Source organism: Daucus carota, chromosome 3, assembly GCF_001625215.2.
Source record: "Daucus carota subsp. sativus chromosome 3, DH1 v3.0, whole genome shotgun sequence".
In the NCBI taxonomy this organism is placed as follows: domain Eukaryota; kingdom Viridiplantae; phylum Streptophyta; class Magnoliopsida; order Apiales; family Apiaceae; genus Daucus; species Daucus carota.
In genome coordinates, this window is record NC_030383.2 from 47890690 (window position 1) to 48173174 (window position 282485).

General features: G+C 34.4%; 35 protein-coding genes, 2 long non-coding RNA genes, 1 other non-coding gene and 3 pseudogenes across 49 annotated transcripts; 23 read left to right on the top strand and 18 right to left on the bottom strand.

Annotated features, from left to right (window-relative positions):
* Positions 1-8224: 8224 nt before the first annotated feature.
* Positions 8225-14495, top strand: LOC108214548 (ABC transporter B family member 15). The gene is made up of 7 exons (XM_017386610.2): positions 8225-8718; positions 8843-8897; positions 8991-9169; positions 9492-9949; positions 10332-10872; positions 11889-12788; positions 12895-14495. Exons 1-7 carry the CDS (start codon positions 8497-8499, stop codon positions 14269-14271), a joined length of 3732 nt encoding a protein of 1243 aa, XP_017242099.1. The 5' UTR covers positions 8225-8496; the 3' UTR covers positions 14272-14495.
* Positions 14496-14641: 146 nt separating this feature from the next.
* On the top strand, positions 14642-21152 carry LOC108212587 (ABC transporter B family member 15). Its single transcript, XM_064089195.1, has 10 exons — positions 14642-14974; positions 15056-15149; positions 15435-15553; positions 15657-16054; positions 16180-16234; positions 16319-16497; positions 16711-17168; positions 17338-17878; positions 18426-19334; positions 19468-21152. The coding sequence occupies exons 4-10, from the start codon at positions 15863-15865 to the stop codon at positions 20842-20844; spliced, it is 3711 nt and encodes a 1236-aa protein (XP_063945265.1). The 5' UTR covers positions 14642-14974; positions 15056-15149; positions 15435-15553; positions 15657-15862; the 3' UTR covers positions 20845-21152.
* A 300-nt stretch (positions 21153-21452) lies between these two features.
* Positions 21453-26237, top strand: LOC135151292 (ABC transporter B family member 15-like). Its single transcript, XM_064089196.1, has 5 exons — positions 21453-21575; positions 21789-22246; positions 22416-22956; positions 23504-24412; positions 24546-26237. Exons 2-5 carry the CDS (start codon positions 21804-21806, stop codon positions 25920-25922), a joined length of 3270 nt encoding a protein of 1089 aa, XP_063945266.1. The 5' UTR covers positions 21453-21575; positions 21789-21803; the 3' UTR covers positions 25923-26237.
* Positions 26238-26400: 163 nt separating this feature from the next.
* On the top strand, positions 26401-29212 carry LOC108212588 (ABC transporter B family member 15-like; annotated as a pseudogene).
* A 5940-nt stretch (positions 29213-35152) lies between these two features.
* Positions 35153-45170, top strand: LOC108214377 (paired amphipathic helix protein Sin3-like 2). Its single transcript, XM_017386347.2, has 22 exons — positions 35153-35343; positions 35440-35512; positions 36486-36653; positions 36749-36932; positions 37019-37120; positions 37241-37414; positions 37496-37778; positions 38389-38525; positions 39120-39195; positions 39276-39305; positions 39479-39672; positions 39783-39937; positions 40440-40567; positions 40646-40900; positions 41546-42097; positions 42222-42877; positions 42964-43064; positions 43143-43281; positions 43359-43511; positions 43619-43779; positions 43930-44041; positions 44904-45170. Exons 2-22 carry the CDS (start codon positions 35442-35444, stop codon positions 45033-45035), a joined length of 3963 nt encoding a protein of 1320 aa, XP_017241836.1. The 5' UTR covers positions 35153-35343; positions 35440-35441; the 3' UTR covers positions 45036-45170.
* A 3054-nt stretch (positions 45171-48224) lies between these two features.
* Positions 48225-50881, top strand: LOC108214170 (uncharacterized). Its single transcript, XM_017386002.2, has 3 exons — positions 48225-48501; positions 48603-48669; positions 49966-50881. Exons 1-3 carry the CDS (start codon positions 48433-48435, stop codon positions 50793-50795), a joined length of 966 nt encoding a protein of 321 aa, XP_017241491.1. The 5' UTR covers positions 48225-48432; the 3' UTR covers positions 50796-50881.
* A 1822-nt stretch (positions 50882-52703) lies between these two features.
* Positions 52704-54195, top strand: LOC108214169 (probable galacturonosyltransferase-like 10). Its single transcript, XM_017386000.2, has one exon. The coding sequence runs from the start codon at positions 52911-52913 to the stop codon at positions 53985-53987; it is 1077 nt and encodes a 358-aa protein (XP_017241489.1). The 5' UTR covers positions 52704-52910; the 3' UTR covers positions 53988-54195.
* A 1595-nt stretch (positions 54196-55790) lies between these two features.
* On the bottom strand, positions 55791-55921 carry LOC135151861 (U6atac minor spliceosomal RNA). Its single transcript, XR_010290769.1, has one exon. It is a non-coding gene; the product is annotated as a U6atac minor spliceosomal RNA (small nuclear RNA).
* A 987-nt stretch (positions 55922-56908) lies between these two features.
* On the top strand, positions 56909-61190 carry LOC108214171 (uncharacterized). Its single transcript, XM_017386003.2, has 3 exons — positions 56909-57110; positions 57359-57447; positions 60785-61190. The coding sequence occupies exons 1-3, from the start codon at positions 57072-57074 to the stop codon at positions 60936-60938; spliced, it is 282 nt and encodes a 93-aa protein (XP_017241492.1). The 5' UTR covers positions 56909-57071; the 3' UTR covers positions 60939-61190.
* Positions 61191-62212: 1022 nt separating this feature from the next.
* Positions 62213-65531, bottom strand: LOC108213233 (E2F transcription factor-like E2FF). Of its 3 annotated transcripts, none has more exons than XM_064089198.1 (10): positions 65228-65531; positions 65052-65119; positions 64911-64963; positions 64728-64805; positions 64398-64476; positions 64149-64216; positions 64021-64063; positions 63826-63887; positions 63080-63728; positions 62213-62558 (listed from the first exon to the last, which is right to left on the bottom strand). In XM_064089198.1, exons 1-10 carry the CDS (start codon positions 65341-65343, stop codon positions 62467-62469), a joined length of 1308 nt encoding a protein of 435 aa, XP_063945268.1. In that variant the 5' UTR covers positions 65344-65531; the 3' UTR covers positions 62213-62466. The 3 variants fall into 3 exon arrangements, with proteins under 3 accessions (XP_063945268.1, XP_017240492.1, XP_017240493.1); XM_017385003.2 differs by having other exon boundaries at positions 63991-64063; positions 65228-65530; XM_017385004.2 differs by having other exon boundaries at positions 63060-63728; positions 63991-64063; positions 65228-65530.
* A 4389-nt stretch (positions 65532-69920) lies between these two features.
* On the top strand, positions 69921-76234 carry LOC108214457 (alpha-mannosidase 2). The gene is made up of 4 exons (XM_017386454.2): positions 69921-70716; positions 70912-71061; positions 72422-72454; positions 72913-76234. The coding sequence occupies exons 1-4, from the start codon at positions 70159-70161 to the stop codon at positions 75643-75645; spliced, it is 3474 nt and encodes a 1157-aa protein (XP_017241943.1). The 5' UTR covers positions 69921-70158; the 3' UTR covers positions 75646-76234.
* A 1380-nt stretch (positions 76235-77614) lies between these two features.
* On the bottom strand, positions 77615-80814 carry LOC108210401 (uncharacterized). The gene has a single exon (XM_017381664.2). It carries the CDS (start codon positions 80678-80680, stop codon positions 78026-78028), a length of 2655 nt encoding a protein of 884 aa, XP_017237153.2. The 5' UTR covers positions 80681-80814; the 3' UTR covers positions 77615-78025.
* A 10742-nt stretch (positions 80815-91556) lies between these two features.
* LOC108211698 (protein NRT1/ PTR FAMILY 5.8) lies at positions 91557-94295 on the top strand. Its single transcript, XM_017383369.2, has 4 exons — positions 91557-91798; positions 91874-92091; positions 92732-93255; positions 93350-94295. Exons 1-4 carry the CDS (start codon positions 91756-91758, stop codon positions 94167-94169), a joined length of 1605 nt encoding a protein of 534 aa, XP_017238858.1. The 5' UTR covers positions 91557-91755; the 3' UTR covers positions 94170-94295.
* A 2776-nt stretch (positions 94296-97071) lies between these two features.
* On the top strand, positions 97072-100386 carry LOC108213400 (uncharacterized). The gene is made up of 5 exons (XM_017385190.2): positions 97072-97319; positions 97489-97524; positions 99056-99257; positions 99845-99923; positions 100092-100386. The coding sequence occupies exons 1-5, from the start codon at positions 97135-97137 to the stop codon at positions 100205-100207; spliced, it is 618 nt and encodes a 205-aa protein (XP_017240679.1). The 5' UTR covers positions 97072-97134; the 3' UTR covers positions 100208-100386.
* A 3993-nt stretch (positions 100387-104379) lies between these two features.
* Positions 104380-105918, bottom strand: LOC108213273 (uncharacterized). Of its 3 annotated transcripts, none has more exons than XM_017385051.2 (6): positions 105639-105918; positions 105282-105558; positions 105135-105204; positions 104901-105022; positions 104706-104793; positions 104380-104624 (listed from the first exon to the last, which is right to left on the bottom strand). In XM_017385051.2, the coding sequence occupies exons 1-6, from the start codon at positions 105786-105788 to the stop codon at positions 104600-104602; spliced, it is 732 nt and encodes a 243-aa protein (XP_017240540.2). In that variant the 5' UTR covers positions 105789-105918; the 3' UTR covers positions 104380-104599. The 3 variants fall into 3 exon arrangements, with proteins under 3 accessions (XP_017240540.2, XP_017240539.2, XP_017240541.2); XM_017385050.2 differs by having other exon boundaries at positions 105105-105204; positions 105639-105916; XM_017385052.2 differs by lacking the exon at positions 104380-104624 and having other exon boundaries at positions 104909-105022; positions 105105-105204.
* A 93-nt stretch (positions 105919-106011) lies between these two features.
* On the bottom strand, positions 106012-107448 carry LOC108213274 (uncharacterized). Of its 2 annotated transcripts, XM_017385053.2 has the most exons (6): positions 107393-107448; positions 107047-107323; positions 106856-106955; positions 106651-106772; positions 106493-106580; positions 106012-106410 (listed from the first exon to the last, which is right to left on the bottom strand). In XM_017385053.2, exons 1-6 carry the CDS (start codon positions 107411-107413, stop codon positions 106383-106385), a joined length of 636 nt encoding a protein of 211 aa, XP_017240542.1. In that variant the 5' UTR covers positions 107414-107448; the 3' UTR covers positions 106012-106382. The 2 variants fall into 2 exon arrangements, with proteins under 2 accessions (XP_017240542.1, XP_063945269.1); XM_064089199.1 differs by lacking the exon at positions 106012-106410 and having other exon boundaries at positions 106419-106580.
* Positions 107449-110507: 3059 nt separating this feature from the next.
* Positions 110508-113786, top strand: LOC108210507 (ferredoxin-thioredoxin reductase catalytic chain, chloroplastic). Of its 2 annotated transcripts, XM_017381830.2 has the most exons (7): positions 110508-110623; positions 110728-110854; positions 111058-111170; positions 111694-111743; positions 111851-111922; positions 112925-112985; positions 113654-113786. In XM_017381830.2, exons 2-7 carry the CDS (start codon positions 110740-110742, stop codon positions 113696-113698), a joined length of 456 nt encoding a protein of 151 aa, XP_017237319.1. In that variant the 5' UTR covers positions 110508-110623; positions 110728-110739; the 3' UTR covers positions 113699-113786. The 2 variants fall into 2 exon arrangements, with proteins under 2 accessions (XP_017237319.1, XP_063945270.1); XM_064089200.1 differs by having other exon boundaries at positions 110589-110854.
* A 2408-nt stretch (positions 113787-116194) lies between these two features.
* On the bottom strand, positions 116195-117300 carry LOC108213219 (gibberellin-regulated protein 14). The gene is made up of 4 exons (XM_017384990.1): positions 117144-117300; positions 117020-117049; positions 116637-116916; positions 116195-116543 (listed from the first exon to the last, which is right to left on the bottom strand). The coding sequence occupies exons 1-4, from the start codon at positions 117198-117200 to the stop codon at positions 116359-116361; spliced, it is 552 nt and encodes a 183-aa protein (XP_017240479.1). The 5' UTR covers positions 117201-117300; the 3' UTR covers positions 116195-116358.
* Positions 117301-121925: 4625 nt separating this feature from the next.
* LOC108211096 (uncharacterized) lies at positions 121926-125328 on the bottom strand. Its single transcript, XM_017382602.2, has 4 exons — positions 124935-125328; positions 124466-124519; positions 123846-123905; positions 121926-122278 (listed from the first exon to the last, which is right to left on the bottom strand). Exons 1-4 carry the CDS (start codon positions 125217-125219, stop codon positions 122153-122155), a joined length of 525 nt encoding a protein of 174 aa, XP_017238091.1. The 5' UTR covers positions 125220-125328; the 3' UTR covers positions 121926-122152.
* Positions 125329-131725: 6397 nt separating this feature from the next.
* Positions 131726-135325, bottom strand: LOC108211312 (xyloglucan glycosyltransferase 4). Of its 2 annotated transcripts, XM_017382876.2 has the most exons (5): positions 135192-135325; positions 134279-134913; positions 133219-133527; positions 132727-133131; positions 131726-132638 (listed from the first exon to the last, which is right to left on the bottom strand). In XM_017382876.2, exons 2-5 carry the CDS (start codon positions 134891-134893, stop codon positions 132000-132002), a joined length of 1968 nt encoding a protein of 655 aa, XP_017238365.1. In that variant the 5' UTR covers positions 134894-134913; positions 135192-135325; the 3' UTR covers positions 131726-131999. The 2 variants fall into 2 exon arrangements, with proteins under 2 accessions (XP_017238365.1, XP_063945271.1); XM_064089201.1 differs by lacking the exon at positions 135192-135325 and having other exon boundaries at positions 131864-132638; positions 134279-135061.
* Positions 135326-139012: 3687 nt separating this feature from the next.
* Positions 139013-143214, bottom strand: LOC135151293 (uncharacterized). Its single transcript, XR_010289901.1, has 3 exons — positions 140557-143214; positions 140194-140258; positions 139013-139529 (listed from the first exon to the last, which is right to left on the bottom strand). It is a non-coding gene; the product is annotated as an uncharacterized LOC135151293 (long non-coding RNA).
* Positions 143215-146413: 3199 nt separating this feature from the next.
* LOC108211253 (uncharacterized) lies at positions 146414-152722 on the bottom strand. 2 transcript variants are annotated; one of them, XM_017382802.2, is made up of 15 exons: positions 152390-152622; positions 152031-152175; positions 151327-151394; positions 151168-151221; positions 150988-151071; positions 150821-150906; positions 150308-150388; positions 149532-149662; positions 148685-148726; positions 148092-148168; positions 147924-148014; positions 147762-147843; positions 146961-147033; positions 146686-146858; positions 146414-146555 (listed from the first exon to the last, which is right to left on the bottom strand). In XM_017382802.2, exons 1-14 carry the CDS (start codon positions 152476-152478, stop codon positions 146690-146692), a joined length of 1272 nt encoding a protein of 423 aa, XP_017238291.1. In that variant the 5' UTR covers positions 152479-152622; the 3' UTR covers positions 146414-146555; positions 146686-146689. The 2 variants fall into 2 exon arrangements, with proteins under 2 accessions (XP_017238291.1, XP_017238289.1); XM_017382800.2 differs by lacking the exon at positions 146414-146555 and having other exon boundaries at positions 146569-146858; positions 152390-152722.
* Positions 152723-154815: 2093 nt separating this feature from the next.
* On the top strand, positions 154816-156451 carry LOC108211370 (GDSL esterase/lipase At3g27950). The gene is made up of 5 exons (XM_017382953.2): positions 154816-155146; positions 155237-155437; positions 155529-155701; positions 155785-156055; positions 156137-156451. The coding sequence occupies exons 1-5, from the start codon at positions 154903-154905 to the stop codon at positions 156385-156387; spliced, it is 1140 nt and encodes a 379-aa protein (XP_017238442.1). The 5' UTR covers positions 154816-154902; the 3' UTR covers positions 156388-156451.
* A 171-nt stretch (positions 156452-156622) lies between these two features.
* LOC108211369 (protein KINESIN LIGHT CHAIN-RELATED 2) lies at positions 156623-166183 on the bottom strand. The gene is made up of 4 exons (XM_017382952.2): positions 166050-166183; positions 165478-165622; positions 157173-159099; positions 156623-157067 (listed from the first exon to the last, which is right to left on the bottom strand). The coding sequence occupies exons 3-4, from the start codon at positions 159086-159088 to the stop codon at positions 156869-156871; spliced, it is 2115 nt and encodes a 704-aa protein (XP_017238441.1). The 5' UTR covers positions 159089-159099; positions 165478-165622; positions 166050-166183; the 3' UTR covers positions 156623-156868.
* LOC108211371 (RNA exonuclease 4) lies at positions 163993-166172 on the top strand. Its single transcript, XM_017382954.2, has 7 exons — positions 163993-164249; positions 164334-164485; positions 164599-164732; positions 164838-165061; positions 165177-165383; positions 165496-165576; positions 165932-166172. The coding sequence occupies exons 1-7, from the start codon at positions 164227-164229 to the stop codon at positions 166170-166172; spliced, it is 1062 nt and encodes a 353-aa protein (XP_017238443.1). The 5' UTR covers positions 163993-164226.
* A 3711-nt stretch (positions 166184-169894) lies between the features above and the next one.
* LOC108213328 (uncharacterized) lies at positions 169895-172099 on the top strand. Of its 2 annotated transcripts, XR_010289902.1 has the most exons (3): positions 169895-170299; positions 170395-171812; positions 171919-172099. XR_010289902.1 is itself a non-coding variant. In XM_017385110.2 (2 exons), exons 1-2 carry the CDS (start codon positions 171708-171710, stop codon positions 172000-172002), a joined length of 189 nt encoding a protein of 62 aa, XP_017240599.1. In that variant the 5' UTR covers positions 171258-171707; the 3' UTR covers positions 172003-172099. The 2 variants fall into 2 exon arrangements, 1 of the variants encoding a protein (XP_017240599.1); XM_017385110.2 differs by lacking the exon at positions 169895-170299 and having other exon boundaries at positions 171258-171812.
* An 8320-nt stretch (positions 172100-180419) lies between these two features.
* LOC108214753 (uncharacterized) lies at positions 180420-188715 on the top strand. 2 transcript variants are annotated; one of them, XM_017386921.2, is made up of 20 exons: positions 180420-180626; positions 180772-180915; positions 181205-181242; positions 181355-181377; positions 183414-183520; positions 183607-183658; positions 183771-183855; positions 184219-184309; positions 184868-184906; positions 185026-185093; positions 185223-185285; positions 185382-185437; positions 185519-185592; positions 185730-185822; positions 185913-186014; positions 186168-186248; positions 186354-186445; positions 186672-186687; positions 188059-188169; positions 188271-188715. In XM_017386921.2, exons 2-20 carry the CDS (start codon positions 180790-180792, stop codon positions 188379-188381), a joined length of 1428 nt encoding a protein of 475 aa, XP_017242410.1. In that variant the 5' UTR covers positions 180420-180626; positions 180772-180789; the 3' UTR covers positions 188382-188715. The 2 variants fall into 2 exon arrangements, with proteins under 2 accessions (XP_017242410.1, XP_063945273.1); XM_064089203.1 differs by lacking the exon at positions 180420-180626 and adding an exon at positions 180634-180686.
* Positions 188716-189543: 828 nt separating this feature from the next.
* On the bottom strand, positions 189544-193155 carry LOC108214754 (peptidyl-prolyl cis-trans isomerase CYP38, chloroplastic). The gene is made up of 7 exons (XM_017386922.2): positions 192731-193155; positions 192213-192506; positions 191930-192129; positions 190588-190823; positions 190353-190495; positions 190167-190238; positions 189544-190010 (listed from the first exon to the last, which is right to left on the bottom strand). The coding sequence occupies exons 1-7, from the start codon at positions 192914-192916 to the stop codon at positions 189783-189785; spliced, it is 1359 nt and encodes a 452-aa protein (XP_017242411.1). The 5' UTR covers positions 192917-193155; the 3' UTR covers positions 189544-189782.
* Positions 193156-202249: 9094 nt separating this feature from the next.
* On the top strand, positions 202250-205457 carry LOC108210766 (homeobox-leucine zipper protein HAT5). Its single transcript, XM_017382171.2, has 4 exons — positions 202250-202827; positions 202946-203079; positions 203548-203787; positions 204849-205457. The coding sequence occupies exons 1-4, from the start codon at positions 202743-202745 to the stop codon at positions 205254-205256; spliced, it is 867 nt and encodes a 288-aa protein (XP_017237660.1). The 5' UTR covers positions 202250-202742; the 3' UTR covers positions 205257-205457.
* A 1654-nt stretch (positions 205458-207111) lies between these two features.
* LOC135151873 (small nucleolar RNA U3) lies at positions 207112-207349 on the bottom strand (annotated as a pseudogene).
* An 844-nt stretch (positions 207350-208193) lies between these two features.
* LOC108214702 (sugar transporter ERD6-like 6) lies at positions 208194-213907 on the bottom strand (annotated as a pseudogene).
* A 5598-nt stretch (positions 213908-219505) lies between these two features.
* On the top strand, positions 219506-223376 carry LOC108211344 (uncharacterized). The gene is made up of 6 exons (XM_017382917.2): positions 219506-219689; positions 220921-221177; positions 221287-221393; positions 221491-221623; positions 221714-221908; positions 222916-223376. Exons 2-6 carry the CDS (start codon positions 220923-220925, stop codon positions 223198-223200), a joined length of 975 nt encoding a protein of 324 aa, XP_017238406.1. The 5' UTR covers positions 219506-219689; positions 220921-220922; the 3' UTR covers positions 223201-223376.
* Positions 223377-225011: 1635 nt separating this feature from the next.
* LOC108211478 (UDP-glycosyltransferase 90A1) lies at positions 225012-226668 on the top strand. The gene has a single exon (XM_017383087.2). It carries the CDS (start codon positions 225147-225149, stop codon positions 226530-226532), a length of 1386 nt encoding a protein of 461 aa, XP_017238576.1. The 5' UTR covers positions 225012-225146; the 3' UTR covers positions 226533-226668.
* A 3513-nt stretch (positions 226669-230181) lies between these two features.
* LOC108211525 (UDP-glycosyltransferase 90A1) lies at positions 230182-231819 on the top strand. Its single transcript, XM_017383151.2, has one exon. It carries the CDS (start codon positions 230217-230219, stop codon positions 231615-231617), a length of 1401 nt encoding a protein of 466 aa, XP_017238640.1. The 5' UTR covers positions 230182-230216; the 3' UTR covers positions 231618-231819.
* An 835-nt stretch (positions 231820-232654) lies between these two features.
* On the top strand, positions 232655-235336 carry LOC108212590 (probable LRR receptor-like serine/threonine-protein kinase At2g28960). The gene is made up of 8 exons (XM_017384315.2): positions 232655-233486; positions 233564-233608; positions 233706-233816; positions 233918-234031; positions 234113-234331; positions 234424-234539; positions 234689-234949; positions 235037-235336. The coding sequence occupies exons 1-8, from the start codon at positions 232799-232801 to the stop codon at positions 235277-235279; spliced, it is 1797 nt and encodes a 598-aa protein (XP_017239804.1). The 5' UTR covers positions 232655-232798; the 3' UTR covers positions 235280-235336.
* Positions 235337-243509: 8173 nt separating this feature from the next.
* LOC108214111 (aldehyde dehydrogenase family 2 member B4, mitochondrial) lies at positions 243510-248454 on the bottom strand. The gene is made up of 11 exons (XM_017385908.2): positions 248153-248454; positions 246870-247013; positions 246270-246412; positions 245988-246138; positions 245669-245898; positions 245432-245521; positions 245094-245267; positions 244868-245005; positions 244181-244318; positions 244033-244094; positions 243510-243955 (listed from the first exon to the last, which is right to left on the bottom strand). Exons 1-11 carry the CDS (start codon positions 248229-248231, stop codon positions 243682-243684), a joined length of 1623 nt encoding a protein of 540 aa, XP_017241397.1. The 5' UTR covers positions 248232-248454; the 3' UTR covers positions 243510-243681.
* A 7721-nt stretch (positions 248455-256175) lies between these two features.
* Positions 256176-262245, top strand: LOC108214110 (potassium transporter 8). Its single transcript, XM_017385907.2, has 8 exons — positions 256176-256661; positions 256905-257391; positions 257469-257522; positions 258901-259161; positions 259257-259309; positions 260226-260349; positions 260464-260718; positions 260988-262245. Exons 1-8 carry the CDS (start codon positions 256623-256625, stop codon positions 262037-262039), a joined length of 2325 nt encoding a protein of 774 aa, XP_017241396.1. The 5' UTR covers positions 256176-256622; the 3' UTR covers positions 262040-262245.
* Positions 262246-262379: 134 nt separating this feature from the next.
* On the top strand, positions 262380-265973 carry LOC108214113 (uncharacterized). 2 transcript variants are annotated; one of them, XM_017385909.2, is made up of 7 exons: positions 262380-263112; positions 263222-263302; positions 263403-263579; positions 264382-264552; positions 264702-264914; positions 265023-265111; positions 265215-265973. In XM_017385909.2, the coding sequence occupies exons 1-7, from the start codon at positions 263031-263033 to the stop codon at positions 265863-265865; spliced, it is 1464 nt and encodes a 487-aa protein (XP_017241398.1). In that variant the 5' UTR covers positions 262380-263030; the 3' UTR covers positions 265866-265973. The 2 variants fall into 2 exon arrangements, with proteins under 2 accessions (XP_017241398.1, XP_017241399.1); XM_017385910.2 differs by having other exon boundaries at positions 265218-265972.
* Positions 265974-266082: 109 nt separating this feature from the next.
* Positions 266083-268409, bottom strand: LOC108212592 (probable inactive receptor kinase At2g26730). The gene is made up of 2 exons (XM_064089207.1): positions 266978-268409; positions 266083-266887 (listed from the first exon to the last, which is right to left on the bottom strand). The coding sequence occupies exons 1-2, from the start codon at positions 268308-268310 to the stop codon at positions 266304-266306; spliced, it is 1917 nt and encodes a 638-aa protein (XP_063945277.1). The 5' UTR covers positions 268311-268409; the 3' UTR covers positions 266083-266303.
* A 1245-nt stretch (positions 268410-269654) lies between these two features.
* LOC135151065 (uncharacterized) lies at positions 269655-270185 on the bottom strand. Its single transcript, XR_010289533.1, has 2 exons — positions 270076-270185; positions 269655-269798 (listed from the first exon to the last, which is right to left on the bottom strand). It is a non-coding gene; the product is annotated as an uncharacterized LOC135151065 (long non-coding RNA).
* Positions 270186-272083: 1898 nt separating this feature from the next.
* On the bottom strand, positions 272084-276822 carry LOC108211273 (ubiquitin-conjugating enzyme E2-23 kDa). The gene is made up of 7 exons (XM_017382828.2): positions 276677-276822; positions 275474-275549; positions 275179-275258; positions 273724-273838; positions 273547-273599; positions 272741-272869; positions 272084-272398 (listed from the first exon to the last, which is right to left on the bottom strand). The coding sequence occupies exons 2-7, from the start codon at positions 275515-275517 to the stop codon at positions 272259-272261; spliced, it is 561 nt and encodes a 186-aa protein (XP_017238317.1). The 5' UTR covers positions 275518-275549; positions 276677-276822; the 3' UTR covers positions 272084-272258.
* Between the last annotated feature and the right edge of the window lie 5663 nt (positions 276823-282485).

A 282485-nucleotide genomic window follows, 5' to 3' on the forward strand; every position in this document is an offset into this window, starting at 1 on the left:
GTTCATACAAGTAGGGATAAGTATTGTCCAACGAAGATTAATTCCGCATTTAGTTGTTGCCGTTGTGCTCACTTTTTTCCATCAGATAATCATGATTTATAATCAGGATAGCTAGTTCCAGAAATAAATATTTATTAGAGCTTATGAGTTTTTAGTTCGAAAGATGTATGAAATATGAGAATTTGATTATGACAATACGCATGATACCAAAGCGAGAGACAAGAAAACGACCTCCACAATATTATCCAGTTACTTAGAGCAAGTCCAAGAGTGTCTTAGTTGAGGCCTTAAATATAATATAAAAAATTATGTCCTAGTGATTTAGGACATACTTAAGTAACTTCAACTCCAACAATGTGCCTTATTCTCATTACATATTTAATATTTTATTATTAAAAGTTTTCTTTCATCATTAAAAGACAATACAAGGGAGAGAGAGAAAGAGAGTGTTGGTAATATTTTATTATATAATCTAGGATAGGGCAAACAAAGATGTGCCTCAAAAATAAGGCTTGAAGAGCTTGTCCTAGTGATATAAGGCATCACTAGGACATTGTTGGAGTGAGTTTTTTTGCCAAATGCCCTAAATAATGACTTAGGACATCATATGAGGCATCTCTTGGACTTGCTCTTATGCGAAGTGGGAGTGGTGCTCTACCGCTTACTTTTTCAACGTTGGCACATTCTTGTTCCGGGAAAACAGCTTCATCACATATTATGTGGTTTCAGACCTTTAGCCGTTTTAAAGTTTTCTGTTACAACGGAAATGAGTGCTCATTGCAATATATAAACCGGAGGTATGAATATTTATTGTTAAATATTTTTGCTCATGCAAGAAATATTATTTTTTAGTAAGATTGAAAATAATAAAAGATCGTAATCTTTATAAGCACACATTAGAAAATCTATATAAATTAGATCATCTTTCCTTTTCCTTCTTTTGGTAAAACGGTATCTAGCGCCAATGTAAAATTTATATTACATTTTGTTAATAATCAAATCTGAATCTTACGTTATTGACAAATAAATCTATTTTTCCATTAATAAAGTAGGTTATTAGTGTTAGAGTAAGTCCAATAAATTATCTATTACATTATCTATAAATAATGTAAGATAATGAGTCCCGATGAGTCACGGTTATTTAGAAAATATGTGTTTAGTGTCAACTTCAATAATAATCTCTATTTTTATTCTCTATTATTATTTCAATAATAATTTTGAGGGAAAGAAGGAGAAATTGAGAGAAAACATTAAAAAAAAATTGTTTTGTTTATAAATATTTAATTTTTGACAAAATGCATTCATTAAAACTCTCAAACACAGTCAGGACGATTCTCCGAACTGATAATACAACCTGATTGGGAAATTAAATGAGCTAAATAACTAGTCATTCTATTTTCAGATCACTTAACAAACAGAATATAAATATTCTTGACAATAAAAATGATTACAAAGATTTCCAGAGCAATCCAGTCGACACCAACAATCTTGAAAATAATAGCATCACAATTCACCTGCGCACATAAAAAACAGATGATAGTCCCGTGTTCATACCTGTCAGTTACGCAAACTGAGACCGGATAGTCCTGTGTTTATAAATATTTAATGAGTAATGACTACTGATTATCAAAAAATAATTTGAGGATAAATATGAATATAAGAGTTCATTTAGATAAATCAGTTTACTTGCTATCAGTATACTGTTATGTGAGAGAACTATAACCTCATGAGTCATGTCATGGAGAAACGGACAAGAAAAGAGGTTGAGGAAAAAGAGAGGTCGGGCTATATGTCTTGCACTACATCCTACTAATAAACTTTCTCACGTTTAGTCATGATGTTCCAACATATTTCATAGTTCATACCCTTCTATTTTATTACTTAACAATTTAAATTATTATTAGTTTATTTATTTTTTATTTTAGAAATAATATCCAAACAGTGTTCTAAAAATCGTTAGGCGTCCTAGGACAGCGAAGGTACCTTCGAGTGATTTATTGATAAATTGAAGATTAATCCGAACGATTAATCGAAGAATTAATCAATCATATTAATATTTTAATATAATATAATAATAATATTAATGAAACATAACATTTGACAAGCCATTATTAAGCATGTCGAAGATAAATAAACTATAAAAGTAAAACTTAATATGAGACAGAGATTATTCAAGATTGAATATAATATTTCGAAATATATAAGATTGAGCTTTCTGTGAGCTTTAATATGTGAAAAATTTTCATCTAACGAGAGGACATGTCGAAATGTCCATGGAAAATTTGATAAAAATCTTGATGTTTGAAAAAAAACAATCAAAAGAAAGAAACGAAATCCGCGGATCTAGGAGAACTTTCATTCAGAAAAATCTACCGATCGACTATCAACGGTCATGAAGAAATGGACCCGAAAATTTAGTCGATAAAATTTTAATGCTTAAAAAAAACTCAGAAAAAAAAACACAAAATCTCTGAAAGGAAGTAAATAAAGAGGGAGTAGAAAAAAGATGAAATAAAGAAAAAATTAAAACACTCAAACAAAATCATCTAAAAAGACACAAAACGATACGAACATTGAATTAATTCGATACAAAACATTTTTATAAAAAAAATTTCATGCAAAATATGCTGTTTTCACTAGACATAATTTATGCATTCACTTTGAATAGTTGGTTGGCATTTACTATTTCTCAGTCTTGTTTTTTTAAAAGGGATAGCAAACTTTATTACTAAAAATTATTAAAAGTAAATGCAATGTGAAATCCGAGGAAGGCACAAGTGATAAGCCAAGCAACATTTACGTCAAGAGCTATGAAATGCACTTTGACAATTTTACTGTCAATAAGATAGATAGCTGTGTTTGTAGGTCATAGGTTCCATCTTTCAAGTTTCTGAGAAGTATAGAGAAAGATGAAACTTCATGGTTGTAACTTGGAGTAACATGGAACATAGTTGTAATTTGTAAACATATGGAATGAATCTCCATGTTTCTAATGCATGCATATAAATAAGGACTGTACAGGATAACTGGTACATGATAAGATGGTCTTGTTTTTGCAGGAGTGGCAGCATAACTGCATAACAGAGATACATACCCCTCAGATATATTAAAGTCGAAGATACTAGTATTCTAGTTTAGCAAATAGCAGGTTTAATTTAGACGTAAATTTATACATGTCAATCATGTGAATTTGTCAAATTTTGTTTGTACTATCATGATATGTATATATAATATATTTCGTATATTTAGAATGGAATATTTGAAAAATTTTAAGGGTCCTCATTAAAATAATTTAAGATTCATAAATATGGAAATTTAGTCGACCAATTATAAGAACCTACCTGCAGCAAGAACCGTCCTGTCATCGTGTTAAGAAACAAATTTGGAATTGTGTCTGACTAACGAAAGCTTACACCGTCCTAAAATAATATTCTCAATATAATTATTCAGAAATATGCACATGCAGCATCAATCGAGGGTGTGTATTGACGGAACAATAAACTAATTAAGCATATTAAAACTGCAAGATGATGTGTGACTTTGTAACACCAAGTTTTTTTTTTTTTTTTTTTTGACGGATTGTAACACCAAGTTATTATATATAATTAACAGGATAGTAATAGGACATTTTAAGCAAATTCAAGTTGGTAAACTATGACATGATTAAAAACTACGCCCGGTTCAGCATGTTCCAATAATCAATATCAATATACTTGTATAAAGGAGAAGCGAGGGGCGTGTAGGTGGCGCCTCTCACATCGTTCCGTTCTATTTTTCTAATTTTCTGGAATTTTTGGATGAAAAATATCAAAAATTAGAACTACCTTTTTTAGTTTCGGGTATATTGGAAGCAAGTCTCAGAATCTGATTTTCTTTTAGATTATTTATGGAATATAGTTATTTGAAAGTTTTAATTTGATTTTATTTCAGATTATTTAATTATGGGAAAGAGTAGCACACAAGTCTCTCTGCATCTATAAATACCCCTATAGATTGTAGGTTTTGGATCATGTAAACACAACCTCCTCTCCCTCAATACCACAACCCTACCTCTCTCTGGTAATAGTTCTCTTGCTTGATTTCTAAGTCGGTGATGCCGTTCTTCTTCAACGATAAGTGAAAGCTGTTTATATAGTATTAAAAAATAAAGGTTGTTGCAAGCAAAGGTAGTTATAGATCGCTATGTGGGAGTCAACAAATTCAAACACGGGAAAAAAATATAGTCTTGACATGATATTGATGGATGATACCAATAAATTAACTATTAGTGATATATGTTTGTTGGTTATTCTTTTATAATATTTGTTTTGTTCATCGGACATGTTTGTTATTGTTAATTTTTATATGATTTACTTTGTATACAAGAAAATTTGGTGGAGAAGCGAGGGCGTGTAGATGGCACCTCTCACATCGCTCCGTTCTATTTTTCTAATTTTCTGGAATTTTTGGATGAAAAATATCAGAAATTAAAATAACATTTTTTAGTTTCGGGTATATTAGAAGCAAGTTTCATAATCTAATTTTGTTTCGGATTATTTATGGAATATAGTAACTTGAAAGTTTTAATCTGATTTTGTTTCAGATTATTTAATTATGGAAAAGAGTAGCACACAAGTCTCTCTGCACCTATGAATACCCCCATAGATCGTAAGGTTCTAAACATAACCTCCTCTCTCTCAATACTACAACCTCACGCATTTAAGTTAAATGTTTTTATGCACAATCAATCCAAAAAAATTAGCGGAAGGTGACAATGTAAGAACATGATTACTTTTCAAAAAAAAAAAAAGCACAAATAAAACTAACATTCGTCGTGCATTAAATTGTTAATTACGTGTATAAATTTATTTTCATTTTTTTATCATGAATTATAGTCCAATTTTGCAATTTTATATATTAGTATTAGTATTACATCAAGATTTTTATAATATAAAATTTATTTTATCCTACAAATATTAATTTTGAAACGTTAATATTGATTTTATAGACAGTCACAAAAAATTATTTTATTCTACAAATATTAATATTAAATCATTAATATAATTTTTTATAGGCCGCCGTAACGCGCGGCTTCTCAACTAGTTGAAATACTAATGTAGTATACTCTCCTTTTTTCTGTAAGGTCAATATATATAGTATACTCTCCTAAGAGCATCTCCAACCACCGAAAACCTTGGGTTAAAAGGAGTTGGCATATATAAAATTAAAAAAATTTAGCTAACAGCTCAAAAAACTCAACTCCAACCATGTTCAGTTGTTATCAGTTGTTATCTGTAAATTTAGCCAACCTCCTATGAATGGCTTAAATTTGTCGAACCTCTGCAGGTAAGAAGATGGCACATCATTTATTACCATATTGAACTGATATATTATATTTTAACAATCTAAAATATTAATAACATACTATTTTTAAATTATAGTCAACCAATATAGCCAATACCATTGAAGCAAAATGTCTTACAGATTCAACAAATTTTACATAATATCTTACAATAATATCTTACAGGTCCCATATAGCCAACGATTATAACCAACGTCGTCGGAGATGCTCTAATTCTACTTTAATTATGCAAATTTTATAATGGGGGTGCTTATCGTATGCAAGTGCGTCAGTCCGGAGCTCAGTTTGCCCTTGCTTTGCATGTCTCTGACCTTCCACATTAATCAACTATTAATCTCAGTGAAGTAACCGACATAGATACTTCGCTCTTTTCTAGCACCCTGGTTCAAAGAATTATTAGGAAACTAACATGAACCATCTTATGTTCTAAAATAGAGTATATATAAGTTATGAAAGATGTTTATTTCACTTAGGCTGGGAAATGGGAATACATAATTTTGCACTCCGTATATAATTATTATATTTTCAATTACGACACGCTAAATGTTTTTACCAGACAGTTTCCCTTGACAGAAGGCGTTGCAGGTGAAAATGTGAATAATGTAAGGCTTAATTAAAAAACTCGTCGCTTTCTATAAAAAGGAATGAATTATTGGAACAGTCAACCAAAAATGCGTCTCTGTTATGTCCTGTCCGGTTTTGACATTATTACAGCGATTTAAAAAAAATATCGACACAATACAGATGCGAATATGTTTGTGCGCAGTATATATGCCATCTTCCATTCTTATTTCTTCCTACAGCGTTACGTGTGCATAATGGTGCCCCCCTCTGATTTGCATGTGTACACGCATGCTAATCTAGTATGCGGGAATTAAAGCATGTTTGGCTGATTTTTTAATTTTCAAATTTATGTTTATTTATGTAAAATTATTTAAATTTAGAAATAATTTAAATCTACACTCTTATAAAAATATAATACTAACAACTTCTTTCATTTTTATCTAATTATTTATATATGTCCACACATGTTAATCTATAATAATACTCCACCCACATGCGGGAATTAAAGCCTGTTTGGCTAGCTTTTTAGTTTTCAAATTTATATTTATTTGTGTAAAATTATTTAAATTTAGAAACAATTTAAATCTACACTTATAAAAATATAGTGTTGAACAACTTCTTTCATTTTCATCTAATTTATATGTGTACACGCATGCTTATCTACAATCTCCATCCACATGCGGGAATTAAAGCTGATTTGGCTGCTTTTGTAGTTTTGAAATATATGTTTATTTGTGTAAAATTACCAAAATTTAGAAACAGTTCAAATCTACACTCTTATAAAAGTATAGTTTGAACAATTTCTTTCATTTTTATAATATAATATAACAAATTTAATATCATCATTCAGATTATTATTGAGATTAGTAATACAAAAAACTTATATTCGGTATTCTATTACAGTTAATCATTTAATAATTATATTTTATATAATCCGAACATATATTAAATTATTACGAAGTTGAGTCATTTTGAATCTAAATTATTATTTTAGATTTATGGTTGCTTCAAGATCAGCTATAGATAATTTGATAGACTTGTAATAGAGGACTTCACCATATACTACCTACTTATGTTGTTTCATAAAACTCATGGGTTTTATGTATTTATTTTGAGTTATTTTAAATACAAAGTCAAATACAAAGCATCTCCATTTGGGAATTCCGTCATTAGTGACGACTAACTAGACTCTACAGAATATATTATCTTCAAAAGTAAAAGCTTAAGCTAACGTATTCACAGTCTAGTCAAACTAACCATACATAATTAGATGAACAGAGCTCACTAAAGTTATCATCGTAGCAGTTAGTGGTAATATATTTCTCTCTGTTTTTAATTTTCAAGCTTTGGCTTAACACAAATTTTTGGAATTTGATTTTTTCCTGAAAAAAATATGTAATCAAAAATTTTATTCATGAAATAATCAATTAAAAATAATAATTTTTACAATCTGATCAACCTAATTAAAAAGATATTTCAAAATTCAAAACATCAAATAAAAAAAATGGAGGGAGTACTCGTTATATTTTCATAATTTATAATTTATTTTATCAGTCTTTTGTGCTCATGAGCATACAATAAACGTAAAATTTGATAAATTTATCTTGTTTTGATTGAATTACACAACGATGGACTACTGCATTCACAACAACCACATCAGTCACATTCATATATTTTAGTACTTATACAAATCCTTAATTTATTACTCCCTCTGTCCCATTTTAACTGCCTTTTTAGAATTTGGTTGTTGTCCCAAAATAAGTGACTTTTTCTTGTTTTCATACACTATTTGATAGGTGAATTTCAATATTACCCCTCATTAATGCAGCTTATATTTTCTATGCAATACAAATAGTACTCCCTCCATCACAAATTAGATGGCCCCATTGACTTTGGGCACACAATTTAAGGTTCATTAACCGCATAGATACGTGACTTATTTTTAAAATTTTATTTTTGCACATAAAAATTAAAATATGAAATTTTCATTTATAAAAGAAAAAATAAAAAAATAAATTTCGTAAGTAGACGGTCAATGCACCTAAAGTTACGTGCCCAAAGTCAACGGGGACATCTAATTTGGGATGGAGGTATAGTTTAGTTTGACTTTATGAGGGGTAACTACGTAAAAGTATTCAAATAAACACCTCAATAAATGTAAAAATTGGTTTGTGTGCATCTCTCTAAAAAAGCAGTTAAAATGAGACAGAGGGAGTAGGAGAAGTAGCGAGCATTTTAGAAATGGGAGCCGTATCTTTGGGAGTTGCACGTTACAAACTTAAATAAAAACCATCCTTTAAAAAGAAAGTAACTTGAACACACAAACTAGTCCTAATACAAAAGTGGCGCTACTTAAAAGCATTGCATAGCCTGATAGCCACGGTTCCCCATAACATTAACCACCCAGTATATATATGAGCCCCCCTCTACCCTTTTGCTTGCTCTCCTCCCCCTCTCTAATTAATTACTCTCATTTTCCAAGCAATTACTCTTCATTTACCCCATCTCACCCTCTACATATATTAGTAGTAGTCCTGAGTGAAAGATAGTCAGAGGAGAAGCCATCAAGAAACTCAAGCTGCCAAGTTAGCATGGCCAAGACTGTGCTTAAAAAGAAGACCACGGGTTCAATCCGGTCCATTTTCATGCATGCTGATGGTGCTGATAAATTGCTCATGACTCTTGGCTTCATTGGTACTGTTGGTGATGGTTTCTCCATGCCTGTCATGTTGTATACCACTAGCATGCTCATGAATGATATTGGGGGCACTTCCTCTGGAGTTGATGCTCAGTTCACACACAGCATCAACAAGGTTAACATAAACATATTATATTCAATTCCACTTTAAGTTGATATGGGTTTTTTTGGTAGTGTATGCAATTATATTGTTGTAGATTTTGTGCAACTGATTCAACTTTATGTGTCACTCAAAACAGAATGCTTTGTCTTTGTGCTACTTGGCCTTGGGTCAACTTGTTGTTTGTTTTTTTGGTAAGTTGTTCACTGGACTTGTTTAAAGGTTTTTATGTCAGAATTTAATATTTACTGGGGGTGATTTTATATAGTTTAATTTCATGTGTTTAGAGGGATATTGCTGGACAAGAACAGCAGAGAGGCAAGCTTCAAGATTGAGAGCAAGGTATTTGAAAGCAGTGCTTAGGCAAGATGTCGGTTACTTTGATTTGCACGTCACAAGTATTTCTGAAGTTATTACCAGCGTGTCTGGCGATAGCCTAGTAATTCAAGATGTTATCAGTGAAAAGGTTTGCGCCGCGACTCAATTCATATAATAGTGTCTGCATTAGTAGTATCATTTTGTCAAGACTCAAGAGGAGAGGTTCTTTTAGTGAGATTTAAACCATCAATTTAGGCTACAATATTGTTACTACTGTGCATCTAATCATTATGATATCTATTAATTGCGCCAATTGTGTTTGACCACTCAGTACTAGAGGTCCAGAACATTCTGAAGTCATTACTCACAATCTGATCCCTGAAAATACATGAATTTTAATGCAATTCATGGTAACATTCATTACTTTACGTGCATGCACTTAAATTATATGTATGATTTAATGACTACAGATACCTGTGTTTGTGATGAATGTGGCATCATTTATCGGGGCGTATGTGGCCGCTTTCTTGATGTTGTGGAGACTTGCCATAGTCGGGTTGCCATTTTTGGTGATTTTGATTATACCTGGATTGATTTATGGGCGCACGTTAATGGGAATTGCAAGGAAGATGAGAGAAGAATATAACAAAGCAGGGACTATAGTAGAGCAAGCAATATCATCAATCAGAACAGTTTATTCATTTGTTGGGGAGAGTAAAACGATTACAGAATACTCTGCTGCACTTGAAGGGACAGTAGATTTGGGACTTAAACAAGGTTTAGCAAAAGGCTTGGCGATTGGAAGTAATGGCCTTGTGTTTGCTATTTGGGCCTTCATGTCTTTTTATGGTAGCAGATTGGTGATGTACCATGGCGCCCATGGCGGGACAGTTTTTGCTGTTGGTGCTGCCACTGCTATAGGTGGATTGTAAGTATATTATCCATGTACAAATTATTTACAGTATTTGCATCAATAGTAGTGACAGAGAGTCCTTTCTTGTGTTGGTTGTGGCCTAGTGCATATTTTTTCATGGGAACAGAGGGTCCAGGTCCGGGTCCAAGCCTTAGTGAAGGCATGTATGAGCACGAGGGTAAGGGCCAGTCAAACTGTTATCTGATCTTCTAAAAAACCACACATGCATATCCAGTTATCCATAAATATCCAACAAACATTTTGATTTGGACAAGCATAATCCATGAAGACTTCCTGTTAGTCATGGCAGAACTGTTTTGCTAATGCGTGTCACTATTTTCTTGAAGGTGTAACTTTTTAACTTGATGATTAATCTAAACTTTTTTCCTTGACTTAGATCACTTGGTGCTGCTTTATCGAATATGAAGTACTTCTCAGAAGCCACTGCAGCTGGAGAACGGATACTGGAAGTAATAAACAGAATACCGAAAATTGATTCAGACAACATGGAAGGTGAAATACTAGAGAATGTATCTGGGGAGGTGGAATTCAAACACATTGAGTTCGCATACCCTTCAAGACCAGAAACTATAATATTCAAGGACTTGAACCTCAAGATTCCTGCGGGGAAGGCAGTGGCATTGGTAGGTGGGAGCGGCTCTGGGAAGTCAACAGTAATAGCATTGTTGCAGAGATTTTATGATCCAGTAGGGGGAGAAATAATGGTGGATGGAGTAGGCATAGAGAAGTTGCAGTTGAAATGGCTGAGGTCACAAATGGGGCTGGTAAGTCAAGAGCCAGCATTATTTGCAACAACAATAAAAGACAACATACTTTTTGGCAAAGAAGATGGAAGCATGGAGGAGGTTATTGGGGCGGCCAAAGCTGCAAATGCTCATAACTTCATTAGTCAGTTGCCTCAGGGTTATGATACCCAGGTTTGTTTCTGCTTTGTCTTTTTCCTTCCCCGCTTGTTCATTAAAAAATTGGTCCTGGTTACATTTAATTTACATTAGTCAGACATTTAAGATAAACATTAATAACAATTATTTTGATTCGTTTACTTTTCTTATCATATAGTTTTCAGTATAGGAGGGGAGGTATGATTGGAAATATCACATTGCCACGAGGGGGAGGGGGGGCACAGGTGAAAGAGAGGGCGTCTGTAACTAGGCTATAACTTATTCCTTCCCTTCATAGTTCTTAGTTTAGATGTTTATATATTTCGGAAGACACCCTAGAAGCTATCAACTAATTTTACCTGAATTCTACGATTATATTAATTATATAACTTCTACATTGATGATTGTAGTTCTCAAATATAATATCTTGCCGTCCAAGTGTTACTGGTTAAGTGACATATATTCAAATTCATAAGAAAGTCTCCTTATACTTACTTTTTTATGTTTCATGTAGTACATTACAGTTAGTTTCACAAGTTCCAACTGAAGTTCTTAAATGCTCGGGCATGCTATTTTGAGCTAAAACTTTCAATTATTTAAGTGTTCTGATTCTTTTCCACATGTAGCTTGTTTTATAAAAACTAGCTACTCCCATGGTTTAGTAATTTCATAGAAAATTTTACAGTTGCTTAATTTGCACAAGTATTTTTCTGATAACATGACTTGACAGTAACTGGATTTCAATTATTAAGTTTAGTTAGTTTTTATATTGAAGTGTCTGAGTGTCCAACCAGCACTTATCATACTTAAATTTTAAAGTATTAATTAGGTTTTAAAGAGTTTACATCAGTTGTTTAACTTAACTGTTCAGTTTATCAAGGCGAACTCTTCAACTGTAGCACTTGTCCAGTAGCTTCACTATATGTCGCCAACTCACATATACCTGATAATTAGGTATTCAATTAGCTTTATATGATTAGGATAATGCCTCTATGGCTTCTGGAGTAGCTAGTCAATGTTAACTAACTCGTGCTCTTCCTGCATGCACACAGGTGGGAGAAAGGGGAGTGCAGATGTCAGGAGGACAAAAGCAACGAATAGCAATAGCTCGAGCAATAATAAAAGCACCCCGTATTCTACTTCTAGACGAGGCCACCAGCGCTCTGGACTCCGAGTCTGAACGTGTTGTACAAGAAGCACTTGACAAGGCCTCTGTTGGTCGCACAACCATCATTATTGCCCATAGACTCTCAACTATCCACAATGCTGACCTCATTGCTGTTGTCCAAGATGGTGAAATAAGAGAAACTGGATCACACAATGACCTCATTCAAGACCCAAATAGCCTCTACTCAATTTTAGTCCACCTTCAACATTCACAAAAAAACTGTGTGCCATTGTCCACCAGTACTAATTATAAAGTTGCTTCAATATCAAACGTTGACATCAATAATACGAGCAGTCGAAGAATATCTATGGTTAGCCGATCAAGCTCAGCCAACTCAAGAGGAGGTGAGTATGTTAATCTTGACAACAAACATCCTACTGAACAAATTTTTCCAGTACCATCATTTAAAAGACTACTAGCAATGAATCTTCCTGAATGGAGGCAAGCTATATTAGGGAGTTGTGGGGCGATTTTATTTGGTGCCATTCAGCCTGTTTATGCTTTCGCTATGGGTTCTATGATATCAGTGTATTTTTTGCCTGAACATGATGAAATCAAGGAGAAAACAAGAATATATGCTCTGTGTTTCGTTGGGTTGGCAGTGTTCTCTTTTCTTTTTAACATAATTCAGCATTATAACTTTGCTGCTATGGGTGAGTACTTGACAAAGAGGATCAGAGAAAGAATGTTGTCCAAAATACTCACTTTCGAGATTGGTTGGTTTGATCAAGATGAGAATTCTAGTGGTGCTGTTTGTTCTAGACTTTCCAAAGATGCCAATGTGGTATGTATTATATATACATCTTGTGTTTTTGCATAATGATATTAAAATGCTTGGCAGTGATGTTTATGGATAACAGAAAATTTTAACATATATTTTTCCCTTCCAGGTGAGGTCTCTGGTGGGTGATCGCATGGCACTTGTAGTTCAGACATTGTCAGCAGTTATAATAGCTTGCACTATGGGCCTAGTAATTGCATGGAAGCTTGCACTTCTGATGATTGCCGTTCAACCCCTTGTAATTGTTTGCTTTTACTGCAAACGTATTTTGCTTAAAAATATGTCATCCAAGGCCATAAAATCACAAGACGAGTGTAGCAAGCTGGCTGCTGAAGCTGTTTCAAATCTCAGAACTGTCACAGCCTTTTCATCTCAGTCACGAATACTCAAAATGCTCGAAAAAGCCCAAGAAGCCCCACGGCGTGAAAGTGCTAGACAGTCGTGGTATGCAGGTATTGGTCTTGGAGTTTCTCAAAGTCTCATGTCATGCACATGGGCCTTAGACTTTTGGTATGGTGGCAAACTCATTGCTGATGGGGAGATTAGTTCCAAAGCCCTCTTTGAGACTTTTATGATATTAGTAAGTACTGGTCGAGTTATAGCTGATGCTGGAGCTATGACCAATGATCTCGCCAAAGGTTCTGATGCTGTTGGGTCAGTTTTTGCTGTGTTGGACCGATACACGCTCATTGAACCTGAAGACCCCGATGGCCATAAGCCTGAAAAAGTAATGGGCCACGTCGAGCTCCGGGATGTAGACTTTTCATACCCCGCGAGGCCAGATGTGCCAATTTTTGCAGGTTTCACAATCAAGATTGAAGCAGGGAAATCAACAGCATTAGTGGGGCAAAGCGGGTCTGGTAAGTCAACCATAATAGGGTTGATCCAAAGATTCTATGATCCACTCAATGGTTCAGTAAAAATTGATGGGAAAGATATAAGATCATTTCACCTTAGATCCCTGAGGAAATACATCGCACTTGTCAGTCAAGAACCTACATTGTTTGCTGGAACCATACGTGAAAACATCACCTATGGAGCATCTGAGGAGACCGACGAAATAGAAATCATCGAGGCAGCCAAGGCAGCGAATGCTCATGATTTCATCACCGGACTAAAAGATGGATATGAAACATGGTGTGGTGACAGAGGAGTACAGTTATCTGGGGGTCAAAAGCAACGCATTGCCATCGCCAGAGCAATCCTAAAAAATCCAGCCGTGCTTTTGTTAGATGAAGCTACAAGTGCTCTTGATAGTCAATCAGAGAAAGTGGTGCAAGATGCACTAGAGCATGTCATGGTGGGGAGGACCAGTGTGGTAGTGGCACATAGATTGAGTACAATACAAAATTGTGACACAATTGCAGTGCTGGACAAAGGAAAGGTTGTTGAAAATGGAACCCACTCAGCCTTGCTAGCAAAGGGATCCACTGGTGCCTACTACGCGTTGGTTAACCTTCAAAGAAGAGCCGACACTAACAACTGAAAGCTTTGATTTTTGTAATCAAGCTTCTGGTTTTTTCCATCAAGTAGTTGGTCTGATGGAGATGTAGTAAGGCCTGACATAGCATATATTATAGGAAACAACATCCAAGGAGCAGGGAAAACATGTTTATTCAACATCAATGTTGCGTAAGCTATATCTTTTTATGTAAAGAAATTCAGCTGAATGATTGCGTTATGAGCAATAAATAACATGTTTTGCCTTTACATCTAATTTTGATGAAAAAACAATGATCAAGTTTCATATGGAGCTGGTGTGAGTTATCAAGAGGACTTAAGTCAATACTCTTTATGTTCAATTTGGAAACAAAGATGCCATTACAACATTATCTTCTGTACTGGCTTATTGATTTTACCAACACTGGCAGACTTTCTTGAATTAGGTTGAGTGCAACTGAGATGTATACTGTATAGGGAAGTAGCTGTCATTATAAACATGCATGTTGCATTTAAAATGTTGTATCAGTTTTGAATTTATAATAAGCAGTCTTCTTAATTTATAAGCAAATTGGCAATTCAGCAATTGAGCAATTGTCCTTTAGTGACAATCAGAGAGTTGTGGTTTGTCTGCAAGAAAATTAGTCAGTAGCAGAAAACTAAACTCGTAAAAAAGAAGTCAAGGCTGAGACAGGCAAGTATTTATAAACTATGGTGTCCCGGAGCAACAGAAGTGGCCGTCAGTCTTCGTAAGCTAACTCTCTTTATAATTGCTTGCACCAATGTTGTTTGCTTAATCATTAACCAGATTGTCTTAATATGCTTTTCAGGTGTTTATTAAAATGCACCAAAAGGGCTTTCATATATTAATGAGTTCAGGGTGATAAGTCGGGCTGTTGCTGTATATAGCTGATGGATGTACATGTATGTTTCATAAAACTTCTGCACTTTGTGCTTATTGATATATACCCAATGTCAAATGTAAAGCATCTTCTTATTAGCATCTGAACATTTCCCTCATTGATGGTTAGCGACAAGCTGGAAATATATTATGCCTGTTTTTATTTGATTTATTTTTAAACAACTGAAGGTGGCCATATTTTAAGGTGTAACACGACAAACTTTATGATTAATAAGTATACAATCAGGCTCTGGGATAAATTATGCACTTCTCTCATTTCTGTTTACGACAATACACTGTTTTTTCAGTTTGAACCCGATACTTGGTGCATTGTAAGTAGACACTTAACCATCGCAGCAACACACCTTAGTTGCTGTTCTGTTTTCATCTCATTCCCTGCTTTTGTGCAGCACCTGGGGTTTTACAGGTTGTTGTACAATTGTCCTCTTGGGCCAATATGTTCTTTATACACTTCAATTTTATTCAGTTAATTATAATTACAGAGAGCTGATATTTTAATCTATTCACAGATCTCCGCTTTAATAGCTAGACTAGAGTGTACTACTGCATAGAGAAAGTATAGACTGGCATGTCATCTGCATTAACGCTAGTCCATGGTATCCTAGAGCATTAAACCAGTACATGAAGAGGGCCCATCTACCATTTTCTTTGCTCTAATTCCTTTACTGAAGTACTGAAATTTTGCGAAGCAACTACAGGATTAAGAAAGAGGGCCATGGGATCAATTCGATGCATTTTTATCCATGCTGCTGGGGCTGATAATTTCTTGATGTTCTTTGGCTTAATTGGAGCCATTGGTGATGGTATCTTCATGCCTGTCCTGATTTATACAACTAGCAAGCTCATGAATGCTATTGGGGATACATCTGCAGGAATTGATTCTCAGTTCATCCGCAGCATCAACAAGGTCTATCCTTAATCTACACGCACAAAAAAATGCACACACATGTGGATGTGTTTCTTAACGCATATGTGTTTATATCTAATATATTTTAAGTAACTAATTGAGTGTATTGTATGTTGCGGAAACAGAATGCACTAGCTTTGTGCTACTTAGCTTGTGGCCAGTTGTTTGCTTGTTTCCTTGGTAATCCTCACTGAGTCCATTTTAACGTCTTATATATCAACTTCTTACTGGTAATTTTGATCATTTTAACTAAATGTAATTCAGAGGGGTACTGCTGGACGAGAACTGCGGAAAGACAAGCTTCAAGATTAAGAGCAAGATATTTGAAAGCAGTACTAAGGCAAGATGTCGGTTACTTTGATTTGCATGTGACAAGCATCGCGGAAGTAATCACTAGCGTTTCTAGTGACAGCCTCATTATTCAAGATGTTATCAGTGAAAAGGTTTCCATATGCTCTATATAAATCTCATTCTGATTATCTGGTATCTCTTTATTGCGCCTTTGACCACTGGCTAGCCAAAGTCCACAGCAGTTTTGAAAACTTTCCTAGTATGATACCTGGAGATGGATGATTTCTAATTTAGAGAAAGTATTTATTATTTCACGTGTGTGCACTTAACAACATGATATAATTAAAAAATTAAAATTACTACAGGTCCCCTTGGTTGTGATGAATGTGGCTGCATTTTTCGGTGCCTATTTGGTGGGATTCTTGATGTTGTGGAGACTAGCTATTGTTGGGTTGCCGTTGGTGGTAATATTGGTTGTTCCAGGATTGATTTGTGGGAGAAATCTAATGGGAATTGCAAGAGATATGCGAGATGAGTATAACAAAGCAGGTACAATAGTGGAAAAAGCAATCTCATCAATAAGAACAGTTTATTCATTTGTTGGAGAGAATAAAACCACGATAGAGTACTCTGCTGCACTGCAAGGAACAGTAGATTTGGGAATTAAACAGGGATTAGCAAAAGGTTTGGCTATTGGAAGTAATGGCCTTGTGTTTGCTATCTGGGCCTTCATGTCTTACTATGGTAGCAGAATGGTGATGTACCATGGTGCCCATGGTGGAACTGTTTTTGCTGTTGGTGCTGCCAACGCTTTAGGTGGATTGTAAGTATGTTGTTCGTATATGACTTATTTTCACAGTTAGAATCATAATCAGTATATAACCCACTGAGATTTGTTATTATATGTAGGAGAACTATTCGATTCTCTTTGTCAATATTGTACTTTCTGTTTTATTTCTTTCATCAGATATTGCCTTCTTTGTAAAAATTAGGTCACTTGGTACTGCTTTATCGAATGTGAAATACTTCTCTGAAGCCATTGCTGCTGGAGAACGAATAATGGAAATGATAAACAGAATCCCTGTGATTGATTCAGAGAACAAGGAAGGTGATATTCTAGCAAATGTATTGGGGGAGGTGGAATTCAAACACATTGAATTCGCATACCCTTCAAGACCAGAAACTACAATATTCAAAGACTTGAACCTCAAGATTCCTGCTGGGAAGGCAGTGGCATTGGTCGGTGGGAGCGGCTCTGGGAAGTCAACAGTAATAGCATTGTTGCAGAGATTTTATGATCCAGTAGGGGGAGAAATAATGGTGGATGGAGTAGGCATAGAGAAGCTGCAGTTGAAATGGCTGAGGTCACAAATGGGCTTGGTGAGTCAAGAGCCAGCATTATTTGCAACAACAATAAAAGAGAACATACTTTTTGGCAAAGAATATGGAAGTATGGAGGAGGTTATAGGAGCGGCCAGAGCTGCAAATGCTCATAACTTCATTAGTCAGTTGCCTCAGGGTTATGATACCCAGGTTTGTTCTGCTTTGTCTCTTTCCTTTACGTCTATTTTGATTTTGTTTCTTAAAGATTTACGTCGGTCAGTCATTAGAGATACATTATATAGTAAATTGTAAAGTGGTGGCCGTACTTTGTCTAATGTTGTTGTATTTTAATTGCTGGATTTCAGAATAGCGACATGATGACAGTCTTTAGAAAAGGTGGATGATCGCCAAAAACTTATGGCTGGACTTTACATTTATTTTTGAAAACATTGGATGTTAGCCACTTCTTTGAAAGATGAAAGCAATTTAGCCACTAAATTGTACATTTGAGAATCCAGTCACATAGCTATAGCCAATAAACTTCACCCACCATTTTATATTTTGGTCAAAATTATATTTTTATAGTTTGTTTTCTTCTATACATTGTCATGTCTAGTTGTGATATTTTAAGGGGCAGATTCAAATGAAATTGTATCCAAGGGACGTCTGCTTTTAACGATTAAGTTGCAACCTTTAACCTGTCTAACAAGGTACCATAGCTAGTTACTGCACTCATACTCTTCATGCATCCTGGCAGGTGGGGGAAAGAGGCGTTCAAATGTCAGGAGGACAAAAGCAGAGAATAGCAATAGCTCGAGCAATTATCAAAGTACCTCGCATCCTCCTCCTAGACGAGGCTACCAGCGCTTTGGACTCTGAGTCTGAACGTGTTGTACAAGAAGCACTTGACCAGGCCTCTGTTGGCCGGACCACCATCATCATTGCCCACCGTCTCTCAACCATCCAACATGCTGACCTCATTGCCGTTATTCAAGATAGCAAAATCACAGAGACTGGCTCACACCATGATCTCATTGAAGATACAGACAGCCTGTACTCAACTTTAGTCCACCTCCAACGTTCCCAAAAAAATAACGTGATGTTGTCTACTGGTACCAACAATACTAATTATAACGGTGCTTCAAAATCTAAGACTGACATCAATAGTACAAGTTCTCGAAGATTTTCAAGGATTAGTCGATCAAGCCCTGCCAACCAAGGAGATGGTGAGCATGTCAATATTGAGCATAAAAATACTAATCAGCAAACTTTGTTAGTACCATCATTTAAAAGACTTCTGGAAATGAATCTTCCTGAATGGAGGCAAGCTGTATTAGGGAGTGCTGGGGCAATCTTATTTGGTGCCATTCAGCCAATTTATTCTTTCACTATGGGTTCTATGGTATCAGTGTATTTTCTGTCGGACCATGCCAAAATCAAGGAGAAAACTAGGATTTACGCTCTCTGTTTTGTTGGTTTGGCACTGTTCTCTTTTATCGTCAATGTAATTCAGCACTATAACTTCGCGGCTATGGGTGAGCTCCTGACAAAGAGGATCAGAGAAAGAATGTTGTCCAAATTACTCACTTTTGAGATTGGTTGGTTTGATCAAGATGAGAATTCCAGTGGTGCTGTTTGTTCCAGGCTCTCCAAAGACGCTAATGTGGTACGTATGTTATTAGATTATATATACATCTCTGTAAATTTTCCATATTGATTTCAATTTATTAAGCAGATGCTTGTTTATTAGCTGATTTTGTTGAATGATACTGTGAACAACATTTATGATTTTTCTTCAGGTGAGATCTTTAGTGGGTGATCGCATGGCCCTTGTAGTTCAGACACTATCAGCAGTGACAATAGCCTTCACCATGGGCCTAATTATTGCTTGGAAGCTTGCTATTGTAATAATCGCCATCCAGCCCCTTATCATTGGTTGCTACTACTACAAATGTATTTTGCTTAAAAATATGTCTGCAAAGGCTATCAAGTCACAAGACGAGACTAGCAAGCTGGCAGCAGAAGCTGTTTCAAATCTCAAAACAGTCACAGCCTTTTCATCCCAGGACCGAATACTCAAAATGCTCGAACAAGCCCAAGAAGGCCCACATTGTGAAAATGCTAGACAATCAAGGTATGCAGGTATCGGTCTAGGAATTTCCCAGAGTCTCATGGCATGCACTTGGGCATTGAACTACTGGTATGGCGGCAAACTCCTTTCTGATGGTCTGATCAATTCCAAGGCTTTCTTTGAGACCTTTATGATCCTGGTAAGTACAGGTCGGGTAATTGCTAATGCCGGAACCATGACTAGTGACATTGCCAAAGGTTCTGATGCTGTTGGATCAGTTTTTGCTGTCCTGGACCGAATCACGCTCATTAACCCCGAAGACCCTGATGGCCATAAGCCTGAGAAAATAAAGGGCCACCTTGAGCTCCAGGATGTTCACTTCACATATCCCCTGCGGCCAGATGTGCCAATTTTTGCAGGTTTCACAATCAAGATTGAAGCAGGGAAATCAACAGCATTAGTGGGGCAAAGCGGCTCTGGCAAGTCAACCATAATTGGGCTGATCCAGAGATTCTACGACCCTCTTAAAGGTTCAGTAAAAATAGATGGAAAAGATATAAGATCGTTTCACCTCAGATCACTGAGGAAACACATTGCACTTGTCAGTCAAGAACCTACATTGTTTGCTGGAACAATACGCGAAAACATCACCTACGGAGCATCTGATGCAACCAACGAATCAGAAATCATCGAGGCAGCCAAGGCAGCAAATGCTCATGATTTCATCACTGGTCTAAAAGATGGATATGATACAGGGTGTGGCGACAGAGGATTACAACTCTCTGGTGGTCAAAAGCAACGCATTGCAATCGCCCGAGCAATCCTGAAAAGTCCAGCTGTGTTACTGTTAGATGAAGCTACAAGTGCTCTTGATAGTCAAACCGAGAAAGTGGTGCAAGATGCACTAGAGCATCTTATGGTGGGAAGGACTAGTGTGGTGGTGGCACATAGATTAAGTACAATACAAAACTGTGACACAATTGCAGTGCTTGACAAAGGAAAGGTTGTTGAAAATGGAACTCACTCGGCCTTGCTAGCAAAGGGATCCGCTGGGGCCTATTACGCTTTGGTTAACCTTCAAAGATTAAGGGACACCAACGGCTAAGAGCAAGTCCAAACAGGTTACCTATACGATGTCCTAAACTCACATTTAGGTCATGTGTAAAAAAAATGCACTCCAACACTATCACTAGCACAACCTTAATTCTCCAAGCCATTACCTATTTATAAGTAACCCGAGGCATTACCTATTTAATATTTATGAATAAAATAATCATCCCTCTTCTTCTTTCTTTGTCTATTCTCTCCTTTTACCCCTCTCTCTCAAATTTATTATTAAAATAATATTAGGAGAACAAATATAGAGATTACTATTGGAGTTGACACTAAAAATAGATTACTTAAATCACTAAAACATGCTAGCACTCATTATTTTATATTATTTATAAGTAATAGGATAAGTAACTTATTAGACTTGCTGTAACATCTTGGATTTTTGTAATCAAGCTACTGGTTTTTTCTGTCAAGTAGTTGGGGGTGACCGAGGTGTCTCATAAATCTATACTATACTATAATAATCCTCACTGAGTCCATTTTAACGTCTTATATATCAACTTCTTACTGGTAATTTTGATCATTTTAACTAAATGTAATTCAGAGGGGTACTGCTGGACGAGAACTGCGGAAAGACAAGCTTCAAGATTAAGAGCAAGATATTTGAAAGCAGTACTAAGGCAAGATGTCGGTTACTTTGATTTGCATGTGACAAGCATCGCGGAAGTAATCACTAGCGTTTCTAGTGACAGCCTCATTATTCAAGATGTTATCAGTGAAAAGGTTTCCATATGCTCTATATAAATCTCATTCTGATTATCTGGTATCTCTTTATTGCGCCTTTGACCACTGGCTAGCCAAAGTCCACAGCAGTTTTGAAAACTTTCCTAGTATGATACCTGGAGATGGATGATTTCTAATTTAGAGAAAGTATTTATTATTTCACGTGTGTGCACTTAACAACATGATATAATTAAAAAATTAAAATTACTACAGGTCCCCTTGGTTGTGATGAATGTGGCTGCATTTTTCGGTGCCTATTTGGTGGGATTCTTGATGTTGTGGAGACTAGCTATTGTTGGGTTGCCGTTGGTGGTAATATTGGTTGTTCCAGGATTGATTTGTGGGAGAAATCTAATGGGAATTGCAAGAGATATGCGAGATGAGTATAACAAAGCAGGTACAATAGTGGAAAAAGCAATCTCATCAATAAGAACAGTTTATTCATTTGTTGGAGAGAATAAAACCACGATAGAGTACTCTGCTGCACTGCAAGGAACAGTAGATTTGGGAATTAAACAGGGATTAGCAAAAGGTTTGGCTATTGGAAGTAATGGCCTTGTGTTTGCTATCTGGGCCTTCATGTCTTACTATGGTAGCAGAATGGTGATGTACCATGGTGCCCATGGTGGAACTGTTTTTGCTGTTGGTGCTGCCAACGCTTTAGGTGGATTGTAAGTATGTTGTTCGTATATGACTTATTTTCACAGTTAGAATCATAATCAGTATATAACCCACTGAGATTTGTTATTATATGTAGGAGAACTATTCGATTCTCTTTGTCAATATTGTACTTTCTGTTTTATTTCTTTCATCAGATATTGCCTTCTTTGTAAAAATTAGGTCACTTGGTACTGCTTTATCGAATGTGAAATACTTCTCTGAAGCCATTGCTGCTGGAGAACGAATAATGGAAATGATAAACAGAATCCCTGTGATTGATTCAGAGAACAAGGAAGGTGATATTCTAGCAAATGTATTGGGGGAGGTGGAATTCAAACACATTGAATTCGCATACCCTTCAAGACCAGAAACTACAATATTCAAAGACTTGAACCTCAAGATTCCTGCTGGGAAGGCAGTGGCATTGGTCGGTGGGAGCGGCTCTGGGAAGTCAACAGTAATAGCATTGTTGCAGAGATTTTATGATCCAGTAGGGGGAGAAATAATGGTGGATGGAGTAGGCATAGAGAAGCTGCAGTTGAAATGGCTGAGGTCACAAATGGGCTTGGTGAGTCAAGAGCCAGCATTATTTGCAACAACAATAAAAGAGAACATACTTTTTGGCAAAGAATATGGAAGTATGGAGGAGGTTATAGGAGCGGCCAGAGCTGCAAATGCTCATAACTTCATTAGTCAGTTGCCTCAGGGTTATGATACCCAGGTTTGTTCTGCTTTGTCTCTTTCCTTTACGTCTATTTTGATTTTGTTTCTTAAAGATTTACGTCGGTCAGTCATTAGAGATACATTATATAGTAAATTGTAAAGTGGTGGCCGTACTTTGTCTAATGTTGTTGTATTTTAATTGCTGGATTTCAGAATAGCGACATGATGACAGTCTTTAGAAAAGGTGGATGATCGCCAAAAACTTATGGCTGGACTTTACATTTATTTTTGAAAACATTGGATGTTAGCCACTTCTTTGAAAGATGAAAGCAATTTAGCCACTAAATTGTACATTTGAGAATCCAGTCACATAGCTATAGCCAATAAACTTCACCCACCATTTTATATTTTGGTCAAAATTATATTTTTATAGTTTGTTTTCTTCTATACATTGTCATGTCTAGTTGTGATATTTTAAGGGGCAGATTCAAATGAAATTGTATCCAAGGGACGTCTGCTTTTAACGATTAAGTTGCAACCTTTAACCTGTCTAACAAGGTACCATAGCTAGTTACTGCACTCATACTCTTCATGCATCCTGGCAGGTGGGGGAAAGAGGCGTTCAAATGTCAGGAGGACAAAAGCAGAGAATAGCAATAGCTCGAGCAATTATCAAAGTACCTCGCATCCTCCTCCTAGACGAGGCTACCAGCGCTTTGGACTCTGAGTCTGAACGTGTTGTACAAGAAGCACTTGACCAGGCCTCTGTTGGCCGGACCACCATCATCATTGCCCACCGTCTCTCAACCATCCAACATGCTGACCTCATTGCCGTTATTCAAGATAGCAAAATCACAGAGACTGGCTCACACCATGATCTCATTGAAGATACAGACAGCCTGTACTCAACTTTAGTCCACCTCCAACGTTCCCAAAAAAATAACGTGATGTTGTCTACTGGTACCAACAATACTAATTATAACGGTGCTTCAAAATCTAAGACTGACATCAATAGTACAAGTTCTCGAAGATTTTCAAGGATTAGTCGATCAAGCCCTGCCAACCAAGGAGATGGTGAGCATGTCAATATTGAGCATAAAAATACTAATCAGCAAACTTTGTTAGTACCATCATTTAAAAGACTTCTGGAAATGAATCTTCCTGAATGGAGGCAAGCTGTATTAGGGAGTGCTGGGGCAATCTTATTTGGTGCCATTCAGCCAATTTATTCTTTCACTATGGGTTCTATGGTATCAGTGTATTTTCTGTCGGACCATGCCAAAATCAAGGAGAAAACTAGGATTTACGCTCTCTGTTTTGTTGGTTTGGCACTGTTCTCTTTTATCGTCAATGTAATTCAGCACTATAACTTCGCGGCTATGGGTGAGCTCCTGACAAAGAGGATCAGAGAAAGAATGTTGTCCAAATTACTCACTTTTGAGATTGGTTGGTTTGATCAAGATGAGAATTCCAGTGGTGCTGTTTGTTCCAGGCTCTCCAAAGACGCTAATGTGGTACGTATGTTATTAGATTATATATACATCTCTGTAAATTTTCCATATTGATTTCAATTTATTAAGCAGATGCTTGTTTATTAGCTGATTTTGTTGAATGATACTGTGAACAACATTTATGATTTTTCTTCAGGTGAGATCTTTAGTGGGTGATCGCATGGCCCTTGTAGTTCAGACACTATCAGCAGTGACAATAGCCTTCACCATGGGCCTAATTATTGCTTGGAAGCTTGCTATTGTAATAATCGCCATCCAGCCCCTTATCATTGGTTGCTACTACTACAAATGTATTTTGCTTAAAAATATGTCTGCAAAGGCTATCAAGTCACAAGACGAGACTAGCAAGCTGGCAGCAGAAGCTGTTTCAAATCTCAAAACAGTCACAGCCTTTTCATCCCAGGACCGAATACTCAAAATGCTCGAACAAGCCCAAGAAGGCCCACATTGTGAAAATGCTAGACAATCAAGGTATGCAGGTATCGGTCTAGGAATTTCCCAGAGTCTCATGGCATGCACTTGGGCATTGAACTACTGGTATGGCGGCAAACTCCTTTCTGATGGTCTGATCAATTCCAAGGCTTTCTTTGAGACCTTTATGATCCTGGTAAGTACAGGTCGGGTAATTGCTAATGCCGGAACCATGACTAGTGACATTGCCAAAGGTTCTGATGCTGTTGGATCAGTTTTTGCTGTCCTGGACCGAATCACGCTCATTAACCCCGAAGACCCTGATGGCCATAAGCCTGAGAAAATAAAGGGCCACCTTGAGCTCCAGGATGTTCACTTCACATATCCCCTGCGGCCAGATGTGCCAATTTTTGCAGGTTTCACAATCAAGATTGAAGCAGGGAAATCAACAGCATTAGTGGGGCAAAGCGGCTCTGGCAAGTCAACCATAATTGGGCTGATCCAGAGATTCTACGACCCTCTTAAAGGTTCAGTAAAAATAGATGGAAAAGATATAAGATCGTTTCACCTCAGATCACTGAGGAAACACATTGCACTTGTCAGTCAAGAACCTACATTGTTTGCTGGAACAATACGCGAAAACATCACCTACGGAGCATCTGATGCAACCAACGAATCAGAAATCATCGAGGCAGCCAAGGCAGCAAATGCTCATGATTTCATCACTGGTCTAAAAGATGGATATGATACAGGGTGTGGCGACAGAGGATTACAACTCTCTGGTGGTCAAAAGCAACGCATTGCAATCGCCCGAGCAATCCTGAAAAGTCCAGCTGTGTTACTGTTAGATGAAGCTACAAGTGCTCTTGATAGTCAAACCGAGAAAGTGGTGCAAGATGCACTAGAGCATCTTATGGTGGGAAGGACTAGTGTGGTGGTGGCACATAGATTAAGTACAATACAAAACTGTGACACAATTGCAGTGCTTGACAAAGGAAAGGTTGTTGAAAATGGAACTCACTCGGCCTTGCTAGCAAAGGGATCCGCTGGGGCCTATTACGCTTTGGTTAACCTTCAAAGATTAAGGGACACCAACGGCTAAGAGCAAGTCCAAACAGGTTACCTATACGATGTCCTAAACTCACATTTAGGTCATGTGTAAAAAAAATGCACTCCAACACTATCACTAGCACAACCTTAATTCTCCAAGCCATTACCTATTTATAAGTAACCCGAGGCATTACCTATTTAATATTTATGAATAAAATAATCATCCCTCTTCTTCTTTCTTTGTCTATTCTCTCCTTTTACCCCTCTCTCTCAAATTTATTATTAAAATAATATTAGGAGAACAAATATAGAGATTACTATTGGAGTTGACACTAAAAATAGATTACTTAAATCACTAAAACATGCTAGCACTCATTATTTTATATTATTTATAAGTAATAGGATAAGTAACTTATTAGACTTGCTGTAACATCTTGGATTTTTGTAATCAAGCTACTGGTTTTTTCTGTCAAGTAGTTGGGGGTGACCAAGGTGTCTCATAAATCTATACTATACTATAATAAGCCAACATGGGTATAATTTGTAGTCCACAATTTTAGTTATATTTTTTGGTTTGGTACTCTCCCTTTTGGTACTACAAGTCTACAAATGTGGAGTCTATCTATTAGTCTTACATTGTTAAATAGCTTCAAATACTAAAAAGACTCATAACAATATATTATCGTATATTATTTCATTAAAAAATTATAATGATGTTATAAATAAAATTATAAAATATACAATTTTGAATATCTTTTTTTTAAGGGTCTTACATTGTTAAATAGTTTCAAATACTAAAAACACTCATAACAATATATTATCGTATAATATTACTCCTCTTAGATGAGGCCGCTGTTGGCCGCACCACTGTCATCATTGCCCACCGCCTCTCCACCATCCGAAATGTAGACCTCATTATTGTTGTTCAAGATGGCAAAATCAGAGAAACCGGCTCATACCATGACCTCATTAAAGACCCGGATAGCCTGTACCCAACTTTAGTCCAACTCCAACATACCAATAAATTGTTCATTGGTACCCACAGTACTAATAATACTGCCATTGACATCAATAGTAGGAGTAATCGAAGATTATCGGTTGTTAGTCAATCAAGCTCATCTAACTTGGGAGGTGAGTATATTAGTGTTGACAAGAAGAATCCCAGTGACAAGATTTTTCCAGTACCGTCATATAAAAGACTTCTAGCATTAAATATACCTGAATGGAAGCAAGCTTTTTTAGGGAGTATTGGGGCGATTTTATTCGGTGCCATTCAGCCTATATATTCTTTCACTATGGGTTCTATGGTATCGGCGTATTTTTTGGCGGACCATGGCAAAATTAAGGAGAAAACAAGGATATTTGCTTTCTGCTTTGTCGGGTTGGCATTGTTCTCTTTAATTGTCAACATAACACAACACTATAACTTTGCAGCTATGGGTGAAAATCTGACAAAAAGGATTAGAGAAAGAATGTTGTCTAAAATACTCACTTTTGAGATTGGTTGGTTTGATCAAGATGAGAATTCTAGTGGGGCTGTTTGTTCCAGGCTCGCTAAAGATGCCAATACGGTATGCATATATTATGCACATTTTTTAATTATTGCACAGTGATTTCAAAATTAGTAGAAGAGTAGCAAATCATATTTCAAATGGAATATATTCAGAACTATACTAACATATATGTTTCCTGTTCAGGTGAGATCTCTAGTGGGCGATCACATGGCACTTGTAATTCAGACACTATCAGCAGTAACGATGGCTTTCATCATGGGCCTAGCTATTGCATGAAAGCTTGCTATTGTGATGATCGCCGTCCATCCCCTTGTCATCGCTTGCTACTACTGCAAACGTATTTTGCTGAAAAAGATGTCTGCAAAGGCTATAAAATCACAAGACCAGATTAGCAAGCTGGCAGCTGAAGCTGTTTCAAATTTCAGAACAGTCACAGCCTTTTCTTCCCAGGCCCGAATACTCAAAATGCTCAAACAAGCCCAAGAAGTCCCAAGACGCGAAAGTGCTAGACAATCATGGTATGCGGGCCTTGGTCTTGGAATTTCCCAATGTCTGTTGTCATGCACTTGGGCGTTGGACTATTGGTATGGTGGCAAACTTATTTCTAATGGTGTAATTGATTCCAAGGCTTTCTTCGAGACCTTTATGGTCTTAGTAAGTATGGGTCGAGTTATTGCAGATGCGGGATCCTAGACTAATGATCTTGCTAAAGGTTATGATGCTGTGGGATCAGTTTTTGCTGTCTTGGACCGATGTACGCTCATTGAACCTGAAAGCCCTAATGGATATAAGCCTGCCAGAGTAATAGGCCACATAGAGCTCCTGGATGTGGACTTTGCATATCCCTCGAGACCAGATGTGACAATTTTTGCCGGCTTCTCAATTAATGTTGAATCAGGGAAATCAACAGCTTTAGTGGGCCAAAGTGGCTCTGGTAAGTCAACTATAATTGGACTGATTCAAAGATTTTACGACCCGCTTAAAGGTTCAGTAAAGTTTGATGGGAAAGATATAAGATCATTTCACCTTAAATCACTAAGAAAACACATTGCACTTGTTAGTCAAAAACCTACATTGTTTGCTGGTACAATACGCGATAACATCACCTATGGGGCACCTGAGGAGACTGGTGTAATGGAAATCATTGAGGCAGCTAAGGCAGCTAATGCTCATGATTTCATCACCGGATTAAAAGATGGATATGACACATTCTGTGGTGACAGAGGATTACAGTTATCCGGTGGTCAAAAGCAGCGCATTGCGATTGCCCGAGCCATACTAAAAAATCCAGCTGTTCTACTATTAGATGAAGCTACAAGTGCTCTTGACAGTCAATCCGAGAAAATGGTGCAGGATGCGCTAGAGTGCGTTATGGTGGGAAGGACTAGTGTAGTAGTGGCACATAGATTAAGTACAATACAAAGTTGTGACACAATTGCAGTGCTGGACCAAGGGAAGCTTGTTGAAATGGGGACCCATTCGGCTTTGCTGGCAGAGGGACCCACCGGAGCCTATTATGCTTTGGTTAACCTCCAAAGAACAAATACTAACAACTGAAATCATGGTTTCTGTAATAAAGCTGCTGGTTTTTCTATCAAGTAGTTGGAGTGATGGGGGTGTAGCAAGTCCTGGCACCTATAATACAAGAAGGCATGTAAGAAGATATGTTTGTTAAGGGTCATGTTATTAGCCATGGAACCATTAGCCATAGATGATAGAACCCTTATCTTATTTCTAGTATTAGTTAAGATTCTGCAGTAGAACTATACATGAAAAAAAATGTCTTATATATGTATTATATTTTGAAAATTATTTTTGAACGCACACAACGATATCAAAAAACATGTATTTAAATTTAGATTCTGAAAAACTATATAGAGTTCTGCTGGTGATTTTATAGTTATATTTTAAGCATTGGTTCTCTCTTGAGCGCGACGTTGTTTGTTAAACTTCAATGTCGTATATAAAGGAGTAAGTCTTCAAATTTAATAATATATATTTGTATGCAAAAAGCTAATGATCAGGTTAGCGGTGATTAAAAAAAAAACTATATTTCCTTGAGACATGATCTTATGATTTCTTTTTTCTTGTTTGATCATGTTATATAGAAGCTTTTTACTTTGTGAGGACTAGGAGGGTGAACAAGGATTCACATTTACATTCTGATTTACTTTTAGAAGAGTTTATTTATTATTCCATTGCGCTAAACTATATATTGTTTCCAAATAACATAATTTAGCTCTTATTATACACTAACTTATAACCCGTGCAATGCACGGGCGGTTATAATATTTGTTATTTCATCGTATATATTTTAACTTAAACTAATTTTACTGTAAAAATAAAATTATGATAGAATAATATGATTAAATAAAAATTTTATTTAACAGATGATAAATTCTTAATAGTTAATTTTGTCAAATGACTAACTAAAAATTAGGTCGAACATATATATTTTACTGAGAATGTTAAAATACGTTTTTTTTTAATGTTATAATTTAAGAAGATCTATAAAGATCTATAAAATCATATATAAATCAACCAATCAATCTTTTAATATTTCGTTATTGATAATTAATAATATAGTATTGAACATATTAAGTTAAAAAAGACGCGTAAAATCAAATACTGACCCATCATATTAACGTAAATGTTTTGGTTTAATAGATAATAAAAAATAAATTATAACATATTATAAATCAAGAAGGTTCGTGGGTCGAATACCAACAGGCTCACTGAACTTGACTGCCCTACCGACTAAGTGACTAACTGAACTTTTCATGTTTCGGATTTAACAGTATAATAATATATTATAGATTTATAATATTACTTTTAAAGTGAGTCCATCAGTGTATTTTAAAATAATGTTAATGTATTTTGGTTGAAAAATATCACAGGTTATTTATTAACAATTATATATAATGATATTATATTTTTATATATGTAGCTCGTGTTAAAAGATAATATATTTTAGTTAAAAAAATAATTGGTATATAGATAGGACCGTATTTTGGCCGTATAAAAGCCCGCGTATCGACTGATCAAAATTTTAATACTTCGGGTTTAATAGTATAGTATTTTTTAAGGTTTGACTTTAGTTTTGGTATAGTCAAATAGGTTTTATATTTGTTTTATGTTTTGATCGTATATTTGTTTTATATTTTAATTTGTTTATATTTTGTTTAATAGGTTTTATATTTGTTTTATGTTTTGATCGTATATTTGTTTTATATTTTAATTTGTTTATATTTTGTTTAAAACCCACTAATTTTGTTTGAAGCCCGTTAATTATAAAAGTGTGTATAAAAGCCCGCGTACCGACCGACCAAACTTTTAATGTTTCGGCTTTAATAGTACTAGCCTTTAACCCGTGCGAAGCACGGGCGGGTATATAATTCGTAATTTATTATTTATAACTTAAATTTTAACATCATTTTATTAATATTTTAATGTTAACGGATTGAATTTCAATTAAATTATATTATTCAACTAACTATATTTTTTCTCCCGATTACTTGAAAATGGACAAACCCCAATATATATATTTAATCCGAATATATTTAAATATATATATTGGTACATTTAATCCGAATATAGCACACGTAGATTTAAAAATAAAAAAAATCAGAAAATCCTAATCTTTTCCAAACATAGACGATCGTATAATACCTTTATAGACGATCGTGTAATACCTTTGAAAGATTCAGTAATCTAATCAAATCGAATTTCAACGTACAGTAGAAACTCTTTAAATTAATACTCGGTAAATTAATAAACTCTCTAAAATAATAAATTTGTCCAGTCCCGACTTGGGCCAATGTAAAAAATTGAAAAACTCGATAAAATAATAAGATAATAATTTTTCGGGAGATCCCTTTATAATTTTCAATCCCAATAAAATCATAAATTAATAATTCATAAAAACTTGCTTAAGAATACTATACATTGAACACATTCATTCTCTTGTTTACATTTACTGTACAGTATTTCAAAAGTCATTATTGATTTCCAATACATATGAACACAGTAGTTACTAATTTACGTTGAGCCCTAAAGTTCGCATCAATGTAATTATAAGAGATATAGACTAATTTGACTTTTTGTTTGATATGTACAATATAATCAGTTAAAAAATCTTTAAATTAATAATTATTAATTTATCGATAAATTAATAACTCTCTAAATTAATAAATTTCTCCGGTCCCGACATTATTAATTTATAGAGTTTTTACTGTAATTTTGTAATCTTGGTTTTTTTTACGACAGAAGCTAAGGTTATTGTTAAAAAAAGATATTCAAAATTATATATTTATAATTTTATATATAACATCATTATAATTTTTTAATGAAATATTGAGTGTTTTTAGTTTTGAAACTGTTTAACAATGTAAGACTAATAGACTCCACACATTTGTAGACTTGTAGTCCCAAAAGGAGTGTACCAAACCAAAAAATATAACTAAAACTTGGACTACAAATTATACCCATGTTGGCTTATTATAGTATAGTATAGATAGTATAGATATCTGATATTGAGCTATATAAAACATACAACAGCTGAACATGTTACGTAAACAATACGGCAGGATATATAGGTGCGAATTATAAGAGAGGAGGCCCAAACATCATTATTTTAACACAAATGAATATCAATGTCATTTTTTTTCAAAAAAAAATGGTCTCAACTATCACTTCAAACGCAACTTCTGTGTTGTGTTTTAATTCTACGAGGAAAACACAAATTGAAATTGCGTTTTTAGTTAAAACCACAACTTCAATATCCGTTTTCAACTGAAACCACAACTTAATATTATGTTGTTGTTCGATATTATAAACACGACACAAAATTGCGTTTTGAACTGACATTTTGGACATTTTTACAGAGACAATAAAAACTTTTTATGTTAAACAGTGATATTTTAATGCCAAAGGTTCTTGTGACAATAAGATATATACCTTTCTATTTTTGAAAAATTATAAATATATTTTAACAATGCTCTTTCTTTTTTCTAACCAGCTGAAAGATGGATTTGAAAATATGATCATCCATGTTTTAGTTATACTAGCTTAAAACCCGTGCAATGCACGGGCGGTTTTAATATTTGTTAATTTATCGCATATATTTTAGATTTAACGAATTTTATTGAAAGTAAAATTGTGATAGAATAATGTTATTATAAAAATTTTTATTTAGCAGCTAAATAAATTCTTAATAGTTAATTCCTTCAAATAGTTAATTTATAATTAGGTCAAATATATAATTTTTTAATGATAATGTTAAAATAATTTTTTTTACATGTTACTCCCTCCGTTCTTGAATATCTGCCTTTTGACTTTTTCGCACACATTTTAAGATATTTTGACCACATAGCTAAAATGAATAATTGATTATATAGACAGGTCTGTATTTCGGCCCAAAATTAAGAAAAAATAATTAGTTATATAGATAGGCCCATATATCGGCCCAAGTACCGACCGACCAAATTTTTAATGTTTCGGCTTTAATAGTATAGTATATATATATATATTTTTATCATCCTAATTATAAATGAGGTGAACAGAGTTGTTGCGAAGAAGTGTGAGAGTTAGGGGCCGTTTGGGTGAGCTTAAAATAAGTGCTTCTTGCTTAAAATAAATAAGTGGAGTAGAAGTTAGAAGCAAGATAAGACTTATAAGTGATTAAAGTGTTTGGGAAATAAGTAGAAGTCCTGAAACAAAAGCTAGCATTCCTAGCTTTTTATAAGTACTTCTAGACTTATTACACAAACGGTACGAATAAGTGCTCATAACTTATAATCCAGAAGCTGGACTTATAAGTCCTAAACAAACGCCCACTTAGTATGCTTAAACACAACCTATTGTGCACCCAACACAACACACACTTGCGTTCATGAGCAATACCCAACACACACTTGCAACTGCATTCGACTCTTTCCTGAGCCAACACTTTTTTTTAGTAATTTCACATGTTGTGTACACACAAAACACCGGCTTTTTTTAAATGTAGGAATCTGCGGCTGCTTACGATGGGTAAAGCCTGAGCTCACAAACACTTATTTACTGTTCACCTTCACCTGTTTATACATATTTTATACATATATGTATAAAAATACTAATATTAATGCTTACTTATTTTATTATATAGTTTTTATGTTTTTGGTGATTTGAAATTATTAAGTAAAAAAATTAATATTTAATTAATAAATATTTTTTATCTTATTATATTGGAAATGAATTATGATCATGGTCATACATAAAATAATATTTTTTTTCAAACACTTTCACGGCTTTAAATAATAAAAATTACTGGGCTTTGGCCATCCCAATCCAAGAGTAAGTCCGATCGACGGACTATTCCGTATATTTTTTTCTATGATAATAATTTTTTCTTAAATAATAGAGTGTCCGAAAAAGATTTGACAGCTTAGTTGATTATTTAGTTATATTACTAGCTTATAGCCCGTGCAAAGCACGGGAGCTTTTTAATTATTTATAAATTTTTTAAATATATTTTAAATGGTGTGAAAAAATTTAATTTATAAATAATAAATTAAAATTGTATGTGTCATGTCAATGTATTAAATTCTTTCTATCAAATTTTAAATTATTTTGAGTAGAATATGTGACGCCAACTCCTATTAGATTATATTTATAAATTTATTTTATATTAGAATTATTATAATGTGATTTAAATATTTGTCTAAAAATTTTTATGGTTCGAGATTAAAATTGATAAACACAATTTATTTTGAATTAAGAAGATGAATCATAAACATGCAATAAGATGGTAGAATTTAATTTGGATTAGGAAAAAGTTTTTGTATTCGTCCTCACATAAATCGGGCTTATTAATTTTGAAATATATTAGATAAAAATAATTTTGTGACGGTGCGATTTATATGATTCTACAAATAAAATTGGCAGAAAATATTTATTTTGGATTAAAAAAAATCATAAACACGTGAAATACAGAATTTGTTTTGGATTTAGAAAAGGAATTATAAACATGTAAGTAGATATCAGTTGTCTTATGGAACATACGTTAATTTTGTTATAATCTAACGATGCTTATTTGTTCAATATAGGATCCGATGGATAAAAATAATTTTTTGACTGTGTGATTTATGCGATTCTATAACTAAAATTTGTAGGAAATATTTATTTTGGATTAAAAAAACCAAAAACACATGAAAGACAGAATTTGTTTTGAATTCGGAAAAAGAATTATAAACATGCAAGTAGATGTCAGTTTCCTTATAGAACAGAATTTAATTTTAATCTAATCTAACGGTGCTTATTTGTTCAATATACGATCCAACGGATAATAAACTTTTGGATCATAGGACCATGCGACCAAATTATCTCCCTTACGCTTATTATATATAAGTATATAATTTGATAAATGGACTGACGGGGATATTCTATTATTGAAAAAAAAACATTTATATTCTATCTTCAGGTTTAAATGCGTACATATATTTATTTTTTTTGTAAGGGGTTTAAATGCGTATACACTATATGTCAAAAAAATAAAAAATGCTTGCATTATTAGGTTAACTGCCTTCCCTAGATGAAAAAGTTTGACTACTTCTTAACTGTGCCCTAAAACTAACCATAGCGAAACCAAAACATGTCCTTAACGGGCTTTAGAATTAACCCAGTCCAAAACTGACTGCAAATTTAAAGCCCAAAATAAAGATGATATATAAACAGAAATAAAATCGGCAAGTTTTTCGAATATATAAGCTGCAGCCTATAGATTAGTACCAACATATACATACATACACTATCACGTTCTTACAAATTATATTTTCTCTCCATATATTCACCTCTCCCAAAATGCAAAACTTCTCCTTTACAAATATTTCGATCTTCTCGTTACACAATCTCTTCTCCGCTTGAACTAATTTTTATATAGATCTATCACTTTTCGCTTTCAATCTGGCTTTTTATTGCGCGGTACGTCTTTTAATTTTGTTAATTGTTTGTGATTTTAGAGGCGGTTTTGATTAGTTTGTGATTTGAATTGATGTGATTGTGTTAATTGATTTGCAGAAATGAAGCGGTTTCGAGATGATTATGTGAATTCGCAATTTAAGCGCTCGTTTGGTTCTTCTCGTGCTGAGCCGTAAGCTCTTGCTCTTTTCACTGTTTGTGTTCTGTTTATGTGTGTGTAATTGTGATTTTAGTGATTGTTTTCTTATGTGTGTGTGAGAGAGAGATTGTGATTTGGTTGATGTGTGGATGTGATCTTTGGCGGTTAAAATTGTATATGTGTACATGCAATTGTTGATTTGTATAGCATATGTGTTGTTAACTGTGAAATTTGTCAACTTTTCCGAGGGGATGATTGTTTAGTTTAAGCTGTTGATTATAAGTTTGCTTCTTGTGAATTATGGAATTGATGCCTGTATAATAATTGATTAGTTATGTGTATGTGTGTGTTAGTGTGATTATGATCTGTGGATGTGATTTTTGACCGGGGATATTGTTTATGTGTACATGCAATTGTTGGGCATGTAGGCCGACTTTTTATTTGATGAAAGTAAGGATTCGGGGGAAATTTCACATTTACATATTATTTTTTAGTATTAAGTATTTAATAGGTATTTAACATTCCTTATCTGCAAAAAAAAAAAAGTCACTTATTTCCAAAAAAGTACACATTACATACTGTTTCCAGAAATAAGTGACTTACATCTGAAAAATAAGGTGCGCCAAACTGGTCTTTGTGAAGCATATGTGTCTTTAGATGTGAAATTTGTGAAATTTTTGTAGGGGATGATTGTCACTTTGTATTAAGTTGTTTCTTAGAGGTCTTCTGCTTGTTAACTTTGTATGATTCTGGTGTAATTTTATTGAAGTTTTATGTCAAAAATTTCATTTTATGAAATGTTATTAAATGTTCTTTTGAGATATGTGAATAAATAAGTTGTATAGTATAATGCGAATTAGACTGAGCGAGGTGCTACAGTGTGTTGCAATTAGGAAATATTGATTTGTGGGGTCGTGTAAATTGTTTTGTATATCAGAACTGTATTTGTTTTAGTATAAAGTATGAATTTTTCTAAACTTTGGCTCTTCCTTTGGTGGTGATAAAGATATGCTCAACCTCATGTTGCTGGAGGGGGTAGTGCAGGTCCTGCATCGCAGAGACTTACAACCAATGATGCATTAAGTTATTTGAAAGAAGTCAAGGATATGTTTCAGGACCAGAGGGAAAAATATGACACTTTCCTTGATGTGATGAAAGATTTTAAGGCTCAAAGGTACACATGTTGCACTGTGGACATAATTGTGTATTGTTTTTTATGGTCTTTTAAAAAAAAATTAAAAAAAAATTGTGCATGCTAACTTATTGCAGAATTGATACTACTGGTGTCATCGCGAGGGTGAAAGAATTGTTTAAAGGGCACAATAATCTCATTTTTGGTTTCAATACATTTTTACCCAAAGGCTATGAAATTACTGTTATTGAGGAGGGTGAGGCACCACCGAAGAAAACTGTTGAGTTTGAAGAGGCTATAAGTTTTGTAAACAAGATCAAGGTGCAACTAATGTTCTACCACCGCAAGTTTTTAATATTGATTATAATTTTACCGGCTTAGCTTATTGACATCTTTCTTCTTTACAGAAAAGATTTCAAAATGATGATGATCATGTGTACAAATCTTTTTTAGACATATTAAATATGTACAGGAAGGAGCACAAGGGTATTGAGGAGGTCTACCATGAGGTAAATATATGTATTTAGTCATGTATAGCTAGTAAAGATATACCTTTTACTATTCCTAGTATCAATGTCAAATATATTGTAGCAGTTATGATGTGTGATACATCTATTTGTAACCTGCAGGTTGCTGCACTTTTTGATGATCATCCAGATTTGCTTGATGAGTTCATAAGATTTTTACCTGATGCTTCAGCGGTTGCGTCAGCACACAATGCTTCACTTGGCAGGCAACCATTGAATCGCTATGATGAGCGGAGTTCTGCCGTTTTAACACAGCGGGGTACACCAATGGATAAGGTATTTTTTCACACCATATTTTTTTTTAAAAAAATAATTGTTTCTTTTAGTGAACCAAGGACCCTTGCTACTGTTTCCCAGCAACGCTTTCAGCGGGACAGAATCATCGGTCCCCACACTGAGAATGATCCGAATCTTGAGCATCCGGATTTGGATGAAAAAACAATGATCAAGTTGCACAAGGAGCAGAGAAGGCGGTCTGAAAATAATAACCGTGACAGGAGGATGAATCGTGATCAAGATTTTAGAGACTCTGAGCAAGACATGCATCGTTCATCTGAGAAAAGGAAATCTTCTCGGAAGGTGGATGGATTTGGAGGGGATCATTTCTCGGGTCCTTACGATGATAAAGATGCCTTGAAAAGTAAGTTCATTGTGATCTTGTTAACTAGCTAATACTTTTATATGCCATGTGTTGCTGCCTTCTGTTTCAGGTTCAAAAACCAAGTTAACTTCAGAATTTGTTTGGTTTGGCACTAATTATATTGTACTCCGTCCGTCCCTCCAGGATGTTTACGTTCACTGTTTGCGCGCATTTTGAGGCTCCTATAAAGTATAGTTCCATAACTTTTTTCTAAAAATTTCTTTTTTGAATAAAAGTTTAAATATCAAACTTTTATTCAGAGCAAAAAAATTTTAAAAACATATTATGGAACTATACTATAAATGAGCGTTGAAAAGCGTGCCAAAAAGTAATGTAAAGAAATGAGGGGGACAGAGGGAGTAGTTTATTGTTGCATTTTCTTTTTCTATAGCGGTACATTATCTGTTAAGCCTGGTTATAGATTATCTTTACTTGTTAGATGGAATATATTGAATTATGTTATATATTCATCTTGAATAGAAATATGTAATTATCATCAGTTTTGCTGGCTCATTTATTTCATAAGAACTACTAAATTACATTTAGTTCTATTCATTTGTGAATGCCGTAATCTTGTGTGTTACCAATGAATGTTTTGTTATTATGCTAGGTATCTATAAGCAAGAGTTCATTTTCTGTGAAAAAGTGAAGGAGAGACTACGGAATCCAGCCGATTACCAGGCATTCCTGAAGTGTCTTCATATCTATAGCACTGACATAATAACAAGAAATGAGTTACAGGGCTTGGTAAATACCTTGTAAACTTTTACTTTTGCTAACCCTATTTATCTTACATCTTAGGGTACAGAGCATGAGTAACTAGAGTTGTAACGGTTTTCTTTGATCGTTGTAAGAACACGATTTTGGCAAATAAATAATGAGAATGTATATAAGATTTCAGACTCTCAGTTCATGTTTCCAACATGGACTAAATATGTGACATCGGTTTAGAACTTGATGAGAGTCACTTGTTGCCAGTTGCCAAGAGCAACCCCAATATGCTACTTTACACTTTGGTTCAGTAAGCTTGTTTTTTATGACATACTTGAGCCTACTATGGATAAGGAATCTCTGTTTCAAAAAAAAACTTCCCCTCCAAAGTTATCGACTATTACTCGTTTTTTCTCGGTCTTGGTCTCTGATTTAGGTTCCACTTCCATCAAAAATAAACAAGCATGAAATGATAGAAGCATAAAGAATCATAATCCAACTCTATTTTGTTGGTATTAGATCTAATAACTGACTGCAAAATGCTGAAACAAAGAAAAACAATATTTGACATTTTATAAAGCCCGGTAAATTTTTTTATTTTTGTTTTGAAGTGGTTTAAAATGTTTTCAGGTTGCAGATTTAATTGGAAAAGACACCGCTCTTATGGAAGGGTTTAAGGAGTTTTTGGAATTATGTGAAGGAACTGGTAACCTCATAAAGAGTTGCCAAACTGTTCATTTTGTATTTGTCTACATTTTTGTAATCTTATGCAATCCACTTTTGCAGATGGATTTCTTGCTGGTGTGATGAGCAAAAGTACGTTTGTGATTTCTGCTTGTTCATTATAACAAAGAGCATCACACAAATTTTTACTAAATTTAGTTTGTGTATTCACTTTTGCTGCATGTAGATGAGTACCATTTGAACTGCTAAATTATTATTACATTCAAAGTTACGAGAATCCTGCTGAAGTTGTTAAATGACTGCAGAACATTTCTGGACTGAAGGGTTTGCATCCAAAACTCTGAAGGTAGAGGATAAAGAAAGGGAACATCGACGTGACGTAGATTTATTTAAAGAAAGGGACAGGGTGAAGGAGAAATATTGGGGAAAATCCATACAAGAGCTGGATCTTGTTAATTGTCAGCGGTGTACTCCTAGTTACAGGCTTCTTCCTGATGATGTAGGAATCTCTCTCTCTCTCTCTCTCTCTCTCTCTCTCTCTCTCTCTCTCTCTCTCTCTGTCTGTCTCTGTGTGTGTGCTCGCGCGAGATTAAAACTTTCTCTTTTCAGTATCCAATACCATTGGCAAGCCAAAAGTCAGAGCTGGGAGCACAGGTACTGAATGATCACTGGGTATCTGTGACGTCAGGTAGTGAGGATTACTCTTTCAAACATATGCGCAGAAACCAATATGAAGAGAGTCTGTTTAGATGCGAAGATGATAGGTACCATATCTACCTGTATCTCTTCATTAACCTGCCAGTATCATATTCTAGTAGTATGTTTTGATGTTATAAAGCTGTCAAATTTCACACAAATTTTTGTTGTCATGGGAGAATAATTTGATATGTGGTTAATATGACATGAGTGTATGAAATTATTTTTAGTTAAGATCCGACGAAGTACTAATTTTGAGCTTACTTCCGTATACAGTTGCAACATAGAACCTCGATAAATAAACGACTAATCAATTGATGATCTCGATAAATAATATGTTTTCTCAGTCCCGAAATATTATCAAGATTGCAACTTTTCTATCTCAGATAACTGATAAAACTCTGGTCCTCGGGATATTCATTTATTGAGTTTGACACTAATAGTTGCTCCTCACGGTCCTTAAAAAATTAGGAAATAGATCTTAGTTGAGGGTTTTGAGTTATCGATCAATGTTTTACTGCTGTTTCTACTTTTGCTATCTGGCGTTTAAAACTTTTATGATAATTCTAGGTTTGAGCTGGATATGTTGTTGGAATCTGTGACTGCGACTGCTAAGCGCGCGGAGGAGTTACTGAACATCATGAACAAAAATTCCATCAATTCAGAGAGTACCATCTGCGTGGAAGACCACTTCACAGGTTTTGATAATACTTTTGTATTGCCCGCTAAAACTGTTATTCTATTTGCTGACTTTGCTCCCCATCTTGTTTTTGTAGCCCTCAATTTTAGGTGCATTGAACGGTTATACGGTGATCATGGACTGGATGTCTTGGACATCTTACGTAAAAATACATCTCTTTCTCTGCCTGTCATATTAATACGCCTGAAGCAGAAACAAGAGGAGTGGTCAAAGTGCCGGCTAGATTTCAATAAAGTTTGGGCTGAAATCTATGCAAAGAACCATTACAAATCCCTTGATCACCGTAGTTTCTATTTCAAGCAGCAAGATTCGAAGAACTTGAGCACAAAATGTAAGTAGAGATATTTGCTTGGTAGTGTTTGTTGGTTGCTGCTTATGTGATTTTCTTTTAATGAATCAGCCGTAACAAATCGTGGCTCGATTGGTAATCGTACTTCTTAATTTCTGCACCAAGTTATGATTATTTTTTGGCATGTTCTTGTTAGTAAAAAAATAGTAATATTTGCAAGAACAAATTAATAGAAGGTAATGAGCAGGCACAAGCGGGAGACATAAACGGATGCATCAGAATATTTGTAGTCCGAATTTGTCAGTTTCACATGTACTACCTTTATCTTCATCAATGTTTTGAACTTCTGCGTTCTTTCACCAGTGAATGTGTTTCTAGCTCTGTGTGCCCTAAAAATTATCATCATTGAGAACTTTGTCATATTGTAATTATGTATTAGTAGTTTAATACTGTAACAAGTAATATTGAAGTATATTGCTTTTCATTTAGGTTTTTGGCTAGTGTTTGTCTCGCTAATGGTACATATATTAATGGCTCTAAGTGCAATTTGTCTCTTGGCTTAAAGGATGATCCAATTTTTTTTTTGTAAATGATATGTGCATCTCTGATTTTGACCTTTACATTTCTAGGAAATTTCATACATTAATGTTTATTTTTTCCTGATACATGTCATGCTTTGGCATACAGCATTAGTAACTGAAGTTAAAGAACTAAAGGAGAAAAGGAAACAGGAGGATAGTGTGCTTCTCAACATATCTGCTGGATGCAGACATCCTATAACTCCAGATCTTAAATTTGAATACTCTGATGTTGAGATTCATGAAGACTTATATAAGCTTATAAAGTATTCATGTGATGAGATTTGTGCGACTAAAGAGCAGTCTAAAAAGGCCATGAGGCTTTGGACTACATTTTTGGAGCCAATGTTGAATGTTCCTTCGCGGCCTCTTGAACCTGAGGATTCTGACGCACAAAGTGATGGAACAGACATCAAAGAAAAATATGGAAGCCCTAGTGCTGCTAATCCTGCAGCTATGGACGTAGAAGAAGCAAAAACTTTGCCAAACGGAGATGTGTTACCAGATCCAATGCAATCTAGTAATGCTTGCATGTTAAGTGGAGAAGTATCTGTTGAAGGTGATGGAGGTGGTTTACAAAAAGCTCTAGACCGTGCAACTGTCAATGGGACATCTACTTGTGCTGAGCTTTTAGGCAGTTCAGATGCAACTGTTAGAGCAGGTAAATATCCTTTTGAACGAGCTTGAATATATATCGCCTGGTCTTTCTGTATCATATGCAATTTTGGATATTTACTCTTTTGCTTTATTTGTTTATTTAATATTAATGCCTTTTAATTTATCAGGGAATGATGTAGCTCAGAGGCCTGGTATCCATGTTAATGAAAATGGTCAGGGCCTTGTTTGCGAAATCAACAACATGCACCATCAAGATGTTTTGAGATCAGTCACATCTGCAACCGTGAGTGGAGTTCCAACAGATGTCCCCAATGTGCCCAACTGCAAGGAAGATTTAGTTGATGTTTCCATGGTCGAGAAAGAAGAAGGTGAGCTGTCACCTAATGGTGATTTTGAAGAGGATGCTTCTGTTGCAGAGAGAAGTGCAGAAACTACAAGGCATGAGGCAAGGACTGGTGAAGACACCTCTTGTCAGCATGTTAGGGAGAATGATGCCGATGCTGATGACGAGAACAGTGAAAATGTTTCTGAGGCCGGCGAAGATGTTTCAGGCAGTGAATCAGCTGCTGATGAGCACTCCCGTGAAGAGGAGGATGGAGACCATGATGAAAATGATTGTAAAGGTGAAAGTGAATGTGAAGCTGAGGGGTTGGATGATGCAGTCACTGAAGAAGATGGACTTTTATCACCACCATCTGACCGGTTTGTGCTAACCTCAAAGCCTCTGGCAAAGCGTGTTGCATCTGCATTACGTGATACAGCAAAAGGTTCCAAGGTTTTCTATGGGAATGATGCATTTTATGTGCTTTTCCGTCTTCACCAGGTGAGAATATAGTTTTGTCTCTATTTCTTGAAATAATTAGTGTTGATCCTTTATGTTACATTCTTTTATATTTTTGTTTGTTCTAGATATTGTATGAAAGACTGTTATTTGCCAAGACACATTCATCTTCTGGAGAACCAAAAATGAGAAATGTGATTGATGCTTGTCCGGCTGATTTATATTCCAGGTAGCTATGATGGTATTCTTCACTTTTTGGTTGAGCACTCTGATGCATGCTAATTTTGGTTGGTATATATATGTATAGATTTTTGAGTGCATTATATGATTTGCTTGATGGATCTTCTGATAATGCAAAGTTTGAGGATGATTGCCGGGCTATAATTGGTAATCAGGCTTATGTGCTGTTTACTTTGGACAAAGTGATATATAAGATTGTCAAACAGGTAATGTTTTTTGAAACAGATCTTCCATAATACATTGTTTCCTGGATACTTTGTTAAGTTTAATACTTCTCCCACAGCTTCAAACTGTTGCAAGTGACGAAATGGATAGTAAGCTGCTACAATTGAACGAGTATGAAAATTTTCGGAAACCGGATAAATATATTGATTCAGTCTATTATGAAAATGCACATGTCCTTCTCCATGATGAAAACATATACCGATTTGAATGTGTACGTTATCTGTTCTTTCTTTTCTTCGTTATAGATTCTGGAATCAGTTATACCTTTATCTTATTTATCAGGCTAATTTGAAGTTATTTTTCTACCTGTTTCTTCAGACATCTGTCCGGTCACATTTGTCTATACAGCTCATGGATGATGGAAATGAAAAGAAAGAGGTGGTTGCAGTATCCATGGATCCTAATTTTGTAGCTCATCTTAATAATGAATTTTTGCCGATTCCTATCAATAAGGAATCTGACAGAATTATATTGCAAAGGTACCGATGTACAAATAATGTTGTTACTTTTTGGCTGGATGATCTTATGGTGTTGCTATATAGATTCTGAAGGGTTTTATGAGTCTCTAGCCGGTGAAGACTGGTATTTTGACTGATCTAAATGTGACATGATTGTGCATATATATGCAGGAATAAGCGCATGTGTGCCAACCATGATGAATATTCTACTATAGGCATTGCTATGGAAGATGTTAAAGTGGTCAATGGCTTAGAGTGCAAGATGGCTTGTAGCTCATCCAAGGTATCTACTGTACCTGCTGTATTTTTTTTGCTTGGCGTTGTTTTATTTCAGAATTCCTACGCTTGATGCTTGGCGTTGATTAAATCATGAAGTTATATTACTATATTTTGTTTTAAATATTTTTTCTTGTTTTTATGTGCACTAGATGTGTATGACTGTTGTTTTGTTCTATCATATGCTCGGTCTTATACCGGGTCAAAATGCTCTCTATATCGGCCTCCTGCTTTTTGTTGGCCCTCTTTTCTTTTATGGTTCTTAATATTTAGGCTAAAGTTTTAGTTACTGATAGGAATTAGATCAGTATCAACACTATTTTCATTTATAGTTGCTCCATCTGCTCCATCCACTCTAGTAAGAGAGGTCAAGTTGTGGCAAGGATTTGTTAATGTCTTGAAGTTCTACATAAGATGGTATATAAACCTTGTAAGAGAGGTCATATAGCTCTGTTTGTGTCCTCTACTGAGCAATCATATATTGTCGGTTGCCTTACTCGGGCATCTATTCAAATATTTATTCTGATCATGCTTATTATGCTAATTCCACATTTTATTCCGAATCTTCAACAAAGAAAGGTTTTGTGTCAGTTGATGTACAAGAAAAAGTCAATTGCAGTAATATACCCAGCTTAAATGCATGCCTAATTACTTGCATCCAGTGAATTACACGAAGTTGGATCAAAACCGTTTAAGTACATTAGGCAATTCATTTTCAGACTTTTTTGTAACAGAACATACTGCTAGCTGTACTACTATCTAGGAAACCAAGTGTATGGACCTGAAATTGAGAAAGACTCTCAAGATAGGTTTCTTTATGTAGCTTGAACAAGAAAAAATATCTCAAATCCTATCATGTTGTGCTGCAGATATCCTATGTCCTAGACACAGAAGATCTCATTTACCGCGACAGAAGAAACAAAAGAAAATTGTCCCCACTGTCTAACGAGGCTGAGGCAAGAGTGCAAAAGTTCCGCCGTTTCTTGACGGCTTCAATATGATATATATTTTTTTTCCTTTGTTTGCGATTTTGATACAGTTCAGGCGAGGTAGGTCAATATCTTTGTTGTAATACTTTTTTTTATTGAATTTAACAGATCTAAATACCAATAGTGACCAATTGCCAGTTTTTTTAAGACCCATAGTCAATGTAATTTTATACTAGTAGAATTGTGGAAGAATGTTCGAAAGAAGCTATATCAAGGTAATATGATAGATTTATGACGTGCAAGTAGAACATTGAAGAAGGATACAGGAATTTAATAATATATATCTGAGGGTAAGTGGATTGGTAAACATGATGCAGGGACTGGAGATCTGTAATTTTGTTAATGTTATTATAGATTTGGATCGTTCCCTAAAATTTCCCATAATTAAACAGAATGGAGTCTTCAATTTGAGATTGAAAGTTTGGCAGGGAGTTCTCTATTCTGGACTTGCTCTAGAGATTGAAAGTGAACTGGGACATCTGGTTTATATTGATAGTATGGATCATGGATGTCAGATTGCATTTAATTTCAAGTTGCACCATAGGCCAGAATAGCTATGCTAGTTCATGGCCATGGCAGTCGGCAGATGACTAGGAAGCTAATCATGAAACAGAATTATACATAACACATACACATCTTAGTCATATGAAGAGAATCCAGGCAAAGATACAGCAATGAACCACAAAATGGTTGTTTTATTGAGCAGTAAACAGCTTGTGAGGAGCTCGAAACCACAAACTCCTCTGTACGTACTTTGAAATTGGTAAAACTTTAAAATCCATTGTATCGATCTCTCTTCAAAGATAGCTTCTGTTTTGATCATATTAAAAACGGTTTTTTCTGATTTTTTTCCTTTTAAAAAAATCAAATTATTTGATCGAAAATATATAAAATTATTCAAATAGGTCAACTATAAATTTATATTAGAACTGCATGATGTATCATTAAATTAATTTTGATTATTAATCCAAATAATTTCTAATTATTCAATTTATTTTTAAATAAAATATTTGTCGATCAGGCCTGGTTCAAGCAGTAATTTCAAAGGGGATGGGCATCCAAGTTATAACATGTGGGGCATCAAACAGTTTGCACCCCACGTTTTGTGTGCGCACACTTTCACTCTTTCAAGCAACATATCTGAATTAGTAGCTCTAAAATATTTTATAACTTGGCGAAGACCCGCTGATATTTAATTTTCATAAATTTTTTACAATAATCAATTTATTAGGAAAAAGAAAGCAACATATTAGTTACTCCATGTCTCTCATTCAATTCTATATTTTTTTTTTACTGCTCGACATGCACGTTATGCTTTTGTAAAATATACTAATTTTATAAATTTTTTAAAAAAAAATTAAACAAAAATTCAATATTAAATTTTTATTCCATAAAATAAATAAAAATAAAATAATAAAATAATATTTTACACCAACATTAAAATACGTGTCATGTTTCCGTTTTCCGGTATATACTACTCATATCAACGGGCTGACGGAGTGAGTAGGTTTTATATATGTGATTATAGACGGAGTGAGTCGGTTTTATACATGTGATGCTAAGTATCGACAACCATATAAGATGTGAGCTTGAGTTGGATGGGATATTTTAGCGATGGGCGGCAACTAAATCTTTGCGTATGAAAAAATTGTTGGTTTGATGTGCTTGCAAGTTAGATAAACATGTTCTACTTCATTGGCTATTAATTTCACATAATATTTTTTTTAAAAAACAAAAGTGTTAATTTTAATAATAAAAAATCATATGCATCTACACCATTGATAGAGTCGAACAAACAGTAAATTGTAATATGTTCTAATGAAGAGACGGTTAAACGATATTTTGAAGATAATGTATATACAAATACATGTTTCCACTTTATGCATTCTCGTTGAAATACTAGTCCCTTCATCATGTCTCGATGAAGACATCGTTTGAACTATCGATCAAAACTGCGATTTCATACGAAATTTCACCACCAAATCAAAATCGGTGTTTACAATCAAGAAGTGAAAATCAAACCTTTCACCAAGGAGAGAAAGCAACCTGCAAATCCAATCCAAAAACCGAAATAAAAGTAAACTGAAAAAAATCAAATAAATAAATTAGATCCGATAATCGAAGTCACAAGATAGGCGATTAACTTTTGAATCCGATAAACTCTACTTAAATCAGGAAAAAAAGTAAACCAAAACCTCCAATGATTTAGATATAAGAAATAAACCAAACCTAATCAAAAAGATAGAAAGCCTTTCCCAACGAGAAAACAGATCAAATAAAACAAATACAAGAGTTTGGGGCTTTCCACTGATGATATAATGGAGGCGGCTACTCTAAGAAGGGAGAGAATTTTAGGGGTTTTTTAGAGAGCAACCAGCAGGTAAGATTATACATAATTTCACATAATTATATCTTTATCTTCGTTATCCCCTAATATGTATGTTTCAATCAAATAACTTATTATAGTTGTATTTTTAATCCAAAAAGCATAAATACTAGTCTTAGATACAAAATTAATATATATGATGATATGAAATAGAATTACTCCCTCCGTCCCCCTCAATTGTTTACATTGGAGAGAGACACGGTGACCAAGACAATGCATGAAAAATGAGTAAAGCTATCAATATTTAATAATAGATTTGAGATAGTGGAGGAAAGTAGGGGGTGTAATAGTAGTTTTTATTGTTAAATATGAGATAGTGGGGGAAGATAGTGGGTGTAATGATGGAAAAAACTTACTATTTATAGTAACGTAAAGAAATGAGAGGGGCATCCCAAAATAGTAATGTAAAGAAATGAGAGGGACAAAGGGGTAGTTTCTATAAAGTCCCCATTTAAAACGGAAAGTCCCATGCGAAGAAGGTCATGAGTTAATGTATTATATTAATATTTTATCACACACTGTTTTATTTATTTTGCACTAAAGCATGTGTATTCACGAAAACAATTTTTTTATTTTAAGAGCAAGAGCATGATCTATGTATATTTTACCCTATACACATTCTATTCTAAACGGGATATACTGAATATGTTTGGTTTGATTTGGTAACCTAGACGCCAAAAGACTGTTTGAACAGGTGATAAAGGCTGTGGCTCGTGAGCAAGAGACGTGTATAAAAATTTACCCACCTGTGTCCTTCGACACTCTCATCTGTGGGAGATGTAAAATATCCAAACTACAGGGGCATCATTGTAATTAAGGACATGTTATAAAACAAGTTAGGGAAATAAGGCAGAGAGTGAGGGAGCGAAAAGAAAGGGGATTTTTATTTCAGTTATCCTCCCATTTTTCTCTCCTTCTATATCTGTTTGTATCTGTATATGTATCTATCTATCCTCTCTATTTCTATTCATCTCCATTCAAATTAGGGTTTTTATTCTTCAAAGTTCAATCAATTACGTAGCCATGGCGTATGATTTGATCGCGAAAGACGCTGTAACCGGTTTCTCCAAAGACATTGGCAAGAAAAAACGGGTAATTTTTTCGCAATTTTATGTGTTTGATTCGATATTGATGCAATTATATGTGTTTTGATTAATCGTATGTATTGAAATTGTGTTTCTTGATTTTTTCAGAACAATAGATTGGCGAAACTGAAACAGAGCAAGCTTGATGTTCGGCGCGAACAGTGGCTCTCGCAAGGTATGCGTAATGCGTGTGTATGTATACTTGTGATATGAATCTGATGCATGGGAATTTGTATTGAATTGTTGCAGACTTGCAGTGGCGATGTGATTTTATTGTTTGTATCGCTTTCGTATAGATGTATTGATTTGTTTGCGTGAGGTTTTTTGTTTTGTTGCCGTGTGAATTGTGAATCTAGGTGATGCGTAATTGATGTGTCTTGTGAAATTTGATCTTCCGTCTGTTTAAAATATATATGATCTTGTATGTGTATCGAGTTTTGATGTTTTTTTTTTTTGCCTTGCTGGTCTGCTCCAGGCCTGAGACTTTGCCTTTGTATTATATTGTATTGTGAAAGTATGATCTTGACAAAATTGTAATGGTTCGAGTCTGTAATAATGATTATTAGTGAGTTGAATGTTTGTATGTTTCCGGGCTATGTAACTACTATTGAAAGACAGAGATTTACTCGGCCGGAACCAAAAGAGTCTGTTGTTATGTACTGTATAATGAATAGACATTATGTTACCACAGAAAATTATTGATGCGGCTCTGTTTACTAATCAGGTGTATGTGTGTAAATACATACAAAGGAACAAGTTTCATATGCAAACTTGATGCAAAAGCCTGATTTGCAAGACATGTAGTACTTGCTGACACAGGAATATGAAGACGTGTACATACACGTCGTTTACATCTTAATGGACATGCATACAGATTTATACTTTTATATGTAAAGACTGAGATACATAAAGATGCAGAGGTTATGAAAATGGATAAAAGAAATTGTTATAACTGCTACTTTTTATGAAGTCATACTTTGATATGATTCATTCACATTATAGAAGAGAGATGAGGGCGCGATAGTGCCAAGAGGAAAGAGGGGAGACATTTTTAAATTTTAAAATGTTTTTTACTTTGTATAAGTGTTTTATAAGTTCAGATGAAAATTATTTGCCACATTCTCAATCTAAGACGAGGTTATGCACTTAATGTTTAAAGATCAAGTTTAGAGTTGTTTGCAACTTTCAGTGGTGGTTTTAGTTCTTGTTCTTTTTTTAATTCATTCTCCCTGTTTTGGTCCCTGGACCATTCCAGCTTTCATTGTCAATCTTCTTTTGTTGATGGAAAATGGATAATCCCCTCTCTGGCCTTGGGCAGGAGTTTGGTTTACACCCTGTTGTATTTTATCGTTAATAATGTTACAATTTACCAAAAAAAAAAACACATGAGTTATGATTGACCAAAATGTCATTGCTTACCCCTGCTTTGATTTGCCTGGAAATTTACAAGTGCATTTGGATTGTGATGCAGTTAAAAATAAAGAATTGAAAGCAGATTCAAATGGGCGGGGCATATCTCCTACATTGTTCTCCCTGGTCAGTGCTGAGGGGAACAAATTATCTGAGAATTCAGAGTTGGGGACAAAGGAGGTGGATATTGAGGTGTCAAGCATTCATGAAATCGATTTGGACTCCCTGATGAGCAGTCCAGTTGGCAGCAGTAATCTTCCTGATAGTAGCTGTAGCTGTGCCAGTAGCAGGTGTTGTTCTGTCAGCGTAAGCGAAAACGAAGAGGAGGATAGTTGTTTGGATGATTGGGAGACTATCGCCGATGCCTTGATTGCTACAGATACAGGCCATGACCAGAAAATTGTCTCTCCTCCCCAGTCCGTGAAAAATAATGGCTCAACTGACCCTAAATCAGTAAATCAAAATTCTCATGTTCCCTTGAAAGAAAAGGAGAGTAAGAAAATGGTACCTGGGGTCCGGGGGAAACCTCAGGCATGGCGGTTAGGTGATGTTTCCCGCCCGCAAAGTCTTCCGAACCTTGTGAAGCAAAACTACCAGAAGATGAGGTCTAGTAGGAGAGCAACCGCCACATGGGCGAGGCAAAATGTGGAACCTCAACCATCTTCATGCCCAATATGCTATGAGGATCTTGATCCAACAGACTCGAGTTTTCTTCCGTGTCCTTGTGGGTTCCACCTTTGCCTTTTTTGTCACAAAAAAATTATGGAGGGTGATGCAAGATGCCCAGGATGCAGGAAGCAGTATGAACACGTCGAAGGGGATTTAGGATTCAGAGCAGAGGTGGATTTAAACAAAGCCAGCTATGGCAATCTTCGTACATGGATATTTTGATTCTTTTTACTGGTAAATGAACTCATAAATTGTAAAAGAATTTACGTAGATCTCTCTTCTCATAAAATGACAATCACTTCGTGATACACTCAAATATTACACCTGTTTAAATACATACAAATCTTGTAACAAATGGTAAACCATCTTATTCTGCAAGTCTCCTTCAATAAACCAGATCCGACGAAACTCAGTTTTCGAATTCAGAACTATTGTGCATTGTAGCACAATTATTCACAATCGACAGTCACTCTCTACGCATCTAATCACTAATATCGTCTCCTGCTCTAAATTCATGATAGTAAATAGATATTGTGTTTCTGCTCTAAATTTATGAGAGTAATGTATTGGAATTTCAAAATTCATGACAGTAGAAGTACTATCTTTAAACTATCTCTGTGTTCAAAACATATTCATATTGGGGCCGTAGCAACTAGCAAGAGATGGGTTAGAAGTTATACTCTACCATCTATAAATTATTAAAATATTTAGACAATATAACTTATAAGTGATTAAAGTAGTCGGATAATATGACTCATAAATTATTCAAGTATTTGGATAATATTAAATACTTTCTTTTTGGTATAAACGATAATAATATAAAAAGTGTTATTAATACATGAAAATTATTAATAGAAGCCATGGAAGAAAGAAAAAAGTCGATAAAGTCCCCTGATGAAGCTTTGGAAAAGAAAAAGTTAAAACTAGTATAAATTTGAGAATTTAAAATTAAAATTAAAATTCTCATAAATTTATCATTTAAAATTAGATGTACATTTTCAAATGACTTTCAGAAATATCAAAATTCAAAAGACTCTTGGTAGCTGGAAAACAGAGTATCATGATTCATGAGTGTGTACTGAAGTTTATATGATTTTGAATCCAATACTACTGTAAACTACTGTTCGTTTGTTTGGACCTCATTTCATTTTATACAATTATAATGGGATCGTTTGGCTGAATTTAAAATAAGTGACTTATTATTTAAAATAAAGAAGTTGATTAGAGTGAGAATTTGGTGTGAACCTATAAGCTACTAGAATTGTTTAGATCCCATGATTTATAAGTTTTTTAAGTGTTTGGATAATTTAACTTATAAGTTGGTATTAGTTTAATAATTTTGAAGTCGTTTATGTTACAAATAGAAAGAAGCAGAAGTTCGGTATAAAAAAATGTAGGAAACCTAGCTTTTCTTTTTGGGCTTTTTTTTGTTTAATTAAGCACTTCGTCATATTTGCCAAACGGACAGGTAATAAGCGGAAGTGAACTTTCGGACTTCTAAGCCCATAAGCGATACTCCCAAACACCCGGAATGATTTATTTTTTTATTATGGATGAAAAAATGAAAAAATCAAAAGTATAAAGAGTTCTTCTTGTAATAAGAGTTCTCAAGGTTGCGGTGATGCCAAATGCCAATCACTGACCAACTCTCCAATTATATTTTTACTATTGTCTCGACATGAACATAGAATTAAACATACAAGAATATGGAATATAATAATTCGGTCTTTCTAATGTGTGCCCAAGGGTACACAATAAGCATCAACTTTCATGAAAATGGTTTGTTTTGATTGGTGGAATTGATGTGAATGCATGGGGGCCATTTACATTTATTATCCATCCACCAATCAAAAGCTAGAATTTTCATGGGAGTTGGTGACTATTGTGTGCCCTTGGGCACACCATAGAAAATTCGATAATAATTTTAACCAGGATCTTATGTCACTAATGATGAATAAAATATGCAAACAAAAAGTGATTACTAGAATATAAACAGGCCACGTGGTGGCAGTCGGCTGAATGATGCGTGAACCCAGCTGTATTTCAGTGCACTGCGAGGCTCCTCGAAAATCACAAAATACGAATAACACTCATTCTTTTAATCTCAAATTTGAATTTTCCAAGAAATCCAGCCCTTTGAACCTAACGCGTTCAATTATTTTCAATTTTATTTAGCACATTCCTACGCGTTTACAGCTTCCGTTTCATTTCTTTCTAGTATCTAGAATTAGCATAATATTCAACTTTTCAACTCAACCCAGTTACATATTTATATTCTTTCTCATTTCATACTCAACCAAAAACAATTCACAAGCTCTCAAATTCTCATCTTCTAATATGCTCCACCTCAAATTCATTTTCTTGATTTTTTTATCTGTTCTGCTCATCTCCCCTGCTTCTGCAATTCGTTCACACCCTACTAAAAAAAGCAAGAAAATTTACTCGAATCTTGATTATATTGAAGCACCAGCTTATCAGAATGGTGAAAAATGTGAAGCTCTGGATACAAAATCTTCATTTGGGTCAACGTGTGATCCTTCTCTTGTTCATGTGGCGATGACCCTTGATTCACATTACTTGAGAGGCTCCATTGCTGCTATACACTCTGTTTTGAAGCACTCTTCTTGCCCTGAAAACGTGTTTTTTCATTTTATTTCATTGAGGTCAACTGTGGGTTTGACCAGAACAGTGAAGTCAAGTTTCCCATCTTTGCATTTCAAGGTTTATGTGTTTGATGAAGATCATGTTAAAGGGCTCATCTCATCTTCCATCAGAGAAGCTCTTGATCAGCCTTTGAACTATGCAAGGATTTACATAGCTGAGATGCTTGATCTTTGTGTGGGCCGTGTGATTTACCTGGACTCTGATGTGATTGTTGTGGATGATATACAGAAGCTATGGTCTGTTTCTCTACCAGGGTCAAGAGTGATTGGAGCTCCTGAGTATTGCCATGCAGATTTCAGGAGCTACTTCAGTGATGAGTTCTGGGAGGACCCTGAGTTTTCGCAGGCTTTCGAGGGGAAAAAGGCCTGTTATTTTAACACAGGAGTGATGGTGATGGACTTGGATAAGTGGAGAAGAGGGGATTATAGCAAGAGAATTGAGAAATGGATGGAGATTCAAAAGGAGAGGAGGATTTATAATTTGGGCTCACTCCCTCCCTTTTTGCTTGTTTTTGGAGGAGATGTTCAAGGGATTGATCATAGATGGAACCAACATGGGCTTGGTGGAAACAATGTGGTGAATAGTTGTAGAAGTTTGCATCCTGGTAAGGTTAGTTTGATGCATTGGAGTGGGAAAGGGAAGCCATGGGATAGACTTGATGCTGGAATGGCTTGTCCAGTTGATCACCTGTGGGCACCTTATGATCTATATCAACATAAACCAAGGACCTCATCTCATGATTCTTTATGATTATATTCATTGTTACTATAATTTTTTGAGATATAATATTCTTTGATTTGGTACAGATTTCTGTATGTGTATTTATTTCTGAACATACAAGACTTGAGGATTAGAATAGTTGGTCAGGGGAGGTTATTGTGCCTCTTTATTTTTGTATGACCTGAAATGGCAGAATGTTACAGTATATATTATTTGGCACATAATTGGCTTGGTTCTACTTCTCATTCTACAAACTTGTACTATGTACTAAACACAAATTCAGTTAATTTTCTGGGTTAATTATCCGGTGTTGACAAGTCCAGATTCGATCTGGAAACGTCGGACAGGTAGAAATCGCCATCTTTTTGGCATTGCACAATATGGTAAAATTTGTTGATGTTAATAACTGAAACAAATGTGTAATGTAGTGCAATCATACAAATATCTGACTCCTAGGTTGGTGTTCTAGTAATTGATAATGGTGATGGTCTGTCTTGTTAGGCTGAAATGCCAAACTAATTGCTGGAAATGGTAGTGTGAAATGTGAACACAGGATGGTAAAGGTTAGGTATTTCAGAATCTTCCAAACCTAGGTACATTGACAGTCATTTGCCAGCTGCTAGTGAGGATTAAAGCTAGCATGACTTTCGTATTTGAACTTCTCCTCTGGAAAGCCAAACCTTGTGTTTGATTTGTCTTTGAACTTTCAATACCTTGTTTTTGTGTTGCACAAGCCACTTAAGTGGGGTCTTTAAGGAAACTCTTCTGCATAAGATTCAACAAGTTTCTACTACTCTTAGCCCTGAGGAGTTAGGACTTAGGACCATCCTTCTTTTTTATCTTCTCTTGTTGAGCACAACAATCTTTGGTGATTACCATTTACCCTGCAGCATGCGCCTGTTATTAGATTAAATCTCTCTTAGTAATGCAAACAGAAAAGATTATATGAAAGTATTTAATATAAAAGCAAGCGTTGCATTAGCAAAAGATCACGAATCTAGATGAACATAGAATCAGCTCCTGCTGCAGGACTAGAGTAAACAAAACCATTTTTCTGATCTCAACCCCGAGTAACTGAATCCCCTATCTTTTTAGAGGTATACTCCACTAAAACTATCCTTTGCAATATATTTCCATCAAATTGTTCAATTACTTTCAACTCAGATAAGAAAGAAGTCAGTCACATAAGTGAAGATCCTCTGCTTCTGTTCCTATAATCTACTTCCATACAAGCATGGTTTCAGATCTTTTCATTCAGCAATCCACAAGTTTACAAACTGAAATTGCTAATGTGCCCTACAACTACTAAGTAAATCACTCAAAATTTCATAATTATAAGGACAATAGGGCCCGGAATCTCAGTTTGTAAAATGCATCAGATCTATTTCGAATGCTTTAATTAAGTAGCTCTGTAATCAGATTATGCAAGAAAGTTAACATTGGAAATTATTCAAGTGTAATTCAACCACCACACTTTTGCAGCTAATATTATGCAAAATAACTTGTCATGACAAGCTATACCTTTACCCCAATTGTGAATTTTACAAAACTTCCCACACTTGACATTTTACACTTTCAAAACTTCATTATCTTCCTCGCAAAGATCATTTGGTTTGAGCAATTAGTGACAGATCAAAAGTACTCATCAACGACATGATCAAACAATACAAATATACAAAAACAAACGAGATTCTACTTGAATCGCCATCATGTTTTCAACCCCAAACTTGAGCTCACAATTCAAAGAAAGTAAAAGTGGAGTTAGTTTCAAGTTAAAGATAACCACAAGTGGATCTTGATTAAGGGCTCACAAACCAAGTGAAATTCGGGGAAAAAAAAATTGGGTTAGAAGATCCACCGAAGTGGAGGGCCTTAACCGGATGTGTGGTAACAGGTAATGCTCAAGAGAGCAGTTCCCGTCCCTGTCAGGGGAGATGCCAACCATCTCTCCTTTCTACGAACACGATTAACTCATATCACACTCCCTTATTTATACCCGGATAAACTTAATTATGTAAGCGATGTGGGACGGACGATTTCACTCTGCATAGTCTCGTTTTCACAAAACATTACTACACTGATAATTTTTAGAGGCCGTTTGGAAATTAATTTCATTTCAAATGACAGGATTTGAGTTGTCATTTCAAATTTTCATATTTATACTAACATTTGAATGTCTTGATTTCAAATGAAATCCAAATCCAAATTTTCAAACAAGTTATTTCAACAAATTCATAATCTCAAATAAAATCCTGGTTCCCAGACATAGCATTAGCTTATTCCACTTTAATCACTGTTGTTTTGATTTTATCTTGATATTTATCGTATTTTAAATAGTATTATGATACTTTAAGAAATACCATAGATTCATAGAATAGTTTTAGTTATATTCTGTTAAATAAATTTATTTATCTTCTTTTTTTTATGGGGGGACATGATTATAACAATTATGTTTTAATACGTTTATATATTAGGTTCGAGTTTGAAATATATTAAAGGTGTATAGATATGTTCTCATTTTCAGTTAATTATAACATTAAATGTTAATCTAATATTTTTGTCAATCATCAAAATGTTGTAAAGTGAAAGTGATTAAGAAGCTTGGTATGTAATGAAAAATATAAATATTTTAAAATTTTCATTTACATTACACGCTATTCAATTCATCCCCAAAACTCAGAATATTCCGTCGATAACTAACAAAGTAATAATAAATAATTTAAAAATATATTTAGCGACATACACAAAATAAAAAAGAGGAGCCAAACTGTAAAATAACGATCTCCTTGATAAATTTAGGTGAAAGAAAAAACCAACCTCGTATTTTTTTACATAAAATTATATAAAATCAACATAATTATTATTTTAATTAATATATTTTGAAACGCGTGAAAGATGAAGTCGAGCTGCGAATCTTTAGTATCACGGTCGTATAACGTACAAGCCAGAACCCAGAAGGAACCCAGCCCAAATAAAATAGAAATCAAGAGCGAAAACAAAAGTGAATATAAAACGCAGCAGCCCAGTTGTCCTCGTCATCTATTCATCTCGCTTTTGCAATTTCATTAGCTCTTTGTTTTTCTCTTAATAAACCAGGATAGTCGCACTTCTCCGATGGCTTCTCACACTGTTAATCGATGGCTCAGGCCCGAGGTTCTCTCGCGCTCTCTCTCTCTCTCTCTCTCTCTCTCTCTCTCTCTCTCTCTCTCTCTCTCTCTCTCTCTCTCCCTCTCCCTCTCCCTCTCCCCCCCCCCCCTCTCTCTCTCCCTCTCTCTCCCTCTCCCTCTCCCTCTCCCTCTCTCTCCCCCCTCTCTCTCTCCCTCTCTCTTCTCCCTCTCTCCCTATAACACATATGCAAGTGATGAGTAGATAAAAGATGTGGATCTGAATGATATGGACAGGTATATCCATTGTTTGCTGCCGTTGGTGTTGCTGTGGGGATCTGTGGTATGCAGTTGATTCGTAACATTTCTGGCAATCCTGAAGTCAGGTCCACCCATTTAATCCCTTTATTTTCTGTTTATTTATGTGTGTCAGTGTGTGTACTGTGGAGTTGAATTTCACTTCTTCTTTTTCCTGACAATTTGATTTATAAAGATGATATTAAGTAATTTGAGATATCGTTACATAATTCACAATTTAAACCTAAACCTTACTGATTTTTACAAACTTTGAATCTTGTCAAAAGATTTTAATACAAAATATGCCAAGGAGTTGTGAATTATGTGGAATTCTCTCTTTGAGGCATGGGATTAAGAAATTAATTTGTTGTTGTCTCTTGTATCTGATTGCTGATCAGTTACCACCGGTGGCGTTTGAGGGGGGAGGGGGTGGTTTGACCTGAGCCCCTTGTTTCTTTTTTTTCTTGGATGGAAATATTATATTTTACCTCTGAGAAATTGTACCTTGAGAGATATTTCACAAATCTATAACTTTAAACCATGTCCTGCATTAGTTTCACATCCACACATACCATCTATATTTCTAGGCTCCTTCAAATTTGTAACCACCCTGAACATGATCTTTGCAAAAATAACCACCTAAATTTTCACTTCACAAAACTAACCACCCTAATTGTTTCACCCCCTCGGGCGAACACAATAGCAGCCAAAAAATTTCCAACGCCCCACCAAGAAACGAACACGTAAGGACAGTATAACTGTGTTCGCCACATGCAGAGGCGAACACATATTTCCACATATTTCACTTTACTTCTCTCAAAATTTGAAATTTCTTCCTTTTGCATGCTACACCTACATATGCTGCAACCATATCTTGTTCATTGCTGTAAATGATGCTCAGTGTTAGTATGACTCAACACGCCCAAAATACGAGAAATTTATATGGTTTCTGTTATTTTCTTGGCGGGGTTTTTGGTTTTTAAAGGAGAGGCTACTTTTGTTAACAGCGATAAGAAAGCATTGCTCAATTTTTTGAGTAATGTGATAATTTTTTATTTTTCTAAAATTAAAAACTGCATTTATTTGATTTATAAAAAATCAAACAAAACTAAAGAAATGTGATTATTTTATTTATGAAAAATCAGAAAAACTATAAATTAAATGTGTTGTTTCGTAAATATTGAATTGAATATTAATTGTAAATTAAATTTTTATTGTAAGAATAGCGGAGAAGAAATTATGAATTTATATGGATCGAAAAAATAGTAAAATTATTCATATATTATAAAGTAAGGCATCTAATATTAATTAATATGTGATCTTTCGGTAATATAAATATTTTTTGAGTAAAAATATTCATATTACATTACAATGAATATTCACCGAAAAAATGAATATTTACTCAAAATATTTTAATAAAAAAATATTTTAATGAATATTTTGAGTATATTATTCAAAATTAATTAATATTAATTTGAGTAAATATTTTTACTCATTTTTACTCATTTACAAAAAATATTTTTTGTAATATTAAATAATATTAATATTAACTCATATAAATATCATGAATTAATTCATGCAATATGAATATTTGAGTAAATATTTTTACTCATTTTATTTTGAGTAAATATTTTGAGTATATTATTTTGAGTAAAAATATTCATATTACAATAAATATTAATATTTTTACTATTTTAATATTATTAATTCATAACATGAATTAATATGAATATTTTTGAGTAAAAATATTCATATTCATATTATGAATATTTTTACTCAAAAAATATTCATATTACCGAAAAAATCACATATTAATTAATATTAGATGCCTTACTTTATAATATATGAATAATTTTACTATTTTTTCGATCCATATAAATTCATAATTTCTTCACCGCTATTCTTACAATAAAAATTTAATTTACAATTAATACTCAATTCAATATTTACGAAACAACACATTTAATTTATAATTTTTCTGATTTTTTATGAATAAAAAAATCACATTTTTTTATTTTTTTTTTGATTTTTTTATAAATCAAATAAACGCAGTTTTTGATTTTAAAAAAAATAAAAAACTATCACATTACTCAAAAAATTGAGCAATGCTTTCTTATCGCTGTTAACAAAAGTAGCCTCCCCTTTAAAAACCAAAAACTCCGCCAAGAAAATCACAGAAATCATATAAATTTCTCGCATTTTGGGCGTGTTGAGTCATACTTAAACACTGAGCATCATTTACAGCAATGAACAAGGTATGGTTACAGCATATACAGGTGTAGCGTGCAAAAGGAACAAATTTCAAATTCTAAGGGAAGTGAAGTGAAATATGTGGAAATATGTGTTCGCCTCTGGATGTGGCGAACACAGTTATACTGCCCTTACGTGTTCGTTTCTTGGTGGGGCGTTGGAAATTTTTTGGCTGCTATTGTGTTCGCCCGAGGGGTGAAACAATTAGGGTGGTTAGTTTTGTGAAGTGAAAATTTAGGTGGTTATTTTTGCAAAAATCATGTTCAGGGTGGTTACAAATTTGAAGGAGCCTATATTTCTATGCTTACAGAATCTGTGAAAATGATTGCTTTATAAACTAGTACTCCTATGAAATACAGTACACTCAAATTTAAAACCCCATATCCAAAAGATGAATCAGTTCAAAGGAAATAAATTATGATTTACTTTGTTTCAATCCCCATTCTTTGTCATTTTCCAGACACACACCCATGTGTATGTCTACCTGTTATGTGTGTTGTTTTTGATACGTTGTATACGCCAACGAGTTAAATTTCCTTTTTCCTTGCATTTCTTGGAAAAAGAATATTTTGGTTTGTGAAGGACATTTGAAGTCGTTACTTTTGAGTTTATGAATTTAAAATCATACCATATAAAAATGCCTTTTTGTGTCGTAGATACTCATTTGTCAGCTTAGTTCTAGTATTGCTGTCTCTAAAATGTCTTCCCAGCATATCAGCTGTTCACTGTATTTCCTATGAGGAAGTCTGCTTATCAATTTAATTTTGGAAATCCTTGAAGTAAATATTGACTTTTTATTTAACTTGGTTCTACTTTAGAAGTTATGCTATTTATAGTTTGAATCTCAACATTTTACATTTTAGTGTTCTGTTCCTTGAAGTAATTACCTTGCCTAGCACTATATACATTTCAGTGTACAAGAATGGGTTTTGAAGTCTGCCTTATTTGCCTAGAGTAGTTCGATCTAACATGACGGACTGTACTACACTGCTTTACTCTTGTTTACAAGTAGCTCGTACTACAATATAAAGTTTAAGTACTAAAGAAATTAGCTTTTACTCCATGTTCATTGTCCTTTGAACCAAACTTTCATATTCTCATATTGCAAGTTAGATTGTGGAAGTTCTAATATTTATGCAGTTACTGACACATCTCTGTTATTTTCTAAAAAATAAGGGTGACCAAGGAAAACAGGGCTGCAGGCGTGCTGGATAACTTTGCTGAAGGAGAGAAGTACTCACAACATGCCCTTAGAAAGTATGTCCGAAACAAGTCTCCAGAGATCATGCCATCAATCAACGGCTTCTTTGCTAAACCTGATGTCGAATGATGAGGGTTTTGAAATATTGACTTTGTCTGATGATTGATAAAAACCAATTGATTATGATATTGGAATTTAAACCGTTTAATTCAGCCCATGTTTAAACATAGTTGGGTGATTGTGGAAGCTTGAATAAAGTACATGATGTATTTCTAGACTTCTTGTTAAAATACTCTTCTTAGATGATTGCTATATTTTTGTTACTGGTAACATTGTTGGTTGAGATTAATTATTAAATATTAATATGCATTCCAGTGTTTAGTTCTGACTTTCAGATATACTACTTTTATTGCGTAAACTATATATTTGTATTTTGATTAACAACCGTCCGCAGATTTATTTTTTTTGTTGTCGGGCTTTCAGATTATTACCCCAATTATATTCTAATATTTGTCTTTCGTCTCTTTTTAAATGTCTGTAAAGCTAAGGATCATTCTGTTGTACTAGTGAAGGAGCTCAGGTCAATGTCAATAGAGCTGAATACAGATGCTGGCTGCCCTCACTTGCTTTTAACAAGCCATGGGTTCAAGCGTCAGCATAATAGTATATAAAAGGATCACTTCTAGTTGTAATAACCAACATTTGCTTTCTATTACAGCTCACTTGGACCAACATACGACTTATAAGGGCAAGTTTGGCCTCATTTCGTGTGAAAATGAGGACTTATTTTGTGGGGGAATTTAAATATATATAATATTTTTTTGTATTAAGTATTTAATAGGTATTTAACATTCTTTATTTACAGAAAAAGAAGTACACATTTATGTATTGAGAAAAATAAAATAAGCCAGGACCAAAGTCTCCGAGATCATATCGCTATGCCATCTATCAACAGCTTCTTTGCTGAACCTGACATAGAATCGCTATGCCATCTGTCAACAGCAGTGTTCGGAGTTATTCGTTGTTAGAAAAACACTGATAATTGTGATATTGGAATGAAGACCTTTTAATTCAACCACCATATTTGAACTATGATTGCAGGATTGTGGAAGCTTGGATATTATATGGAGTATTATTGGACTTCTTGTTTAAACTACTCTTTCTATGTGAAACTGGCTATGTTTTCGTTAATATTCTCTGCATATGATGTATATATATGCAAATGGTTTTATATATTGTCGATAAGCTTGAAGCTGTGGTAGTTCCAGTACTTATAGCGGTAGTTCAATTTAACTAACCCGGTAACCTCCTCTCATCAAGTTGCGCGAGTATTTGATTGAAAAGTTAAAACTAACGAAAGTAAAAAAAACTCAACACTAACGATATGGAATGAATAAATAGGATTTCAAAACTCTTTTAAGTACCAAACAATGTAGTCAATATCTGGATTCTAAATCTCTAAACCTAGCAATTGGGCAAGAAAACAAATAACTTAAGACATCAGTACTTTGATGTTAAAGATTGAAGCAACTATGCACACTACAATATCAGTTGGGGTATAAAGAAAATACTTTAATATGCATGAACAGCTGGAATGAGAGTGCAGAATCATCCTGTTGAACTAGTGAAAGAGCTGAGTCATGAGAATAGAGTTGCATCAAGATGCTGTTTGAGTTGGCTTCTTCTCGTCAACTTCAACAAGCCATGACTTCCAAGCATCGGCATAATGAGTAATAAGATCACTTACAGCTGTACATGATCAACAACATTCACTTTTAATCACTTAGTTGTTAGACAGTTGTGTGCAACATACTACTGAATTGTGCATCATTTAGAATTTGCAACATTCAGGTGATTGTGTAACAGGTAGAACTTAGAAGCATACCAATAATGAATTCATGCTGATACCTTAAGATAACAAGATACCATATATGTTTCTGAGAGGTTGAAGGAGAAACAAAATGCAATTCACAGAGACTAAAGAATTGATGAATATTGGTAACCAAGCAGTTCATTGAAGACAGCCATGTATATAGGAGGTGAAAGTCGGAGACAAAGCTACGTAAATGTCTTAGATAAGAAACATTGATATATAGTATTTTCTTTCCTTGGTAGATGAACTACAAGTTAATGAAGTCTACTTTCCCAAGCTTTCAACAAAGAGCTGACATAAAACTTTTGGCAAAATAAATTCCACAGACTTTAAATAGGTTTGCACTTGTGTATGTAGTTTGTGTTGGCAATGCTTACCACATGTTTTCAAAAGGTACCTTGGTTTTGATACCGAGGAAAATAAGTAGAAGCCAATTGCTCCCAGTCCTGAATCCGCCCAACTTTATTGTTTTCAAGAGCATCTAGGTCGCGTATACTTGCAGGAGAAAAAGGACCAAACACGAAACCCTTGGACTGATGCCTCTGGTGTTGCTTCATTGAGTTCTCATCATTTTCAGTTTTCACATTATGTTGCTTGGCATATGTTGGCACACTTACCTTCTCACTAGACCTGCAGTTAGATAAGGAATTGTCCTTGAATCTCTTTGAAGCAGTATTCGTGATTTCAGTTCCAAATGTTCTCCGCTTGTTGTCATTTGAACCAAAACCAGTCTCAAGTGCACTTCTGGAGTTCTGGACCAACTGCCTAAATGCTGGTTCCCCACTTTCTGGATCCTTAGACTGATGCAGCTGGTGCTGCTTCAATAAGTTCTCATCATTTCCCATTTCCACATTAATTTGCTTCCCACTAGATTGGCAGTTGGATATGGACTCTGCAAATCTCTTTGAAGCAGTATTTGTTATCTCAGTTCCAAACACCCTCATCCTGGTGTCATTCAAGCCAGAACCAGCCTCAAGTGCATTACTGGATTTCTGTTTCATCCCCAACCACCTAAATGCTGGTTTCCCACTCTCTGGATGTCGGACCTACAAATTCAACGACAACGTATCTAGAAACTATTAGATGCATTTTACAATCATCCCAGGTTTTTTCTCACATCAGTAAATTCTGAATATACCTAACCTTTTCGATAAGATTCATAGATGCAAAGACATTGGCAATATCATACAGCCGCCTCGCTTTAGCTGGAGAATTTGGTTGCAGCAAGAAGACAAGAATGTGAGTCATTAAATTGTTCATTAGATCATCTATAATTTAGATATACTGAACAGTGCCAAAAGTCATTACTTCGCATAGCTGTTGTATCATGCACATCACCTGGCAATGCTGTTGCAGCGCTGTCTAGGGAAATAATATCCGCCTGAAGGGACAAGAGAGTTTAGAACATATAACTGAAAAAACAACTATGCCTTGGAAAAAGCATGTCAAAGATCAGCATAACTTACACCAGAACGAAGAAAAAGCTTGACAAAATTCTTAGCAAGCAGTGCCAGAGATTTTTCCTTACGGCTTTCTAGAAAATTATAGAGAGAAGCCAATGCAATCAGAATAAATCTCATAAAACAGTAGCCCTTAATCTATATAACAATCCCAATTTCTTTGAACACAGGCACATATTTGAGCAACAGGTATCAACAAACTGCAACCCCTAATCATATTTTTACTAATATCACACAATACACAGGTAACTTTACCAGTTTTAGGACATGAAACAGACTTCTCCTCCTTGTTGCTATCGCTGGGAGACCGCTCAGTCTCCTTCTCATTTGAAATCTAGGAAGATAAACAGGATGTGTAAGCTTTTCTTTTTCTCATTTGTCACAAATTGCAAGGAACATAATTCTACTATCAATAAGTTTAATCACAACAAACTACGCCCAATGACAACACAACAAACAAAAATAGATCCAAAAATGTTTGAAAACATGATAATACAATGCAAAAATAAAATTGAATTTGGCCCCAACTCACAGATATACAAAAATATAGTTAAATCTTCCGGAAAAAGTCTAATTAAAGGCAACCTGAAGGTCATGTAGAGCCTGAGGAATGGCATCGAAACCTTTCCAACAGTACTGATTCTTTGCTTTCCTCACCAACACCTGAAATCCCCACATCAAACAACAAACCACAATAACCCTCTACACAAAATCAAAACTTAAACCCTTGAACGACAATGCACAATCATAAACCCTTTAATTCCTTACCCCGATACTTTCCATGATGTTAACAATATCATAAATTCTCCGTCTCTCAACTCCTGCACATCAAATCATTTAATTACACCCAAAAACACAAGAAACTTTCTTCATTTCTATATTTCAAAAAATGAAAATAACCAAAGCGACCTAATTGAGCGGCAGCAGCATCCACTCCAACGCATTCGACATCGTCCCGATTATACAACTTCAAAAAACTGAATCCAAAAAAATAAGCAATAATCGATAAATCACAAATAAATCAAAGCGACATTAAAAATGTAAACAACGTATAATCGATAAATGTAACATAGCGGGAGAAGTACTTGGAGCAGAGGAGAGCGAGAGATTTATCTTTGCGGCTGTAGTTAGATACCGAAGGGTTTAGGGTATCGTAGCCAAACAATGAAGAATACGACGACAACGACAACGACGACGACATTGCTTTGGTTGATACAAGAAATGAGTGAGCGAGAGATTAATGTAGTGCTGGTATTTAAGATCGAATGAAAAAATTAGTTGGGCGGGCTGGGAGATTTTGAATAGTCGAATTAAAAGTGTGATTAATTGGGAGTATCAATGGCCTGCCTGCGCAACTAAAAGAATGAGCGCAGGGGGCCGCGGGAATTCAAATTCAACATTAGTTTTAAATCTGCCCCTACCCTACCCATTTCTTACCGCAGCTACTTTTTCTTCTTCTTTTTTCTTTTATTTAGAACAAATTTGCATATAGTAAAATTGAGATTCTTGAGGATTTTTTTATTCTTAAGATCTAAGTATATACGATTCGGAATATAGAAAATATATTGAAATTTTAAGATATTTAATTAGCAATTAGAAATTTGATAATATTCGATATGGATTTTAGAAATCTCTTCATAATCTAGAAGATTTTGAATGATTATGATCCTAATTAAACATCGATTATATGATATTTTACCTGAAATCTGTAGAACTCCATATAAAAGCAAATCACCTTCAATCCATTAAAATTCATATATTATTATTAACCACCTACAATCCATTGTTCATATATCTATTATCTATTATATATCTAATAGAACAAGTGTGAGTAATTTAATTCGTTGAGACGAAACTACTCTTGCTCACAATACATATATATTCATAAATAGTGAGGCTATTATTGACTTTTTATTTTAACAAATTTATTAGACATTAATGTCTCTTCATTAATATACATTAATTACTTTATAATTAAAACTCCAAAAGTATATACTCCCTCTGTCCCTCCCATTTCTTATCAAATGGGTTGGACACGGAGGTTAAGAAATATGTATAAAGAAGTGGAAAAGAGAAAGAAAAGTGGGTGAAGTGGTGGGACCCATTAATTTTTATTGTATAAAAACAAGATAGTGGAGTAAAAGTAGTGTGAAAAGGAAAGAAAAATGAAGAAGTAGTGGGACCCATTAACTATTTTTGGTAAGTTTTGAAATATAAAGAATTGGATGGGACACCCCAAAAACGAAAGTGTAAAGAAATGGGAGGGACGGAGGGAGTAATATTTATAATTATGATTTAATAAACATGATCATTATTTGAAATTAATTTAATATTATATATGTTAAAACAATATATAATCATTTTTAAACTTTAAATTTTCCCCATAAATTTTGTAATTTTTTATATCCTGGCTGATTTTCAAGCTATTAATCAAATCTCTTACCAATTAGACATCGATTTAACCGGATTTTACCAAATCGGATCAAAATCTGTCCGATTATCGATTATTCCGTTAATTCGGATGATTTTTAGAATTTAATTATTATGATTTAATAAAATTTATATATATATACACACACACTCTAATATACATATATATATATATATATATACATTAGAATGATTATAAATAATATATAACTATATGACAAAGACTCTAATTCGGCAAGAACCTCATTTTTTTAAAACAAATTTTCAATAATTTTAGGTGAGTGGTATTTTAATTATATAATAAAAAATTTAAATAGTGTATTTTTTTGTAATTATATTTTAATAAATATTATTATAGTGACGATATGTGTACATATATACATCAGCATAGGGGTCGTTTGGATAAACTTAAAAAAAGTGAATTCTTACTTAAAAAAAAAGTGGACTATTAGTGAGAAGTAAGTCTAGACTTTAAGTTTATTAAAGTGTTTGAAAGAAAGTAGAAGTCCTGATAAAAAGATGGAATTTTCGGTTTCTTATATGTGCTTTTGACTTTTTACACAAACGGGTCAATAAAAGTAGAAACTAACTTTCTTAGAGCATCTCCAAGAGCCTCCTTGTTGGCTCTTAAAAAATAATATAAAAAATGTGGTTCTTAGCAATTTAGAACAAAGTTAAGAGTGTGAACTCCAACAATACTCTCTACATCTCTTCTCTATTTCATATTTTATTCATATATTGGGCTCCACTACAACAAAAAAGAGAGTGAAAGATGGAGGTAAATTGGATGGAAAGATTTTTTTATTGTAAAAAAAATAAGTTAGGAGCCATGTGGTGGCTCTTAACTTTGAGGAGAGAGGAGAGAGAAACAAGAGACTCTTAAGATTTAAGAGCCATTTAAGAGTCTCTTGGAGCAACATTTTTCCTCTCCCTTCTCAAATCTCAAGTTAGGAGCCTAAATGAAGAGGCTCTTGGAAATGCTCTTAGAAAAGGAAGCAGGAAGCAGGAACAACCTAACACACACATGATATGACTTCAAATACAAACAAATATTACATTTAAATTACGTTTATAACACAAATAATCTTAATTTGGAAAAGATGAACAAAAAAATATGAGATATATTGAAAAAATAATTTAAAACAACCCGTGCTTTGCACGGGTTAAAAAGCTAGTTATTATTAATCCATGAAATCCACATGATTTTTTTAGTTATATATAATTATTTTTCATCTATAATGGTTGTTCCCCATTTTGATATATAGATATATTCTACATCCATAATGTCTTAACAAAATTCAAGTCTTTTTAATAAAAGGTAATTGCATATCGCACCCTTTAACTATCGTTCAAAAACGATATTGTATCTATATTTTGAGAAACTCAACTCTCACCCTCTATCTTTACATTTCAAGAATGATACGCACCCCCCTCCGTTAAATTCCGTTAAAATACTCCCACCGTCTCAATTTACATGTCCATTTTGCTTTTTGAGGAGTCAAATTGACTAATTTTTGACCAACTATTAGAAAATATTATTATTTTAGAAAATAAAAAGTTACATATTAAAATAGACTAGATTTACTTTTTAACGATATTTTTTAAAAATTTTGTTTAATTAAGCTATCTCCAAGTCAAAATGATTTTACATATCAAATGATTTTAAATTTCTAGTGTTATGTGTATTAAGTACTTAAAAGATACACTATTTTAAATATAAAAAATAAATATTATGTGATATTTATTATAAATATATACACTTTTATTAAACAAAAATTTGATATGTAAAATCATTTCGACATGGGGATAGCTTAATTTAACAAAAATTTAAAAAAATATCATCAAAAAGTAAATCTAGTCTATTTTAATATGTAACTTTCTATTTCCTAAAATAATAAATAAATATTTTCTAATAGTTGGCCAAAATTAGTCAATTTGACTCCTCGAAAAGCAAATGAGACATGTAAATTGAGATGGAGGGAGTATTTTAACGGAAGTTAACGGAATTTAAGGGAGAGGGGTGCGTATCGTTCTTGAAATGTAAAGATAAGACGTGCAAGTTGAGTTTCTCGAAGTATGGGCACAATATCGTTTTTGAACGATAGTTAGGCGGTGCGATATGCAATTATCTCTGCTAATAATGATGTGTGGTTCAAGGTCTAGCACTTTGATAAAATGTTTCATCTTACCTTGTATTGTTGTGTAAAGAGGTCTCATGATAATTGAAGGTACCGTGAAAGAAACTATTTGAAGTATGCATGCCTGAGAGTCAAGTATATGTGAGATTCACATGTGTCCCAAGTTCAGTATTTCTCGAATTCTGAGTTTCAGGAATTTCTCAAATTCCTGATTGAAATATCTTGAAGTTTCATGGATTTTGAAAAGATAATTGTGCTACGTAGACTAGTAGAGCTTTGAGACTTACAAGTGTCGAAGAATCAAGGTTCGCGCACCATTAGAAGATTTAAAGGTTAGCCTCCCCGTGACGACATACATGGCGTGTACCAGAAAGTATTAACTTCATCACAAACCTCTCATTTATACATGTTAAGAGAGAAATTTGGCGATCAATAAAAATTGAGGTTGTAACCGAAACAAATATATGTGACGATTACCACTTCTTGAAACTTGTGCTGGAGGGTGGTGGTAATGAAAGTAAGGATAGCTGAAATTAGGGTTTGAGTTGTTTTTACATGCTTCCGACTCGTCTCCCCCAAATTTGTCAAAGTGCCACATTTTGGATCAGATCATTACCCATATTGAATTTCAGGTATAACAATACAGATTCAAATATTGTCATTTGATCCTCCACTACGCCGGCATGTCTATACATACTATTCTCTCTAATTCTCTATCACGTGTCTAACAACGGGTTCAAAGACTTTTTATATGTCATGATCCCCACTATGATGTGATAAATATGTAATCATTTACCTCCAAAATTTGAAAATATATTTGTATTTGGAATAAACGAGGAAATAAAAATACCATTCTTTATGATCATTAAAGGGTTAAATATCAAAGTGGTCACTGAAGTGGTTAAATACCATTCTTTATGATTATTAAATACACTCATTATTTTAAAAAATTTACACGATTCATTAAATATGATTATTTTCATCATAGATCACGATAAATATTGGTGAGTCACATAAATATTTTCATCACTGAATGCGTAATTCGTAAACAAATTAAAAAAAATTATCAATTTTTATATTTTAATATGTATCCTAAAATGAAATAAAGTAAAGGATATTAAATTAAAATAAAACAACACAATATCGTCACTAAAATGAAAATACGTAGTCGTCAATACGTAGCAAAGTCTATGTTTAAGGTCTTAAAAACATAAACGGTCTGGTCTAAGAAATGGAAAAAACACACATACTGAAAGAGTGGAATTTGTTTCGGTCTTCGTTTTTACACAAGGCTGTCCAAATATTACAGGCTTCGTTAGTTTAGGCAATCTCTCTCTCTCCCTCTCTATCCAGATCTCGCTCCTCTCTCCTCAATTAACTATACACATATATAATTAGAATTCTCACTCTCTCACTCTACATTCACTGATCTCAATTTCACCGCCACCATGCCCCTCTCCAGTTACATCGGCGGTTCCAGCAACCCCCGCCGCGGCTGGGCCCACTCGCTCCTCCCCTCCACCAAATCGTCCAAGCACCGGAAAACCCGCCGCCGCGCCGCCGTGAAGGACTTCCTCACGGCCAACTTCTTCGCCGTCGGCCTCTCCGTCTCTCTCCTCCTCTTCATCTCCATCATCTACAAATACGGCGTTCCCAGGCCCCTTTCATCCCCCTTCGTCTCCGACGCTTCAGGGAGGGGTGGGATTGTTAGGCTGAAGAGCAAGGTGGCGTATCGGAAGCCGGTGGATCACGGCGGCGGAGTGGCCTCAGTGGATATAACTACCAAGGAGTTGTATGATAAGATTGAGTTCAGTGATGTGGATGGGGGGCCGTGGAAGCAAGGCTGGAGGGTCACTTATGAGGGTAATGAATGGGATTCTGAGAAATTGAAGGTTTTCGTGGTTCCGCATTCGCATAATGATCCTGGTTGGAAAGCCACTGTGGAGGAGTATTATGATAGGCAGTCTAGACATATTCTTGATACTATTGTTGATACTCTCACCAAGGTATATCTAGCTTGTGTGTTTTAATTGTTTCTTATATGTTTGTGTATGTATTGAATAACGTGATCTTGTTATAGGTTTGCTAAAGATAATTAGTCTTGATTGCCTGGTTGGTGTCTTGTATTTTTGCTAGATTGAGCTAAATTTGTTTTTATGGATATATGCGTGTGTGTGTTTTTGTGGATTTCGGTTTAATAGGATAAAAGGCGGAAGTTTATATGGGAAGAAATGTCGTATTTAGAAAGATGGTGGAAGGATGCTCCAAATGACAAAAAAGAAGATTTTACTAATTTAGTGCAAAGTGGGCAGTTAGAAATTGTTGGAGGTGGCTGGGTGATGAACGATGAGGTAATTTTTTTGTAATTTATCAATATGTCTTGTGATCAATTTATATATTTATTGTTTACGTTTCTGATTTGATATGTTTTATTTTTCCCTTTAAGGGATTACAATTCCTGTTTTTGTAGACCTGAAACATTCACATGTTCGATTTCCTTATTTTGAATTTTATTATGTTGCTCTATAAGTTATGGTGATTTGTGGTACAACTTTGAAGAAAAAAACAAGTTTGGCTGTTCACTTATAACCACTGGTGTAGCTTCAAGTCAAGTTACAGTTTTCTACGTGGCCGAGAACTGAATTTCATACACTGTATTAATAAATTATGAATCATCACTATAATAGTCATGAATTTGATTCGGATAGCTGGTGAATATTACGGTTAACCGAATGGCGAGACTCATTTACCTATAATTAGGTTATCATATCGTAGAAAAGAGGACATTAGTGTGTGCAACAGTTAAACTGTTCTTCTCTTATATTTTTGCCGGTCAGGCCCCTGTCCATCAATTTGTCGGAATGTCGTACTTTTCCAACAAGATGGGATTGTGATTGGAATTTAAATAAGTATGTGGATGAGTTTTTTCCTCATAAAGCTTGGGGGGGGGGGGGGGGGGATTGAAGCAGTAGAGTTGTTTAATCTAGCAATAAAGATGATCAAGCGTAATTATATCGTAGAAAAGAGGACATTAGTGTGTGCAACAATTAAACTGTTCTTCTCTTATATTTTTGTCGGCCAGGCCCCTGTCCATCAATTTGTCGGAATGTTGTACTTTTGCAACAAGATGGGATTGTGATTGGAATTTAAATAAGCATGTGGATGAGTTTTTTCCTCATAAAGCTTATTGTGTATGAATCAAGCATTGAAACTGCATGAAATTACAACTTATAGTGCTGTGAGCTTAACAGAAGATAAATTATCTCAGGTCGATTCTGTATGAAATCAAAAAAAAAACATTATTCGTCGTGGTCGAGAAAGAAAGGTTTTGACTCGAGTTCTGTTTACATATTAAACTTATTTTGAGATTTTTGAAATAAGTAAAACATAGTAACTGGATTGACTTCGATTATTAGTTCTCTTAGTATTGTTATTTTTTTTACAGAAAAACTCATTTAGTTTCTTATCACCATGTACTATTCATATCGAATTATTTATTTTTTAAGTGGATTGCTATTCATATTTTTAATTTCTCTATAGTAATCTCAGCTTTGCACATGTTAAACTTGCACTGAAGTTTGTGCAGAATACCATTTTGTGCTAGCTGAATTAGTCTTTGATGGTTGTTCTTTTTTTACGCCTATTATACTTATATATGCGTAAATGATTTCCTCCAGTTACCAAGTAACATTGTGGCTACATCTTTTGCAGGCAAATTCACATTACTTTGCTATCATTGAACAGGTAAATTCTGATTTCATAGTGCCCTTTTCTTTGGCATTTACTTGGGATGAGGAAAAGTTATTATTGTGATTGATGCTACTATACTCTATAATATAATTGTCCATGGATTGGCTTACATATGATTTTGTTTACATGTCTATGTAAATATAGTTCTGCTTAGTTGCATAATGGTTTCTATACAGATTATGCACATACTAGTTGCAATATCTGACAAGTTAAACTAGGCCGCGGATCATTATTATGCCACTTGGTTGTCAGGATAGTGACAAATATGTAGTTCTTTTTATCTGATACGTACAGAGCTAGTTGCTACTTGTTGGAAATAAAGGAACTCTAGTGTCTCCATTTGTGAAGTCCTTTTGCTAATTAATAATATTTAAAACCTCCTTTTGTGTTCACACCTGATGTAATTAAAAGAGATTCTGTATATTAATTAACTAAATTACAATTTGTTCCAGATAATGGAGGGAAATATGTGGTTACATGATACCATTGGGGTTATTCCTAAAAATTCTTGGGCAATAGATCCATTTGGCTATTCATCAACCATGGCATATCTTCTTCGTCGCATGGGTTTTGAGAACATGCTTATTCAAAGGACTCATTATGAGTTGAAGAAGGAGTTGGCTTTGCACAAAAACCTGGAGTATGTTTGGCGGCAAAGTTGGGATGCTGAGGAAACCACTGATATATTTGTCCACATGATGCCTTTTTACTCCTATGATATTCCTCATACTTGTGGGCCAGAACCAGCAGTTTGTTGTCAATTCGATTTCGCTCGAATGCATGCTTTTGTCTATGAGCAATGCCCTTGGAGAGAAAATCCTGTTGAGACCAAGCCAGAAAATGTGAGGGATAGAGCACTTAAACTACTAGACCAGTATAAAAAGAAATCAACACTGTACCGGACAAATACACTTCTTGTGCCACTTGGAGATGATTTTAGATATGTCACTATTGATGAAGCAGAAGCTCAGTTTAGGAATTATCAGTTGATATTTGATTATATCAACTCTGATCCCAGTTTGAATGCTGAAGCAAAGTTTGGAACCTTGGAGGATTATTTCCGAACCCTGCGTGAAGAGACTGACAGAATAAATTATTCACGTCCTGGTGAGGCTGGATCTAGTCAGATAGGAGGCTTTCCATCGTTATCAGGTGACTTCTTTACCTATGCTGATAGGCAGCAAGATTACTGGAGTGGGTACTATGTTTCCAGACCCTTCTTCAAGGCTGTTGATCGTGTGCTGGAACAAACACTTCGTTCGGCAGAAATGATGATGGCCTTTTTGTTAGGGAATTGCCAGAGAGCATTGTGCGAGAAGTTCCCCACTGCATTCTCCTATAAGTTGACTGCTGCGAGGAGGAACTTGGCTCTATTTCAACATCATGATGGGGTGACTGGTACTGCCAAGGATCATGTTGTCCAAGACTATGGTATCCGAATGCATACATCGTTAGAGGACCTGCATATTTTTATGTCGAAAGCTATTGAGGTGCTTCTAGGAATCCGTCAAGAGAGAAATGACCAATTCCCATCTCTGTTTGAACCAGCAACAGTGAGATCTAAGTATGATGCCCAACCAGTTCACAAAGCACTTGGTGCGCGTGAAGGAACCGTGCAGTCGGTGGTTCTTTTTAATTCGCTAGAGCAAACAAGCAATGAGATCGTGATGGTGACAGTTGAGCGGCCAGATGTAACTGTGTTGGACTCAAACTGGACCTGTGTTAAAAGTCAAATTTCTCCTGAATTGCAACATGACAGTAGCAATATGTTCACAGGGAGGCATAGGGTTCATTGGAAAGCTTCAATTCCTGCAATGGGGCTGCAGACATATTATATTGCTAATGGGTTTGTTGGTTGTGAGAAGGCCATACCTGCTAGACTAAAAGTTCATGGATCTGACCATTTACCTTGCCTTGCTCCATACACTTGCTCTAAAGTAGAAGGCGACACAATTGAAATTGGGAATCATCGTCAGACTCTCACCTTTGATGTCAAACTTGGATTATTGCAACAGGTGACATATAAAGATGGTACCAAGAGTGTTATAGGTGAAGAGATTAGCATGTATTCCAGTTCTGGAAGTGGAGCCTACTTATTCAAACCCAATGGTGATGCAAAACCTATTATTCAAGTTAATGGACATATGGCTGTCATTGAAGGCCCGTTTATGCAGGAAGTTTACTCTTATCCTAAAACAGAATGGGAGAAGGCCCCTATTTCTCATAGCACTCGAATATATAACGGTGATGATACTATACAACAGTTCTTTATTGAGAAGGAATATCATGTTGAACTTGTCGAATATCAGTTTAATGACAAAGAACTGATAGTTAGATACAACACAGATATTGATAACCAGGGGATTTTCTATACTGATTTAAATGGCTTTCAGATGAGTAGAAGAGAAACCTATGATAAGATACCTTTGCAGGGAAATTATTACCCGATGCCTGCTCTTGCGTTTATGCAGGGTTCTAAAGGTCAGCGTTTTTCTGTTCATACACGTCAGTCATTGGGTGTGGCTAGTCTTAAAAATGGGTGGTTGGAGATTATGCTTGACCGTCGATTGACAAGAGATGATGGGCGTGGTCTTGGGCAAGGAGTGTTGGATAACCATCCGATGAATGTTGTGTTCCACATTCTTCTTGAATCAAACATTTCCACCTCAAATCCTACTTCAGACCCTCATCCTTTAAATCCATCTCTTCTCTCTCACCGTGTTGGTTCCCACTTGAATTACCCATTAAATGCATTTATTGCCAAGAAACCACAGGAAGTCTCTGTGCAGCCGCCGCCAAGATTTTTTTCTCCTTTGACAGCCTCTTTGCCATGTGACTTGCATATTGTAAGCTTTAAGGTTCCTCAGCCAATAAAATATTCTCAGCAGCTTTTTGAAGACCCAAGATTTGCTATAATTTTTCAAAGACAACAATGGGATACTTCATATTGCCGAACAGCCAGGTCAGATTGTGTAAGTGTCGCTGATGAACCTGTAAATCTGTTTAACATGTTCAAGGGGCTTGTTGTCCTAAATGCAAAAGCGACATCCTTAAATCTTTTGCATGAAGATACAGAGATGCTTGGGTACGGTGAACAATCAGAAGATATTGCTCAAGACGGGCATGTTCTTATTGCCCCGATGGAGTTACAGGCTTACAAATTAGATTTACGACCCAATCAATGACTACAAAGCGTCGGGTGTCTGTTATTTTAGCCCCAATGACTTGGTTTTGCATTGTCCAAATTAGAGGAGAATCGACATATATTGCAACAGTGTGTAGTTGTGTTTGCCAGATGCCGAGTAAGGTATTGACGTGTTCCATTTAAGTTGAAGGGGCACACTGTGGGTGCAAAACCCTCCACAATCTCACTTGAGGAAATTTTGTTGCTGTTTTGAACCTAGAAAGATGGGAAGGCCATTTATGTTTAAAGCTCCTCTTTTATACAGTTCTCTGGTGTACGCCTTCCCTCAATGGTAAAATCTATACTAGTAGAAAACATAATTGGTTGACAAATCCTTCAGATCACAATATACCAATGTATTGTTAACATTTAGATAAATAATGTCTAGTGGTCAATAGGATACTTTTTTCCCTCCATGGAGGATGTATTACCACATGTGAGTTGCAACTGAAATAGCTGTATGAAGTTCTTGTCAATCTTTTAACGGGATTCAGGAAATGTCAATCCTGGTGAGATTACATTCTGGAAATGATTTAGTTTTAGCTTGCAATTAAATTGTTAGTCCTGAGGTCGAGATTCAGTTCCCTCTCTGTTTACCTCTTGCCATGGGTTCATTTCATAGCATGCCGAGTGGATATTTGCTCTTAAGCCTAATAATTCTGCCATTTGATGAATGTAGCACTTGGTTTTCGTTGCAGACTGCAGTAGCTGTTTTGAGGTTTGATTATGAAACATAAATCTGCGAGTTATTAAAGTGCTCGGCTCAAGCACCGATATGGCAATATCTTTGCTTTAAATGGCTAGAGTATCTAATTTTTATTTTATTTTGCTACTTTACTTTAAATGTATCCGTTGCTCTTTATGTAAGAGTGCTTTTCTGTCTCTGATTGTCGTTACGCGGAGGATACCTGAGTATATTCCTCCAATACATTATCCTCTATCTATTTGCCTTTAAGAATTAGCGCACAAAGTACAAAATGTTGTTCGTACTAAATTCTACAATTGGACATCACTTGAGGCAAAAATTTAATCTACTGTTTTTTTCTTAATATAACTTGATGCTTATTATCCTAAATTAGATGGAAATATTTAATATATAAGATCCCAGAGTCTGATCCCAAAACTAAAACCAGGTTTAACCAATTATTCTTTTTATTTTGGTCGTGTTTCAGTAGTTTTGAAGGGGATTAAGGAAAAAGAATGACTTTAGCTACAACTTACATCAGAAATGTAAAATCGTGAAGAAAGTGGCTTGCTATACGGCACAGCAACGAGTGCATTCCTTTTCCCTGAAACATGCAATCAGTAACATTACTGCATTAACCAGTTGCTCAATCCTTAAGTTTTGTTCACTTTGAGAATATAACAAGAGAAGATTGAAATGAAAAATTATCAAATATTATGGAGAATGAAAAATATATGAGAAAATAGTGAATAAATACGGGTGAGTGTAAATTTTTAATGACCAAGATCATATGAAAAAGTGACGAGCAATTTTTAAAAAAAATTTGGGTTAGATTTTTAATTCAAATAGTTTGAAATAGAATAATTAAACGACGAATGAAAATTATATACAATTTTTTCAATCACTCTCAATTTAAACTACTCTCTCCATCTCATATTATATGTCTTGTTTTGACTATTGAAAAATCAAGTTAACTAAACTTTGATCACAAATTACACGTACTATCCAATTTAAAAAGATTAAAAAGTTTATTTTATTAGAAAGTATACCTAATCCCCTTCAATATCCATTTTTCAGATTCTTAAAATAATTAATAGATTTTCTTTAATTAATGATCAAAGTTTGATCAGATTGATCTCTTAATAGTCAAAACATGACACATAATATGAGATGGAGGGAATACAATTCTTTTTTTCATTTGCCCCATACTCTGTTTCATCAAAGTGAGCACCTCCTTGCTTAACTAAGCTAAACAAAATTCTCCTTATCTAAGCTCTCCAAAACGTATACAAAAAAATTTCTGTTATCAACTCCTTCAGTATACAGAGTCCAATCAATTTGGCTAAATTTTAGCAAAATATAAAGCTTCAAACTAGAAGCCAAGTGTACAGATATAATAATTATACAAATTGGTTTAAATGCCATTCACGTATCAATGTATCATCTCTAATTTCTGCCTCTTTAGCTGGTTCTAGTTGATGCTAAATAACGAGTTCTTGCATGTCATGCTACTGTCTTCGAAGATCCTCTAAGAACTGTTTATGTTCCGTGATGATAAAGACCCACATAAAGTGGCCGTTTGTAGCATTACGTTCAGTGTCAGCTGATCCCATTCGGTTCTAAAACAATGAACATCCAACTTTAAAGCCTCTCAACTCTTTATGAAGTTGCTTTCTATAAAGACAAATGTATTTATCTATCTATCCTTCACACTTTCTACTTGTATAGTTAGATCCTTAATTCCTGCTTCATGCAATACATCTGATACCTGTGCCTTGGCTGTATCCTTGTCTGTTTCAGTTGAAACGTGAAGACGGACAGTCCCCACAACATCATCGTTGGTAAAACTCCAGATATGCAATTTTTGAATGCCACGAACTCCCTTCATATTTACAACGTCCCTTATGGCTTCTTTAAGATCATGTTCATGCACTTTAGGGATTCTTTGCAGCAGTATTTCAGCAGAGTTCCTAAGCAATGGTATCACAGAAGATACTATCATTACGGATATAAATATTGAGCAGATAGGATCTGAAGCAAGCCATCCCTTGTACTTTATTAGAAGAGTTGATATAACCACCCCGACACTTCCCAAGGTGTCAGCCAACACATGCAAGAAAATGCCTTCCATGTTGTGGTCAATATGGCGATGTTGGTGCTTCTGTGTTGTCTCTTTTTTAGGTTCTATATTTTCTAAACCAATATTATGAGGATTCCCCAAGGCACCATTTTGAACGGAGTCATTTACAGAGAAGCTTCCGTGTACATTAGTGTCGTGATGATCATGGTGCTCATGCTGGTGCTGTCGACAGTCATGGTGCTCATGCTGATGGTGTTGGTGATGACCATGGTGCTCATGCTGATGGTGGTGGTGATCCTCATGGTGCTCATGCTGGTGATGTTGATGATCCTCATGGTGCTCATGCTGGTGATGTTGATGATCCTCATGGTGGTCATGGTGGTGAACATGATTGTGGCTATGGTCATTATGGTGGTGACTGTGATCATCATGATGCTCATGGTCATTATGGTCATGATGAATTGTATGGCCGTTAGAGTGGTGGTTCCCATCACCATGAACGTGATTATTGTCACCATTGGAAGTATGGCCTGATTTCTTATGGCTCTCATGCAGTACATTCTCTTCTACTATTCTGTGAACACTCTGATTATTTTCAACATGGTTATGTGAGTGATGGTGATGGGAGGAGTGGGAGTGGGAGTGGGAGCATGATGCAGATCCACCATGGGCATGATGATGCTCCTCATGGAAAAATATTAAACCAACCATATTTACAAGAAGACCTCCAATGGAAACTGTCAATAAACTACTAGTTGAAATTTCTTGAGGGTCCAAGATCCTCTCACAAGACTCCACCACAATCAAAGCCCCAACTAAAACCAAGAAAACAGCATTAACATATCCTGATAGAATCTCAAATCTTCCCCGTCCATAGTTAAATTGACTGTTTGCTGGCAACCGTGATATATATGAAGCATACAACCCAATCGCCAGTGCTGCACAATCGAATAACATGTGACATGCATCTGATATCAATCCAAGACTATTGCTCATGAACCCAACAACAAACTCCACAACCATATAACCGGTGTTGATCAAAAGAAAAAGTGCAATCTTACGTGATTTTCTCTCACTCCATATATGCCGGATGGGCTTCATTATAGAGGTAGTAAGTGATTCAGAAGACTCCAATCCTAATTCAGTATATTTCGAGTAGAGAGGGTTTAATCCCTTGACAGCAATTCCAACCAACAAACCGCAAATCAACAAACCAAAAAGAGAAAGCTCCGAATAATAAAACAATTCCAAAACAATCGTACATATAAACGTTACAACAAACTCTCCCTGGAAATCTTTGGAACTCACTACCTTATCATCAGTATAGTTCTCACTCAAAAGCACTCCGAATACTACAGTATTTGCCAAAGGCCATCCTAAATCTCCAACTAAGATACTATCTCCCTCTACCTCAAACACAAACATACTAATAACCGCAGGAACAAAAAGCACAACTGTCGTGAAAAACAATGAAACCAATCGAAGCTGTTTCCGACTTAATTCCCTAACATTCCCCCAATTCATCGCAACTCTTTCATAACACCCCAAAAATCCACATAAAAAAGGCAACAACATAGGCCAAATCCTAATACAATTATCATTTGGCATAAACGAAAACCCATACTTTTCCACATTTACTGAAGAAAAAGGAAAACATTCAATTCTATCCCAACTAATAGATAACAAAAACAACCCACAAAACAACGCAATAAACCCACGAATATTACCCGTCCCAACCGCAGTTCGAGCTCCAAAGTTCCGATCTTTACCCTCTGCAACAAATCTTGCAACCACATTCCCCGACATTTCCGCAAGAATCAAAGCAGCAGTACCACAATACTTGAGAGCCTGGAACCTAAGCAGAAAAACAACAGCAAGAACCAATGACTTAGCAAACAAAAATCTGAGCTGTGATTGGTTGATTTTGGGGAGAGAAAAGACGGAATTCAAAGAGAAGAGGAGAGAGAGTAGGAGAGAGAGGAGAGAGACGAGAAAAGAGAAGGGGAAGAGAGAGAAAGAAGAAGGGGAGGATTTAATAAAAGGGAGGAGAGAGTAGAGAGAACGCAGAGAGAAGAGGAGGAAGAAAAGTGAAGAAAGATTTGATTTTTTAGAGGAAGTGCGGCGGTATTTGGACGGAGTAGGGGTGGGAGTGGTGGGTGGGTAAAGTGGGTATTGTGATTTTGGGGTGGTGGGGAAAATGGGAGTGGTGGCGCGTGGGGGAAGTGAGATTCGATTGGGGCGTTGATGGTGGTGGTGGTTATGATCAGCCATGGGGTTCTTGAAATTGTTTAGAGTGAAAATGGACTCAAGAGGAATCGTATGATTCAAGTGAACAAGTTTTTATTAAGATCCGATTTGTCTTGTTGGGTTTCGGGTTGTAGAAAAGACCAGACCGAAGACTTGTCAAGGCTTGATTGGTGTTGGTTTGTAATGACAAATTTATGTATTTTTTGCTTGACTTAATAGGTTGACTGACCAACTGATGGGCAATGTGATATTGATAAGCAGCCATAGGACGCGTAGAATTTTGGAATGGTCATTTGATTGGGCTTGCCATACATGGCGATGGCCTGTATTACTCTATCTAATTTTGGCTGGGCTTCGGTCTTTTCTTTCACTCGTGGTATCAACAGATACATGGGTGTCCGCCCGCGCCACATAAGATAAACCAAACATATTCGGTATATGATAGAGAATAAAATATACGTAGACAATGTCTCTGCTTTTAAAAGAGACGGTTTCTGTGAAAATTCCCAACTTAGTGCACAACAAATAAAATAGTGGGTGATACGATATTAATATAGTATTTTGGCCCAAAACCTTCTTCACATTAGACTTACCTAAACAATCCCGATCGTCGGTGATGGTTGACGTAGCGAAGTCGGTAGAGTAAACGAATGGAGAAATCAAAAATCACAAATAACAAGATTGAAGGCGTGGGAGAATAGAGAGATTGACAAACCAAATCGGAGTATAAAACCTTGAAATCCTACAACCATCTGAAAAAAGATAAAAAAAAACTGGATAATAATCACCATTGCACATTTTCTTTAACTAGTTGGATTGACTTATGATTCTGAGGCCTACAACTACAGGATTATATGCATTCTCCCAGTTTTGCAGGGCGGTTCTAGGATTGACATTTATTCCTACATTGAGCGTAAGTGGGTTGAGGTATGAGCTGTTTCCTTTTCGCCTGCAGTGGGTAGGAATTGTAAATGCGTAGTTAAAGGGCATCCGTATTGGATATGGAAGGATAAGTAGCTAGGAAAGCTTCTGGCTATTGCTAGGGTCAGAGATTTAGGTATCCACAAGGCATCGACGAAAGATTTTGTCATCTTCTAAACATGAAAGATTCTGTTACAGTTTTAGTTGAAATCCCCAACAAAGATTCAACTGGATTCTTGATCGACTTGTATGTGATGCAAACGGATGGTAACTGGATGATGTTACATAACTGATTAATTGGAATAAATATAGGGGGAAAATAATATTTATATTATATAAATCTTTACCGTTTCACAACATAAATAAGTCTGGCAATTCATAATATAGGGAAAAAATAATATTAATTCTTCCTTTATATTACGATGAACTGGATTATGCTTATTTTTTGGAATGTTGACAGTAGTAAATTTAATGATGATTGAATTTAACTGCAGATGGCTTTCAAGTGTTACAATAAAGCTTGTAACAACTCATTTTTGACATCAAAGAAGTTTGTGAATAAGTCTGCCATGAATGCACATAATCGCGACAAGCACCATGATTTGCAGATGAAGGGAGCCACTGAATGTGGCCACTGCGGAACCCTGTTTTGCTCCCAGAGTGAGAAAATCGAGCACTTTGGATTCAACGGATGTCCTGAAGCCTGAAGCAAATATCACGTAAAAAATAAGCTGATGAAACTGATATAAAGGAACGGAGGGAGTAACATAGAAAACAAAAAATTAATATTCATATTATGTAATTTTTTACCGTTTCACGACATTATGTAATTAAAATTAAGGACAAAAATTTAAGGCCTCTTGCCCTTGTCAAGATCCGCCTCTGATGAGGACCAGGAGTGAAGCTGTAAAGAGGACAGTAGTCTGCTATTTCAATTTGCTTTAGTATCATCTGCCGTGAAACTGGATTTGAAACTGGTTATGTGGATTTCAGTTTGTCAAAACTTAGGTTTGTATGCAAACTTGACTTGGAGAAATGTTGGACCAAAGTTAACTTCTTGGATTTAGTAAGCTTTTGTTATCCGCAATATCTAACCTTGATTGATGAATAAAAGCCATTACATGAGACTTTTGACCCCCTATTACAGAGTGCCGGGATAGTTAAATTCATTAGTTAAAAACTGCTTAGATTTGGAAATAACTGTCTAGTTGTGAATTTTTTTTTTTTAAAAAAACGATATTTTCCGGATGGAAAAATTATATAGTTACATATAGAGCTGTAAACGAACTGAACAAAACGAACTCGAACAAAACTTTAATGAACCGAACATTGTTTGGTAATCTTGTCGGAAAAAATTTCTTGTTCAAACTCGAGTTCGTTAAGTAATTTTGGATATTATCTCGAACCCAGGAACTTGCTCCGGCAGCAGCTTGAAGTGATTGAAGCTGCGGGTTTGGCACGTCAAGCATGAGCTCTATGTTTGATCCTCCAAAAGCTTGAAGTGCTGGCTGAACTGGATCGTAAAACCTCATTATTCTATTACTATTGGCCGTGAACAAACTAACTGTTGCCTGTGCATTCGGTAAATTATTTCCATGTCTCCCCTGACACACCTTCAGATTGTGCTCCTGTAATTAAAAATGCATGCAAGTGATTAGTACTTTCCGAAAATTTCATCGGCATCAATTTGCTTATTCTGAAAGTTAATATGAAAAATGATATGTTTTATTTAATAAAATCATTATGTTATTTTATGATTTCTAAAAAGATGAAATAAATATTCAAATATAAATTTGTTAGCTGTTATCTTTAGTAATAGATAAATGTTGAGTATAACGTTAATTAGAGTTTTTGTAGGTTTAGTAATAACTAGTTGAGAAGCCGCGCGTTGCGGCGGCTTATAAAAAATTATATAAATGATTTAATATTAATATTTGTTTTTAATACCGTATAAACAGCCTTCACTTATCGTTGAAGAAGAACGACACCACCGAGTTAGAAATCGAGCAAGAGAACTCTCACCAGAGAGAACAGAGCGATGTGAGAGGCGCCACCAACACGCCCCTCGCTTCTCCTTTAAAAATCGAGCAAGAGAACTATCACCAAAGATATTGAGAGATATTGAGAGAGAGGAGGTTGTGTTTAGATGATCCAAAACCCTACAATCTATAGGGATATTTATAGGTGCAGAGAGACTTGTGTGCTACTCTTTCCCATAATTAAATAATCTGAAATAAAACCATATTAAAACTTTCAAGTTACTATATTCCATAAATAATCTGTCTTTCCCATAATCAAATAATCTGAAACAAAATCAGATTAAAACTTTCAAGCTGCTATATTCCATAAATAATTTGAAACAAAATCAGATTCTGAAACTTGCTTCCAATATATCCGAAACTAAAAAAGGTAGTTCTAATTTTTGATATTTTTCATCTGAAAAATCCAGAAAATTGGAAAAATAGAACGGAGCGATGTGAGAGGCGCCATCTACACGCCCCTCGCTTCTCCTTTATATAAGTATATTGATTAACTTGATTCCCTATTGTGTAATCCATCCATGTCGAGTTTTCTTAATTTACATTGTCAATACACTAACCGTCACCAATCCAACGGAACCTGTGTACACAACAGCGTCATTTTGTCAAACAGGTGCAGGTGCAGGCATGTCAAAGATAAAACAGAAGTGTGTGCAATTTACATCAGAGAATCACTAATATTTGTTTTGTATAATATCACCTACCTAGGATTCATCCTGAATCTATTAGAGTCTCATCGGTATATTTGGACAAGCTCTTGACAACCTTAGACCAAGTCCAATAGGTTACTCATATGATGTCCTAAACTCACATTTAAGTAATGTGTCAAAAAAATGCACTCCAACACTATCCTAGTGTTATCCTAAATCACTAGCACAACCTTAATTCTCCTAGCCATTACTTATTTAATATTTATGAATAAGATAATCATCTCTCCTTCTTTCTTTGTCTATTCTCTCTTTTCCCTCGTCTCTCTCAAATTTATTATTAAAATAATCTTAGGAGAACAAATATAGGGATTACTATTGGAGTTGACACTAAAAATAGATTACCTAAATCACTAAGACATACTAGCACTCATTATTTTATATTATTTATAAATAATAGGATAGGTAACTTATTGGACTTGCTCTTAATTGTCAAAATTTGCCCCACGGTCTCACCTTAATCTTACTTGGTCCACTTATATCACATCTAGACCCACTTCCATGGTTCCATGGTGTCCCAAAACTCTCCCTTTCTGATTCCATCCGTTATATTTTACTCGTTTGCAGTAGAGTGAAACCCATACATGTATGTATTATATAACATTTTTGATAAAATATTATATTTATAATTAAATATATACGTTTCAGATTTAAGTTAGAAATTTTTATTATGCAATTTGATATAAATAATTAGAGTTAAGTTCCATGTAGTCCACATATTTACCGTAGTACCGTAGACCACGTATGTTCTGCAACTATATAATGGTATAAAAATATTGCAAAATGTATGAAACTTATTATTTTGTGAAATACATTCTATAAATATCACTAGTTCATAAAAAATATTGAAAATCATTTATGTTCGACAAGTAGAACACATATGTTCTGTAATATGTAAATATGTTCTGCAAACTTAACATGTTTTGTAGAAGAATGTGTTTTTCACTATTTAACTTGTAGAATGTTTAGGATTGTCAAAATTTTTAACAAAATAATGATGTTTATAGAACATGATTTGCAAAATAACACATTTTGCAATGTTTTTATACCAATATATAGTTGCAGAACATACGTAGTCTACGGTACTACGGTAAATATGTGGACTACATGGAACTTTGTTCTAAATAATTAATACGATTCGATTCTACCAACTAATCTAATTACTATACATGTTAAATATCAGTGTATATTTTGAAGTGAATATTTATGGATCATGTTAATGTAAAGTGAGTAATTATTTTTTTGTCCGTTTATTGCATGGGATTATGGGAATCATGCAAAGAGTTAATGAGCTTCCTCCTTTTTCATTCATAGCAACCGAGATTTCTGATGATGATCATCAAATTGTCATGGCTACATAATTGTCATCCACAAAATATTTTATATATCTCTGGGGAGTAAATCTGCTGAATGAGGCAGTGTCTACTGTCTTATATATACGTGTGCCGTGTGCGTGCCTGAGTTACGTAATCAGGCTTCAGATAATAATCCGAAAGAGAAAGGGATGGGAGTATATGATAAGTATTGAAAGGACTAGAGGAGTGGTATCGCCGTATCGCCTATAAATGTAGATTGTTGCGGTCTTCGTATATAGGGGCCGTTTGGGTGAGCTTAAAATAAGTGCTTCTTGCTTAAAATAAATAAGTAGAGTAGAAGTTAGAAGCAAGATAATACTTATAAGTGATTAAAGTGTTTGGGAAATAAGTAGAAGTCCTGAAACAAAAGCTAGCATTCCTAGTTTTTTATAAGTGCTTCTTGACTTATTACACAAACGGTACGAATAAGTGATCCTAACTTATAACTTATAAGTTTGAAACACACACCCACATAATTCATGCTTCATTGCATATGTACTATTTATATGTGCTACTCCCTCCGTCCCGTTGGATTGTTAACATCACTTTTTGGCACGCTTTTTAAGACCTCTATAAAATATAGTTGCATGAGGTTTTTTTTTATAAAAAAAATTCTGAATAAAAGTTTGATGTTTAAACTTTTACTCAGAAAAAAAATAAATTAAAAAAACATTATAGAACTATACTTTATAAGAGCCTCAAAATGCGTGCAAACAGTGAACGTTAACAACCCGGTGGGACGGAGGGAGTATCTATTTAGAATATAATATGATTACGATAATCTCTGCTCCTAATATTTTAAAATTCTGATATAATTGACATGATACTAAAATTCTCATAGACTTGAATCGGGCTTCCAAGTAAGTAAGAATATTAAAATATGATTATAATAATCATTATCCCAACATCTTAAGAGTTTGGTCCCCGACTCCCTGCAATCCCAATATTCTCAAAAATGGGCACCGCAATCCACTCTTGACCAACAAATGGGTTTTCGAGTAACGGGATGTTAGAATATGATACGGATAAGTCCTCCTCCCTGACTTTCGTTTTTAAGTTTTCTACTCACTCCATCTCATATTACATATTACGTGTTCTCTTTTCACTATTAGATGGTCAATTTCACCAAACTTTGATCATTAATTAAAGAAAATTATAAATTATTTTAAAAATCTGAAAAATAGATTTTGAAGGAAATTAGATATGTTTTCTAATAATGTAAGTTTTTTAATCTTTTTAGTCGGATAATATGTATAATTTGCGATCAAAATCTAATCAAGTTGAATCTTCAATGGTTTCAATGGTCAAAACAAGACACTTATATTTTAAATATATGGTGCCCTTATACCCGTGCGTAAATGTTACTCCCTCCGTCTCTAAATACTTTTTCTGTTTGTACTTTTCACGTTTGCCAACACACATATTTGATCGTTAATATCTTTCATTTCGTAGTAGCATTAAATAGAAAAACTTCACCGTATTAAAGTACTCGTGAATACGAATCTAACAAGATCACTCATGACTATATTTAGTTTTATAGATTAGATGTAAATTAGTAATTTGTCTCATGTTATGAACAGTACCGACATCACAAACAGGAAAAGAAAAAAGAAACGGGGGGAGTACTAATGTTTAGGCAGTTGTTTAAGATTATTCACTGTATGCATATAGTATTAATATGCATATGCATGGGATATTCGGGTTAGCTAGAGTTGGGAATAATAGAGATGCCGGAATCAGCATGAGGTAGTTTATACTATATTGCAATTTGCAAGTGTACCCGCAACTATCAAGTGTATTTGCATGGAAATGTCACTCATTCCAGTACAATTGTGATGATGAATAATATATGTAATATGTTTTGCAAATGGTTGTCTGGTGGGTCTTGATCAAATAATCATGCACACTATCATTGACTGCTTTTGCTTAGTTTCCACTTCCCATGATGTTTTCCCATCTCACGACCAAGAATCTACCATGTATATGTACATACTGGACCTTGAAGATTCCTACCTAGGTCCAGGATGACAATGGTAGCAAAACCAGTTATAGTTGCGACGACGACATGGTGTGGTTGGTTTAAACAATGAGTTAAAGTAAGATGGTTGTCGATCGAGTATATCTTTTCTGAAAAACTCAAAGCTTTAAGCTGTAAAATGGTTAAAGAGAAATAAAGGAGGTGTTTGATTCATGGTTAATTAGCCTCGTTAACTGAAATGGGAACCTCAAATTGATGAATTGTTGTTTAAAATTTTAAATTAGCAATTTTATGACATAGAATAAGAACCTCAATCTCATTTGTGGGGTAAATCATTCATTATACCGTCTCTTATTTTCATATATCTTTCATTCTCATTCTCGATTCTCATTTCCACTCACAATTTAAAAGAGACCTCAAAATCCTTTTTATGAAGCAGTTTGATATTTTAATAATTAATTTCTGTATACCATAAATTCCAGTAAAACTTTATGGAGGGCCGACCAATGAAAATTACATGGAAGTATAGATATAAAGTTGAGTTGAGGGATACTCATCAGGAGTGGGCATGATAGATGTGATAATAATTTGATCAATGTAATATGAAGGATCATGAATATCTAGCCATCTATCTAGGTGGTGACTACTGTGCGACAAAAATTCTCTGTGTCGAAATGCGAGCAGTGTGTAACCCACTAGATTTTGTTTGTTAATGGTGCTCTTAGTACGTGTCAACTAGAAATTGTTGCTTCCCTTCTTCTCTACCAAGTACAAACTCTGTCATATCACTCAAAATGCCCTCATATTTTATTGCTGCGGATACAAGTATCAAGTACTACTGTGTTATTAGCGACTGTTCTTGTTTGCGGGAGATGTTAAAAATTGAATTAACGTTAAAAACTGAAGTTTTATATATTTTTTTCAATGAATTAATTTTTAATTTATTTTAGTAAAAATTATTCACAAATCATAACTTTTAACTGTCACAATCTTATTATTGTGACATCCAAAGAGAGTAAATCATTGTGCAATAATCATTCCACTTCAAATTTCTGTCCAAAGCAGTGGTCACATTTCCGGATCTCATCGCTTAGTACTTTTTAGACTTGTACCAAGCCAATTGCTAAGCTAGGACCAAGATAATGTAGAATAGCCCTTCAAAAAAAAACTTATATCACTTTTTTCACTTATGCATCGAATGGTGATCTTGGCTTTTGAGATCAGGTGTAGTTTAACACAGTTTACATATTTTTAAACATGCTAATCATGTTATGTGCTTTGTTACGGTTTTAAAGTTGTGATCGATTAACAACTACTGTTAATCTAAAGAACATGCTGCTTTTATAATGTGGAATGTGAACATTATGCAATATTACATGCTTTAGTTTTGTTTATAATCAAGATTAGTTGCATATTGTATGTGCATTCCTCATGATAGGTACATGTATGTATTTCGAACTAGTGGCCTTGTTCTATATAGCAAAAGTTATTTGCTATGATGAGTACAAGATATTAGTAATCAGTTTTATAAATTCAATTATATCAGATCACCGTCACCATTATTTTCTTGGCACTATATCGAGTAAATTTTTGAAATACATATTAATATTATCAAATTTTTTAAGAATAAAAATATAATAAAATGTGTCAAAAAAATTTAGATCGGGTACGTGTCTCCCTCCCTCTTACGAAATGCGTCCTTGATCTCTACCATTGGTGTCTAATTTTATTTCACAAACATATAAATAAATGCATAAATAATTTTACAGAACCTAATTTTTAATATTACATGCATATGTAATATATAAAAATTCTTAATATTAGATTTGTTATGGTCGGGTTATCAAATACAATTTCACAAATAACCAAGTCTAGAACGTTTGTTTGCAGAAAACGAGATTTTCTTTAAAAATTTGCTACTCCCTCTGTCCCATTTTAACTGATGTTTGACTTTTTGACACGTATATTGAGGTGTAAAAAAATAGTATCTACGCTCAATAAAAAGATTTAATTCTTATATCAAATAAAAGTTTAGATTCTAAACTTTTATTTGATATAAATTTTATAAACAATAATTATGTTTAGATGTGATTTTTTTAACACTTTAAAATACGTGTAAAAAAGTCAAAAGCAGTTAAAATGGGACCGAAGGAGTACAATACAATCTTTTAAATAAAAATTATAAAACACCTTTTTCTGAAACTTTTATAGTAAAAAACAAATAAATTGTATTTGCAACTGCGTCTCGACTATATCACAAATAAGGAGAAAACTATATACACATGCATGTATCCGAATTATCCGTTGACCCTCTATCTGAGCCTAGTCCGGTTTTGTCTGATAATATTTTTGCCGGACCCTTTTGTTCAAAAATCGAATATAAAAAGTCGCTCCCCAATATCTACATAAGAAAAGTTGTATATTTGGTTTGCAGTTTTCAGAGTCGAACTTCAAAATTTGGTACCTACCAATCTCTTCTTAATTCTTCAAACTTCCTCCCCTTCATAAATTAAGCATTTTCGCTCTTTCATCCTCTCTCGTATTTACTAGTATTTTTTTATAAAATCAAGATTTGATCTTTTTGTGTGAGTTTTTGTTGAGTAACTTGTTATCAAGATTGTTAGTTGTGCGCTATTTTTAGAGATGTTTTTTTTTTTTGATGTTTTCGTGTGTTTTGTTATGGATTTGGTCTATCTAAGACGTTGTTTATGTTGTATTTCGGGTGATCCGCAAGCCTGACATCAAATATGACACGGTGGTGAATACGGTGAGAACTCATTTTTGATTACGAAAAACTATTCATATTTTAAGGGCAATTGTTGTTCTAATATCAGTTTAGGTAACTAATCTAATATCATTTGATAGTTCAGAACATTGGGTTATAAATGATACTTATTTGAATGTCAATTGCGATTTTATTATGTATATAACTGGTGTAAATTGGATTATTCGAGATATTATTGTAATACTTTTCATATTAAAAAATTTAAATATTCTACGTGTTAAGCGATTTGAAATTAAAACAACTATTTGTTTAGTTCATTTTTTTTTCACAGTCACGTTATATTAACGGTTCAGGAGTCCAGCTGAGTTTCTATATTTTAATGAGTTTTTCGCTTTTTATCAAAAATAAAAAAAGAAGAAAATTTAATATTCAGTCGGGTTCCGTTTAAAAATTTTAGAAGTTTGTGCAACCATCCTCGTATCATCAAACATCCATATCCTAGGATTGGGCATGAGTATCAATTTTTATGTTTAACCAAATGGGAAATCATATTCTTAAGAACAATTCATCTGCACTTCTCCTCCTACCCTTTCTGTATGCACGAATTTTCATTACTCCCATTCTCTTCAAATTATCTCAAACAAAAGAATTAGAAACACAGAACCATATCTGGTATGTCGTCTAAATACATCAAACTATTAGAATGCATATCCCCAGAACTAATAGGCTCTGACAGCCATTTAAAATCAATCGAACTATAATAGCATCAATCCAAACGGCAAATAATCATTCTAAGAAGCATGGCATCTTCACCAGATCGAGTCCACAAAATCGTATCCCACATACCAAATCCGGCTCACGAGAAAATGATGAACACAAAAGCAACATCTTCATCAGATAAGCCATAGCAAAAAGTATGAGTAGCGTACCATATTTTACTGCTGCATGTCGACATTTCTCTACGTAACCGAACTACCGTGACGACAGGTCCAACAAATTACAACTGATAGTCTCTTTGCTTTTCTTGTCCCTTTCTCTTTTCTCTCCATTTATGCACAAAATGTACAAATAAATAAATAATAATATTGATGAATTTACTCAATAAAGTTGTTCTAGTGATTGTCTGAGTGTCCCATTATAGTAATCCAGAAAAAAAGGCACATAATCAAACTTTAATTGCTTTGAAACGGATCACACTCATGTCCTAGCTAGCTAGCCAGTACTCTCTACGCAAATGTTTTTAGTATAAAACTTTCGTGAGCTACTCGAGTTCATCCTTTTTATGGGAGGAGTAACCGAAACCTTTTATACAACAAATATAAACCATTCCTTATCTTCCCCTTGGTCTTCTGAATTTAGCTAGAGATATAAATTATGGCGAAAAGGGGCCTAACCAGGCCATGTATTCTTCTCATAGGTAGTTCAGTTCTACTTAATTAAATGCATGATTTAATATATTGATTTTTCGTGTTACTGAGATGTACATATGCAGTGATTGCAGGGTTGGAGAGGTTTGCGTTTAAAGGAGTAGCGTCGAATTTGGTGACATATCTGACAGATGTGATGAAGATGAGCAATTCATCGGCTGCTCGGACTGTGAATAGCTGGTGTGGCTTCACTTCTATGTTACCTCTCTTGGTTGCACCCTTTGTAGATTCTTATTGGGATCGTTATTGCACTATTTTAGCTTCTTCTTCGCTCTATGCTTTGGTCAGTGGCATCTTCAACTTATTCTTTCTCCAGCTATTTTTAAGAAAAATTGTCCTGCATCTAAATTACATGTACAGTATGTTTGAGAATCGCTACTATGCACCGCTTGTAATACCAAAATGTGCCGTAAAATATAAATTAATTGCACAAATCTTTATTAAGAAGACTTCACGTACAAAATTGGGTACAAAATCTTTTAAAAAAAAACACGTGTTAAGTTTTGATTGTAATGAACCCCTGTATTCACATAAATAGCACCAATTAATTGTGTTCGAGAAATACTACCGGACTAACTAATTGTGTTTATGATCCACAGATTAGCATGTTCGCGCAATGCGCGAATCTGACATATTTGTCAGAAAGAACATATTTTTGTTCGAATTTATATTGTAAATAGTAATCCTATAATTTCTATTGCTCACAAGGAGTTACTTGTGGATGATGAATTTCCATTATAATTTGAGGTGGAATTCAAGTCAGTACGCACTTATATTATCTTTACTTGTTTGATGTAAAGTTTATTGTCTTTATTTAAACTTAGACAGAAATCAATGAAATTTAGTTAATGAATATTTTTGTAGCTTATGCAACAGATGAAGGCAATTTTTTGTATGTTGATGCTGGTTTTTCCTTCTGACAGGGGCTCTTGGCATTAACTTCAACAGCATTGGATTGGCCATGGTCACATTCGAATGAAAAGAGCTCCATGTCTCTCTTTTGGTCTCTGTACATGATTTCACTAGGCCAAGGAGGGTACAATCCATCTTTACAGGCCTTCGGAGCGGATCAACTAAATATTGAAGACGAGCTACCAAGCACTAAAGCTGATGAAGATGAGAATTCTGAGACAAAAAGTTTATTTTTTCAGTGGTGGTACTTCGGTATATGTATAGGCAGCCTTATGGGAATTTCAGTCCTGGCATATATACAAGATACATTAGGATGGGGACTGGGATTTGCAATCCCAACTATGGCTATGGTCACTTCTATACTGCTATTTTCTTGCGGGACTAGATTTTATGTTTATAAGCAAGCCAAGACCGTGGATATGAAATTTCTTCACAATGTTTTTCAGAATGTCAAAGCTACTGCCTTTAGAATGATCCGAATGAAGAAGAGGGGAATTATCTTGTCAAATAGCAATTCTGATGTTATTGAACTAGAGTAAGTACCATACCCTATTGCCTGATAGCTCAAGGATGTTTAGAAAAATTTCAGAGGCATAAATAATGAGACTAATCATATTTTTTGTATGTAGGCTTCAAGAAAAGCCACTTTGTCAAGAAGATCAAGATAAAACTGAGAGCTTGGAAGAGATGCCAAAGAATGGCTATTATTTGCTTGAAATAGCCAGAGTTATACTAAGACTCCTGCCTATATGGACAATGCTTTTGATGTTTGCTGTAATTTTCCAGCAGCCCCCTACATTTTTCACCAAGCAAGGCATGACCATGAAGAGAAACATTGGCAGCCATTTCAAGATTCCACCAGCAACGCTCCAGAGCGCTATCACACTATCTATTATTTTCCTGATGCCTTTCTATGATTCATTCTTCATTCCATTTGCACGATTCATCACACGAAATGAGAAAGGCATTAGTGTGATGCAGAGGATGGGAATTGGAATGTTTCTATCAGTTATAGCCATGATACTGGCAGCACTGGTCGAGACCAAGAGACTTGAGCTCAGTAAGAACCTTAAAGTTTCAGACCCAAAATCAGAAACAGTGGTCTTAAGTATCTTTTGGTTACTACCTCAGTACATAATCCTGGGAATTTCTGATATTTTTACAGTGGTTGGTATGCAAGAATTTTTCTACTCTGAAGTACCGGTAAGTATGAGAACAATGGGGATAGCCTTATACACCAGTGTATTCGGTGTGGGAAGTTTCTTAAGTGCTTTACTTATATCATTGGTTGAGCATTTTACAAGCTCTGATGGAGGAAAGCAGGGGTGGTTTTCAGATGACATGGGAGAAGCAAGATTGGACAAATATTACTGGCTTCTAGCTTTCTCTAGTGCAGTGAGTTTGATAATGTTTATTGTGCTTTGTAGGTTTTTTAAGAGTAGGACATGAATATCTCTGTAACAAGATAGGTGGGATTTAGCAAAGATTGTGGTGGAACAAGAAAATTTGTTATTTGGTTTGTTTACTTGTTTTCATTGAATTTTAGCAGACATGATCGTTGTTTCTGTTTCTTAAGTTTGATATGGTTCCTCTGTAGTTACTTCAGATGTGCACCAATGTTATTCTGTAAACAGTCTATTCCAACAAAACTCAAATAGTCGGAAACTGAAATTTATATTTTTTCCGTATCCGAACCGAACTAGTCTGTCAAACCGAACCGAAATAATACGGTCTTGTTAATGTTTCTCAAAAAATCGAAATTCATTAATCAGTAATTAGTCAACGAGAATTTCTGGTATTTACAGATTCTGAAGGACTGCTATGGTTCATAGATATGAATTACTTAATTCAGAGCAACTTATTTAACAAATTCTTGACATTACATCATTGTAAGAAAACCACCACCTTATCTATAAATATGTGAACACTTCTTACAGAATTCTGCTGCACACCCAAAAAAACTTGATTCATTTCTCTTTGAAAAAAGTTTAACTGGTCTGTCAATTACATAACAATCCAAAGAGAGCTGATACAACATAAAGTACCTAACCGTATATGAAAAAGGTTGTCTCTCTCGCCTTTATTTTCCTCATTGCTCATGTGAGTTTGGGATTAGAACGATGACAACACACATCTTAAACATATAAGACATGAACTACTGAAAAAGCTAAATAAAAGTTAAAACAACCTAACTGAAAGTTTTTGGGCATAGTGTTTTCCTCGCCGTGCCTGTTTTCATGTGTTTTATCAATTTTTATGCCCTCTCGAGGCTTTTCACGTATTTTTCTTGAGATCTTGTTATGTTCAGTGGGATCGAATAATTTTGAGAAGTGTATATAATGATAGTTATATTTTCTTTTTTTACAAATTGTAATATATACAATGACCAGAGAATACAATGTCGAGTAATAGAGTTTGTTTGTTTTATTAAAACAAAGTATATCATCTAATCAAAAAAGTACTCCAGACATCTATACAATATCGTTTTTAATGTCTGAAAAAATAGTTTATAAATAAAAAGTCTATGCTAATCACAAAAGTAATTCTTGTTGAAAAAAATTGAAGGGGAAAACAGTGTGCTTTTTAGAAAGGAATACATTGTTTAGAAACGGATTAAAGATAAAAACAAATGTATGTTAAGCTTTTCTTGTGAAATCTTGCTTCCAATAAACTGATCAATAAAACCGGATTATCGATCAAAGTTTTGAATATGTAATAAATGAATTCTATTCATACCCAAGTTTTCAAGAGATTCAATTCTTGCATCTGTCATCGTATAAAATCAAACTAAACCAAATGTGCTCAGTATATCCCGCTGAGGGTCAAATATACGCAGACCATTGCTCTACCCTTGAACTACAGAGGCTATTTCCGTGAGACCTTAGTGCACAATAAATAAAATAGTGTGTGATATAATATAAATATAATATTTAGGCCATGGACTTTTTCACATGAGACTTACATGTACATTTTTCGATTATCAGTGATGTTTGATTTAATAAATATAATCTGATATGATTATTTAAATTTAGTTATAATATTATATTATAATATTTGTGAACCATTTGTTATAAATGAAAAATCAAAGAGAATTAAGTAAATGAATCAAAGTGAAAAAAATATCAAGAGAATATGTGTGTCATATTGTATTATAATTTTTTATTGAATTGAGATTGCCAAAAAAACGGATGAGTAATGTTACGATACCAAATTATGGGTAGTATAAAATTTGTTACTATCTTGTTTTGAAATATAATTTATTGAATTTTTTTCATGAATTTTTGAGCCCTTTTACCCTCTACTTAAAGTCATAATTTTCTTTAAAAAAATTTGAATTATAATATTAATCATATATTGTTATTAAAAAATTCAAAATAACAAATTTAACAATATGATCAAATAATATAGAAATGTGTCAAATAACAAACTATATTTCAAAACATAGAGAGCATATTAATGATGTGGCTGTTTGGAGATCTATGGAAGATATTAATGTAAATGGAGGATCCATCATCATTAAAAAAATGGATGAGTAATGTTACGATACCAAATTATGGGTAGTATAAAATTTGTTACTATCTTGTTTTGAAATATAATTCATTTGAATTTTTTTCATGAATTTTTGAGTCCTTTTACCCTCTACTTAAAGTCATAATTTTCTTAAAATTTTTTTGAATTATATTAATCATATATTTTTATTAAAAATTTAAAACAACAAATTTAACTATGTGGTCAAATAATATAAAAATGTGTCAAATAACAAATTATATTTCAAAACATAGAGAGCATATTAATGATGTGGTTGTTTGGAGATCTATGGAGGATCCATCATTATTAAGTTATAATTAATATGAAATGTCTAATTTAATTGGAGACATTAATGTAAATGTAAACGAATGGAGATAAAGATGAAGATTTGGTACAAGGTGATCTGCATTAATGATGTGGCTTTTTGGAGTCTAATTTAGTTGGAGACGTTAATACAAATGAAAGAAGATAAAGGTAGAGATTTGGTACAAAATGATGTGTACTAATGATGGGGTCTTTTCGGGATTTAAATGAGGATTATTAGTGCAAAAGGAGGGGTTTATTGTTTGTATTAGTTAAGTTATACTTTAACCAATAAGATTAATTACGTGTAATTTAATTAGAGAAACCAATGTAAATGAAAGGAGATAAATGTAGGATTTTATCAAAGAAAGATATATAAAATATTTTTCAGAAGATTTTCATGAGCTCTAGAGGATTCGGAAAAATATCTAATAAGAAAAAGAAAATCTACAGGATCAGCTGTCAATAACTGTCATAAAACATGTGTCAAAGTCACGTGCTATGTGTGCATATATAGGATTACTCTATACCAGGAGTGCACAGTGCAAGAGCCTCAAGTACTAGGCGTATATATCTAGAGAAAATGAAGAGAATGGTGATGAGAAATGCGACGATCCCCGTGATGTTATTCTTCCTGTTATGCATGTTCCAAGGCAGTGTACAAGGTCGTCATTTACTATCTTCTGGGCCTGGAATCAGGCCCAAGCCAGATGATGCTGCTCATTTCGCTCGCTGGCTCGTATCTCAATCTTTTTGGGGTGATCTCAGGTATCCCTTCTCTCACTTTATGTATATATATACCTCTCCAGTCTCCTCCTTTTGTGTTATTCTTGTGCATGTGTATTATTGTTGATTTTTTGATTTGTTATGTTTCGAATGAATTTCTGATTGTTTTGGAGGAGAAGCTAATGAGCTTGGCGTTTTTTGACTTTTGCAGTACCATTGAGAGTGATTTGGGGGGAGCTCCTTTTGGGTATGTTTCTTTCATTTTTTATTCTTTTTTAACTCACTAAAACACAGAGAGGCCTGTTTACGACAGGACCCTCTGTACACCGCTTTCTTCGATTTTTGCATCATTCATATTCTTCATAGAAAGAACGTAAATCTCTCATAACAAGTTTTACTCCTGCGTAGGGGCTCTAAGCAGGATGGTAAAACATTCCGATCTGATGGATAATCGATTATTTCCAACCCCATCGAAGATTATCAAGCCCGATAGTTTAGATTTGAGATTAGATTTGGATGTTATGTGTGAATTTACGTAATAAGGTATAAATATAATAAATAAATATATAGTAATATTTTTGATACAAGATAAATATTATACATCCATTTACTTCAAAATTTCATTATTACTTAATATTTAAGTCATTCCATTTTCTTTGTTTTAGTAAATCATTTAATTCTTAGTCATATAATTATAAGGATTTAATACCTGAACAATATTTATATATGGTTACTCATATAATTTATTTGCTTATATTGTTATTTGTTTTGTGTGTGTGTTATATTGTCGGCTGAAATAACAAAAAAAAATATTATTTATGTGTATTAAGTATAATGGATTTTGTTATATTATTTGAAATTTTAATTATCCAAAAAAAAAAACCGATCCAATCAGAAATTCGATTGATTTGTATTTGGATTTGATTTCAAGACTCGATAATATTTGAATTTGGATTTGAATTTAGCTAAACTCAGCCATTTGTCATCCCTACATCTAACCTAACATGTCAGGGTCACACAATATTGGACGGCAAGACTTGAGAGCCTTATACGAATTCAATATGTATGAAGTATGCATTTCTCTAGTCCTTAAGTCTCTATACGAATTCAATATGTATGAAATAAATTAAAATCAATTTCTTTGGTCAGAATGAAGCACTTGCCTATATATATAAATATCCTTAATCAGGTAATTTGTGCAAGAGTCATCTCTAGCTACCTTGCTTAGTAAATGTGTTAATAGAGCATAGTCCAATACAATTTACATTATAACATTAACTTGCTAATCACAAATGGGGTCGGTTTCATATTAATGGATTGGTTAAATGACATGTTTTTAGTAGACATTAAAACTTGTGGTATTCTTCCAAGCGGAAAGTTACCATAACATTGGCTCCATAGGCTAGAAGAAGTAACCGAAGGTAAATTTTACCAGCTTTGCCCATACTTTCAGGCAGAAGGTAAGTTATGCCCTTGTAATCATCAGGCCATTCATCTCATTTTTTAGCATTGTAAGATGCGTTTGTTCAGTATCCTTCACTATTCTAGTGTGATTGCCTGGATGGTGTGTCATTTTGTGTATATACTATAAGCTAGTAACCATAACATTTTAATAAGGTTAAACAATTGAAATGCAAGTTCAAGATTATGAGATTGAGAGCTATTGTCCAACTAATTGCTATCATAGTCCCTTTTCACCCCCTCTATCCACTGCATTAAGCTGATTTACACTCTCACAAAAATTGCATCCTACTAACACTAATCTAAATTTGATGCAGGAATGTAGTTTCTTTTAGCGATGGGACGCCTGATAAAGGCACGGGCATCCCATACTTTTACTTGACTCTCTTGGATCCAACAGCTAGAAACGCATTGAAGGACCAGAGGTCATCTTTCACATTAAGTGAGTATAGTCTTGGAACTTGCGGCAAGACAGACCCGGAGAACCCTACTTGTGCAAAAATTACACTGACAGGAAAGGTATGTACTCTACTAATATGTGATCTTGTGAGCCTCATGCGTTTGGCCAGAGCATTTTTGCTTATTAAAATTATAAGCACTATGGCATTAAATCTCACTCACTCTCTCTACCACATATTAGGATGCTTGATAGCATTTTTTGTCATCAATAATTCTCAGTTTATTTAGTTCCAAGTCTGCAATTTCATCTGGTTTACATAAATTTTCGCAAGCAACACAATTTTCATTATTGGAGCTTGTAAGAGGGCTTGTAATGCCATGATTATTACATCATGATCCCTTTGCTACTACCTCCCTGGATTACAGAAGGGCGTATCATTAGTACAGACAAAGCTTGTACAATGTAGGTGCTTATGTGAGATTTCGAATTCATGTATACATAAATAACTACTGTAATTTAAAACAAAAAGGTACTCAATGTGAGTGAAAGAAAGATGATTTATTAGCACAGCAAATTGTGTCCCCAGGAAGATAGTTACTCATAATCTTCTTTATTGAAATATGAGTGTTATATCTGATTACTAGTCTTTGAGCATTTGGGCTAAGCTAACAAAATTGTATTCACTTGATTATGATATTTTATTCAGTTGAAGATGGTAGATGGCAAATCCAGTGAGGCTAAATATGCTCTAACTGCCTTGTTTTCCAAGCATCCGGAGATGAAAGGTAATCTGCACAACTTATATTGATAGAGATACTTTTTTGCAAAAATGATCAGTTCAGGAGAGTTAAATATGCTCTGCTAAGACTCAAAACTACTTTCTTGAATTCTCCTTTAAATCAAAATGACCATGTGATTATCTTCATTTTTTATGTTTGGCATGCACATTGCAGATTGGCCAAAGGATCACAACTTTCAGATCTTCAAACTAGACATTGAGGATATATTTCTGATAAATTGGTTTGGCGGTCGGAAACCTTTGACAGTGGATCAATATCTTCATGCCTGAGGTTGTCCAATTTGTACGCTGCAATAGCCATGTTTCAAATATTAGAGGGCTTAGTCTGAGCTATACATAATGTATGATGTTCTCTGTGAATGTAAAATAATTAATGAACATGAACCCAAAGTGCTTCAGTTTATGACAATCTATTTGTGGCTATAGCACAAAGAGACTTCACAGTTTAACACAGTACACAGTAATATTTTTCAGGTTATTAATTATACCTGGAAACATCACATATCATTACAAGGGTTGGACAATATTTTCAACCAAAATAACTTATTTACTTAGATATTGATAAAGAGGCCGTTTAATCTCTCTTTCATGAGTTAGCTGCTTCATCTCTCTAGCTCTAACCGCGCCCATCTCCTTATCCAGCTCTTCTGCTCATCTCCATCTCCACTTTTATTTCTGTCCTCTTTCTTCACATCTTAGCTATTTCTCTTATACCAGTCTCAATTTCTAACCGCCATTTCCCTATCGTCACAACACATCTTTTTTTTTTTTTCTATCAATAAACATCCTTTTTTGTTTGTTACTTCTTGAATAAAATCGAGTTTTGTACCACAAAACTCGAAAAATCTATCTGAGTTTTTTTTGTTTTCTTCTGTTTGAGTTTGAGTTATTATTTGTGTGTGAGTGTCTCGTTTTATGTGATGTGTTGGTCGTGTTGAAAATGAATTTTACGATGTATTGGGAGATGTGGAAATTTCACATTAACAACACTTTTGACATATCTATAGTGGTGTCCAGCAGATAGCCGCGGTGCGTTTGAAATATTAGTGAAAAATCGCGTATGCTCACTTTTTTCAAAAAAATATTTGCTCATAACATGATGTCTCTAAACTCAGTTTTAGCAACTGAGTCTTCTGAACATTACATTACCATGAAAATACTATGACGGTCAATTGTGAAGCTACTGTTTTGAGATGCAAGTTGAATTGTTCAGGAAACCATTATCTTTATTTTTAATTTTCAAAATATTCAATTAGTTAAGCAATCCAGAACAAAACGTATTTAGCTCATCTAATTTGTTTTTCAACCTGATTGCGTATGATTAGTTGGGGGTTTATCCCGACTGAATCTCTTTCAAAATAATAATAAAATCCGCTCTTTTGTTAAAAAAAATAATTATTGATAAAAACATCGATATCACTAAGACAATCATGAATTAATGAAACATTTTCTTAAAATTAAGCAACAAAGACAGATCAAGGAAAGTTTGTTGAATTCTAAAATTAAGCAACAACGACTAATCAGACATTATAGCCACATTTTATAGGTAATAATTTAATGATAACGCATAATTAATGAGGCATGTTAGTACAGTATACTCTTATAATAGCCTCATGAACCTGGCAAGCTTTCTGTCTAGCTCTGAATAGGGTCAGATGGTACTTCATTTTCTTTCGTACTACTGGACCTTACTCCCTCCGTCCCAGTCATTTGTATACAAATGGCTGGGACACGGAGACCAAGAAAAAGTGTAAAAAATGAGTAAACTTAGATGAAAAGTGAGTATAGTGTTGGGATCCATTTATATTTAATAATAGATTTGAGATAGTGGAGGAAAGTAGTGGGTGTAATACTGTTTATATTATTATAGAATGGAGATAGTGGAGGAAAGTAGTGGGTGTAATAGTGTTTATATTATTATAGAATGGAGATAGTGGAAGAAAGTAGTTGGTGTAAACCGTGTAATGTTATTTTATATTATAAAAATTACTACTTTTGGTATGTATACAATTGGTGGGACAGAGGGAGTACTGTTTACTCGAAATCAATTACTACTAAAAACAAGGGAGGCCTGGATGTTTTCTGACATTCGACTAGACATGTGAGTCGATACCTGGCCCAAATTATCATGGTACCGGTTTAGTGAACAGTTTACCTACAGTATATTTTAGGTATCTTTCGGTTCATATGTTTCGATATTAATATAAATTTTATTCGTTTCAATTTTCAATTTGTAATCCATATGTGGTATTTATCTGAATTTTTTATTATAAAATTCATACCTCAAATTCATAAAATATGATATTTCCATACCTAACAAAGGTGGTGGGTAATAAACATGTGTCTGGAATCATATTTTTTCCATCTTTATTTATATTATCAAATATAATTTGTATAATGACTCAAAAAATATAAATATTAATTGAATGAGATCTTAAATTAATTGAATTAATAGCTCAAAAATAAATTAATTCAACCACATTTATTCTAACGCCAAACAATACATGATATTAGAAATGATATGTGAACTAGATACTACTATTTTAATCTGATTCCAACCATGTAACTCCTCTCGAACCGGAGGCGCGCACTAGATCTGTAAATTATTCTTTATTTGTTCCAGATAGGTATTTGTACATAATTAAGATGAAAATAAAGCAAAATAATTATAGGTATAAATATTTTAATAATCATCAATGTGCTTATATAAGGATATTTACATAAATGAGAAGCGAGAGTCATTTAGGTGAAATGTCTAAGATAGCTCTATTCTATTTTTTTAATTTTGTGGAATTTTTGTAATATAGATATAAAAAATATAATTTTTTTAATATTGAATATATAGAAAGAAAGTTTCCAAATATCTTTTTTCAAAATTACCTTTTCCGGTTTCAAAATTATTGGAAGGAGAAAATTCCAAAATTACCTTTTTCAGTATTGGAAGAAAGTTTGAAAACTAAATTTTTCAGTTTTGAAATTGTTGAAAGGCAGTTTCAAATTATAATATATGCTAAGTTCTAATTTTCTAATTTTCTGAAATTTTTGAATTTTATTCGAAATCATTGGAACAAAATTTCATATTATAATATTGGTCTTACAAGACTCTGTACATATTTTTGAGAAGTGTGTACACTATAAACATAAACTATTTTTTATAATTTTATATTTTTCTATATTAAATATATCTGCATTTTAGAGATAATCAATATATATTTATAAATTGAGGTCATGTATTCTTAACTTTAACACAAACAAGTAATTTTTTTAGTTCTTCATCTAATACAATAAAGAGTTACATCATGCTAACACAATTTCATTATTGCTGAAATTTTTAAGTCTGGAGAAACATTTAAACAAGAATATGAATCAAAGCAATCAACAAATATATTTCTAATCTCTATTATACTTTATGCACACAAAAATTCATCTCATTAATTATAAGTGTAATATAATATTTTATCATAAATATTTCATGAATATGTGTTTTGGCTGTTTAATTTATCATTATATTATTATTTTATTACATATATAGTTGATAAGTTTTTGCTCAAATGAGAAAAAAGATATTTACAAAAGAAGATGAAGAGAACGCCTGAGCAGGCCATGGATAGAAAAAAATAAATGGAATCGATTAGTATAAGTTATAACACATTCTGCACCACCGTATGTGTTGTAAACATGATGGGTTTGTTATAATATATAACCATCTTGCTTTATGAATTCATAAAAATATCAAAGTTTAAAATTATGTAGAAATATATTTTAATATTGTTTAATCATAAATTATATTCCAATTTTTTAATTTTTTTACCTTAATGTTAGCTATAAATTGAAATGTTTAATAAAATGAATTTTATTCTACAAATATTTTTTTAAAGCACAAATATTATCTTTTGATTGTCGATATATTATTAAAGAACTGTACTGTCTCCTAGCACGGCTCCTAAACTAGTTATTTGTTGCCTGATTTACATTAATCAAAGACGCGAGGCATGTACTGGGATTTAGAACAACTCCACTCATTATGAAACTTTTTAATTAAAAAATAAGTTGATATATCAAAAATAAAAAATCATAGATAATCTTATAAAATAACAATTTAACCATACTCTCCTCTTATTTATAATTTTAGTCAAACTTTTATGAATAACTATATTTGTCGAACCACTACAGATTTGTAGCAAATGCTACATCATTAATTTTCCTATTAAAAATACATTCTATTAGGATAACTTAAAATAATAAAAATATACTATATTTAAAATATAGATTTTATTTATGACATCTTGAAATAATAATAATAATAATAATAATAATAATAATAATAATAATAATAATAATAATAATAATAATAATAGTATACTATTTTTAGAATATAACTAGCTGATCAATATAGTCAACTAGTATTTAAGCCCGCGGTGCTGGGCGCATGCACAACAGAATAGCTTGTACCGAAATGAAATTCAGTTCCCATTACAGCATTTGTCCAGACTAATACTTGGTTACACACGGGTTATATTTAAAAAACTGAAATGAAAGCAAAGGCAGCGAGTGAAATGACGAAGTTTTAAATCTGGATTATACAACAACAAAATGCTTAAGCGGAAAGAGAAACTCTTCAAACAGCAGGCCTTGGAAAGAGCAGATCACCTCAGGACCTCGTTAGTGGTTTTGCCAATTAGCCACACTGTTGCATCCAGTAATTTGAAATTGGTTTAACATAATAAGAAGAAGCCTATATTTCAATTTTGTTTGATAAACTACGAACCTTAAAGCGTTCCTCAAATCATCAACTGCCTCATGATTTGGATTAATGAAAAATCTTGTAGCTTGGAAGTTTGTTACGTTTGGCTCCTCTATAGTGTACATGTAAACCATTTTTGTGTTAAAATATCACAAAATATTGTAGCTAATTGAAAGCTTAAATTGAAAGGCTCTGTGTTAAAATATCAAGAAAGAGTACGTGAGAACATTTGAGGTTTGCAGCTCGAGATGATAACCACTATTGGATGTTGGTTGGCTTGTTGGATAGCTTGGTGAAACTCTTCTGCCATTTCATTGTAGAAAACTGCTCTGGCCGATGTGCTGTTGAGTATTTTATAGAAAGTTTCAGTAAGAAAACAATAATAATTTGATAAAATTTGTGATTAACAATATAGACACATACAACATATCCGTGATTCTAAACTCAACATACTGCTCTTCTTGACCGAGGCGGTTTCTAAAGTGAGTGAGTGGCCCAGCTTGTTCCAAAATCCCCACAACATCTACAACATAAAAAGAGATTTTGTCAAATTTCTTCACTTGATTTATGAAACAATTCTACTTAATGGAAACTTATTACCAATCAGATATTTCTGTTCCTGTGCAGCAGTGTACAAAGCATCCAAATCAGTAAAATCGAATACATGCTGCTGGATGTAATCCACACCTCCAGTAACCATAACTTCAGTCAAATTGTTTAACTGGATGTAGATATCATTCTTAAAACATCTACCATGTTGCATGTCCGCATATCGCCTAACAATAAAGTTATTCACATCATAGGTTTCTCCTTCAGTAAAATAATTCTCTAGCTGGCCGATGTATGGTGCAGGAATTGTTGCGTGAATTCTCCCTCCCTGCATGTAAATAAGTCTATTAACAACATAAAAAATTATTATTATACATTTTTTTGTAGACTTTTGATTAGCTCTCTTACCAGCGCATCAACGAAAATCAAGTTGATTGCAACCCTCTGTGCATTCCGGGTCATCTGGTTCCACATTCTTGTTAGTCGAACCTTGAGCCTCCAACCATTTCCTGTGTTAGGCCGCAGGTTGTTTATCATGTGATAAGGAATATTATCCATAATTTTTTTATCTCTCTCAGTTGTTCAGCAAGGTAGAATTTATATTAGTTATTGATTCCATAGAGCTTCTTCAATTATGGATGAACACTGTTTATGTTCTTGGCTGGTAGTCATGATTGTAAAGATTCTTCCTACTTTAAATCTGTCGTCCTGGTCATTTCAGTTTTGTTTATGAAACTATTCATAGAAATGCAGTTTATGAGCACAGTTACCTTGAATGGTGCAGGAAGAGTCAGCTTCAGCTTTTGCTTTTGCTTTATCTCTGTCACCACTGCTTTCCAATGAGTTGTCAATATTTCATACTGTTCTTGCAAAAAAATCTTTTCAAAGTTATTAGCTCCTGCATAAGCTTCAACAATTATCAAACAAATTACAGGAGTAATAATTCCTTCTAACTCAGTCTGTGTTCAGTTTGCATTAGAATACTGAAGCTGGGATTACAAATACTGTTTGGAGTAAAAACTCACAATACATTGGTTATATGAAAAAAACTGAAACATGAAAATGTTTAGCAGAGCAAATAGACATCGCTCCAATAGGAAACAGTTTTCTTGAGGAATTCATCCTTCGAAAATAGCAAAAAAAATTTCAATCTCATGGATTATTATGCCTTTCAGCAAACCTGTAAAATCGAATAGTGGGAGATTTGAATTTAGATCTCAGTTAATAATATAATTTTAAACAAAGTGTGTGACTTGTTAAACCTTATTGCGGCCCTTAGATCTTCAACTGCCTCGTGGTTGTGATTTATGAAAAACCTTGTTGGTTCAAAGTTTGTCAAGGTTGCTTCACCTAAAACAAAGATGTTAAATTTTGTTTGCAAACTATTCTAGTAATATGAACGTAATTGTAACTTCTGTACCTGTTACCATTTGAGCTTTACAACTGGAAATTATAACTATAATTGGATGCTGGACGGCATCATGGATGGCCTGATTAAATGATTGTGCCATTTCCTTATAGAAAATCACTTGTGCAGATTTCCTGCACAATGAATTATATTATGTTTAAAGAATCAAGTGATTTACATGTTAATAACTATGTAGATTATTGAACTAAACACTAACTCGATATCAGTTATTGTAAACTGAATACATGATTCTTGCTCCATGTTATTGTTTGTGAAGCTAGTGATTGGCTGAATCTCTACCAGTATTCCAACAACATCTGTATGGAATAATTAAACATAACCGAAGCAGATAGTTGTGAAGAAATACGAACGATGTGTAGAAAAATCTACAGGAAGAATAAGACTGACCGATGAGAAATTGGTCATCGCCAACCACAGCCATTAAAGCCGACAATTTTGTGAATTGGAAGACATTATGCGGGATATAATCCACAGCTCCAGTGTGCAAAACCTGAGTCATATGATTCAGTCTGATATAGAAAACCTTCCTGAAGCATCTTCCATTTTGGATGTCCGTATAGTTCCGAACAACAAAATTTTGCACATCATACGTTTCTCCTTCAATAATATGACTTCCCAGGCGTTGCATTTGTAGTGCAGGAAGCCATGCATGAATTCGACCTCCCTATATGTTAAATAGTAAGTTACCAAAAGAAAACAATGCAGGCAAACAAATTAAAATATGTCAACATACCAATTCATCGACAAAGATCATGTTTAGGCCAAGATTTTCTGCACTATATTATTAAAGAACTGTACTGTCTCCTAGCACGGCTCCTAAACTAGTTATTTGTTGCCTGATTTACATTAATCAAAGACGCGAGGCATGTACTGGGATTTAGAACAACTCCACTCATTATGAAACTTTTTAATTAAAAAATAAGTTGATATATCAAAAATAAAAAATCATAGATAATCTTATAAAATAACAATTTAACCATACTCTCCTCTTATTTATAATTTTAGTCAAACTTTTATGAATAACTATATTTGTCGAACCACTACAGATTTGTAGCAAATGCTACATCATTAATTTTCCTATTAAAAATACATTCTATTAGGATAACTTAAAATAATAAAAATATACTATATTTAAAATATAGATTTTATTTATGACATCTTGAAATAATAATAATAATAATAATAATAATAATAATAATAATAATAATAATAATAATAATAATAATAATAATAATAATAATAATAATAATAATAGTATACTATTTTTAGAATATAACTAGCTAATCAATATAGTCAATACAATCGATATAAAATATGTTACGGGTTCCATAAATTTTACATATTATTTTATAGATTAAATTTAGCTAATATAATCTAAATAGAAGATGCTGGGCCGATGTTCATGTCGCTAGGCATGACTTGTATAACAAGTGAGGAGCTTAAAATGGGTGTGGATAATTTTGACTTATGAGTTATTAAAAATATAATAAAAATAAAAATGATTTATGGGCAACTTATGTCTTATGAATAATTTTTATATAAAAAAAGTTAAAAAAAATTAAGTCACTAAACTAAAATAAGTACCTCAAACTAACTTCTAAGTCAGTTTCAGCTTACACAAACAGAAATCTGGCTTCTAACTTATGACACAAACAGACATTTTTCAGGTTAAAATTAAAAACAACTTTAAACTCTAGAACAAACAGGCTCCACATCTGGTCTACACGGAGTAGGCAGCACACGAAAATTGGAAAAATCTAAAAAAGATTTTCTATGATTTGCGTTTGCTCGTGGGCACACAATAGTCACTAACTTTCATGAAAATGATAAGTTTTGATTGATGGATGAATAATAAATGTTGATGGCCCTATGCATACACACAAATTTCACCAATAAAAACAAGTCATTTTCATGAGAGTTGGTACTTATTGTGTGCCTTTGGACACACATTCATGTGCGTGAACACAATAATATAAGGGAGTCGTCTCGGTATCACAATTCACAAGTAATTTACAAGAAAGATGTAGTCGTCATTCTAGGAGAAGCTTTTCTTCTCTCTCCACCGAGATGAGTGAGCTAAATTAGTTCCCTTGAGTTCTCTATATCTTCATTCCCGGTCAACCAAAACAAGTCATTATGCTTTGGCTACCGGTGATTGTGGAGCATATATAATGTCTTCCTGCTCTCTCTTTCTCAGATCACAAGAGCTAGGGATGATCAATTTTGTTCATAACAGCATACTGTGCTGCCGTGTCGGGGAATCAAGCGTACTGGTCCGATGTATATATGTATGTATTTATATATGTTGTTTGCTGCCTGCAGCTTCTACTTTACTTCCGAATTCATGCATGATGCATGATTTTGTTTATTGCTAGCCTTTTTGCCTTGACATTAAGGCCTACCTTATTTTAGTTTCGGATGATCCTCAAAGTCGTACCACATCCAAATATCGACTTCACAGATCTTTACTATTTGCTGTATATATATTTTACAAGCGAGATGATTCTATGCGTGTGCGCGCAGTACTCTCTTTTGAAGAAAAAACATGTTTGCTATTATTCACATTGACAGATAGGAAGAAAAGCCCATATGCCGATAATGAAGAACCATAAGATTGAATTATTAGATAGAATATAATATGATCATAATAAATCCTAACACCCTGAACCGGAAAATTGATCATTTAATATTAAGCCCGATTCTGAGTTTTTCGGGATCCTATGTCAAAAAATAAATCGAAAATATTTAAAATCATCTAATTTTTACTAACACATATTAAAAAAAGGTATAGACGATTTATGAGTCATGATTTAATAAAAAATTTAATAATTCATAAAAAATAAGTTCGACGAGCTTTCCAAGATGTAAAATCATTGATGATAATATCAGAATAAATATTTCTTAGAAGTCTTTTTTCGATTGATTAAATTGCTAGACTATTCAAAACCTGAAGTAGGTTTTTATCGACTTTAACTTCGAGCAAAAAACCTATCAATGGCATCATGTTGCGATTTTACAAAAAATTTCTCTAAGTTTCCTCTTTTTCTTTTTAATACTTTCATATAAATGTTTTTTTAAAAAAACATAACATAAAACAACTAGATTAGATACATTAAAGTAATGTTAGAATAGAATATGATCCTGATAAGCCGTCATCCTAACACCTTGAAATTTTGGGAAAATTGATCAGTTAACAAGATATCAGAGTTTAGTCTCGCGAGAGTCTCGAGTTTGACTCTCGGTGTCCCAATATTCTCATAATTTATTAAGAATATTCTCATAATTTTTGTGGCATAAGCGCTCATGATCCATAAACGACTCATAAATGAGCATTCGAGTAAGATATAATGTTAAAATATGATATTATTCTAGTATGACTCCTCCTAACATCAGGAGATATTGAAAAAATTGGTCACTTATATTGAAATGAGAACTCTGAGATTATGAGAGACTCGAGTTCGATCGGGAGAATTGGTCACAACATTGTGATATCGAGCTCAACAAAAACCGGACGAGCGGAAAACTAATCTAATTTCAGATAATCTTCGGATAGTTATCTTTTAGGTAATTTGTTTATGGGTAATGTTATGTATCCACTGACGTGGCAGACAGTTGACTAATTTTAGTTGGATGATTGATGTGAATACATGGGGTTTCATTATTATCAATGTCAGATGAATCAATAATATATGGATTTGAAAAGAAAAATTGCGAACATACTTGGGGCCAGCATTTTCCTTTTAGATTCCATCGCTTATTTCAAAGAAAAATAAAAATAAAAAGCAACATAAAGCCCAACAAGACAACGTAATGGTCGACATACATGGAAATTGAAAGCCCAATAGAAAGCCCAGTAAGGTAAAGAAAATGAAGATGTGAGCCATATGTTGTAGATATGGTGGACCGAGCGAGTGGCTCTGTAAAATTTGGATGGTGCTCATGCTTCCCCAAATTTTTCTTCCTTGTAATTTCTCACAACAACAATCATCTTCAACGATTATATATCATCATTTCCCTCACATTTTATAATTATCTCCATATTTATAGAAATTACTCCTAATTCTACAGATTTAAGACAGAATGAGAAGCCTACAAGCATCCACCTCGTACACCACCAGTCTGAGCTCCGCAGTTCCATCTGTCGCTAATTACTCTCCTCGTACCCTGCATCACCGCCACGTCATCTCCGCCAAAGGTTTCACTTTCCCCTCTTTCCCTAATTCTTTTTTTTTTATGAATTGATATCGAGATTGAAAAATTTTAAGTAATTAAGCGTTTTGAATGGTTAAAAATATTCTAATCTTTGATGAATCTGATAGGAATGGAAGTGTGTGATCAGTATGTATTGATTTGTGTGTTACTGTGGTGTTAAGTTGAGGATTTGTGTGTTTGTTGTAGGTGAGCCAACTGAGAAGTCTGTTGAGATCATGAGGAAGTTTTCCGAACAGTATGCTCGTAGGTCTGGCACCTATTTCTGTGTTGACAAGAGTGTCACTTCGGTAGTTATCAAGGTATTTTGTCTTAATACCACTTTCGTTTGTGCTTGTTGCTTCTGTTAAGTGGTTCCTACATTTTGCAGTCTTGATGATGTTATAAATTAACAGTCATAATATGTCTATTGATAACTCATTTGTTGATCTATGTCACTTGATCATTTGTTGATCCATGTCGCTTCTTGATCATTTGCTGATCTATGTCGCTTCTTGATCATTTGTTGTTATTTTTTTTGCATTTCCTGTGCTCCTACGGTCTTAACTAATTATTAACTGCTACTACAATTTTGTTTGATGGTGATATCATATCCAGAAGTTCTAGTATAAACTTAAGTTGGTATAGAGATGCATATCTCTAGTATGAAACTGTTTTCTCTATTGTTCTGGTTTGTTTCCATGTAATAGATTTTAAAAGTATATAAAACCACAAATTACAAAACAAAACCTCTATATTTTTCTTTGCATATGTGAAAGAACTCTAATTTACTAATATTTCTTCGTCTCTCGACTATATTATAAATTTTTGTATGATGACAATCAGGGCTTGGCAGATCATAAAGATACATTGGGTGCACCACTTTGCCCTTGCAGGTAACTATCTGTCCTTTCCATAATTTTCTTGTGGATAATATCAAAATACACAAGTTTTATATATGTCTGCCTCGGCATCACATTTGTGGCTCCAATTTGCATTTCAGGCACTATGATGACAAGGCTGCAGAGGCTGTGCAAGGTTTTTGGAATTGTCCTTGTGTTCCTATGAGAGAGAGGTATGTATATCTTTTATATGGAAGTACATTGAATTTATCAGTTTGGACGGTTATCTCTACTAAGATGGCTTTCTGCAGTGGCTAGAACATAAAAGCACCCAGTGTCAGGACTCAGGACAATTTATAGCTCAAATAGAAGTTATAATATTGCATTATTCTCATTGGGTCATTGACTCATTGTCCGAGATCTTTTTCTTTTCATAAAATTTTTTAACAATCACAGTTGTAGATGTTACATTATGCACCATTATAATTTGTGTGCATATATATAGAGAAAGGGGGATATACTAGTATAAAGGTAGCTTCCTGACCTCGTGTATCCAAGCCAAGCTTATGTGTAGCATAATCTTTTTAAACCAGTTCAACTAATTTTTTTTTAATTTCTGTCTTGCTCTCGTTTGGCACTGCAGAAACTGTGGTTCTCGGTAGACAGAAAATTTAACCAATCTATTTTCACAATTTCATACATAAACTTTGGTGAATGCCATTAGATCCAACTGGTTGTTAGAGAGTGTTAAAATAGAATCGTGATTGAGATCTTTCAGACTGTAGTTGTTACTTATTAGTATATTGACATATAATGATAAAGGCCCTGTTTGGAAGTTAGAGGTTTGATAAAAGATTAAAGGTTTGGGCCATATCAAGAAAACAATACACCAGAAATTTATAAATTAAGAGAAATTGGTTAGAAGCGTGTGTATGCAACCTATCTATTCTAATTATGAAATGGATAAGTTTATATATGAAATGGTTAGAAGCGTGTGTATTCTATTCTATTAGAAATGATTTAACAGCTCTTTATTAGTTCCTTAGTTACTGATTTAGATGGTTCCTCTCTCATATGCAGGCTAAATTTAATAAGAAACTGCTAGACTGAGATATTTGTTTCTTTTTGCATCTGAACTTTTCAGTTTCTTCAGATCGTTGTTTCGCTTTTTGGTTTATAGATCTATTTCTCCCTTTTAGCGGGTTGATATATTCAGATGTGAATTTCTTTTGCAGGAAGGAGTGCCACTGCATGCTTTTTCTCACCACCGACAATGACTTCGCTGGTCAGGATCAGGTAATACTGAATGCTCAACTTTTTGCGTCAGAGTCGGTTTAAATGGTATCTTGCATGTATAATTTACTGTTGGTTCAAACTTTGTTGGTACTTTGCAAATGCAACAAAATAAGTGGGGAACTTAGAAAAAAAAATGACACATATTAAATATTAAGAGGGTCTGTAATATCCCTATGAGATTTTGGGGAATGAGTTTTGGTACATAGAAGTCATTTTAACCAGAAAAAAGATGAGCATCAAGCTGATGTAGATATGAAATATTGATTCTCTTTACTTATAAGTTGACTGAACAATCAGTTTCGAACCCTTTTTTCTCCAAGGCAATCACACATTAATGGTTATAAAATCGTAACACAGGCTAGCCATTAAATTGTTTAGGTGAAGTTATCCTTTAGTTCCCAAGCTAGCACCATTTGATTGTACAAAATAACCAATATATGTTTTCATATCTTACCAAAATCGTGCTGAGAAAGATTCATTTCTTTATATTTACCAATAATCCTGATGAGAATACAGATGAAATCTGTAGTGTATGTGATAATTCTATATCGATATTTATGTTGGATCATCATAAATCTTCTTTTAGAACAAACAATATGCTGTAGTCTACCATTCTGGTTGATTTCATACTTATATCTTACGGGATACCTTTATTCGTTTCTATACAGGCCATTTCCTTGGAAGAAATTAAAGAAACAACAGCAGGCATGTAGGGAATCAATATATGCTAATCACTATTTGAGGAAACTTGGTTTGTATGTATACATACTTGTATTCTAGTGATAAATTTATCCAGCATCATTTCATGTTTGCTTTCTTCCCCGGTTACTAGTCTAGAAGTCTGTGTGTTAAGCTAAATCAAATTCTAAAGCTTATTAAGATTGTGATTTGGCGGAGCAAAAAAGTACCAAAACTGAAAACCCGAACCGAACTGTGTTAATTCGGTCCGGTTCGGTCTTAATTTTCTGAAACTTCGGTCATTTTGGTCATGAGTAGACCAAAATATTTTCTGGTCCTGTCCGGTCTTTTAAAAAATATTTTGGTCTTTACCGAATAGACCAAATAAGATATGCTATAATTTTTATCCTATATAAATATTATAAATTGTTATTATATTAGATATTCTAAATATATCTGTTTCTATACGTCTGTTTGAAGTTAAAACCCTAGAATCAGAAATTCACTCCCATCTTTTAATCGAAGAACAAAAGGCTGTAGATTGCAGTATGATGCAGACACTGAAGTTGAGTATCGCAGGCAAAGTACTCGGTTTGGTTAGGTTCGGTCCATAAGCTTCAGTCGGTTTTGGTCTAAAAAAATGAGTATCTGGTTCGGTCTGGTACACTGGACGGATGATCAGCAGCCAGCATATCATGTGAGTGTATAGTGTGGGTTTGCCTGTCCTCTTTCAACAGTTTTGCCTAGAGTAAGGGTAGCCTTCATGTTGATATACATATTATCAAGTCCAGTCTATAATAAACATGTTGAAATGATTAAAAAAAAAAAAGAGACGCGAATGGTTGGTTTTTATGAAACCAGTAGAGTCACGCTCACATATGCATTCAATCAAAGCCCGAGCAAGTACATTCGATTAAAGTTGTTACATGATGTTACCCAGATACAAGAATCTCTAACACAGGAATTCAAACTCACCAATAATAGCCCTTCATCTGTATCCTCAGATTAGATGACCAAGTGAAACATAACAAAACATAAAAGCAAAATAGAAAGACAACGAGTGTCACAAGTAAATCAAGACAGTATCATTAAACGGCAGCTGTGAGGGCAAAGAATGATACGGCAACAGCAAAAACTCCGATCAACATGGACTCGAATGAAATAAGTCCAACTGCGGCATCAGTACTGGGAGGAGCAGCGGGCGACACTTGTGCAGAAACAGACAACGCTGCAAACACGAAACAGACAGCCAAAACCAGAGCAATCTTTTGGCAAGCCATTTCTGTTTTGTGGAAGAAGCCTGTTTCAGATAGAAATGGATGATTGAAGATTGAGTTGATTACTAATGGGTACAGTTGAAACCCTTTTATAGGCAGTGAACCCGGAAGAAAATAAGGTAAAGTTAGGCACTTCCTTTTCTTATAATTGATTGATGAAACCTATGGTCTTTCTTTTTGTCATTTAGGAAAATTAAAGGAGTAGTTGAAGACACAAAGGGCAGATGGCAAGGGTTTAGTATAGATATCAGAAACTGCGTCGTAATTTAACTGCTGCCCTGATGGCAATATCAAAGGGGGGAATGTAAATGTCACATCTTATTGTTGCTTGCCTTGAGATGTTTCAATACTACTCAACAATGCAGCCAATTGTTAGCTTATTGTAAATCAAAAAATGTATTCTCTGCTGTGCAATTTCGCATCATAAAATGAGTAGTCCGTTGTATTATTCCCCTCCTTAACCTATGCATTCGTCATATAATCAAATCCATCCAAGCATAAGTAGTTATAAGCATGTGTTCATAATAAATTAACTGAAAAGAAAATCCTTTAAGGGGGTTTGAAAACGTGCATTTCATTTCAAATGATAGAATTTAAGTTGTCATTTCAAATTTTCAGGTTTATACTAATATTTGAATGTCCTGAATTTCAAATGAAATTGAATTTCATATTCCGAAACATGTTATTTGTTCAAATTCAGAATTTCAAATGAAATCTAGGTTTCCAAACAGACCATAAAGTTATTTAACAGGATTCAGATTTTCAAAACATTTTACTGGATGACATTATCGTATGCTGTTATTCTATTTGTTCTGATATTTGGTGCTGTGTTATGTGCTTCTCATGTCAAATGTCCCTGTTGGCTTTCTTTTTCTTTTTCTTTCTTTGTTTGCTAGAATCCTTTTTAGAGCATTTCTAGTGATCCGTACGTACGGGTCCCGTAAGGCTGTAACTATGTTTTTTTTTCTCTGTTGCAAGTAAATTGACCTCCCTGTTGGCTGCAAATGCAATTGCTTGCAGTCGTGTGTCACAATTATTCGATTCCTCGATAAATAAATGATCACTATAAATTGAGTTTAATTTTATTTCATTTGAAGAAAATTGGCATTGGGGCTGAACAATCCTAGTCAATCACCAATGGACAAAATTCAGACATTAAACCAATGGAAACTGCTTTGGATCAAACCCCAAGTCTGCATGCATCAACAAATTTTAAGACCCACAACATTATATAGAAACAATTTAAGCCCAATGTCCAGAATGAAAAGTAGCATAAAAATTGTAACACTAGATCACTGGCAGTGACAAGGAAGAAAACTTGGTACAATACTTAGCTTTTCCCCATGATACATTGATACTTAAAAATTCTTAATATTTAGAGTTACATGCATATTACATAGCATTTGGGAGTAAAATGTTCAAGGGCACTTGCTTTTGCCACCATGAGTGGTCATATTAGCATAGCATTTGCCACATTTCTCTTTGTTTCCAAACTGTCCTGGAGGCACACATTTGCATCTGTCACAGCATGTCACACAAGCTCTTAGGCACACATTCTTTCTTGAGTGTAGCTTGCACCTCACCAAGCATGGAGGGTAACACTCTGCACCCAAAAATATGTATGTCCACTCAATCTTCAGATGACACAAATTAATAATAATATGAATGGAATGCATTTATGAGATAAAGCTACTACCTTTAGTGTTTCTTGGTGGTGAAGGGGGTGGTGGTGAAATTGGAGGAGAAGGTGGCTTCACAGATGGACGTGGTGGTGGTGGCACCTTGACTGGGACTGGTGGTTGTGGTGGTGGTGGGGCCTTGGATTGTACCGGAGGAGGTGGAATCTTGACTGGAGTAGGAGCTACAGGTGGTGGTGCCTTCACTGGGGCAGCTACTGGAGTAGGAGCAGGAGCAGGAGCAATAGGTGACTTGAGGGGACTCTGTGCATGTGGTGGTACTTTGGTAATAATGCCACTCTAGAGAACAAGATAAAAGTTCACAAAAGTCAAAAAAATACAAGGAGCTTAATGAAATATCTTGTAAGCTAGTGATTTACAGTGTGTTGTACTTATGTTTTACCTCCAGGAGTTGTTCACTTTCTGATAAAACCTACAAACACCATAAAATGAAGTAAAACATGGTCAGAAACTAAATGAACTTTTAGCTGTAGTATTTTATTGATTTTCATATAAACACACCATACCATTGTTGAAACAAGTAAGAGGGAGGCCAGAAGGTGAAAGAAGGATCTGAGTGCCATGTTGTTAGAAGGTGGTTTTGAGCAGAATGGGGAGTGAGTGGAGTGATATAAGTAGAGAGATGAGAAGAGATAGGAGGGTTGTTGCAAGGTAGGAATGGCCCATTAAGATCATATTTAAGGAATGGGTGACAGCTGCTTGAGGTGAGGCGGTGAGCCATCACTGTTTAGCTGATAACACCAGGCCAGTCACCAGTCTGCTTTAATTTAGAGTTTTGTTCAAGTGTGCATTAAAATTAATCTCTCAAGTAGGGATATACATGATGCGGTTTGCACTTAAAATTGCAAGCAGAATCACAAATGTGCGGCTTCTAAATATGAAAACTGAAATCGAACCAAACACCATTGACAGATTTACTGTAGCGAACCACCTGCATGTTGTGGAAGCGTGGTTAATTTTAGGATCGTTCTGAGGTTATAAAAAAAAAAGATGGATGCCTTCAAAATCATAAAATTGAAATGAATAATGTACGCGAGATCATATCAATATCTTTTGTGAGTTCAATTTACGTTAAACGTACTCAGGACAAATTTGAGTCCGATTTTTGTCGGCCGCGCAACACTCATTAACTTCATATTAGTATTGATATTGTTCGTTATGGCTTGTGTCCAAGCCCGCACGAATTTGTTTTTCGGCTCCTCCCAAAAGACTTCATACTAATGAAATTGTTCCACTATTTATATTCAAGACAAATCTTCTTTCATTTTTCTGATGCGAGACTTGGATTGACATCCTCTGAACAGTTTCAGCAGAGATGTAATTTTAGTGACTACCCCTTGCCACAAAACACCAGGCCAGTCACCTATCTGCTTTAATTTAGAGTTTTGATTATGTGTGCTTAAAATTTAATCTCTCGAATAGGGATATGCATGATGCGGTTAGCACTTAAAACTGCAAGCAGAATCACAAGTGTGCGGCTTCTAAATATGAAAACTGAAATCGAACCAAACACCATTGACAGAGTCTCAATGGCTTATTTACTATAGCAAACCACCTGCATGTTGTGGAAGCGTGGTTAATTTTAGGATCATTTTGAGGTTATGAAGAAAAAAAAGATGGATGCCTACAAAATCATAAAATTGAAATGAATAATCTTTTCGGGATCATATCAATATCTTTTGTGAGTTCAATTTCCGTTAAACGTACTCACGTGATGGACAAATTTGAGTCCGATTTTCATTGGGCCGTGCAACACTCATTAACTTCGTATTAGTATGATATTGTTCGTTATAAATTGTGTCCAAACCCACACGAATTTGTTTTTCAGCTCTTCTCAAAAGACTTCGTACTAATGAAATTGTTCCGCTGTTTATATTCAAGACAAATCTTCTTCATTTTTCTGATACCATACTTGGATCATCTAAACAATTTCAGCAGGTTTGTAATTTTAGTGACTACCCCTTGCCACAAAACCATTACACTGTACTTGACTACTATCTGGCACACGTATGTACCTACTACTCCCTCCGTCCCTAAATACTTTTCCTGGATCTCCTTTTCACGTTTGCCAACACACACTTTTGATCATTAATATCTTTAATTTTATATTAGTATTAAATATAAAAATTTCACTGTATTAAAGTACTCGTAAATACGAACCCAACAAGATCACTCATGACTATATTTAGTATTATAGATTAGACGTAAATTAGTCATTTGTCTCATGTTATGAACAATCCCGACATATCAAACGAGAAAAGCTTTTTGGGACGGAGGGAGTACTACACTGCCCCCCTTTGATCCCTCTACACGAGGCCTGTCTATGCCTGTCTCTACTTTTTTCTAATTAATGATTATTAGCAGCTTGATTATCCCTTCAACCTGGATTATCTTTAATCATCTTGTTACTTGAGTTGGCTTGAGTTTTCTCTTTTTGTCTTGCCCGTCTCAATTAGCTAGGACTAGGAGAAGACACTGCTAAATTTTAGCAGATGAATCTTTAAACAGAAAAAAAAATGGTTATTGTCTGAAGTCTGAAGTCTGAACCAGCATTGAGATAAATTACTGTGATTTAAACAATGGAGTAAATTAGGTTAAGATGGATTTGTAGTCTGGTAAGAAAACAACAAACTTGTCTCGAAAGTCGAGTCATGATCAATGATAACACAACAGCTGTGTCCGTACTCACCAAATAAAGCACCAAAATTCACTCAGCTGTTGCCATCCTATACAGATTAAATTTTCAAGATCAGCTCGGCACTAACTGATTTTATTTTGTCTAAAGGGTCCTAGTCCCCGACAACTGTTTGTCAAGGACCGTTTATATAACACACACTACCAGGACCGTTGGATTTCTATTTGAAGGGTCCGAATTGAAGTTTTTTTGACTGATCCGCTATAATTTTCCGCGGATCAGTAAAAAAAAAAAGCTTTTATCCCCACCATTAAAATACAAATCTAATGGATTCTACACTGTGTGTCGGATAAAGCCTCCGTAGCAATAGCCTGTTATGGACCAAAACCCTTGTCTAAAATGGCCAAAATCACTGCTGAATACTTAAGAGATTCATGATCTCCTAAATGACAATAATGTAAAGGTTCGTTAAACCAGAGCTATGATATCATATTGAAAATCATTATGTCTGAAGTCTTAAGATATTAGACGAAGACTCTCCGAATAAATTTTATACTAAATTTCAATTATGAATAATGGTAAATTAAATATTCCTATTTTTTTATTGCAAAAGATGGACCTCTAATCCTCACCTTGCTGTCTTGTTGAGGTTACTAAAAAGTACTGTATAAGTCTGTACATACATATAGGCACAAGTAAATTAGCTCCTATTAATATTTGATGTGCATAAATGTGATGTAGTGAAGCAGAGAAATGAATGAACTTTGGCTCCCTCTGCTCAACTTAATACACTGAACAGTATGCTGATTTCAAAATCAAAGATGGGCATTTAAAACGTTGGAACTTGATCTTATAATGGAATGGAAAAAGGACTGCATGTACTAGAAAGCTTTTGATTATGAGTTGAACAACAACACTGGTTTAAATTGTGAGATGAAGAATCTTTGCTCATTTCGTTTCCTTGCCAGGACCAAATCCTGAAATTTCTGGTCTTGTTCCTTTCTGAAAAGTGAACGCATCAAACTTATTTTGGACCTTGTATTTGTCCTTATCTGATTTTGTAATGTGCATGATAGTATGTTTTTCTTCTTTCTTTGATAATCAGTTTAGCAAAAATGATTCCTTGGTTTTGAAATGCGATGTAAACTCTGGACACGGATTTATGAATTTCAAAATGTGGCTACTTTTTTGAATGAAAAATACTAGGTACACGAAAAAATGTTTTCAGATTTTTTTCCCAAATCTAGTTGGCAAAGTATGATTGGTTCAACTCACACGGGATCCTCCGTATGCACATCAATCACCCAATTAAAATTAGCACATGTCTGCCACGTTATTTGAGAAAAAAAAAAATTGGAAACAAAATTTGGGGTACCGAGCACTATTTTTTTGAATTCGGATACCTGTAATTTGCAAATTTTGAACTATAACCACTATTGTGAAACACAAGTAAGTTGTGGCTCCCAAAATGCATGCAGCATATATGAATTATGAGGAAATAATCATGGAAAGATAACCATTTCCATTATCTTTAAGTCTTTAACATTACAAGCCAAGAAGTAATTCCTGCATGGTTATCTTTAACATCGAATTGAGCATGATCCACATGATTTCTACAGAGATTCGGAGAAAAAGTGACAAAGATTGTAGGCCATTCCTGCATAACATCATGTGTGTGGGCAAAACACCTGTAAGGGTCCAGTTGTGAAGTAGATATTGCAGGTAATGGATGGTAAAGTGGCGCGGTGAGGATACAGACAGATAGATAACTCTGATGAAATGTGAAAACATGTCGACTAGGTCCAGTGGGTGGGCTTGTTTAGTGTTCTGGCAACTCGCATTGCCAGCGAATATCCATATATTCTTGATGAAAAACTATCAAGTATTTGAAGGTTAACGTTTCACGTATAAATTTAGTTTAGTGATTACTCATGTCGTTAATGAGTTTGGATGGACGCAGACTACAGAAGCAACCGAGCTTAGCTCAGATCATGTAAAGCTGTTTATGAAGATTATATGGTTTGATCTTTTGTAGATGTAGTGCCTGGATGAGACATGTCCATTCCCTGTAATCCATAGAATTGTCAGTTTTGATGGTTTTCACACAGCCATTGCTTTAGCATTATATTTTATCAACATCTTTCTCATCATTCAACTTGCTCATTGTTGATACCATTGGTTTAGCTGAAGTTGATATTACCATTATAAGTTAGTGTACACATTTCCTGGAACAGATTTACTGAAGATTCATCTGCTGCTGGGAGGTGCAGCACCTTAGAATGATACGATAAATATGAGAATTTAGGACCATAGACAAGAAGGCCCCTTGGTAAATAGTATATTTTGCTATTGGACCATAGTTAATGCATATATATTGGTTCAAATAAAAACCAAAAACTGTAAAAGCCAATTGTTCCCCAAAACATATATTGCACAACCTTTTTGGTTCTGACTGTAAGGTTACACACATTAGGAAAAAGAATTGTGCAAGTGCCAAATGTTTTGTCTCAAGAACCCAGATAGAAAGAAACCAAGTTGTGACATGAAACCGTTCACAAGTTCAACACAAGTAGTGTGTTTGGCATGAATATATATTTAAATTTCACAGATAAAGAATAAATAAATTATTTACCACAGTATGCTTCATAGCAACTACTTGAAAGACGTTTTGTCATTACTTAGCAAAACAACATCTTGCTATTCAGGAACAAGTTAATTCAAATTGAAACTTCCAGTTCTCTTCCCATACACCGATTAATTCAACAAAAAACTAGCCGAAGCCTCAATAGAAAAGCTAAGCAAATCAGGAGACATTTTTATCAACTTCTATATTTCTACAGTGTTTCCCTCGATCATCGATAATGTCCGACATAAAAAGATCTACTCAATATCTTCTTCATCCTCAAAACTTAAATTCAAAGTTTGCAACTTGAAGCCAGAGCCTTGTATAATCTCGACCAAACTGGAAGCAACCCCTGTAGCTTGTACGGTCGTCTGCTTTGTCAACTGAACAAAAGGTATTGTGTCAGTGATAATTGCAAAAATTCTAATTTTCAATTATTATCGGTTCCAACTCGCAAGTCCCACATTCTTAATTTACATAATGCATTGGACTCTTGTTGGATGTAGTGTGTTGCAATTTTAGACACTACAAGGCATATCTTCGAGCAACTCCAACAAGGAGTGCCAAAACACCAAGTGGCATGACATGGCATAACAAAGTGTCCCTCACCACTTGTCCACTTCAATTTACGATTTCTTTCCTTCACCATCTTCTTTTCCTTTTTCCCTTCTGAGAGAAACCTATAACTTTAATTTAATTTAATATGTATTTACTTTATAACTTTAATAAATTTAGTAAATATTTACAATATGTAAATAGTTTTTTAAAAGATTCAAAAACCATCTAAAATAATTTATTAACATCATTTTCAAAATAGTAAATGTAAAAAAAATTAACAAATAAAAGTTGAAGTACGCATGCGTTTGAACTTTAAAATGCAAACAAAAATCAAACAAGAAAGAGAAGAGTAAAAGAAGGGGAGTCGTGGTTTTTGTCAGCTTTATTAAGAAGTGTCCCGGGGACAGGAGGGCAACTCAGGGTCATATTTTAGCTTCGCTCCAATGCTTATTTTTTTTTAGGAAAGTCACATGTACGACTCCCCAAGCAGTAAGTGTCCCCGTGCTGGCGATGCTCTTGGCACTCTATTAGAGTTGTTGGGATGCCAATTGGGTGGCATGGGGTGCCAACTTGGCATTCCATAAAGTAGGGTGCTATATTTATTTATGGTCTTAATTACAGAAAATATAATACATAGGAGAACCTAGCACCACTGGTGGAGTGTTTTTTCAAAAATGGGTGCCAAAAATGATGTGTGCGAGAGAGAAAAAATATTTATTTGATTATTTGGAAAAGTTAGCAGCCTTTAAGGTGCTAAATTACATTGCAACTCCAACACGAGGTATCAACATCATGTGGCATGACACCCTAATTGGCCAGACACTAAGACAGGACAAGAGCTTTTTTTACCTTCTTCAGGTAATATTAGCATAATTACAGTAATAGCGGTAGATATATCTGGAAGAGAAATGTAATATCTCAGACAACACTAGCACAGGTCCGACCTATAAGTAGTAGTATAAAGTCAAATAAAAATTTCGAGATTTCTCACAAATATGCATGCACAAACTTATGACATTTGCTTGTATATTAGATCAATAGATATATGTAATATAGAAGATTGATTTTACTGCAGAGTCAGATCATGCGGACTTTAGTTTTAACTTTTTTCCAGTGAGTATACAATTTCCAAAAACTTATCATCGAGCCAAGCAATTCAAACATATAAATGATAGTTTCTAGCACGCTACGTAAACAACATTCACCATGATACTCAAACTTGACTAGCACGTTTTATATTTCATGATGTAAAATTAGGACTGGTTGATCATTTGATCATGTAGCATTTAAAACAGATGATCAACAAAAAAGGAACAAGAATTTCCTATCATTAACAGCCTCATCAGAATCAAAGATATTAGATACTAAAATCAACAAACAACCCATACTTACCTCCACAGTTGCAATACCCTCAAGAACTTGCACTTTTAAATTTGAGATTCCTTCAGTTTCCTGTAAAAATAATATACATTGAAATTTATAATCACACCATATAGAAAACAAATAAAGTCGAAAAGCAGAAGTAGATTTTTCATGGTTTCAGAAACGAGCACACTATTGCGATAAAAGGCGTGATACACAACGTCACTATCAACATTTAGAATATTGCGATAAAAAAGTGTTTCTTGTCATTTCAGGAAAAAAAGTTTCTTAATTCGACGATATTCTTCTAATATAAAACTTCAAAGTTGGTTATGAAAAGGTAGTCAAATCACGTGTTTTTCATCTGTGTAGAAAACTGGAAACAAATCAAACACAAGAGATACCAACGAACATTTTTCTTGTCAGAACACATCAACCACTCTATATTAAGTTCCAGTCATGTAGGCAGAGTAACAATATTACTAACAGATGTCAAAGTACCGTACTAAAAATCACTAATCACCTATAATGCCACATTACTACTAATCACAGATTTGTAATTTCTGCAATATATCAATTGTAGTAATGACCACCTATATATATTGACAGGAAAATTAAAAATGTATTAAAAGGTCAGTTGAGCAATATACCTCTAAAGCCTGAGAAACAGAAGATATAGCTGTTTCGGGCATGGTTCCTTCAGCCTAGAAATTACAAGTAGATAGTGAGTGGTAGTCTAAAAAGCATTACAAAACATACCCCCAATGTTTCAACAATAAATTCAACACCTTCATCGATTAGTTCAACACTTGAAAGATAAGCGCCATTCACACATTGTATAACAAATATATACAGCCTTACTTCAAATGATAACAAATCAAATTCTGGGAACCTATAAAATCAATATGTTCAGCATCCTAATCAATTTTGAATCCCTAAAACTTCTTACTAAAATTTTCTGCATTGTTTTACCCTTACCAAATGACCATTTTACGGAACAACAACCATGTTCTCAGTTCACCAACTCAATTAGTTCTACATCGAGCCCAACCCTATACATAAATCAAACAACAAAAATGCAATGCAAGACATAAAAAGGGGGAAAAGAAAATATACTACCTGAAAGAACATGGTGAGAACATCAGAAGGAGAAACAGAGACAGAAACAGAGGGCTGAGAAGCTTCAGCAGCTTGCTCATCTGGAATAAGGGTTTCTTGTTCTTCAACAACAGAAGCTCTAATCTTGCTCAATCTTGGTAATCTTGATACTTTACAGCCCCTGAAATTGTTAAAGTTCACAACTTGGGGGTATTTAAAAGAAAGGGTGTTGGAATTAGAGGGAGAAATTGAAGGGGTAGTTCTGGGAACAAAAGGGAGAGTTGAAAATGTAGAGAGAGTAGCCATTACTAGTTTACTACTGCAGCTGCTTCAGTTGGGGTTTTCAAAGATGATGATTGTGTTATCTGCAACAAAGAACAACAGGATAGAATAAGAGGACAAGGTCTTCTCGTTATCAGACGACACACACCTATAAATATTTTTTTAGTGAAAGTTGTCACGAAAAAATAACTTTCACTAAAAAAAAATTCAGTTAAAACCGATGTTTGTGAGAACTGAGAGAATAAAAAGACAAATATTATGTGCGACTTGGTTAAAATTGAGTAATATTATCACAGAGAAAAATTATGAGATTATGGGGATAATTAAAAATCAATCACATGTAATTTTTTTTTTTGACAAAATGCAAATTCACTCCATTAAATTAAAACAAGTCTAGTTGGGACAGATCCCCAACTGACAATGCAATCAGCTGCAATCAGGTTAATAAACAATAAAATGAGCTAAACAAATAGCCGCATTGTTTCCAGACTGCTTAACACAATGAATCCAATGATTCTTGAAATTGAAAATGAATACAAAGGCTTCTCGAGTAATCCAGCCTACATCAATCCCGAAAATGGTAGCTTCACAATTGACCTTCACAATAGTTCCATGGCTGTTGCGGTGTTCAGACGACTCAGTTGTAAAAACTAAGCAATGAGGAACAAGAATCCTCGAATAATGAACAACTATAATTTGTGAAAGGTGAGCACATGCGATCACCACCGTTCCAAGCATACCCCAGCTATCTACATGCCGGGAGCCAGCTATAGACATGCCGAAAGTATTAATGATGCGATAAACCAGATCTCCCAAAACTCCATCCCAATCATTCTCATTGATAATGCAGGAAGACATAACAACCACAAATATAACACCCAAAAATTGGGTACTAAATCAACACACGCCAAAAGGTGAGACGGAAAAACACAATCGGACCTTTGATTTCAGAAGATCTGATTTATTCAGAAAACAATCAAGTCCAAGCTCAAATCCGAAACAGATCTGAAAATAAAACTCGATTGGAATCTTCGAGGTTTAAGCAACACTCGATTTTATTGAAAAACAAAAAACAGGTAAATAGTGGAGAAGATGAGAGAGCGAAAATGATTTGGTGGATGTAGAGGATGAAGGTGAAGAATGGAAAAATGACGACTAATTTTGGGAGTCGACTCTCAAAACCCTAATTTGAGAGAGAATAACAATAGAGCACTGACAATCAATCACATGTAATTAGTTATATTGATCTCTAGCCATCACTAAAAGATTGCATATCATCTACTATCACAATAATAAAATTAAATATTTAAAAACAAATATGACGTAAGGGTTTTCTTTTCTCTCTGGATTTGAGAGTCGACTCCTGTATCAGGGTTTCAGCCGTCATTTCTCCGCCTTCCAAATCTTCATCTTCTCACCAATTAACCCCTTCGCTCTCTCACCCCCTCTATTATTTTACTAGTTTTTCAATAAAATCAAGATCTAATCTTGTTTGAGTACCTTGTTATCAGGGTTGTGTGCCCATCTTTTTGGGATGTCAGTGTGTGTCCATCGTTTTGGGATGTTAGTTTGTTATGTTTTTGTATTTTTATGTGTCTTGATGTGTCGTTCGATTATCAATCTGAAAAGGATTTATACGGTATTTTGGGAGATCGGTAAGACTCGCATCGATTTCGAAACGACAGTAGATACCGCAAGAGCTCACCTTTCATAACAAATAATTGTTCATGTTTTGGGGACGTTTGGTGCTCCAGGATCAGTTGATTTGACTGATAATTCTGAACATTGGGTTACAGATGATACTCATGTGAAGGTCAATTGCGATACTACTAGTTTCATTACTGATGTAGGTTGGATTGCTCGAGATATCATTGTAATACTTTTTATATCAAAGAATATGAATATTCTATTTGTTAAGCGATCTGAAAACAAAACGATTATTTGTTTAGTTCGTTCTTTGTTAGTTGACAGTTCGGGAATTTGTCCCGGCTGGGTTTGTGCTTCGTATCATAATGTCCAAATTAATATAATTTTTTAAAATATAACTAATCACTATAAACGGTACTACTAAAGCATAAAACCTTACAAATTTCGCAAGTCTATATAATCAGTATATTATATCATTTTAGCTTACTCTTTAAATCAACGTTATTGAAAATGGTTTTACGGATTTTTAACCAGAAAAAATCTTTAAAATTTTATATATATCTTCAAAAATTTGATGTTCTTAAGGAATTTTTAACCGGAAAAAATTCTTAAACTTTTATATACATCTTTAAAATCCTCTAGTCGTCCATACAATTGACTATATATTATTATAAAAGCAAATTGTATAAATTAAAGTAGTAGAATTATTTTTAAAATATTTTTATAATAAAGAAGTTTGATTACAAAAAAGATCTTGTTACACAACTCATGTCTCATAACCAGGGTTCTGGAAATCGCTAGGCGTCCCGGAGTACCTTCTAGCGATTAATCAGGAAATTGAGGATTAATCGGAAGGATTAATCGGAACATTAATCAGACATATATTATTTTTAAATTATTATAATTATATGTAATTTGATAGTTTTATCTACTTTTCACTACTAGTGGAGTCAAACTGGTAAACAATATAACATCATATATTAAATAACTACTTGATACATGTAATACAAAACCAATGATTAAATAAATATATACCGGCTAGTCTCTTATAAATAATGTAATAAATATTAAATAAAATTAGTCATTTTATAAGATATTAAGTTAAGTACAAGTGAATAATTAATTTGTTATACCATAATCATAATTTTAGATTTTATTTATTAAAGGTAACTTTTTTTTTTGCCGCCTAGACCAGACGGGATGTTGACCGTCTAGGACCAATTTTTATAAAAAGAAAAAAAAAAGAGGCCTAATTCACCGTCTAGGACGGAATCGGGATGTTTCGGTGTCGCATAGCGCTTCGACACCGCTCGGACGACCGTCTAGACCGATTTTTAGAACACTGCTTTCCCGTCACCCTAACTATCTTAGATTTTGCGTTTGTCTAATGTTCAAGTCAAGTTGTATGGGAATGTTTGTAAAACAGAAGAAAGCTGAAGTGAAGTTTGTGTTGGGTTTCGGGGCAACAAATGCAGCGGATAATCGACGTAAAATCAAAAAATTTCCGAAACCCTAACCCGAGGATCCATCTATAAAGTATGGCTGATCATGGAGATACGAAATAATACCTTGTTGAAGCTTTACGTTAGCGAAAGATGGAGGTCCGGAACAAGCAATCACCACGCAGCCCTCGGTCTAAGGATCGCGTCTCTAAGCAGTCCACACGAACGTCTGATCGCCAAAAATCACCGGAGCCGGTACTAGCCGAATGCAGCCCCTCTCTCTCTCTCTTTCTAGCCTCTCTCTTGATGTAGAGCTGCTAGGGTTTTAATAAAACGAATTTTATAACACTTAACCCTAAAACAATACATCATTATGAATTTATAGGGAAGAGAGATAGATGGGCCAAACCCAAATCGGATTTGGGCTTCTCCAAACCTAATCCGATTTTGGTTTTAATATTAAATTCGAAATTCTAATTACTTAATTAAGACCGGCTCAATTAAACAATTTATTTCGAACTTAATCATTTGATTTAAATTCAGAATTTAAATTAAAACTCCTTTAAACGTTCTAAGTGTGTGACCCTTTATGTTATTATTACGTTGGCAATAATTTTAATATCCAATAATAAAATTATAAACAATGAGCGGCATCCAGTAATACATCATTGCTACCCAAGTAATAATAATAATTGGTGATTCAATTAAACCTTTTGTGAATAATGTACAATGTAATATAATCCCTTTAACCTTATATTATAGATCAGACTCAAGGCATGTATTATGTCATCCTCTTCATCGTTTAATCCGAATTTCCTTGATCAATGAGTAGACTATTAAACAAATCAATATTTGAGCACGACCATGCATTTTATAGTCTCACTCAATCAAGAGGCCAATAATATCACTCCTAAAATAGGAGGGTTAAATCCTTTCTAGATCATTCATATTTCTCATACGATTCATAATATACCCAATATACATTTCATCATCACCTGGTCAAAGGCAACTTTTAGTGCAATCAAAGTATATTAATTCTCATATAGAAATATAATGATATCAAGTCAGAGGATCATTACATCATTATCACAGTGAGAATTTCTAATGACACTTATTAACATGTAAAATATCACGGTGGGTCATTCCAGTGCCATGTGTCGATACATGCACTTATGTTCTTGACTTTAGCATCACTATACCTATGATCAATGAGATGTGATCATCAGTCAACAAACATACTAGTCTTAATGCATCATTATTATTATTATTTTTTTTGCTAATTGATTACACACGCACACGTGGGGAGTCGAATTCCCGACCTCCCGCAAGGGGGTACAAGAGCTCTACCGCCACACCAACACTTTGTTGGCTTAATGCATCATTATTGTCCCTTAACAATAATACTCGACTAGGGACATTTAGGAATATTGATATTATTCTCATAATCTCATTTCTAAGTCACGTAATTAGAGATATAGAATTACATATAATATTCCAAGGACATTTATTACGCAGTAAATAAAGACATAATAAATATTTATTCAATAATCAATAAAACATAATCCATAAATGTCTACGATAAAACACAATAGTATTGTCTCTAGGACACCAATACTAACAGTTTGAACTATATTTCTCTTCACAAGTAGTTTAAACTAAAATACAAGAATTAAATGTCATAATTGGATTTATTTTTTTCTCCATAATATATATATTTTTTCTACATTTATCATTCTTCTATTTCTCTTTGTTTGCTTTGATTTTTAAGATCATGAAAAGAGATTTTTTGATTTTCTTATTCAGACTTTAAAATTTTATTATCTAAACGTTCAGAGATATCTTTGTGTATCTTTCGATTAGATGATAAACTTTATTGGATAAAAGAAATCCTGATACAGCTTTTGTATCTATGATACAACTTTTAGTACTCAAGAGGTCCTCCTTTCCTTTATTTATAGAGATCTTTGGTTTAACTTAAAAGAAAAGTGAAAAATATTGTTTAAAGTAAATAAGTGGATTATAAGTGATAAGTGAACTTGACTTGTTAGTTATTAAAAGTGTTTGGATAACTTTTACTTATAAGTTAATTGAGTATTTGGTAATTTAAAATTTAAAAAGATTAAAATTATTAAAATAAAAGAAATTTATTAATAAATAAAGTTGATTAAAAATTTAAAAACCTCATAATAAAATGTAAATCACTAAAAAAGCCCAAAAAAATTAGCATTGAAGGCTTCTAGCTTCTGACTTTAAAAATAAAAATAAAAAATAAGAACTTTTGTTTATTTTGTCAAACACTACGCAAAAAATAAAAATAATTTAAAATATTAAAAGAAGCCTGATGATACTTTTTTTTTTCTTTTTCTTACATAGGATGCATAATCACAAATGAACCTCGGGCCTGATGATACTTATTTTAAACTAACCCAAAAGAATTTCATTTAGGCGGAGGCAATGCTAACACCTCTCATGTACCTTTGGAGATATGGACCTGGGCTAATGTATCTGGTGGGCTTCATACATCTTGGGCTTCTGATTATGGGACCAGAAATACAAATTGAGCTCAAATTTTACTGGTCCGGAGTCCAGCAGAACTCAAATCTAACAATTCGCCTACACTGGATTTCCACCCACATACTAGCGTGCAAATTGACAGGACAAGAATTAAGAATATACTGTACAAATTATGGCTGCGCAACCTCCTCCTTTTTTCTTTTGTTTCACCTTTATATTGCTCTTTGAAAAATACAAGATGATAAGATGTCAAGTAAGTAGAGAATTCTGAAAATCTGAGTTTTGAAGGAATGAAAGTAAGATTCAGAACAAAATGGTAACAGAACAGGAGGGATTCAAGAAACAGCAGGGGAAATATGGTATTGAAAAATATAAAGTTGTCTTCCCAGATATATTTGCCACCCCTCTACCTTCCACTCAAAAAAAAAAAAAAATTCATAAATCAGACCACAACGAGATTAAACTAACTCAGATCCAATCCTCAGTTTTCTACTTCCCAGTAAAAACAATTTGAAAAAGTCGAGTTTAGCTTTAGCCTATATATTTTAAAGCACGGTTGTTTCGCAATCTTGGTTCCGCCGCTCCCCAGCATCTCAGTCTTAAAACAAGTACATGCTGATGATCCAGGGAGCTTTGTTCCAATCCAATCACCTAAAGCAAAACAGTGTTATAAATTTCTTTTGACACATGCAGAAACAGGATACAGCTTCATACTTTGTTCCGGCAGTGCCTAGTGGCTAATCCCACTAAACCAATACTGTTTAGCTGAGCTTACAGAATATTAGAAAGTGCCCTTTATATATAAATGAGAGGCCAGCTTGCAAAGCATTGTCATAATGCTTAGTTAGAACCTTTCTTTAAGTGGGGAGATATTGGAGAGTGTCAATCACAAAGGTGCAAAAAACAATTATAACCCAAGATTATGACTTAAAAGTATAAAGGGAGATATGAATCATATATATCAGTGCATGATCATCTGAAACAGGCTGTTACTGTTTTAATTATGAAACCAAAAAAATCAAGTCTACTTATGTGCTGCTGGCCCATCAATGCTAATTTCAACTAATCACTACCATCTCAAATTCTGTTCAAAAACCAAAACTTAAAACGATGATGTAGAACAATCATTTTTTAAGTTTTTAGAACCAAGAATGTGAAAATCCACAAACTCAAGTCATTATAGTATGAATGTAGCTTGAGTTTAGTTAACCTGCTCCCCGACTAAGTCCAATCCAACGACAAGAAAAGCCAAACCTTGGAAAAGGAGATAGTAGAAATGAATTCCATGAGCAGATAACAGGCTTCTCGCAGCAGCAGTGAGTAGTAAAAAGGCAAGGGCAAGTTCCTTTCTGTACAACTTGTTCTTCTTTTTTGATACTGGGGCCTCCTCTTGTTCCTTTAGTTTACCCAACATTTCAAGACCAGATTCAGATAATCCCCTCTGAATTTTTTCATTGTTTAAAGTCTTTGTTTCGCGCTCAGCGAGAGAAAGTAAGTCTGATTCGGATGATCTTCCTGTTTTCTTCGTGACTATCCATTCATAAGAGCTTCCAAGCTGAAATAGCCCCGATATCATAGCATTGAACTTTGTCACGGACATTGTATTCTCAAAAAGTAGGTAAGGGATCAAGAATGGGAAAGACTTTGGTGCAGGTAGAATGTTTAAAATGGACATGGAGATAGGAATGTAACAAATGACCCAAATAGGTAACTCTGCCTCGGGTACGAACATGGTTAATGGTAGGATGATACAAAATAGAGTGAATGAGTAAAAAGGAAGTATCAGCTTCCTTAGGAGAAAAAATAGAAAAATCAAGTTAGCCTTCTTCCACTTTGATATCTGCAATGACAAATTCAGATTTTATAAGCTTGTAAGACTTGCAGCTACCAAGAGTAGAAAGGAATTACACAGCATATGATAGACAAACCTTGGAACTTAGGATTGCAGGAAAACATAGCCGAAAGAGTTGCATTGGACCAGAGTGCCAGCGGTACTGTTGCTTCTTATATGCTTCATAAGACTCTGGTAGTTCACATGGTACTTCGACATCGTTAAGATAGATAAATTTCCACCCATTTAAATGTGCTCGAACTGCAATATCCATATCCTCTACGGTTGTCCTCTCAAGCCAGCCTCCTGACTGTTCCAAGGCCCTAATCCTCCACACACCAGCAGTGCCATTGAATCCAAAGAAATTTAGGAAAAAACCATTCACTTGTTGTTCAACCTCAAAATGAAAGCATAAATTAATGTTTTGCAGCCTGGTGAGCAAATTCTCTTCTTTGTTCACAAACGACCAGCGAGCCTGAACAAGGGCTAAGTCTGAGTTTCCCTGAAAAGCAAATGACAACCACCTTAAATTTAAACTTTGGAATCTTTGCCAATTATTAATCAAGTGCAGAGAAAGGATAATTCTTACATTGAAGTGAGGTACAGTAAGCTTTAGATAATCAGGGTAGGGCTGGAAATCTGCATCAAATATAGCCACAAATTCGTAGTCTTTGACATAGTCACAAGACATGGCAGCCTTCAAATTGCCAGCCTTATAACCAGTTCTGACGAACCGGTGTCTGTATACTATATTGACCCCTTTTTCTCTCCATGAAGAAACCTCGTCTTGTATTAATAGTTGTACAAGCTCATCGTCAGAATCATCAAGAACCTGAATCAATAATCGTTCTTTTGGCCAATCCAGCTGACAGGCAGCAGATATGGATGTTGCGAAAACCTGAATTTATAACATTATGTTAATTTCAGAAAAGAAACCTTAACAACCACATTACCTAACAAATTATTTTTAAACTGAACAAAAGGAGCAGCTCATTCGTGAATCTCTACTCATGAGTTAAATGTGAAGTCCCGGTGAGATACTTTTTTCAAAAAAAAAAAACCAAAAACAAACTCATAAGTTATTTTACAAGACTCGAAAAAACAAATTCTCCATCTGAAAGGGGATTTTAGTTCTCAAACCAATTGGCCAAATGTCAAAAAACATCTGTCAGAGCAGTTATACTCCCTCCAAAGTTTATGCATCAGAATTACAACTAGTTAATTTGAAAGTACTGAATAGCAGTGTAGTTCCAGTAGGGTTGTAATATATGAGCAACTTGCCAAAAGCAAAAGGACAATTTTCCCATCATTATTCTTTCCTATTCAAAAGCATATTCTTGTTTTCAGTAAATATTAGTACTACTAGAACAGCTCAGCAGACAAAATAAATTACTTGAGAAACTAATACAGCAAATAACTACTCTATATAATGAATACATATGGCATATAGGCATGCTTAGCCTATAAACTTTAAAAACCCGTAAAAATCACGCAGTAACAAATCATATGTCTCAATAATACAAACCGTCTTTCGACAAATCACCAAATTTAGTATTACAAATGCTAGTTATTGCTGGTAAATGAGTTGAATTTATATGAACATGTGTGTGTGTGTGTGTAATGTAGAGAGGAGAGACAGAGAAGTGCACCTCTTTCTCATTGCACATGGGAATCTGAACAAGAACCATTGGAAAACTTAAAGAATCCTCAACATCATAAGCCTCCCCCTTAATCTCTGGCTTCAGCTTGTTCCACTTGATCCAAAAACACCAAATCCCAAGAGCAAACCTATCCACTGATTGAATCAAGAACAGCACAATGCAGAATTTAGAGAGGCTCATAATTGCAGGTGCTACATAATCAACTCTAAAAGCAAGCCAGGCCTTATAACACCACTGCACAAACCCCTCTACTTCCCAATGATGAGTCATCTTCAAATCCCATTCCTCAAAATAAGCCACCATTTCTATAACCAAAGCCACCACTGAAATTGCAAGAAAAACCCTTATAAAGCTATACAATCTCCCCCTGTATTTAGGCTCTTCTTCCCCAACATCAGATAAAGTCACCCTCTTTTTAACTGAATCAAACATTGCAGGAGCAGCCATTGACAGCCATGAAAACAATCTTTGAGCTTTGAGAAGAAGAACCCATGATAACTGCTTAGTACTTGCAGCTTTTTGCTTATCTTTTGTATCATTGATCTCCACTAAAGAAAAGTTACTGGGCTTGTCTATCTTCACCACAACAGAACTGGGTGCCATTTTTCTTGATGTCTGATTCTCTAAAACCAAAGAATGCAACATAAAAATCACAACATCATATATCAAACAGATTCATATAATCATATATATAAGCAAAGTAGCTCTTTTTACTAAAAAAATAAATCTTGACAGAAAAAAGTTGCAAACTTTTGATTAAATTTTAAAGAATCTTAGAAACATAGTGAATGGGTACAAGGTAGTTTGGTAGCAGAAGAAATGAATCAAAATTAAATATATGAAGAAATGAGACACACACACACTAATGTGTAAATGTAATGAACATATTTTTTATTTTTACCAGAATGAGTTTGTGATGAAAATGGAAGCTTCAGGCCAGGCTATAGTTTAAAAGACTGACTTGATCTTGAAGAGTAGTACTATAACAAAGAGTATTCGATAGTCAACTGAAGGATTTTTTATTGTATTAATCAGATGGCTGGGAGATGTACAAAAAGAATAAAAGAATACGTACTCCGGCGGTATCAGAATCTTATATTTCTTTTGAATTAATTGTGAGATTTTTATAATCCATCTCTAAGTAGCCTCTCTTGAGTATTTACTTTTCAAAGATATTATAACATTTATGAATATTTGTTTCCTTGTTTTGTATAGAACTTTATATTATCTGAGATTCAGATTAAATGACGATAATATTTTATGTTGCGGTGAATTTTTGTGGTAAAATGTTTATGATTGTGCTATACTTAAAATCATATCGTACATCCCGTAATTTAAATATCCTAAATCATTATATTTGACATATGTCGCATAAAGTACATCGTAAATCGATATATTTAACATATATTGTGTCTACTATATTTTGTCAATAATCCAAAACCAAATTTCATCATTGAATATAAATTTTTCATATAAGATGTCGTGGATTTAATAATTATAAATAATAAATACTATATTTCCCGTTCCCCATTACTGAATCTGATATAACAGTGTTAGGGGGAGGGCTGGCAATTTCAGGTTCAGGTTGGGTTGATAGGGCTGTAAATGAGTGGATACGCTCGATAACCGCTCGGTGTTCGGTTCGAAAAAAACTCGGTTCGATCTCGGTTCGATTCATAAATAGTCGATCTTGAGCATAATTTTAAGGTTCGTTTTATAAACAATCTGAACTTGAGCACAGTAGAGTTCGACTCGATAGTTCGCGAATAAGTTCGAATTATGAGTTCGTGAATATAGTTCGTGAACCTGGCTCGTGGACGTGGGAGTTTTATTAATGGATGATTTATTATGAATTTATGATTCTTTAGAGCATTAATAAAAGTATTTTTAGAATTTTAATTTATTTTTTAAATTAAATTAAATAACAGATAAGCTCGTAAATAAATTTATGAGCATAAGCTAGCTCGTTAGCAAAGTTTAAAAAACAAGCTCGTGAACAAAATTAATAAGCGGTTGGTGAGCAAAAATTTGTGAGACATGTTCGTGAGCGTAAGTTAATGAGCGGTTCATGAGCAAAAGCTCGTGAGACATGTTCGTGACCGGTTCGCAAGCCGTTCGTGAGCAAAGTTGTCCCTTAATGAGTCGATACCCAAACAGTATTTTTGGCTCGATCCAAGCTCGAGCTCGAGTTCGAGTTCGCTAATTTTTTAACAAACGATACACGAGCACTCTAGAGTTCGGCTCGGCTCGACTCATTTACACCCCTAGGTTGACAGTCGCAGGTCAAAAATTTTACCCAACCCGAACCCGACATGAAATTTTAATGGGTTAGAATACCCGATCCGAACCCGACCCGAAAGATAATATTTATTAATAAATATGTTTTTAAAATAATAAGTAAATATTATTTTAATACAAATAAATTAATTTATATTTAATTAAATAATTTTTTATTAAATTTAAGTAATAAATATTAAAAAATAATATAAATATATTTATTTTATATAAATATATATAATATTTATATTATATATTAATTTTCGGGTAACCCGAATTCAACCCGAAAATGACCCTTTTTTTTCGGGTTGATTTTTGATCAACAAGGATTCGTATTTTACGGGTCAAATTCGTGTCGGATTGTTGGGTCGGGTCAAATATTGCAGCCCCTGATTAGAGGTCACCTTCTAATAATCGATTTTATATTCAATAAAACATATGTTTATTGTTTTCCTATTATATTATCAGACACTCGAATTTCTTTTTTCGAGTGCATTTATTAGGGCTGAAAACGAATCCGAGTAATTCGGTTTCAAACTCGGATTCGACTCGTTAAAAACGAATATAATTCGTGTTCGTATAAAAAATGAGCGAATTCGAATCCGGTTTCACAATTCGAACGAATATCGAGTCGAATCCTACCATTCTGGTACTCAGACATATTTATTTAGAGTAGTTCGACTAAATTAAGAGTACTCAGATATACGTATAATATACAACATATAAATAAAATTTATATTAGTATAATACTCTACAATTGATTTGATTTTAGTTACAGTATGTATGTGTGTGTGTGTGTGTGTGTGTGTATTTGGATATTTGAAAAAAAAATTGGATTCGGATCGGATTTGGATTCGGATTTCGGGTTGGGTTTCGCTACGGAATACCTAATATCCAAATCCAAATCCAAACTCGTTTGGGTCTAAAAATCAAATCCAAAATATAAGATTCGGTAAGTTCCATTTGGGTCGAAACGGTCGAGTATCTATTTAGATCGGATTTTTTTCTCATCCCTAACAATGATGCAGCAACTGAATTATTAAAATTTTCTAATTCAGATAATAATGATCGGTTCAAAAATTATAAAATCATCATTCATATCTATCTTCTTTTATTTGCATTATTTCATTTTGTATTATCTCCTAATTAATCAAATCTCATTAATCATGAATTCATGAATCGAACGTCTGTCGGATTCGTTAATCCGAACTCATTAATCATGAATTGAACATCAGTCCGATTCGTTAAATTGAGAACTTTAATTTGCACAAAACAGGTTCAAATTACAACATGTCATCCAGTTGTTCGAGGAGGTTGATGCTACTGCCTACTGCTCCCTCTGTCCCATTTAATTTTATATGTTTCTTTTTCACTGCTCGACACGCACTTCAATACTCTTGTAAAATATAATTCTAAAACTTATTTTTGGAATTTTCTTTTTCTGAATAAAAATATAACATTCAAACTTTATTCAGAAAAGAAAAATTTTAAACATAAGTTATAGAACTATATTTTACAGGAGCATTAAAGTCCGTGCCGCGTCCCCGTTCCCATCCCTCAGTGTATACAACTCGGGGGGACGGAGGGAGCAGTAATAACCACTTGGGAGGTTGCATTACGATGCACATTTTTATGGCAAAATGATAGGGATGACAGTTTTACCCGACCCGATGGATACCCGACCCGTTCCGACCCGATTGGGTCTACCCGAACCCGATTTTTTTGGATTTGGATCCGGATCTGGATCTTACTTTTAGACCCGAAAGAGTTTGGATCTGGATCTGGATCTCAAGTATTCCGAACCGAGACCCGACTCGAAACCCGAAACCCGATTCAAACCCGATCCGAACCCGAAACCCGATAAAAACCCGATACACAATATTATATATATATATATATATATATATATATATATATATATTATGTATTTAATGTAAAGTATATATATTGAAATATAATGAATTATTAGGTATGAATATTATCATTTTACTTAATTTTATATGCCCTATACAGAATTTATATTCATTTCATCAATTTTTCTCAATTATTGTGCATTAAAAAATCTAAATATAATTAAAATATAAAATATAAATGATAAGTTGAATGATTATATACAATTAAGTTAACATGTTTCATGTGTTTATTGTACGAAACGAAACTTGTAAAACCCTTTTTCATATTTCTAAATTATAAAAAAATAAAATTAATCATCACATTTTTTTACAGATATATAATTTTTAAATTTTATTTAATTTTTTTAAGTATCCGAATTAGACCCGAACCCGAACCGAAACCCGAAAAAACCCGACGGATCGGATCTGGATCTTCATTTTCCAGACCCGGACCCGGACCCAAACCGACCCGAAATATAATGGATCGCGTCTGGATCTCAAGAAACCCGACCCGACCCGACCCGTTGCCATCCCTACAAAATGATACGATCATAGTACAGTATAGCCATGTGATGGGGCCAAGCCCAAAAGAGACCCCTTTCCTGGCCCACTAATCCAATCATACCTCATCTGGGAGAAAAGTAAGGCAACTGAATATATTATTACAAAGAACATCACCCATATGCAACAAACTAATCAGGTTCAGACACCCAACTAATTCAGGATCTCTCTTTCTTTTCTTCTCTTTTTTGTATTTTTTCAGTCCACGGTTGGAAAGTGTTGACAGATACTGGATTAACTGAATCAGTGTAACATAATCACTCAGCCTCAGCTGCTGTACTCTGTACTAGTCACTAAATTAGTAAAATTAGTTTCACTACTACATGAACTCAGATAATTGTTCAATCTACGTTACATCGAACTTGTATCCGGCTTCCAAGTGAGACATACTGGTGATCCAAGTGACCATCTTCAGAATGGAAGATGAAAATAATCATAATCAAGTAAAGTTCGAGTCTTCGATAGGAAATTTAATTATCTGGCTGGCCAAAGAACAGTCCTGGATTGTCCTGCACACACAAGATATAAAGCATGGGATGAGGAGGCAAGCAAGATTTAAAAGAAAACTAAGTATCAAATTCCAGTAATTGCAAGCTATATAACAAAAAGGGATGGCATTAATGTGGAGCTAGATGGCCATGCATCCTAGCAACCAAGCAGTTGAACAACTCAGAGACTTATCCACTAGTGCCCCCACCACAGAAGGTATACAGTGTCATATAATATAGCTTCTTAGCAATGTTTATATCTCTTGGTTGTTAAGAGGGGGTCACATGTTGGCTCACTGTCCTGCTACTGTGTCCTATGTGATCAGTTGTTACTGCAAATTCGAATATTATACTTGCTCAGTTCTCATCAGAGTTGATGTGATTCTTTTCCTAAGGGTTTGATGTTATAGAACATAGACTAGCAGGAATTTGTTTTACAATTTACATCAGTCATTTTCATGCAAAAGCTGTGAGATCATAGTAAATACTAATGATGTGCAAAGTAAGTTTAATTCATTTAGAGTTCAAGCATGTGCATTAAGTATGTGTACACATGCCTCTTGCAACCGTATTTGGGAAGAGTTGGAGAAAATTTCCTAGCTACTTATCGAGTAAGTTTAGTAGACAAATGATAAGATGCAACTGAAAGCTTTATGAGCATCCTGGTCCATATGATTAGGCTCACCTTTTTACAGGATCCAGTCAGATCATGTGATCCAAGAAACTTGGGTGATCAAATAGTAACTGAAACTGTGAATGACAAGCACCAATAGTTGCCATAAGTTACAAAAGAAGCCTAAATAATATATTGGTTGACTATCAAATCAATGACCCTATCCTCATTACTCAGAAAGCTTTAGATGTTCTGATAATGACCTCTCAATATAAAAATAAATAGAAAAATAAAACTACAAGCATGAGAACAAAATAATGATAATTACAAGTGGGACTGCAAAGATATAGACATGCAACACCGACACTATCAATATGCTTGAAAATAGAATAGAAAGTTTAACATGGATGTGAAGATCAATGTTAAAATGTTTACCTACAGCACAGGACAATAAGTCTCAATGTGCACCACTAAGAACGGACTGAGGTATCATGATCTACAGAAATTGCGGAATGGGTACTAACCTGCAAAACTGAAAAAAAGAACAAGGATGCAGAGTGTGTCTGGGATGTCTGTTCTATTAACATTCATGAAAGTAGGAGAAATGTCCACACTTGTAATCAATTTGATGAAACATTGGCTTCAGTAGATTGCAACATGAGGTATATATGCCAGCTCACAAATCACTATCAAGTTCAGTTGTACTAACTCAACAAATGGATCTGCCAATTCTTTATAAACAACTTAAAATGGGAAAAATCTATAATGAAAATTCAGTTAATGAAAGACATAGATATTAAATCATGAAAATAAATATCAGTGAAGATTGTAAACCAGAATATTAATATTAAAAAATGTTAAAGAACCACCACGGAGGATGAACTCCTAAAATTCATTAAGAGCTATAGAACACCAATCAAAGAAACCGTTTGGTATTAATAACAGAAACTTATTAGTATACAGAATATATAAACCTAGTAAAATCCTCATATATGGTGAAGTAGAAGCTTACGGGTATTTATTAAAAAAACAATGAACCCAAATAAGATCAAACATTAGCAAACACAAACAGAAGTTCAGACAAATAGTGGTAGATTTGAACCACTGATTATTTCAATACTACAGAGAAAAAGTGCAATAAAAACAATAAAAAGACATTTAACATACACACCTTATTAAATACAAGTAAATCTAAGAGAATAAAAAAAAAGCATGTGAAGAAAACGAAAGGTGAAAAAGTAGAAGGGCTATTACAATGAAAAATAAAAAAGATTAAGACTGCACATTTGAGGATACAATGAGAGAACACTGGAACCAAAAACAATTTGGAAATCAAGAGAATAAAATTGCACACGATTTTGAAATAAAAAGAGCAGTGGTTAACTGACGATAATGAAAAGCTATAGCTAAACCTAAGATTTCTTGAAATCAATTGCATTGACTGAATGGACATTGTAAAGAATAGAAATTAGCTAGTGCAGATTAGACAAAACCTAATAAAGACTTCTTCCTCAGAGATACACACAGGCATATATACATATATGATATATCAGACTGAGCTTTTAAATATCATGAAACAGAAAAACGAGAATTTTTGGTGCTAGATATTCAATCTACTTATATTTCCTATTGGTTTTGTTTTAATAGAATAAATTTTTAGTGGAAGTGTTACAAAAAATCAACAAACGTGAACATATTAAAGCAATATATTACCAGAGTTGATCTTAGTCTGAACCCAACACACATCACATTTGGTGACTGGATAATGCGTGATAGAAGTGAGGAGAAAATGGTAATCCATAAGCTTATCTAAGCCAGATGCATAGATATACATATTGGTAAAACAAGAAAGCCATAGATAATAAGCTAGCAAAGGAAAAAAAATACACACTTTATTAAGCCACTAATGAAACATTAAAATTATACTACAACGAATTTTTTTTTATTTTAAAAAATATTGTGAATGTACAAGGTAAAAAGAAGAAGAAGAAGAAACATCAAAGGGTGAAATAAATTAAGCTAATAGAAGGTAAAAAGAATCGCTAATTAACACAATGTGCCAAAGAAAATTTCAGTGAAAGATAACCGGATCATAAATCTCTAAAAACAATACGAAATTGCAAACAATATGGAATAAGCATTTACAAACAAGTGAGGCAGATAACAAGCTAGTAAACTGTAAGTAAATTAGCACCAAGACATAAGGCAACAAGTGACATGCTGCAATAAACAAAATAAAAATGCAGCAAATCACTAGAAACACTATGAAAATGAAAATAATGAAAACAGGGATAACTATTCTCACATCTGCATAAAATCATCCATAAACTGTTCCAAATTGAAAGATCCCACAAATTATGAACTCATCATCACAAAACCCAAAAAACAATGCATAACGATCCCGCAAGATTATATAGATATGTATTTTCAGTAAATCATATACACAAATGCGAAATTTTTTAGACCCGTTGGCTACTAATTCAACAAAATACCACCTTTGAAACTAAAACATTAACAACCACAATACTTATTACAAGTAACATCGAAATCAAAGCTCAGTGAGACTAATCATCAAACACTTGGAGTGCAACTAAAACTCCACTCAAAAACCCACATCCGAGCTCTTCGGATACCCATCATACTCCAGCTTCACATTCAACGTCGCACAAACAGCTTTAAACTTCAACCTCAAGCCCTCCACAACATCAGTAGCTAACTCATTCTCAGGATCATTAAATGGGTACTTACTCACTAACTCATCCATCTGTTTAATACTTTTTTGCACCCTGGTAGAGAAACATAAAGGGTCAATCTTAATTGCTGAGTTCCATACATCTATACAGCCTCTGTAAAACCCTAGTTCCTCGCCGGTTTCGAACCCGGATTTGAGGCCCACGTAGCGGGCCTCGTCTTTTCCGGTGAGTAAGCCGTCGGAGAACCCCTCGTCGTAGCCGGACTTGTAGTGGGTGTCTTCAAGATTGAGGGCAGCGTCGAAGATGTCTTGTATGGAAGTGGATTCATCCTGGGACTGCGAAGCCATCGAGAGTCACAAGAAGACGAAGAGTAGTATACAATAATAATAGGATAATTAATTCATCAGTCCCTCAACTATAGGCCGTTTATGACTTAGGTCCCTGAACTAAAAAGTCCAATAAATAAGTCCTTTAACTTTTCAAAAATCTGATTCGCATCCCTCCGTCAGAATTTGACTAACGGATGTTAGTCAATGCTGATGTGGAAATCGAAAATAAAAATAAGAATGACCTTGAAAATGACTTGGCAAACAAAATTTACGGATTGAAGTGAAATTTTGATATGTTAATGTACGAGTAATTTCGAGAACATCGGTGGTGAAAGTTTTCGATTTTGAGTTCACTAACGTATAGAAATATGCAGATTTTCGTAAGTGTTTTTTTTTTGTTCTTGAGATTAACGGGTAGATTTCTGTACGTTAGTGAATTCAAAATCGAAAACTTTCACCAGCGATGTTCTTGAAATTACTCGTAAATTAACATATCAAAATTTCACTTCAATCCGTGAATTTCGCTTGCCACGTCATTTTCCTGGTCATTTTTATTTTTATTTTCGATTTCCACGTCAGCATTGACTAACATCCGTTAGTCAAATTCTGACTGAGGGACGCGAATCAGATTTTTTGAAAGTTAAAGGACTTATTTATTAGACTTTTTAGTTCAGGGACCTAAACCATAAATGGCCTATAGTTGAGGGACTAATGAATTAATTATCCCTTTACACTTCTACCCTCCCTATTAAGGTTTTATAAATGTTTTTAAAAAAAATTCAAAATTCAAAAGTTAATAAAATTTGGTGGCATTAAATAAATATTTTTTTAAAAATATTAAAAGCTGATGCATATAGCGAAATTGTGAGATTTTATTTAAATTTTAAATAGTTTTACCATTAAATGTTTTTTTAATTCAAGGTATTGATATAAATTATTAAAAAAAAATGAATTTCAAATTTTAGGTGTATTTTTTATTTGTTGTAAGATATATTGTGACAATTTTTATCTAAGGTTTAGAATCAATTTGGAAGCTTGTATGTTTTTCAAGTTTAAGTCAATCTTAATTATTTAGCAAGATAATCAATTATAATTTTTTAAATCCATGAATTATTAAAAAATATTTCTATTTTAAATTTAAACAAAATAGAGTGAATACCCAGAATCCCCATCATGAGCGTAAAGCCCATGTATGAACTTTAAGAAAGGAAATTGTATTTTTTTTTTTCTAATTGTTGAAACCCTTGAATATCTTAATCTTTTAAATATTATTAAGTATTCACCTCTTCCAAATAATAACTACTTTCCTAGTTTCCTTGAGCTGTTGCTGTAACTTGGCACGAGAGTTATTTGGCAAAAGAGCTTGCATTTGATTGCATATCAGCCCACTTAGAGCAACTCCAATGCAATGCTATACTTGGTTCTATTGCTATATTATAGCATCAAAAGTAAAAAAACTCAACTCCAAAGTGATGCTATATTTGGATGCATTCATGCTTAGATGCATCCTTGGTTCCATATTTGAAACCAAGGATGGATCCATCCATGTTGCCACATCATCAATAACTAGAAATTGAAAACTACTCCCTCCGTCCCTTTTTATCTGTCCATTTTGGAAAAAAAAACACATACCAAAGAATAATTGATTGCATAAACTTTTTCATTAAATACCTCTAATTAATATCTTGAAAATGGTGGAATACCCCTACTTTATGTCTTGAAAACATGAATTCAACCAAGTTTTAAATTAGTCAAGCCTTGAAAATTGAAATTATGGAGATATATTTGAAAAACTATCATTAAATTAGTTTTGAAAGTATAAATGGACAGATAAATAGGGACAAATGTTTACTTCCAAAGTGGACAAATAAATAGGGACGGAGGGAGTAGTTAATAAGTTAATGAGTTAGGTAAAAGTTAATGAGTTTGTTCTATATAGAAGTTAGGTAAAAGTTAATGAGTTGGTTAGATTTGAAACTAGTTATAGAACTTAGCATTAGAGTGCAAGTTTTATTTTAGCACCAAAAAACACTTTTTGGTGCTATATTTATAGCAATAACAATAGATATATAGCATCTAGCATTGGACTTGCTCTTGCGAGAACACGAAGTAGAAAATACAAGTTCTTCATTCAACGTTCTTCATATTTAAACCAAAATAACTTCAGAAATCCTGATATTCTTCTATGTAGTAGACCAGCATGTGTAACTATGAGAACATGTACAATTGATATACTTCAAAGTCTTTGATTTTTTTTTTTTTGACAAATATGACTTATAGTCTTACAAATGAGTATCTGTTCTACGAAATTCTCGGGTTAGCAGGGTCGAACCCAGGTTCTGGTGGGACGACAGAGGATAAACTCTTTGCCACCGAGCACATTTGATATACTTCACAAGTCTTTGATTTACAGATTACAGATCTTTTCTAGATGAAAATCTTTGATTTACAGATTGAACAGGTTGATATACTTCATAAGTCTTTGATTTACAGATTACAGATCTTCCTAGATGATCAACTCGTAGCACTTCCATAAGCACCTGCAAGTTAAGATCAGTCTAATTAAAAACTTCAAAAATATATAAAAAAATTGTTTCCACCGCCAAATTTTGTTAAAGAAAAATGTTAAAATCAATAGGCCTTTCTTTTGAGTATTGACTATCCATTTTTGAACTGAAACTCAACTGTTTTTCCTAATTGATTTCCCCGCACATTAGATTCCTGTTTAAAGCAAGTCACACCAATAAGAAATGAAGTGATAGTAATGAAATTATCCGTCGAAGGACCATGATCTAATTAGATGGCCTGTACTTTAAGTGTTGCTGCCACCACAGTCTCAGCGAGCAGAAAATACAAAGAACAAGGAAAATCCAAAAAACAATAAAGATTATTCCAAATATATATGTACGACATAAACTCAAATATGTTGGACACTTGAAAGGAGAAGGTAGTAAAATGAAAAGAAACATGGATCTGCTTTAAAAGCATAGCAATGCAGGACAACCCTGATCTGCTACGAATTCACCGAGGGCAATGGAGAGAATAAAACAGATATGAAATTGAGAAGAAACCCAGATCATGCTGAGCTGAACAATATCCAGCATCAAGATATTGGCCGACACAACACCTTCCATTTCATCAATCTTTCAAAATACAACCTATCTTCCTAATGTCAGTTCTCACCAGTCATCACTCCGTGATTTTTTTGCCTCTGAGACTTGAACTCTCCTTTTTAAATACAATGTACTAAATAAACAACTTACTAGTAAATAATAGGAACGGGCATTTTCTGATGTGCCATCTTTTCCTCAAAAATTGTTCATATACTCTCATGCCTAGGGGATTGAAATATCCCCTCCAGTGCCCCATATTCAAGTTTATGATTTGCACAAGATCATTACTGAAATTATACCTGCATCATACCATCACGCTAATAAATAGATCATAATTATCAGCTATGTTAAAAGAGCCAACGGACTATCGTAATTCAGCATTTCTAAGAGTCCAATCCTACAGCTTACAAACCATAAGTAGAATCAGACCAGATTACAAGATTTTAGCCAACGGTCTTAGTTCTCTTGGTATGCCGGCAAAATTCCCAGAACTAACATCTGATTCGAACATTGGTCTTTCCCCCATTTTCCACTGGATGCCCTCTGCTAGATGCTCCTTGTTGGGAGTCAGCATCACAAAATTTGGATCAGCCCTTTGGTAACTGCATAGAAGGAAAACAAAAATTAGGTCAATCCTACAGTTTAAATTGCATTAACAGGATTTCTTGCCTTGGTGAAAGAGGATATGGGTACGAATTCACTACCTAGCTTCTCTAACATTGTCTACACGGAAACCAAATCCAAAGGCTGTTTTCCCATCAGCGCGATCTCTTTTAGCTGTTAATTAACAAAAACAAGAGCTCATTATTTGATTTTACTTCACATCTATGGAACTTGATGAAACATTTTCAGTTTGCTAAAATTTGCAAAAAACTACAAATTACTTGCAGCTCCAGTTCTAATATTGCTAAAACTATACAAACATTTTATAATAATTTTGAACATAATCAACACAGGACAATAGGAAAAGAGAGGGAACATGGTAAATTAACCAAGCTTGGTCAAAATTTATGCTGTTGTGGAGATGCTACCTTCCCACCTAGTTTAAAGGCCTATTTCTTAATGATCAAAAATGGTTTAAAACGTCTCAATAGTCTTTGCTGTTATCATCATTTCAATCATCACTTCATCAACCTACTATTCTTACCCACTTGTATAAAATTTTCAGCTATGTTCATCATTTTACCATTCTCGATGAAACAATATAACCCCCAATGAATTACACATTCCATGCTTTCAACATATTTACGAGTTCTTCTCTCCTTGCTGTCATGGAAACAACATTAATAAGCATGTTAACATTATGCCTAGTCTACATGTGATGTTCACAGGAATCACCTCCAATGTTATAAAGCACGGAACATAGAGTAAAAAATATAATAGAATTACTTTTCCCATGTATTGTTGGACAATTATCACCCAAACTATGAAACCTTGAAGTTGGGGAATTCTACATAAACAAAGGATACAATATGATCAACAGTGCCTGAATAGAATATGAATACCTGACATGCTAAAGGTGAAGGCAGGCTTCCACCATGATTTAAATGCTAAAGCTAAAGATGAGCCAAGAGGCCCCACCTTTCCCTGCACAACATAATGTGCGAATTACAGGTGACCAAGCATGATCCAGATATATGAGAGAAGAATTCAAATTAGAGCACCACCTTAAGTAAAAAGTTTTTATTGGCTTGCCAAGATGCAGCGACTTGAAAGGTTGAATCATGCATGCCGCTCTTAGCTTTGTCATTGTCAACTCTGTACAATCACTACATTTCTCAGGTCTAATTCCTACTTATAAAGATAGTGTTAACAGTGATCAGTGAGAAAATTACCTTGTTTTCAGCTCAAATCCGACATCGATATAATTTGTGATTCCAACTACTTCATTTTCTTCCATGGGATTCTTGACCTTCCCAATTCGATAAGCTAAATTAGTCAGCAACATTTTAACTTATCACAAAAACGAGTCTGCTGGTGTGCGTAGACATTTGTCACAATTTCTGTATACTGTTATTCATGGTTAAAATTCCATAAAGTTTGAGTGTTTGGATTATCTACCACATCAGATGTATCCGCTGTCAGTTGTTCCATCACTTTTTAGGTTAAACACTTAATGGATTTATTATTCCTCATTCCCGTTAGTTGCCAGCATGAACTCCAACATTATGGTGTTCATATTTTACATGCTTCTCAGTGAACCTAATACTGATTTCAGATTAAACGAGACTAAAGAAAATGCCATGCTGAACCATTATTTTGCAAAAGGTACCACAGGGCAATGTATTACCATGACATGTATACTGCAAAATAATAGCAATCCTTAGGCTTTTAGAAATAAAAATAAAAACAGTAATGTTTAAAATATCATAGGGACTCATTATTGATCACTTGATATATATGGGAAGAGAGGGAGAAGAGCGCATACCCGTCTTTGAACAACCACATGCTGATAAAATGAGGCAATAAACTGCAATCAAAAGTTCAATACTTCTAGTATTTCAGTTCATAAAAAATACCTTAATAACAAACATTTGAATTTACATATATAAAAATGTTTATAATAAATGTGTATATGCAATTCCAATGGTTTAAAACAATAGGCAAAAAGTATAATAGTGAAAGACAATGGTTATATACATTATCTAACTCAAAGGTTGCATAAATAATAAATGCAGGTGTAATTTCACTTGTTAAAAACATCATGCCAAATTCACATCAGTTGGAGACCTCAATGGTTAAATATTGGATATTTTTTTAGCTTAGTTCAAAATTCTGTTTAAATTATCAAGGGCTAAATCAATCAGCAAGGTCGACTATGCTATGTATGAATGATATTTTCTATTTCATAGGAGATCTGGGTTCTTTATTTATAGTTCTTGCATTAACCGGTCCAGAATTAGGTGTAGCTATATCATTCAATGGATGACATGAATGTATAATATGAATGTGAGGGAGCATTGTTGTAAATATTCACTGCAAAAGGTTCCTTTCACAATTCCTTAGATGATTAAATACGTAGGAGGTTTGTACAAAAATAATATAAATTTAAAAGATAACATGTATAAACACATTAAAAAGGTAGATTTTAGTGATGTGATGCCTGCATACTAAGAAGTGGAAGAGTAAATATTAAAGGCATACTACAGTCTATTCCTTTTTAAGTCATGATATCGTATATATTCACGTATCTGGAGATACATCCTGAAAATAATAACAAAACCACAAAGTAAGCAAAGTCAAAACTCCTTCGAAAATTGTGGATTATTACAAACCTCAGAATCTTTAGCCAATTCAAGGCAAAAATTAAATGATGGACTCAAGGGGCAGCCTGATCCAACTCCATAGCCAACAGCACAACTCCAATTTGTTAAATCGTTAATTTTTGCTTCATCCTTTTTTCCAACTATGCAATCAGTAGCAACAATGATATTAAGATAATGATATTAAGATAATTTACAGTTGCAAACTTCTAGCAGATGTCATATAAGTATCGAGTTATGTTCTGCAGATTGCAATTAGAAGGTCAAAAAAAAAAATCATTTCAAAGTTCATCCTATTAACCAGAAAGCATATTGAATAAAAAAAACGTGGAACACAAGGACTTTTAAAAAACCTCCAAACAACAAACTATAAAACCATAGCTAGAAAAAGTATCATTTGACACTCATAGTGGTCAATGTCACACACCCATTACTTGAACTGAAAGTCAACATTATAAGAGTAATAAACAATATTTACGTTTTTTCAAAAGAACATCAAGATACAAAAGAAGTAACTTTTTTGTTAGATAACATAAGTTGGGTGAGAATTTGGTGGAGAATCGGGTATAATATGAGCTCTAGGAATTCCAATATAGGCCACTGGATGATGACAAAAAGCAGTGCAGATCAGTTGTGTAAATCATCATTTCCTTTGGAATGGTGATTAGGAATACTTGGGCTAAAACTAAAAGCATGGCTCTTACTTGAACCAAAGCCAATATTAAAGTAGCATATGTTTTAATCCATATCACATATGTGACAAATTAATGAGAATGAGAAAAACTTACTTTGTGGCTCATACTGCAGTCCAGCTGTTAATCGTCCAATTTTGCTTACTAACCATGCACTATTAGGGATATCACCTGGTACTGCATGAACAAAAAGAACAAGACAGTCATGTTTAATGATTATACATCATACACTTCGTTAATATTGCATAATCAAATAATATAGGACATATCCAGATTTAATCTTATTGAAAAACAATATATAAGTCACAGACTCACAGTAATATATGGTTGATAATTGGCACAAATAAAATCATTTTGCATTCCATATGACACAAGGTTTTTGTAAGATAAAGATTACAACGCAGTTGAAAGTTTGAACCTTTACATGATTAAATGGGAGTTCCTATAGAAGGCAATGACATGCAAAAACAAAGCATAGGTGACAGGTCATAATTAAAATGTAAACAGCACAGGTGACAAATCTGAATTAAAATGTAAACAGCACAGGTGACAGGTCAAAAACTAAATGTAAGCAGCTGTCAACCATATATTTAATATGCTGGGACATACAAATCGAAGGCTTGAACGTAGTTCCAAATGAAAGATTTGTCGACCCATATCGCAATCCCATCAGACCCTGATCCCCAAAAGATTCTCTGCAAGATTTTCCGGGATTTTGTGAAGTGGTGTTGCATATCTAAGTGTTCAACAACCAAAATTCCTATATATAAATGTACCTGCTCTTTAAAAGCAATGGAAAGATACCAAATGCTCCGAATCCATATTTCGGGTAGTAAGCACATGATCTCATCCGTAAAATCCTAGAATAAGAAATATTATAAGGATGGGGGATAACTGATAAGGATCCTGAAATGTTCATAACATATGCAAATGTTGCGGCGGGAAATGCTTCTTACGGGTCAGAGTTTGAGACAAAAAGGTCCATAAACGTATGAGGATCATCGACATCACTGCAGAGTAATGTACACATATAATACGACATTAGACCTGAATAATTATAAACTTCCAACAGCAAAATACATTTGGTAGGGCCACTATGAGATCCCCTAAAATACCTTTGCCAGCGGAATTCTGCATTTCCCACGATATTGTCATCAGGCTTGTGGTCAAGAGGACCTGAAACCTAAGCAGGCTAAGGAAAGCATTCAATGTTTGTTGGTTGTGGCAAATCACTTAAAGCCAACTCAAACAAAGCACATAATATTAAAAATTAAGTCATACCTCGTAAACATTTAAATCTAAGAATTGAGAAGTAGAATGAAACAGTTAAACTGTATGATAGTTCGGAGTAATTAGAAATAAAATTTTAAAAAATTAACATATTTGATATCAGCAACAGCTTCCGGTATGTAGAATATTGGTTTATCTCCAAAGGAAGATAGAAGTGACTTTGTAAGCAGCAACAAAAAAAACATTTCAACTTTGTTGTTTAGTACTAGAAAAGGAAAGGTCATTGTTGAGAAATGAGAAGAGAGTGATTTAATTCACTCATTATTCCTGTTGAGGGGTTTGGTCAACATTCACACACTAAATCAACATTTTACAAATAAGAATAATTACTAGTGAAAAGATAGCATTATAGAATTTAAGAAGATAATCTTTTGAGGAAATTCCTAACAATCAAATTTCCGCAGAAAAAGGCGGGTATAGTATAATAATGCAGGGCAACAGAGTGTCCACTTGAATATAATTAGTAGAAGACCCGAAACAAAGAACGAAAAGTGAATAAGTGAAAGTGATAGACAGATAAAGAGGATACAGTGGCAACCATGTCGACATGGGGATCATCGATTGGCTTAAGCATGAACCTGGTGCTAAAGTGCCTAGCTTCATCAAAGTAATCATCAAAAAGACATTGTAGAGCAAGCTTCCCAAACAACAAATTATATGATGACTCCAGCACCCTGCAAATTAACCTCATCACTACCTTAACAATGCCAGCACCCTTAATATCATAATTTATTAAAATATAACTGTTTGTGTGGGAGAGAGAGAGAGAGAGGGAGAGGGAGAGGGAGAGAGAGAGAGAGAGAGAGAGAGAGAGAGAGAGGGAGAGGGAGGGAGGGAGAGGGAGGGAGGGAGAGAGAGAGAGAGAGAGAGAGAGAGAGAGAGAGAGACCGAGTACGAGCAGCAAGAGGAGGGAAGTCGAAGAGCGGAGGCACCAACACCACTGGAGGAGGGGGTTCCTTTGCCATATAGTTGCCCATACTGTGTAAGTAAATGTCTAGGGTTTGTTTGTGCAAAAGTAGTAATGTAAGAATGAAGATGATACAACAGGAAGATGCAAAGTGCGTGTGTTAATTTGAATACAAGACATGTAAAATTGAGAATTGATTTGATTGCTCATACGAAAACCTCGACCGACTTTCTCTCTGCTTCATCGACCCTTTCGGCCTTTCCTTCTTCCCTCAGTTCCCCCCACACTTTCTACGTGGCACCCTCTTTCTAAATAATTTTTTAATCAGACTATCTTTCTTTTATCATAATATCTATGCAGAAAATCAATCAAAAAATAAATAGAATTCCTTTATAAATTAAATTTAAATCAACAATATTCATTTCGTAATTTTATTTTTATTAAATTAAGACATTAATCATATACAATTCGCTTGATAAAACGCTTATCTATACTATACTATAATAAGTAATATGGTTATAATTTGTAATCCAATTTTTTTATTTGTATTTTTTAATTTGGTACTCTCCCTCTAAAGTTTACAACATATGGAGGTCTATTACTCTTACATTGTTAAACAATTTTAAATAATAAAAACACTTATTACAATACATTATCATATAATATCTTATAAAAAATTATAATGATGTTAAAAATAAAATTATGACTTTTTAAATTCCAACGTATTCTATTTCAATACAAACACCTCTTTACATAATCCTTTCTAACGCTAATCTTTTAACATAATAAATATTTTTTTTCTCATACATATGAAAATATACAAAATATGAAAATTTTGATTTAAAATTAATTGAATGATAATCATCACATATTAATAGCAAAAAATATTTATAAATAGACAATAAAATATAAAAGCTAAATTTTCATGAGAACGTATAATCAGTTGTTAATATAATTTAATTAAAATTCAATTCATTAATATTAAAATATTCACTTTAAGTTTATGATTTGCTCTTGAAAAGTAACTTCATTTGGTCCTTCAAAAATACTAACTTATCTGATTTCAAAATATAAAAATACAAATACAAACTTATCTATGCAAAGTACCGGTAATTTGTGCTTCGCACGGGTTATATGCTAGTTATACTATACTTTGACGAATCTTCTTTATTTATTTTATTTAAATATTTATATTCATGTTTTGTCATTCACTTTAAGTTTCTGATTTGCTCTTGAAAAATAACTTCATTTGGTCCTTCAAAAATACTAACTTTTCCTATTTCAAAAAATAAAAATACAAATCAAACTTATCTATGCAAAGTGCCAGTAATTTTTAATAATTCATTTTATAATGTTATTTTGATAACTTTATAAAATCTATTTCATATAATGCTTAATATACTTGTATTTGATTTTATGATGTAAAGTTAATTCGAAAAATTAAATTTATTAAATTTGGAACAAGATATAAGAACAACAGAAACATGTTGTTAGTTTAACATAAAAAAAGTCATTTCTTACTTTTAAAAAAAAGTCATTTCCGGAATATAAATTATAACAATAATTCTGTCTATTTTAATATATAAACCGAGAGATGCTAATTTTGTTTGATACTCCCTCCGTCCCTCTGATTTCTATACATTTTCTTTTTCGGGATGTCCCATTTCCTTTTATAATATAAAAATCCCACCCACCCAACCACTACTTCCATCTATTTTTTCAAATTTATCAATTAAATATGCATGGGTCCCACTATTTTATTTACTTTTTTTTTTCTCATTATTTTACACTACTTTATACATTTTTTTTAGTTTCTGTGTCCGTTCCAAACGTATATATCCCGGAGGGAGTAAAAGATTTCCTTACAAAATTTTTCCTTTTCAAGTGGACGTGTATGAAATATTGAAATGTGTGGCCTACTTGATGTCTTGCCTTGTGATATTACTCTACGATGCTACAATTATCACTGCACGTGGTGTTGAGTTAAGTTATTCTCCCCATGCTCTGCTGTTGAGTTTTATGTCATTCATGGATACAGACAAATCTCTGGGTTTCATCCTCAAGGAACACTTGATCAACTTAACAACATACAGATCTTACGTTGCCCCTCAATTAAATAAATGGCTAATTATTCGCTCTGCTTCTTACACATGTGTTTGTCATATGGTAACTCAACTTTATGATGAAGAATATTCAACAGTTTAAGCAGTACTTGCAGACAATAAGACAATGCAGAGGCTAATTTCCTCATATTTGATGAGTTAAAGACAACTAGTGAATATATAGCAAATTTGTAACTTCTTGTGATGAAATTCAACAAACTATATGGTCCATCTAGAGTTCAATCATGCAGTTTCATGATGCAAGCAAGACAAGACCCTATATAAATCTGATAATATAATAGTCTTTGAAATATTCTCATGCTTGTGAGCAAACAGGCACACTTAGTATAACATTATACTCTGAGAACTGAAGCAGGTTTCGAGTCAGATTCATGGCGAGCAAGAAAGCATTCGGGGTGCTCTGGATATTACTGTCGGCGTGGATTTGTGCAGGAAAAATCAGTGGTCGCGGTAGGAGTTGTGGTTTTCCGGCTATATACAACTTTGGTGACTCAAATTCGGACACAGGAGGAAAGTCGGCCGCCATGTGGGAAATTGTTCCACCTAATGGAGAAACATTCTTTGGCAAGCCTTCCGGGAGATTCTGCAATGGCCGCATTGTTTTAGATATTATTGGTAAGTGCTCTGTGGTAATGCAACTTAAATTTGGTGACTTGATCTCTGGCAAATTATATATTTAATCGATGTCAAATATTTGTGAGGCAGCTGAGCGCTTGGGATTGCCTTATTTGAGTCCATATTTGGATTCAATTGGTACAAATTTCAGGCATGGTGCAAATTTTGCGACAGGAGGCTCGTCCATTCTTCCAGGCGGCTACAGCCCATTTGATCTGGACATTCAAATAGGTCAATTTATGCAGTTCAAGTCGCGTACCAGTGCACTGTATAAGCGGCTTAGTCACAATAGTATGTTTATGCTCCGAGGTCTTTATATAACTGTTAAATGGACTAATGAAGTACAAGATGCCAGTAGTGATTGTTACTTTTGGTATTACAGGAACATTACTGCCTCTCCAGAACATTCTCCCCAGACCGCGGGACTTCTCAAAGGCTCTGTACACGTTTGACATTGGACAGAATGATCTTAATTATGGTTTCCAATATACAAATGAAACGCAGGTCTTAGCATCCATTCCTGGCTTGATAACCAAGTTTTCCCAGGCAGTATCTGTAAGCAATATCTGTATGCTAATTAAGGTAGAGCCAAGTTTTCTAGTGGCCTGTTTTTAACGAACATGTTGATTGTGTTTCAGCAACTGTACAACGAAGGGGCAAGATTTTTCTGGGTTCACAACACTGGACCACTTGGCTGCTTGCCTTATAATGTTATATATGATCAATCAAAGCTTAATGATCTGGACAGACACGGCTGTGTGGCTAATCAGAATAAGGCGGCTCAAGAATTTAACAGGCAGCTCAAGGACAAAGTTTTTAGGCTGAAAGCACAGCTCCCCAACTCAGCATTCACATATGTAGATGTCTATTCGGCAAAGTACAAACTCATTAGTGATGCAAGTAATTACGGTAAGCTTACAACTCAGAAACTATGATAGGAAAACATTATCTTAACAACACATGTGTGACACCATCTTATTTTGGTGGCAGGTTTTGAGGATCCACACAAATTCTGTTGTGGCGGCTATTATGGCTTTCAAGTTAATTGTGGTGCAAAAGCAGTTGTGAACGGAACTGTCTATGAGAATCTGTGTACTGACCCCTCGAGGTATATTAGCTGGGATGGGATACACTACTCCCAGGCAGCAAATCTTTTTATTTCAAAACTCATTCTCAACGGCTCTTTATCTACACCTCCAAATTCACTAGCAGAGGCTTGTCAAAATCCCCAGAAACTGTAATAATCTTGGCATCAACTATAAACAGTCAGCTTTACTACCAAATAATACATTGTAATTGTCATTATATGGATATGTTCCTTTAAACACTAGAATATTTTTAATTAGAAACAGCTAATCTTATACCAGACGTGAAATAAGAAAGGCTAGTGCTTCACTTATCTATGAGAAAGTAAATTTAAAGAGTTAAAGGTCTACTGAGATTGGTGCAGGAACATATGCAAGGAAAATCCACAAATTCTTCTTCTTAATCAGTAAACTAACCATTTTATTATGTCCAAATAATAGCAAAAGGAAAGAACTTATTCACAAATAAATTTCATCAACTTACACAACTAGATACAATACCTTTTCCATCAGAACATAATTAAGTTGCTTATAAATTTTGCAACAGAAACTAAACAAATAAATCAACCACCTAGTATTTACTTTCAACTTACTTAAATTTAAGAAATAATTGTTGTTTCATCACAAATTCCTTTATTTATTCTTCTGGTACTAAAGTGGCATTGGTGTCGAGGAGGGTTTCAGACGACCTGTATCTCCTGTTCCTAAGTGGGCCTGCTTCTTTTACTAATTCAGATAACATCATCTTATCAACTTCCACATCAGAAGTTGCTATCCCAAGCTTTTCTTCACTTGTCGCAACTATAAGTTCCAAGATTGCAATTGCATCACTCCTCCTGCATGGTACAGCAAGAAAAATTATATTAGATTATCCATATTCTGTTTAAAGTGTAAAATGATAGACAGAGATATATTGATATAATTTATTGAAACATAGTTACCTGCCCATGGCATCATAAGTGCCTGAAAGATTCCTATAGACTCCAAGTGAGTCAGGGTGATACGGTCCATATTCAGCCTCCAAGATGCTCCTTGCCTCTTCAAACATATTTGCAGCTTCATCGAGCACATCCAGACGTAGGCATGCAAGTCCCAATTGGTTTAGAGTGGTAGCAAATAATGCAGATTTGTTGTCACCAACAGACCTAAACTTTGCAATAGCATTCTTTAAGCATTTGTAAGATTCAGAATGATTCTGTTTCATAAAATTCAATACTCCAATCTGGGCTTCAATTACAGCCAATGTGCTTTGGTGGCACACGTTGCCATCATATAATTTGGAAGCCTTATGCAGTAAACTTACTGACTGATCTAAATCATTCAAAGATTCATAGATGCCAGAAACTTCGATTAGGCCACTAGAAATCTCTTCCAGGGAACTACCGGGGACAGGGTTCATGTAAATTCTAAGTGCATTTTTGCAGTAAGATTTTGCTTCACTACATTTCCCGATCTTGTTGTACAAATTAGCCAGGCGAACAAAAACTGAAGCAACTAATGGATGATTTTCTCCTTTAGCGGGCTTAAACATGGTGAGCGCTTTCTGATAAGAAAAAATAGCATCATCATACCTTGCCAAATTTAGATAAGCATCACCAATGTTGCGATTAATAGATGCTACATCTGCTTCTTGACCCTTTTCAGCCATGTACATGCTTGCCAAGACATAATGCTCAAGGGCAGTTTCATAATCTCCTTTTGCCTCGCAGATGAGTCCCATAAGTCTACTATTAGCGGCTTGTTGCAGAGAAGCCTGCGACCCCTTATCCTTATATATGTCAAGAGCTCTCTGACAAAGCTTCTCAGCCTCATCAAATTGCAAAATCTGAACATGAGCTTCAGATACATACCTGCAAGTCTCTCCAAATCGAGGGTCGTTTTCTCCTAGAACTTGCATTTGAATCTCCAAACCTGCTGTGTACCACACTATAGCATTCTCAATTTGGCCAAGCATTGCATATGTATCCCCTAGCTGCATACACCCAGAAAACTTAGCAAGTGCATGATTTTCGCCTTCATCCATTATGGGGATCTCAACCGAATGCTCAAGAAGCGGAATTGCCTCATTGTGCTTCCCCATACTGCAGTACAGCGCTGCTACAACATGTAAGCACATAACAAACTCCAAATTTGGCTTCCCATCTGCACAAGCCTCAAATGCATTCTTTGCTCGTAGCGCCAATGCAAGAACTTTCTCAGAATCTTTCCCCAAAGAAAGCAAATCTCTCGTCCTTTTAAGTAAATAAGGACCAAGATATCCTCCCTCGGAAGAAACCTTGGAATTATTCACCTGCTTCACCACTCCTAATGGACTCCCTGTTTTCACATTCTTAACAGGAGGAGACCCATCACGTAAAGACTTTCTCCTTGAACTCACAATTTGGGGTTTTCCAGAGTGGATATGTGAAGATTTAGCATTGGTAAACGAGGGGATTTTCTTACATTTCACAGCCTTTTCACTACTCTGTCGATTTTCTATCTCAGCAGGAACTTTAGTTTCCACTGGTTCATTGTTCATCAACACTATCTCCTTTGTTGTCTCAACATCAGCATATTCCCCTCCAGCAAAATACCTCAGTTCCGAATCAATTCTTGAATCGTGGCCATAGGACAGCATGCTATACTGCGAAGGCGACTGGTCCGAGCTCTGTATGTCACAGACATTGCTATAGAGCTGCTCTATAGAGTTCTTAACAACTCCATCCAAGACTAGCCCAATAGAATCACTTTCAGGACTGTGCGCACCGCTCAAGGGACTCCTTGGGGACGTTACGATGAATATGTCCTTGTGTGGCACATAGTGACCACCTAGCTCAATCGAGTCCAATCCATCCATAACAAGCTTTAGCTCAGCCATCTACTCAAATTCTGCAAATAAAAAACACCATGTACCAAAATTCATGCTGAAATCAATCATTACTTCAATTACCAGAATATCTTTTTGTAACTATTTAGCAAAAAAGTTGATACGTTTAAGTACTCATTCAAGTGATTTAAGGCTTAAAGGGTGACCAAAACAACATGAGACAGTTCAATAAGTTGAAAATCAAGCAAAGTTGTACAAACACAAGGCAATGTACGAAACCTGTAATAGTCTGGTTACAAAAAAAGTAAATGTAACTGAAAGATTCATACCTTATTTGATCCAACAAAAAGTTCACAAAGAAGAATGGAATGGTGTACTTGTATTTGCAGAGAGAAAGAAATTGATGGGATGAAATGATATGTACATGAAGAAACTCTCTTAAATACAAGTTGATTTGCAGGAATATAATGTTGTTGAAGCTGGTGAGGGCATTTTTGGGCTTAACGTCCAAATTATAATAAACCCACGGAGTTGATGATTCACAAAAAATATTCTCTGCAGTAGTTGCAAGAGACTGTCTGTTTATGTTGTATAAAAAATGAATATTGTAATTGTTGGTATGGATGAGATTTGTTGTCTTGCAGAGGGTAGAGAGAGAGATTTGTATTAATTATTTTTGGCTGTATTTCTCGAACCCAAATAAATTCTCCGAGTGAGTCAATATTCGACCCTGGGACTGGGACGACAGAGAATGACGTTATCCGTGATCTATTTTACTGTATTTCCTAAACATATTGGTTGTCATATTTGAAGTTCAGCAACTGCAGTTGCAATTTAAACGGGGCGTGAGACAGAGGATTTGTTTCAAAACCGGTTACACTTTCGGTTTTATCTTCTACGATTTTTGATTTAAAATGTTGATTGTTGAATACTTTTAAATGTTAATGATTAAATAAAAGTCTTCTCAATGTGAATTTTATATACCTATATCAAGCCATTCGACTTTGAGTTGGCCTTATTATGATAAATGACTAAATGCAGTCATGGAAGGTGGTGCTTGAGAAAATTATAAGTAACAAAGTTTAATAAGGCTCGATTATTTAATACAGTTTGAAAATAATAATTAGATTGACCGACACAACTACTGCATGATATATTGATAATTAGGTCAAGGAATAAGGTGCCGGGCTGGTAATTGATTGTGGGTGAAGAGTGCAATTAAATTAATATATCTTCTTATCCTTAAAACAAATAAAAAATCAAGCTTGGTTCTTAATAAATATCATAAATGTATGTGTATATACAATCCCATTCTATTACAAATTTTTAAATACACACCGATATTTTTAAAAATATGAAGAATTTATGAGTATCGAGATGGGTTTTGACAAGACGTAAATGGAGTGTAGTGGAAATGAAGTTTAATAATAAAAAATTGAGATCAGGTATTTAGCCCATTTTTATATGATATGGTCCAGAAAGTGAATAATATTAGTAGAAGACTATTTTTATATGATTATTATTTAAAATTTATATTTAATTACTGACCTTTGTATATATATAAATAGACGAACTAGTTAGGAATATTTTGATGGTGCTCCTGTGATCCTGTATCTACTTGTAGTTGGAGGCATTGTGTGTTGGATTTTTATATTTTAACATTTTGGTGTGCATTTGGACTCTCTAGTCCGAGATAATGCCAAGTATAATTTTGGTAAAAACGACCAACTTTTCTTGTCTTGTGTAAACAAACAAGCAAATTATTGGGCCGTTGAGGTGGGTAATCTACCAGCCACATCTTTGATTGAGCCCATTAAAAATCTCGAATCACATAGATAGGCACCGTTATGATTACTTTATATTCTTTCCTGCGACTATCAATTTTCAGAATATCAAGGTACCATTTCCTAACACGGGGCGAGTAACCATTTTGAAGAAGGTTTGTCACGGGTGTGTGATGCACGTATACTAAGTACTCCCTCCATCCCAAATTAGATGGTCCCATTGATTTTGGACACGCAATTTAAGGTTCATTGACCGCATAGATACGTGATTTATTTTTAAAATTTTATTTTTGCAAATAAAAATTAAAATATGAAATTTTCATTTATAAAAGAAAAAATAAATTTCGGAAGTAGACGATCAATGCACCTAAAGTTACGTGCACAAAGTCAACGGAGACATCTAATTTGGGATGAAGGTAGTATTAAATTTTATAAATTTGAAATATTTTGATTGACGTGTTAAGTAATGAATTTTATATGTTTAAGATATTTAAATTGACGTGGTTGTTATACATGTAAAGTGTAACCATCTTTAGAAAATAAAAACCAATCAAAGTGAGTCAAAATTATAATATTTAGTGTTTTATTTATCTTATTAGAAGAAGCTTCTCTGAGTTCCCATGAATCTCGAGTGTCGGAGGAATTTTTTCAAAAAACATATTATAAGACACCCTAATCTGCCTAGGACACAATTTGGTAAATTGGACAAACCAAGCGATAAGACCCTATGGGTAGGAACTTCTCTGCGATACGCACCGGAACCCGATCCCTTTTCTTCAAATCATCCCATTGTCTCTTCAGTTCGGATGAACGCCCAGGAGCTGATGAGGTTCGAACCCGTGATTTTTGAGATCAAACGTAAGGGCGGCAAAGCCTGTTTCCACGAGGACACTCTCACTCTCACACTCTGTCTCAGAGGAATTTCACATATATTAAATGTAATTTTCACATTATAAACATAAGAATATTGTAGGATTTCAACCATCTTATTAAAATTTCATAATACGTTGATGCGTTTTGTTCTGTTAAATTTTTAGATTGGAGTGTTCTAATGTTGTTTGTAAAATCATTTTATAATCTATAATATCTATATGAGGTATCATTTTTTTTTCTTCCAAAAACATATATATAATTTGACTTTTCAATAGTCAAAACAAGACACATAACAGGATAGGAAGGAGTAATCTTTGAACCAGCACGAAACAGTTCGAACAACCCGTTTGACCGGCACCATAGCTCACGAGTCTGTCGGTCGGTATTGTTAAAAATCGGAGATGGAATGCACGTCATGGTCGTCTTTCAAGGGACACCAGATAGCTGGCTAGTGGATGTATACAATGCGTGAGTTGTGATTTTGATGTCACGGGCCTCACGGCTGTGAATCCAATGCTCCCACAAATTTAACCAAGACAAAAAAACATTCAAATCTGCAAAATAATGGGTTTGACATTCGAATGAAAAAGGTGACTGGTTGAAAACTGGCAGTAGAATTTAAGATGCAGTGGCCATTGCAAATGGACCAAACGTAAAAAATATTCTCAATCCCCTGTCTTTTTAGCCCTCGCATGTGTGGGCATCTTTTAAAGCAAGAATCTGGTATTTCTGGCCCCTTGAATATTTCTCTGCTATATTATTGCTTGGTCAAAAGTTTGGTCTTCATTACTTATCCTCCTAAAAGGCCGGTCTTTCTAATGCCGCATATCCCAGAATACGTAATATTCTTACTCGTGTGTCTGTTTTTAACTTTTTATATATATTCAAGTCAAAGCCCTCCCCCTCCCACTAGGTTGCAAAGAGATGTTGATAAACCTGCTGTATTCAGTGGCGGATCTGATTATAAAGTTAAGGGGTCAAATTTTTTGTAAAAAAAATATGTATAATATTAAAATAAAATAAAATTTAGGGGGTCAGTTGCCCCCTTGCCCCTACTAAGATCTGTCTCTTGCTGCATTGCCTGTCATCTCTATCTAGTATAATCTGTCACTTTATCTTCAATTGATTCCAACACTAAACACGTATTTGACGCTGCATACATTAGAATCCAGATCCTAGGTATTAATAACCTCTGTTTAAGGTTTTGTTTATTGTTACTTGGCATGCATGTAGCACTTCTTCATCCAGATTCTGTGAGTAACAGGCAATGTAGGCTGCAAGGATCCTACTTCACACATTAATCAGCCGGAGCCGGGATTAGAGAGAGGATCAGCCCCGGCATGGTTGTAGCTGATCATGTCAACATATTTTAAGTAACAGCTTGTCTAGTGTGTCCATGAGCACATGCTGAGTACTAAATTCTAGTATATATAGCTATAAAATTTAGTACTTAGCATGTGCCCATGGACACATACTAAAAACCGTTTAAGTAAAGCAACACTTTTTATCTGATAAGGAGACAACAACGATATACTAAACTAATGCAAGTCTAGGACTCTAGGTATCTCATCAAGGACATTAGTTAAGTAAAGCAACTCATCCATTTATCTGATCACCACTTTTTTTTTCTTTTTCTTTTTTGACAGATTATCTGATCACCACTTAATGCATACAACTATATATATATGTATTTGTCCAAGACTCCAAGTCGGCAACCTTGCTATATATTCTGTGTGTGTACTTTAGTTACTACCAACAGTCCAGTACAGTAGTCTGTATCATAAAATTAACTGAGCTTGCAAATTGTTCAGAAAAAAGGTCGAAGGCTGGTAGGAAACAAAAGTCTCAGAATAGCCGCACGACTGCCCATACAAATGATTATGCAGGAAAAAGCAATCGTAGCAAGGAAATATACAGGGCAAAAAACTATTGGACAATTGGGAAATTCGAATTTAGACTCCCACAAAATTTGTGCTGGGTGATCTTACCAAGTGTATGTGGACCGTGGAGTGTGTATCGATCCTTAGGCGACTCTGTGAACAATTTGTTTCAGTATCTCACTGTGTTGTGACTCATTCAAAGTTAACATAAATAATGTACACAAATGTAATGACACTCTGTTATTCTGTCTAAAACTGGAACAGGTGATTCATCCAAAGTTAACACAAATAATGTGCACAGATTTAATCACCCTGTTGTTCAGAATGCATGTCTTGTCTAAAACTGGAACAGGTAACATACGTGTAAAATTTGATGTACCCTAGCTTGTTCCATAATATATGATTTATTTGAAGTTCAGAAATGTCGTCATGCATCCCGAATCAAATAAAGTTTGTATTATGGGGTCTGGATCAATTAGGAATTTTGGATTGTCTGACTTGTCTAGAGCAGAAAATAACTAGCAATATCTACATGTATCCAACTATAAATATATAGCACATCTATACTCTTCTTTCCCAAGTCTACAGACTACAACACAGCTATATCTCTAGTAACAGTCTAGCAGTTGGTTAATCACCTCATTCTGAAGAAATGGAGTCTGCCGAATCTCTAAGGTTCTTATCATTCTCCTCCTCTAATGCTGTATATAATGGTTAAATTACGGCAAAGGTGATCCTAATTAAGTCATGTGATTTCAGGAACAAGTGCCGGGCATGCTATAGACAGTTCAACAAAATGGAGCACCTAGTGGAACACATGAGGACCTCATACCATTCAGGCCATGAACCCATGTGTGGCATTTGTAAGAAACATTGCCGTTCACACGAATCTCTCAGGGAACACCTAATAGGTATCTATGTAAAACACATACAGATATTTATTCTCTTTCATTTTTATCTTGCCTTGTTAAGTTCCTATGCAGTGATACATCTTTTTAAATTCTTGATTAACCTGTGATCTCAGGGCCATTGCCAAAAGTAGAATGTGAAAGGATATTTAAAGAGCGTGGATGTCACATTTGTCTTGACATATTTAGCAGCCGTAATGCTCTTAAAGCACACCTTAATTCATGTCAGCTCTCACGCACAAATGTCAATGTAAGTTGTATATGCTATGAACTAATCATTCTTGTAGCTTTGCTATGCACAAAAATAGTATCAAATTAACCATATGTAACTAATTTACTTGCTAAATTCTTTCAGGGCTTAACATATCGCATGGCAAACTTAGGAATTTTTGACGACATGAGAAATCATGAAAATGGAGGTGGAAGAGGAGGAAGAGTGGTTGCACTAGCTTGCAAGATGGTTGGTGGTGGGAGTGACGGCTCCTTGGATCTTTGTGCAAGGGTTTGTCTTATTGATGAATATGAAAACACTATCTTCCATACCTATGTCAGGCCTCACCTTCCTGTCACTCACTACAGGTAATTAAGCATAAATATGAAGTTTTTGTGACTATCTGATCAACAAGAAAATAAAAACTATATTCGTACAATTTGTGTGTGTTTCTGTTAATGAAAAATGATGGGATATTATTAGGTTTGAAACAACGGGGATACGACCAGAGATGTTGAAAGATGCAATGGGAGTGAGGCAAGTCCAAAAAAAAATTCAAGACTTCCTGAGCAATGGAGAACCATTATGGAAGATCCGTCCCAAGGGTGGAAAAGCGCGAATTCTTGTTGGTCACGGTTTAGATCATGATCTCAAATGTTTAGAGGTGGATTTTCCAGGAATGATGATTAGGTAAAGTACTCCATATATTTCACAAACACAGAAACACAAGTATTGTAACTTTGCACAATTCAATATCTAGACACAAATAAATAACATAAGTTACCTTTGATTTTTGGCGCAGAGATACAGCAAAATATCCTCCATTAATGAAAACCAGCAAGCTCAGCAACTCACTCAAGTACCTAGCAAAAGCATATCTTGGGTAACTTCCATAATTACTCAATCAGTATATGCAACTCTTGTTGTTTCTACAAAAAAAAAACACAAAAGTATAAAGCATAGGCGGTCATTATAGAAATTTTAACTTGCAAACATTTCCTCAGGTAGTTGATGGTTAATCATCAACCTTTGCTAATTTAAATAGTATTATTTTTCTCTTCAGAAAATGTTATTTAGATACTGAAGCATCTAGCTCCACCGAAACATCATTCTCATGTTAGGTAGTACTTCAGAATATATGTGCAACTACAAACCAGGGGATATGATGTTCTTCTTAAGTTTATTATGGAGTACAGTAGAAAATTAAATTTAATTATTTTCTCTTTCTCCTTTTTCAGTTACGACATTCAAACAGGTATACAAGACCCTTATGAAGACTGTGTGGCAACAATGAGGCTGTACAAGCGAATGAAGTACCAACGTCACAAAATTGAGGACTTCCCTCAAGTTACTGACCCTCATCGAAATAATTTTGCTTCATGGAGGCAAAATGAGCTTGAAAGGATGAGTCCAGATGACCTGTTAGCACTTTCAAGGTCCGATTACTATTGCTGGTGCTTGGATTCTCGGGATATATGAAATGCATGCACCTGAAACAGACAAAATGCATGGGGATTTAGGCAAGGAGACCTAAGCAAAGTGACAATGATCCTTCTTATTAAGTATAAATAATGGGGAGTATAGATATGTAACACTCCCAATCATTTTCCAATTAGTTTATGTATCTGATGAAATCAGAATTTATGTACTTCAAATTTTCAGAAGAGAAATATATGATATGGCATCGATGTTTCAACCAAAATATTTAAACGAAAGTCAAGTGAAAAACTTCAGATCTATCATCATATCTAACACATTATATTTTCAGGTAATTATAGTTTTAAAACTTTTCTGGCACCTAAGCATAATATTCTGAATCTAGCAATTGCTGATCTATCATTCTATCTTTTGTTTCTTTCTTCCCTTCTGATGTATTATATTTCTCAACTGTAGAATGTAGTTTCTTTTGCCGTGGTCTACATCGTCAACAATTAAAAAGATCTTAATTCTCTGTTTTTTTGGACGACGTATTGGAAATAAAGGTTCTAGTTTCGCAGGAGTACATTACAAATGCCTGGTGCTACGCAGTTATGAACTCTACATATGCAAAAACCTTAGCCTAGACAGGGCCTTTTCTTATGCAATACAAAATGATTTCTTGTTCAAAGATTATGGTCATATGTAAACAGGTTTTGGTAAAGCAAGACACATTATCAAAATTACTCTACAAGCCACTGAAGTTTTATTAATAGTCATCTTGTACAAATTGCAAAAACTGTACTGCAGTACTAATGTATAAAGGATATCTCTACGTCCATAGTTTTCAAGGAGATAAATCTAATATTGTGAAATGAACTCATGTAATCCAATTTCAATTAATTACAAGCAAAATTTTACATTGAAGACAAGTAAAAAATGAGAGCCTCAAAAAAAGGGTTACAGATTCATTGATAGCACAACGGAGAGGAAATGAAATGTACTCTGAATCATCATTGATCTCAGGAGCACTGTACTCTGTTCCAAACTTCAACACACTTCCAGACGAACCATACTCGGCTATTAACCCAAGCCTTCCATCTCCGAATTCAAAATAGTGTAAATACCAGAGTTAATTAAAGTTTGTTAAACTTGATTGCGACTCAAAGACACAACAGTACTTATCGACAGTTTATGCCTAAATTTATAACGGTTTTTCTAGCGTGTGTCCATGTGCACATGCTAAACACTAAAAATTATAAATTTGACTCATTTTGATTGGCTCTCATTTTTTAATAATGATGAACTCCTTGCAAATGCAACAACCACGCCAATCAAAATGTCCTAAACTTATATAATTTGGTACTTAGCATGCGTCAATGGGCACACTAGACAAACCCATTTTATAATCCCTGCATTTCATAATCTAAAATCGCTTTTTCTTTTAAAAATTGTGACTAACATTATATATTTGTATTTTTATGATTTTATTTGTCTTATCTTAATTTTTAAATATAAATCATTTATTTATAAAATGTATGGAGTACTTCTTTTCAAATTCTCCTAAGCACATCCCAGATAAAAAGTAATTCATGAAAGAATATTCCTGAAAAATATGAAAAGTGTTTATCTAAATTGTGTTTGGCTGAACTTGAAAGAAACTATATATTTTCATATTTTTCTATAAATAAATGACTTATTTTTTAAAAATAGGGTAAGACAAACGAACCCATAAAAAATAGAAAAATAACTTTGAAGACGATTTTTAACAGAAAAACAAGCTGGGACTAGAAAATGCAAGGATTATAAAGTTTAAATTGCAAATTGCAAAAAAAAAAAACATAGATACTTATGTATTTTTTAGCTGAAATTAAGGATTACAAACTGTAATTAACTCAAAATACTAATACTTTTCTGAGCGTCATTCATGATTGTGTAGATAACGAGTTATAATGAGCCCCTTCGTCTTGACGGACTTTGAGCCATTTTATATATATGTGCGTGTAATAATTCAGAAGTCGACTTGAAATAAAAATAAGTCAGAATTTGACTTAAAATTAGAAGTTAATTTGAGATAAATTTTTAAATGACATAAATGTAATTTTGTGAATTCACGTTATATTATCCAGCATTTTAGAAGCATAAACAAGTTGTTATAAAAATTAATCATTTTTAATCCACCTCTTTATCATTTTTTAACAGTTCTAATTTTTAATCCAACTCTTTATCTTAAATAAAAAGTTATACTTTTTTAACTTGCCCGAACGGAGTTTACAAACTCGTCAAGACGGGTCGTTGGTACGGGCTTTTCTAGTTTTCTTGAATCAACCGGGTCAAAAAAAGCTAGGGTTTAATAACAAGCGTAGGGTTTAAACCCTGAGCAAACAGATCATCAATGGCGTTGAATACAGCAAGAAAAGCAGTTCAAAAATCAACAATCACATCCCTCAAATCCATACTTAATCGAACTCAAAAATGCTCTTCACCATCACTACAATCTCCCCATCTCGGTGGCTTCGCATCTCCCACCCCTTCATTTCGTCCCTCGTGTCGCTTAAACCCCCTTTTCACCTCCAGGTCTCATTTCACATATGCTTATGTATTCATATTTACAATTGACGTATATTTGCTTTGAGTAATCATGTGAGTTTGTTGAATTGTGGCGAATTTGTAGGATACCAGTGGAATTAAGTGGGGGAATTGAGTCGCTGATGCCTTTTCACTCTGCGACCGCTTCGGCATTGCTGACTTCTATGTTGGCCTCTAAGGTTGGCCAATGGGGCACGCTTTCGGAAGGTGATATTATTTACCACTTCAGTTTTTGCCTGGAATTATTATTTGAATGTCATGTGTATCGATTTTGATATGCTCTGCTTCCTTTTATGTATGTATAATGTGTTGGAATATAGTATATGTGCATGATTTTGTTTGAAATGGCTAGAAAATACTAAATGATATTCGATATATTGGAACTATGGCTTAGCAGAAAAGTTTATTGATTGCCAATTTTCAGGTGCGGGACTAGATGACTTATATTTGTATGGAGTATTTGAATCCTAATCTGCACTAAAAAATTATTAAAGTTGTAGCTTCCTGATGCTAATGCTGAATTAGTTATTTCATTAATATTCATCTGAGGATCTGAAATCAACTATAAATTCTTCAGCAGCATAGGCCTCAAAATTATTGTAAGTTCTGAGGGGGAAAGGAAAGAGGACAATGTATGACTTAAATAGGCGGACATTATTTTCTTTTGTAATTGACCATTTCAACTTAAATAAGCCGATTGCATCAAATCTTTAGTGTATTCTCTAATACTTAATAGTTAATACTAATAGATATCGTAATACCTTTTCTGTTACTGTGGCTTTTGTTTGAATAAAAACTTCCCAGATCATGCTTGTATAAAAAATACTATATAAAAAATCAGTGATAATAACTACAGCCCGGGGGGGGGGGGGTTGCACTTACTGACAGGGCAATATTGCTCCTCTCGTCATCATAAGAGGTTGAAGACGTGTGTGTGTGTGTGTATTTGGAGAAATGTGGTATTTCTATTATCTCCTAACAAGTCAAATGTCATCAAATCTCTCATGCATACTGTGAAACTATATATCATATATTGTACTAAAAATTCATTACTGTGACTTGTTTTTGCATTTTATGTTTATAATGTTTCTAAATTGTTTTTGTGTAATACTTTTATTTTCTTCTAGCAAAATGAAATTTTAAAGTTTTTTTCCCCCCCTTATATTGTTTGGTGCAGGATTTGCAACCCCACTATAACATGGCCTTTAAGTTTGAATGCAGATTCTGGGAAACTACCTCTTAAAGTTACTTTTACATGTATTTTTAAATAATTTTTGGAATATCCTAATGAAGAGTACATTTTGTGCTTCCAATGAAATCTTATGTGTCAGTTTACTCATTCATGTAACACAAATTTTGATATTCTACCAAAAAAATTGGTATTATTTGAAAAAACAAATGGCATTTGATGATTTTTAATTCTTTTACTGTGACCATTTCCTCGTACATTATTAAGACGTACCCCAATTTTCTTGTAAACGGGCTCTGAGTCGGTATACAGGCTTGTCAGCATCAAGAAAAAAAGTTCTGAGTCAGGCTTGTTCATAACGAGTTGAGCTTGACAAGTCTGTGAAGGAAGACGCTCTACCTTGTTTAAAAAGGTTTGTCGTGTGTTTACAACTGAGCTTGAGTGCTTGAGACACAATGTTGAGATGTTTGGTTAAGTATTCGTGCTGATTTAGTTGCTCTTTTCTAGTTCTCCAAGTAGCCATGGCCTTGATTTGCTAGTGCTGCAAATGGCTGTGTGGCTTGTAAGTGCTATATTTGTACATTCTTGTAGCTGTTTGTTTTTGGAAGTCGTCGCCTGCCAGGTAATGGAAGTCTAAATGCTACCTCCCAGTTTTGCCAGTGTGATGTGTAATTATGTTATTTTTACCTAAACTAAGGGCTGTGGTTATTTTTAACAAAACAAACCACTAACCATCAACCAAATCTATCTATTAATATCATGCTCTTTCCTATCATAACCCCGAGGGCCTGGGTGTGGCAGTTGAATGCTTCCTCCGTTCCCTTTACATGTGTTTTCCGTTACTTTTTAGCGTTTTTTTTTACTTTTCACCTAATTTAAGGTGCATCAAAAAGATACTTCCGATTAGTAATTTATGAGTCTTCTTTTTCGGAATAGAGACATTAATCATAAACTTTTGTTTACCAGTTTTCTCATTTATTAAATTTATTTCGGAATAGAGACATTAATCATAAACTTTTGTTTACCAGTTTTCTCATTTATTAAATTTATTTGTATTTGATTCAAGTTTTTGAAAAACATATCAAAAGTTTGGGGTATTCAATTGAAATTTTAAATCATCCAATTAATTTATTGTTATTTATTGAACTTGAATTTTGTTTAAATATTTGATTGAGATTATTTTAAAATTTTAAAAATTTGATAGTATATTCTTCAAAAGTTTTTTTGATAGTATTTAAATTTTGATTGATTTTTTTGGAAGTTTATATAATGGATTATGTGGATGAATTTTGTGGGATTACACAAATTTTATATTTTTTGAAATTTCATCATAATTAATGAAATTTTGAAGTATTGTACTTAATCTAAAAATTGTGTATTGTCTTTGCGATATTCTATTATAATTCCATGTAAAATGAAAATCACATATGATACATTATAATTCATAGGTCACCGTTAATTCATTAAAATCACAATTGAACACCCCGGCAGATCTTTTTACCCTCTGGACTGAGATACATGAAGAAAATATTGTTTTCCCCATTTAAATTACAATACAATATTCGTATATAATATTAAATATTGTTTATAATTTATAATACAAAAACATGTCCGACATTTCCAAGTACGATGACCTCAGACGCTCTGGATTTATCTGAACTACCCAAGTTTGAACGGGCTTTCTAGACTGGGCTTGACGATAATATCCAAAAACTATCAAACTGTAAAAAAAATACCACGAACCAAAGCCCACATAAACTGAACAAGCATTCCCAAGATCCGAAAGTGAAGAAGAAGAGAAGAAGAAAAATTAGAGAAAAATGGTGTCTGCAATCGCATGGGGATATATGAGAATAATGGGTGGCACTATTCTTGGCGGCGTTCTTGGTTTCTATGTTATGCATCGCCTCGAAATTAGCTACAAGGTCTTTCATTTCTTTGCTTTCTGTATCAACAACATCTTCTGTATGTATCATCAATTTTTGTATGTGTGTGTTTTTAAATGAATTCTTTCTTTTTTTTTATGTACAGGCGAAGTGGGATGAGAGATTGAAGAAATACGAGGAGGATTTGAAGAAGAAGAAGAAGAGTGAGATCGATAGTGAGTTTACCTAGAGTTTATAGATTTTTAATTTGTTTATGTATTTTTCTCTAAAATGTGTTTCATCCACATTGTAGATTTTGCAAGCTTATATTTCTTGGTATCTTGTTTTATTTTCATGGGGTTGAAAGACTATACTCTTAAACAAACTAGTTACAATTCACCTGTGACAATAGTACAAATTACCCACAGTTTAACCAATCAATTATTCGAACTATAGAAATCGCGAGTTAGTAGGCTAAGTTAGGGCGTAAATGAGGACACACGCACAGCACATATCTATATTCTGGAAGCAAGTAGTCTTCAAGTCTTGGATTGACTTGATCCGGAAAGAAATGTCAAAATGTGCGGGGATCTTCATTATGTTTGATCGTGTATGATTGGGTTTAGGAGTGAACAGCGTTCTTAGGTGACTCGAAATTTGGCTGCAATTGGTCCTCGGATGGCCATGGGGTCACAAATATATCATCTACCAGTAGCTTGTTAGCAGCGATAGTGAAAGCTTTAACTAGTCAGGCTCGTTCATAAAGAGCAAGTATGTGTAGGAACAAGCTCTAGCTCCTTTAAGCAGGTTCTTAAAGTCGAGATGTTTCATTAAGTATGTGGGCTGATGGAGTAGTTTTTTCCATTTCTACATGTAGCCACTAGCCATTTCTTTGAAATGCCTGTGTTGCAAATGTCTATGTACTTCACTTGTAAGTTGCAAATGCTGCAGATGTACATTTTGTGGGGGCGGTATTTTTTCCCAAACCTTCATCAGCCTTGTGATATGTGAAGTAATGGAAGATTACATGCTTCCTCCTAGATTTGCTTTGGAGAACTGGAAATTAATAGTTTTGTTGTTGTCACTCAAGATCACTAGGGTCTGGTGTTCTTGTAAACAATAAGCCCATGATCAATATCATGCTCTTTTCCGTCGCGGCTCATCGCTTCTTTATCTTGGCTGGATGATCAATTCCTTTAATTTTAAGCGACTTCCTAAAAATTCATATTGATAGATCTTGTATTCCTAAACATATGCAGTTGTGGCAGTTAAGAGTTGCTTCACGAACTTGAGGCAAACACAACTCACGTTATATTTCAGAGAGCAACGCATCGTTCGTTCACAGTTATTTAGCTTTTGCCTTTTTCTCAGAACAGTCTCTTTATGTACTGAACTTCAATGACTACCCTTATTTTTAACCATGATTTATGGGCACATAACTATATTCTTCATTAATGTCTTAAATATCAAGATCTGGAAATATAATTCCAAATATTTATTAATGCTATATCGTGTGGCGTTCTGTTATGGTTTAACTAACAGAAATCAACAAAACCCAGCGCTTTGTTGGGTTAAAATCAACAAAACGCTACACAATCTAGCGTTTTCTTCCAAAATTAAAGACGCTAGATTATCAGACGTAATAACTGGTATTTGGGATTACTTTTTCCAACTCTGTTATTCTGGACAATCTTCCCGGACTTATCAAGATTTGGGGCTGTTTTTCCAATTTCAATAGGATACTTGTATAAAAGGTAAAAATATATCAAATCCATACTTCTGTATTTATTTTTAAAATAAATTCAAACATATTATGATTATTTAATAAAAATCAAGTTTGTGATTTTGAGTCATCTAGCATATAAAAAACGTTAGGGTTTTCTTCTCTTTAAACTCACGGCCGCGGCTTGCTTCTCGTTTATCAATCTAGTTAACGGGTTTTCACTAATTTTGTGAAGGAAAACCCAAATCCTTTTGGTTTATCCGGAGGTGTATTCAACTAAGATTTTATTCATTATTTTTAGTTGAGCTTACTGTCGAAAAACTCATTAACCTTTTCACTTTTTGCTATTCAACCAACAACGTTATGTACTAACAAGTTTAACCAACAATTTTTTTAAAATCATGCAAAAAAAAAAAGACGGTTAATGGACTAATCATGATTAATGACAATCGATGTGGCAAATCAAGATAGTCCACGTGGCACGGACGATTAATTAGACTAGTTAATTTGTCAAAATAACCAACAAATGACTTGATATTGTCAAAAAAAATTCTATTCAATTTTTTCATTTAAAGTAACTAAGTACGAGCATAATTACAGTACAACAAACTCTATTACATGCTATAAATTCATAAAATAAAATTAATAAGACAAAATTCATAAATTCCTTTCAATCATTCGAACATAAAATCCACAAATCCTTTCAAATCATTCAGATTTGAACCAAAAACTTATCATTAGGACAAATTTTTACATTGAGATAAAAAGATAAAAATGTGATGTTTCCGGTGATAATCAACAAATCAAACATTCTATTAATTGGGTTGTGAAGTTGAAGGACCATCTTCCGATGAAATAACAATGGCCGGATTTGAAGTTTGAGCTTAAGATTCTTCGATTAATTTCTTCACTTGGTATCAAATAGCCCCGTTAGAATAACATGTGAGAGAATACATTATATGTCTAAAAACTATGCAAGACACATAAACATAAATAAAGGCAGATTGTAGACAAAAAAACAAGGAATACTAACTTACATTCAAATAGGTTTTTCCAGTCCATGGATCAATGTACAAGCCAGCTCCCATGTTTGTAAACTTTCTTGATTGTTTTTTCTTGAGAGCAACATATGTTGTAAGTTTATCCACCCTTGACCTGCCAGGTTTCTTTTTTGGAGTCGATCACCAAATCTAGCATATAACATTTATCTTGGTCTACTTGAATAATGACCGTATATTGCCTCAAATTGAACCTTAAACACTTGCAATCCTCTTCCATACTTGATATCTACAACCATATAATACAAACTCAAATTAATCCAAATTAAAAGAACACTAATCGAATTCGGAAATCCCAATTACAAGATGGGTATATAAATCAGATAAAAGTAAGAATCGAAGATGTACTTACCGTATCAATCGAAGAGCAACGATTAAAATGAGTGCAGCAAGGTGGTCGTTGGGTAGGTTTCGACACTAGAATAAGAGAGTAGCGGGAGAATGAGAGGTCAACAGAGGTTTTAGATGTTCTTTTGATATTTTGATTTTAATGAATTATTGATTTTATTGTTATTTTTTTATAATTAACATGTGGCAAGTAGGTGGAGTTGTGATGTGGCAAACATCAGCCATGTGAGATTTTAAATTGACCATGGTCAAGATTTACTTAATATTGAAAAGATTGTTGGTTAAACTTGTTAGTAAAAAACGTTATTGGTTAATTAGCAAAATAGTGAAACAATCAATGGGTTTTTTGACAGTAAGCTCATTTTTAGTTTATGGATTTTAATAAATTGTATGTGATTTTGATTTTGTGCGAATTCTTGATAAAATATCATATAGTTGATCTAGATTCTCTAGTATTTAAGTCCAATACTTCAAAACCTCATGGATTTTGATGAGATTTCAAAATACTTTAAATATACCGAACAATCCAACAAAATTTATCATTTCATGAAATACAAAAAAATCCATCCATATTTGAATACAGGGAATACGCCGTACCTAAAATCATCCGAAGCGCTGCTACTGTGGCTACATATTTTAATGGATTTTAAACAATCTCAATTGAATACCATCGGATTGATTTTTTAAACATAATTTTAAATCCTGATGAATACGACTAGATTTTGTAGCATAATTTAAAATCCCAATTAAATACCACAAGATTTTAATAGATTTTAAACAATCTTAATTAAATAGCGTCGAATTTCAATAATCTCAATTAAATAGTATGAAAAATAAATTCTTTAAAATCTCAATCAGATGAGAGGATCAGATTGTTCTTCAGTGCATTCCAGTGCATTAAGATAGCAACAGACAGCAATAATGCACCAGTTAGGATAACAACCAGTTTCTCATTCTGTTAAAAACTTAAAAGATTTTTGAAAGATATACAAGTTTCTCATTCTGTTTGGCAAATTGAAAGATCTGTGAAAGATTTGCAGGTACATATATAGGTTAGAGGTTAATTAAGGTAACTAGCTACTTCATTGTGTGAGTGTATTATATAAGCTAAATATGTAGTATCTGAATCACTTTCTCCATTATATGAGCTAAAGGTTACTAGCTATTTCATTGTGTGCAGATTGTGTGCATTATATGAGCTAAAGGTTACTAGCTACTTCATTGTGTGCAGATTGTGTGCAGGGCTGGTTCTACTTCATTGTGTGCAGATTGTGTGCATTATATGAGCTAAAGGTTACTAGCTACTTCATTTTGTGCAGATTGTGTGCAGGGCTGGTTCAATAGTAAAGCCAACTAAGCAGTGGTTTAGGGCCTCAAACGGGCCCCAAATTTTTTTATAGCTATATATATATATATATATATTTAGGCGATAATAGTTAAACTTTGATTTGTATTTATGAAAAAATATTTAAAACAAATATGGATTATTGTATTTTAAAAAGAAAATATATAATAATAAAATATTAATAAATATAAATAGTTTAACTTAAGAAAATGAGAATTAGATAAAGTAAATGATGTTAAATTTTTTGGTGATATTTATAAGTACTTAATAAATGAAATAAACATGATATTTAAACAAATAATATATATTTTTATTTTTCATAAGTTTTACGTTATTATAAATTATGTAATTTCTATCTTTTGCGTTTTAGTACATTTTGAAAATTTAATTAGTTTAAAAATTAACATTAAAAAATAAAAAACAATATATAAAATGATGTATAAATTGTAAATATAATTATTGTTATGTTCTCATAAATAATTTTTATGTATAATAATTTTATAAGAATCTAAAATATAAAATGTTTCAAATATAAAAAATAAGTACTACATAAAAATTTATTATAAATAATATAAGAATTTATATATTAAACAAAATAGAAATAAATAAATAAATAAATAAATAAATAAATATATATAGAAAAAGGCCTCCACTAAAATTTTGCTTAGGGCTTGTATTTAGTTGAGCCGACCCTGATTGTGTGAGTGCACTATATGTGAAAATATATGTCTAATAGCCCTTTTAGAATAACATGTGAAAGAATACATTATATGTCTAAAAACTATGCAAGACACATAAGCACAAATAAAGGCAGATTGCAGACAAGAAAACAAGGCATACAAACTTACATTCAATTAGGTTTTTCCAGTCCTTGGATCAATGTATAAGCCAGCTCCCATGTTTGTAAACTTTCTTGCTTGTTTTTTCTTGAGAACAACTGATGTTGTAAGCTTATCCACCCTTGGCCTGCCAGATTTCGTCTCTGAAGTCGATCACCAAATCTAGCATATAACATTTATCTGGGTCTACTTGAATAATGATCGTATATTGCCTTAAATTGAACATTAAATACTTGCAATCCTCTTCCATACTTGATATCTACAACCATATAATACAAACTCAAATTAATCTAAATCAAAAGAACATTAATCGAATTCGGAAACCCCAATTACAAGATGAGTACATAAATCAGATAAAAGTAAGAATCGAAGATGAACTTACCGTCTCAATGAAGAGCAACGATTAAAATGAGTGCAACAAGGTGGTCGTTGGGTAAGTTTCAACACTAGAATAAGAGAGTAGCGGGAGAATGAGAGGTCAACAGAGGTTTTAGATGTTCTTTTGATATTTTGATTTTAATGAATTATTGAATTTATTGTTATTTTTTTAAATTTACATATGGCAGGTAGGTGGAGTAGTGATGTGGAAAACATCGGCCATGTGAGATTTTAAATTAACCATGGTTAAAATTTACTTAATTTTAAAAAGATTGTTGGTTAAATTTGTTAGTAAAAAACGTTATTGGTTAATTTGAAAAACAGTGAAAAAATTAATGGGTTTTTTTAGCAGTAAGCTCATTTTTAGTTTGTAGATTTTAATAAATTGTATGTTATTTTGATTTTGTGCGAATACTTGATAAAATGTCATACAGTTGATCTAGATTCTCTGGTATTTATTTAAGTCCAATGCTTCAAAATCTCATGAATTTTGATGAGATTTCAAAATACTTTAAATATACTGAACAATCCGACAAAATCTATCATTTCATTGAATCCAAAAAAATCCACCAGTATTTGAATACCATCATATTTTTATGGATTTTAAACAATCCCAATTGAATACCATCGGATTTTTAAACATAATTTTAAATCCTGATGAATATGACTAGGTTTTGTAGCATAATTTAAAATCTCAATTGAATATCACAAGACTATTTTAAACGATCTTTATTAAATAGTGTCGAATTTCAACAATCTTAATTAAATAGTCTCAAATTTCATGAATGAAAAATAAATTTTTTAAAATCTCAATCGAATACACCATTTGATTAGTTTAGTTCGTATTAGTTCATGAAATTTTATTTTTAACCCTTCCTCGATAATCTCCCCAAAATTGGTAAGGACTTCTTCCCATTTGATTTGTTTAGTTCGTATTAGTTCACAAGTTTGCCGTTTTCTTTTTTTTTTTTTGATTATGACGGAGTTCAGTGGGTTTGAGAATGGATCGAGTATTTTTTTTTATTGTGATTTAATTTAAATTTTATTTGAACTTTTAGTTTGCAAGTTTAGATTGTTTGCTCTTTTCGGTGAGACGGGATTCACGGGATTCGTGTTCTTTTTTTTTTTTTATTGTGAATGTTGTGTTGATTAAGTAATGAAAGTTGAGACTATGGGGGTGTTTGACCCCCCTTATAAGTCTGACTTCTCGACTTATAAGTTAGAAGAATTTATTTCGCACCGTTTGTGTAAGAAGTCAAGAAGCACTTAAAAAAAGTTAGGAATGCTAGCTTCTGTTTCAGGGCTTCTACTTATTTCCCAAACACTTTAATTACTTATAAGTCTTATCTTGTTTCTAACTTCTATTCCACTTATTTATTTTAAGCAATAAGCACTTATTTTAAACTCACCCAAACGGCCCCTATATTTGTGGTCGATATTTAAAGTGATTGTGGTAAAATTATACATATAAATATATTATTTTTAAGACATTGCTTTGGCTCCTTTTTACAAAGGTCGATGGTTTTTTTTTTTTTTTATGACCCAATATTTTTTAGATGTCATATGAATTTTTATTATTAAATTAACTCCTTCAACTTTTAACAAAAGCATTTTATGATTATTTATAAAATAGCAAGTACATGTTTTAGTTTGTTGAAAATAAATTATACTTATATATTTTTTGGAGTTTTTCAAAAAAAAGAAAACATCTAAAGGAAAAGTTACTACTTTCCTAGAATCCTGTTCAGTAATTATAAAAGGTTAATTATTATTTTTTAAAATCAGTGGCAAAAAATTGAAAATTATAAGTTAAAATCCGTCTTTGCTAATATTGTGTCATGAATAACAAGTTACTAAAATTATGGAGATGAACATATATTTGACGTATATTTCTAACGGGGTTGATAATCAGGTGAGTCACCAGAGTGACCTCGATATATCAAGTTGGTCACTAAACTCAAAACCGTTTCAAATTGGTCATTTAAGTCGATCACACGTATCTTTAAATATCAGTTTAAGGAGTAAAAATATTATTTACCGAAGTTTACGCATTATTCTTGAATGTTACCACAAGTAAGTACAATGTTATGAACTTTAAGTGTTTATCATAATATATTTGGATTTTGTCAAGTTTATCTATTATTTATTTTTAATTAAAACAAAGGAATTAACTATATAACAAAAAATAAATAACAAAGAAACTTGATAAAATCTAAATATATTATCATAAATACTAGAAATCATAACCTTGTGCTAAGTTGTGATAACATTCAAGAATAATGTATAACTTTATGTAAATAATACTTTTACTCCTTGAACTCATATTTAAAGATACATGTAATGTAACTGACTTAAGTGACCAATTTGAGACGGTTTTGAGTTCAGTGACCAATTTGATATATTGAGTCCATTTTGGTGACTCACTTGATTATTGACGCTATTTGAATGAAAGCTTATAAACATATACATATAATAATATATTTAATATATTATATATAAAAAATAAATATTATATACAAATATTTCGTGTAACTCTCGCCCGACACAAAATTTTTGTGTCTGGTTTGTCGAAATCAAAACCCATAATAAAGACATTTTATTTGGCGTTAATGTGATGTTACATTGTCGGATTATAGTATTCCCTCCGTCCCATGTTAGTTGTCATATTTGGTTTTGTACCGGACAAATTGATCAAAATTTGGCTGAAATTTATTTTTATTTTATCAATTGAAAAAATAAAAAGAACATGTCACCAGAAATAATTTTTAATCTATTTCAAGATGTAATTTCCAGTTTTTAAAATAACGAAAGAGTGATTTATAATTTTTGGTCAAAAGTTGGTCAATTTGACCAATAAAAAAATATGACAACTAAAAAGGGACGGAAGGAATACATACTAAAGTATAAATTCAAGAATAAACTGTATTTTTTTTATCGTGGAAAGAAAACTTTCCTTTTTAAAATTTAATAAGTTAATATCAGTAGTACTTTTTAGGGAAAAGAAAGGGCTGGTCGGCCGGCCAAATTCTGAACAAGAAATCCGTATTCCCGGTACTGCATAAATATAAACTAATAAATCATAAAATAAGAGAAAATTCATAAAACATTAAGTGCACAAGTATATTAAAATACTTCGGGGCTCGGCCGCATCAGCAAACTCCGCAGCTTCGTTACACATACACGGTACATTCAACATTCTACACTCTCCTCTGTGTTTATCTTACATAGGCTGTAGTTACCCCAGTTTAGTACATGGGTTATGCATATACATGTGTGTTTGTATGTATTATATCTTTTCTGAGTGCTGATACACACACATTCTGTACAGGCTAGGTTTTTCACAACAATGGGAGCTTACTGCAAAGATTATCAAATGTTTGATAATTATAATTACATGGGTCGGTCGTCACAAGATCTGAGATTCTCAAAGCACCTCTATGACAATGTTCATGGCAATATTTATGTTGACCCTGTATGTTTTTGTCTTCTTTTAAGATTTTGTCAATTTTGTTTTTTCAGGATTGTTTCGCATTGATATGAGCTTCTTTTGTGGGTAGATGAAATCTTGTTTAGCCTTGTGTTTCCTTAACATAATGTGGCAGCTTAAATTTGGAAGTATTTGAGTTCTGTTCTTGTTTTCTTTAATTATTTCCTATTTAAATAAAAGGGTACTTTTTTATGTTGTTCACTAGGAGGTTGTTCAAAGTGTGTGTATCCCACATTTTTATAGTAGTCTAAGATGATAAATGCTTTTGTTGCAGCTGTTTCTGAAGTTTATTGATACTGAGCAGTTCCAAAGGCAAGTTGTTCTCTTTAAACCTCCTATTTCTGTTAGCAATTTAGTTCTGTAATGCTGCTTATTCCTGTTTATAAGTTAATGGATTTGTATGTCATGTTTGGTTCCACTGCAGGCTTCGTGACCTTAAGCAACTTGGTAAGTTTTACAAGTTTCTTGCAGTGTTTTGTTTGCCTTTTGGATTGAGAATGTTGTATGGTGGTGTCTTAGCTTTTATTGAATACAGTTTTGGTCTTTTCTTTTGCTTACATATGTTATCATATCGTTTTTGGTACATCTTTTGATAATGTTGTTTTGGTACATCTTTTACTTTGTTACCGATGAGAGCTGCTATCCTTGTAGTTTCCAATTTCTCTTCTCTTAAGTTTCAACAATTGGGGTGGTTTTTATATATTACTCGGATGAGTTGGCATCAAGTTTAGAGAGTTGTAGCCAACAGATAGTTAACACTAAATTACCATGTACCAATGGTTCTGAAGTCCCTCTTATGAACATGGATTATGAGTATATATTTTGTAGTTCCTACGATCAGAAATAGACTGTTTTCTTTCTATAAGGTCAATGGATCATGTTTGGCGCTACAAATGTTGAAGAAAATGTACTGTTGTGTTCTTTACTTGATTGGCCTTCTTCTTACTTCCTTATCTTAAAAGTTGTTTCAGTGGTGATAAGAATATAATGTAACTGGAAACAAGATGAAACTTGTATCGAGGTTCAACAACTATATCATTCAAATATTGAATTCAACATTAGTTGAATATGAACTGAAGTGATATATCAACTATCAAGTGAAAACCTGTGTAAGGAGTTGGGAGGAAATAAAAAACTATCTACACTTATATAGAGGTTTGTGTTTTTAGTCTTTAAATAAACAATCTAGACAAGTCTTGGACCCTTGGTGCTAGTACAATAGAATGTTTATGAGTAAATCAACCTGCAATTGGAATTGTACTAGTAGATGTGATAAAAACTTCTCCCACTCTTTAAATAAACAATCTAGACAAGTCTTGGACTCTTGGTGCTAGTACAGTAGAATGTTTATGAGTAAATCAACCTGCAATTGGAGTTGTACTAGTAGATGTGATAAAAATTTCTCCCATTTTTGAGACAATTTTGCTGCATTTTTCTTTGTAACTGATGACTCTTCAAATAATCTCTACCTTCTGCTGTATTCAGTAAACTTGAAAATCAAATTGTGAAACTTCACGAGTCCATGTCTAGCTTTCTATACATTTATAAGAAACAATACCTACCTTGTGCTGTATTCTCTTCAGACTGCCTTAAATCTCCCTTTGAGGAATTTTATAGTTCTTCTTTAGTTATCATATCAGCTTTATATTTTATTAACATTTAATTTAAGTTCTGTAGAACTATATCACTGTTTCCAAGTTACAAGTGTTTGATATTTTGTGATTACTTGCGAGTGTAGCTTTTTTTTTTCCGTTCTTGAATCCTAGGGTTTGGCCCTTAAGGCATTTAAAAAGATATTTGGCTTTCAGAGTCTAATGGGACCGCAACATATTCAGGACTACGTGCAAATTTTATTTCAACTTAATAAAATTTATGTTCGTCTTTAAATTATTGGTATTGCCTTGTCAAGTATCTTCCTTCAGTGTATATGTGTGTGTGTGTGCATTGTTTAAAAAAAAAAAGCAAAGAGCATTATTTGTTTTGCATTGGGTGATGAACTACAGCATTTTATTTCTTGTTTTAGCGGCATATTCAATGCCTCTTGTTGATTAGATGGTGCTTTATATGAATTTTAAATTTGTTTGATGTTGAGCCAATGGCAATTCTTCTATATATATGTAAAATTATTGTTCTCTTTTTCCGCCTTCTTTTATTATATACAAAAAGATTTAAATTACTTGTGCGTCAGTGATACCCTCATTGGAAAAATAACGCACAGTGTATATGCATATTTCTAATTGGCACCCTGACCAAATATCAGCCTTCCTTCAAGCATTTAGCTATAGAAATTTGTATTTCACCTGTGTTTCTTCCGGCGACATGCTAATTAGTCAATTTTCACATCTGATCAAGTTCAGTTTAGCAACAACTACAACCAATGTCTAATTATGCATTTAACTGTTGCAATTTAATCAGCAATTTCTGTCGTGAGTTAATTCCTTTGCCCGAAGCTTGTATTGAAACAATTATTCCTGGTTGATTAGGTACCACACACATGGTTTATCCAGGGGCTGTGCATTCTAGATTTGAACATTCTCTTGGCGTTTATTGGCTTGCTGGTGAAGCTGTTCACAAACTAAAGGCTCACCAAGTTAGTAACTTAGAATCAGTTCTATGTGTAATCACTCAGTTTTAAGCATCAGTGATCTTTTATTGATGCTTCCAGCATTCTTACAGGGCTCGGAACTTGACATAGATAACTTCGATGTACAAACCGTGAAACTGGCAGGTAACTGCATATAGAAAGATATGATACAGACATATACGACTTTGTTATTATTATATCATTATTCTCCTTTTCCACATTGATGATGTCCTTGTACCATTTCTTTATATTGTAGGACTTCTGCACGACATAGGCCATGGACCTTTTAGTCACTTGTTTGAACGTGAGTTTCTTCCTCGTGTTATCAGGGGCTCCAAATGGTAATGATTGAATCACAAATTGCCTTTATTTGTACCTTGTCAAATATAAGTTTATTTAACAACCAGTAACTGCAACCAGCAGCACCATTGAAAATTATCTGGGACTATAAACCAGACTGAATTTGGCCAACCTTCCGTGACCGAATGTTAGTGACGTGTGGCATGATGGAAAATTGTTTATGTTTGTATGTTATTGGACTAGCAAGTAGCAAATTCCATAAGTTGTATTTGTTCTTCAAAATATTAATTCACTTTTAAAAAAACAATTTAGCTTGTTGATTAGTTTTTGTCTTTATCATTAACCTCTCTTCTGTTTTATATGCATTTCCTGTTCCATAAAAATATTAAGTAATTTTATTCCAGGTCTCATGAGCAAATGTCAGTTGAGATGGTTGACTACATAGTGGATGAGCATAATATTGAAATTGAATCTGACACTGTTAAAAGAGTCAAGGTAAGGAAATACTTTTGGGCTTAGAACCATAAGTTCCTAGTTAGTATTCCATTTACTGTTACAATTTTAAAGTGCCTCGTCTAATTTAGTGTTTGAACTTCACCATCGTAAGAATTCAGATTTTTATTGCAATTACCATCTGTTCATCTAAATATGAAATTGTTTATCCTGTTATTGACCTTTCAGATTCTTTTTATGCTGCATGCAATTTCTGGAGGATTGTTCCTTTCTGGGTTTACAAGAATGTTTCATTAGCAATTTCATAATTCTGTGTAGATGTACATAATGCATGGGCAACCTTAAGGTGTCGATACTGTATGGACTGTGGCTACTTTAGCATTGTTTTGTGATCCTTTTCCTTAACAAGTCATATGTGTGTCTATTGTTTCTGTTTATAAGCTCATCTATGCATGCATACATTCTTCTGTGTTGTACCTTGCCTAATACTTCCCTAAAGTCTTTAGATCTATGAAGTTAATTTTGCAAGTGGCAATGCTTAGTAAAGTATATTTGAGTATATGCTAATTCATAAGTTGAATTTGCTAATATCCTTTGCAGGAAATGATCCTTGCTGGTTCTGATTTTGCTTCGAAAAATGTAGGCTATTATGTTTATATGTTTATCTTAGTCAGAACTCTTTGATTTTTCATTCATGAAACTTGAAATATCTATGTCAAAACAAAATCTTTTATTTATTAGATCCCATTTATCTGCAGAGTGCAAGGGAAAAACAGTTCTTGTATGATATTGTCGCCAATGGTCGAACTGGAATTGATGTTGACAAGTAAGTGATAATATTCATTATATTGTTTTAAAATTACAAAATATTTTATCTTCTTCCTTGTCTTCCTGAGTTCAGTAGTTCTATTCATATACATTGCTGCGATAATAGCTCGTGCCTTTTGACTTGCAGATTTGACTATATCGTTCGCGATTGCCGAGCTTGTGGTCTCGGATGCAACTTTCAGTTTCAAAGGTTTTGTTCATGCTCTTATTCGTTATAGCAGATTTTAAGCCTTACACATGCATTATCAAATAAAAAGTAAACCTGGACTACTTTCAACACTTTCAGGTTAATGGAGACGATGAGAGTGATGGATGATGAGATTTGTTATCGTGCTAAGGATTGTTAGTAGTATTCTATTTATTTACTCATCATACTTGTATGTAGTCATCTAGACGTGTCTTTTATCTTACCTATATTGTCAGATCTTACTGTTCACAAGTTATTTGCAACTCGTGCTGATCTGTACCGGACAGTGTACACTCATTCAAAAGTGAAGGTATCATTTTATTAATCATTCTATATAATTCTCTACATTGTGTAACACACTAACACCTCAGAGTAATGATTACTAGATGTTCGACCTTTCGTGTTACAAAAGAAAATTATATATTTGAAAGGGTCAATCATTTTCAGGCAGTTGAGCTAATGATCGCTGATGCTCTCGTGCAAGCAAATGATTATCTTGAAATTGCATCTCATATTCAGGATCCTTCTCAATATTGGAAGGTAAAGTCTTTTGATAATAATGCTCATACTTTGCTGTTACTGTCTTATTACACCTAAAGCTTATCTTGTATCATCTTTGCTGAGATACAGCTGGATGACACGATAATTAAAACCATCGAGACAGCTCCAGTTCAGGAACTAAAGGAATCAAAGGACTTGATCCTTCGTATTCGCAGAAGAGATCTATACCAGGTAGTGAAATTTTCTCTGGAGATAATTTTATGGAGCTTACTTATTTATGGGTCTCTTTTCCAGTTTGAAACAGGCATTACAACTCTTTGTTGTATGGGTTTTCAACATGCTTAAGGGTTTGAAACTATTCTTGTTGTATATTTCCCAATGCAGTTCTGTAATGAGTATTCTGTTCCCAAGGATAATTTGGAAAATTTTAAAGATGTCACTGCACAAGATATTGTCTGCTCACAGGTACATTCAGGCGATCTGCTAAATACTTTTTAAGTGTTTACTTATGCATGTTTTGTTTCTTATGATGATTTTTATGACCGGGATCACATAATTTTTTTTGAACAGAAAAATGGAGGGAAAACACTTAGAGAAGAGGATGTTGCTGTCAGCAACATCAGAATTGATTTGAGTCGTGGAAGTAACAATCCACTTGCATGGTACTTATATACTGTAAATATAATAAGAAGCATTGATCCATTTGGAATTTCTGTATAGTCTTTGCCCCTTTCAATTGTTATCGTTGTTGGTGGAGGGTGGTCATCATCTTTTTTCATTCTTGTTATTTCCATTTGTGCCTGTTTTATTTTGTTATTAGCTAGGAGCTTCCTGTTATATATGAGTGACTTATTATTTCTGTTGTTTTGCATGTATGATCTCTTCAAGCGTCAACTTTTTTAAGGTATGGATAAATAACCTGAATTTCAAATTTTCTACAGTTCTATAGGCCGATGCTTGCAATTATTAGGATTTCATTATCTGGTCTCATGGTAGAAGCGTTATTTACTGAACCCCCATTGCCCTGTTGATGAGACATTTAAAATCACAATTTTGTGAAAGATCATAGCATGTTAGCATTACAATTTAGAGATGCCATTTGTATAAACAGTGCCTCTACATGTATATGTACACTCTATACCTTATAGAAACTCCCTATCTTTATCCATATAAGCAGAATAAGCAGTTAACTAATATTTTGTGGCTGCAATTTATATATAAAGCGGGGCATGCTTAACATAAACTTGGTACAGCACAAAATGCATTATAAAGACAATGTTTATAAGGGTGTAAGAAATAGGTTAGAGGCGGGTTTGGTTGACAAGGTTTTTAACACACCTGACAGTTTGGTAACTTTGGCGTGATCTGTTATTTGGATTGACGCTGAAAGTCAAAGTACAGCCCAGCTCTTTGGCCAAATGAAAGTTCTCGATTTCTGGTATTAAGATGATTAATTATGAATTTGCACTCCCCAATGAACACCTTAAAAAAGAACAACTCATAACACTATGTCACTATCATTACACTTCATTTTTCATAAAAGTGATTTGTTAAGATTATAATTTCATAGTGAAACACCAATTAAACTTAATATTCGAAATCTAACATTCATGCTTATCCAAATTATTAATATGAAATATTATAGAATCCAGAATAGAATTATATATGTATTTTTTGCACGATTAATTTTACATGGAATCATGTTATTTCTAATCATACTTATTGTTGAACATGTTATATATTATTATTTTTCATAATAAAGGTTAATTAGCTTAAAATTAGAATTTAGTTCAAGTTTTAGATGAGATTCTATATTCGATTCTAAAGTGTTCTTTCTTTTTCAGGGTGTTCTTTGAGCAATGACCTACAGACTAAAAGAACAATATATATACTTGTCCCCCTATTATTAGTCTTTTAGCTTAAATCTCCTTATTTTTGTATAAATCATCATATTTTTCATCAAAATAAAACATAATTATGGGAATATTTTATGCATTTGGAGAAAAATTATAGACATAATAGTTCTCCAGAGAAATAGTCTCGTAATTACCCTTCCCTATATTAATTTTTCTTTACATATATTGTCTAGAATCTCGTTAAACTTAATTAACCTCTGTACATGTCACAAAAGGCTTCTGAAAATTAAAAGTATATATTGTCGCAACATATACACACTGAATATTTAAATCCTGCAAATAAGACCCACTCCTTTATTATTTTTGCAAATTGCAGTTATGCAGCTTCTTACAGTTGTCTAAACTCTAAACTATTTCAGGATTATGACAGTGATGAAAAATTCCCTATATCTGATGATAAAATCAGCCACTTGCTGCCTACGTCTTACCAGGATATGATTGTGAGGGTTTACTCCAAAAAGGCAGAGCTGGTATGTGGAAGAACTGGTGTATATATGTTACAAGTTATTTATGCCATATCATTTACCTTAATTTTGCCCTCTAATGACAGAATTGTTTGCTATGTAAACAGGTTGGAGTAGTTTCTGAGGCTTTTGAAAATTTTCAGCTGAAGACATATGGAATTAAAGCCCAAGTACACGCAACACCCCAAAAGAAAAGAAGGCGTGCATCAAATATCTAGTGTTGGAAACACTTTTCGTAATATATATGATTTTGATCTCATCGTAGAATTGAATCCTGTAAAAAGGTTAATCTAGATAGTGATCATTTTGTTCATGAAACGGTATCTTGATTAGTTTCATGTAGAGTAATGTTCTTCATATTAGTACTCAATCAAGATGCTGGATTCTAGTTTTCTACGGTCCTTCAATTTGATGCATTTGTATCATGTTTGAAGACTGTTAAAAGGCTTTTTACTTTCTGAAACTGTCTGCAGGGACGGGGTAGGCATGTACTGGGTGCATGTAAGACCTGATCCAAAATTATTTGAAAAATGTGGAAGATTAATTTAAGTATCTAAGTGTTGGTACACCACAATCTTGTTACTTGGCAAATTACTACAAAAGGTGATTAATAACCTTTTAGTCTGACGACTTCCGAAGAGTAACAGCCAAAGAAAGATGGAAAAATTAGTAATGGTAGAAGTTCTGTGTAGTCATGCCATTTTCTCCTCCATACATCTGGGTACTTTAGTCTGTTAAATTATGGCTCGTGGCAATTATTCTTTATCTTTCGTATAGTATACCTTTGCTATGAGGAAATGTCTTGATTGGCAATGATATGAAGGTTTCTGTCCTGAAATGGGTCATATCATACTTCTCCTGCTAGACCAGGACCCAAGATTATGGTACTGTGAGATAAGTTCCTGTTTAGAAACATGCATTGCTGGCTATCTCATTGAGTGATTACCAATTACCAGTTCCCCGGATGACCCAGAATTTGGATCAATCACTTACCCAAGATCAGGCTACTTGTACAACTTGACAATCAATCAAAGCTTTAGCAACTCGTTTTGATCCTTTCTTTCTGGTGCCTGATATCTAGAAAATGGAATCACCAGAAAGTAGAATACAAAAATCCTGGGCCACAGAGTTAGAATGCAATTAAAGCTTCATTTCAGTCATAGCTTAATGGGTTATGATGAATTACCCCAACAAGTTTATTGTATCCACAGCATATTTGTGTGCGCGCGTGAAGAGCATTAGGGTTACTGAATGCCGGTGCAACTTCCAAAATCCAAAGTGTATAACTGGCATCACACACCAAACTTTAAATGGTGTTTTAAATCAAGATTTCTTTCAATCGACCTTTACCAAAAGCCAAAATTTTTTCGAGATGACATATAAGGGGATACAGTATGTGACATCCATATAAATACAAAAAAGTGAAAAGTTTAAAGTAGCCTTGTTTGTTACATCTCAGTGTTACCCTGTGTGAACAGATCAATCATTTTAACTCTACAAATACTGACTCTTTTGCAATGAATGGATTCAGTTTAGCAAAACCTAACAGATTATACCATCTGTTTCGTTTGAAATGAAACTCTGATAATATCTTGAATATACTATCAGACCCTGTGAATTTACCCAGCAATCTTATAGGTCGGGTTGACAAGATTTTCAAGCCCAGATACTACTTCAATTGACTGTATGACATCTCCAACTTTGAGATCAGCCAGGAAATCCTCATTTTCTGTCACATAGCCAAACACTGCATATCGGCCATCCAATATATTTGCATTACTAGGTGTCAATTCACTTTCTTTCAATAGCCAAAATACTTGGCTTGAACCAGAATTATTTTCGAACTCCTGTAATAAGGTTAAAAGTTATTATTAAGTGAAAACATACCTGGTCAGAATATTAAAGTAAAATATATTATATAGTTATCAAAATAATTTTTTTGCCTTCTGACAAAATAATAATAATAATAATAATTTTTTGCCTAGTTGGCACTAGGAACTTACCTCTCTGGCCATGGCCATGGTTCCAAATGCATTAAATGGAAGTTTTGTCTGAGCCTTGTACAGACCTAGCTCCTGAAAAATGTGCAAATATCTGTTAAGACTAAAATTATATTTATTCAGACAAGCATCACTGAAAGTATTTTTGGGAGCTGCAGGACCTGATAATGAGAAATTAAAAAAACTTACTTCTAAAGTTGATTCATAAAATGGTGCTTTTTCTCCTTCCACCATAATCTCCAAAGGTATAGTCCGAGTTTTCTCCGTACTTGGGTCAATAAATCCCTCAGCAGGACCTTGAGGATCTCCTGTTTGGACCACAAAGCCGTCCGCTGCAATATCATATGTAAGTATATAAGCTGATAGTGCATCATACTCCAACTTACACTTAAATACTCCTGGAACCAAAATTAAAGTATGGTACCTCTTTGGATCTCCATTCCATCATAAAAATGCCTTTTCACCAAATCAACAAAATTTCCGGCAGTTACTGGTGCATTATATCCATCAAGTACTATGCGAAAGACACACTCATCTATGTTGGGGTTGTCCTTCACCTTTACTTTCATATCCACAGATGCTCTTCCCTTCAGTAGAGGCAAGCTTCTATATTCTTCTGGCACTTCATATGGAAAGCTATCCACCATGTCCTCTTCAACACTGCAGAAATCCAATGCCCCATGAAGATCTCAGCTGCAGTCAATGACAAGGGCTTAAATGAGAATAGGAGATGAACTTTAGAAGTTCTTCTCAACTTAAAGTGCTATACTAGCCTAGTCCAGAAAAGGTAAGGCATCTCACTGCTACCCAACTCATATATATTTAGTCTATGGTTTCTTTAGGCATTGCAGCCAGATGACATGACTTAATTTTTAAACATTATAGGGGCCAAATGAGATGGGAATAGCATAATTACACACATGGAGGGGGACACTACACTTGTAAGAAACTAAAATACTGAGCAGTAGTTCGTTCTTTAATAAAGCCAACCCCGGTAAACATGTTCAAAAGAAAATAATAGTAACAGTCGCGTGGAATGGTAAGTACTCCTTACGACCGTACTGCGTACTCTCAAGGCAGTGTGATCGTTGACCTCTATAGCTAAGGTCATTCCTCATTAAAATTAATAAATCTTTAGGATTGTTAAAGTCTTTAATGTAAGAAAGCCCAGCAAAAGTATTATATTGTACGACACCATCTGCCAATTCTCAGATTGGAACTATCAATTCTACCTCAACATGGGTCATCATTACTTATCTATGAATTTAAGTAGAAGGAACCAAGGAACATACTCGCTCTACACAGCTTATATGTTACTGACTAGAAGTAATGCACTCGTGCAGTATATAATAGCAGAGCGCTTTCTGAAAAGTAACAAAAAGTTAGTTTGATAGTTTAGTATGTTTGAGCTTCTCTGTAGCCTGATAATAATGTCAGCATCACAGCACTTGTAATATCCACAACTGACATAAAGGTATAGTTAAGAAGTTATAAGATAGTTAAAAAGTTATCGCCCTTTTATCTTTTATTATTGATTTTCATAATTATTTCCTTTCGGCTGTAAGCCTGTAACAGTGTAATTAACAGGTAAATTTCAAGCTCTAAACATTAATCGCCAATATAGTGTTTGATCTTGGCATTCGAAAGTGGCTCCTGCTATGATTACAACGACCATTCAATAGGCAGAACATATGTATATCCTAATCATAAAATGAAATTATGATGTCTGTTTAGTATATTAGCATGGACTGCAGAATATTGCTTACCCGCCAACATACTGGAGTAGCTCCTTCTGTTTGCTTGCAACTGCATCCCGCTTCTTATCCTCCACAATTTTTTGGAGCTCATCCATTCCAACTTCTAGTTTGCCTAGTAATTCAATACCATGATCTTTCTTTGATTCCGCCAATCCCGATATAATCAAACTCTTCCCCTGTTTTTCAGCCCGAGAGGCCTGCCTAACATTCTGCAAGTCCCGACAGAAATCTTACCTCATGTATTATTTAATTTAATTGCATACCGACATACAAGAATTGAAGTATTTCTTACCCTTTCAACTGAATCAAGGGCCTTGACTCCAGCAATTTTTAAACTATCAGTGATATCTTCAAGGGGCTTCTGGACTTCTCTGACAGCTTTATTGTCAATAGGCAAAGCATAGCGTAATAATGCTCCTGGATCCTTAATCGGCGGCCCAGATATTAACACAGCCAAATCTGGAAATGCTGCATTACTACTAGCACTGGCTAAACTCGGCCAACCCAATGCAGGCACCGCAGTTAACAAGCCAACTGTCAACGCAATAGAAATCGCACATTCCTTTAGAGGAAAGAACCTATCTTTCTGCTCAACAAGTAAACACCTCATCACCATATGCATCAACAAGTCCATTACATAACACAATTCACATAAATGCAGCACAAATTTCAAATTCTATGTTAAAGTATCAAATCAATTACATACTCAGAAAATTGAATCAACTCTTTAATCTAAACAACCCAATAAAGCTATACAAAATGTGGTTATGAATATATCAAAATCAAACATAGTTGTAGCAAAAAGCTTACATCTTTACTCTGAAGCTGAAGCTGGGGTGGAATCTGAGAAGAGCATTGAGGCCTCTTAGTCCTATTTGAAGCCTTGAAAGCTAAAGAATGATCCCCAAATTGGGTAGATTTTCTGGGATTTATAAGAGAATTCAAAGTAGAAACACGCAGAGGAGCAGAAGATTGAGCAAATATCAAAGCTGCCATGAGAATGGAATACAAAAATGAAGTAATCAAAGCAAGAAGAGTGGCATTAGGGTTTATGTGAAATAGGGAAAGTGGTAGATAGACATAGATAGCAATAAGAGTGAATAAATGGGATGTAATAAAAATATATATGGAGGGGAGGAAGGAGATAAGGTTGTGAAGGTGTGTTGGAATGGAGATCACAATTTGCAGTCAACCTCACGCTCTGGATAAGATGGATAGATAGATTTATACGTGCAATTTATGGGTATGTAACACAATTAAGCCACTGCTGTATCAGTGCACCCAACTGATTCAACTGTTATTGAATAATAATAAGTTCATGTTCAGTGAAATGTTGGGTTTGGGGGAATGAAACAGAGGGTGGTAAAATAAATTTTATATTTTAACATGTACGGAGAAAATGTCTACAACTTTTACATTCATCCCATCATTTTATTTCTATTATTTTAATTAAAATTTTAATTTATATATCTCAGAAGGAATATTTATTTCATTTTTATATCATAGTTTTTCATAATTTTATCACAAGAAACTAAAATTCATTCATAGTAAATCATTATTATTATATACTCTTTTTTTTTTCCATAAAATTTTTATATAATTTTCGATTTCATTCTTCCCTCATTTTCTATTCCAACTAAATGAACACAACCTAAAATATAGAGTTTCAAACACAAACAATTAAATACCGTTGAAAAATCTTTTAAACTGTTCGGATGCAAGTCTAACGATGTTTTAGTATATTTCTTATATATTTAAAAAATATTTTTTCATTAATTTAGAATGACAAATTTGTATATCAATTCTAACAATAGTAATTATATTCATTCCTCATTTTTATTGTACTCTCTGTGTCCTCATTTCTTCTGAATTTTTTTATTACTTGACACACACATGAAAGTGCATATAAAATATGGTTTCATAAGTTATTTGTTAGTTTCTTTTTTGTAAATATCTAAATATTAAATTTTTATTCAGGAACAATTTAAAATGAATTGTGAAACTATATTTGCTAGAAATTTTAAAATATGTCATTCTCAAGGAAAAAGTTTTCAAATGTGCGTCAAGCACCCGTCCTCGATAAAAACAATCTAAAGATACAAAAGAAATAATATATTTAAACTCATAGAGGAAAAATAACAAGGACAGAAAATATAGGAAGTATAAAATAGTGAGTAATAAGAGTGTAGAAGGAGCGGAAATCAATTGTTTATTTAAAAAAAATTCCGCTGGTTACCTATTTTGTTATGTATAGTAAATGTAGAGCCGTATTTTAGATGACATTCCCTGTTGTTGAGTTCAAGAGCTCGTCTAGGGGAGTTCAAGGACTTGCTCTAACTAATAAAAACAAGTCCAATATGTTATCTAAATGAACACCTAAATTCACATTTAGGCGATGTATAAAAATAAGGATATTCCAATACTCAATGATTAGTGATTACATAAATCACTAGCATATTTCTAAATTTTTTAGTTATTATTTATTTTTAGGTTACCTCTAATCATTATCTATTTAATATTTATGAATAAAAAATTTATTTTCTTGTTCTTTTTTTCTTTTTTATCTTTTCCCTCCTTTTCTCTTCAAATAGATAGTTAAAATCCTGATCTATTATTAAAATAAAATAGAAAACAAAAATATGAATTGTTATTAGAGGTGACACTATTTTATAGGATAGATATCTATTTTCAGAAAAATTTTATAGTTTTATATGTTATTTTAAAATTAATTAACTTACTAGTAAAAAATAAAGCATAGACAAGCCTCACTTATTCAAAAAATAGTCTCAGATCCCACAAATTTTGGAGGTAATGCCCAGAATAACAGAGTTGAAAAAAATGACTTTCAATACCAGTTAATAACGCCTAATAATTTAGCGCTTTCAATTTGAGAAGAAAAGCTTAGATCGGTAGCGTTTTGGTGTTTTAACCCAGCAAAACGCTACACGATATAGCGTTCTATTAGGTTAACGCTACATAGACTAACGTTGTGTTGTTTTTAACTTAACAGAAACGATATAGCGTTTTGTATAAATATGAAAAATACTACACAATGTAGCGTTAATAAATGTTATTTGAGACCATTTTTTTGGATCATGATATTTAGAGCATTAATTATGGATATAATAATACTGGGCCTAGCACCAGACTTATTCATTTGACCCACTTGGTCATATAATTACTAGGAGCTCTCTATGCGTGATACACTGATACTAGAACATCTGTTCAAGGTCTATTTTTCAGACATCGCTCCAATGTGCATTATATGTTGGGGGTATCATTGATAAAAAGACGGGGAACATAATGTAGTGCTCAGGCTCTTTGTTTTTAGATGCGAAGATGTTACAGTGACCTCCCCTTCCCTCGAAACATCTTCATCATCATTTTCTTTTCCACATGTATACCTTCATCCACCCTGCTATACCATTGCTCCGGTCATATCTATGTAGGGATGGGCGTCGGGTCAAACCTGGCGGAGAGAATCTCATCCCTATCTCTGTCAAATCTTTATATATATAACTTGCTTATGAATATTGATAGATTTAGTTTCTGTCTTCTTTCTCTCTCTAGAATGGGAGAGCAGTTCTTGTGTATATGTATCTGTGTGTTTGGATGATTCTTTTTATATCTTCTTTTTGCTGAGTCATTCTTTTTTTCCTTCTTTTACTGCCACTTCAACAGCTCTAGTGTAGTAGAGTAGGTGATCAATCAGTTTTGTGTTACAGGCATACAGGTGAGTCAAAAGGGGTAGGGACAGGTGTTCCTACGGATGTGAGACACGTGTGTCTCTGTTGGAGGCTAAGCAGGCATGGTAGGGATCGCAGGGTAGGCTGGGTTCCAATGAGAGACGGCCTCAGACCCTACGGTCTTAGGTGTCTTACGGTCCTGATGTCTTGGGGCCTGTTTGGGACGGCGCTTGGATGAGACCTACGGTCTCTTGGTATTGGCTGATTCTCGGTCCATCATATGTCCCCCCGTAGTAAAGGAGCCTTCTTTAGGAGGCTTACATTAGGTCTAGTGAAAAGTGTATAGGCGTTTTTCTGTGGGGGTTTTCTTGCATTTTGTTTGGTCCGTTCACTTTTGTTTTAACAGATATTCTCGTCTAATTAGTGTTTAAGAACGTTTTAAGGGGTAATCTTTCCTTTTATTATAATTTTTTTTTGGAATTTCATGTCGGCTGGACTGTTTTGTTTAAGTAAGATGTGAACCTGGATGTTGTAATGGATGATATTAGGGTTGTATGAAGTTTAACGGTTTTCTTATTAGTTTTCGTAATTTGTGGGTATTGGTATTCATATGGTTAGCCTTGGCTTGGGAGAGCAAAAAAGCTTCAATTTTAAGTGTCATTATGGCGAGATTTGATGTTTATGTTTTTGATTTGACGTTTGTTGTTGAAGAACGTTAGCCAGAAAGTATAGCACGAGAATAACTTTTCAAAGGATTGTAGATGTGTAATAAATTTTATCTAAACAATCCTTTTTTTCTCTAGACAATAAAGAAGTGTAACATTTCTTGTATTATGTACAAGCATATTGGTATTGGTGAACAATGGTAGGCTTTGTGCTGAGTAACGAAGTTGGTTGTGGGGCTGCGTTTGTCTCGCGCCTCCTTGGTTCATGCTAGTAGTATCGATAATGTTGCTTATCCAGATGTATGGGGATTTGAGAGCTTTCTAGGACTCCTAATACAGGACTCCTAGGGTCGGAAGCTGATGGATCATGTATATTTAGGTAAATATGGAGTAGAACGTTGTAAAACTATTGGAATTTTGTGCGTAAGTTGTAGGTTTTTTTAAAAACTTCGTGAATTGCGAAGGGTGTGCGAGGTTGCCTCCTGTATGTTTCTTTTTTATGTTTTTTATGAATACGATGGAAGGTAGGTTGATAAGCATGTGTTCTTATTCTGGGGAACTTTATGATTTTGTAAAAATTGTGAATGTAGTTCTATGACTTGTTTACGGGCGCTTTGATGTCTTCATGTGAGTAGGTGTGCCGCGAACGAAGGAGAGGTAATCTTTTAGGTTACTTTGGAAGCTAGGGCAACATGTAGTGAGAGGTACATGGTTTGTTACGGGGCCGTAGATACTGTAGGGTTGTATATGTCGGCTTTTTGGCAGGGAAGTGGGGTTGTAGCGTTGGCTACCTGTTGGCCTTTTGGCAATGGAGTCATAGCAAAGGTGTGGCTATGTATGCTGCCTTTTTGCTGTGGGACTACAGCGATTGTAGGGCTACATATGATGGCCATGTGGCAGAGGAGCCATAGCGAATGAATGGGCCATGCACGCATAAGGTGGCTTTTCCCCGTAGGGATGTAGCTATCACAGGGCTACTTATGTTGGCCATTTGGCGTGGCTGTTTGGTGAAACCCAAGGGTTTGTGTGGGTTGTAGTGAACGTTAGGGCCTTCACAAAAATGGGCTACGCATGTTGGCCATTTGGTCGAACTCGTAGGATTGTGTGGGTCGCAGTGGACCTTATGGCTATAGCGAAAGTGGAGTGGCATATATGGGCGAGTCGCTCAATGCGACAGAAAACATAGATTAAGTGATGGATATTTTACAAGTAGAGGTGTTAGGTATATAGAAAGTTGCTAATCACCTAATACATACTTCGGGGGCATGGAGGCGCCTTCATTGATGGAAGTGGCCAAGGTTGGAGATATGTCAAGTGTCGGGGACGGGGTCTGTTCGAAGTTTTTGTGTGTTCCTTCCATGTGATGGGTATGATATTATGTTTTTGGATCGTAAACGCACAATGGCCCTTTGTTGTTATTTAGGCAGCCTATCATCGTGATTCAGACTGTTTGGTATGGATTTTATCTTTTTCATATGTATGTAGGCTGTCTGCTGTTGGGCCGTAGCGATTGTAGGGCTACGTATGATGGCCTTGTGGCAGAGTAATCATAGCGAGCAAATGTGCGATGTATGTAGGCTCTCTGCTGTTGGGCCGTAGCGATTGTAGGGCTACGTATAATGGCCTACATACAGAGTGTCCACAGCGAGCGTGTAGAGTTGTAGCTATTGTAGGACTGTAGCTGTTGTAGGGCTACATACGTAGGCCTTTTGGCGAATGAGCCTTATGTGTAAGGGGGCTCCTCGCCGTTGGACAGTAGCTATTGTAGGGCTACTTATGTTGGCCTCACGCATAAGGTGGCTCTTAGATGTAGAGTTGTAGCTATTGTAGAACCGTAGCTATTGTAGGGCTACATACTTAAGCCTTTTGGCGAATGAGCCGTATGTGTAAGGGGGCTCCTCGCTATTAGGCCGTAGCTATTGTAGGGCTACTTATGTTGGCCTCACGTATAAGGTGGCTCTTAGATGTAGAGTTGTAGCTATTGTAGGGCCGTAGCTATTGTAGGGCTACATACGTAGGACTTTTGGCGAATGAGCCTTATGTGTAAGGGGGCTCCTCGCTGTTGGGCCGTAGCTATTGTAGGGCTACTTATGTTGGCCTCACGTATAAGGTGGCTCTTAGATGTAGAGTTGTAGCTATTGTAGGGCCGTAGCTATTGTAGGGCTACATACTTAAGCCTTTTGGCGAATGAGCCGTATGTGTAAGGGGGCTCCTCGCTATTGGGCCGTAGCTATTGTAGGGCTACTTATGTTGGCCTCACGTATAAGGTGGCTCTTAGATGTAGAGTTGTAGCTATTGTAGGGCCGTAGCTATTGTAGGGCTACATACGTAGGACTTTTGGCGAATGAGCCTTATGTGTGAGGGGGCTCCTCGCTGTTGGGCCGTAGCTATTGTAGGGCTACTTATGTTGGCCTCACGTATAAGGTGGCTCTTAGATGTAGAGTTGTAGCTATTGTAGGGCTACTTATGTTGGCCATTTGGCGAATAAGCCCTGAGTTGTAAGGGGGCTCTTCGCAGTTGGGCCGTAGCTATTGTAGGGCTACTTATGTTGGCCGTTTGGCGAATAAGCCCTGAGTTGTAAGGGGGCTCTTCGCAGTTGGGCCGTAGCTATTATAGGGCTACTTATGTTGGCCATTTGGCGAATAAGCCCTGAGTTGTAAGGGGGCTCTTCGCAGTTGGGCCGTAGCTATTGTAGGGCTACGTATGATGGACTTGTTTTATTCTGTGTTAGATAACGCTTAAGGAAAAGGTGAGATATATGAGGTGGTAGAAAAAATTTACATACAGATGTGTTATTTGTATACTAACTGAAAGTCGCTGTATACCTGTCTGCAATCAACCTTGAGATCGTGAGCTAGGCGGAGGCCGGCTAGAAGGGCTTCGTATTCAGAGCAATTTTTAGCGGCGGGGAAGCCGAATCTATTGGATTGCTGAATTTGAAAGCACTCTTCAGTGGTCGGAGGACCTGGACCTTGCTCTTCGTCCATGTCGGGGACTGCGGTTGCCAAATGGGCAGTGGTGGGAGTTTGCTGAGACTCGAGACCTAGAGGAAGAACGGTTTGGCCGATGAAGGTGGTTATCTGGGCAGCCAAATTATCCACCTGCTCTTATAGATGTCGTTGTTGAGCTTCATATTGGTCGAAGCGATCGAAATTCGGGGAGTGAGATGATGAGGGAGTGATGCTATACGGGTGGTGAGAAGACTGAGATGGTGAAGGTGGTGAAGATGCTATACGGGAGTGATGCTATACAGGTGCTCGATTCTTCGCTCACCTTTCTTCGTTTAGGGTTTTCCTCCTGGTCGTTGTGGTATGGCGATGAAAATCACGGGTTTCACTTTCTTTTCGATCCCCGGTGGCGGCGCCAATTGATAGATTTAGTTTCTGTCTTCTTTCTCTCTCTAGAATGAGAGAGCAGTTCTTGTGTATATGTATCTGTGTGTTTGGATGATTCTTTTTATATCTTCTTTTTGCTGAGTCATTCTTTTTTTCCTTCTTTTACTGCCACTTCAACAGCTCTAGTGTAGTAGAGTAGGTGATTAATCAGTTTTGTGTTACAGGCATACAGGTGAGTCAAAAGGGGTAGGGACAGGTGTTCCTACGGATGTGAGACACGTGTGTCTCTGTTGGAGGCTAAGCAGGCATGGTAGGGATCGCAGGGTAGGCTGGGTTCCAATGAGAGACGGCCTCAGACCTTACGGTATTAGGTGTCTTACGGTCCTGATGTCTTGGGGCCTGTTTGGGACGGCGCTTGGATGAGACCTACGGTCTCTTGGTATTGGCTGATTCTCGGTCCATCAAATATTATTGTGGTTCTTCCTATCTATTAATTATGTGGCCTATTAAAATATGAGCTCAGATTCTTGATAATTTTATGTTGTAGTAATATATCAATGATTTTTATACGCGAGTATGAGAAATTCACATATTATTGCGATCAGCTGGGACTTTAAGCTGTATTCAACTTTAACATGAAAAATGTTTGTTTGTCTAATAAATTAGAAACCGGTTTAAATTCAGAAATAAGCCAGAAGCTGACTTAAATTAGAAGTTAGTTTGAGATACTTTTTTCAGTGACTTCATTTTTTTAAACTTTTTTGATAAAGATTACCCTTAAATCATAGGTTACTCATAGATCAATTTTATTTTTATATTTTAATAATTTTTAAGTCAATAATAAATCTAAATTATTCAAATAGACATTTTAAACTCCCAACTCACATCAAGTAATAAGTCACATTAAATACTAAGTCACTTAGATAAGTTATAAGGTAAAGTTTTTTTTTTAGAAAAAGTTACTATAAGGTAAAGTTGTACGCCGCAGTTATTACGACATGTTTAAATATGCGCATGTTGTGTACCGGATGACCGGATCCTAAAAATATTTCTCCAAGTGTTATCCACTTCTTGTATCCAACTGGGCAGCACATGTAGCCTTTCCGTAGAAATACAGTATTATTAATTTTCCGATCTAGCTAGCATCAACGAACACAATAACACAGAGCATATACACACAAATGCGTATACAGTCATGTGAGAGCCTCCTGCAAAATTGTTGTCACACATGGAAACAGTAGTTATATATAGCCAGTTCTGCATTTTCCCCAGGCCACCGAACATGAGACGAGTATGAATTTTCAATAAATTAATTATATATACTGCTAATTATTTTATACTTGGCTTTAAAAAGGTATCAATCATGGATCTTAGATCGCTTCAAAATAATTAATTTACATATACTTTTATGTACAACTTGCTATTATTGATTAAATGTGCCGACACTACGGAGCGTTACACAAAATAGTGGTTGTTTAGGAGTTCGCTTAGTTACCCAAGTTACTTGAAAATAAAATTAAACCAAGTTTTCTTTTTAGCTTGCATGCAAAAATAAGGTTTCTACACTGAGGAATAAGTCAAAATTTGTTGATGTATAATATATATTGTTGTTTTTGATTGGTACGAATGAATTCTAAAGAAATGAAATGAAATTTTAACTACATGAGGTCACAAGTATCATTTCTTTTCCAAATCAACTTCATTAAAAATTTTTAAAATAAATATTTTAAGTGCAATTGAATCCGACTTATAGAGACCGGGAAGTATGGAAGCCACAGAAGCGCTGCATTGCTTCATCACTGCATTTCCTCTGTTCCTTTTATCTGGCACGTACTCCTATGCCACAATCTCCTCATGATTAACACCAAAAATATTCTTCTGATAGAAATTACATGCCATGAAATGTTCATGATTGCAAAATTAAGATCTTTAATCACCAAAATAAGTGTCAAATACAAGTAAGATAAACATATAATGATTGTCGTACATACTCACTTCGATTTAGGATCAAAACAATGGACTCCCGATACATATGTACTTGGTTCTTAATAATAATTTAATCAATAAATGTCTCAATCTTTTTTTTCTTGGAGAAATTAACAAATGTCTCTATCTAATAGCTTAGATCCTGTTTCCGAGTTATAAACCGGGAGGAAAGCAAGTTAAATTATATAGTTTTCATTGCTATTTGTTCTCCAAAATTTTTTAAAAGGACGAAAACAAGTGAAAATGGATATATTTAGTATTTGCTCTCTCTATCCCACTTCTTTTGTCTTATTTGACTTTTTGTAGTCAAATTAATCAAATTTTGACCAGTAATAAGCAATTATTCTTACATGACTTTTAAAAAACGAAAAATACATCTTAAAGTAGAACAAACGTAGTTTTTAGTGATATATTTTCTATAATTCTTTTCAATTAAATTTCAATCAAAATTTATTCAATTTGACCATAACAAGTCAAATAAAACAAAAGAATTAGAACAAAAAAATATAACATAATTTCATTTCAGAATTTTCTCTCCAAAAATGAGATGAAATTGAAAGCACTTACATTCACATGTTTTCACCCTTAAAAACTAAGGAGGAAGACCTTATTAATGTTATATATATCTCGATATTTTCACACTACCAAAGGGCATCTATGTCATTTGGCTGCACAAAAACAAATATAAAACGAGCCCTACCGTTGATCTTCCAACTTTAGCTGCAAAAAACACCTGCACAAACGCTCAAACAACTACAGCCGGAATATTATTTTCCGGCCACCGGCGTCAACTATCATCCCAATCACCCCCTCAGAATCATCACAACTGTATCAATATATCTTGCTAGCTAAGTTAGATTCAAACGAATCAACCGGAGGGATTGTAAGGTGGCGCGTAACATGGGATTTTTCATTTGTCCGCTGCAGTCTCCGGCGAGGTTATTATGGAGTACTAGCTTCTTCCGCCACAAGATTAGGATTTTCTAAAACTAGCCACCCTTTTTCTCCCTCGTTGAATCATTAAAGCACACACAAACTTATTCTACTCTTAAGTTATAATATTACTTTCCATTTCCCCGGAAAGCTTTTATTTGATTGCCGGAGATTTCATTTATAATAAATATAATAATCAAACAAGCTTTGATCAAAAATGGATTCCGGCCATTTTTTCTTTAATAATCCACCATGCAACGGCAACATGTCGTTCCTCGGGAATTGCGATTCAGTTTTTCGAGGTAGATTTCTTGCAGTTTTGTACATCTTGTATCAGTCTTTTGATTTTTACTTATAGTTTATGTATTTTTTTAAGAAGTTAAATTTGTTTAGAGATTGAATATGTGGTTATTCATGTAGGAGCAAGATCAGTGATTAACATGGAGGATTCTTCGAAAAGGAGACCGTTTTTTAGCTCGCCGGATGAACTGTTTGACGAGGAATATTACGATGAACAGTTGCCGGAAAAGAAGCGACGGCTCACTGCTGAACAGGTGCTTATATTCTTCTTACTTTAGTAAGATACCTCCTGAATTCTGATCAGACTATTATTTTAAGGCCGATAAACACATATGCCTTCGAGATTTAAATTCTCGACATCTGATCACGTATTTATTATATTACAATACTGGGGATCTTGTTGTTGATTTGAATTCTCAACATCTTGTCACGTATTTACTATAGTAGGATACTAGGGATTCTTATCATGTTCATAGGCATATATTCAGTTACCAACAGCTGATATTGTCTAGCTAATTAAGCCAAGTCATGTCAGCTAGCATCAAATCATCTTATCTTGTATATTTTTAACTGATCTAGAACCTATTCGATCTGGTGTGATGTTCAAAAAAGAATAATTAGTGGACGATATATATGGTGAAACAAAAATCCATGATTAATCTGTGCACTGAAAAATTTTGCTGCTCACAATTTGACTTTATAAACACTATATATACATAAAGGTGCGCTTGCTGGAAAAGAGTTTCGAGACTGAAAACAAGCTGGAGCTGGATCGTAAAACTCAGCTAGCCAAGAATCTTGGGCTGCAGCCGAGGCAGGTGGCTGTATGGTTCCAGAACCGCCGCGCAAGGTGGAAGACTAAACAACTTGAGAGGGACTACGATCACCTTAAATCCTCCTATGACTCTCTCGTCTCAGACTACGACTCCATTCGCAAGGACAATGAGAAGCTCAAAGCTGAGGTACTAATTACTTATTAACAATGCTTGTTTCATTCATCAGAACAGAGTTAATTTCTGTTACTTGTCTTCTTTTTCTTTTTAATTTTTTTTTTTATTTGGGATCTTTGAATGTAGCAGGAAATTGAAATTGTATTCTGCCTTTAATTAATCAGTAGAGATGTTCGACACTTTAAATTATTTAATTAGGAGACGAATAGCTTAATACTATTACAGAGTAATACGAATAAGAAGCAGACAAGTGTTTGATAAAATATAGAGGTGCGACAACACATAAGCATCACGAGTCATTGATCTGCATTTCTTTGTAGTAAGAATGGATCAAAGAATCAAATGACAAGTTCTATTTTATTGCAACTTAAAAAGGATTGGCTACAGACAATGGAGTCGCGATCGCTAACACCTGGCTTATCGGGTAGTCATTTGGAACATTACTGAACTGGTCCCGATTATATTCCTGATTAGCTTATAAAATAAGTGCACTATGTGTTGATGTTTCAGTGGTTCCCACTGCAGTTTGTATCATGTTAGACAAATTTGTATCTGTTTTAAACTTCACAAACCAATTAAAATAAAAGGAGGGGCTGCTCGTTTCAGTATGCCCAGAATCTTTCACCCTGCAGGTCCTTTTTCGAACACTTGTTCTTGGACTTAGCTTCTTGATATTTTCTCCTATGTAAAACCTTATGCATAACTTATTTGGGTGTATGTACAATACCTACCTGGTTATTGGGGTCGAAAATGACTTTGTTTCTTGCAGTGTCAGGAGGACAATATGTTTTATTCACTCATCGGCGTCTCGTCCCATTTTATGTGAACTACTTTTCTTGTTTAGATGTTTCAAAAAAAAAAAAAAAAACCTTCCATTTATAGTACCCACCTCGTATCATTATAATCAGACATTCACACTTTTTTAACGTCTACTATCTCATTTTCTGTGATCGAAATCAAAGTCAAACATTCAACTCTTAAAAAGCGTCATAACGGGGATATTGGAAGTAACATTTGATATGTGTGCTGCATGGATAATGAATCTACATATATAACACTATTCCTCCATCTAGGTGGTATCCCTGTCTGAGAAACTACAAGCAAAAGAGATAGTTAGGGAGCCGACACCAGATAAAAACCCCGAGGAGGTAGTTTCCGCAGAAGCAGCAGGTGGTGGCGTATCAGTAACAGTGAAGGTGGAGGATCGGCTGAGCACGGAGACAGGTGGGAGTGCAGTAGTGGAGGAAGACGGGCGTCAAGTCATGGACAGCGGAGATTCTTATTTCCCTAACGACAATGATCAGGTGAATGACTACTCAAGATGTCTGTCAATGGATCAGGTTCATTCAGATGAGGACGACGGCAGTGGGGACGGGCGCAACAGTTATTTCTATCATGAGTTTGTGGAAGTTGATCGGGTTGAGCCAGAGGCGCACCATCGGGACGAGGGAGAGGCTCTGGGGTGGTGGGTGTGGTCCTAAGAAAATAAGCACCATGGCCTAGCACATTATAATTATTGTTGTTATTGTGTGTATTCCAATTTGCACTACTTAAAAAACTGTTGATCACCTTGTAATCACATTGTGTCAACTATCTATAGTACTGCTACATGTATCATGTATACTAGTGCTCTATGTTTTTGTTTATGAATAAAACGACCTGTACTACTTGTTTTCTATAAACTTTGACCAAACACTTTAATTCCTTTGTAAACTGAAATGCACAAAAATATAAATGTAATAGAAAGGCCCGTAACTGAGTCGAGTCGAGTCAAACAGACTTCAATTTCTCCGTTGTGAGGGTAAGGTTCGGTAAGAGTTCACATGCACATAATATGTGTAATCTCTGTGTGAACTAAAAAGACTGGAGTTGCTCCTACAAAACACCCAAGAGCCAATATATCTGGCTATTTGGACCCCCATAAAGAACTGTTATGGTCGATTACTGCTCAACTTTGAAGTAACATCAACATCACCGTCCATGCTATATTCTAATCACAAGTGCAACAACTTAAATTGTCACTCTCCAAGTGAGTCGGGGGGGCGGACTCAGGTCGGTCCGCATGTGTGCCAATTACTATATTACTAGCCTATAACCCGTGCGAAGCACGGGCGACCATATAATTTTAATGTGATTATTTATAAGCTTAATATCATTTTATTTGTGTTTTTTTTATTAATTAAATAAAATGGTATTAAATTATATTAGTTGATTCCTTATGTGAATGTTTATTTATAAGCTTAATATATTTTTTTAGTGTTTTTTTATTAATTAAATAATATGTTATTAAATTATATTAGTCGATTGCTTATATTCACTTTTGAAAGTTTGTCTTGTGAAATATTTTTCTATATTATAAAATATTAGTATTAACAATCAATTTGTTTTTCCATATGTAAATATTTTCTTAATATTAATATATGATATTGTGGTTTTTGATTAATATTATCTCATATTATTCATATTTCATTGCATAGCAAATAATATATTGTATTTGAAAAAATTTAGTTATATTAAAATATTGAGGTGAAATTGTTAGTTATTGGTAAAACATCTATTCATTTAAAAATTTTAATTATTAAAATATTTTTATTATCCATATGTGAATATTTTTCTTAATATTACTATATATAATAACATTGGAAAATGATACGATAATAAAGGTGATGTCTCTAGAGCTCTTTGTCTCTAAGACTGCAGTTGTTTAAATTATGTTAATTAATATGATTATATAGTAAATGATTCTTTGATATTGTCATCGATTTGCCTTGTAATTCCCATATAGAGAATTTATTTTTAACAAATAGACTTTAGTTAAAATAATATAATGCATCAATATTTTCAAAAATATTAAATATACTTTTTAAGATTAAAAAAAAGATAAATTTTAATTAAGGAATGAACTTTGATTAAATTAAAATAGAATATATTTTCAGGAAAATGAAAGTAAACACTAAATTTTAAAATGAAATTTATAAAAGATAATGATGAAATCAAACTATGAATCATGATTGGAATTTAGATATTATTGATATCATACATACAAATTACTACATACAAACAGTGACCACTCTATTTTCTCTAATAACCACCATGCCATTATCATTTCTCTCATCAACATTCACCTCCCCGGGTGTTGTCAATCACCAGGTCCACGAACTGATCAAAAGCGGAAGGGTGCAAACCACAATGTGATTAGCATTCATCTTAATTTGAAGCTTCTTGTCCATGTACTTCTTTAGATCTAGGGGCTGGCCTGAGCGACTCATTGTTATTTGCTACGGAGATTGAACAGTAATAGGTGACGGGAATTAACGACAAAGAGCAAAGATTATGGGTCTGTCAAACAATTGCATGACCACCCCAGTCAGGAAACTAGGCTGAGAACGATCCTTTACCGAAACCAGGCTGAGAACGATCCTTTACAGCACTTCACACAGACCAGGAAGAGCTGTTAGTCAGGCTCTAGTCAAGCAGTACCATTTCATCAACCAGACTCAGTGACCCGCCTCCTTAAAAATAAAGGATGCAGAGGTACGATCCTTTAGAACAGATCATGTTCAAGTAAGGTCGTTGATGGCCCTGATCTGCTCTTCTCCCATGCTAACAGAACACTAATCAGCAAGGCTTTACCTCATTAGTTGGAAGTTTCAAGTCAAGTCATCTTTGGTGTTGTCATTTTTCGCAAAGACTCGCAAAATCATCATTACTGATGTCAAAGTAGCTTATAACATGTCCAAGCCAGAGCTGTATTGACAAACTAAGTCCAAATTATATTTACAGAGGATACATTGCTGAGCTAGGAAGGGAAGGGTGAGAAGCTATATACAAAGTGAAAACATCAAAAAGCAAAAACTTTTTGAGATCAACCCAAATTGACCGAAGAAACTCTTGCTATCAGAAAAAAATATGAAAACATGAGGCCCACTATACCAAGGTGGATTAAATAGTAAATGCTCAAACAAAAGCTTAAACATGCTGTGGGCATAATTGGACACCATCCATACAACCACATCACTACTAAAAATAGCATGTCATACGAAGGTAAATATGATATAAAATGTGAGAGAGGGTCATAACTTGCAAATTCTCAGATCTGTGAATCATAACGTGTTAGTAAGAGTATATCCTAGTTGTTTTGGTGAACATGTTCACAATTTTTGCAGAAATAACTTAAAAAACTGGTCAGGTAACATATAAATACAAAATATACCGATAGTGGAAGAGGAAATAAAAAAAGGAACCTTTAATTTCCTCGATATTAGATTGCAGGTGGACACTATTACCCTCAAGCATCTTAGATACCTCCTTGCCAGATTCAAATGCCCTGAGGAAATAATCTTCGATATCTTTCAAAACTTCCAACAACTCCCTTCCCCTTACAGGTGTATGAACCACTGTTAAACCCTTTTGCTCATTTAATCAAGATCCACTGGTTCTACAGTCTCCTTAACTTGCACTTTGTTTTCATTATCAGTCACCACCGCATTACTTTCTTCATCCATATTAGCATATACCTGCAATATACAAAATGATGGTATAACCTAAAGTTATAGTTCTTTAGCAAAAAAAATAAAGTTATAGTCGATGTATTTAATCTTTTATGCTGGTAAATGGTAATAGGCTCCGTCGAAACATTACATACATTTTCACAACCAATGGAGTAAAGTGGGTGCATTTTAAGCAAAATAAAAAACGGCAGAATAACATTTCACCCAATATTTGGCATCTAAGCGACGAAATGGAAATCTATATCACATTCTAATTGTAAATCTAAAGCATAATCCAATAAAAACCTAAATTAATATCAATTAAGATAAGCTATATCATGTTTTAATTGTAAGATAAGCTATATCATGTTTTAATTGAAAGACTGTTATATAGTTATTCCATGCTCTGTCCTGAGAGTATACATTGGCCATTGTTAATTACACTCCAAAACAATTATCTACCGTACTCTTTATCCTTATCTTCCATGTTATATCATGCTTATTAAATCAATATACACAACAATGTAAAACATACAACATTATCCATGAGCACATTCTTTAAAGTTCTGGGAATAAAAGGTTCATATGGTAGGTGACAAAAAGATATCCTTTAATGCTCTTACTTCCCTAAGAGTTTGTGTTTGAGTGTGTATGAGAGAGAGAGACTGATGAAAGCAATGGAAGGCGCCATTGACTAAATCGTCGACTCGATTGAAAATCTCGTTGAGAAAGAGTTGGGGATTGAGGTTGAGAGAATCAAAGAGTTGGGGATTGAGGTTGAATGAAAAGTAGAATATGGAGTAAAGTATAGAGGTCGCCGAGATGGAGAGAGACAGAGGGCGACGGTGACAGTGACTTTACGTGCAGTATATGTTTTGGGGTGTAAAACCAACCTCTGTTAGGATTTAGGAGATAGAATTGTAATAGGCGACGATCCTTACGTTTTTGTATAGCAATGAGACGAGACTAAAAAAAATGACCAAACCAAAAAACATGAACAAAACATAGGACTACAAATTATACCTATGCATATTAGTCAGCACACCTGGTTGACTGATCCCAGCCCTCCTCTGAGGTTTTGAGGTGCTATCTCAGCTATATATACAGGAACCTATAATTAAAACAGGATGCATATGCTCTATCAATAAACATTCCTCACAACATTCCCTCCATACAGCATATAGGAAAAAAATAAAAAAAATTACCACGTAAGAGATGATTCCAACACCAAATCCCTCCAGCAACCTTCTCGTGTACAAAAATGAAGAATCCTAAGAGAATAACAATTGAAAAAAGGAGAGTAGACATAGTAAAACATAGCAGAAAATAACAACTTCAAAAAATGCAGTAGAGCTTAGACTAATAGAGAAATCTCACTTTGGAAAATGACATCGCCAGCTAACCGATAATATTTGGGATAGCGGCAATCATTAACGACTATGAATCAAGAGCAAAAAGCATATTTATAAATAGCAGACTTCATCTATAGTTAACCCAAGATTTAAGTAATGACAATAGGCTTTTTTTCAATAATCAAACAAACTTACCCCTTTCCGCCCCATATACTCAGCAATTTGACCGCTAGCTATTGCCCCTAACATTGCACCCACATTTGATAACGAAACAATGAGAACTAACCTAACAAATGGAGTTAGTAAAAATACCGAACAAAAATTACCAAAAAAATAAAGACTGAATGAAAAAAGTGAAAAATCGAAAGCCTCATCTGTACCTCAGACACAGTAAGTCCAAGATCTCGGGATATAGCAGCCTGTGTAGGTGAAGAATAACCAGCCTACATATGGAATGAAATGACATCATCAAAGTAATCTACATGACTGCCTTTTTACAAGAGCCTAAATATTGTAAAAAGAATATGCAAGCAATAAGATGATCTCTGAGCTTGATTCTTAAAACTTGATTCTTAAAACTTTGGTTGATATTTTTTTCTTCCATCTACTTGGCAAAACCGATTATCGTAAATAAAGAACATTCAATAATCCACAAGCAACAGTTCAAATTTCAAGATTGTACTTGCATTAATGTAGTAACCAAAACCCATTGATTATCTAGAATCAAGATCGAATCTTGAACACATGGGCTGTACTGAAATATCTGAAAAATGATAAGAGGCATGGAAAGAGAGAAATTACAGTGAAACCAAACTGGATAGGACCCCAAAGCAACAATAAGAACACAAGCAAGAACAGAGATGGAGTTGTCACGAATGCCCTGTGAAGAGCTCATCATACTTGACTGGCGTGACCCCATTCGATACCAACTCCCTGTATCTTCACTATCCTCTCTGAAACTCATCTTGCTCTATTTGAATTGACCAAATTCAACACTAACAAAGATTTGAAGTTATACTAATGATGCAGTTGTGTATACATTTACTTCCTGTTTACATATATCAATTCAGACAGAACAGATATAGGGGGTTGATGAGGATCAAGAATAAGCCACTAATAGATATTTCCACGTTCTGCTTTGAGTTCTGATGCTGATTTGATTCATAATTAATTTCAAGCAGTTGGGTCTCTGTCAGTTTTATTCCTAAGAACACAACAGAAAAGCATGTGTAAAGTTACAGTTTTAGCCTTCTTGTTCCTGTTTGGCTTCCACTTCGACCTTTGCTGATATGTTATCTTCCCCTCCACCTCCAGTAGAAACCTTATCCGAATCAGCGACATCCACAGTCTCCATTAAGGAATCATCATTCTCAGTAGCATAACCACTATTGTGTAAAAGAGACATTCTGCATCCCAGAACAATATAACAATCATATAATGATCCCAAGCTGGTATACAAAGATGAACATAAAAAAGAAACTTACTTCTTTGAAACCTCAAGCTTCCTTTGTCTAATCTTCTCTAAAAGTGAAGATATGGGTTTCTGCACAACAGGAACAGGTTTAAATCCAGCGCCATTCTGTCATAACCAATCAAAGATACACTTATATTAGTGACGAGGCTCCTTTATCCGTCCCAGTGAACATAAATATCTAAAATGCTAAATAACAGTAATCATACAGAATTATGTATAGACTTCGCAAGAGTTTAAGACATGTACCCAAAATCACAATACTCTGATAACAAGACATCAGTTAATTATTTACCAAATATAAAATATCAAGCTTTAGCTGATAGCCTAATGAAATAAGTATGACAATGTTACTGACTTACCGCCCCTTACCTATACCCTCATGAGTCATGAACAGAGATCAGGAATTCAAAACTACATTAGCCTCTTTTCAAATCGAATGATCAGTACATGTTATGCAACCTACCGAAACACACACAATATTATCAATTACACAGACTAAGTATGAACCTCGCAGGAGTCTTTGAGATTCAGCATGGAGTTGCTCTAGATGAGCTTTCCTTTCCTACAATTAAAAACAGTAATAATCAACAAACTAAACCAGATCAGTCAGTTTAACTTATACCTAAACAAATCAACATCAAATTATACCTTCTCTTCCTTCCGCTTGTTTGAAGCCTTTTCCTTTAACTTCATTTCCTCGGAAGTACCGTTAACTCTCTCCTTCTTCTCTTTCTTCTCACTACCTTCTCCTTCACTAGTCCGCTTCTTCTCCGCCTTCCTAACCTTCATCTCCTCCTCCTTTCCATCTCTCTTCTCCGCATCTCCCCCAATTTCATCATCAAAATCCAAAATTCTCTTAGTCACTTTCCTCACTTCTCCATACATATTACTCCTTTCCTCTAAACTATCAAAACTCTCACGTGACTTATCATCAGAAGATACACCTTTGGAGCCTCCAACTCCTCCAATTTCGCAAAATCAACACGAGGCAACGACAACACACTCTCAAATTTCCTCTTCTTCTCCCTCGATCCACCTCTAGCACTCCGCTTCTTCAACCTCACCTCACTCTTAAACTCCGCAATCTTTTTCCCCAAATCCTCACTATCCTTCTCATCCCAAGACGAAAACTGTCTTTAAAATGCTTGAATGTCTCATCTCAGCACATTACTGACCATTACAATACTGAGTATTTAACCCCTAATCCTTGTAATTAATAATATACCTAAACCTCATTATAAGCACAATTACTTGAAAAAAATGTAGAGGCAAAACCCTTATTATACCCTAATCATTATAAAAACAGAAATGACATCATCCCACACATTGCAAAAAGCTTTATGACAAAGAAAATAACACAGTGGTTCAAAAGATAGACAAAAGAAAGAATAAAAAGTGCCATATGGCTTAAATTGTAATTAGCGATTAACCAAGCAGGGCAAATTTTCGATGTTGTTGCCAGTACATCAAGTGAACAATAGGAATATGCTGACTGAATCGATATGTGATTGTCTACTTTACTAACAAAAGATCAGTTCTATCACAAAGAATAAGATCAGAGATTACAAAAACTATACTTTTTAAGGAGGCTAACCAGATACAGATATAGAAGATGATATTTTTATTGAAAAAAAGCTTACCCTGATAAGTCTATATTTAGGTTCATATTTCTTGGCACTCTCAACAGATATCAAACCGAACCCCGTTGACTTTCCGCCACCAAAGTGAGTGCGGAACTTAAAAACAGAGATAGCTTGTGTGTCCTTGACTGAATACAACTCGGCCAATTTCTGCTTCAACTCGGCCTTCATAAATATAATCAGATATCTAAAAATTTAACAAAAATTCCAATAACAAAAATAAAAGCCTAAATCATGTTAAAAATTACCTTTCAGACATTAGCTTTCCCCGGATGAAGAACATCAATGATCTAAAACACCAGACAATGCAAAAACAATTACAAATAAATAGACTTGGCTAAACTGCATTCACATTACATTTAGTTCGCTTGGATTTTAAAATCATTATATATGTTTATGCAATAACACAATTTAATTTACAGCACTGATAAATTAAAAAACAAAAAAAAAAACAATTGAGTATGCAAAAACAATTACAAATAAATAGACTTGGCTAAACTGCATTCACATTACATTTAGTTCGCTTGGATTTTAAAAGCATTATATATGTTTATGCAATAACACAATTTAATTTACAGCACTGATAAATTAAAAAACAAAAAAAACAATTGAGCTACACTACACCATATTATTTTATTGCTGATTATAAATTACCAATTTAATTGTACTGACTAAACTAACTTACACAATTATGTAAAGAGAGAGGGGGAGTCTCAGAGAGTAGTTTTAAAGATTAAACAGAACATATACATGTGGATGCGAGACAGAGAGAGGGACGGAGAGAGAGAGACGTACGAATTGCTTCCTGGAGAGAAGCCTGTAACCAACACATCCTCCGAATCATCTAACTCCTCACTTCTCGAATCCTCTAAATCTTCTAATCTCTTAAAATTAACCGAACTAAACAAATCCACTTCATCCTTCTCTGAATATTTCGCCCTCTCATCTGCCTCTCTTCTTCTAAAACCCTCAGTCAATCTCTGTTGGGTGGGAGAGAGAGTCCTAATAGGCGTCCGAAGAGAGAGTCCTGATAGATTTTAGTTTTTAAATGACGAAACCAAAAAAAGTGAGACGAAACCAAAAAACATGAACAAAAAGTGGGACTACAAATTATACCTATGTTGGCTTATTATAGTATAGATAGTATAGATTTGGCCTGAGCAAGAAGGTTTCTATTGTTTTTTGGTTAAGCACGTTTCTTTTGTTCTTTTTAAATAAAATCGCTGTATCTACATAGGTACGTCGTTTAGGCAAATTTTAAAAATATAACTTCTTACGTAAATTAAGAAGTGGATGAATAGGTTAATAAAATGTTGCGAAAAGAAATGGAAGCTCCGAGCAAATAACCAGCATTCTCAACTTATTTACATAAACATGTCAAGAAAAGTAGAAACTGGAAGCAGCTTCTCTTAAACAAACGGGCGCATTGTCTCCGTGTATTTTTAATCTTGGATACATGGGAGACTAAATTTGAATTATACTGAGATTGTTCGACACAACTTTAAAGCCATCACAGTCGCAATCCCCCATATATAAAGATGGAGTTGCTTGTCGAAACTCCTGTGAAATTGTGGGGATGAAATGACAGTGAATCCACTCAAGAAGTGCATAAGTTGATGCAAGCGTCACTCACCACTTGTTTGCGGGCTGGTATTCCCGTCTAGGTGTAACTAATAACACACAAATAAACATCATGTCCCAGTACCTTATTGCGCACGACTAATCCACGTGGTACGCCCAATTCTTTACGTTTCAAAACTTACCAAAAATAGTCCATAGGTCCAATCACTTCTCCATTTTTCTTTCTTTTTCACACTACTTTTACTCCACTATCTTCTTTTTCTGCATTAAAAATCAATGGGTACCACCACTTCGCCCATTTTTCTTTCTCTTTTCCACTACTTTATACATATTTTTTAACCTCCGTGCCCAACCCATTCGATAAGAATTGGGAGGGACGGAGGGAGTACAATTCTAGCCGGTGGCTATAATCATCATCAGGAATCGGATTTTCCTAGTCGTCGAAATTTTAGAGTTTCGTTCCTTTTCTTGTCTTAACTTTTAGCCTTTTGTGGAGTTCTGCTATGTTTATAGTATGTTTGTCCCGACTTTAAGCTATTCAACTTTAACTTAAAAAAATGTTTGTTGGCTTAAAGTCATAATAAGCTGGAAGCTGACCTAGGTACTGTTTGGAGAACAGCAGCAGCAGCTTTTTGCTGAAAAGCGGGTGAAAAACTGTTTGGTAAATCTAAAAACAGCTTTTCCGAACAGCAGCTTTTAGCTGAAAAGCTGCTGTTAGAAAAAGCAGGTCCTCCCATGCTTTTAGAAAGCTGCTTTTCAGCTTTTGCAGTATGCTGTTATAGATTTCATTATAAAACCTCACCAACATCCTTATTTTTTTTATATTATAACTCAAAATAAGTAAATATCAAAAAATTACCAAACAATTATCTAATTTCTACAACATCACTTATTTTACCAGCACTTTTTCTAACAGTACAGCAATTTTTAACAGCACTCCCAAACAGACCCTTAAAGTCGAAGTTTATTTGAGATAATTTTTTCGGTGACTTAATTGTTATAACTATTTTTTGATAAAAAATACCTTTAAATCATAAGTTACTCATAAATTAATTTTATTTTTATATTTTTAATAACCTTTAAATCAATAATAAATCAAAATTATAAGAACAGATTATCATAAGTTAAGTTATAAACTCTCAGCCAAACATGTTTATTATCATATAAATCACTCCGGTTAAGTCATAAACTCAGCTGCACCCGTTCATAGTCGTGGTACGATCAATTTTGTTGACGCATTACAGAGAGATCTGGGCTATTGTCAAAACAAAAGGATTATAAATGCACTTTTGTGTAAAAAAAAATCATAAATTACGAAGCATCTGGAATACGAGTGTTTGGGAATCCTAATTGTTTTATTGATTTATTTTTATTTTTAATATTTAAGTTCACAAAAATGCATATTAGTTTTGATATTATATATTCAATTGAGTGATGAAATGAATATATTGATTAGGACATAATTTTTATAAATTTTAACTAATTTAAAGTAGCAATTGAAATGATATTTTATATATTTGTAATCATTGGACTAATTTTATATCAAAAAAATTTATATATATACAAATTTCATACTTATAAAATTCATTGTTTATACTCGTCACCAAATATTCAATAATTATAATTACATTTAAGGTGCTATCAATGTTCTCAAAATTTTAATTTATTGAAAATCCTCAATTAATTTTTATAAAATATTTTATCGACCTGCAGATAACACTGATTTGACAATGAATTTCTGATCTATTAAAAATAATTTTCGGTCACCGAAATTCTCATTCTCAATTTATGTAATATTAAATTAATTTTATTGAGCAAAAATATATATGTGAAATAATCTATAGGTATCCAGAGTAGAGGTGGCAATCGTTTCGTTTCGTATACTCTCGTTTCGTGTATTTTCGTGTTTCGTGTACTCGAAGGTGAAACCTGTATCCGTCCGTTATTGATTTCGTGTACCTAATTTAAAACTCGTATCCGATCCGAAACGTTTCGTGTATTTTTCGTGTACTTTTCGGGTATATTATACATAAAAATATTAATATAATTTTAGTCAAAAAATAGTTTTAATATATATTTTCTTGTATACTTTTACTAAATATGAATGATATATTTATACTTGCATATAATTTTCTACAATTTTTTTAATGTATCTCTAATATATATTTACATATACATATAAATATATGTATATTTTTCACAATTATATTATAATATATTATAACATATATATAATAAAAATTATGTACAAATATTTTTTGTACTTTCGTGTATTTCGTGTACCCAAAATGAAAACTCATATCCAACATGAAATCTATCGTGTAATTTCGTGTTCGTATATTTTCGTGTATCAAAAATCAAAACGCATATCCATTTTTTTCATGTCGTTTCGTGTTAGAGCAAATCCAATAGGTTACATATATGATGTCTTAAACTCACATTTAGATAATGCGTCAAAAAAATGCACTCCAACACTATCCTAGTATAATCCTAAATCACTAGCACAACCTTAATTCTCCAAGCCATTACGTATTTATAAGTAACCCCTAACCATTACCTATTTAATATTTATGAATAAAATAATCATCTATCTCATTCTTTCTTTGTCTATTCTCTCCTTTTCCCCTTCTCTTTCAAATTTATTATTAAAATAATCTTTGGAGAACAAATATAGGGATTACTATTGGAGTTAGACACTAAAAATAGATTATCTAAATCACTAAAACATAGTAGCACTCATTATTTTATATTATTTGTAAGTAATAGGATAGGTAACCTATTGGACTTGCTCTTAGTGTGTTACCTGGTGTCAAATTGTAAGAGCAAGTCCAATGGTGAGCTAAGGGTCTGTTTGGTAGTGCTGTTACAAATTGCTGTTGCTGTGAGTAAAAGTGCTGGTAAAAAAAATGATGTTTGTAAAAGCTGAAACTGTTTGGTAAACTTGATTTCAAATGTGCTGTTTGAATAAAAGCTGAAAACAAACTGCTTGGTAAATTTTTTGTTAAAGTGTTGTTTAGAGTTATAATGATAAATAAAAGTAATCTCTTATTCATTATTTCATACACAACTATTAAACAACAAATATAATTGTGTAAAATTAGAAAATAAAAAAAATAATTAAATCATCTTTACATCATTAAACTATGAACTATTTGATTGCGGATAATGTTCATCTTGACTGAATCCTGGAGCCTGTGGGATGGCTTGATCTTATCTTAATAAAAAAGTAAGTCATTGCTATTTATTATAATACATTATTATGATAAAGTATTTCTTACGTGTGTGTATTGCAAGTTTTCTTCAATTCGAAGAGTTACAATGCAAAGCTTTGTTTAAAATTTAACTTCATTATTTTATTTTATGTATGAGCTCTTTTAGAAAAATATGTTATTAATATATGTATAATTTGTAATAATATGTATATTTCATAATTTGTAATTATATATTTGAAAAATTATATAATTTTTGTAAAATATTTTCAACAGAAACACATCATTTATATTTTATATTCAACTATAAATATAAATAAAATTATATAATTTACATTTTACCAAAATATACTACTTAAACATATTTTTTATAAACTGATATAATTTTCTTCTTGGTTTAATGTATATTACTCACCATATTTAATTTTTACCCCTATATTATAATTTATTTTTTAAAACAACAAATTTATTAAAACCAAAAATATAACCTTAAAATTCATTTAAACAACCAAATTTATTTTAATAATTCATTTCGAGGTTTCTTTTTAAATTTATTACAAAAATTCCACCTACCCATAATCCAAGTTATAATTAAAAAAAATATTTTATACATATTATATTGTTTTATTGTTTTGTTTAAAGTGTAACAACTAGGGTAAAAAAAAATTGCATGTGCGGGGGTTCGATGGCAAGATCAGTAAAGCAGGGCGCAACAGCCGTTTCTGTGAAAAGCACGGGTATACCAGCTTTCTGTAAAAGCAGCTTTTGGACAAAAAGCAGGGTTGGAAAAAGCAGGGTTAAACTTTACCAAACAAATTTACACCAGCTGTTTGACAAAAAGCTGCTGTTGTGGTTGCCAACTGCAACCCCAAACAGACACTAAAAATAAGTGTAGTTATTGCTATAATATAGTACCAAAAAATTGTTTTTGATGCTAAAATAATATCACATCTCCAATGGTTGGTGCTATATCTTGTGCCAAATTTCACCAACTCTACAATGTACTTGAATATGTTGAGATATAAATTTATTTTTTTATTCATTTCCCTCTATTTTTTTACTTTTTGATGAGGTGACAATTATAGATATTGCTATAGTTTGTGCTAAATATAGCATCAATTATAGCAATATGCTATTTTAGCATCAAGTTTAACACACCATTGATGTTGAATTTTTTTGATTTTGAGTTATAATATATACTAGCCTTTAACCCGTGCAAAGCACGGGCGATTATAAAATTCGTAATTTGTTAATTATTATTTAAATTTTACATCATCTTATTAGTATTTTAGTATTAATGAATTAGATTTTAACCAGATTATATTTACCAACTGATTACATTTTTTGGACGACTATGAATTATACCAATATCGGTTTATTATAATATAGTATATAAATAATATATACATTATATTTAAAAGAATAATGGTGGAGTTTTTTTTATCTTGTATAACATCACAAGTGTTAGTAATTTGAACGGTATAAAACTCTTTAATATTGTAAGAGTAAGAGAAGTCTACATGTCACCCACTTGTAGTTATAAAAAAGTGACCGAACCAAAATTTTGTACGACTACAAATTAAACCTATGTTGCCTTATTATATTATTACCAATATCGGTTTATTATAATATAGTATATAAATAATATATACATTATATTTAAAAGAATAATGGTGGAGTTTTTTTTATCTTGTATAACATCACAAGTGTTAGTAATTTGAACGGTATAAAACTCTTTAATATTGTAAGAGTAAGAGAAGTCTACATGTCACCCACTTGTAGTTATAAAAAAGTGACCGAACCAAAATTTTGTACGACTACAAATTAAACCTATGTTGCCTTATTATATTATAGTATAGATATAGCACAAGATATAGCTCACTATTGGATTTGCTCTAAGGCGTAATCCAGAGACACGGACCAAAGGCGAAAGGACCAAGCGACCCCTTAAGAATTAAATAAACAGACCATTCCGCTCTTCCGCCACATGTAATTTCCGTGCCTGCTGGGCTGGCCCAGGTTGGTTGCCTTAATATTTAATACCGGCGTAATTTTGTCTTCTACTCTCGCCGGTTACATCTCTCTCTCCACTGTTTCACTCACATCTCTCTCTCTATATATACCGCAGCATCTTCTTCACTGATTCGTGGATCATCTACCTTGTCTTGGTAACTCTTCTCTACTCACTTTATACATTTCCTTTTACTTGCATTATCAATTAGGTTATCTTATCTATTTTAACAAAATGTATGTGTTTATTGTTTTAATTTTACTTGTTTACTGATTAATTGTGATAATGCTCTAACCTAGGGTTTGATTTTTGTACTCTACTCGATTAGTGAACTTAAAAGTACACAGTTGTGAGAATTTGTGGGAACTTTACTGTCACGTGTTTTACCTTCTATAGGTTGTGATTTGAACTTTGTTATTTTGCGCAATAGATCTCTATTCGGTGTATTGCTTTACACGATCCGTTAGTTTGATAGTACTAGTAGGATTGATTGATTCGCAAAGCTCAAGTTGCTAGAAGCTTTAGTTTGGAGTGGTTTCAGTGTTACTCTTTTAGAGAAGAGGTTTATCGAATCACGATTAAGTAAAAAATGTAAGGGAGAATGTCATTGAGTAATGTTATTAAAATTTGTTGTCGGAAATAGTAGGTTATGATTCAGCGGGAGTCAATTTTTACTTGGAGGATATACGTACGTAGTTAAAATACATTTGAGGAAATGTGATGGAAGTGATTGAGATCTGTAACCTTTTGATGTTTGTTGCAACTAACGGTTACTTGAATGACAGTAAAATGTTTTGGTCTTGATAATTATGTTTTTTAAGTAATGCATGATCATATGGCCTTCTTTGGTTATTTTCCGTGGTTTGAGTTGGCTAACATTGTGTATTAAAGATAATTAAGATACCAAGGCTATGGAAATGGACTACATCAGTGATGAGACGCTGATTACATACGTTAATTGTTATAGATACTGTATTGCAGCTTCTGTTTTATAATTCTCAGCAAATTAATTTGTTCAGTTTTGAAGCGTCATTATATTCCCCATGTTAAATTAGTATTTACATGATAGACCAGTGGTTGCTAGAATAGATAAAGATCAGCTGTGCCAGGTCTTTTTGGTTTAAGCTCATCTTGGTCCTTCAGTATGCAGTTTGACTAACCTTTATGCATCCCTAGTTTGGTTACATAAGTTTAATTTTATCTGTTGGATCATAATGCTTGCTGCAATTTAATTTAAGTATGTAACATTTCAGCTGATCTTATGACAAGTTTAATTTGTCTTTTTGTTTGCTGATTCAGTCTGAAGGTTCTTGATGGTTTGGACTCTATTCTTATACTGATAATATCTTCTTTTTTTTTTTAATGCATTTTATTCTTAAACCCCGTAGTGATGTCAGTAAACACTCTAACCGACCTCATTATGCTATCTGAATCTGAGAAGAACATTGAGAAATCCACTAATGGGGGTTTTCACAAGCCTCAAATTGAACACAATGAGGGAAATTATGAAGAGAAAAAGAAATCCGCTTGTCCCTTGGTCGAAACATCTCCCAATGGAAATGGCACAGAGGCAGCCATTGCAGAAGTGGAATACATTGAATCTGAGAATTTGGAAGATGTTGAAGATCTCAATACAAATATTGAGGCAAGGGTGAATTTTAACATTTAATCTTATGTATCTGCTAATCAACTCTTTTGCCATATAAAACTATTATCGGGTTTAAAATACTTATAGGTCCTTGTTTGTTTTCCAGATTCTCAAAGGTGAGCTAGAGTCAAAAGACTGGGTTGTCGTTTGTGGGGCACTCAATAACGTACGGCGGTTATCACTGTTCCACAAGGAATTGCTGTGCGACATGCTGTAAGTTACATTTGTCTTCTTATATATTGATGCAAATATTTGTAGTTCAGATGTCTCTGTAAGTCATGGTTGAGTAGAATGTTCTCTTCACGTATAGGGAGAATGTGGTGTCACTTGTTGTGAAATCCTTGAAGAACCCAAGAAGTGCCGTCTGCAAAACTGCAGTTATGACTTCAGCGGACATTTTTAAGGCATATAATGATCGCATCATTGATTCGCTGGATCCACTGGTAACTAACACGTCTGACAATTTCTTATTACGTCATCAACGTGATTGCCATACACTTTAAAGTGTTAATATTGTTAATATTCTTGTTCAGCTGGTCCAACTTCTTCTCAAGTCTTCACAAGACAAACGATTCGTATGTGAGGCAGCTGAAAAATCTTTAATAGCCATGACTACCTGGGTCTCGCCAGTATTGTTGTTACCCAAGTTGCAAATTTATCTTAAGCACAAAAATCCTCGTATTCGAGCAAAGGCGTCAATGTGCTTTTGTCGCAGTTCACTACGACTGGTAAGAAATATAGGGGTCGTTTGGCTTAGTTTAAAAGAAGTACTTGTTGCTTATAAGTGAGAAGTTACTTATAATTTATGTTATTTGGATAAAGTTTTTAGTATTTACAACTTATTAGGTAATAAATTGTTAATATAATATTAGAATATTATAAATTATCTTTTATAGTGATCCTATACATTTTTGTGAAGTCAAGTTTCAAAAATAAAAACAAGTCACTAAAAGAAGTTAGGATTTTCAACTTCTTAGATTCTGACTTATAATTCAGAAGCTGAGTTTTTCCAAGTCCAGCCAAACAAACACATAATTTTTTAAAAACTATGTGATAAAGAATGGTCAGAGACATTGAATTTTTCTACTTATTTGATGTTTTTATTATATATGTAACAAATAGTACCAACTGTAATTGTTAGAACTTGCACATGATTCAGGTTTTCTCCGTCAACCAAGATGAACAGTTATGCCTTAAATACTGTAGGCCTTCTGGTCTCTTATTTTCCTTCATTTCTATTTCTCCTTCACTGGTATATGCCCTTTGTTTTTTCCATCAGATGCAAAAAAAAATCACCAGACAAATAGCTTAAATAAATACAGGAGAACTGAATAAATATTCTTGATAACCAAATGATGCAGTTTGCTATGTCTCCGCTAATTGTTTTTGTGTTGATAAAATGATATAGTTGTGGAATTAATTATTAACCTGTTGCTATGTAATTGGTCCTGAAAGCCAGCTTCATATAATATGATCATGTATCAAACTGTCAAGCTGACTTCTAATTTGACACTCCTTTTTCTATTCAAAGATCAGCCCTTTGTCTCTGTGTTTTCTTTTCCGTGTTAGTCTTTCCTCCGGATGATTCTCCTAATATGGATAAAATTATTTGAACTGCTGATTAAAATTAAATTCTCATGTATCATGGCATTTTACGGTATTTTATAGTATATCAGTATCTTCTTGTTCTTTTAGAGCGGTAAGCATGATGTATTGATTCAAGGCATGTCTATAGGGTTTTGATGGAATGGAGAAATATGGGATTGACAAATTGATCCATACAGCAGCATCACAGCTCAGTGACCAGCTTCCCGAGTCCAGGGAAGCTGCTCGAACCCTTCTGTTGGAGTTGCAGAGTGCTTATGAGAAATCACAAATCTCATTAGCAGCTACTGTCTCTGAGAACCAAGAAAAGAATTCTTGGGAGCAGTTCTGCCAGTCAAACCTTTCCATCTTAAGTGCTCAATCTGTCCTTCGGGCGACCAATGTTGCAAGGGAGGGACTTGCTACGGGTACCTAGCAAGTATGCAACTTTTATCAAATTATAGTGGTTATTATCTCCTTTTGCTTCATTAGCTTTTACTTGTATATACTGTGAAGTATTGAGATGTCTGAGAGGCTGTTGAAGCATGTTGTTCAGCTATACATTCCTCGCTGGTTGAGTTTGATATATACACAATCTTATGTTTGTTAAAATGCGGGTGGTTAAAGGTATTCTGACTTTGTCTGAAAGGCTTCAGATACTTTGTCAAAGTTTTTCAAATCTGCTCGAGGTCAGATCTAGTGCTCGACCAGAGCTTAACATGGTTTAGTTACTGCTATAGTAAATTAAGGTGCTATAGATCCTAAGTTGAGGCTCTGGTCTTAATTCTTCTCGGATTCTTGGTAATACTACTTAGAGCATCTCCAAGAGGCTCTTCATTTAGGCTCCTAACTTGAGATTTGAGGGAGAAGAAAAATGTTGCTCCAAGAGACTCTTAGTGGCTCTTTAAATCACTAAGAGCCTCTTGTTTCTCTCTCCTCTCTCCTCAAAGTTAAGAGCCACCACATTGCTCTTAACTTATTTTTTCACAATAAAAAAATTCTTCCCTTCAATCCACCTTCATCTTTCCCTCTCTTTTGTTATAGTGGAGCCCAATATATGAATAAAGTATGAAATAGAGAAGAGATATAGAGAGTATTGTTGGAGTTTACACTCTTAACTTTGTCTTAAATTGCTAAGAGTCACATTTTTTATATTATAATTAGGAGCTTCTTGGAGATGCTCTTAATAGCTGTACGGGATACGGCCATATTTGTAATGTAGGCGTGGAAGAGATTATGAGTACTTTTGATTCTTGTAACATGATCATCAGAGCATGTCCCATTCTAATCTTGAAAAAGATGAACATACTGCTATAATACTAAAACAAGTACTGTACATCTCATTGCTCAAACAGATTTTAAAATATTGTCAAATAGATGCAAAATTAACTAAATGTACAACATATGGCATCTAAGAAACCAAATTAAACTTAGTTTACATATCACCTATCATGAACTAAAACATCTGATTGATTTTAAAACCGAAACCGCAATATTATAAATCGAAACCGAAACCACACAAACGGTTTTTAGTTTGATTTTGGTTTTTGATTTTAGAAACCATATTATTACGATTACGGTTTGGTATTGAGTCGAAATTGAACCAAACCACGCTCATCCTTAACAACAGCAGATCTGAAGCTAATCATTTAGCACCAGTTGTAGAAACTTGAATGCGAAATGTCATAAAGTTTGCGGGCCCTTTATACATTTGCGTTAGCACCAGTTGTAGAAACTTGAATGCGAAATGTCATAAAGTTTGCGGGCCCTTTATACATTTGCGTGTTTAAACTGTGTACGTATAATTCAGGAGGTGTTTCCGGTGTGTGCTCAAAATCAATAAGTTACAAAAGTGGTTGTTAGAGCATCTCCAAGAGACTCTTTATTTAGGTTATTTAGGCTTCTAACTTGAGATTTCAGGAGGGAGAGGAAAAATGTTGCTCCAAGAGACTCTTAAGTGGCTCTTAAATCTTAAGAGCCTCTTGTTTCTCTCTCCTCTTTCCTCAAAGTTAAGAGCCACCATGGCTCCTAACTTATTTTTTTACAATAAAATTTTTTTTCCCTCCAATTTATCTCCATCTTTCACTCTCTTTTGTTGTAGTGGAGCCCAATATATGAATAAAATATTAAATAGAGAAGAGATGGAGAGAGTATTGTTGGAGTTTACACTCTTAACTTTGTTCTAAATTGCTAAGAGCCACATTTTTTATATTATATTTAGGAACCAACAAAGAGGCTCTTGGAGATGCTATTAGTCCACTAGAAAATCCGTAGTTCATTTACCTCCATTTTTATCTCACATTAGACACTGCCGTATTTCCAAATCTCATTATTTCATTAAACTCAGATAAAACTCAAGTTGAGATTTGCAGAGAGCTAAAAATGAGTTCAAAGAGTGATAACAGATCCTCGTCTTCGCCTCCTCATGTCGTGCTGTTCCCTTTCATGGCAAAAGGCCACACCATACCCACAATCCACTTGGCTCTTCTATTCCTTCGGCACGGCGCCAGAGTCACATTCTTCACCACCCCTTCTAACCGCCCCTTCATCTCCGAACATCTCGGCGCCACCGCGGCCGACATTGTTGATCTCCCTTTCCCTCGAGTTCCCGGCATCCCTGCCGGCGTGGAGAGCACCGACAAGCTCCCGTCGCGGTCCCTGCTTCTCCCGTTCCTCACTTGCACTCCGCTGATGAAACCCAACTTTGAAGGGGCTCTAGAAGCGCTTCCGGATGTCACGTTCATGGTGACGGACTTGTTTCTTGGGTGGACGCTAGATTCGGCTTCGAAGCTTGGGATCCCTCGGCTCTCTTTCGGCGGGTGGAATGTGTTCACCACGGTGATTTATGATGAACTTGTGCTTAGAGGACATCATGTACTTTTAGAGGCGAAAGGTGAAGAGGTGTTTCACCATCCGCATTTTGGTTCGATTGAGCTGACAGTAAAGCATTTTGAGCCTCATCTTGTTTGCTCAGAATTTTTCGTGGAACAGCTTGAAGCTACGTCAAGAAGCTATGGGACTATAGTTAACAGCTTTGACGAGCTGGAGCCGAGGTTTTTGGAGTTCTGGAACAGAGATTGTAAGCCCAGAGCTTGGTGTGTTGGTCCGTTATGTCTGGCTGAGGCACCAGTAAGAGAAGCGGTGAGCCATGAGGGGTATAAATGGATGGAATGGCTAGACGAGAAGAAAGAGACCCCGGTTCTTTACGTGGCGTTTGGGTCTCAAGCGGAGGTATTGGAGGAGCAGATTGAGGAGATTAAGATTGGGCTAGAAAGGTCAGGAGTTAGTTTTTTGTGGGTGGTGGGGCAGAATGAGAAATTGGATGAAGGATTTGAAGAGAGAGTGAAGGGGAGAGGACTGGTGGTCAGAGAGTGGGTTGATCAGAGGAGGATTCTGGGGCACGAGAGTGTGAAGGGGTTTATGAGTCACTGTGGGTGGAACTCAGTGACCGAGAGTATATGTGCCAAGGTTCCTATTCTGGCTTGGCCAATGGGGGCAGATCAGCCGCTGAACGCGATCATTGTGGTGGATGAGATCAAGGTAGGGTTGATGGTGGAGACTTGTGATGGAAGCATGAGAGGGTTTGTCAAGGGGGAAGGTTTGGAGAGAATGGTGAGAGAGTTGATGGAGGGAGAGAGAGGGGAGATTGTGAGGAAAAGAGTGGAGGAAGTGGGGGAGTTGGCGATCAAGGCAGTGGAAGAAGGAGGTTCTTCTTGGGTAAACATGAGTGAGCTCATTGCACAAATGCATGTCCGCAAAGATTCATAAGGAACAATCTTCAGTAGGCAAATGTTTAACAGAGACATAAGAGCAACTCGGAGGGCAATATGTATAATAGTTGGCTATTTTATTGCCTATATTGAATATGTAAATTTTTTGCTAAGGGTTCTAATGATTACTCCAATGAGATTATCTATATTCATGCTTATGTAAATTTATACCTAAAGTCTTTCTTGGATCGACAAATATAGCTAACCAGACATGGTTGGCTATATTTTTTGCTAAGGTGAGGGCGGGTTGGAGTTCCAATTCTTTTACATAATCTTTAAAAGTGATACGTAGATTTCAAATAAGCGTCACCTAGATAATTTTAACTAAAGACTTTTATCATTGGAGATGCTCTAAAACGCTTAAATATTCGAACTCAACTTAAAAGTTAAAGTATAAGTACTCCTTTATATTTCCAACACCTCAAATAAGTTATATACTGCAAATCTGCAATACATATCAATCATTTTATCATGGATGATGGATATCGGTAATAATATAATTTAGGGAATTGATAAATAAGCTCCAAATTTTACTATTTAAGCTCCAATTCTACTTTTTTCATGCATTATCACCTACAATATGATTGAAACATGTGGAAAAAGTATGGTAATTATGGTATAAATTTTAAAATTGGAGCTTAAATAGTAAAATATGGAGCTTATTTATCAATTCCCATAATTTATACCGAATATAAGGACTCGTGTATGCACTGCTCGCTACGACTAACAGGGCAGTCTAATAATGTTTGGTGCGGTTCGATAACTAAAAATGATGCTTCCTAAACGTTTTGCAATAATAAAATTCAATTTATCTATATAAGAAACAGTTTGTAACCCATATGTATAGGAGGTTTTCTCAAATCAGTTTATATCTTTTCCCACTTTACAACGCTGTCTTTCAATATGGGTCGTATTGTAAAGCATACACTGACTTCCGTTATTTGGGCAAATATGGGGGATTGAGTGTGCAAAATCTATATAACCGATGTTCGGTCGGTCATCGTTTCGATTAAGCGTTAACAAGTGGAAAAATCGTTTTTTCCAAAAATCAGTCAAAAAACGATAAAATCGGAATAAGTTGGTAAATTTAAAAAAATTAAAAAAACAAAGTAAAAAATTTTAAACTGTAAATTTAATTTCAAATAAAACAAAAGGCGTGAAAATGGAAAATCACAAAGTTAAAGTTGTTGGTTTTTTTACCTTTCACTCTTTCAATATTAGCCCCTAAACTCTAATTACATAAATCTGCAATATCTTCACTCAAAAATTTAGTCAAATTCATGCTTATATATGAGATGACTAGACTTGTATATGTATATATAGGCATGTTAATAAATTATCGTAATTCTTTTTGCAATTGTTTTAATAAATTTCAAAAATTTGCAATCTTGTAAAAATTAACAATCTTTTTTAAATAATTATTTAAATTTCAAACCTTATTGTTCTAAAAAGATCTTTTTATTCTCTACAACTTTCGTTTTTTAAGTTTTTCCGAAAAGTATCGTTTAGATGGACAAAAAATTTAAATACATTTTAATTAAATATAATAAAATTTTTTAAAATATCCCTGATAATTTTAACAATATCGGTTATAAATGCTTCTTACATTTTACAAAAATGAGTCAAGAAAAGTCGGCCTTTTGACCTAAGAAAGGCTTAAAGAAGAGTTTTCTCACCAACTCAAGAAAGGTTCAATCATCAGAAATGGTTCGAGAACCAGGAGTCTTTTTGGCTCATGGGTGATTTAACATTTATGTTCAAATCATTCGGTTGGGAGATAGGAGCCACCGACATATGAACTCGAATATGCATGTGACAAGTATAAACCACACATGACGATTTTCCCCAGACCACATATCAATAATGCATATTTTAGTTAACCAATATTTTATACTATTTTAGCATGCAAACACCGACGAAGATCTCCGCAAATGTGGAAAGAGAATCCGGTGGTTTGACATTGATGTTTGAAATCATTTGTTAGTAATCAGAAAATCTCCACCAGATAATATATGATATTTTAAGTTATTATCTTAAAATATATGCACAAAAATTCACATGCTTATTCTCTAAAATTAGGGATCTATTTGTCATTCTTCTATTTCATTCTTGCTAAATAGATATTTCCTTACCCATTTCTCATTTGATTTTTAATGATTAAATATTTTAACTTTCATCTTTTGCGCATTCTTATTCACGATTTTTCATATTTTTATTTTAAAATTTTGAATTTAATATTATAATAATAATACTCCCTCTATCCCTCTCATTTCTTTACACTTTTTTACATTGCTCGACACGCATTTTAAGGCGCATATAAAACATAGTTCCATAACTTTTTTTTCGATTTTTCCTTTTTTGTATAAAAGTTTGGATACTAAATTTTTATTCAGAAGGAAAAAAAAATTCAAAATAATTTATCAAACTATATTTTATGACAGCATTAATGCATGTCGAGATCTCATCCCAATGTAAACAATTGAGGGGGACAAAGGGAGTAGTATACAGGAAATTGTAGTTGTCAATACAGTTGCTGGAGATCAGTAGCCGGGGACCGGGAGTACCCCCAGAAAAAAGGAAACTTTCCTCTCCACAGCCATTTCTGGACAACAATGGGTGAGAGCATTTATAATGGTGTAGATTACGTTATCTCTGGATCCAATGGCTTGACAAACGACAGACTGCTGTCTACTGTCCTCCCACACTTATTTGCTGTCAAATTAATATTTTCAACTACATTTCTGAACCTGAAGCTTGGTATCTTCAGTATGTTGCATTGTATACGCTCGCTCCATCAGTCAAGCGACCTTCCTCATCTTCATCCTCCATTCAAACTTGGACAGGTCTTTTCGACCACAAGCTATTTTTCATGGCTACTATTTATCTAGATATCATCTGTTTATCCCCCAACTTCTCTAGAACATTTTACTTGTGCTGTGGATGAATCGTGTACGTATATTTCAGTTGTAGTGGTATGGTACAATAACAATACGATCCTGTAAGTCCTTCCCCAACGTCACGAGATCTTGGAAGAATTATTCACTTAATATGGTATCAGAGACTCGGGATTGACTCCCTTCCTTCTCCCGATACCTTAAACTTTTGGGAGAATTAGTTGTCACCACCTGATATCAGAGACACGAGTTCGACTCTCTCCCTTCTCCCAATACTTAAAACTTTGGGAGAATTGATCACTAGACCATCTTCAGTATTAAGCTCTTTAGACAAACTCTTAACTTTAATTTTGAAGAGTAAGTCAAGAATTAGTACTCCAATGGACTCGTCGAAACTCTTTAAAAGTTTAAGAGTTTAGTCTCTTTATTCTATTTTAAAGAGCATTTCTTAATTTTTTTTATGAATATAATATTAATTTTCTTTCAATCTTTCCTCTCTTTTAGTTAATTTTTCCCTCTCATGAATACAGAGCTAAGTAAAAAATAGCATTGCAGTACTCGTATTAACTCACTAAGAACTACTATATTTTATTTTAGGAAATGATTTAGGAGCACCATCGGAGATACTCTCGGCATGGTATCATAGACTCGGGAACAATTATGAAGATGACACTGCCGTCCAAATTAACTAGCACACCTAACTTCATTAATAAACAAAGCTGCATGATGTGTATAAATACCTCTGATCATCATTCCAACTCATGCACCATACAAGAGTGTAAAAGAAAATGAGTTCAAACATTGTTAACAATAATGGTTCCTCCTCTCCTCCTCACATTGTGTTGTTCCCTTTCATGTCGAAAGGCCACACCATTTCCAGCCTACACTTAGCTCTTGTCTTCCACCGCCATGGTGCTAATGTTACAATCTTTACCACCCCCGCCAACCGCCCCTTCATGTCCAAATTTCTCTCCAATCCCTCCATTAACTTGATTGATCTTCCTTTTCCCAAAATTCCTGACGTGCCTCCAGGCGTCGAGAGCACGGATGAACTTCCTTCCATGTCTCTGCTCTTCCCCTTTATGAACTCCACTAAACTAATGCAAGCCGATTTTGAGGGAGCACTCAAAACCTTACCAACTGTCACTTTTATGGTGACTGACATGTTTCTTGGTTGGACACTTAATTCGGCTTCTAAGTTTGGTATCCCCCGCCTAGCTTTTGCTGGTATAAATGGATTCGCGACTATGATTATTGAATATCTTATATTGAAACGTCCTGAGCTTCTTTTAGAGAAGAGATTTGATGAAGGATTTGAACATCCAAGTTTTCCATCAATGAAGCTCACAAAAAATCATTTTGATCTCCATCTGTTTTGTTCCAAAATTATTGCAGATGAAATTAGTGCTACACCTAAAAGCTATGGTGTTATAGTTAATAGCTTTAGTGAACTGGAGCCTAGGCTCTTGGAGGTCTGGAATAAAGAGTGCAAGCCTAAGATATGGTGCATTGGTCCTCTGAGCATGGCCAAGCCACCCTCAAGAGAATTGGTCAACCAAGAAGCGCGGCCATGGATGAAGTGGCTAGACACTAAGAAAGGAAGCTCTGTTCTTTATGTTGCTTTTGGTACTCAGGCTGAGCTTTCCAAGGAACAGATTGAAGAGATTAAGATCGGGCTAGAACGTTCACAAGTTAATTTTCTGTGGGTACTGAGGAAATGTGAAAACATAGATGAAGGGTTTGAGGAGAGAATTAAAGGGAGGGGAATGGTGGTGAAGGAATGGGCTGATCAGAGGGAGATTCTGGGGCATGAGAGTGTGAAAGGGTTTTTGAGCCACTGTGGATGGAACTCAGTGACCGAGAGTATATGTGCAGAGGTTCCTATTCTGGCTTGGCCTTTGGGAGCAGAACAACCATTGAACGCGATGATGATTGTGGATGAGATCAAGGTAGGGTTGATGGTGGAGACTTGTGATGGTAGTATGAGAGGTTTTGTCAAGGCAGAAGGTTTGGAGAGGATGGTGAGGGAGTTGATGGAGGGAGAGATGGGGAAGGTTGTTAGGAAGAGAATGGAGGAAGTGGGAGAGTTGGCGATGAAGGCTATGGAAGAGGGTGGTTCTTCTTGGATTAATACGAGAGAGCTCATTCATCAGACTCGTGTACTCAGTGATACACACGCGACACTATGACTGATGATGCATTGCAGATTTGTTTTCTGTATGTCAAGAAGTTGTTCCTCAATTCAGTACTAGTGACTATTTATGTTGTAATTCTTGTTAGGTGATCTCCTTTCTATGAAGCAGATCTTGGCATCACAAGTTGAATAAATCTTTCTAGCTTTTCACATAACTTTTTAGTAAATCTTGTCTGGTCTATTTTAGACCTGGTGTCCTTTGCTGCGTACTCAATTTGCACGACTTATGAATAGTATAAGTGCTTAATCATGTTTACCTTGATTCTTTGTCATCCTAACGGGGCACCATCAGCAAAACATAGCAATCAAATAAGCGAATATAAGACTGCTCTTACTAATGTTTACTACAGGACTTGTACCTTCACTTCCTGATTCTTTTCAATTACCATATGAAATATTTTCAAATAAATTTCATATAGATTAAAATCCCGAATTTGGGGATTAACATCCCTACTGAAAAACAAATAGATCTGTAAAATACAGAAAACTGAAAAACCAGAAGTCTAGAACCCTAAAATCACATACAAACATGATTCATACTGAAACCTTTAATATCCATGCATCAATGACATGCATTTGCATTTCTCAACTATTTTATAACATGAGAGGTAGATAATTTATAATTGCAGAGAAAATAATTTCTTTCTCTACTCATTTGGCAGAAGCTAATTGTGTTAGGAAGTGTTTTGGCTATAATATCATTCCAACAAATCAGAAGACAAAACTCATGTTAGAATATGAATAAGTAGTAAAAACAAAGCAGTAGTACAGTGTATAAACCAAAGCCACATAGGACATGTCAAAAGCCCTTCCAAGATACACACACAAACACAAGCAATCCTACATAGGCCGGCTGAGGTACAATTTTTGTTTTGTTTCATGCAGACAGATTAGGACAGTTTTGCATAAACATACATAAGTTTTACTTGTTATTTTGCTTGGACATTGTATTTATAACCAGCATCAATTGGATCATGCCAAAACTGACACCTGTTAGTACCATTTCAGGGCAGAAATATAAAATCTCAACTGCAGCTGATGCTTTAAGATGTTAATCTTACTATGATTCTATGATATGCATCCAGCTTCTGTAAATAGGATAGCGGTAAAAGGTCAAAAACCATGATCATTTAATGTTGAAGTATAACTTAATAGTTTAGAAGTTCTTGTATTATCATGGTTGAAGATTATATGGATATTTTCCGGTGGTATGGAATTTTGTACCAGATACTAGTGGTTAGCATTTTCATCTTTATTGGGGGTTTTGAATGTGCTGTATCTGATGGATCCGCGTGTGTTCTTGATCTTGGATATGGAGGGTCACCATCCTTGCACAATTTAAGCAATGTGGAGGGAGATTGGGGTGGATTTTTGAACAACAATTCTTGTGCTGGACCATTTGAAGAGTATCTTTATGCATTGGCTTTGCACACAAGTCAAACCGGGGATATATTCTTGAACTCTGATGAGCAGAGTGACTGTTTGACTACAATGAATAGGCCTGGTATAGATGTTTTAGGTTGTGGGATTGAAAAACTCACAAGGGGCGGTGGTGGTTGCTCAGATTTTTCTGTTAAAGATGTCAACAATAGACTTGGAGACGACTTCCAAAGTATGAAGAAAAAATGTGAGCTTCAAGGCAAAAACCAAGATAAGTCATGTGGCTCCTGTCTGAGGAGTTGGGAAGATATTACAGGAACAGATTCTGGAAATGATGAGCCTACAGAGTCTGAATCTCTTACGTGCAGGTTTGCAGTATTAGTGTCACTAGCAAGTACTAAAATTAAAGATGAAGCATGGATTCAGAAAACATTTAGATGCCTCGTGGATCAGCATCAGGCTCCAATCACTGAAATTTCATCAGGTACAGATGCATCGTAAAATTAAAATTCATGATGTAAAAACCTTGTTCATTCTGTTTTAACTGTTTGCTCATTGCAGATTCGGCAGCACCAATTCCTAATGAGAAGAAGAAGATCAGCACACGTGAGTGGAACTTGATCAGTAATTTTCAATTTGTACTTAAATCATATGTATCCTAATTTTGCTATCTGAAAACTTGGAAAACTCCAACCTAATGCAGGTACAAGGATTTTATATGGAATAATAGCAGGAATTTTTACTTTGATCATCATCTCCATTTATATATTTTTACGAGGATGGTGTAGACCAAGAACAACAGAAATGGACGATGGTATTTATGTTGTACTATTTTGTAACATCACCAGAATCTGATGTTTAAAATGCAGATAGCTTCTGTATATATCTGAATGACATATCTCATTCACTTGGCAGCAATGAAATTTGCATTACCAAAGGACTCCGGCCACTTAAAATTTTCAATCAAGGAGGTCTATTCGGCCACTAATAATTTACACGCGAAGAACTTCATTGGAGAAGGAATAGCAGGTGAAGCATTTGCTAATATTTGCAGACTGAAGTGCAATAGTTTCGTTTACTCGTTGATCAATAATATAAATTGCTTATTAGGTAAAGTGTACAAAGGCATACTTCCAAATAAGCAACATGTCGCAATAAAGCAGATCACTGATGAGGGATATACAGAGACCTTTCTTAGAGAACTTAAGAGCTTAGCAAAGGTCAGACACCCAAACCTCGTCGCTTTGTTGGGGTATTGTAGACACAAAGATGAGTGTTTCCTCCTTTACGAACTATGTCCCAATGGAAATCTGTCACAATGGATTTTTGGTACTTTAATTTCCACCATTTTGTTTCTGTGCATTTCCTTTTATGTCCACCTATTCTGGTGTTACTGCTTGAACTGTTGCACAATGAAACAGGCAAGAATAGGAGGTTGTCTTGGGTTCGTAGGCTCGAGATTGCAGTACATTGTGCAAGAGGACTCTGGTTTCTCCATAACTACCCTAAAGGTTGCATTGTTCACCGTGATATCAAGGTTAGTCACAACATTATCACTCCCAGTTCAACACCTCAGCATATTATGTGCTACAATTGTTCCTTTCGTGTAAGACTTTACCTCATTCTGAAAAATGACTAAGAAATATTGTCATAAATCAATTATTAATTTCTTCTGGCAAATTGCAGCCAACAAATATACTCTTAGGTGCAAACTTTGAAGCCAAGCTTTCAGACTTTGGGTTGTCCAAGATCATTGATATAGGTGAAACCTACCAGAGCTCAGAAGTGAGAGGAACATTTGGTTATGTCGATCCTGAATATCAAAACACCAAAAGAGTTGATTCAGCAGGCGATGTCTATAGTTTTGGGGTAGTACTTCTGCAGATAATCTCGGGAAGAAGGGTTATAAATATGAACATGAATACACCTATGCCCCTACATAAAATGGTAAGTTTCCTCCTTTATATTATGACAAGAACACCTTCTTTTTTTCCTGTCAGTTTCCATTCATGATTGTTATCATTTTTGGTTCAGGCAAAGTCACTTACTAGGAATGACAGCATAAGAGGATTTGCAGATCCAGCGCTTGAAGGAGACTACTCCGAACAAGCTTTCAGTCTCACATTTAAATTAGCTTTATCATGCACAACACGTAAGAAAGAACGACCATCAATGGATAAAGTGATTCTTAAGCTAGAGGAAGCGCTAGACATTTCAACGGCAACTAGATCATGTACTACTCTTACCACACCAGACTGTTCTATAAGTTCTACATAGAGAATCCTAAAGCAAAGTTTGTTAATTTATTTTTTGCTAAATGAAATATATTAAAAGGCAGAAAGATACAAATCTAGGGGCATACCCCGCGAAAAATAAAATAGGATAGAAAAGGAACAGACTACTCTCCTTCAAGGACAACTACTAAAACTAGTAGGCTAAGCAATGGTCAGAATCGACTAAACAATAAAATAGATCAGCAGAGCAGCTAAAAAATAAAGCTAGAAAGAGTGGGATCAGTCTTAGCTTTGGCATGAAACGCAGTACACATGAAGAGTCTGCCACGGACTTGCTCTTGAATTAAACGAATAAGATCAGAGGAAGAAGTGTATTGTCCAGGATTATGAAATCTCAAATTCCGCTCCATTCAGATGTGATAAAAAGCAGCAGCGATGAACAAGTACACCACCTTGGTTCTAATAGCATCAGCCTGGGATAGTAAGCATCTACCATTACAAATGTCTATCCAGCTGCTACTCACCCTTATGGGACACGCATCCAACACCTTGCGAGCAAGAACAGAATAAATGGGCATGATTCTCATCCGAGTTCTGGCATAATAAACAAAAGGGCGAAGTGTGCATATTAAAATGCAGCATTCGGTCTTTTGTCAGAAGGCGCTCCTTAAGAATCAGCCACGCATAAAAAGCATATCTAGGAGTATTGAAATTGTTCCACACAAATAAAACCAGGGGGGTTTAATACGGTGGGAGCATAAGTCCGCATAAATAGTGGCAATCTTAACAGGACCCGAAACACCATTATTCCAACTGATTTTATCATGATCATAAATCCTGAGGCTACTACATTCCTGTCTAAGCTCACAAATCTGACGAAGATTACTAGCACCAAAGTCCCATTGGCCATTCAACTGAACTCTGCTAAGAGGAGACATGTTATTCAACTCAAGGTCCAAGAGGAGAGATGTGTCAAACCTGGTACTGGGCACCAGTTTATGCAACAAGGATCGTGCCAGAAAAGAAAATTCGAGTTGCTGCCAGGAGAGTACGAGATGAATTGTTTAGCCAGATCACGACTTTGAAGAATACGACGCAAAGACCACGAACATTTATACGGGATAGGCATAGTCCAGAACCCTTTGCGCTTTAGATTGTGGTGATACAACCACTCAATCCAAAGAGAGTCATCCCGGTTAATGATTCTCCAAAGCTGATACAGAATAGCAGCATTGTTCCAAACAGAAATTTTTTTAGTGCCAATGCCCCCTTCAATCTTTGGAAAACAACAATCCTTCCAAGCCACTTTAACCATGCATCTGCTAGAAAGGTTCCCCGCCCACAAGAAACGAACCAGAATACTCTGGACAGATTTGATAATACTGGAGGGAAGGAACACACACCTTGCCCAAAAGCTGTGAATAGCAAATAGAATCGCATTAATAAGCTGTAATCTACCAGCTTGGCTAATGAAGCTGGAAGTCCAAGCTTCAATACGGTTACGAATTCGAGAGATCAAAGGCTGACAGTCACGAGCCTTGAGATTTCTAGAGACTAGAGGGATTCCCAAATAAGTAACCGGCAAAGAACCTTCAACAAACCCAGAAAAACCCAACGCAACAGATTTGACCTCCATCTCCACATTACTAAAAAAACAAGTGCACTTAGAGGGACTTGGATTAAGTCCAGAAATATCAGAAAACAATTTAACCGCGTCAAGAAGCAGCGAAATGGACTCAGTATTGCCTTTACAGAACAGAAGAAGGTCGTCAGCGAAAGTAAGATGGGTGATTTTTTGTTCCGCACACCTCCAGTGGTAAGAGAAATCCCTATCAGTCATCGTATGCTTCAAGCAAACATTAAAAACTTCCATAGCAATAACAAAGAGGTATGGACTAAGGGGATCCCCCTGCTGAAGACCCGAAGAAGCTGAGAAGTAGCCTTCAAGAGAGCCATTAATCTTATTGGAGTGCATACAGGTGGTGATGCAAGACCTAACCCATGAGATGAATTTACAGGGAAAATTCATGGCCGCTAGAATTCGTAGAATGAATTCCCAATTGTTATGGGAAGAAGTTAACAACTTCTTAAATCTGTTTTCTGTTTAACAGATTCTTAGGCGGGAAAGTCTGTTTTTTCTGTTATTTCTCATTCCATTACTTTTTGCTGTATAAATGTAAACACAAAGAACTGTGATAGGTTATGAATTGAATAGATTGAATTTTCATTTTCTCATCTCATATTTCTCTCTCTCATCTCTCTCTCTTTCTCTCTGCATATCTTCCATTCTGTACTTGTGGTGTTAGACTTAAGAGGTGAATCCATCTTCACCCTTAACATTGGTATCAGAGCCATTCTTTCCTCCATTTTCACTATCAAACACATGGTGTGTTAAGCTTGTTCTCAATCTGGCGGCGGGAACTCGTAAAGCGGCAGCCATGGAAGAGCAATTTAAGGTCTTGTTGGAGAGTAATAATCGGAAACAAGAAGCTCAAATCAAGAAACTCGAAGATAATATGATGAAATTGATGCAAGTAATTACAGACATGAAGGAACAGATGCGGAATACAGAGTCTGGATCAGGATCTCAACCAGAAACGAATTTGATCACAAATCAAGGTACAAACCCAACTAATCGACCTCTGAGTTTTTTGCCAAAACTTGAATTTCCTAAGTTTGATGGGTCAAGTCCTAGGGTTTGGATTAAGAAAGCAAGCAAGTATTTCGAGTTATGTAAGATCCAAAATGAACAGAGAGTCGATTTAGCTTCTTTACATATGATTGATAAGGCAGAGAATTGGGTTTCAAGTTACTTGGCAGTAAGAAAGAATGTAGAATGGGGAGTGTTTACTGCAGATTTAACAGCTAGATTCAGAGAAGAAACTAGTAGCAATATAGTTGAACAATTTAATAAGTTGGTACAAGATGACAATCTGGAAAAATACATTGATGATTTTGAGGATTTAAGGGCTGTGATGATCCAGATAAACCATATACTCCCAGATAGTTACATTCTTGACAGTTTCATTGGTGGGCTCAAACCTTCTGTTAAGCCATTTGTAAGGGCTTTTAAGCCTGAAACCATTTCCCAAGCCATTGAATATGCTAGGTTACAAGAAGAGTCAATTGCTGTGATTCAGAAAACTACAAGATCAGGGTGGCATAATCCTGCAAAGGCAGTTCCTATGCTGGCCAATACTAAACCTCCCTTGTTGCCTACACCTCAAGGCACTCAAGGAAAGGCTGATCAGCTTGCTTTACCAAAGGGAAACTCAAAACAACAATCAAGAAATAGTAGATTTGTGCCAGCAGATGTAAGGGCTGAGAAGATTGCAAAAGGGTTGTGTTATTTTTGTGATCAGCCCTATGAAAGGGGCCATAAGTGCAAATTCAGAGAGTCACAATTGTTTACTGCTGAGGTACCAGGAGATGTAGAGGAAATTTTAGAAGAGGAAGAAATTTTGCCTGAAATAGAAATTAGTGAACCATGCATTTCTGTCAATGCTTTGGCTGGTGGTCAGAAATTTCAGACAATGAGAGTTAGAGGGTTGGTTCAGAATAAGATCATTTCTATTTTGGTAGATTCAGGAAGCACCCACAATTTTGTTGATATTAATCTTGTTAAAGAACTGAATTGTGATGTAAAAGAAATGGACCCTCAATCTGTAACAGTAGCTGATGGTAACCACATTCCTTGCAATAAGGTTTGTAAAAGTTTTAAGTGGAAGATGAATGGTAAAGAATTTCTTACAGAAGCTATGCTTATTCCATTAGGGGGATGTGATATGGTTCTTGGGGTTCAATGGTTGAGTACAATTGGACCAGTTAAATGGGATTTCAAGAAACTTCAGATGGATTTCATATATCAGGGAGCTGCTATCAGGTTGCAAGGAGTACCTTGTCACAAATTAAAAGTAAGGGAGACACCTCCTTCTGCAAAGATGTTACAAAATGCAGCTCAGTTATGTTTCATCCAGGTGACACCAGTACAGTCACCAACAGAACTGGCATCTGTGACAGCAAATATAAAGGAATCAGGCTCCTCATCTCAATGGCCAGAATTAGACAAATTAAAAGAAGAATTTGCTGTGGTATTTGAGGAACCTAATGATCTACCACCACACAGAGGGGTATTTGACCACAAAATCCCATTGGAGCCAAATTCCAGACCTGTAAATATAAGACCTTACAGGTACCCTTTAAAACAAAGAGATGTTATAGAACAGTTAGTCCAAGAGATGCTTGATAGGGGAATTATTCAGAATAGTTCAAGCCCTTTTGCCTCACCAGTAGTTTTAGTGGGGAAGAAAGATGGGACATGGAGGTTGTGCATTGACTATAGAGAGTTGAACAGAAAGACTGTCAAGGACAAATTTCCCATCCCTGTTATAGATGAACTCATTGATGAGTTGGCTGGAGCACAATGTTTTAGCAAATTGGACTTGAGAGCAGGTTATCACCAACTGAGATTGCATCCAGAAGAGGTATTTAAAACTGCATTCAAAACACACACTGGGCACTATGAGTTTTTAGTCATGCCTTTTGGCTTGACCAATGCACCTGCATCATTTCAAGGATGGATGAATTCAGTATTCAAACCTTTACTGAGGAAGTGTGTTTTAGTGTTTTTTGATGATATCCTTGTTTATAGTAACAATTTGCAAGAACATTGGGTACACTTAGAAGCTGTGTTTACTCTAATGAGGGATAATCAGATGTATGCCAAGCTGAGTAAATGCAATTTTGCTGTGAGTAAGGTTGAATACCTTGGTCATTTTATATCAGGAAAAGGGGTTGAAACTGATCCCAATAAAATTGTTGCTGTTGAGAGTTGGCCTGTACCCAAGAATGTCAAAGAGTTAAGGAGTTTCTTGGGCCTTACTGGCTACTACAGAAAATTTGTGAAGGGGTATGCTGTTATTACCAGGAATCTGAATGATTTGTTAAGAAAGGGAGGTTTTCACTGGAGTGAAGAAGCACAAGAATCCTTTGAGCAATTAAAGAAAGCTCTAACAACAGAACCTGTGTTAGGTATTCCAGATTTTAATAAGGAATTTGTGGTGGAGACAGATGCTTCAAAAACTGGTATAGGAGCTGTATTAATGCAAGATTGTCATCCTCTGGCTTTTATTAGCAGAACATTGGGGCCTAAATGGCAGAAATTATCTGTATATGAGAAGGAATTATTAGCAATTGTTTTTGCTGTGCAAAAGTGGGAACAGTACCTTACTGGCAGTCATTTCATTATCAAAACTGACCAAAAGAGCCTCAAATGGTTGCTACAGCAGAAGATTTCTACTCCTTTTCAGCAGTTTTGGTTGTCAAAATTATTAGGCTTTGATTATGAAATACAGTATAAGCAAGGGAAAGAGAATGTGGTTGCAGATGCTTTGTCAAGGGTTGGCCATGCTGAGGTGTTGTATTTAGCTATTTCTGTTGTCTCATCTGACATTGCAGATTTGATTAGTGGAAGCTACACTCTTGATGATCATTTGACATCTCTGCTGAATAAATTACAACAGAATCAGGGTCACTGGGATGACTATTGTTTGATTGGTAAGTTGATTAAGAAGAAGAACAAAATTATTATTGGGCCTGATTTACAATTGAGGCAAGAAATTCTTAAATGGCATCACAGTGGACCTGGAGGTGGTCATTCTGGAAGGGAATCTACCATAAAAAGAGTCAGAGCTATATTCAATTGGAAGGGCCTCTCTCAAGATGTCAAGTTATTTGTCAAAAATTGCCAGGTTTGTCAAGCTGCTAAGTATGAAACTGTTGCATTTCCAGGACTGTTACAACCTTTGCCTATACCTGAAGAAGTTTGGGTAGATATATCAATGGATTTTATCACTGGATTACCTAAGTCTAATGGCAAAGAAGTGATCTTAGTTGTTGTGGACAGGTTAAGTAAGTATAGTCATTTTCTGGCACTTTCTCATCCTTTCACAGCTTTGCAAGTGGCTCAAGCATACTTAGATCATATTTTCAAACTCCATGGTTGGCCAAGAAGTATAGTCAGTGATAGGGATGCAGTGTTCTTAAGTGAATTCTGGAAGCACTTGTTTACAGTTCATGGTACTCAGTTTTTAATGTCATCTGCTTATCATCCAGCAACTGATGGACAGACAGAGGTTGTTAATAGATGTCTTGAGACATATCTTAGATGTATGTGCACTGATCAGGGCAAAGACTGGAGTAATTGGCTATCTTTAGCAGAATGGTGGTATAATACAAACTTTCACACTGCTACTGGTTTAACTCCTTATGAAGTTGTTTACAATCAACAACCACCTTTGCACTTACCATATTTAGCTGGTGAAACTGATAACATGATAGTAGACAGGAGTCTGCAGAAAAGAGAGGAGATGATATCTGTATTGAAGTACCAGTTAATGAGGGCTCAACAAAGAATGAAGTCTCAAGCTGATAAGCATAGGAGTGAGAGAAGTTTTAAAGTACAGGATTGGGTGTGGCTCAAATTACAGCCTTATAGGCAGATGTCTATTCAGAAAAGATCAAATCAGAAGCTAGCAATGAAATACTATGGTCCTTTTCAGATTGAAAGTGTTATTGGGAAGACAGCATATAAACTCAAATTGCCTGCAGATGCACAGGTCCACAGGGTCTTCCATGTTTCTCTACTCAAACCATTTTATGGTCCTCCTCCTACAATGATCTCAGTCCCTGATTGGATGGGGAAATCTCATACTGCTATGTTGATACCTCAAGCTTTACTGCAAAAACGTATTGTTAAGGTTCAAAATGCTGCTCAAATTCAGTATTTGGTCAAATGGATGCACTTGCCTGATCATGAGGCTACCTGGGAGATTGCAGAACATTTTGTCCAACAATTTCCAGATTTTCCAGTTGAGGAGGCTTTAGCACAGTTACAAGAACAGACTTGAGGACAAGTCTTCTGGGAAGGGGGAAGCATTGTTATGGGAAGAAGTTAACAACTTCTTAAATCTGTTTTCTGTTTAACAGATTCTTAGGCGGGAAAGTCTGTTTTTTCTGTTATTTCTCATTCCATTACTTTTTGCTGTATAAATGTAAACACAAAGAACTGTGATAGGTTATGAATTGAATAGATTGAATTTTCATTTTCTCATCTCATATTTCTCTCTCTCATCTCTCTCTCTTTCTCTCTGCATATCTTCCATTCTGTACTTGTGGTGTTAGACTTAAGAGGTGAATCCATCTTCACCCTTAACACCAATCCACGGTATCAAATGCTTTGCGAATGTCCAATTTACAAGCGAATCTGGGAGGGCCAGAATTAAGATGGTAGTCTCTACACAAGGCTTGCGCTAAAAAGATATTGTCACTGATGTTTCTCTGAGGAACAAAAGCAGTTTGGTTTTTCGAAATGAGAGAACCCATTATTTTTTGCATCCTGAACGCCATCAACTTTGTGATGCACTTGTAAATAACATTGCAGCATGAAATGGGTCTAAAGTGGCTCATATGTGATGCATTAGGTAGCTTTGGGATGAGCACAATAGCAGAAGAATTAATAATACGGGGAAGCTGACCAGTATCGAAAAAGTGAAGGATGGCTGCAGATGTGTCATGCCCAACTACAGTCCACGCCTTAATAAAGAACTCAGGGGGAAAACCGTCCGGGCCCGGGGACTTCCCCTTCGCCATGGATTTGAAAGTAGCAGGAACGTCCGCAGGAGAAAAGGGAGCAATCAAATCAATTTGCTCCTCTTCCGAGAGGGAATGAAGGCCATGAAGATCCAAATCTCTCAACTCATTATGAGCGGTGTAAAGATTTTTAAAATAATCAACAGCAACCGAAGAAATATTAGAGTGCCCCACATGCTCAACACCATTATCATCCGAAATGTTAATTTATGTCTTAAAGATACTGCTTAAACCTACTGATACATTATTTCTTTAAGGTTTAGTCACATATAAATCTGCTGTCTTACGGCATTAGCACAGATGCTTGTAAACAGAATAACGTTAGCATGCTGTGCACTTAACTAACTATCTTTACAGGAGTGCATTTATACGACCTGCATTACAATCAATAAATCAAAACTCCCACTCAGTTCCTCTTTTTGTATACTACTCTGTTAACAAAGACCAACTACCCATAAAAAGTAAAAGGTAAGGTGAGTTTTTAAGAGAACTGATAACTTAACATGACCACATCGAGTGCACTGACACTTGTTTTCAGAAGTTTGAGCAGCGACTAGCTAACTTGTATGCAGAAATATGAGCAGTAATATAAGCATAAGCAGTGACTTTGAAATATTTCACCATAGAAGAAATGACGAGAATATATTTGAATGAATAATCAAAAGAAATTTGACATTTAGAGGTACGCAAGAAGTTGCCACCTTTATTATGAAATTCACACTTCACTGTTCTTACGTTGTGTTACACCGTCACAGAAAGATGCTAAGGATTACATAGCTTATTTGAAGTAGGACGCTACAGCCATGCTGGGTTCTTCAAAGGAGTAACAACAGCCTTAACTTGCAGGTAGTTATTTAGACTATATATTCCTTTCTCTCTTCCTTGCCCACTTTGCTTGTATCCACCAAATGGTATTGCAGCATCAAAGACATCAAAACAGTTAACATATATGGTTCCAGCTTTCAGTGCGCGTGTCAAGGTGTTGGCGACGTCTATGTTCTGTGTAAAAACTCCAGCGGCTAGACCAAAAGATGTTGAATTTGCCCTTTTGATGACCTCATTAAGATCCCTATAAAGACAGGGATGTTTAGTTATAATACCCTTCTGAAAGTCCAAATATTGTGTATGAATGACTTTTATACTCACTTGTACTTTAGAATGGATTGCACTGGGCCAAATATCTCATCTTGTGCAATCAACATGTTGTCCTAGTAGAGACACAGTCAAGATTCTAATTATTTTCACTTGTCTTTCATCTTGATTTCTGGTAAAAATATGTTTTTAGCAATCTTACCTGGACGCCTGAGAAAACAGTTGGTTGTATGTAGAAGCCTTTGGAGCCGAATCTCTCTCCTCCAGCTTCTAAGGTGGCTCCACTTTCAACACCAGACTTAATGTACTTCATAATCTTGGCAAATTGCTCGTTATCAATCTAAACAAATGTAGATGCATCAAACCAACATAGCATTTTTCATCTTAAAATATGATGATGTCACAAAGAAAACATCATCCATTCAATTTAGCAACAACACTATTAGGAATGAAATGTTTTAAAACAGCAACATCTGGGTCTTTAATTTATATATCAATATTTTGTTGGCTTACAGACATGGTTAACAAAGCTCTTAAGGTTGGGCTTGGAAACACATATTCATTCGAAATGGCATAATTTTAAATGATGTGTTAACAATATAAATCCTCAAATTTGAGCTTAAATTTTGAAAGTCATAGATTGAACTAAACCAAATTTAAATTACTCTGAAAAATAAAAAATGTCACTGGAATCAGATCTGTCATGTGAAATGGAATTCTCGTGTCCTAAGATACCATAAAATGAAATAAAATATTCACAAAAGTAAATTATTATACAAGGATTATTCTAAAACCTCAGTGTACGCCCCAAAAAAACATAATAACAGTTAGGAAAAAAATGTTTTGTGTCATTGCAAGTCAATGATATTATCGCAGAACAGAGTAATACCTGGGGACCTTGTTCAACACCCTTTTTAAAAGGATCACCAACCACACGCTCCAAAGCACATGCCTTTGCTTTCTCTAAAAATTCATCATACACGCGTTCATGTACAAATGTTCGAGATCCAGCACAGCAGCATTGACCCTGAAAAACACTCATGATAATGCAAAATGTTGTTTAAAAGGAATGTTGATATATTTATCCTAGCACAGAAGGTACACCTAATATATACCTGGTTGAAGAAGAGTGCAAAGTGCGCCATCTCAACTGCCTTATCCACATCAGCATCTTCACATACTATAAAAGGAGACTTTCCTCCAAGCTCTAGTGTCACTGGCTTAAGATTGCTTGCTGCAGCCAATGAAAGTACAGTCTTACCCGTAGCTGTCGATCCTGTGAAAGCAAGCTGCAAGAAGACCGTCCAGTTTAGGTGCCTAAGCTCAAAACTTTGCATTATTTTATTTCCCAGTCGATATTGGTCATGTTTTAAAATCCTCGTTTAAAAACTTTTCATTTAAAATACACATACATATATATTTATATTCAAAGATTTGGAAATTAACATGTAACCTTATCAACATCCATATGACTACAAAGTGCTGCTCCAGCAGTATGACCAAAGCCAGAGATGACATTCAACACACCAGGCGGAAGTCCAGCCTGCCAGACAGATTACATGTTAGCATGAGTAGCATTTTTTGACTGAGTGATGCTTAGTTGTCAAGAACTTCATATGCATTTACACTATTTAAGTATAATACCAGAACAAGATAGACACTTGGACTTGGACACAATATATGAATTTACCTCCAAAAACAGATTTCCTACATACAGAGCAGATAATGGTGTTTGTTCAGCAGTTTTCAGCACAACAGAATTGCCACATGCTAACGCAGGCCCTACTTTCCATGCAAACATTAGCAAAGGAAAATTCCATGGTATGATCTGCCCGGCAACACCAATTGGTTCATGCAGTGTCTGGACATGATAGGGCCCATCAGCAGGAACTGTGAGGCCATGAATCTTATCGGCCCAACCTGAAATTAACAACTTAAAAAATCTTAATAATCTAGTGAAATAAATATAAAAAAAGTAAGTATCAGAAACCCAGAGAGATAGTCCTCACCAGCATAGTATCTGAAAAGGCGTGCTAGTACTTCTACTTCACCAATTGCTTGTTCATAAGTCTTCCCATTGTCCCAAGTTTCAAGAGCAGCAAGTTCATCAGTGTTTTTCTCAACCAAATCAGCCACACGCAACATTATCCGTGATCTTTCCTGGAGAAAAAGATAGACAGGAAGAATTATATGCTTCGCAACATAAACAATACAAGCAAGGTGGAATACAAGAGAAAAAATCTGTGATAGCAACATAACCAATGGACAAAAATGGTTTGCACTGTGTTTACATAGGCAGTCATTTTTGGCCAGGGTCCCTCATCAAATGCTTTGCGGGCTGCAGAAACTGCACGATCGACATCTTCACTTTCAGCTTCAGCAACATGAGCAATAACTTCTGCTGTTCTGGGATCTAAGGTTGGAAAAGTTTTCCCTGAATTCAATATATAACAACAAAACAGTTTCTTAGTGATCTAAAAGTAGAAACAAAATGAGATATGAACAAAACAAACATATTGTTATTTTTTCTTTTCTTTTGTCTTTCATTAAGGCACAGGAATAGACTTATTTTAAGTCAAACCATCTTATACCGTTGAACTGTTGGATGAATATTTACAGTTACTCTCTGATTGTTACGCCACAATTTCTGGCTTAAGGTCTAAATGTTATTGCAAATATGTACCAGCAGTTAGGACCCTCTAATCTCGAGAAGTCATCCACCCATCCATGGATTAAACAGATTTGATAAATTGGGCTCCTAACTAACTGTACTATATAAAACCAGAGCCAAAGACCAATTACAAAGAGTATTTTAGAACAATTCTCCTTTAAGGTGATATTCAGAAAAGAATTCCAGTGGCGATTTACGAACTAGAGAAGAGAAGGGTCACCTGAAGCAGCATCAACAAACTGCCCATTAATGAGGAGCTGTGTATGACTGACCCTCACAGGTGGAGTGATTGGTTCTTCATAAGCAGCAGAAGCAGCAGTGCTAAACCTTGAGATGATTCCTCGGCTATAGCTGGAACCTTTCCCTGAATTTGACAGTTTCAAGAAAATAAATCAAAAATATTCATGCATATTAAGTATTCATGTATCTACATGTCAACAATGCAGGGAAAATCAAAATATCAAGGTAGATAAATTTGGGACACTGGACAAGCCTCAGTAGCTGCCCACATACAGAGTACTAAACTATCAAGATATTAGCAGTCTGGACTCTGGACATATCCGATTCCCAGAAGCTCATACAATACTCAACAATCAGGTTTCAAATTGATCATTCCATATCATATTTTTATTTACGCTATCACTGCCACTGATTTCGTGAAAGTGACCTCAGAAAATGGTTAAAATTTGTACTTCTGTAATAAAAAAGATTACTTCCAAACGATGATAAAAAATTTAAAAAAAACAAAATGTAATATTTTACATCCCAGCTGAATCTCACATCATTCGTTTCCAACACCTTGTTTGTCAGCACTCAGCAACAATGATACTCCCTCTGTTCCGGGAGGTTCTTTACGTTACTTTTTGGCGCACATTTTGAGGCTTCTCCAAAGTATAGTTCCATAATTTATTTTTTTTAGAATTTTTTCCCCTAATAAAAGTTTGACATTTAAATTTTTATTCAAAATAAATAAATATAATGTTATGGAACTATAATTTATAGGAGCCTCAAAATACGTGCAAACATTGAACGTAAACAACATGTAGAAAAATACTTGGCTCGTAAAAGGAGAAGAAAAAAGCTAATTACCCAACCCAATGGATATCATAATAGTGATGGAAATGATGATCATAACAATTGTATTGATTCATTTTGATTTCCAAACCAATAATAGATATAATTATTCATATCATCTGAATTATTTATTTGTTCGTACACACGTCATAGACTCATAAAGCAACAATAATAGTAACGGTATTCACAAAAGTAAAAGACAAGAAAGCAAAGGTAACTGTGGCCTGTAAGGGGCCTATGTACAATGAACATGGCCAAGAAACTCAAAAACTGGAAACTGGAACTTCAAACTCATCAGCGATCTAACTGCATCTCATGTATATCATCAGTTGTTATCTTTGTACATGTGTTGCAATCGTTTCATGAACAACCATGAGGATCAAATCAATGATACATAACAAAAGGAAACAAGGTGTGCATAATACATACCAGAAGAACGTGAGAAAGCAGAAGCAAGAGAGGAAACATTGCGAGAAGAGAGCAGAGATGACATCCGCCGAGCAGCCATGGTGGTCTTGTTTACTAGTCTTAGCTTTTTTTTGCACTCCCACCTTCTTTGAGACCAAGAGAGAAGAGACTCTAAACCTCCAAGCTTTATTGAGACGATGAGATATTCAAGTGATTTTCAAGATCTTTAACGACTAATAATTAAGAGAAAGATAGCGCGTTACGCAATAATATGATGTCCGGTGTGTGTGATTTAAATGGTGAGATCAATTTTAGAGATTCTAGACTTAAATTTAGGTAAGAGCATCTCCAACCATCTATAGCCCTTGGCTAAAAAGTGAGGTGGCATATCTAAAATAAAAAAATTTAGCCAACAGCTCCAAAAACCCAACTCCAACCATACTCAGCTGTTGTCTATAAATTTAGCCAACCTTCTATGGATGGCTAAATTTGTCGAACCTCTAGAGGTCTGTAAGAAAATCTGTAGGAAGATTGTACATCATTTATTACCATATTGAACTGATATATTCTATTTTAACAATTTAAAATATTAATAACATATTATTTTTAAATTATACCCAACCAATATAGCCAGTACCATTGAAGCAAAATGTTTTACAGGTTCAGCAAATTTTACATAATATCTTACAGGTCCAATTTAGCCAACGATTATAGCCAACGATTATAACTAACGCCGTTGGAGATGCTCTAATGTATTACTGACATCTCAAAAATCTCCGATTATTATCTATTTTTAAGTTATGTATTTTTAAGTAACCTCTAATTATTATCTATTTAATATTTATAATAAAAAAACTCATCCTTCTTATTCTTTATTTGCTTTTACTTTTTTTTCTTTCTTCTCTCTTAAAATTATTATTAAAATAATAATAAAAAAACAAATATAAAGATTGTTGTTTTCGTTGACATTAAAAATAATTATTTTATAGCTTTCCGTGAATTATACTCCCTCATCCCTCGATTCATTAAGGTGGGATGGGATATGCATGTATTTTAATAGATTATTTTATGATATATTTTATGTCATTCTCGTAAAAAAAATAAGCTATACTTTACAAGAATTTTTATATTTAACCATGTTTTATTAATGGTTGTTTAAAGTCTACAGTGTCTATGCAAAGTCTAAAATGATGTACTAGCATTTGTGTACGTAGACCATAAAACTTACATTAAATATACTTTTAATACATTGATAAATATTGTAAACACAACCTTTACAAATTACAATTGACATTAGTGTATATACACTCGTCAGAACGCAACTATGTAGTTTGTGACCGACGACATCATTGCACAAAACTTGGACTTTTCTGATCTTGTGATCTTTTACTATTATTGCCGATCCTTATCTATTATTTCCTTTTAAGCTTATCTTCCACAGTGATAACTAATAATAATGTTTCAGCCCTTCTTCCTTTCTTCTTTATTAAGGTTCAATGGAAGTTCTCATGTGAGAACAAATTTTAACAAAACTAGAAAAAAAAAGCGAAATTATTCATGTGGTTACTGTTAAGTTTAATTTGAAGGGTTTATTGCTTCTAGAAAACTTAGCATCTCATGCAATACGTGCATTGACAAAGTGGGAACTTCATGTTGAAGAAGAAAGTATGTACAACGACATGTACCAACCACTTGTTTCCGATCATGTTAAAAATTGGTAGTCGAATGTTTTGTTTTGTTTTCTACAACTACTAAACTAGAATAAATACGGTGTATGTATGCTAGTCAAACAAGTAGTCCGAGAATATTAATTTGAAAAATATTTAAAAATTGATTTGAAAGGAAAAAATGGCAAGTATTTTAAAATAATTTCAGTTTGTAAAAGAAATATGTAAAAAGAAATGCTGAAAGAGTTTGATGATTTGATGATCTAGACTGATTGTTTGATTTTGAGTAACCATCTATCAACTTCACTTAATTTACCTTTTTTACTTCTTAGTATATGTATCCATCCTCTTTTAAATTTAAACAAAACAAAAATATATAGCACCTGTTTGGGCATTCAGGGTTACCCGTGAGTTATGAGCGGATTGAATTAGATGTTTTCACTAAGAAATGAAATAGATGTTTGATTAATAGATTGAAAATTTCTTGTAAAATTGTTTTAAAACTATTTTATAAATAATTATTTGATTGATTTTTCATGACACATATTAAAATCTCAAACCGAAAACTCCTAGGTTCATATTACTGTAGAGAAGAAAACATATTTTGATTTAAGATTAAAAATCAACACAAATCTTTTTTATATAAGAATATTATCTTATCTTACATTACTTTTACGATGTAATTCTTATAAATGTTAGTAAAACACTAATTAAACTCCAAAATTATAAATTTTCTTCTTCTCAAAATTACCTGTAAAAATTCAGACGGATACTTCATGAAATCCTATTAATTAGGAAGCGGAGCGGGCCGGGCCTTATATAACCTGCTCCTCCTGACTGCTCTGATATGGGCTTTTCAGAAAAGCTAAAGGACGAATAAAGCCCAGCTCATATGCTATACAAGTGCCCACTGGCAAATGCTCAAAACTGAACTCATTGCAGCTTCAAAAACATGAAACCCATAAACTAAAGTTTAGGAAACAGACTATCGAAGTTGATTTAAATAAACTGTCCCTAGAGATTTGAATGCATTAGATGATTTCTAAAAATGATGAACCAATTTCTGACGACATGACGACAGTAAAGAAATTTTTTTCATACATCCAAATCAAACATGATCAGAAATATTAATTTAAAATTAGCACAATCAATTCAATACATTTAAATATATAAATACATAAATTCATCATTATATACTGGGATTTTCCTGTTGACGCATAATTTTGTTGGTCACTTGAATATGACATTGACAGGGACTTACTTGAATAAACACAAGGTCGGCTTATTAAATACAAAAAGTATATTTAATTAATAACATAATATTCAGTTAAAATTATTTTAACCTAAGTATAATTCGAGTTTCATTAGCACTCTGTCCTCCTAAGGACCGGCCCATATTTCATTTTTTTTCAAATTATTTATTAAGAATATGTCATCTATACTATATTATAATAAGTCAATATGGGTATAATTTGTAATCCAGGATTTTAGTTATATTTTTTGGTTTAGTACTCTTCTTTTGGTACTACAAATCTACAAATGTGGAATCTATTATTTTTGGTGGTACTCTCCTTTTGGTACTACAAGTCTACAAATGTGGAGTATATTAATATTTGGTGGTACTCTCCTTTTGGTACCACAAGTCTACAAATGTAGAGTCTTACATAACTCTTTCTAATTCTAATCTTAAAAGTTATTGTTGTCAAAAAAACCAAGATTACAAAATTACGTTGAAATTCGATTGATTAGATTACTGAATCTTTTCAAAGGTATTATACGATCGGCTATGTTTGGAAAAAATTTGAATATTCTGATTTTTTTTATTTAAATCTATGTGTACTAAATTCGGATTAAATATACTAAAATCCTGACACACACATATTAGGATTTGTCCATTTTCAAGTAATTGGGAGAAAATATAGTCAGTTGAATAATATAATTCAATTAAATTCAATCCATTAATACTAAAATACTAATAAAATGATGTTAAAATTTAAATTATAAATAATAAATTATGAACTATAGACTCGTCCGTGCTTCGCACGGGTTAAAGGCTAGTCTATATCTAAATGATGAATTAAATATAAAAATATGATCAACTGACCCTTAGAGCATCTCCCACCACGAAGACCCCTTAGCTAAAAGGTGAGTTGTCATGTCAAAAATAAAAAATTTAGCCAACCACTTCAAAAATTCACACTCCAACCACAGTGACCTGTTGTCTATAAATTTAGCCAACCTCCTATAGATGGCTAAATTTGTCGAACCTCTACAAGTTTGTAAGAAATCTGTAGGAAGATTGCACATCATTTATTACCATATTGAACTGATATATTCTATTTTAACAATGTAAAATATTAATAACATGCTATTTTTAAATTATAGCCAACCAATATAGCCAATACCATTGAAGAGAAATGTCTTACAGGTTCAACAAATTTTACATAACGTCTTACAGGTCCAATTTAGCCAACGATTATAGCCAACACCGTTGGAGATGCTCTTAGAAGCAAATTAGGAAGAAGCAAGTACGCAATAAGAGCAACTCCAGCAGCTTCCCTATTTGGAGTCTTAAACCAAAATATGAGGAATATGAGAAAATAATCCACTCCAACAGTATCTTAGTGATTCCCTAAATCACTAAGATCCACTAGCCATCCCTCATCTTTAGGGAACCTCTCTCCTCTCCTAAATCTTATTTTATAATAAATTTTGAATACAAACATGTTCTCTCTCTTTACCTATTGCAATAATGGTAACTTTTAATAATAAAATAGTATATAAAGAATGAATATAAGGAATATTATATTTAAGGAATGGGCTAAGATGCTGCTGGAGATGCTCTAAGCGACCACCACTGTGAGTACGTGTTTTAGTTGCGTTGCTTTTTTGTTAATGATCCTCTTATCTACCTTCCTAATGATTAATGAAATAATCACTCTTAAACTCGATGCTTAACCTGAATTATGTTATGTGATGAGTATCTGTACATGAATGTAACATGCGGGCTGGATCTCACACATGTCATGTCCAGATTAAAGTCAGTGGAGTAATTAAAACAAATCCTGGATGTAATCTTTAATTAACGTAATTAAGTGGACTTGTTTCTTGACGAGGTTAGTACAGTATACTTAATAATGTGCTCATTCCTCAGTTAGCAAGTGTAAGGACAGCCTGCAGCCGAGGGTTTCTCTCCTCTGTTCTCATTTTTTTGTTTAGAAAAGCTTGCCAACAGCCAATAATGGATCAGATATGGTCATGGAAGGGACGGCAGAAAGAATATTAATTGAGATTTTCAGGTTATGATGTCATGAGTATTTATTTTAAACTAATAATGCTCCGTGCCTCTCATTTCTTATCAAATAGGTCGGGTACCAAGATTCAGAGAAATATATAACAGAGTGGAAAAGTTAATGTATGAAAAATATATATAACATTAATTTGTAAGACTAAAAATACGTTTTTACTTGTGATAGTTATAAAAAAAATGATTGAAACAGGCGCTTAATCATGTAAGTTATCACTTTCAAAAAAGAAAAAATCAAGTAAGTTATATTCAAACGGAACTTTTTTTTTAAATATTTACTTTAGAAAAAGTCAAAAAAATATTTTGCCTAGATTTAAGTAATTTTGAGACTTTTTTTCATTAAAAAATTATATATTTTCAGAAAAGAATATCATTTCCAATAAATAAAAAATATTAGAATTTACAACGTTACGATCGAAGAAAATTAGCGACAATGGGAAAAATACCATACTTAAAAAAGAGAAATCGTAGAATAAAAGATGAGGCAAAAAGAGACAGTGAGGCAGATACGGTGGCCTGGGAGACGTGGAAGATTTTATTCATCCAATTGGCAAATGCGCATGGACACTCAGTCCTTATCATGTGACTACGTCTCATCTATATGTTGATTCATTTCAAGGCTTCAACTTGTTTAGTGCGATGATGCTTCTTCAGATTTGCCCCCTGCCTTTTTAATACAGTCTCTCCCACGGTGCTTAGTACGTGCGACTTGTTTAATATTTGAGGATTCTCAAAACTCAAATTCAATTTATAAAAATAAATCAAATATGAACTCGAAATTCGAACATTTCCTTTCGAATTCGATAAACAACATTCGAAAAATACCTGTCAAATCAATCGCCATTAGCTGATTATTCGTTAAAATAAGAAGTAGAGATATTTGTCGGAATAAAGACAATTGATATAGAAAGAGTTTTGTTCCGTCAAGCAACCACGTTTTAAATTAATCTTATCTCTCTACGTTATTTTTTGACATATATCTTGAAATTTTTAAATTTTTTTTAAAGAAGTACAGTTTTATAATATTTACTTTTATTTTTTTTAATAAAAACTCTGACATTTAAATTTATTCAAAACATAATTAATATTATAAAATTATATTTTATAGGAACATCAAATTATATGCACATAGTAAAAGTAAAGTAAACAACTTGCTCTCATGGAGAGAATATTAATCAAACTTGGTGGAGCCAAAGCAGGAAAGAAAGCCCAATAATTTGGTGAGGTGGATAGATGCTTCGCTATCCTGATTCACCATTGTCAATTCAATTAACTTATGACTTTAAGTCGGTTTTCAGTTTGTTTGTGATTTTAAATTGATTTTGGTTTTGTTACATAAACAAATATTTTTCAGCGTAAAGTTGGAATCAGTTTTAAGCCAGGACAAACAAGCTCTTAGTTGGCAGAAAGCATAAAAAAATTTCATTCATAAAAGGTATACTAGGAAATTAATGAGAAAATGAAAATTAAATTTGATATTGGATTTTCTTATGATTAATGAGTAAAGTTGGTTTTAGATTTTTTGTTTATATGTTTGGTCTCAGTTTGATGAAAGGTACGTGGGCCATGTTACTGTCTAGTTAGGACCCACCAAACATCCTACTTTTAGCCCACTGGACCCCTTCAAACCTAACTCATCTACTAATTCATTTGTGCTTTTCTCCGTAATATAAGATATATTGGTAGCCTCACGATTACGATCAAATTTAATCGTTCCAGACTTCCAGAAGTTGGAGTTGGTTGAAAGCGAATTTACTTGTCAAAATTACCATAGAAATACAATTGTTAGAGTTATGTAGATGTACAATAGATTTTGTCAAAGGTCGGTTTAGATAATTTTAATTTATTAATAATTAATAAATTATTAAAAATATAATAATAAAAATAAAAATAATTTATGAATAATTTACTAACTTTTATAAAAAATTAATTCACTAAAAAAACACCTCAAACTAACATATGCTTTTAAGTCAGTTTTTGACTTATTTCTAATTTTAAACCATCTTTTTGATTTATTATACGAATATTATTTTACAAACAACCAATTTTCAGTTTAAAATCGAAAATAGTTTAAAAATCCGAATTTAAACCGAGACAAATAGGCACATGGACTTGAACGAGTTCGAATTACTTCGTTTTGTGTGAGATTTTAAAATAAGAATCTTAATATATATTTAATATAAATTTAGATAATTTTTGTAAATAGTATAATTGTTGTTCACTTTTTTTTTAGCAATGAAACATACTTAATAATTTCAATTCACTTTAAAAATATATAAATATTTGTAAAAAATTCATCAAAAACACTTTCCATATGTATAACTAATATTTTTAATTATATTTAAATATGTATACACATGAATTTATAAATTTTAAATATAAGAACTTATTTAACTTCTTACAAAATTTTAACGAAAAATTTTCAACTTCTATATTATAACTCTAGCGTACTTATTATTATTCTTACAAATATGAATAGTTTTGATATTACTCTCTCCGTCCCATTTTAGTTATTGGGCCGGTCAAATTGATCAAAATTTGACTAAAATTTATTAATATTTTACCAATTAAAAAATATATGATTGGATTTTTTTTTTCATTCTATTTTAAAATGTAATTTTCAATTTTTTAAAATAATAAATGAGTGACTATAATTTTTGGTAAAAAACGAAAAAAATAGAAATAACAATGTGACAACTAAAACGGTACGGGGTGAGTAATAAATTCGAAGCAGCTTGCTCTTTTTGCTCATGCCAACTCTACTTGATTAAAAATTTTGAAATTTAAGCGGCTTCCGAGTTCTGACTGCTTTACTGCTGCTTTACTGTACTTCTGTAGCAAATTCGCTACTGAAAATGGTAGGTGAGTCAAATCCCAAACCAAATTCATCCACACAAGCTGATTTGTTTGCACGAAAAGGGCAATGCAGTATGGCAAAGACAAGATTAAGACCTCCACTCACAAGATCCGATCCCATCCGAGTCGACTCAGTGAATCTCTTACTTGTTCTACTTAACTGACCCCATAACTCACGACCCATTACTTTGAGTAACCAAATCAATGAGTTAGTGCCTGCACACACAGCCACTATATGCAAAATACCAAACAGCCCCCACCATTTTCGCTCATCTTCTTTAACACCCCCTGCATTGCATTTAAAAAAATAAATAAAGAAACTGAAACCTCCCACATTATTACAATAACTTACGTGTGTCTATTACAGAACATATATACATACATAGTCCAAACAAGTATTGCACTCTCACTCTTGTCTTGTTAAGACCCACACGCAAATATCATTTTTATTCTTGTTTATATTATGCATTCCTCGTTCTAATACTATAGTAACCATTTGTTCCTTGTGTTTTGTGTTGCTTTGCTTACTTGTTCGAGACATTGTTTTGCTCAATATTTGGTGGGAGTTTGGGCTGAGATTTGTATTAGGCCATCTGGGCTAGCTGGAAATTTCTTGATTTTGATGCAAGAACTCAGCTTTTGTAATCTTTGACGGTTTCTCATGGATGTTGAAGCTTGGAACCGTGAAAATCCGATCAAGGTCAGATTTTGTGTCAGCCCAAATCAAGATTTCATTTTTCAAACACACACACACACACACTCAAATGTTCGGTGATGAGTGGTAATCATGTATCTTGAATTTATTGAAGTAATCTCATGGAAGATAGTCTTGAAACTAAATTATACAACCCAGATCAAGATTTTTGTTTTTTTGAGTGATTTTGTTACATTTTATATAAGATTATTTTATATTTTTTGCTGATAAAAATTAATGTCATTTCAGAAAGAATCATGGAGGACAGTCTTGACTTTAGCTTATCAAAGCTTGGGAGTAGTATATGGAGATTTAAGCATTTCACCTTTGTATGTATTCAAAAGCACTTTTGCTGAGGACATTCATCATACAGAGTCTAATGAAGAGATATTTGGGGCCTTGTCTTTTATTTTCTGGACATTGACTATTATTCCATTGCTCAAGTATGTGTTCATAGTGCTAAGAGCTGATGATAATGGTGAGGGTGGGACTTTTGCTTTGTATACGCTCCTCTGCCGGCATGCCCGAGTTAGCACTTTGCCTAATGGTCAGCTCGCTGATGAGGAGCTATCTGAGTACAGGAAAGATGAGATGCCGGCTGATAACAAAGGTTTTGGAATGAAGTTAAAATCGACATTAGAAAAAAATAGAGTGTTGCAAAAGGTATTGCTCATATTGACTCTGATCGGCACTTGTATGGTCATCGGTGATGGAGTCCTTACGCCAGCTATTAATGGTAATACTGGTTTTTATGTTATTTATTTTTTGTTACAGTTGATAATTCAGCATATTTTGATCTTCTTTTCTTTACAGTGTTTTCAGCTGTTTCCGGCCTAGAGCTTTTCATGTCGAAGCATCATCACCAATGTGAGTCCCTTACCATTTACCAGTTAGATAATTTTCCATTGTCAGCAAGATTTGATGGTCTATTAATATTCTGTTTGTACGAATTGAGGTAACAAAAATGGTTGGCAAGGTGTTTAGCTATACCGCATTAATTTTTTTGGTATTACCAACCACTAGGGAATCTGCACAGTTTAAATTAAAAGGAGAACATAGATAGATATACGGTACAGTGATGGACCACATGATTTATAGTGACTAAGGGTAGCGGAGGCCTCACGGCTCTCATCTGCTGTTGTTTTGAAGCATGAACTAGTGTCACTTGATTCGGTATATGCTTTAAAGAGAGGTGCACGATTAGGTGCTATAATCATAGAAATACTGATTTATATTGGAATGCAGGCCTTGATTTGTAATCTGGAATAGTTTGTGTGGACAAAGAGAAAATACAAATATGTAGTGCATGCATTATTGTGGGTCCGTTCCTATATAAATCAGACAGAGCTCTCCTCTTTATAAAAGTCAGATCAGCATCAAATAAAAGGATGAAAGTTAGGTTTTTAACCTTACAAAGTAACAAGTTGAGGCTACAAATAGTTTGAGTAATTCTCAAGGAAAGTGGATAATGTTGCACATTTGTAAGGTTGAGAGAGTGGCAACTCAGGTGAGTTCAGCCATATGCAAACGAAAAGTATCCCCTGTAATGTCTAAGGAAAAGAGTTTCAATTTTGCACTCCTAAAATATAAATTCAGCGCGTGAGGTGAGTGGTCATCTTTTATTAAAGTTACATTTTGTTCAAAAGTGATTGGGCAGTAATATATATTTGCAGTTACTATGCAAATGCTGAAATATCTTATAAAGACAAATTATCCAGTTATATAATGGTTTTGTAGTCATCTTTGCAAGGAAAAATTCATATATATAATAAAAAACACATATAGCTTGATTATTTGTGGAATCAGCTAGAGTCTGATCATTCAACCCAAGTCCAACTGCCCTAAATGTTACTGTAAAGTTGATTGAATGAAAACGCTCTGCCCCTGTATTAGAACTGGGAATCAATTTTTGTGCAGTATTTTTCACCAACTACAATTAACTTTCCAGTTCTGTGACCATTATGGTAATCTCGTTGGGAACATAAGCTTATTGCAAACAAGACTCTAGTAATTGTAAAACTCACTATCCGCTAGTAAAGGCTCTAGCTGTTTAGTTGGACTATAATTTTGAAATGGCAGCAAATAATTTAGTACCAGAAATTTTGAAGCCTTTGTGCACTTGCCATCTATATAAAATTCCTGCAAAATCCGTGGTATTGTATTTAACAATTCATACCTCTTGGTTACTCGTATATCAAGTTGCATACATTATTATGAACTTCTAAGTGGTTCACTACTTCTGCAGATGTCGAAGTCCCTGTTGCTTGTATCATACTGGTAATTTTGTTTTTCTTACAACACTATGGGACACACCGTATAGGGTTTCTGTTTGCACCCATCGTAATATTATGGCTGCTTTGCATAAGCACCATTGGAGTGTACAACATCTTTTACTGGAATCCCCATGTATTCCAAGCACTCTCTCCTCATTACATGTACACATTTCTGAAGAAGACACAGACACAAGGTTGGATGTCCTTGGGTGGGATTCTGCTATGCATAACAGGTGAGCTTGTTATTTCTGAGAATTTATATTCTCAATGCAGTTATCAAATTAGAATCACTGATAAATCATTACATTTTGCACTTAACAAAAAACAGGCTCAGAAGCAATGTTTGCTGATCTTGGTCACTTTTCTCAGTTGTCTATCAAGGTAAACATACCTGAAATTATTTTTCGTTACGTTTTAGTTGTCCTAATCAGGTTGCACTTAACTTCACCAGATACAGAGCATTTTGGCCATTTTTCAAACTTCTTTTCTTATTTTTCGAGGTGTTTTTGCCTCTAGTATTTATATATTCTCTCTTGTCAACTAATTTGGACGTCATGAGAAGTCACTTGACTATAAATTATCTTCTTCCAACAATTATCTGAATATGCCATGATCAATCCTTTAGTAAGTGGTGATGAATCAATTAATTTTCATTTCCTCATTCTTTGGGGTTGTGAGTTATTGCAGTTATTAGCATTTGCTGTAGTTGCTTTTACAACAATCTTGATAATTAACATATGAGATATATAATTATATATCATTTGTAAAGTACAAAGATCAAATACAAAGATTATTTTTTTGGTGCGGAATCCCCTTCTATTCATTCATTTTTTTGTCAAACTATATATATCATCACTATAAATGCTTTTCAACTATATTTATGTCAAATTTGTTCAAAATAAATTCCAGCAGCAGACAAAGCATCCTGCTATCCTAATTAAATGAACGCACCATAAAGTCATTGTTATTCATATTTCAACTCTTTATTACAAGCAACAAAAGGGATCGCTGGCAGCTTGCAGTTGCACACTCTATAACTCTTAGGAGTCATTTAGCAACAACAACAAAAGAAACTGTTAAGGGTAAATTTTTGTTGCAGGACACGTAGGATTTCTGCAAAGATTAGAAAAGAGTAATGCAAAAATCAAAAGAGTGATACGTAGAAATAACTGCAGCAATTGTTTCTGTTGTCTATAGACTTCTTTGCTCTATGTTTATAATAGTTTGTCTGTAAGTAATGCTTATACAAATATCATACCTGTAAGAAACTTGTCTTAGAGATAGCAGTTCACTGCAGATTGCTTTCACCTTTGTGGTTTATCCATCCTTGATCCTTGCGTATATGGGACAAGCAGCTTATCTTTCCAAACATCATAATATAGCAACTGACTACAATATTGGATTCTATGTATCAGTACCTGGTACGCATGTGATTACCCTGTTGTTTCATATCGTTTTTGTGGAGTTTATTACTATGTAGGGGACAAAACACAATTATAACTTGTTTTCTTGGTTCAAAAAACCCAACTGTTCAGAGAAACTTCGATGGCCTGTTCTGGCAATAGCTATACTTGCTGCTGTGGTTGGAAGCCAAGCCATTATTACTGGGACCTTCTCAATTATTAAACAATGTTCGGTTTTGGGTTGCTTTCCAAGAGTAAAGATAATCCACACATCATCAAAAATGCATGGCCAAATCTACATTCCAGAGATTAATTGGACCTTAATGCTGCTATGTTTGGCTGTTACTATTGGCTTCAGAGACACAAAACATATTAGCAATGCATCAGGTACTTTAATGTTGTTCTTCTGTATGAAGGTAGAAGTTGTCATATTATAATTGTTGATGATCTTTCCAGGTCCAATTTATTTTTCTATTTAACTTAAGCGGTTTAGCACTCAGACCCTTATATATTCAGGCACTACTTTATCACAATCTATGCAGCTAATTATTTCCATCCAGAGAAACACTTCAATTCTGTTATGCTATCTGTAAACTAGTTGTTCTGTGGCCTTATATATTTGGTTATATAACTGACAGCTCTCGGTTATGCTGCAGGTTTAGCAGTGATTACAGTTATGCTGGTCACTTCTTGCCTAATGTCTCTTGTAATTGTTCTATGCTGGCATAAAAATATCGTATTGGCATTGTGCTTTATATTTTTCTTTGGATCCATTGAGGCTCTCTACTTCTCCGCTTCCCTTGTGAAGTTCCTTGAAGGAGCTTGGGTCCCAATTGTCCTCTCCTTCATCTTTATGGTAATAATGTATACTTGGCATTATGGCACACAACTAAAATATGAATTTGATGTTCAAAACAAGGTTTCCATTAATTGGCTACTCAGTTTGGGTCCTAATCTTGGAATCGTGCGGGTCCGAGGCATTGGTTTGATACACACCGAGCTTGTCTCCGGAATTCCTGCAATTTTCTCCCACTTTGTCACCAATCTCCCAGCTTTCCATCAGGTTCTGGTCTTCTTATGTGTCAAATCTGTTCCAGTGCCTCACGTTAGACCTGAGGAAAGGTTCCTTGTGGGAAGGATTGGTCCAAAAGAGTATCGATTTTATCGATGCATAGCACGATATGGCTACCGAGATATCCATTTGGATGATGTTGAATTTGAGAGAGATCTTGTTTGTAGCATAATGGAATTCATCCGGTCAGAGAGGCAAGAATCTATTACAGGATCAGAAGATTCTGGGGATGATGAAAAGATGACAGTTGTTGGGACATCTTCCTCATATTTCATGAATACAAGGATGTGTGAGGAGGACGTCGACTTCTCAGCAATGACTGGCACTTCAGATTTCACTGAAATTGAGTCTCCCGAGATCCCAATGAAGAAAGTGAGGTTTCTTGTACCACATAGCCCTGAAATTGACAGGAATGTTCGTGAGGAGCTGCAAGAATTGATGGAAGCAAGGGAGTCGGGGATTGCATTTATACTGGGGCACTGCTATGTAAGGGCGAAAAGGGGTTCAAGTTTTATGAAAAAAGCTGTCATTAACGTAGGATATGACTTCTTAAGAAGAAACTCCCGGGGTCCAACCTATGCACTGAGCTTTCCCCGAGCATCTACTCTAGAGGTCGGAATGATATACCATGTTTAATCTTCATAGTAGTATATGTAATCATTATGTTGCGCGAGGCACTGTAAATGATAGAACAAAGCTTCTACTCGAAGCTGATATTAATTTTAGCTACTGAGCTTCTAGGCAAGCTAGTACAGAAGTATTTTGACCCATAATAAGTTCAGTACTAGGGGCTCTCTCCACTATGCCTAACCTCTTCGGATGAAATATACTTTGTTGTGTAACTTCATCTTTAATGTTTCATAACCTCTGTTTTTGCTTGTGTTTCCATGAGAATATAACGGTATATGCAGGATTGTAGGACACAATGAGTAAACAAGATGGTCCATGCTGCATATTTTCCAGGTGAAAGACACTGCATGCAATTATGGCCACAAAGATAATGCTTTTAAATCCCAAGTCCAGAATGTTTGGACCAGTAATTTACTTTTATTTATAAATTTCATCACCCACTGGTATTCTTCTACGAAGAGTCTGAGCAGCACATGTCATGTGGGGAACACCAAACAAGCCCAAGACTCCTAGTAAATCATAAAACAAAGTCCCTTTACCATAACAGGTTCAGTATTTACCGCCTTAATATGAACATATTCGGTATGTCTCACTCGAAAAGATAATGACCCACTCGAAACTAGGCAAGGAATGATTCCCTAAGAGTAGATATACTGTTTTGTGGAGATCTTCAGTGATAGTATGTCATAAAATTGCGAAAATTAGGAAGTAAACCTCCTTCTTTGTTGAAGAGATGAAGCTACATATTTCTTATACGGTAACTACACCATATGTCTTTTTCTTTTAACTTTTTCCTTTATTCACACAGTTACATTTTGTACCACTCTTATAACCTCCATTAACTCACACACTTTTCATTCTTTATATTGTCTGTCCCCTCCCATAGTGTGAAGAAATAGGAAAGGATATTTGTTAAGAAAAAATCTGGTAGGTCTCACTCTATATCAACTGCAGAGTTCATATCTTCTTGTATAAACACACTTAGTTGGCTATAACAATGTCTAATCATCAGATGGTATTTATGATTTCACTTATTCTATTTGCCGGGTTCTCATCAGCTTCTGCAACTCCTCCTGCAAGTGAGTAAATAATTATATTTTCATGTCTATTCATTCTTTCTCCTGGCATTTGTGCATTATGTTTAACATTTTGACGACTATGCTTCTCATATTTGTCCGCATTGTGCAGAACTTGTTAGTCAGGTTGTCTCCCATGTTGCTTCTGCTCTATTTAAATGGTTGTGGTCACTGAAAACAGATGAGCCCATTGGTATGAATGTTTTTTTGAACAGCATTTCAAGAACTTCTATGTTATCTTTTGAACTACGTATAGTTCTTGTTGGTAAGATTGATGGTTTGCAATATTTCAGCTATTTCTAGTCGTTCTTTGGTCAAATTTGAAGGAGGATACACTGTGGAGACTTTGTTCGACGGAAGCAAGCATGGAATTGAACCTTACAGCGTGGAGTTGTCTCCAACTGGAGATATTTTGGTTTTGGATTGTGAAAACAGTAACCTCTATAAAATTTCAACCCCATTGTCTCAATGTAAGCTTATTTCTCATCTGAAAATTTTATCTGCTTTGTTTTGTTATCTTGCTTATGCTTTACTGCAAAAAATTAGCCTGAGATGTGTTGTAATGTAAAGTACAGTGAGACTGAGCTCTGATACCACGTTAAGTGACCAATTCTCCCAGAACGTTTCGGGAGGAGAGCTTACCAAGATTATATTATAATCTAACATTTTCTTTTCTCTTTCTGTGACTTTGGAAAAGAAGTCGGCCCTGATGGTTTAATGATCTTATATTAGTTTTCTTTACAAACACACCAAGTATCTGTGGTTTCTATTGAATTACTTGTGAAATTAGAAACATGTGGCTTCTTTTGTTATGAGGAATACTGCCCTTTTATGTTTTGTTAGATTCTGCTCAAGACCTTCTTTCTTAAAATACGATAGCCCACTATTTGCTTTAAGTGACCTGATTTTAAATACTTATTCGATCACTTTGCAAGTGTTCTCTTGTCGGATCATTTCATGTTGTTTCTGTTCTCATCTAGCAATGGGCCTGATCATCCTGTGCTTCATTAATCAAGTTAGATAATTTTAGAGCTTTTGGAGAATGCAACTCACTAGTTAGTTTGTACTTTGCAGGGTAATTTAGTTTGCATATTTTTTTTTTTGCTAAATTAGTTTGCATATTTACCAACACGTATATATGTATATGCATGTGTTCATTTGAATACATCAGATTTCATGAGTATATACCCATCACAGGATATATGGACTGGATAGATGCACATAATATTCGTAGTTCTCCCAGATTCTTTTTAAGTGAATTTTGAAATGCAGATAGCAGGCCTAAGCTTATTGCCGGCTCATCTGAAGGGTACCATGGTCATGTTGATGGGAAGCCAAGAGAAGCACGGATGCACCATCCGAAAGGGCATGCAGTGGATGATCGAGGAAATATTTATCTAGCAGACACCATGAATATGGCAATTAGGAAAATCAGTCATGCAGGTGATGTCAATTCTAAGCATTCACTTGCTCCGTGATTAAATATACTCTCCAAAGATATATCTTCTTCACTGTACTGCATTTCCCTCCTGGTCTGCATGATTATGATTTATGACCAATGCTTCTGCAACATATTGTTGTTCTCTTTACAGGGGTTGTCACCATTGCAGGAGGGACACGGGATCAAGGGCTCGGTCATGTTGATGGTCCAAGTGAAGGTGCAAAATTTTCGGGTGATTTTGATGTGGTTTATGTTGGAAGCAGTTGCTCTCTTTTGGTTGTTGACCGTGGAAACCAGGCAATTCGAGAGATCCAACTCCATGATGAAGATTGTTCTCACCAACACGATGATGATCTTAATTTAGGTCAAACAATTTTTTCAGCAACTTTACTCAATAATCTTGCGGCAAAATTTTACCATATATGCTGACCACACTACTAATATCTGGTACAATTTTTTTTGATACTTGTAGGCATCGCAGTACTTGCTGCAGCTTGTTTTTTCGGTTACATGCTGGCATTGCTACAACGTAGAATTGCAACCATGTTTTCCTCCCACCGTGTAAGAAATCAATGTTTTCGCTTGAACAGATCCCTCTTCAGAATAAGTCTAACCTTGCATGTATTCCTATGACTCTAAATTGCAAATTTACTCGTATCCATAGCAGGATCCCAGATATATGAAAGATATTCCTCCGGTAGCTTATCAAAAACCTCTCAAGTCAGCCAGATCCCCCTTGATCTCAGCTGAAGCTGAACCGGGAAAACAAGAAGGCTTATTTGGCTCACTGACCAAGCCTTTCAGAGAAACATTGCCAGGATTCAGAGAGAAACAACACCAGCATCATTTGCAGCAACAGTATAACCAGCAGCCAAACAGAAATGAAAATGCTTGGCCACAAGAGAGCTTCACTATTCCAAACAAAGATGAGCCTCCTCCATTAGAAACAAGCGATCCAAGATATAGCTATCCTGTCACAACTAATAAAATGGAGAAAAGTCGCCAGCTGAAGAAAAGCCGGACGGTCTATGAGGATTGGAATGATGATTTTCACCGACAAGAACAGCCACAACAGATACAACATCATTATCAACAACAACAGTGCCAGCAGCAGCAGCAGCATCACTCAGCTAATCCTCAGACTTACTATGAGCAAAACCGCGAGACAAATGAGATAGTGTTTGGGGCAGTTCAAGAGCAAGATGGACGCCGTGAAGCTGTGGTGATCAAAGCCGTTGATTATGGAAATCCTACTTACAGTAATCATAATGTTCGATCCAGATATAACTATATGGGATTCTCATATGGGTACTGATAAAATATACTTTCAGTCTGCTCTACATTATAAAGAAAATTTTGTAGATGATCATTAAGTAACAGCAGAGTTAATTTACTGTCCTACTTAGATTAACTGTCATACTATTTGTACTTTATTTATCACTAATGACCATGATCAACAGTTATACACAATCAAGAGAATTTCAGTGAGTTCTAGAATTACACAAAATTGACATAATTACATGCATACATGTATATGATCTAAAACTCAGAATTGCCAAACCTAGGACACAATATGTGAAGAGCTCTAAGTATTCCTCTCAAATCAATTAACCGACTATTTCTTGTGAGACGGATGGATGATTGTTCAGAGATCATCGTCGAGGATATTTCATACTGAAGTAAGTATACAGATTGCACAAATTCCTCAAGCTCCTCAAATTGCATACTTAACAAAACTTAAAAAACAGAAGACTCATAAGTTAAAAGAATCTGAAATGTCCATGGATCTCTCATCCTCCTCTTTAAGAGTATTGATCATGAGAGCAACCTGGTGGATGCTAGGCCTGGATTTAGGTGAATCATTAACACATTTTATAGCAATTTGCAGCAAATTCACCATCCGCTCTTCACTTGCGCATTCTTTAATCAAGATTCTATCAAATACTTCCACTGTCCATTCTTCTCTAACCACTGAAAGAACCCATTTAGCTAAGTTCATTCCATTGTTTTGTACAACTGCTTCCTTTCCTGTTAACATTTCCAGAAGAATCACACCGAATGCATATATATCAGATTTGAATGCTGCCTGATCATCAATTTCTTGTGTGGCCAGAACATTGTTTACATTAGGAATTATTGCAAGTTCTTGGTTGATCAGGCCATATTCAATAATACATGGCTCCATACTCTGATTCATTAAAATGTTCGAGGACTTCAGATTTCCGTGTCCAATTGGATCATACTTAAGCTCTTCTTGCATGAATGCTAAGGCCTTTGCAATGTTTGCTGCTGCACCAATTCTGCTGCTCCAGTCAAATGCTTGCTTCATTTGATCCCCTGTAAACAAAAGTTTAACTTATTATTTGAAACTATTTTTTAAATTGTGGTGCTTACAGTATTTTCTCGCGAAGTTTGAGTGGAAATTACCATGAATGAGCGTGAAGAGACTTCCATTAGACTGGTACTCATATACTACAAGTTTTTCTTCTTTGGATGTGTAAAAGGCAACCGGAGACAATACATTTGGATGCCTAATTCGATCTAGTCTCTTCATTCTCTGCTTGAATGCATCTGCTGACATTGCTGAATCCTTTATCCTTTTAACAGTCAAGTGCTTACCTAGAGATTCACACATCACCTTATACACACTGCCATGCTTCCCTCTACCAAGCAGCTCAGCCGGTGCCTTCAGCAATTCCTCAAATTTTAACCCATTTACGTCTGGACTAGTAGAAACTACTGCACCTGGCGAACCCTTACCTGCACTTTCAGCGGATGCAACCAAGATATTTGATTTGATCAACACACTCTCACATTCATCTGATACTATTTTAAGTTTGATGTTACTGTCATCAATATCTGCCACCTTCTTTTGCCCCAACTCAATCATTGTATCATATTCTTTTTCCTTTCCTTTTCTGCAGAACTTGTACACAACGAGAATGATCACAATCAAACCTACAAGAAAATAGCCTACAAACATGAGGATCTCTTCAGTGGAGAGACCCTTCTTTGATTTCTTCTTCTCTTTTGGCTCTTCGGATACTAGCTCTTCTAACTTTGAAACTACTCGTGCTGATGGGCATGTATTTGGCAAAGGGTTACCACACAACTTTGAGTTATATATGTAGCTGGTGGCAGGAAATTGAGAACCTCCATCAGGAATAGGTCCACTGAAATCATTCATGGATACATTAAATTTCACCAATTTGGTAAAATTAAAAGGTGGCAAAGGCCCTGAAAGATGATTGCCTTGAACCAGAAATTCCACCAAACCAGTGATCCTAGCCAAATCTGGTAAAGAACCATAAAATAGATTGTCTGAGATCTCAAACACCTTTAGATGCCTTAATCTGGAAAATGACCCAGGAAGGCTTCCAGAGAATCTGTTCCCGCGTAAACTCAACTTCTTGATAAACTTGCACTTTGAAATGTGATCAAGATTCTCACCCTCAAGATGGTTGTCACTGAGACTAATGACTGTAAGAGATTCAGCCAGAGACTGCACATTGCAGATAATGCTCGGATCAAAAGTTCCAGAAAGATTCATGCTATCAAGCAACAGTCTATCCACTTTCGAAGTCTTGGCATCACATATAACACCTTCCCACATGCAAAAATCTGAAGTTGGTACTTCATTGCTTGACCCAAGTTTCACAAAAAAATTGAGCAATGCGGTTTGCACAACTTCCTCAGACTTTGACAGACTCGAAAGGAAAATGAACGATACGAAGATGAGCAGGATATGATTTGGATTCATTTTACACAAATACAGCAAGGAGAACTAGTTGGGAGCTCCAGAGTATGAATGTGTTAAGTTTGATGAAAAGAACAATGAGTTCTGTTAGATTTGGAGTTTAAATTATTGCATTTTGGCGGATTTCACAATAGATGGTTTGTATTATTGTATAATATAGTTTAAGTAACTGTTTCAATGACAAGGAATGATGATTTGTAATAATCTAGAACTGGAATTATGTGGAATTCATTGGCCGTGCAGGTTAACAGTTAGGACTAGATTGTCACTGACTCTTTCTTAGGCATATTCTTCATAAACCGTAGACTGCATCAAAGCCATTTTACTTTCAGTTGGAGAATTTTTTGTCTTGAATCTACCTTTTTTCATACAAATTAAAGTAGATTTTAATTAGTCATGTAGATTCTCCTCGGCTCACAGACTCGATCCCCGCCTTATTCGACCCGGATTTAATTTCCATCGTATTCAATTCGAAATCGGAGACTTTCCGCATGAGATGAAAATCGGAATTCTTTTTTTACGATCCATTCATGGTAACATATTAGTGCCTCACCAGGCTAAATTTTAAAATGTGACTTAGTGCCTCATCCGGCTAAGTTTAAAACATGGATACTTAGATGTCGTTTGGTTAACAGGTAATAATTCAAACTCATACGTTAAACCCGTGGGTATGAGATAGAAGTGTATAATCATTTTAATTTTTTTTATCTATATTTAATAGTCATTACATCAAACTTGCTTTTAATTTTAAGTCAGTTTTGGCTTAATTCTAATTTCAAACATACTCATAGTTTATTACATTTTCCAATTCAAAATCTAAAATAACTTAAAACCTGAATTAAAAGCCAACTTCTAATCACAAAATTTTCAAATCCATACTATGATACAATTAGAACAAAAATTAGTTTAACATATAAGAGCAACTCCAGAAACTTCCCTATTTGGAGTCTTAAACCAAAATATGAGGAATATGGAAAAATAATCCACTCCAACAGTGTCTTAGTGATTCCTTAAATCACTAAGATCCACTAGCCATGCCTTATTTTTAGGTAACCTCTCTCCTCTCCTAAATCTTATTTTATAATAAATTTTGAATACAAACATGTCCTCTCTCTTCACCTATTGCAATAATGGTAACTTTTAATAATAAAATAGTAAATAAGGAATGAATATAAGGAATATTGTTGGAGGTGAGAATAGCTATTATTATCTTAAGTCACTAGGATCCAATATTTTATATTATATTTGACGAATGGGCTTAGATACTGCTGGAGATGCTCTAAGATTATTCTGTCCTGGACAAGTTCTAAACTTTTTTTTTTTTTTTTTTGAAAATGAGAATAAATCTCAACGAGAATCGGCAATTCACCGTGATAATTCTTTCATTCAAGAAAGCTTATTATCTAACCGTCGGACATGCAAGATGACCGGGGAAATTTAGACAATAAAACTTTAATGTCCGAAAAGAAAACCGGCCTTCTTCCAAGAATCCTGAAAATAAAACAAGAGAAACAAAAGAATATAAGTCGATATATTTAACAGATTACATCAAAATATTCCCACAATCATGATAACTCATGATTGAGACAATTAAGCTCTTAATTAAGGCATAATAATAAAATATTAATATCCTTAATTAAGACACAATTAACGCCCTCAAATAAGGCTCAATTAACGCCCTAAATAAATATGCACAATTTACGCCCTCAATAATTAAGGCACAATTTACGCCCTCAATAAAGAGGCATAATTAACGAGGCACAATTACCGCCTTCAATTAAGGCACAATTAGCGCACTTTCCTTTCTGAAACCGGATCCCGTCCTGAAACCGCTGTCACCGCCACCATCCGCCACCACCGCTGTGCTATCGATCAAGTTGTCTCATCGTATGCGAAGCGAAGCGTATCACATGTAACACGAAAAATCGTCAAAAACACCAAAAACCAAACAAAACACATGGATTAAACAAACAAACAAATACACACAAACGAAGAAACAAGATTAAAATCAACACCTTTCGCAATTCCACTCAAAATCATGAGAAAAAGAAAGAATATTGTAAATAATTGTAATAGAAGGGCATACCATATCATATTGTTCACGTAAGAAATATCAAAAATCAAGAAGAGACATACCCATGAACTGATTAGAAGAAGCTGTTAAGGTTGTATTTTATTCCACTTATTCCTTTGATTCCACTGAATCAAGTTTTTTCTGCAAATAGTGTTTGTTAGTTATATATAAACTCTCTTTATTGTTTGAGGAAGCATACAACTGCAGGCTTATTTTGCATCTGCCTACTCAAGTTTTCATATAAAACTCAAACTGGAATATCAAAGTTCGATTTTAATAAAATCTTGAACAGACTTTTCGAATTTCACCGGCTGTCCCAGTTTTCACCGCAATATTAGTCATTTTAATGATAGATCTTCCGAACTCCACGTTTAAAGCTAATCCAGCCAAACCTCATACCCATAAATCTCTCTGCAATATTTCTTGTTGTACTGTCCTGCTACAAGCTCTGATCTGATTCCATAATTCCCCGTCCATCTCGCACAAGTTCTAAACTTTTAAATATAAAGAAATGGAATGAAGAACAACTTCGTTGCAAATTAGTATTCGTATTCAATCTCATTCCAAACACATAAATCGTTCAGATCAAACGGAGAATTGTGGATTAGAATTACATCCTTTTCATCAAAACTATTTAAACATAATGTGATGACTGACTGATGGTAAATAATTAATAAATTATCTCTTTGTCTTAAGCATCCTCCATCCCGCTACTGGTTTTCATAAACCTAGCAAGCTAATATAATTATAATAATAATAACTGATTTTTGTGCCGAATTCAAGCAACGTCTGCTAAAACTTTCGACATGCAAACAAATGATGAAATAAATGGACAGGACCGTTTCCACATTTTTTCACTTGTTTACGGCAGCAGTCCCTGTTATAATTCCTTGGCCTACTTGTATCCCACCTTCCAGTTGGGTGTGGCGCATGGGGTTTAAATAGCTGGGGTCGCGTAAATTTTGTTCCAAATTCAACCAACTTTCAACATGTCACTCTTTTGAATATCTTTTATAATAAATTGAAATAGTAACAAGTACCTTATAATTTCACTAAATTTTGTAGTATATTCTATATGATTAGGATTTTGTATTATTTTAGTAAAAATATAACAAAATATCATATTTTTTATATATTTGTATAAGAGTATCATTTTTCAAAACTATGGCAAAAATATCATCATATTACCTCTCACCTCTCAAAACTCTGACAAAAATATCGTCACATTATCCTTTTGAAAATAGATAGCGAGAATAGTGAATGTTGGTGTTGAATTGATTGTAGTATATGTGTAGACAGGATCGTTCTATATTATATGAGAGCCTAGGACGAAAATAAATTTTTGGACCTCCCAAGAGAAAATTTCTTATAATATATTTATGATACCACGAATTCAGATTTAACTATACATGTTAAGATATAAATTATAATGAAATCAAGATAAAAAAAACCTACCTAATAGCCTTTCAATTTTTGAATTTTTGACTCTTGAGAAGTGGATTAGCCGAACATGTAAAGCCTAATTTTGTGAATTTGAAAAGCAGCAACAACATTTACTCAGCAACTGCTACTATAGAATTTAAGGTCCAGAATATAACAGTAAAGCATTCTTTGCAAATTAGAAACTTTTTCTTTTATTTCAAATGTTGTACTCCCTACTATATGTTGTACTTTGTTCACCTACTAAAATGATAAGCGCAAATAATAAAAGCAAATCTCATTTCTTCGAAGTAAACCTATGAAGCAGCACAGATTACAGAGTAATTAAGCATGTGTGGCGTCATGTGCCAAAACCTAAAGGTCCTTTTTTAAATTTCTAATCTTACAGGCAACTAAACATAAAATCCATGCACATGGAGTAAAACAATTTTATCCTTTTATGGGTCTGCATGACCGGCAACATCATCACTAGAGGCACTTCGTCCATCACTAATATCATCATCACTTGCTTCTTCGTCGCTTTCTTCTGCTGGCTTGCTGGTGATATTCTCCTTCTTAGCATAACGCTCACAGTATTCTGGCAATAAGAGGACAAGTATGTCAGATTATCAATACCAACAACCTGCTGACAGCCCTTTATCAGAAAGATGATACTAAACTGACTATTATGCTAGGCGCTAGCCATTGCATTTTAACTACTTCTGGCCATTAATAACACAATAAGAATGTAACATTTTTAACAAAGACAATGGCTATGAAATTAGCAGTAGTGATTCCTAAGATCTTTAGTCACAGACTCGAAGCCATTTGACAAACAAACAAAAACAGCCTTACAGAGTTATTACCATCATCTGTAAGCAGAGAAGTGTTTTATAGTGATCAAAGCGAAACTAAGGAAAACACAGATGGAAAAGTTCACCTTTCACTTTTTCGTCATATTGCTTTCTGTCCTTCATCATCAAGGATGCTGCATCGCCATTTAAGGGGTCTGAAGGATTTGGGTAAAGCAAAAGTTGAGGGAGGAAAACTTCAAATACATTTATAAGATCTGCAATGGTACAGAACAATGGTTCATACATCAGAATAATGGTCATTGACAAGTGACAACAAATACACATAATTTACGATACAAGTTCCCTGCCAACGTATAAAATATACTTGCATGTACTTGATGTAATCTTTGGAAAAACAGAATACAATCATCTTTGTCTTAGGCTATATAAAAAGAGATAAGATTCAGTTTAAAAGGGAAGAAATGTTTGACTGCACATTTTTTACCCTATTCTCTTTTATCTATTGATCACCTTCACTAGATTATCTATTAATTCACAAAATGAAGGACAGTATCATATTAATAAATGTGTCATAATTAACTTCACATCTGCAACATATTGCCTATACAGCTTTCTTGAAACCAAAAGCAAGCTAAGACCATAATATTTTTAATCTGTCAGGAACATCATGTCATATTTTAAATTTTAACTAACAAATGGATCACAACAAAGAGAAGGCTTTTCATCAAACAATATAACTTGAAGAATTAGCCCACTGTTTTCTCGAATGGGTATTTATGATGCTTACTTTCTTTTGTATTCTAAAGGGGATATCCTATTCAGTAGTAGTAACTTAAACCAAATTTGCTATATATCTTTTAAACACAACAGCAAGTTGGGTAAACAAAAAACAGAATATAACATCATATTACATTGTGTAGTTTAGTATTACCAAACATTGGACTCCATGATTGGTTGATGACATCTAAGCATACAGAACCCGACCTGTAATAAAAAAATCCAGTAAAATAATCAAATTTTATTAGCAATAGAACCAAAGTTTATAACCAACAGTATTGGGTTCAGAAAGTGGTTCATAGCATGTTATTTCAAGTAGATCCCGACTCACATTTCATCAACATTAGGGTGGTATATTTTATTGAGAAACCCTATAGAAGGAGACTTATATGGATAAGCATCTGGAAGCTCCACGCGAACTTTCCACACACCACCTTCATATAGACCTGTGCCGATAAATTAATAAAAGTTTATAACTTCATACTTCATATAAACATATTTCAAACCAAAAACTATGAAACAAGTGGGCATAAATGTTTTAACTTTAACTTTTACCACTGGAGATGAACCAGAACGATGTATAAAGTGAGATAATCTGATCTATGAGGCAGAGTGTAGCCAAAAAACCAGATTGAATTTTATAACATGATCAGTATTAGCTTTCATTCTTCCATATGGCTTTTTAATTATACAACATGGTTATTCTTAGTTTTTTTTTCCATAAGGTTGTTTTAAGGAAATAAGAGTAGTGCGACGTGCATCCAACACTACAAATAGGCTGTGTGATCTTGAAAACTGTCGAATCACCAGCACTACTGTATTAAATGGCACGAATGACTCCAACCAGACAGACTTGTACGAATCAAATTCTCTAAGACAATCACCCAGAATAAAATAACTAAATCGCAGTATACGTACTTCTAAGTTCTAGCAGAATAATAATAGCAAATTCTAACTGGTTGCAGTTGCAATGCCTGGACACTGACCATGCCAGCTCTAAAAATACAGTAATAAATCAGAAGTAATTATGTTTTCATACAACTAAGGAGACGTATGTCTATAAGCATCCAAAACAAAATTCTGTTGAATTGGGTAAATCTTTAGGCTATAATCATACAGGTTATCCACAAAAGATGATCAAATTCAGCCAATTTAGGGTTCATTGAAGTGCGCTAGAGGAATAAAGACATTATCAAAAAAGATACTATTTGCATTAAAAGAAGTTGTCAGAATACCATTGCTAATATAAACGCTTGTTAAGCAGATTTCATCAAACTACGAGCTTGAATTTTATTCTAACAGCATAATTTGTTCAGACAATTTTGGGTCTTTTCAGAAAGAATTTCATCCTAATCCCAATAAAACATGCAGGAATATATGACTGAGAAACATGTTTGTGTTTCTTAAACAAAGATTGTGGGAATACTGTCATGGAAAAACATAACAATATAAATCCAGTGATCCACTACTCAGTAAGTCGATGCTATAAATAACAGGTGAAAGGTATAGACCTCCAAAACATATTAATATAGCCCCTTTAATATCAAACTATAACTGTTCAAAAAGTACAGATCAAACTAAATTATCTCGTGCATCCTGCAAATATGCATAATTCACATCCACAAAATCAACAAATATATCAGAAAGCATATAATTCAGTAACATAGTACATAACTGTAAGGATAGCGCAGGATGACTAATCTTCATTAGGGGAGTTGTTAATGCTGTTGATAACATGTCACATATTTAATATGAGCTTAAAATGAAAATAAGGATAGCGCATTACTTTCTTTTGGACCATGGAATTCCACATTAAATTCATTAAGTCCATCATTTATCGGCTCCACAGCATAATCACTCATCATCCTACATCACAACTTTAACAGGTCAGTACGCCAGTAGGGCTATCAGCACAATATCAAGACATCTTAAGTATATGTGGGCGATCAAGTGTAAGAGATTGACCAAAAACTACAGCATATACAAATCTGCCATATTGAATTTTATTATAGTAGACAAAATTGCAAACTATAAATGGCATGGCTAATGCAATCCCAAAGAATATCACATAAGACGCTTACAGTTTCATGACATCCATATCTCTCCTCTTGCTTGGAGAAGACATTTTCCAGAATCGTAAATGTTATCAATAACAACCTGCCAAGTAGAATGAAAAATGGACATCACAAAGCTATATATTGTACAAAAGAGATAGACTATATGTTATAGCATGTAAGGAGGCTAGATCTACAAACTGACAAGCAAACGCAACAACAAATTGCAGACCTACAAGTCAGAATCCTTAAGATAATGAAGAAGGTATTTCTAGAGGGCTTTATGCAGAAGGGGAATATAAAGAACCATAAAGTTCTGAATTAATTGCCACATAAACCCTCAATTGTTATCAAACGCAGAATGATGAATCTAAATAATTTTTGAGATTGCAACAACATTGTACTGCATACATCACCCAAAATAACTCAAAAGGAACTATCTCTAGTCTCTACGTCATCATATATATTTATTTCCAAGTAAATAAGGAACCATAGTTTATGCTATCAAAAGGAATTGCTAGTACTGTAGTACACCAACAAGACAGATATACCGAGGGTCCGCCGCCAAAAAAATCATGTTCAACTTAAAAAAGGAAATGACAGATCACTGCAAGTCCAAGAACAGAAGGTAACAAATCATAGGAGTCCAATTCAAACACGTTACTTGCGTATAGGGGCAAAGGGACACAAAATTTCTGACACACTAATCATAAGCATAACATTTACTATTAAACAAATCAATATATCTCTATCAAGTTTTTGGCTCTTGAGTACATATTGCACTTAATTCTTACTCCTACAATTCAACCAAACATCCTGTGTATCATTCATTCAACTAATACATCGATTTGCAGTCTGCGCATATAGTTTACCTTCAAATATAAAAATCTCGCAACTAACAACACAAAAGAACACACCAGTACAAACTCCTTTCGTAATTCAACTCTTCTATGTCCTGCTTAAAGTACCACATCAAGAATCATCCCCAATAATTCCGAATGCAATTAATCTCTCCAACCGCAAATCCATAAAACAATCAAACTTGTCGAAATTAAGTTCGTTACTACAAATTGAACATACAACTTCATTCACATTCTAATTGTGCAATCAGTTACACATAATATTCACACATTATAAACAATCAAACAAACACAAATCAATTCACAAGAAACAATTACATACAACAAATGAAACTTAATCAGAAAAGATACAACGGAGAAGAAAGATGACCGGAGTGAATTGACGATGAAGCAGATCGGCGGTGAGGTCTGAAGATAATGTAAATTTCAATCTCTTGTTGTGTATCAATTGAATTGAATATATAATGTGTGTTTGTATTTTTTATTAATTAAAAATTAAAAATATAAGCACCGATCCAAAGGTGTGAAGTCGGTGAAGGATTAATAAGAAAGAGATACGTGGGCTTTGTTTCTGTAAAATTTTATATACTCTAGAATGCTGTTAAATCAGCACTAATATTACCATATATATAAACTCCCGGATTTGCCTCTTCTCCTCTTGTAAGTTTACTTTTATTTTCTTTACTTTTCTTTTGTTATGATAGTTTGTATTTTTTAAATTTTCGAATAATATTTTTGATTAGGTTTGATTTTATCGATGAGAAAAAAATTGTGAAAATTGCCTCGTCGGATTTTATTTGAGGAATGTGTATTACCAATTTGTCCTCAATATGATAAATTGAAAATGATCAAATGAAAAAGAAAGGCAACTAGAATTGAATAGCACATTCTGACTTTGAAAAATAACATTTGGTTGATAAAATGCCACAACCACTAGTCTGATTTGGATAAAGAAGCAACTTCATTCTCTGTTGCCATTTAGGTGAATATTTGCTTAGAATAACAGGAAATAGAGATACTACAATGCTCTAGGCTAGAGTATGGTTAAACTCCCACAGGGATGGGTTCCCATGGCTCTATTCCTTTGTCCTCCAACTTGGAAAATGTAATGTAGATCCCTGCAGGATATGTGCAGGAAAAACATACACAGAGCAGTGGGCTAGCCTTATTCAAATATCATTTTCCGGTTCAAATATAAAAAAAAAACAGCTGCATAAGTAACATGTGCTGAAGATACACGAAAATCCTTCGCACAAGAAAGCCCTGCCATCCTAGTGCAAACAAGCATCTCTATATGTAAATAAGCAGGGACGAAGCACGTCATTGGCTTTCAACCCCATAAAAAACACTAAAATTTCTCTCCGTAGTAATATGCAGTGCCAACCATTAGTGCAACGGTAGCACCCTGTACAACCACACGAGCTCTCATTAGTTTCTGACCTAGTTGAGAATTTCCCTGTCTGAAACTAATTAGCCCGGCTGTCAGTACTCCGGCAGTGAGTAGAGCACCTGAAATGCAAAAAAAAACATCAAGCTCGCTGGATGCAGCAGACTAAATATACATACTGTGACGATATCAATCAATCATTTACAGCTTTATACAGCAGAGCTTAAAAATTGTGTATGTATTTAACACATGCAAGCAACACCATATAAAGTTTAATTACAGAGAACAAAGAGATAGACAGAGAAGATAGCAAGGTCAACTAATAATGTTAACGTCTACAGTACTAATAAAAGATGTGTGATGAAAGTGAAGCAACTTTTTTACTAAGATTGTTCCTTAGCCTTCTAAGCATTTCTGTCTCCATGATTTGATTTTCTTTACTTCTTACAGTGAGACCATGCAACTAAGTACAGAGGAAGCTTACATGTGGCTTGCTGTGTGGAAGACTGAGATTTTAGAAATATATCATCATGATCAAGTCATAGGTAAGTTTCAAATGTCATAAATATCCTGAGGGCAACTGAGGCTGCAAAATCTAGACTTAATCAGAAAATATTTTTGACATTGCATTGTAAAATACAACAATGGCAACGGAAGCAGATAATTCTTGTAATTTGGAGGCAGGCAAGTATTTACAGGTCACGGCAATGTCCTAATGTCCAGCTAAAAAATTACTTGGCTTGATTATTTCCTGTCATGCATGCTTGGCCTCTTAGTAAGGATTTATGATATTCAGTATGCTTATGTTCCCCTGAGAATATAATTCCATTTCTGAGATCTTACATCCAACTGACACTCATTACTTTCCCATCTTCCTCTAATAAATTAATAAAACCTTATTTGGAGTTGCTCTTCTCATGGAATGCTGGGTACTAAATATTTAATATTCTAATGTGCGGGATGATGATGCTTCTTATGTACAATGACAACAACATATTAACAGTCCTTTTAGTTGATTTAGAATCGAAAACCGGGGGTTGAAATCCAAAACCTAGGCTCATTATTATCACAACAAGGTCAAGATGAATCCACATCTAACAATTTCAACATACCTACATCTAGTGTGATAAACTGTGTAAGCACTCTAAATAATAGGTCAATTCTAGACAGAGTATGCCACAATGTCATATTTTCAATTGACTACTACTGACAATCACCTATCTTTCTGTAAATACATAACCTATAAACGGGGGTAAATAAAGACGATAAGAAAAGGGTACCAAGATCTGGAAAAAAATAAAAATTCCCAATGGCATATTAACAGACCAGAGATAGTCGTTCTAAAAGTACACCTATTAACTTAATGAAGGAGCATATTAAGTGAAGTGAATCACAGCTGTGTTACTCCTACACTGGAAGAATAATTTTATAGGATTGTTGAATATATTGTGGATGAGGATGTTAATGAAGGATTTAAGGTGAATAAACACAGTCATCCTATTCATGTCTTGGCAATGAAGGATTGTTGAACTATAGTGTTGTTAATGTGATACTAACGTCAACAAAAAAAAAACGACGATGAACTTTAGGCTTGCCTGATAACTTATCTGGTTCAGAAAGATAAATTTGAAAGAAGGAAAGAGGATACTTTCTAAACTCGGTCCGAAAAATAACAAGAGAAAACACACACACTGAGAAAAAAAAGAAAGAAGAAGAAGAAGAAGAAGAGAACACTAGGAGCCCGTTTAGGTGAACTTAAAATAATGACTTGTGAGTTATAGTGACTTAACATGATAAGTGTGAACCTTAAGCTGTCCGTTTGGGTAATTATTTTATATCATAGGTGACTTATGAGTTATCGAAATTGTATATAATAATGATAAATTTGATAGGTTTATTTGAGCGATGAAATTGATTTTTATAAAAGAATCATGAAAATAAAAACATTATTCCAAAATGTACGTCCCACTAACTTCCTGCTGCTCACCACTCCTCGAGGCCAAGGACGGGATCGAAAAAAAAGGGGTCAATAAAAAAATCAAGAAACTATAGAATCCGATCGATTGCGTAAAGCCCGCGGTTTGGTTTATTTATAATTTTAAGTCAGTTTCTGACTTATTACACAAACATACATTTTCAACTTAAAGTCGAAAATGGATTTAAGCTCTGGGCCCAAACAAACATGCTCATTGTTTGTTGTCTATCCGTTTTTAAAAATGACTTGCATACTCTTAAGGTGACAATATTCTACACGGTCTGACATATTATAACGCAGATTTAAGCATGTCTTATGACATAAATTTTTCTTGATCATCTAATGTAGCAGTCCAGATTCTTCTTTTTTCACATGCAGCCCTAACAAATGACAAATTGTTGCAAGCTTGATTATAGTAACAATTGTTACATATTGCAATTGGCAAAGGGTACACTTATGATGAATAATCGTTATGCTCTGGTACAAACACGATATACACAAAAACACCATAAGCTCATCAAACAATTTACTCAGTCGTCTAAAAACCGATAATTAGTTTACTTTTATGATATTAACTAGTAGCAATGAAAACTAACATGTTTAAACTATTACAGTATAACAGAGCCAATAATTAATTGGTAGAGTATTAACTGATTATACAGATACAAATAGGGGCAGAAATGAAAAAAGAGAGAAAAGGATACCAATAGGGACGAAGGGATTTTTAACACGCTTCTTCTCGGGGAACAAATCTTCAAATTCAGTATCGGATGATGCCATATTTCTCAACGGAGCTCCGAATGGCAATGATGGATGTAGAACCCTAAGTCGCAGGATCCGAATTCGTCGCCAACTGTATCTCTCTGCTAATTGTGTGTGTCTGTTTCGGCCTCCACGTCGCGCCTTGTTTGTCCGCACTTCTTAAGAGTTAAGACGGTGGGCGCTGCTAGCTTTTACACCCAATAGGTTAAGTTCAACTTTTACTCTTCTTTTTCTGTTCAATCTTTCAGTACTATAACTAGCATAAAAAGGCACGGGTCTCTAGTTTATATCGTGTTTTAAATAATATTGATGTGTCATCGTATTGTTTCGAGCAACCTAATAGCAAATATGAAAATTAAATAATATTGATGATTTTTTTTATTTTTTGACAAAATAAGCAGATATGAAAATGTTATATTTGCAACCTAATAGGATTAATAATAATAATAATAATAATAATAATAATAATAATAATAATATTAATAATAATAATAAGTACTATATTTTTTTAAAAATTATGTATCAAAAACTACTACTGAATCCATTTCTTATATTTAAACTCGTGAGGATATAGAGGTCATCATCATATTATCTACAGGTTCAAAATTACATTCGACATGAATACTGGAATTTTTAGATTTTAAATATATTATTCCTCAATTAAAAGTATTTGTAATTTATTGTTGAAAATTATTAAATTATTTAACCTAATGTAACATGATTTTGGTGAAAACTTGTTTTTGATATGCTGAACTACGATATCCTAAATCGTCGTTAGAAGAAGATGTGTGGCGTGCATTGTTTTACATTTATTTCTTTTTTTTTTTAGCGTAGATTTGGTGTCATAGTTGAGTGACACATGATGGGCAGATCATCAACACGGTCTTTTTTAGCATATGTTACACACATTCTGCATAAATAGAAATTGTAACAACTAAAAAGACCAATACCTTATTTTATTATAAAAGTATAATTTCAACTAATAACCCTATAATTGTGCCCAAAAAAATTCTGACATCTTTAATGTGGTTTAATCTTATAATTTTCATATCAACATAAAATACTTTAATGTCTTATATTTTTATTGTTAATTAGAAATATTAGAAGATTATTACTTTGATACAATCTGTTATAATATCGGCTTGTTAAATTTTAATTTTTTATAATTAGTTTTCTAAGCTTGATGATTAAGACTTTTAATGATTTTTCATGTAAATGTTATAAACCAGATCTCAAACAACGATTTCCTGAAATTTGAAATAGCAAAAACAGAGGAGATATAAGTCACACCTCATGAAGTTCACAAAAACATAATATATTTAGCTCAAGTAGTTGTGTGTTTATTTTTTTAGCTTTGTGCAAACTTAAATTTTTAAATATTTTGATACTCGTATTTCTTAGGGGTGAGCTGTGTAGCACATCATGCTCAATTGTTAAAGACTAATTCAAATATTCGATATCCAATATTCTGGATTACGAAAAAAAATTTCTTGATCTAGTTCCATTTAATCAGATATCAGTTTTCACCGTATCGCGTCAGATTATCCGGTTCAAAATTAATTATATTTTTTTAGATTAATTTCTAAATGATTAATTAATTTAATTTTAGTTTGAATCATTTTATTTAACTGGTATGTTATATATTGATCGACGACATATTAAAAAATTATAGTTTTAAGACTTTAATATATATAGCTTATTTTTCTGTGTTATTTTATTTTAACCAAGTAATTTTTTTTTTGAAAAAAAATCAAGTAAAATTTATAACTCAATTCTTTTTAGTAGGTCTCGTAAACGCTTTTTATTATTATTTGATTGAATTTTGATTAACAATATAGAATTTCCATAAAATCAACTTTATATCACAAGTTATAATATTTTAAATTCATATATCATTAAAATTACATCATTTAGATATATATTCTAACACCAAATTTGATGTCTTTGACATTATTCTTATATCTATAATCTTTTAAAACTTATGAATTCTGAATTCATAAGTTTAAAATAAAAAATATTCTAAATAATAATATTCTTTTAGTTACCTTATTTAGT

Bases quoted from the DNA above. Each gene is read 5' to 3' on its own strand.
- LOC108214548 (XM_017386610.2), top strand. From the start codon at position 8,497: ATGGCCAAGACTGTGCTTAAAAAGAAGACCACGGGTTCAATCCGGTCC. The intron at 8,719-8,842 runs GTTAACATAAAC...CACTCAAAACAG, and splicing joins TCACACACAGCATCAACAAG to AATGCTTTGTCTTTGTGCTA. The intron at 10,873-11,888 runs GTTTGTTTCTGC...GCATGCACACAG, and splicing joins CTCAGGGTTATGATACCCAG to GTGGGAGAAAGGGGAGTGCA.
- LOC108212587 (XM_064089195.1), top strand. From the start codon at position 15,863: ATGGGATCAATTCGATGCATTTTTATCCATGCTGCTGGGGCTGATAAT. The intron at 16,055-16,179 runs GTCTATCCTTAA...TTGCGGAAACAG, and splicing joins TCATCCGCAGCATCAACAAG to AATGCACTAGCTTTGTGCTA. The intron at 16,498-16,710 runs GTTTCCATATGC...AAATTACTACAG, and splicing joins AAGATGTTATCAGTGAAAAG to GTCCCCTTGGTTGTGATGAA.
- LOC135151292 (XM_064089196.1), top strand. From the start codon at position 21,804: ATGAATGTGGCTGCATTTTTCGGTGCCTATTTGGTGGGATTCTTGATG. The intron at 22,247-22,415 runs GTAAGTATGTTG...TGTAAAAATTAG, and splicing joins GCCAACGCTTTAGGTGGATT to GTCACTTGGTACTGCTTTAT. The intron at 24,413-24,545 runs GTACGTATGTTA...ATTTTTCTTCAG, and splicing joins TCTCCAAAGACGCTAATGTG to GTGAGATCTTTAGTGGGTGA.
- LOC108214377 (XM_017386347.2), top strand. From the start codon at position 35,442: ATGAAGCGGTTTCGAGATGATTATGTGAATTCGCAATTTAAGCGCTCG. The intron at 40,568-40,645 runs GTTTTGATAATA...TTGTTTTTGTAG, and splicing joins CGTGGAAGACCACTTCACAG to CCCTCAATTTTAGGTGCATT. The intron at 43,780-43,929 runs GTACCGATGTAC...ATATATATGCAG, and splicing joins GACAGAATTATATTGCAAAG to GAATAAGCGCATGTGTGCCA.
- LOC108214170 (XM_017386002.2), top strand. From the start codon at position 48,433: ATGGCGTATGATTTGATCGCGAAAGACGCTGTAACCGGTTTCTCCAAA. The intron at 48,502-48,602 runs GTAATTTTTTCG...TGATTTTTTCAG, and splicing joins ACATTGGCAAGAAAAAACGG to AACAATAGATTGGCGAAACT. The intron at 48,670-49,965 runs GTATGCGTAATG...ATTGTGATGCAG, and splicing joins CGAACAGTGGCTCTCGCAAG to TTAAAAATAAAGAATTGAAA.
- LOC108214169 (XM_017386000.2), top strand. From the start codon at position 52,911: ATGCTCCACCTCAAATTCATTTTCTTGATTTTTTTATCTGTTCTGCTC.
- LOC108214171 (XM_017386003.2), top strand. From the start codon at position 57,072: ATGGCTTCTCACACTGTTAATCGATGGCTCAGGCCCGAG. The intron at 57,111-57,358 runs GTTCTCTCGCGC...TGATATGGACAG, and splicing joins ATCGATGGCTCAGGCCCGAG to GTATATCCATTGTTTGCTGC. The intron at 57,448-60,784 runs GTCCACCCATTT...CTAAAAAATAAG, and splicing joins TCTGGCAATCCTGAAGTCAG to GGTGACCAAGGAAAACAGGG.
- LOC108213233 (XM_017385003.2), bottom strand. From the start codon at position 65,343: ATGTCGTCGTCGTTGTCGTTGTCGTCGTATTCTTCATTGTTTGGCTAC. The intron at 64,964-65,051 runs GTCGCTTTGGTT...TTTGATGTGCAG, and splicing joins TGCTGCTGCCGCTCAATTAG to GAGTTGAGAGACGGAGAATT. The intron at 63,729-63,825 runs GTTAGGTATATT...TTGAATTTGTAG, and splicing joins CTATGAATCTTATCGAAAAG to GTCCGACATCCAGAGAGTGG.
- LOC108214457 (XM_017386454.2), top strand. From the start codon at position 70,159: ATGCCCCTCTCCAGTTACATCGGCGGTTCCAGCAACCCCCGCCGCGGC. The intron at 70,717-70,911 runs GTATATCTAGCT...TCGGTTTAATAG, and splicing joins TTGTTGATACTCTCACCAAG to GATAAAAGGCGGAAGTTTAT. The intron at 72,455-72,912 runs GTAAATTCTGAT...AATTTGTTCCAG, and splicing joins ACTTTGCTATCATTGAACAG to ATAATGGAGGGAAATATGTG.
- LOC108210401 (XM_017381664.2), bottom strand. From the start codon at position 80,680: ATGGCTGATCATAACCACCACCACCATCAACGCCCCAATCGAATCTCA.
- LOC108211698 (XM_017383369.2), top strand. From the start codon at position 91,756: ATGGCGAAAAGGGGCCTAACCAGGCCATGTATTCTTCTCATAG. The intron at 91,799-91,873 runs GTAGTTCAGTTC...GTACATATGCAG, and splicing joins GCCATGTATTCTTCTCATAG to TGATTGCAGGGTTGGAGAGG. The intron at 92,092-92,731 runs GTCAGTGGCATC...TCCTTCTGACAG, and splicing joins CTTCTTCGCTCTATGCTTTG to GGGCTCTTGGCATTAACTTC.
- LOC108213400 (XM_017385190.2), top strand. From the start codon at position 97,135: ATGAAGAGAATGGTGATGAGAAATGCGACGATCCCCGTGATGTTATTC. The intron at 97,525-99,055 runs GTATGTTTCTTT...AATTTGATGCAG, and splicing joins TTGGGGGGAGCTCCTTTTGG to GAATGTAGTTTCTTTTAGCG. The intron at 99,924-100,091 runs GTAATCTGCACA...TGCACATTGCAG, and splicing joins CAAGCATCCGGAGATGAAAG to ATTGGCCAAAGGATCACAAC.
- LOC108213273 (XM_017385050.2), bottom strand. From the start codon at position 105,788: ATGGATAATATTCCTTATCACATGATAAACAACCTGCGGCCTAACACA. The intron at 105,559-105,638 runs GTAAGAGAGCTA...ATTTACATGCAG, and splicing joins TGATTTTCGTTGATGCGCTG to GGAGGGAGAATTCACGCAAC. The intron at 104,625-104,705 runs GTTCGTAGTTTA...TGGATGCAACAG, and splicing joins GATTTGAGGAACGCTTTAAG to TGTGGCTAATTGGCAAAACC.
- LOC108213274 (XM_064089199.1), bottom strand. From the start codon at position 107,413: ATGATCTTTGTCGATGAATTG. The intron at 107,324-107,392 runs GTATGTTGACAT...TTTAACATATAG, and splicing joins TGATCTTTGTCGATGAATTG to GGAGGTCGAATTCATGCATG. The intron at 106,581-106,650 runs GTACAGAAGTTA...TCTTTGTTTTAG, and splicing joins TAAAGCTCAAATGGTAACAG to GTGAAGCAACCTTGACAAAC.
- LOC108210507 (XM_017381830.2), top strand. From the start codon at position 110,740: ATGAGAAGCCTACAAGCATCCACCTCGTACACCACCAGTCTGAGCTCC. The intron at 111,923-112,924 runs GTATGTATATCT...TTTCTTTTGCAG, and splicing joins TGTGTTCCTATGAGAGAGAG to GAAGGAGTGCCACTGCATGC. The intron at 112,986-113,653 runs GTAATACTGAAT...GTTTCTATACAG, and splicing joins ACTTCGCTGGTCAGGATCAG to GCCATTTCCTTGGAAGAAAT.
- LOC108213219 (XM_017384990.1), bottom strand. From the start codon at position 117,200: ATGGCACTCAGATCCTTCTTTCACCTTCTGGCCTCCCTCTTACTTGTT. The intron at 117,050-117,143 runs GTATGGTGTGTT...TGGTGTTTGTAG, and splicing joins TCTTACTTGTTTCAACAATG to GTTTTATCAGAAAGTGAACA. The intron at 116,544-116,636 runs GTAGTAGCTTTA...TTTTGGGTGCAG, and splicing joins ACCACCAAGAAACACTAAAG to AGTGTTACCCTCCATGCTTG.
- LOC108211096 (XM_017382602.2), bottom strand. From the start codon at position 125,219: ATGGCTACTCTCTCTACATTTTCAACTCTCCCTTTTGTTCCCAGAACT. The intron at 123,906-124,465 runs GTATATTGCTCA...TTATTTTTACAG, and splicing joins CTGTTTCTCAGGCTTTAGAG to GAAACTGAAGGAATCTCAAA. The intron at 122,279-123,845 runs GTAAGTATGGGT...CCTTTTGTTCAG, and splicing joins AGGGTATTGCAACTGTGGAG to TTGACAAAGCAGACGACCGT.
- LOC108211312 (XM_064089201.1), bottom strand. From the start codon at position 134,935: ATGTTGCATTCTTTGGTTTTAGAGAATCAGACATCAAGAAAAATGGCA. The intron at 133,528-134,278 runs GTGCACTTCTCT...TTATAAATTCAG, and splicing joins CCATGTGCAATGAGAAAGAG to GTTTTCGCAACATCCATATC. The intron at 132,639-132,726 runs GTTTGTCTATCA...TTGTCATTGCAG, and splicing joins CTGCAATCCTAAGTTCCAAG to ATATCAAAGTGGAAGAAGGC.
- LOC108211253 (XM_017382802.2), bottom strand. From the start codon at position 152,478: ATGGGCAACTATATGGCAAAGGAACCCCCTCCTCCAGTGGTGTTGGTG. The intron at 152,176-152,389 runs GTCTCTCTCTCT...GTTAATTTGCAG, and splicing joins CCTCTTGCTGCTCGTACTCG to GGTGCTGGAGTCATCATATA. The intron at 148,015-148,091 runs GTAATTTTCTCA...GTGATTGTACAG, and splicing joins GGATTTGAGCTGAAAACAAG to AGTTGACAATGACAAAGCTA.
- LOC108211370 (XM_017382953.2), top strand. From the start codon at position 154,903: ATGGCGAGCAAGAAAGCATTCGGGGTGCTCTGGATATTACTGTCGGCG. The intron at 155,147-155,236 runs GTAAGTGCTCTG...TTTGTGAGGCAG, and splicing joins CATTGTTTTAGATATTATTG to CTGAGCGCTTGGGATTGCCT. The intron at 156,056-156,136 runs GTAAGCTTACAA...TTTTGGTGGCAG, and splicing joins TAGTGATGCAAGTAATTACG to GTTTTGAGGATCCACACAAA.
- LOC108211369 (XM_017382952.2), bottom strand. From the start codon at position 159,088: ATGGCTGAGCTAAAGCTTGTTATGGATGGATTGGACTCGATTGAGCTA. The intron at 157,068-157,172 runs GTAACTATGTTT...TGTACCATGCAG, and splicing joins ACTTATGATGCCATGGGCAG to GAGGAGTGATGCAATTGCAA.
- LOC108211371 (XM_017382954.2), top strand. From the start codon at position 164,227: ATGGAGTCTGCCGAATCTCTAAG. The intron at 164,733-164,837 runs GTAAGTTGTATA...AAATTCTTTCAG, and splicing joins TCTCACGCACAAATGTCAAT to GGCTTAACATATCGCATGGC. The intron at 165,062-165,176 runs GTAATTAAGCAT...GGATATTATTAG, and splicing joins CTTCCTGTCACTCACTACAG to GTTTGAAACAACGGGGATAC.
- LOC108213328 (XM_017385110.2), top strand. From the start codon at position 171,708: ATGGTGTCTGCAATCGCATGGGGATATATGAGAATAATGGGTGGCACT. The intron at 171,813-171,918 runs GTCTTTCATTTC...TTTTATGTACAG, and splicing joins GCCTCGAAATTAGCTACAAG to GCGAAGTGGGATGAGAGATT.
- LOC108214753 (XM_017386921.2), top strand. From the start codon at position 180,790: ATGGGAGCTTACTGCAAAGATTATCAAATGTTTGATAATTATAATTAC. The intron at 185,438-185,518 runs GTTAGTAGTATT...CTATATTGTCAG, and splicing joins TTGTTATCGTGCTAAGGATT to ATCTTACTGTTCACAAGTTA. The intron at 186,015-186,167 runs GTAGTGAAATTT...TTCCCAATGCAG, and splicing joins GCAGAAGAGATCTATACCAG to TTCTGTAATGAGTATTCTGT.
- LOC108214754 (XM_017386922.2), bottom strand. From the start codon at position 192,916: ATGGCAGCTTTGATATTTGCTCAATCTTCTGCTCCTCTGCGTGTTTCT. The intron at 190,239-190,352 runs GTAAGTTTTTTT...CACATTTTTCAG, and splicing joins TTTATGAATCAACTTTAGAA to GAGCTAGGTCTGTACAAGGC. The intron at 190,011-190,166 runs GTAAGTTCCTAG...ACCTTATTACAG, and splicing joins CCATGGCCATGGCCAGAGAG to GAGTTCGAAAATAATTCTGG.
- LOC108210766 (XM_017382171.2), top strand. From the start codon at position 202,743: ATGGATTCCGGCCATTTTTTCTTTAATAATCCACCATGCAACGGCAAC. The intron at 203,080-203,547 runs GTGCTTATATTC...ATATACATAAAG, and splicing joins GACGGCTCACTGCTGAACAG to GTGCGCTTGCTGGAAAAGAG. The intron at 203,788-204,848 runs GTACTAATTACT...TCCTCCATCTAG, and splicing joins ATGAGAAGCTCAAAGCTGAG to GTGGTATCCCTGTCTGAGAA.
- LOC108211344 (XM_017382917.2), top strand. From the start codon at position 220,923: ATGTCAGTAAACACTCTAACCGACCTCATTATGCTATCTGAATCTGAG. The intron at 221,178-221,286 runs GCAAGGGTGAAT...TTTGTTTTCCAG, and splicing joins ATCTCAATACAAATATTGAG to ATTCTCAAAGGTGAGCTAGA. The intron at 221,394-221,490 runs GTAAGTTACATT...CTTCACGTATAG, and splicing joins GAATTGCTGTGCGACATGCT to GGAGAATGTGGTGTCACTTG.
- LOC108211478 (XM_017383087.2), top strand. From the start codon at position 225,147: ATGAGTTCAAAGAGTGATAACAGATCCTCGTCTTCGCCTCCTCATGTC.
- LOC108211525 (XM_017383151.2), top strand. From the start codon at position 230,217: ATGAGTTCAAACATTGTTAACAATAATGGTTCCTCCTCTCCTCCTCAC.
- LOC108212590 (XM_017384315.2), top strand. From the start codon at position 232,799: ATGGTTGAAGATTATATGGATATTTTCCGGTGGTATGGAATTTTGTAC. The intron at 233,817-233,917 runs GTATTTATGTTG...TTCACTTGGCAG, and splicing joins AACAACAGAAATGGACGATG to CAATGAAATTTGCATTACCA. The intron at 234,540-234,688 runs GTTAGTCACAAC...GGCAAATTGCAG, and splicing joins TTGTTCACCGTGATATCAAG to CCAACAAATATACTCTTAGG.
- LOC108214111 (XM_017385908.2), bottom strand. From the start codon at position 248,231: ATGGCTGCTCGGCGGATGTCATCTCTGCTCTCTTCTCGCAATGTTTCC. The intron at 246,413-246,869 runs GTGACCCTTCTC...TATTGAATTCAG, and splicing joins GTTTGTTGATGCTGCTTCAG to GGAAAACTTTTCCAACCTTA. The intron at 245,522-245,668 runs GTAAATTCATAT...TCTGTCTGGCAG, and splicing joins TAGGAAATCTGTTTTTGGAG to GCTGGACTTCCGCCTGGTGT.
- LOC108214110 (XM_017385907.2), top strand. From the start codon at position 256,623: ATGGATGTTGAAGCTTGGAACCGTGAAAATCCGATCAAG. The intron at 257,392-257,468 runs GTAATACTGGTT...TTTTCTTTACAG, and splicing joins CCTTACGCCAGCTATTAATG to TGTTTTCAGCTGTTTCCGGC. The intron at 259,162-259,256 runs GTGAGCTTGTTA...AACAAAAAACAG, and splicing joins GATTCTGCTATGCATAACAG to GCTCAGAAGCAATGTTTGCT.
- LOC108214113 (XM_017385909.2), top strand. From the start codon at position 263,031: ATGTCTAATCATCAGATGGTATTTATGATTTCACTTATTCTATTTGCC. The intron at 263,113-263,221 runs GTGAGTAAATAA...CGCATTGTGCAG, and splicing joins TTCTGCAACTCCTCCTGCAA to AACTTGTTAGTCAGGTTGTC. The intron at 263,303-263,402 runs GTATGAATGTTT...GCAATATTTCAG, and splicing joins GAAAACAGATGAGCCCATTG to CTATTTCTAGTCGTTCTTTG.
- LOC108212592 (XM_064089207.1), bottom strand. From the start codon at position 268,310: ATGAATCCAAATCATATCCTGCTCATCTTCGTATCGTTCATTTTCCTT. The intron at 266,888-266,977 runs GTAATTTCCACT...TTTTGTTTACAG, and splicing joins TCTCTTCACGCTCATTCATG to GGGATCAAATGAAGCAAGCA.
- LOC108211273 (XM_017382828.2), bottom strand. From the start codon at position 275,517: ATGTCTTCTCCAAGCAAGAGGAGAGATATGGATGTCATGAAACT. The intron at 273,839-275,178 runs GTAATGCGCTAT...TTATCGGCACAG, and splicing joins ATTCCATGGTCCAAAAGAAA to GTCTATATGAAGGTGGTGTG. The intron at 272,399-272,740 runs GTGAACTTTTCC...TCTTATTGCCAG, and splicing joins ATATGACGAAAAAGTGAAAG to AATACTGTGAGCGTTATGCT.